The 272,032-nt window shown below is 49.2% G+C and overlaps 4 protein-coding genes and 4 long non-coding RNA genes across 28 annotated transcripts; 4 read left to right on the top strand and 4 right to left on the bottom strand.

Annotated features, from left to right (window-relative positions):
• Positions 1-7,710: 7,710 nt before the first annotated feature.
• Txndc15 (thioredoxin domain containing 15) lies at positions 7,711-19,797 on the top strand. Of its 2 annotated transcripts, none has more exon segments than NM_001024998.2 (5): positions 7,711-7,883; positions 10,905-11,377; positions 14,381-14,544; positions 17,961-18,091; positions 19,177-19,797. In NM_001024998.2, coding segments are annotated over 5 exon segments (1,032 nt in total). In that variant the 5' UTR covers positions 7,711-7,816; the 3' UTR covers positions 19,374-19,797.
• A 1,980-nt stretch (positions 19,798-21,777) lies between these two features.
• Pcbd2 (pterin-4 alpha-carbinolamine dehydratase 2) lies at positions 21,778-73,146 on the top strand. 6 transcript variants are annotated; one of them, XR_015640981.1, is made up of 8 exons: positions 21,788-21,884; positions 26,879-27,010; positions 34,491-34,611; positions 35,496-35,627; positions 35,737-35,940; positions 39,310-39,494; positions 71,655-71,735; positions 72,919-73,104. XR_015640981.1 is itself a non-coding variant. In NM_001402494.1 (4 exons), exons 1-4 carry the CDS (start codon positions 21,804-21,806, stop codon positions 73,012-73,014), a joined length of 390 nt encoding a protein of 129 aa, NP_001389423.1. In that variant the 5' UTR covers positions 21,778-21,803; the 3' UTR covers positions 73,015-73,146. The 6 variants fall into 6 exon arrangements, 2 of the variants coding, with proteins under 2 accessions (NP_001389423.1, XP_087447667.1); XR_015640982.1 differs by lacking the exons at positions 35,496-35,627; positions 35,737-35,940; XR_015640980.1 differs by lacking the exons at positions 34,491-34,611; positions 35,496-35,627; positions 35,737-35,940.
• LOC147999977 (uncharacterized) lies at positions 37,263-49,329 on the bottom strand. Its single transcript, XR_015641454.1, has 3 exons — positions 49,203-49,329; positions 45,589-45,669; positions 37,263-40,031 (listed from the first exon to the last, which is right to left on the bottom strand). It is a non-coding gene; the product is annotated as an uncharacterized LOC147999977 (long non-coding RNA).
• On the bottom strand, positions 63,354-66,394 carry LOC147999976 (uncharacterized). The gene is made up of 2 exons (XR_015641453.1): positions 66,198-66,394; positions 63,354-64,143 (listed from the first exon to the last, which is right to left on the bottom strand). It is a non-coding gene; the product is annotated as an uncharacterized LOC147999976 (long non-coding RNA).
• Positions 73,147-77,490: 4,344 nt separating the features above from the next.
• On the top strand, positions 77,491-99,991 carry Catsper3 (cation channel, sperm associated 3). 3 transcript variants are annotated; one of them, XR_015640663.1, is made up of 8 exons: positions 77,491-77,674; positions 79,402-79,555; positions 90,702-90,941; positions 96,469-96,651; positions 97,389-97,529; positions 97,915-98,038; positions 98,810-98,964; positions 99,814-99,986. XR_015640663.1 is itself a non-coding variant. In NM_001414392.1 (8 exon segments), coding segments are annotated over 8 exon segments (1,188 nt in total). In that variant the 5' UTR covers positions 77,497-77,576; the 3' UTR covers positions 99,911-99,991.
• A 15,286-nt stretch (positions 99,992-115,277) lies between these two features.
• Positions 115,278-126,926, bottom strand: Pitx1 (paired-like homeodomain 1). 5 transcript variants are annotated; one of them, XM_087589639.1, is made up of 4 exons: positions 126,344-126,926; positions 120,977-121,213; positions 118,679-118,911; positions 115,278-116,840 (listed from the first exon to the last, which is right to left on the bottom strand). In XM_087589639.1, the coding sequence occupies exons 2-4, from the start codon at positions 121,143-121,145 to the stop codon at positions 116,295-116,297; spliced, it is 948 nt and encodes a 315-aa protein (XP_087445765.1). In that variant the 5' UTR covers positions 121,146-121,213; positions 126,344-126,926; the 3' UTR covers positions 115,278-116,294. The 5 variants fall into 5 exon arrangements, with proteins under 5 accessions (XP_087445765.1, XP_087445766.1, XP_087445768.1 ...); XM_087589640.1 differs by having other exon boundaries at positions 126,349-126,736; XM_087589642.1 differs by lacking the exon at positions 126,344-126,926 and adding an exon at positions 121,830-122,657.
• A 9,705-nt stretch (positions 126,927-136,631) lies between these two features.
• On the top strand, positions 136,632-206,302 carry LOC147999975 (uncharacterized). 2 transcript variants are annotated; one of them, XR_015641448.1, is made up of 5 exons: positions 136,632-136,921; positions 140,703-140,855; positions 179,127-179,304; positions 203,992-204,098; positions 204,578-206,302. It is a non-coding gene; the product is annotated as an uncharacterized LOC147999975 (long non-coding RNA). The 2 variants fall into 2 exon arrangements; XR_015641449.1 differs by lacking the exons at positions 179,127-179,304; positions 203,992-204,098; positions 204,578-206,302 and adding an exon at positions 160,075-162,587 and having other exon boundaries at positions 136,640-136,921.
• On the bottom strand, positions 206,053-217,903 carry LOC103694034 (uncharacterized). Of its 8 annotated transcripts, none has more exons than XR_015641445.1 (4): positions 217,559-217,903; positions 216,029-216,297; positions 211,657-212,051; positions 206,053-206,423 (listed from the first exon to the last, which is right to left on the bottom strand). It is a non-coding gene; the product is annotated as an uncharacterized LOC103694034 (long non-coding RNA). The 8 variants fall into 8 exon arrangements; XR_015641442.1 differs by having other exon boundaries at positions 216,029-216,350; positions 217,559-217,872; XR_015641441.1 differs by lacking the exon at positions 217,559-217,903 and adding an exon at positions 216,709-216,975 and having other exon boundaries at positions 216,029-216,350.
• Positions 217,904-272,032: the final 54,129 nt, after the last annotated feature.

Genomic DNA, 272,032 nt, shown 5'->3' with positions numbered 1-272,032 from the left:
CAAAGTCGCACTTTAAGTCTGACATTTATTTCTTTAGTCTGTGTAGCCCCCATACAATATACACCGGTGGTCAGAGGACAACACCCAGGAGTCTGCTCTCTGACGTTGTTAGGCTTGTTGGCAAGCAACTTTACCCACCGAGCCGTCTCCTCAGCTCATGAACTAAACGTTCCAACACAGGCAGTAGATGACATCCTACTGCGACCACTCACTGTTTGTTCAAAGCACTCCGACTTAGATTAGTAGGAGCTAGTCAGGTTCCTTGGTCATTCAAAAATGTTTACTGTTGTATGAGTACGATGCATTTGTCTGGACTTGCTCATTCCAGGCACAAATGTGGCGGTCAGAGGACAACTTCCTGGACCTCTTCCTCTCCTATCTTTACCTGGATTTTGAGGCTCAACCTCTGGTCATCATGCTTCTACGATGAGTATTTTACCTGATGTCAGCCTTTCTTGGTCATTTTGATTTTCGATAGCTTCCTTGTGCATTGGTATGATGAGATGACCTAAGAAATAAAAGGTCTTTTGGGTAATGCCTTCAATCCTAGCACTTGGGCTGGGGCCTGCAGATCTGACTTAGAGGCCTACCTGGTCTACACAGCATGTTCCAGGACAGCCATAGATATACAGAGAAGCCTTATCTTGTCTTGAAAAACTAGAAATGAAATATTTAAAAGAAAACTTAGTGACATTGATTTTCGTTTGTTCATTTTAGTATTTTTTTTAAAGATTTATTTATTTTAGTTACATGAGTACACTGTAGCTATCTTCAAACACATCAGAAGAGGGCATCGGATCCAATTACAGATGGTTGTGAGCCACCATGTGGTTGCTGGGAATTGAACTCAGGACCTCTGGAAGAGCAATCAGTGCTCTTAACCACTGAGCCATCTCTCCAGCCCCATTTTAGTATTTTCTTTGTAGCAAAAGGTGATCTTGAACTCCTGATCCTGCTCCTGTGATTCTCAAGTCCTGAGATTCTGGGGATATATAATATGCCTTAGTGCTTGGCCAACAAGGTCATGTTCAAAATATTTTCTATAATAAATATTTTCTATAATAAGTTAAAGAAAGGTAGGTTATGTGTCTAGATGTGTAATTCCATAGAGTGCTGGTTTAGAATAGTCAAAGCCCTGGGTTGGATCCCTTGCACTGCATAAAACTAGGTGTACCAGTCTCTGCCTGCAGCCTGAAACCCTGCCCCGCTGCATGGATACATGTGACTCCTGTTATGTTTCAAGACAAGGTTTTGTAGTGAGATTGTTTTTTTTTCCTTAAAAATATTATGTGAATATGTTTTTGTCATAATCTCAGATGTGGGATGTGGGACTGCTTCAGATTGTCCCCAGCAACTGACTGATTTGTCTCCTGCTCTGGGAGGGGCACAGTCCTGTCAGCTGAAGACAGTTTACGATTGGATTTCTGGGGACTCTTGAGAGGGTATAAAAGTGCCAGAGAGGCTGCAGAGGTGGCTGATACTGGTTTTGCTGTCTGCTGGATTGCTGGATGCTTACTGGAGATACCCTGACGATGAAGATCAGCGTTGCCCCAGGGAACTCGACAGTCCCAGTCAGCAAGTAGTCTAAAGAGACCTGTGCCCTTTCCCTTCTAATCTCTCCTGCCTACCTGGTGTTGGGGGTTGGAAGGGATTGGGGTGGAGAAGGGTGGTAGATCTAAGAAGCCAGTGAGGTAGCCAGTAAGTATGGTTACAGGGTTTTTCTGTGTAGCCCTAGCTGTCCTGGAATTCTCTTTGTAAATCAGGCTGGCTTTGAATTCAGACACTTTGCCTCCAAGTGCTGGAATTAAAGGCCTGTGCTACCATGCCTGGGGAAGATTCTGAGAGAGAGAGAGAGGGGGGGGGGGGAGGAGGGGGGGAGGGGAGAGGAGGGGAGGGGAGAGGAGAGAGGAGAGATATAACCAAGGGCTCCCATCTGAAGTGATATGTTTGTTCTAAGGGGCATTTCAAGTTCATGTCTGATTCCAGGGTGTCCCTTTGCAGACATAAGAGTTGCGGAATACCATTAAGCCTCAATCAAGTGAACACAGGGAATAGTTTAGCAGCCTAGGACTCCACTTGCTTTGGACTGTGTGCCTGCTCCTCTTCCTATAAAGCACTTGGCAACCCGGGACCCTTACCTGCATATGCCATGCACACGTCCCTCTCTTAGCAATGTATCTAGCAAACTGGGACCCTGCCTGTTTGCACATACCACTCTGAACAGTGGAATAAATTTCCCTTTTCCTTAACGACTGTCCCATCTGATAGATTCTGTTCAGTTTGTCCTCAAAGTGGATTTTTAGGGAGAACACTCTACTTACCATTCTTATACCTGTGTGTAATTGGATGTGCATATGACTAAAGTCAGATGCATTATGGGAAGGGACATACAAAGTTGGGAAACGGTTATAGAATAATCTGTCAATCAAAATAGAAACCTATAACACTTAGGAACTAGCCACTCCTTCCTTTACACTCCATAAAAAACTCAAGGAATAACCTTTCTATTCTGTTGTTTTGCTCTGGATAAGGTAACTTTGCTAACTTTGCAATCTGAGTATATCTTTCTTGTATAAGATGCCAAGACCCTGGGAATCCTGACCTGAGACCCACTACCAAAAGCAAGTCCATTCCTTTTGTTTTCAAATTTTAGCCTTGGACCTCTTTTTGGAAGAAATATGTCACCAGGGACAGGCTTTGAGAGTTTATGTTTTGCCAATTTCCCAGTTGGCTTACTCTGCTTCAAGTTTGTGGTCGAAGAGGTGACACTCAGCCTCCTAACCTGGCTGCTTGGTGCCATTCCAGACCTTCCCTCTGGACCCATAAATCAAAATGAACCCTTCCATAAGCTTTTGGTCACAATGTTTTATTACAAAAAGTAACCAGTACACACTTGAAGAGGCTTTTGTTTTTTCGTTTGTTGAGATGAGCTCACTATGTATATCCTACCTTGAACTTGAGCTTAGCCTACCTCTGGGCCAGGAATGGTGGGCATGACAACCAGTCTTGGCATGGCCACCTTCCTCACAGAGGAAGCAGCTTGTCTGCGTCCCCTCTCTGATAACAAGGGAGGAGGTGCTCTCATCTTACTCTCTCCAATTTATCCTTCCCCAGAAGCTAACCTTCTTAGAGGTTATCATCTCTGGTAATCTTAAACCCCTCTCTCTAGGCACCTTATTAGTGTATAGGATGAACCAGCTTATTTATTTTGTGACAGTGTCACTGGCGTCAAATTCTTAGGCCTAAGCGATCCTTTGGAGCTGGGACTACAGGTATGCACTGGTCCAAGTCCAAAATTAGTTTATTTAAATGTTTATAAAAGCGGTTATTACAGTTATTGGCATATGTTGACTTTCTGCCACTATGTCAGCTACCTCAGGTGACAAGCTTATGAAGTGGAAAGGCTCACTTTGGCTCACAGACTCAGGGGCTCCACTGCTTTTGAACCTGTGCTGAAGCAGCATCTCTTGTAGGGATTACCTGGTAGAGCGAAGTTGCTCGCTTGTGGCCAGGAGAAAGGGGGAAGAGATGGGGTCCTGGGGCACCCACTGACGGCTCCCAGAGAACTAGAGACCTCCCAGGAGACCTCTTTGAGCATTTCTTCCCCTACAACAACACTAAGCTGTGGTGTGCGTCCTCACCCCAGAGGACTTGGGGGAACAGTCCAGCATAGCATTTGAGTGAATTGGCAATCAACACAGCACGGTTTGAAAGGTTTTGAATTCAGACTAATAGTCTAGCCTTAGCCTTGTTGCAATCTTCCCCGTGACCTGAACATGAAGTTTTGTTTCTGAGTGTGTCAAATTGGAGTAAATGTCTCCCTTAGAGACAGTCTCCCAGGTAATCCTAGTGCTGGCCAGCCTGGAACTCACTGTGCAGTCTTGTATGCTAAACATCTTGGGTAAACACTAAATTATTGAAGAAGCTCATTGGAATCTTTGTTGTAACTGCAAGGGCAGCATCATGAGGTTCACAGCTGCCTGTGACTCCAGTTCCAGGGGGATCTTACCAGTCAACTGCATACACCTAGTAACACGCCTTCACAAAGGCACACACAGATACACATAAAAGTAAAAGCCAGGGGTTGGGGATTTAGCTCAGTGGTAGAGCACTTGCCTAGCAAGCGCAAGGCCCTGGGTTCGGTCCCCAGCTCCGAAAAAAAAAAAAGAAAAAAAAAAAAGTAAAAGCCATTGAGTCAGTTTTATAAAAACAGCCCAAAGGTGATAAAATGACTGAATATATTCCCCAACATGTATTCAATGAATTCAGCTTATACTTAAAGATCTTTCATTGCGAAGTGAAATGGCCTGGTTATAAAGCAAAAGGCAGTCACTTCGCATCTGCACGTGCCCTGTTTCTGCTGAGGGTGGCAGTCACATCTACGGTCACAGCGCTTGGGAGGCCAAGACAGGAGGATCAAGAGTTCAAAACCTGCTGGCCACACACAGAGAAGTTGTCTTTAAAAGGCAAACACGGGTTGGAGAGGCGGTTCCACCTTTCGAGCATGTACTACTACTCCTGCAGCCATTCTGGGTTCAGTTCCTGGCACCCACATCAAGAAGCTCACAGCAGACTTCGACTTCAGTTCTTGAAGATCCAGCACCGTATAGCATCCTTCAGGCATCTACATGCATGTGATGCATTTAAACTCAATGCTGACCCGCATAAATCCACTTAAAAATAAACCTAAACCCCCATAATAGATACAAATTCCCTCTATGAATCAGGCACTCAGGAAGAACTTAGCAAGATGCCTCTTGTCTCTCCGGAGGGCTGGACCAAGCTGGCAATGCCAGGGAGCTTTATTCTTTTTTTTTTTTTTTTCTTCAGAGCTGGGGGCCGAACCCAGGGCCTTGCGCTGCCTTGTGCTTGCTAGGCAAGCGCTCTACCACTGAGCTAAATCCCCAACAAACTTTATTCTTTATTTATCATTATCTTTTTCTTTTTCTCTTTCTTTTTCTTTTTCTTTTTTTTTTCTTTTTTTTTAGATAGTCTTACTATGTATCCCTAGGTGGCCTGGACTCTGTATGTAGACCAGGAGGGCCTGTTAATTGAGATACTCCTGACTCTGCCTCCAGACTGCTGAGTTTAAGATTTATTTACTTTTCAAGACTAGGGAATAGTATTAAGGAACATGCACTCCATGGGCTGGAGAGATGGCTCAGTGGTTAAGAGCACTGACTGCTCTTCCAGAGGTCCTGAGTTCAAATCCCAGCAACCACATGGTGGCTCACAACCATCTGTAAAGATGGGCATATGATGCCCTCTTCTGGTGCGTCTGAAGACAATGACAGTGTACTCACATATATGAAATAAATCTTTTAAAAAAGTGCACTCCAGTGTAGAAAGTGGGCTGAAGTTGGAGACACCCAGTGGCCAGTGGCACCTGATACCTGGAAGACTGGGCAATCTGTTCTAATCTTCTGGCTCCTCCTCCTTCTCTGGCTCTTTTTCACCTATGTCTAGCTTGTTCTCTCTCTTCAACCTGTCTCTGAACAATTCTCCTGGTAAGACTGCCTCTCTGCACCCTTAAGTAGCTTCCCTTTCCTCTCCTTGTGAGAGTTGGGCGTATCCTATTCTGTCAAATCTTTCTCTGATTCGTCTCTTTGTCTGCCACTCAGACATCACTTTCAAACACGGGTGCTTCCTTCTACAAACTAACCTTCGTTGAGATTAAAGGTGTGTACTAAGGGCCTTTTTGTATTCCAGCCGGGGAAATTGAAAGGTATATGCTAAGGCTGAGCCATACCATTACTAGAAACAGCTTATTTTTAGTAAATAACACAATCTCTGGGTTCACATTGTGATCAAATGTCCTGCAACCAGTGTGTTGATGTGTATAACAATTGTAATTAGTGTCAACATTTTATATAAAAGATCCTAGTCCATGTGTCTTAACACATTTAATTCCAGCAAAACCCAGGGCAGACCTGAAGGTTTGTAATCACGTCACTGGAATTGGCATGTGTCCCATCTGCTGCTGGCGAGATAGTCAAATTAGGGTTTCTCCCGTTGTGTGTATGCATGTGCCTTAGGGTTTCTGTTGTGTCAAACACCATGACCAAAGCAAGTTGTATTTATTTGGCTTACACTTCCACATCATAGTCCCTCACTGAAGGAATGCAGAGCAAGGGAGGAACTCAAATGGGGCAGGAACCTGGTGGCGGGAGCTAATGCCAAGGACATAGAGGGGTGCTGCTTTCTGGCTTGCTCAGCCTGCTTTCTTATAGAACCCAGAACCAACAGCCTGGGGTGGCCCCACCTACAATGGGCCCACATCAATCACTAATTAGGAAAACGTTCTATAGGTTCCCTACAGCCCCACCTTATGGAGGCATTTTCTCAGTCCAGGTTCCTTCTCAGATGACTATAACTTGTCATTTTGTCAAGATTGTAGTAAACATTAACCAGCACTGGATCTAAACTTTTATTTAAGTAAAAAATTATTTACACTTTATGTTTATGGGTGCTTTGCCTGCATATATGTGTGCACAGTATGGGTACCGATGGAGGCTACAAGGTGGTACCAGATCCCAGAGCTGGAGCTGAAGAAGGCTGTGGGCTGCCCATGTGGGCACTGGAAATCAAACCATGGTCCTGGACTCACTCTTAGTGATTGAGTCGCTCCACCAGGCTCAGGCTCCAAGCTTTAAATGCTAGACACTTACAGCTCTTAAGTACTCAGGTCAGAGGCACATTGCCTTCGGGTTTGAGTGGCAGAGGGCCAGTACCCAGCTACTAAGTATTACAGCGTCTGGACTCCAGAGTGCCAAGACCTTTGGCTCATAACCCTTGGCCTTCTGCAAAAGCAGTATTTGCTCTTAATCTCAAAGTTGTCTTCCCCTCTCCCCTCCCCCCTCCCTTCTGTTCTCATCCCCTCCACTCCCTTCCTCTCCTCTCTCTTCTTCCTTTTCCCTCCTCTCCCCCACCTCTCACTTATGAGACAAGTTCTCACTCTGAAGCCCCGGCTGGTCTGGAATTCGTGATGTAGCCTGGACTGGCTCAGAACCCACAGTAATTCTCCTGCCTCACAGATTTCCAAGAGCTGGGATTTTAGGCGTGGTTTTAGGCCACACCTGGCTAGGCCATGGTTCTGAAGCTGCTTCTGAAAAGGCCTTCCAATTTTCCTTAATTCAAAGTACTCAGCACGCCCAAGTGTCAGTCTTTTAGTGTTTATGAGCACCAGTGTTAAAACCACCTATTTGCCAGATGTAGCAAATTATAGGGTAGACAGTTACACACATACACACACGCACACGCATACGCACACGCACACATACGCGCGCACGCACTTGTGTGTAACTTAGCAGTTATGCGAAATTCAAACTTAACTGGATCTAGTCTCTGTCTGGCAACACAAGCCAGTGTATAACATGCTGAAGTAATACATCAGACTATCTGCGATCACCCAAGGTTCTGCTACCCTCCTCCATTGTGCACTTAAAAGTTTCTCAGACTTTTTGTCTCTTGAAATGAAAGGTATTAACTCCATACATAGGCGCAGTATGTGCCGCAAGCAGAGAGGAGATGTCATGGGAAGGTGTACTGATGGCGGCTCTAATCACGCTTTGACACTTGTTTCCCAAAGCGGCTTCTTTCTAGATCAGGTCTCACAGGACTGGCAAGAGGCCGACCGCCCGACTCCAAGATGGCCGCTGCCGCGGCTGCCAGGAGTCAACATGGCGGCCCGCGGCCACGCCTGCGCTCTCGGCTCTCCTCCCCCTAGTCTTGCTGGGGTTGGGGGCGCGACTCCGGTTGCTGTGCGCCGGTTGTCTTCCACCGCGGTGGCTGTCGCCGCGGCTCCCTGTCGCGCGCCATGCAACTCCTATGCTGGTGGCAAATACTGCTGTGGGTGCTGGGCCTTCCGGCCCGCGGCCTGGAGGGTGAGTGCGGACCTGGCCGAGCGAAGGCACTTGCGTGGGGCGGCGACGCGCTGCCACCGGCGGGTGGTGCGGGACGGTGCGCGGCGGTGCGGGCGCGGTGGGCAGTGGAGGCCGAGTCTGCCCAGGCCCCTCAGCAGGCCTGACCGGCTACCCTTTGCGATGCGCACTTTATTATTAACCACCATCCTAACAGACACCTGACTTTTGTTGTGGCCCGATTAGAATCCCAGAGCTCTGAGTGAGTGATACGCTACATCATGACCTCCTTCAGTGCTTCCAGCAGCCGCGGGAGACAGCTTCCATTAATACCTTCATTTCACAGGCTGGCGATGAGGAGGCTCGGAGGGGAATAAACAATTTGCGTGTTCGCACTTTCTAGTAACTATCAGAGCGTGAAGTCTCTCTGACTTCAACGTTCATCCTGGAGTCCATTCAGCTGGGGCATTTTTTGAAGGTGGTCACTCTCACTCAGTATGAAGGAAACACCAGAAAACTAACATCAAATTCCGGTGGCCCGTGTTTATGTGGGGATCCCTTTAGGTGAGGGAAAGGAGCCATTCTGTGCTAGAATGGGGAGCAGAGAGAGGATCTTTTATCCACTCCTATTCAAGCTCATTTCTTTCGTTCCTTTTTGTTTTATGTATTTATGTATTTATTTATTGTTTTTTTTTCGAGCCTGCGTTTCTCTTTGTAGCCTGGCTGCCCTAGAACTCACTCTGTAGGCCAGGCTAGCTTCTAACTCAAAAGATCTGCCTGTCTCCGCCTCCCGGGTGCTGGGATTAAATACTACCACGGACTGGTTTACACCAAACACTTTTTGTTGCTATTGTTGTTTGTTTTGAGCCAGCTCAGATTGGCCCCCTCTCCTGCCTGCCTAGGGCTATGATTACAGACCTCATTGTTTCCCTTTAGGGATGCCCAACCTGAAACTGAGATTCAGAACCTAAATCCTCTTTCGATGTTAGGCAGCTAGAGATGAGGGCCTGTGATGGAAGCTAGTGTCTTGTCAGATCTCACAGCCGACATTTGGAATTTTCATTCTAGTTAATCACTTGCCTTAAAGGTAAAGGAGATGTCTGGAATTCTTTCTCAAAAAGAAGGCATTGGAACAAGGAGAGAATGGGGGTCCCAGTGTTGTAATAAGCCCTGGTTCTCTGCCCCAGGGGTTATTACAGGCCAGTGGTGTTCCTTACCAGAAAGCAGCCATGCTGGGAAACTGCTCCCTTTGGCCTGTGCTAGCTTAAGGTTCTAGATGGGTCCAGCAGGCCTGTGATCTCAGCCCAGCATAGGTGGAGGCAGAAGGATCAGGAGTTCAAAGCCTGTGGCAAACAAAAGAAACAAAACAATATTGGGTTTAGTTCCTCTACATTCAATGCATACATTAACAGTTTCTCACTACATACCCAGATTTCCCAGGGTTGACAGCCATTGTGAACCCCTTGCAAAATGCAGGATACATTCACACATTCATGCAGACCCTGAAGATATCTGACTAGGATATTGGTCATGTGTCTAGGCTATAGACAGGCCATAAAGGAACTGTCACCAGCGGACTCCTCCTCTGAGTGGCTGAAAATATAAGGCTTCCCCCGCTCCCCACAACAGCTAGTACTGAGCGACTAGCGTCTGTTTTTAAGGGTGCTGCTCAGGTGCCTAGGAATGGGAGTGAGCACCGGGCCTGAGTTCTGAGATCCTGTAGTGGCCTAGACCAGTGAGTCAGATAGCAGTTGTTAGTTTGTTACTTTTTGTTTTTGGCATGTGTCACAATGTAGCCTATCCTAGTTTGAAGTCATGGAAATCCCCCTGCCTCAGGCTCACTATGACTGGGATTATAGGTGTGATCCATCTACGGTGTTCAGCTTTCTGAGTCTTTCCGTGAATCCTGTCCATTGTACTGCTGGGCACCGGGGCTGCACGGAAGGGTTAGACAAAGTAGACGGCCTGCCCTCCTACATAGACGGTAAGGCAAGTATCAAATGGATACAAATTATTAAGTGAATTTTAAGGGAAGAGAATAGGTCAAGGGAAGTGCTCGGCTTTACTGGGTGCCATCTGGAGACTGCTTACCCTGGTTAGGATGGATGTCCTTATAGAAGTGAAATTTAGTGTTTCCATCTGAAGGATACTGGGTTTGCCTGGAGGTGGAGAGGTGGAGCAGAGGACTTTCTTAGCCAAGAAAACATCCTCAGGAATGGGGACAGTGGGAGTGATCAGGGGCCAGGCAGTCACACAGGGCAGGGGATGCCACTGAAAGAGTTTTAAGCTGGGGAGAAGCAAGAACATCTCTGACCAGGTCTACAGGGAGACGGACCAAGAGCAGGTGGCCAGGAGAAACTAAGTATCTGGAATACACCAGGGGGAAGATAGCCAGGTTAGTTAGAAGAGTAGATTAGGGCTTACCTGCTAGTAATTGTCAAAAATAAAATAGCCATAGTTGGAGTCTCATTTATTCATAAGGTAGTTGGGGATAAGCATAAACTGGTTCTACTATTTTTTTTAAGATTTATTTATTTTATGTATATGAGTACACTGTAGCTGTCTTCAGACGCACCAGAAGAGGGCATTGGATCCCATTACAGATGGTTGTGAGCCACCATGTGGGTGCTGGGAATTGAACTCAGGACCTCTGGAAGAGCAGTCAGTGTTCTTAACCGCTGAGCCATCTCTGCAGCCCTAGTTCTACTGTTAAGGCCACCACTGTTATTCTTTTCTTTGTGTCCTTGTTATCTTTTCCTAACTGGTTGCCTGCATTGCAGTGTTTTGTTTGTTTTTGTTTTTGTACTTCACATGACAACTGGCAGATTTCTGGTGTGTTCTGGGTTTGCCTTTTTACTTGGCATCTTTTCTATAGCATCCCTGCCTGTGGTCTCCAGAACTGGAGATGGTAATGACTCTCTTAGAGTAAAATGGAAACTTTTTTCTCTGTCGGGGGGTAGGTCTCATTTTGGAAGATAATTGTTTAAGTCTTTGGGGTTCCTTTGCTTTCAAATATGACAATATGCTGCCCTGCTTTAGTTGCAGAGGACAGTGGTCACACGTGGCAGGAGGAGCGGCCAGTCCCAGCTCTCCAGGTTGGATCTGTGTACCTGAATGAAGAGGAGGCTGCACAGGGCCATCGGGTCCAGGCAAGAGTGGCGGAGCCCTCTGAGGCCTCTCTGGGTCCCCGCGGAGATCCCATGGTGGTGCTGTCGGTGATTCCCGGGGCAGCTGAGGACCAACGGAGCACCGAGGCCCACGATGGCACCTGCAGTGCGCAGGGAGACGAAGACCCGCGCTGCGGTGGCCGAGAGAACCTCTTCGGGCTTCAGGGTGCAGGCGGCTTCCAGGATCGGGAAGAGGAGTACTATGCCGAGCCTGGAGTGGCAGAGGCCGAGCCCGTAGCCACTGAGGATGCCAATAGCACCGACAGCCTCAAGTCCCCCAAGGTGAACTGTGAGGAGAGGAATGTGACCGGGCTAGAAAACTTCACTCTGAAGATTTTAAATATGTCCCAGGTAGGAAGCATGTGTTAATGTCTGCACGTCTCTATGTCTGTCTCGATGTCTCTGTCTTTCTCTTCAAACTCACCTTATGATCTAGTGCTCACCAACTTTCAAATGGGTATCGTTGGGGTTGGTCTCCAACCCCTGGGCTCAGGTGGGCGTGGCCAGAGAGCAGGCTGCCTCAGCATCCTCTGCTCAGCCTCTTCCGGGTACTCGGTTACTCGGTTACTCGTTACTCTGTTAGGATGGTGTTGAATGATTGCCGCAGTGCAGCCAGCCACTCTGTTTTGACAGGTCTCAGGTGACCAAGGTTGGCTTTGTAGCAAAATATGACCCATGACCCACCTCTGGAGTGCTGGGGTCAGCACCACCATGCGCTGGGGATTGAGCCCAAGTCTTTTTGTATTCCAGCCCTGCTGTCTTAAAAAGAGAAGATGACGTTTAGGTGATGAAAAGCTAGCCATTCTTACAAGAATCTCACCACCAAGGCCATGGGAACATCCCACTGGACATGTAGGTGCTCGGGATCAGAATCACAGCAGTGCTCTTTTCTAGAGCTGAGATCAGCCCAGTGAGAGACCGCTTACCTAGCTAGTGGGAGGCCCTGGGTACAATCCCCAGCGCCACGGAATGATTAAACAAACAAACATGTTTTAAAAGTCTGAATGAGGGACTGGAGAGATGGCTCAGTGTTTAAAGAGTCCTGACTGCTCGTCCAGAGGTCCTGAGTTCAAATCCTAGCTCACAATCACATGTAACTCTAGTTCCAGGGAGTCCAGTGCCCTCTCTGGCCACCTCCAATGTCTAGGCTCGGGTACACACACCCACATCCAGGTACACACGTATGATTAAATAATAATAAAAATAAATCTTTTCTTCTTTTTTTAAATAAATCTTTTTTAAAGAAAAGAAAGTCTGGATGACTAAACTGTAGTTTGATATTTATGCTGGAAAATGTGTTACAGTGGTGAAGTTTCTCTTCTCTCTAAAGACGGAGTCCAGTGCTTGCTCTGCAGTGAGGCCATTGTCTGAAAACCCAGCCACGGCTCTCTAGACACTTAGATAAACGATGGTCTCCCAGGGGGATTCTAGAGTGATAGCTAACAGTTTCTGTAGATGTTTAAGAAGCCAGAAGAGCAGGACGAAGTGTCTTACCTGAGAGAAGCAAACCTTAGCTCGGAGGGCACTGGTGGCTCACTGTGGTGGAGGGCATGGCATAGCTAACTCATATGGCTTCTCCAGGGTCTGGGTCAGCCTGGCTCACACCCCCTCCAGACTGCACTAAGCACTGTCCTCAGGACATCAGGGCTGTTTTGTTTCGGGGTTACAGTTGGAGCGCCTGTGGCAGGAGCGGTGCCACTAACCTTTGGCCATTCACATTCATCCTAGCTCTGGCAAGATGGCAGTTTGAAAGTGTTTGACGTTGCCTTAGGGTTTTGTTGCTATGAAGGGACAACATGATCAAGGCAACTCTTACAAAGGCAGACATTTAATTGGGGCCGGTTTACAGTTTCAGAGGTTTAGTCCATTATCAACATGGTGGGCAGTGTGCAGGCAGACCCGTTGCTGGAGGAGCCGAGAGTTCTACCTCTTGATCTGAAGGCAGCAGAAGGGGACTGGAGTTTCCTGAGGCCCAGAGTTTGTGCATGGGCCCTCAAAGCTCACCCTCACAGTGACACATTTCCTCCAACAAGGCCAGACTTCCTAATGCTTGGACACTCCCTGTGGTCCAAGCGTTTAAACACTTCAGTCTTTGGGGGCCAAGTCCATTCAAACCACCACAGATATGCCATCTTTTTCTCACTGTGACAAATCTATAAAGCTCCTGGGGGAATCCACTTATGAAGAGGAAAGCTTGTTTGGGCTCACTGCTCTGGAGCCGTCACTTGGCTCCATCATTTTTGGGCCTGCGATGAGGCAGTATACCGTGGTGGAAGACATGTTAGAAAAGTTCCTCACCTCCTGGGACTGGGAAGGAAAAAGAAAACGAAGAGGTCAAGGGTCAAGGTTTGTGATGCTGCACACGCTCAGCCCTGTGGAGAGGGAGGAGGCAGGTTTGTGCGTGTGAAGTCAGCCTTCTCTATATACTGAGTTCCAGGTCCAACAGTCCCTTCACGCTCCAGGGGCTGGAGAGATGGCTCAGAGGCCTTGCTTTCTCTTGCAGAGGACCTGGGTTCAGTTCCTAGTACCCACACGGTGGTTTAATTCCCAGCACCCATCTATAACTCTGGTTCCAGAGGATCTGATGCCCTCTTCTGGCCTTCACAGGCACCGGGCACACTGCTGCACAGACACACGGCAGAAGACTCATAAGCAACAGCTGGGCGAGCTCCAGTGACCTAGGACCTTCTAGCAGAGCTTACCTTCCAGCGTTGGAACTACTTTCCAGTAGCTCCACAGGCTGGGAGTGAGCCTCCAGCTAATGTCTCTGGCTAAGCAGTTAAGATGTCTGTGGCTCTTCAGTGGACCTGAGCTCTGTTCCAAACACCCATGTCGGGCATCCCACTACTGCCTGTAGCTCCTGTTCCAAGGGCTCTACCGCCCTTTGCTGGCGTCCACGGGCACCTGCATGCACATATGTGCAAAGGTGCATACATACTCACAAGCACATAACACAAATCTTAAAAGGCCTAAACCATAGCACTTGAGATGTACGATTCAATGCCACAGCGCACAGATGCCACGGTGGTCTGTGTGTGCTGTGAGTGCTTAGTGCTTGAGTTGATCGCCGCAGTGTTGGGAAAGCTGAGATGAGAGTGCGTTTGTGCTCTCCGCCAGTCTCCCTCCTCTCTGCCCTCCTGCCGTTTGTTCACTAGAGCAGCAGCGTGTCCTCTTTCTTGGGGATCCTTCAGAAACACACACGGGTACTTTGGGTTTGTTTTGTATCCCTACTGTCCTGGAACTTGCTATGTAGACCAGGCTGGCCTTGAACCTAGAGAGTTCCTTCCTGCCTCCTTGCCTAGCTGGCACCTGTGCATTTAACGCTGACTTTAACTCTTGTCCTTTGCTTTGCAGGACCTCATGGATTTCCTAAACCCAAATGGTAGTGACTGTACGCTGGTCCTCTTCTATACCCCATGGTGCCGATTCTCTGCCAGCCTGGCTCCTCATTTTAACTCCCTGCCTCGCGCATTTCCAACACTCGGCTTTTTGGCTCTGGATGCATCTCAGCACAGCAGGTATCCCTGGCCGAGTGTGGCTTGTCTTGTCAGTGATGTCATGGTCACAGGAACCCTTGTTGGTTAAGCTACTAGTGGGGAAGGTCATGGGGCTTTGTAAAAGGCTGCTGGTCGTCAGGCTCCTGGGAGCTGGTGGCGGCCTGCTCTGTGTGGTGGACAGAAGAGTGGCAGGTGACTCTGGATGGCAGGGACGTGGCATGGCCAGAGGACCTTGGATAGTCTACAGCAGACCAAATTAGTCCAAGCGGTACCCAAGGGCATCTGTCTGTGCAGTAGCCTGCAGTGTAGTTCCCAGCCCTGTGTTGTGCCCAGGCAGGTTTCTTTTTAATTGTCATCTTTTTTTTTAAACATTTATTTATTTATTATGTATACATCATACAGCTTTCTGCCTGCATGTATGCACCTGCAGGCCAGAAGAGGGCACCAGACCTGATTATAGATGGTTGTGAGCCACCATGTGGTTGCTGGGAATTGAACTCAGGACCTCTGGAAGAGCAGACAGTGCTCTTAACCTCTGAGCCATCTCTCCAGCCCTTAATTGTCATCTTTTAAAAGTACTTTCATTTCTTTATTTTTAACATATGCATGTGGGTGTTCTGGCTGCATAAAGGCTGTGTGCTCCATGCCCAGGAAGGACAGAAGAAGGTGCTGGACCCTGGGAACTAGAGTTATGTGAGCCACTATGTGGGGTGCAGAGAATCTAACCCAGGTCCTCTGGAGAGCAGCTGGTGCTCTTAACCGTCTCCATGCCCCTTTTTAATCTTAAGAAAATGTACACATCTGTTTTGCGCATGCACACATGGATGCAGTACCTGCAGAAATTAGGAAAGGGGGTTAGGTCCTGCAGAGCTAGAGTTAGAAAAGGTGCTGAGCTCTGGACATGGGGGCTGGGAGCCAAACTCCGGTTCTCTTAAGAGCAGTCTGCACACTTAACTCTGAGCCATCTCTATGTTCTTTCCCTGTCGTCGTCATCGTCCTTCTTCTTCTTCTTCTTCTTCTTCTTCTTCTTCTTCTTCTTCTTCTTCTTCTTCTTCTTCTTCTTCTTCTTCTTCTTCTTCTTCTTCTCCTCTTCCTCCTCCTCCTCCTCCTCCTCCTTCTTCTTCTCCTTCTCCTTCTCCTTCTCCCTCTTCCTCTTCCTCTTCCTCTTCCTCTTCTTCTTCCTCCCTCCCCCTTCCTTTCTTCCTTTCTTCCTCTTTTTTTTTTTTACCCTGGAGCTGAGGACCCAACCCAGGGCCTTGCGCTTGCTAGGCAAGCGCTCTACCAGTGAGCTAAATCCCCAACTCCTCTTGTTTTGTTTTTTTTTTTTTAAGATAAGGTTTCCTTCTGGCTGTCCTGGAACTCACTCTGTAGACCAACCTGGCCCAGAACTCAGAGCTCTGCCTGCCTCCACCTCCTGAGTGCTGGGATCGGAGGCGTGTGCCCCTGCTGCCTGGCTGTCTTCTCTTTCTTTATGCCTACTTACATTTCTTTTTCTTTTTTGAGACAGAGGCTCACTCTGCACCCCACACTGGCCTTGAATTCTCAGCAGTCCTCATGCCTCAGCCTCCCAAGTGCTGAGGTTACAGGCGTGAGCCCCCACACTTATACTTACTCTTTTTTAAAAATAGTTTTTAAAGATTTATTTATTTGTTATATGTGAGTACACCGTAGCTGTCCTCAGACATACCAGAAGAGGGCATCAGATCCCATTACAGATGGGTGTGAGCCACCATGTGGTTGCTGGGATTTGAACTTAGGACCTCTGGAAGAGCAGTCAGTGCTCTTAACCGCTGAGCCATCTCTCCAGTCTGTTTTCATTGTTTATGAAAAATAAATTGTCCTTCAAATTAGTAATTATAGTTTTTTAAAGATTTTTTTATTTATGGTGTATTAGTGTTCTCTGGAGGAAAAGAGCTGATGGTATGTGTACACATACACACACACACACACACACAGACACACATACATACACATACACACACACACATATATACACACACAGACACACACACAGACACACACAGACACACACACAGACACACACACACACACACACACACACACACACACACACACACACACGGACTTATTGGAGCAGCCTGTGGGATGTGGTCCAGCTAGACCAACAATGGCTGTCTCCTGATGGAATCAGGAGTCTGCAAGGTTGGATGTCTCAGCTGCTCTCCAGTCTGCACTGGAATTCCAGAGAAGGGCGTTCAGCTCTCAGTGAGGGATACCTCCCAAGCAGGATGGAAGGACTTGCTAGCTGGAGGGAGGGCAGCAGGCAGAAACAAAGCCTCCTCCCTCCACGATCTTTTATGTAGGCTGCTGCTGAGGTACGCCCAGTTTTGGGGTGGGTCTTCTCTCTTCAAATGATCCAACCAGGAAGATACCTCACGCAGCTGCTGGGGTTTTAGTCGATTCCACATGTGGTCAAATTGACAACCAAGATTAGCCATCATGCATGGAATGTGAGCATCTGCACGCATGTGGAGGCAGAGGAGAGGTCTGGGCTGGAGCTGAAGTTGCAGGCAGTGGTGAGCTGCCCCATACAGGTCCTCTAGGAGAGCACTATGTATGCGCTCCTAACTCCTGAGCCACCTCTCCAGTCCTAACTTAGTAAGTCCTCTGTCTGCTTCCGGAACGTTTGCACACGGCTGGCCTAAGGAGTGGCAATGCTCGTCAAGTTCAGAAGCGCAGGCCACACTGGGAGTGGACCTGCTTCTTCCCGCTCTCCCTTCCGAAGGCTTTGGCCCCTCCTTGCTGCCTTCCTCTGCCTCCCATTACAGCGTGGAACACGTGTTTCATGGTACAGCAACGTCAGAATGACACAAGTGCCATTGCTCACCCAACACTGCTTGTTAGTGCTGGGAGAAACCGAGGCATGGCGAGGTTCAGCAGTGTTCCCAAAGGTTATAGCTGGCTCTGTTGTAAAGCACTCCCAGAACCTGGACTGGCTGTGTGAAGGCAAAAGAAGTCTGCAGGCCACTCCTGCCAAGCCCTCCCTCCCTAGTTCTGAGCCTCCTGGTGTATGGATTGAATCATGGATTCCTTTGCACCAATTTGGAAAAGAATTGCTTACTGTGTGCTGATCTTTTTGGAAGGAAGGGATGGCCATTCTGAAGTTTGAATTTTTTTTTTTCCTGTCAAGAAAATTGACACACTGTGCTTTATCCATGAATTAGAATTTTCTGGTCTGTGTTTTGACATTGGCATCACTGGGTCATGGCTGGAATCATATGCTACTTGGATTGCAGAGCAGTACTGCCCCAGTCCTGACTCCCTAAGGCGGTGGCAAGGAACAGGCCAAAAGTCTAAAGTTCGACTCTAAAAGGTCACAACGAATTTTTCACTGATTTCCACCAATTCTCACGGGGTAGCCACGGGAAAGCCATGCTGTGGGGCTTTCTAACTTAACTGTCTTCCTTCTTTTACAGCCTTTCTACCAGATTTGGCACTGTAGCTGTCCCTAACATTTTGTTATTTCAAGGAGCCAAACCAATGGCGAGGTTTAACCATACAGATCGAACCTTGGAAACACTGAAAATCTTCATTTTCAATCAGACAGGTATGGAGAAGAACATCTGTGGAGGGAGGTATTTCGTTTTGTTTTCGAGACAGGGTCTCCCTTGTAGCCCTGGCTGGCCTGGAACTTGCTCTGTAGACCAGGCTGGCCCAGAACTCAGAGAGAATGTTATGTTAGTAGCAGCAAACAATGTATCTTCCTCAGTTTGCCTTGCAGCTAACAGTTGTGGTTGTGAACTTCTGCTGAATTGTTGGGCGTGCTTATGACCTGTTATTGTGTCAAGTTCCATTCATTAATCCATTTGCAGAAGTTGCAGCTAATTCCTCAGTATTTGCCAAAATGTATGGCCCTGTGGTTTATTCCTATTTATTTGAATTTTGATTGTGAGTTGAAGAAATGTGTTCCTCAGAAACTTCCCTTTCTCACAGCCACATAGCCTCGACTGTGAGCATCCCTCTTCTCCCTGAGGTGCACTCACTAGAGATGAGTGCAGAGTAGAACACGCCTCAGTGCACATTGTTCTTGGTTTTCCTCCCACACTAAAGAGCAGAGATCCTCTTTATCTCAGGTTATCTCAGAGCCGGCTGAGAATGCCACAGGGCTGCTGGGAACTCTGAACCTCGTGCTGGACCCCTGACTCACCAGTCATGGAGGAGTCAATGGGGAGAGAAAGCCATTGTGTTTGGTGATTGCAGGGTTCCAGGTGCCTGGTATCTTTGGTGATCACTGCTCAGTGGTGGGTAATTGTCTTATAGGTCTTCCAGGAACTCTTTTAAAGGCATCTTGATAACCTGCGGGAACTTCTTAGAGTAGCTTTATTTTGTTGAACTTTGGTCTTAAGAGAACAAAAGGTAACTCTTCAGAGCGCAAGAACGAGAAAAGCTCCGAGGAGTCAGAAATTCTGGAATTTTAGCTTTGAAAGGCTGGAAGGATTCCTGATTCTTTGATGTGGCGGGAAGCAAGGCGAGTTACAAATCATGCTGACATGCAAGTGAAATCCTTCCAAGATATGCTTGAGGTAGTGTTTATTTTAGGGTTGCTTGTCATTTTGCATGCCATGCATCATACTTCAGACAAGCCTCGGATATGTTTTCTTTCTGATTTGAAACAATTAATTTCTCTTTCAGGTATAGAAGCCAAGAAAAATGTGGTGGTAACGCAGGCTGACCAACTGGGCCCGCTCCCCAGCACGTTGGTAAAGACTGTGGATTGGCTGCTTGTGTTTTCCTTGTTCTTTTTAATTAGTTTCATTATGTACGCTACCATCCGCACTGAGAGTATCCGGTGGCTGATTCCAGGACAAGAGCAGGAACACGCAGAGTAGAGACAGAACTGAACCCGAACACGTGGGGTCTTAGCCCTGCGGACTTAGCATTACAGCGGCTAACGTGTGGACTTGCCACGGAAGTCAGGTTCAAGAATCATGTTCTTGTTGAACTACTGAAAGGCTGAAAAGATTTCATTTAAATGTGTTTTTACTGTGACAATTAGCAGATGCAAAAGTGTCCACTAGAATTGACTGTTCTTGTTTTTAATACTTGAACATAATGAATGAATTTCTCTTCTAGTGTTGTTAAGCAGGAAAGTTGCTGTATGACAGGTGGAACTTCCCGGGAAGCATGGGCTAGGACAGGAAGTGTGGGCTACGATGGGGAGCATGGGCTAGGACAGGAAGTGTGGGACGGGATGGCAAAGTGTGCGTCTACCACAGGACCAGGTGAAAAATAAAGTCACTGAAAGAATTCAAAGTGGTTTCGCTTGTTTCTAGGAATGGTGGACATTAGGAGAAATTCCTAATTCTAATGAAAACATGTTAATTCTCTGCTAGAGCACGGACTTTAACCAGTTATACCTTAAAACCCCAAACACAGCTACACTGAGATCCTAAGGAAGTATAAAACCCTGCCCTTGCCTGAAGGTTGATTCTGGTCTAGTTTAGGACACATTTAGAAAAGAGACAGCTTGGGCCACTGAGATGGCTTAGCAGAGATAAAGGTGCTTGCCACCAAGCGTGAAGACCCGAGTTCAATCCCTGTGTTCCCCACCGTGGAAGGGGAGAACTGGCTCCTAAAGGTTGTTTTCTAATCTCTGTGAGTCATAACACCATAACATGTGCCCCCTCCATATGCTTATTAAAAACAGAAAATCTTATAGAGACAACATATAATTTATACAAACCTCTTGAAAAACTGTTCTCTAAATTCAGACATGAGCACCAATGGCCTAACAGTAAATTATGCTTTGCATTTTTTGAGATAGGGCCTCAAGTCGGCTGGCCTGGAACTCAAAGAGATTCCAGTGTCTGCCTCCCAAGTGCTGGGATTAAAGGCGAGTGCCACTGTACCTGGGTTGATAGATTACTGTTGAGGTCACTTTGTCCAGTGTTTGAGACACTAGCTCAGCCTCTGATGTCCCTCCACCATGCCCATCCTTTTCCTGCTGCTTTATGACTAGATTTGGGAAGCCATGGCTTCAGACAGTGGCGTGAAGGTGGGAAAATGACGGGCCACCACTTTGTTAACACCCCCTACCATTCTGTTTTCAGTTCTAAGCGGTAGCCCAGGCTGGTCTCAAACCTCAGGTCCTCATGCCTGTCCTGAAAGCTGAGATTCAGGCTTGTACCTCATGTCCTGGAAAAAATCCTCACTTTAATATACACATTTCAAGAATATTTTCCATGTTCATAAACATATAATAAGACTTTTAATTTTAACCCCCGTACCAGATCCTTAGGCATGAGCCTTAAGGAATCCATGCTGTTACCCACGTTATTTTAAGTCAGTGCTGCCTGACCAGCACCCTCAGATTATCCTGAGTCTTGCTTTTCTAGATTGTTAACATCTTGTTAATCAGGCAAAAGAAGTCTAAATTTTAGGTTATTTTGAGCCTTTATTCTTTTCTTCTAAGTCCATTTGGGATATAAGACTGCTAGCAATTGTGAAACCAATGTTAAATGAGCTCTTTAATATATCCCTTTGCCAAATTCTCTGTAAAACAGATAAAAATAAGAACATACTGGTATTTTAGACTGCTGTGTATCTCAGGCTGGCCTGCAACGCCCAGCATTCCACCTGCCTCTGCCTCTAGAATTCTGGGACTAAAGGCGTGTGCCACCGTGCCAGGCAAATTGGTAATATTAATGTACTAATTTAGAAAAGACTAACAGTTGTGCACGGTGGCACATGTCCTGAATCCCCAGCTCCTGGGAGATGAAGACAGATGTTCAAGGCCAGCCTCTGCAACTCTGTACCTGGGCTTCATGAAAACTGCCTCAAGAAAGGAACACAATAAAGTTACTTAGTAAAAAACCAAAAAGATGTAAACTGAGCTGCAACATTTTACTTAAAACTCACCGCTATGTTATCCCTACCCCCACCCCGCCCCCGACACACACCACGGGCTTTAAAATGAATTTTATTGTCACTTACATCGCAAGAAAAAAAAATGGCAAAAGAATAATGAAGATTAACGTACAAACATAAGGCATGGAAGAGAAATTAGGTGTCCCACCGGTCCCAGGTTGGGTCTCGGTGATGCACTTGTGCATGCGGTATGGTGGAGCGGGAGAGAGGAGCGAGCTCAGCGCGGCGGCCGGGTCTTTAAACACTGACCACGGGAGCCGTGGCCCCGCGAACCCCGGCTGCTCGTCCCGCGGAGGGCGCTCTGTCTGCTGCGAGTCCCCGCGGGCGCGGCGGCCATCCCGTCCGGGGGCCTTCGGCGCCGCATCAGGCAGCGCGCGGGGCAGCCCGGGGCCATGGCGGCGGCGGTGGGCGTGCGCGGCGCGGGGCGCTGGTTGGTGGCGCTGCGCTGCCGGGGCGCGAGCGGGGCGGCCATGGTGAGTGCGGCCCGCGCGGGACGCAGGGCCTTCCTTCAGCTGGGTGGGAGCGGCTGCGCGCGCAGACCCGCAGCTCCCACGCTGCAGTCCCGGCGCGGAGGTGGCTCAGGCTGGGGGTTATCCGTGAGTTCGAGGCCAGCCGGGGCTCCGTAGTGGGCCCTGCCTCAAACAAAACAAAACAAAACAAAACAAAACACCCAGGCTGTTTCAGCCGTAGTTTTTGAGCTTGCTCACCGGAGACAATGTCGTGGGGGAAAAAAATCTAAATGTGAAGCCGATGATGGGCCGTGGCCATTCTGTATGCTACAAGCGGTCCTGGGGTGGCCTCCTAAGTGATCGGCTAACCGTGTTGTTTCGGGTCAGAGAGCTTTAGGAAGAATTAGTAACCGCTCCACCTCCCTTTCCCTATTTTTGAAGGGCACATCGATTTTTCTCACCACTTTTAAAGGGGACATTTAATTTTCTTACTTCAGACTTTCGGATTTTGGCCGTGCGTTGTGACTTGTAATTCTTGTATCTAGCGAGGCTGAGGCAGGAGGATTACCGCGCACCCGGTGAGGTGTGCTGTGAGACCATCTGAGGGGTTGTTCATTGAGGGGGTAAGGGGTGGAGGGGAGGGAGAGCAAACCGAGGCTGTTTTTTTTTTTTTTTTTTTTTTTTTTTTTTTTTTTTTTTTTTTTTTTAACAAGCAGCTCCATCTAGTGGAAAATGTAGCGTGGAGCGCACCATTTCATTTTCAGGCGCTCGTTAGAACCCATTCGATAACTTTTTTTTAATGAATAAGTCATAGACATGATTTATTTTCCTGTAAAATTTCTATAATACATTTTCCAGAATAGTTTTTCTTGTTACGTAGTAGAATTGTTGAAGTCAGAAAATTATGCAGATAACGTCCATTATGTTTAACTAATGACTTTAGAGGAAAAAAATTTTTTTCCTGGCGTAATCCAGGTCTAGTCATTGCATGTAGTTAACATTTAAAAAAATTAATTTACGGGCTGGAGAGATGGCTCAGCGGTTGAGCACTGACTGTTCTTCCAGAGGTCCTGAGTTCAATTCCCAGCAGCCACATGGTGGCTCACAACCATCTGTAAAGAGATCTGATGCCCTCTTCTGGTGTGTCTGAAGACAGCTACAGTGTACTTATATATAATAAATAAATGAATCTTTAGGGGTTGGGGATTTAGCTCAGTGGTAGAGCGCTTGCCTAGCAAGCGCAAGGCCCTGGGTTCGGTCATCAGCTCCGAAAAAAAAAAATTAATTTACTTAAGATAAATTTCGATACAGATGTATTTAGGTACACTAAACTCCTCTCTCTTTCTTACCTGGTTTCTTTCTCCCAATAAAAGAAGGAATGAAATTTCATTTTGCTTTGTCTTTAGTGGATAAGTTTCATGTAGCTGAGGCTGACTTGAACTCCGATACATTCCTGCTTCTACCTCCCAAGTACATAAGCGTTTTGTCCACCACCCTCCGTGTGAAATTTCCTTAACATGTAAAATAGCTCAATTTGATTGCTGCCACCAGGGCATGCTCCTCTCTGAGGTGCTGCTGATCTTATAAAATTATGGTGTCTGGGAAGGAATGAGTCAACAGGTTTGATTTGAATGGCTGCCATGTGTTGGGCACCATCACATTTAAGATCTCACTTTCTCTCCCTCCTTTCAGCGCTTTCCCCTCTCTCAACCCTGTCTTTCCTTCCACCTCATAATGGAGATGTAGACCAGGTTGGCCTTAAACACAGACATCCACCTGCCTCTGCCTCCCCAGCACTGATGCTTAGTGAAAGATCTCTTCAAGTCATTCAAGCACCAAAAAGTTCAGATGGACGGTGATGGCGCACATCTTTAATCCCAGCATTCAGGAGGCAGAAACAGGTGGATCTGTGAGTTCAAGGCCAGCCTGGTCTACAGAGAGAGCTCCAGGACAGCCAGGGCTACGAGGAGAAACCCCCGTCTTGAAAAACAGAAGGAAACAAACAAAACAAAACAAAGCCCCAATCAAACCAAACATTTCTCGGCATTTTGATATTATAAAACCCCCGTATAGACTTAAGGACCTTGGAACCCAGAGAAGCCAAAGTTAGCATTGAACATAAGAAGTTAGAAAGCTAACTGCCTATATTGCCCAGCTCCTGTGGTTCCTTACATCTCCCTCCACATCTATGAAAAACATCCCCAGGCTGTTACGAAGAAGGACCATGCTGGAGACTGGAAAGATGGCTTAGCAGTCTCAGTCCCCAGCTCCGAAAAAAAGGAAAAAAAGGAAAAAAAAAAAAAGATGGCCTAGCAGTCAAGAGCACTGGCTGCTCTTGCAGAGGACCTGGGTTCCATTCCAGCACCAACATGGCTTCCGACCACCTGTAACTTCAGTACCAGGGAGTCCGATGGCTTCTGGCGTCTCTCAGCAACATACATGCACACAGTGCTTATGTATGTCCAGGCAAAACACAGAATAGAAGTCATTAAAGCTTTAGAAAATAAACAACAAAAAACCCTCACAGGGTTCTGCTGAAGCCATGCATGTCTTTGTAGGGCCCTTGGTTACACGGCTGAAGCGGCTCCATTTCAGTCTTGTCTACAGTCCCTGGTGCTTGGGGGTGCTTGGGGGGGCATCCCTGATGATCGTCCTGCATGGCTTGATCTCCCCCCCATAAGGTTGGGACTAGCCTAGCCCCAGAGAAAAACAGCGCCTTCTTCAGCCTCTGGGTGACCGCAGCATAGCCCATAGTGTGTTCATGGTTTTCCTTGCTGTCAGGTCCCTGTGAAAAGCTAACAGTTGTTTCTTTCCTGAAATGCTCTGAGTGGATTTAAAGCATTTAGGTGTTTGATAGACAGGCGAGATTTATTTCCTACAGTGGACGTCTGTGTGGAAAATGTCAGAACTCAGTAGGTTTGATGCTGCGTGTCTGTGATTCCAGCACTGAGGAGGCTGAGGCAGGGCGAAGCCTGGGCTAGTGAGAACTTACCACCACCACCACCACCACCACCACCACCACCACCACCACCACCACCACCCTTTCTGAGACGGGGCGGCGGCGGGGTGGGGAGGGGACAGAGAGACAGAGACAGAGACACAGAGACACAGAGATATTTCAGAACCACTTTTTTCTTTTTTTTTTTTTTGAGATGTGATTTCTCAGTGTAGCCCTGGCTGTCCTGGAACTTGATCTGTTGAGCAGGCTGGCCTCAAACTCCGAAATACCCCCCCCCCCCCCCCGCCTCTTCCTTCTGAGTGCTTGGATTAAAGGCATGTACCGTCATGCCTGGCTATTAATTCTTAACATTAAACGCCCGTTTTGGATTCCAGGCCTTTAAATGTTTCCATCCATTGTTATTCTCTTTGTAGAGGTGGGTGAGGCATGAGGTGGCCATAGGCCCTTAAGTTGGAATGAGAAGCTGTGTTCACAGTTTGTAGTAGGGGGTCCATGGTGGTCAGTGTTTTTAGTTAGCTAAGAATGGCACAGGTTGGGGGCTGGAGAGATGGCTCAGCAGTTAAGAGCACCGACTGCTCTCCCAGAGGTCCTGAGTTTAAATCCCAGCAACCACATGGTGGCTCACAACCATCTGTAATGGGATCCGATGCCCTCTTCTGGTGTGTCTGAAGACAGCTACAGTGTTCTCCTCTACTAAATAAATAAATAAATAGATCTTTTAAAAAAGAAAGGCACAGGGGCTGGGGATTTAGCTCAGTGGTAGAGCGCTTACCTAGGAAGCGCAAGGCCCTGGGTTCGGTCCCCAGCTCCGAAAAAAAAGAACCAAAAAAAAAAAAAAAAAAAAAAAAAAAAAGAAAGGCACAGGTCAAATGGCCAAAGTGCCAAATGGCCAAAGTTGTGACCTCTGCCTGGAGAGCAGGGATGAGTGGGCAGTGCAGGCAGGTATTGTGCATGTTCTGGGCGGTCCGGTGCCACACGAAGAGTTTGTTTTACTGGTGCTTCTCATAGCAAGGCAAGGACTTTTTGCCTGTGGTAGAGGGGATATGGACTCCAGAGGCTGTTATACAAAATTCCATGGATACGTACGCTTCATACCCCTCTGTAGAAGGGTTTTCATGATATATGAAAGAGAGCAGACATCTGCCTTCGTTAGGGTTCTATTGCTGTGAAGAGACACTGTGACCATGGCAACGCCTACAAGGGACAGAGTTCAATTGGGGCTGGCTTACAGTTTCAGAGGTTCAGTCCGTTATCCTCATGGAGGGAAACATGGCGGCATGCAAGCTGATATGGTGCTGGGTTTGCTGGGAGTTCTATATCTGCAGGCAGCTGAAGGAGACCGCAAGCCCACTGGATGTATCTTAGGAGACCTCAAAGCCTGCCCCACAGTGACACACTTCCTCCAGCAAGGCCACACCTCCTAACAGTGCCACTCCCTCTGGGACAAACACTCCCGGACAGGAGTCTGTGAGGCCATTCCTGTTCAGAGCACCAGGCCGTTCTAAGCAGTTCACATGCGAGTGAGCTCTAGAGACGAAAGGTGCTGGCCTTCCATCCAAAGAGTATAGGCCAGGAGTTAGAGTCCCACCAGCAGCTTCCTTAAAAAGCTGTTTGCCGGGGCTGGGGATTTAGCTCAGTGGTAGAGCGCTTACCTAGGAAGCGCAAGGCCCTGGGTTCGGTCCCCAGCTCCGAAAAAAAGAACCAAAAAAAAAAAAAAAAAAAAAAAAAAAAAAAAAAAAAAAGCTGTTTGCCTCTTCTGTGCATCCTGGAGTTGCGTGGCGTCAGGAGGCCAGTGGAAGTCTTAGTCTTACCTGTAATAAACCAGAGTTGCTGACCTGTGGAGTCTGAGGCAACACGCAGAGTAGGAGACAGGACACCAGCCATCTTCTGTATAGCCCACACAGCTTGCCTATCCTGAGAAGAGAGGCATGAGAGATGGCTGGAATTTGCTTCCCTTGAGACTTCTTTCCCCGCATCTTTCCCTAATGAAGTATAAGTCTATGGGAAGAGTTTAACTAAATGCCTGCCCTTTCACACAGGAAATCTGTTTTCTTCCTAGTCTTCAGATGCGCAGTGGTTGACGCCAGAGGAGAGGAGCCAGCTTATTCCTGACTTGAAAGCAGCAGGGTGGTCGGAGTTGAGCGAGAGAGACGCCATCTACAAAGAGTTCTCCTTCAAAAATTTTAACCAGGTGATCCCTGTGAATGACTGACGTCCCTGGTTCGGGTTGTGTGTCCTGTTGCTGTTTCTGTGACTCCTGCCTGTCTGGTCGCATGCAGACCAGGATCTACACCCTCTTTCTTATGAGTTAACGACAGAGACTGTCTCTCTGACTTGGGCAGTTCTAGCTCTGGGCAAGGGTTGACTTTGTGTTACTTGGAAAATCAATACTGTACGGTATTTGTACAGTAACCCCAGCACTTGGGAAAGTGCGACAGGATTGTGAGTTCAGGATCAGCCTGGACTACATAGTGAGTTCTAGCCTCATCTGAGTTGTGAGACCTTATCTAACAGAGAGAGAAAGAGAGAGAGAGAGAGAGAGAGAGAGAGAGAGAGAGAGAGAGAGGAGGGGAAGGAAGAGAGGGAGAAAGAGAGAGGGAAGGAGAAAGAGAGAGACAGACAGATAGAGAGACAGAGACACAGAGACACAGAGAGACAGAGAGACAGAGACAGGCAGAGAGACGGTGGGGGAGGAGACAGAATGAGAACGAATGCGTATCAGATTTTGAAGCTGCTACAGCTTCCATTGAGGGATGGGTAAGAGGTTTAGTCTTCTTCTGAATTTTAAGTAACACTCGATAAGGATGTGAGTGTCTTCTGTATACTAGAAGGGGGCATGAATAAAGCCAGTTGAGAAACATATTCTGCTTCTTGCTATCTCAACTCTTTCAGGGCACTTAAAAAAAAAAAAACCTCCTTGTACTTGTGCCCCTAAATTCCCTCCTAAGCTGCACCTCACTTCCCGCCCCCTTCTGGCCTGCTCTCCAGCCCCCTGAACGTTTCCTCAAACTCTGACCTCCCCCAGGGAGACTCAACCTTCACAGGTAACTGTTCTGTTGGGGCCCCACCCTGTTCAGAGAGTCGTCTCCCATGACTTACCCTTCGAGATTACTTCACCGCTTCTGCGTGAGGTCACTGCTTTTGGACTGACTCGTGTTTGCTCAATTACTTTGGTAATCCCTCGGGCAGATTTATTGTTTTTATTTATGTTAGGTGTTGGCATCTAGAAGTCAGAGACCGTGTTTGCTTAGCTATCCATTGTGCATAACTTGGTTCTGAGCACAAACAGGCGTTGATTACCGTGTAGACATTGATTGCAGTGTTTGCTGGCTTCTACAAGGGTGTGTGAGCACCGGGTTCCCACCAGAGGAACCCTTGGCAGGTCCCCCCCCCCCCGCTCCCCCCCCCCCCCCGTGAATGCCATTGGCTCTACTCAGTTGCCTGCCCTGTTCTGTTTTCCTGTCGTCTGGCTGGCAGCCGTTTGCGGCAAGTCCCCAACTCCTGAGAAAGCCGCCTCCCAAGTTCTACAGCTCTTGTCAGGGGCTTAGCACGCTGGCTGGTGGCAGGGAGACTCATTGGTACAGTAAACCGTACGTAGCTCCAGGTAGCCTTTTCCAAGCTTATTAAAATTCTTACATGTGTACAGCTTGACTCCTTTAAGCCTGGGCTAATTTATTGGGCTTGAACATGTGGCTTAAAGTACTCACAGTGGTGTTGCCTCGGGCCCTGCCCTGAGTCGGTCCTCCAGCACACTGAAGCCAGGCCGGGAAGGAAGCTGTGCAGGTCATCTTGGGTGACCGTCACATCGCATCGCTCACTGTCATGGTTCACAGCCTAGGCCTCTCAATTCAGCTTTCAGGCAGGGGAGCCAGCGTCCATATTACGTCTGGGACTCGCTTCCCAGCAGGCTCTGTGACTTCTACCAGGAGAGAGGCCAGAGCTGGCATCGGTGTTGTAACTGGCTATTCCTACCCACACAACCAGAACACACCAGGGACTGGCAAGTTGGGCCCTGTCACTCATCGTCGCTGAGAGGGAGAGGACACACTGTGCGTAGCATCCTAGGAAGAGCGGTAAAGACCTGGTGGTGAGCTTCAGCTTGCTCTAACAGGTTGGGAACCTTCGGAGGAACCAGCTTTGCCCTCCATTGGTGTTGCTAGGAGAAGGGCAGGTCTGTGAGTCAGCCCTTATGAGTCTCACCTTCAGGGAAACTACACAGAGGAGATAGGGCTAAATGGAGAAAGAGGCATTGGCCGGTTAGCAGGGGCTTCCGGTGTGTGGCACTGATCCCTCTCCTGCCTGACTGTGGGCAGATGTCATCGTCTCCTGCTTTTCCTCACTCAGAGAATAACGAAACACGGGTGCCATCTTTTTCGCCCGATGTCTAACTTTAGAATCACCGTGGGAACACACCTTCGTGTGTTTTGATGAGAGCGTTTTTACTGAGTTGGGATGTGTGTTTTTAACTGAGGAAGGGAGACCTCACTCACCTGAATGTGGGCAGTGACCCCCAAGGTCTGTAGTTCTGAACTAAGGAGAGGGTGAGCAGCACTAGTGTGAGTCTGCGGTCCCTGATGCTGATGCAAACGCTCCCGCTGCTGTTGTTGTTGTGAAATTATATAAAATAAAATGCTGTCTTTTATCCCTCACTAGATCTGGCACCGCGGTGCCGCAAGATATCTGGTAGATATCTTAAACTCAGTCAGCAAAGCGTCTCACCCACTTTGCTCCATCCCATATCACACTGCTGAAGGCCTCTCTCTGAGCCTGGCAGCAACCTCTCTACCCATCCAGTTCCCAAGACATGTTGCCACCATGACAGAAACACACATCCCAACTCAGTAACAGCCCAGACTAGCTGTCCAACACTCTCTTACACTTAAATCTGCACATGAAAGAACACACAGGGGTTGGGGATTTAGCTCAGTGGTAGAGCGCTTGCCTAGGAAGCGCAAGGCCCTGGGTTCGGTCCCCAGCTCCGGAAAAAGAAAAAAAAAAAAAAAAAAAAAAAAAAAAGAACCAAAAAAAAAAAGAAAGAACACACAACACAACAACCTCTGATCTGATCCAATTGATAAGATATAATTGCCCACCTAGACATACAAAGCCCTGTACACATCCATCCCTTAAGAACATTCATAACAACCTGTAAAGGCACAGTGTGGAATCTTTTTTTTTTTTTTAAAGATTTATTTATTTATTATATATAAGTACACACTGTAGCTGTCTTCAGATACACCAGCAGAGGGCATCGGATCTCTTTACAGATGGTTGTGAGCCACCATGTGGTTGCTGGGAATTGAACTCATAACCTCTGGAAGAGCAGTCGGGTGCTCTTAACCGCTGAGCCATCTCTCCAGCCCCACAGCGTGGAATCTTAACGTCAGCCTCCATGTTCTCTCAAACTTTTCTCCCGCCCATCCTTCCTTCTCGACCAATGACAGGCCTCCTTCTATTCTGTACCTGCCCTCACCTGTATTTTACAAATGGGGAGAAGGTTCTGATGAAGTCACCTGAGTCCTTGGGGCAGCGGATAACTCCAGGGCAAACCATAACAGCAGCCCCCTGTCATGACAGGTAGTATCCTGAGGAAATAGAAGCAGAAACAGGCCCCTGCTCCCTCAGTTGCTTCTGGCCAGGTATTTGGTCACAGAAATAAGAAAGCTGGCAAATACAGAAGGTACTTGGGAGGCTCTTGTTAACCTTTGCTCCCGTTTGTTTGTTTGCTTGTTTTTCCAGATACAATGTTTTCCTGGTTGGCTTAGAACTTACTCTGTAGACCAGGCTGACTTTGAATGCACAGAGATCTTCCTGCCTATGCCTCCCAAGTGCTGGGATTAAAGGTGTGCACCACGTGGTGGTGGCTTTTCAGTTTTTAAGGCTGACATTGCTAGGACTCAAAAGCAGGGCCTTCCATGTGTTACGCTGTTGTTCTCCTCATCCAGCTAGCAAGGCCTGTGGGGTTAACACCTAGGTTCTGGCGGTCCTAACCTACTAGATACAGGCCTGCTTCTGTGCAAGTTGGGTATGCAGGACTGTTCAAACCTCCATGGGCCTCTACTGTTTTTTCTGTTCTCAGGCGTGTATGTGTGTGTGTGAAGGTGCAGGTGTAGTTATACCAATGTGCCACACAGGCCAAGGCCAAAACAGGAAGTTATGTTTTTCTCTCACACAGACACAGACACAGACACACCCCACTCAGATTCTGATGCTTGCATAGCAAGCACTCTTAGTTACTGAGCCATCTGCCTAGCCTCCACATTCTAGGTTTAAATTATTTTTAATTATTTATTTTATGTATGTGTGTACACTGTCGCTGTCTTCAGATACACCAGAACAGGGCATTGGATCCCATTACAGATGGTTGTGAGCCACCATGGGGTTGTGGGAATTGAACTCAGGACCCTGGGAAGAGCAGTCAGTGCTCTTGACCGCTGAGTTAACCAACCCCTTCAGGTTTAAATTGTTAACATACATTTCTCTCTCTCTCTCTTTCCTTCTTTCCTTCTTTCTTTCTTTCTTTCTTTCTTTCTTTCTTTCTTTCTTTCTTTCTTTCTTTCTTTCTTTCTTTCTGTTTAGGCGGGAGCTCACCAGGGAGCTCAGGCTAGTCTCAGACTTTTGATCCTTTTGTCTGATGCCCAGGTTCTAGGTTACAGATGTGCAACACTTAGGCCCAGCTGTTTCTTTCGGTTCTTTTGTCTTTTCATTTTATGATGTGAAGTCTTTTAAAAAGAGGCTCGTTTGTATTTTACATGCATGAGTGTTTTGGCTGTGTGTATGTCTGTGTACTACACCTACATATGCATTCTGGCCTACAGAGGCCAGGACGGGGCGACGGATCCCCTGGGACTGGAGTTACAAATGGTTGTTAGCGTCTGTGTAGCGCTGAGAATGGAACCCAGGTCCTCTGCAAGAACCACCAGTGTTTTTGACTGTTGAGCCATCTCTCCAGTGCCACATAAAGTCTTTTAGCCAGGCGCAGTGGCGTCGTCTGTCACCCTGGTAGCTGGGAGCTGGGAGCAAAAGGATCAAGACCAGTGGGGACCACATGGGACTACGTCTCAAAACAATAAATAAAATACAGCCTTTAGGGCTTACACTTGGTTGAGCGTTACGGGTTTTAAGTGGCTTGCTTATTAGCGTGTGTCACACGGTATCCCAGGCTTTGTCCTCTGTTTCATTTACTGTTGCGGAAAACGAGCCATGCATTTTCAGAGTGTCTTCAGTGATCTCGCCTTGGATTAAAAAACCTGTTCTGCTAAGCTTAGGGTTCTCCTAGGCTTTGCTATAATAAGTAGCCAGCATCCTCTGAGAGGTTTCATTGTGAAAGGTGGCTCGTCCCATATACTCTAAATTCATTTGATATTTTAAACGGGTATCCATACTTGCTGATTGTAAATGGGAAAATCCCCGGCTTCCTCTGGTATAGTTGGCGAAGTGGCCACGGCTGTCCCATCTTTGCTTTGTCTACCCTTAGTACCATCTGTTGGTTCTGCAGTACATCTCGGTAGCACGGTGGCGCTGGAAAGTGACAGACACACTGAGGCGTTTTGGTCTCAAGGCGAGGAGTTTCAGCGTTCAAAGTGCTTGGATCCAGAGAGGGTGGGGCTGGCATCCCCAAAGGAGTTCTGCTTTTCTGCTGGTGTGGACCCAAGGAGGGAGAGGCTGTAACTGACATAAACTCTCTGGGCATTTGTCACCTGCAGAGGCTTGAAGGAACAGAAACATCACTTAGCAGTCAGCGTAGGTGTGTGTTTCAGAACGTGAAACTCTGTTGGGCATGATGGCTCGAACAGGAAACTTTCTTTTTTTCTTTTTTTCTTTTTTTTTTTTTTCAGAGCTGGGGACTGAACCCAGGGCCTTGTGCTTGCTAGGCAAGCGCTCTACCACTGAGCTAAATCCCCAACCCCACGAACAGGAAACTTTCAAAAGGAGGACATGTTAAGTTTTACAGGGGCAGCCTGTGAGGTCTCAGAACCCAGGGAGCAGCTTCTGCCAGAGCCAGCTGGTGGAGTCTGCAGCGAAGGAACCCAGAGGGGCCCTGGGAAGGCTGTTCTTTTTTCCTCACCCTTGGGTGCCTGGGGCCACTCTTGTAGGCAGAGCACACACTCAGTGTCAGGTCTGAGCAAGCAGCCTAGCTAGCTAGGCACTGTACTTGTCTAGGAGCCTTTGGGCCTGTGAGGGCTTTGAGGTGGAGGCTCTGTGGGGTTTCTTGCTGGTAAAGATGGGGACCCAAGGCTTTGGGAGCTGCTGTATTTACTCCCCCAGTTCCTGGATGAGGTCCCGTGCCTCTTCACCACTGCTTCTTACTGGCCCGCCAGTCGGCCAGCAGTTGGCCACCTGAGATTGAATGGCATGAACTGGCTTGTCCTAGCTTTCACTTCCAAAGGGGACATTTTTATGTTGTCCAACCCAGTAGCTGGTTCAACACCTTTTGCAAGGCAAAGGGTAAACTTCGTTTCCTTGCACTGGCCTTCGTGGCCTTTTGAAGGATTGCTGGAGCTGGAGAGGGGTAGGGGTGGGGGTGGGGCGCCCGGGGGAAATGCCTGGCTCGTGGTAGGCACGCCCTCTGTGGTGGTGGTGTTTTGGGTACCCAGACGTGGTTTGGAGGTTTGTAACATGTGTCTCTTGCCGGGCCAAAAGGATGGCTATAAGTGGCTTACTTTCTTTTTAAAGACATGCACTGAAGAGTGGCTGGAGAGATGGCCCTGTGGCTGAGAGCACTGGCTGTTCTTCAAGAAGACCCGGGTTCAAGTCTCATCATCTACATGGTGGTTCATAGCCATCTGTAACTCCAGTTCCAGGGGATCCGATGCCTTTATCTGGCTTCTGCAGGCACCAGGCCTGCATGTGGCGTATAGACATATATGTAACCAAAATACTTACATGCTATAAAAATAAAATGAGAATTTATAAAAAAAAATTTGTGCTGAAGAATTGGTAGAAGGCTTAGGGTTAACATTCCGAAGCTCCTCGGTGACCTCAGTGGCCTCCTGACACCAGAAGAAAGTCCGATGGGAGCCCCATTCTTCAGAGTCCCAGTCCCTGGCAGTATGTTAATGGAGGCCTTGGCTGCAAGCGTGGAAACACACTTGCTGTTTGCTCCTTGTTGTGCACATCAGAGGTGCGAGTCCGTTATTACTATCTGATGCTGATGGTAGGCCCTCTGTACCCTGTCTTCTGCCCCCAGCCACAGAGGTGATATTCCCGTGTGGGCGGAAAGTGTCATTTTGTTTGAAAGGAGAGGCTGGTGTTTGTATTTCTGACGGGATAAGCTGAAAGTTCATGGTTGTCCCAGACAGTACTTTTGTTTAAAGTGCCCACTGATGGCTTTTGTGACCACAGTAAAACAGAAACAGGGATGTGTCCTTTGGGAACTGGCTCAACGGTTAAGAGACCTGGGTTTAGCCTTCACACCCACATGGGGCAACTCACAAGCACTGTGACCCCAGCTCCAGGGGTTGTCACGCCCTCTTCTGGCCTCCTCAGGTACCTGCACTCAGGTGCGGACACATCCATACACGCACACTTTATCTAAAAGTGAAAGAAATCTTTGAAGAATAAAGGCTTCCTTAGTTTTCCTTGGAGAATAGAGATAGCCGTAGTTTAGCCCAGCATTATGGAAGTTGTCTGTTCCCGTTGGCATTCACCTTAGACTTTCTTCCTGGCAGTTTCAGGGCCTGTGTGATGATGTCAAGTGATGTTGGGGACGCTGGTGCTGCTGTCCACTGAGGAAGGGGGCTGCAGCCGATGGCATTGTCTTGGGGCTCTTGATTCCGCTGTTCGTACCAGGTAACAGGTGTAGCGCTCATGTGTATTAGTAGACTTTGCACACAGACTGGCCGGGGGCAAATGTAAAACAGGTGTCAGTAAGGTAACTGATGCCGCACAGCGTAAAAACCGCTGTGCTCACCACGCCACCCTTTAATAAAAATGGGCTTCTGACTATATCGGTTCTTCTTGCCCGCGCAGTAAATCTCATGTTTACAGAAATTAGCCCGAGCATTTTATAAAAGTCAGACAGCCAAGAAATATAATTTCCTCAACAGTGTTTGTCTTGCCCTCTCGCAGACGGCACAAAATCAGGTGCGCGAAGAATGAAAAAAAAATAAAAGCAATCTGAGCCGACGAGGACGGCGTTCCAGATTTATGCTTTGCAGATGATTCTGCTGGGGTTGATGCGTTCACTGCTTCTTTATTGCTTCCACAGATAATAGCCCTGCTGCTTGGAAAGCACGGCGAGTTCCAGCCCTGTCGGGGCTAGACCGTTGCTATCAGCGGACGTGCTTCTAGAAGTGCTGTGATGATTACTATCAAATAAAAACAAATTTGACATAAACAAAAACTCAATGACATAAGTTCCACCTCTGTACATTGCCTTCATGAGTATAAAGCCCGAGGTGTAGCGTTTAGGGTTTGCGAAGTGCCTGAGTTGAGGTTACCAGGATAAAGTGGGCAAGAGGGGCTCGCTTTAGGCTTAGCTGACAAGACAATAAGGCTCAGGCGTTCGGGAAGTATGAAGGTGTTTGTTTTCAGACGGCATTGCTGGAGCTGCTTAAATAGACTGAAAGTGGGTTAGGAGCAACGGCCGGTCCATAGCTGCCGGCAGCTATTGGAAAGCGGCCTTTCACGCTGCCTCCCCAGGATTTGGGTCTTATCCCCCCCTCCCCCCCCAGGCCGTCTGTGCCTCTGCATGGAATTCTGCTGCCTTACGACTGTGACAGGAACATGGCTTCATGTGTGTCAGAACCGTGCAGCTGGTCATGTCCTCGCAGCAGTAGGACAGAACGGTGTCTGCATTCCAGCAGGTTGGCTTGTGTGTCACTGACGTGGTCCGCTGGTGTGAGTGGGCGGGGAGGGAGGTTCTTTCTGGCTCTGACTGTCCTGTGTCCTTTCTCTTCTGTCATGCTCTTTCAGGTTTGTTTATGTGTGCGAGCGTTTTGTGTAGGTATGGTAACTGGGCATGCCTGGTGCCTGCAGCCCTCAGAAGAGGACCTCAGATCGTCCGGGATTATAGTTACAGATGACTGTGAGCCACCGTGTCAGTGCTGGGGACCGAACCTGGGTCTTCTTGGAGGAGCGGCTGGTGCTATAACCACTAGCACCTCTCCAGCCCTTGCTGTAAGCACGCTAGCATGCTCTCCCTGCCTCGTTTTGCCTGTCTGGGGTAGAGTAGGACTGGCTAACTCATCCATGGAGTCTTACAGGATGGCACTAAGCCACACTGAGGTTATGGGGTGACTTGTCACACTGCGTCATGTCATAGCGGGTGCCAGACCTTTATCTCCAGCTCTGGAATCAATGTCTTCAGACCCTCTTTTATTGGTGCGCTCAAGCAGGGATCTTGTTTTCCAAGGACAACCAGTGGAATGGCTTTCCTTAAGCCGCTTGCACCCAACCGTCCTGAGAAAGGGATACTTACCAGGTGACACAAACAAAGCCACACTCAGCCTGGGTGTCACCACTGAACACTGAAAGGTCATTCAGTACTATTAAAATTAGCCCTGTCATAACAGCAAACACCATGATTGAGTCTGTTTGCTTCTGTGCTGCTGGCCAGCAGGGCAAGACTGTGTCCTCTACCAAGCCAGTCATCAAACTGTCCTCACGTGTGCCACCTTCCACTGTCACAGCCCTGTGTGTGGGAATGCCCAGGTGCCTGGGACAGCATCCAATTGGTAGATGGAACGGGGTAGGGGGCTCACATGAGCTGGCCGTTTGTCTCAGGGAGTGGCACAAGGCACTGTGTGCCAAGCACTGAGGGGCTAGCCTCCTACAGCCAAGCTGTGGAAGGGTGAATCTGTACAGAGCACAGGGTTCATGGTTTCATCTCTGTCTACAAGACTGCCCACATCTGCAGGGGAGGCGGGACACCCAAGTTTTACAAAAAGGTGGATTTTGTACATTGTCCTGGTTCCTGGGGTCTGTGTAGGGCTCTAGTGAGCTGAGGTGTGCCTCAAGATGTGCCTGTAGGAGTGGGGTTGGAGTCGGTCCCGGAGGACAGAAAGGATGGATTGGTGAGGGCAGGGAGGGTGTGAGGACCCTGAGACCAGCTCAGTGCGCTGGGCTCCAGGGGGCAGTGGAGCCTTGTGGGGCATGGCTTCCCACTGCCTTAGCTTGGGGAGACTGAGAGCAGACTCTTGTCATTTTCACCCAGCTTTGCTCGTCTCCTCAGCAGCATCACCTATCTGAGATGCCAGGTCAGAGCTCAAGACACAGGAAGTGCCCAGTCATCCTCAGGATTGGGCTGCTGCAGTGGGTGCCTCTGCCACCCGCAGTTACAGCGGAAGCTTTGGTTGCTTCTCCCCTGGAGGCTCCCCACGTATCTACTCAGCCTAAATGCCACAGCGCTGCATCTAGTGTCTGCTCAAAAAGTCCCAGTGCCTTCCTGTTGTTTTTCCTGGGCGAATTTCTTCTTTTCAGAGATTTCTTTTTTTTTTTTAAAGTATTTATTTATTATATATAAGTACACTGTCCGTAGCTGTCTTCAGACACACCAGAAGAGGGCATCAGATCCCATTACAGATGGTGGTGAGCCACCATGTGGTTGCTGGGATTTGAACTCAGGACCTCTGGAAGAGCAGTCAGTGCTCTAACCACTGAGCCATCTCTCCAGCCCCTTTTCAGAGATTTCTAAAGCTGCCCATGGTCCTGCTCTGACCCCACCGTGCTCATGAAACCATGCAAAGAGCTTCTCTGTTTAGAGATTAGGATTGTACTCTGATGTCCCTTGGTTGTCCTCTCTGTTCAGGGTCATCTGGCCCTTAGAGGCCACTGGAACTGAGAACTGGGTTGTGTGTCTTACGTCAGGGCTGTTCTCCCTCCAGTCCCTGCCCCCGCCCACCTGTGCCTCTGTCCATACCTGTCCACGTCTGTCCACATCCTCCCACTTCTAGAATCTTCTTACAGACCCCATAGTGAACAGTTAGTAAGTCACTTACGTTAGATGTAACAGAGAGGGGAAGTGTGGCTAGGCATGGTGGCAGGTGCCTCAAACCCAGCATTTGCGAGGCGGAGGCAGTAGAACTGGGGTTCAAAGTCAGCCTTACCTACGCTGATAGTTTGAGGCCAGCCTAAGTTACACAAGAGCCTGTGCCCCCGAAACCGTGCAAATGAAAAAATGGATGTAAATAAAGTGGGTATTGAGAAAAGAAGTAAAAAAGCAAACTAAGGAGAATCCCCAAGGTTCTCTGACTGGGGAGGAGAGGAAGAGGCACGGAGGGCATCAGGGATGCTGTTCAGAGTTCGGAGGAACCAGACGGTTGCAGGGCTGTTTTCTGAGCTGGGGAAGAACTGGATACAGCTGGGTACAGCGGCCATGCTTCCTGGTTTGGACACTGTTAGGTAGGAGTTGCCGTAAGATGTCCAGGTGCCAGCTCTGTAAACAGGGTTTTACCTCTGAGATCGGAACTCAGATGAGATCTGGGCATTGGCCATAGGGAAGTCACAGGCGTGTGTGGGAAAAAGCGGAGGTAAAAGGTGGCACCACCCGGGGAGGAACCGTAGTGTATGAGGGGAGCTCGGGGCTCTGTCCACCCACTGCTGGGTAAAGAGCAGCTTGCAGGAGGACCAGGGAGAGTTAAGAGGGAGAAAAATGGGTTCTTATCATATCCCAGAATCCAGAGGAAGGCAGTGATCCAAGAGGGCAGGAAGCAGCCAGATGTGGAATCCTCGTAGTTGGGCAGCTAAGGCAGAAAGATTGCTGGAAATTGAATTTTTTCTTTTAATTGCACTTAGGGCGTGGCATGCCACTGCACATGTGTGGAGGTCAGAGGTTAGCCTGCTGGAATGGGTTCTGTCCTTCCACTGTGTGGTGACCAAATTCAGATCCAACAGAAGTGCTGCAGGTTTCAGGCCGGCATGGGTTGTATTGTGATTCCAAGGCAGTGCGATTGGGTCCCTTTTCTGTTGCTCTCCTGAGTCGCCAGGGCCAAGAGCAGCTTACGGAAGGAAGAGTTTATTTTGGCTTATGGTTCCAGAGGGAGAGGCTGTAGTGGTTAGGAAGGTGGCAGTCAGAGAAGCAGGAAGCAGAGAGTTCATATCCTGAACCACAAGTCCGAGGCAGAGATTGAACGGGAAGTCCGTGAGGCTTTTTATTCTTAGATCCCACCCACACGTCCCCAAGCGAGGCTGCACCACCGCCACCTTCCCAAGCAGTGTCACCAACCGAGGGCCAAGCGTTCTTCTCATTCAAACCTCTGCGGCTCGTGGACACGGGAAGAGAGAACCATCTCCCCAAGTTGTCCTCTGCACCATGGCGTGTGCCGACCCTCACGGTGTAGTAATTAAAGCAAAGAGCAGAGTGAGAAGGAAGGGAGGGACCCGTTCTCTTGAGACACAAAATTGACCCCCCCCAAGATGGCACTGGGTAGAGCAGCTTCCTGTCAGCGAGGAGCACAGCGAGAGCGAGCGTGAGGGCAGCCGCAAGCCAACGTGGAGCATGTCTGCTTCTCCGGATCCTTGCAGCCTGTTGTCTCTTCCTCCTTTTAGGCTTCAGTCCTTGAGCTGCCTTCCACGTCGATGTCACCCTTTACCTCGTTTTGAGGCTAAACATTTGCGTCCTGGTGCTTTGGTGTTGACTCTTCGAAGTCAGAGCTAAAAAGGAGGAGAGGACCAGGACCTAGGAGTGGTGGGCTTTGCCATGGCGACGGAAGCACAGGGACAGGAGGATGAGAGTAAGTACAGCTGAGGGCTGTGCAGAATGTCACTACAACGACTCGCCCAAGGCCCTCTGTCAGGATATGGATACCTTGAGTTCAGAGGCTTGTGTGTGCCTCCCACTGAACCCAGCATTACCTGGGTGTGTTATTCGGTCCACTAAGGTCAGTGCCATTAATTCCTGGTGAGCCTAACCTTTTTCTCCTTTTTGTCCCTTAAAAGTCTCACTAGGGACTTTTGCTGCCCACCTACCCCTAATGACAGATGATTTCTGAGAGTGATGGACTTCTCTGGCTGCTAAGTGGCTCTGTGGTGGGATGGGCAGCGGTCAGTAGTGCTGTGAGGAATGAACTTCCCTGAACAGGGTTGATGCCTTTAATTTACTCAGTGTACTGGCTTCCCAGCTGCAGCCCCAGTCTGTAGTGAATATTGGTGATCTGTGGGCCTGTGGTATGCTCTTCCAAGATCCTACAAAGTGCCATGCTGGGGGCTGACACAGGGTGGTTTATCTGCCAGCCAGTAGGTATTCATTCTCATCCCACATACTCTCCGACCTTAAAAAAAAAACAAGATTTATTTTATGTGAGTGCTCTCTGCATGTACACCTGCAGGCCAGAAGAGAGCGTCAGATCCCATTACAGATGGTTGTAGGCCACCATGTGCTTGCTGGGGATTGAACTCAGAGCCTCTGGGTGAGCAGTCGGTGCTCCTCTCCATACCCTCTCTCCAGCTTTTTCTTTCTCCCTCTCTTCCTCCCTCCCTCTCTTCCTCCCTCCCTCTATCTCTTTCTTTCTTTCTCTTTTTCCTATGACCACTGGTCCAGGACTCTTGGCATATATATATATATTTTTTTTTCATCTGTTCATCAGTCCATCCATCCATCCATCCATCCATCCATCCATCCATCCATCTGTCATAACTTGGCTAGTGTGGTGCTGGAGAGATGGCTCAGTATTTAGAACATTGACTGCTTTTGCAGAAGACCTGGGTTTGGTTCCAGCTCCAACATGAGGTCTCACAACTTCCTGTAACTCCAGGTCCAGGGGATCTGATGTCCTCTTCTGGTCTCCTTAGGCTTCTGTATACATATGGCATGCTTACACACACACACACACACACACACACACACACACACACACACACACACACAGAGTAAATCGGTAATTGGCTGGTGTTCTCTAGAGAGGATAGCACGTGGAATAGCTGGGGCTGGTGATATATTCCTATAATCCCAGCAACTTGAGGTGGCTGCTGCAGTGGGATCACCAGTTCAAGGCCAGCCTGAGCAACTTAGCAAAAATCCTATCTCAGAGTAAAAATTGTCAAGTGCTATGGATGTAGCTTAGTGGCTCTGGGTTTATTCTGTAAAAGAAAAAGAGTGCGTGTTTCTAGATAGCGATTGTTTTTAGGTTTTTGCCTCATTTTTGAGGCAGGAGTCTTATTATATTGCCCAGGCTGGTCCTAAATTCCTGGGCTCAAGCTGAATCTCAGCTCTCCTCCTGCTTGGGACTACAGATGCATGCTGTTGCATCCGGTCACCAGCGACTCTCCATGATGCATTATTTAACCCCAACAGCCAGATCCGTTTTGTGTGAGGGTAAAGAGTCACAGGTGTGTGGGTGTAAACGTAATTCTCGGAGGGGCTTTCTTATGCCCCTCCTTTACTCCTGAACAACCGCAGGGCGTTTCTACACCCACTCTAGCCTACTTTCGCTCCTGAATAAAGACAGACAGACCTGGTATTTCTATTAACAAGCTGCTGGCACTAAGCTGGGTAGGTTCTGGGTTATTCTAACCCAGTGAGGTTGTTAGCACCAGCCGAATGCCCCTTTGCTTGCTGTCCACTCTTGCCCTGGCTCACTCTGGTTCATGTGGCTGTTCTCTTATCTCGACCTTGTGGCAAACCCTCCTGATTCATCCCAGTGGTCTCCCTACACCTTTCTCTTTGTCCTTCTCCCCTAACTCTGACCCTGTGGTTCCCTCTGCTCTCTCACAGACCCCCTGACTTGCATCAGACATCCTGCCCTATTGTCTTCCGCCCAGCTAATTGGCTGATCAGCTCTTTCCTTAGCCAATCAGAGGTGATGGAAAATGGTTTTCACGTAACACAGATATCAGAGATGTTTGACCGTGCTCTTGTCTGTGGTGCACGCAAGCCTGCGGGGCCGGAGGTCAGCCTCGGGTGTCATTCTGTAGAAAATAATCGACGTTGGTTCTGAGGCAGGGTCTCTCCATGGCCTGGCACTCCCCAACGGCCTGGGCCAACCAGCAAGCCCGGATCCCTGTGTGTTCCAGCCCACACTCATATCACCACACCTAACTGTGTGGATATGGGTTCTGGGCGTCAAGCTTGGTCTTTATGCTTGCAAGGCCAACTCTTTAATCTAGTGATAGGGCCCCCAGCTTGAGAGCCACAGTGTTTTATGGACGGTAAGCGTTAGAGGCCCACAGTATTCTGTATTATTCTATAGCTCATTGCGAGTAGCCCCACAGTCTCATAAGGCTGCCTCTGAGAATCCCATATTGCTAGTTGTGGAAAAGTTAGAGGAGCTAAGGGTTGGCTCATTCATTTACAGAGGCAGCGGAGTACGGGTTATAACCAATGAAACACTGTAGTCAGTCAGCGTTTCATCTGTGCTCTGAGGAGCCGTAGTGAAACTCAGAGATGGGTGACCTTGTCCAGGGATGTCTTATATTAGAAAGCACAAATTCGACATTAGAAACTGAGCGTCTCTGCCCACTGGAGCTAGTGGTGTTCGCATATTCGGAAGGGAAAGGCAGTCAGTTTTCCTGTCGGTCGGCTCCTGGGAGGAATGTGACGTAACGTTTGGTATCTGGTTCCCTATGGCGTGCCCGGAAAGCACTAACTTAGAATCCTTGTCATCCGTTATCAGCCCTGAATCTTCTGCACACTTGAACTCAGCTTCTGTCTGCAGGGCAAGAGCAGCAAGAAGCTGCTTCGTTAGAAGAAATGGAAGACTGTGGAGAAGTGAAGAACTCCAATTTCCTTGTGTGTGTGTGTGTGTGTGTGTGTGTGTGTGTGCCGTGTGTGCGTGTGTGTGTGCCGTGTGTGCGTGTGTGTGCTATGTGCTGTCTCTGTGTGTGTGAGTGCGTGCATGTGTGTGTGTGTGTGCCGTGTGTGTGTGTGTGTGTGTATGTATGCTATATGATCTCTCTGTGTGTGTGTATGTGCCGTATGTGCTGTGTGTGTGTGTATTGTGTGCTCTGTGTGTGCCATGTGTGTGTGTGAGTGTGTGCATGTGTGTGTGTGTTGTGTGCTGTGTGAGTGTGTGTGTGTGTATGCTATGTGATCTCTGTGTGTGCCGTGTGTGTGTGTGTGTGTGTATGCTATGTGATCTGTGTGTGTGAGTTCGTGCATGTGTGTGTGTGCTGTGTATGTGTGTTGTGTGCTGTGTGTGTGTGTGTGCTGTGTGTGTGTTGGGGGGCAACATCATGTATCCAAGACTGACCTTGAACTCCTGATCCTTCTGCTTCCAATACAGCGGATGTCCTTGCCTCTGTGTTTCTTCCCCTTTCTATTTGTTTAAAACTGAGCTTTAGACAGAGATGTTCAGCCTTTGTGGTTTGTCCATGCCCCACAGAGGTCACCTAGGATTCTTACAGGAATGGAACCCTCATGCTGCATTTGGATGATGTTGGTAGCTGCCTCATGAGTATGGCTTTCCCCCTCTGATTGTATAACGCACCTTGTAACTTGGAGAACGAAAGAATCAAAGAAGAATAGCCCTTCTGATGCTTCAGTGCGTGCCCGTGTTCCTGGGCCGTGTGGCAGAAGCCTCAGTTGATTCATTCACTAGGTGAGCACTTTCTGCATTTTCTCCTGGCTTTTGTTTTGTTCTGTTTGAGACAGGGTCACTGTTTGGCCCGGCAAGGCTGGCTTGCAAGTGTTCTGCAAGGGCAACAAGTAACCCTAACCACTGGACCACCTTGCCAGGCTCCACCTGGAGATGATTTTTTTTTTTTTTTAATGGTAGGACAGACAGTATCTCACGACACTGGGAGGTCACAGTTACCTTAGCATGACTTTCATACAGTAACCATCCTCACAGCAGAGGCTTTCCCAGCCTCCTTCTCCCCGTGACCTATGGGAATAATACTCTTGACAGTTTAGTGCAGAGACATCGGCAAGTCAGACCATGTCCCTTGTGCGTTCTTAGGATCTTGGTGCCCACTGCCTTGAGGTCAGGCTCAGGTCCAGTTAAAAAGTCAACCAAGCCAGTTGTGCTGGCCCATGCCTATAGTTTCAGGACCCAAGAGGCTGAGGCAGGATCGCACATTCAAGGCCAGGGTGGGCTATACAGCAAGACCTGACCTTAAAAAAAAAAAAGTAAACAGGGGTTGAGGATTTAGCTCAGTGGTAGAGCGCTTGCCTAGGAAGCGCAAGGCTCTGGGTTCGGTCCCCAGCTCTGAAAAAAAAAAGAAAAAAAAAAGTAAACAGAAATCATCACCTAGATAGGATTGATCTGTTGGAGCTAAAAAGAAAGAAGCCACGCCCTTCCAGTTACTGGAGAGGCCCGAAGGAGCTTGCCGTGCCGTAGGACTGCATGGCTACTGTTTGCTCAGCTTAGCACAGGGGTCCGTGGGATATTTGCAGAGAAAGCTTTCTCCTTCTGAGGTTTTTTTTTTTTTTTTTTTTTTTTTTTTTTCCCTTTTACCCCCAGATAAAGAGGGCTTGTTTAATTCGGGAAGAGTTATTTCGTGGGAAATTAAATATTTGTAAATCCCCTGCCACATTTCCACACGTGTCAGTTCTCTGGCAAATGATGACTTTGGAGTGCTTGGGGAAGGATTTCTTAAAGGCAGACGGTTCCGGGTTCCCCGATTAGCCGTGTTTTTAGCTCTGACTCAAGAAGTCCCTTTCTGGTAGGCTCTGGGTGATGTTCTGTGAGTGTTCCTAAACTTGGGACGGTGACCACTTGTAGAGACTTTTAAGGAACAATTTTGCTGAGTAAGGTGGTTCCCTTGAGTATGTGAGTGACATCGTGGCCTTTACAAGGGGCATCAGAACTGCTGCTCCGGCACCGGCTACCAGCTGCAGGGCAGGGCCCGCAGACACGGTAACTGTGACATCTTGCTTTGGTATGCCCTGTGGTGTCTGATCACATTGCGTCCTTGGGAATCATGAAAGAAATTTATTTTCAAGCCTCGGTATGTAATTTTTCTTCCAACACTGATCAAAGGTTGGAAAACTAGCGTTATGTGTAGTCCGCAGAACTGTCTTATGCTCTGAATCTTTTGGCCATTTTGTTGAAAAAAAAATATATATATATACATATATATATATATATGTATATATATATTCGAAAGCCTAATATCCTTTAACCTGAGCGGCAGAGGTAAAATGGGTTTTATGTAAGATGTTTAGCTGCGGACCACATCTTCAGCCTTTTATATGCCACAGTGGTCTTGTCCCTCCCTCCCCCCGCCCCCCATTGTCTGATAGCGAGGTCATTTTCAGTCCTCTGAGAAATCCTATTCCCAGCCAGATGCGGCTCATATATTAAAAGTAGCACCTGTGGCTAATATCAGAGCGGCTTACCATAAATTTACATGGTAACTAGGATTATATCTGTCAGGGCTGTTAAAAAGCATCTAGATTTAATTTGATTTCCAGTATCGTGGAAGCTGTGCAGCGTTTTGCTTCATAACTATATTTTAAAAGTTAAAAAATCAGCCCTTTGTTAAGTTTTACGGCACCCCCAGTGCCCATTAAGTTGATTTGCTCAGTGGAGGTTAGGGCCCAGCAACCTGGCTACATTAGGATCGGAAACCGACCCATTTGTGACAAATTTAGTCCTTTCGCGTGACTCTTCTCCGCGTCTCTGCGCTGATTGGATTCAGGTGTAGCTCATGTCAGTAGTGTTTAGCCTCAAAAAGAGTGGGCAGCGTGATTGGGCTGCTGTAAATTACGGAGCTCTGCATTGGCTCGTTTGAATGTAACTGGATCGCTACACTGTATCAGCCTACACCAGGGGTGCGGTTTCAAAGACATCTCAGAAAACTGGGGTGCCTGCCCTACCCTGTTCCTTCCCAACCTGCTCTGTTACCCATTGTCCTTCGAGTCTCTTCCACACGTCCTGGTTTACACACCTGTGGTTGTAAAATTATTTGGGGGTGCTGTCGTGTCGCGTCGTCCCACTCTCCAGCATTTATGAATACAGTAATGATTCTCTGTAAATCAAAATTATTTACAAGTTACAGAAAACCTGCTCCTACAAATTAGATGTGAATGACATTTTTTTTAATCTGCCCCCTACCCCCATTTCCGATGATTCCTTAACACGAAACCAGGAACATGTTTGTGTTTGTAAAAATTAGTTCATAGCACGAAACGGAATGAAACATCCAAGTCAACCTTCTGGACATCTTATAGTTTAAAATATGTGCAAAACATGAACTAATGAAGAAATAAACAAAGTCTTTTTCTTGATTTGGAGTTGCAGTTGCCTTGGTAATAATCTCGCCTTCTGAATGAGACAGGATTAATGTTAGCTTTGGCTCTGAGGTTGGGCAGCGTGCAGCCTCTCAGTACAGGGTCGTGACCCTGGGCGCACGCACTTGCCTTGATTACAGTGAGCATGGAAATACTTCCTCCCTGGGTGGACCTTCTTAAAAATGTTTATCACTTATTTTTAGAATGTATTTATTTTATGTGTGGGGGTGCTGTGTCTGTGTATATGTCTGTGCACCGTGTGTACCCCTGGTGAGTGCCTGAGGAGACCAGAAGAGGGCGACGCCTCCCCTGAGTCTGGAATTACAGGCGCCACCCAGGTGCTGGGAAGAGAGCCTGGCTCTTCTGTGACAGTGAGCAGGGCTCTTAACCACTGAGCCACCTCACCAGACCGTTTATTCATTTCTGAGATAGGGGTTTTCTGTGTATTAGCAGTTTAGGGAGGAACGGGGTGAGGCAGTTTTCTGAGATGTCTTTGAACCACACCACTGGTGTAGGCTGATGCGTTTCTAGCTGGCCCGGAACCTCCTATTTCTGCTTCCCAAACGCTGAGATAACAGGTGTGCCCCCCAACCCTGTCCCCCAACGCCTGTCTGTTGGTCCATTTTAAATTCCTCCTTTCTGGGGTTGGGGATTTAGCTCAGTGGTAGAGCGCTTGCCTAGCAAATGCAAGACCCTGGGTTCGGTCCCCAGCTCCGAAAAAAAGAAAAAAAAATTCCTCCTTTCTTCCCTTTCTCCTGCCCTCCGGGAGACAGCGTCTCTCTCTAGGTGTTAGCTGCCCTTGCAGTCACTACGTATCTGAGGCTGGCCTTGAACTCACGATCATCCTGCCTCAGCCTGCGAAATGCCAGGAATACGGACACGTGCAGCCACATGGCTCAGTTGATAAGCTTTCTAGAGCGAAGGGGGTTTTGTTGTTTCTAAAGATTTGTTTTATCAGCCAGGCTGTGGTGGCGCATTCCTTTAATCCCAGCACTCAGGCAGGTGGATCTCTGTGAGTTGGTGGCCAACCTGGTCTATATAGTGAATTCAGTACAGCCAGGGCTACGTGAAGAAACCCTGTCTCAAAACACACACACACACACACACACACACACACACACACACACACACACACACACACACACACACGATGATTTTAAAAATATTTATGGCCAGGTGTGGTAGTGAGTGCCTTTAATCCTGGCCCTTGGGAGGCAGAGGAAGGTGGATCCAGCCTGGTCTATCTACAAAGCAAGTCCAGGATAGCCAGGGCTATACTGATGAGCCCTGTCTAGAGGAGAGGACAGGACAAAGTTTAGGTGTGTGTGTCTGTGTAAGTATGAGCCACCCGTGTGCAGGTTGCCCTTGGGGCTGGGGTTAGTCATGGGTGGGTGAGCATTATATCTGTGTTCTGGGAACAGAGTTCAAGCCCTTGAAAGAGCAGTGAGCGCTCCTAACTGCTGAGCAGTCTTTCCAGCCCCAGGTTTTAAGGTATTTTGTTTGTTTATTGTTTGCTACTGGCCACTGAACTCGGGGCCCTGCGTATAATAGGCTCTACCACTAACCCGTTCACCCAAGGAAGTGAAATGGCATTTAAAATTACTCCGCTGAGGGTTGGTGAGATGGCTCAGTGGGTAGAGAGGTGCTTGCTCCCAAACCTGAGAGCCTGAGTTTGGTCTCTGGTACCCACATGGTAGAGAAAACCAATTCTCAGGACTTGTCCATTGATCTCTACATGAGTTATAGCCTAGGTGTGCACATGCGTGAGCATGTGTACACACACATACATGAGTGCCTGGATGCCTGCGTACTGAGTGGAATGTAATAAAAATTAAATTATTATGTGAGTTATCATAAGAGAAATGATAATTTGTCATTTCTCCATAATTACCATGGGTAAAATGGCAGTTTAGTGTATTATTGGGTAGAAATAATCACTTAGTAGAAAATACCATCAATGGCCAATTGGGATCTTGGGAGACATTTTTGGGGGGATTATGCTCTCTTTTTGTCCCCGGAATGAGACGATCTCCTTGGCTGCTGTAAGTGGTTTCGGTGGAGAGAATGGGTAAACACAAGACAGCCTTCTTTCGTCCTTTTGTCCGGCTTCTTCTCTGGCCTCCTGTTTTTCTGCGTACTCTTTGTCACTTAACTAGAGGGGCAGCCCCTGGGACCCAGGGCTGTGAGCCTGGGAGATACTGGAGAGACACCAGAGCGGTGACGGTAGCTGTGGGCATCACAGACTTAGAGGGGTGGCCAGGGTTTCGGCATATCTGAATCCATCAAAGTTTTCACCGTTTATACTGAAAGCAGAAATGAGCGAGGCCCACGGCTCATCTGCCCGACCAGTTCCGAACTGTATTTGCTGTGGGAAGCAAATACAGGATTGTGTTTCCAAGACTCTATTTGATGATCTGCTGGGGGCGGGAACTCCAGAGTCACTGAAGACTTACCTCCCCAGCCCAGCAACTACATGTGTCCGGGGGCCTAAGATATTTCTTTAGAGGACTGGTTTTGAGGACAGAAATAAAGCTTTAGATGAATTGATTATTTTATAAAGTGGACCTGTATTTCTACACAACACAGAAATGAGATAAATTTAAAATAATCATTGCGACGTCCAGTAACTGCCTTTACCATGAGTTAGTGCTGCATTTCCTTACCTAGTTTAGATGTTGGAAAATGACTATAATTTATAGTTAAATAGACCAGCTTACGGTGCTGGGTAGTCACAAAGTATCTGTGCATGCATTGACTTATAAGGTAATATTTAGCTTGGTTCTTTCATAAATAACATTCCATGTTGGAAATGAAAACTGTGGTATTAACTGCATTTTTATTTAGAATTTTGTTTTAAGCCACGCAAAATTCTGTCATATAATTGGCTTTTAGGATTATTGTATATGAGCAAAGTATATATTTTCTCTAATGAAATCCTTACTTGGAAAAAAATTGGCTGTCGTAGTTGGCTAAACAAACACATGTATACACAACACACACACACACACACATTTACGTATATGTCTGTATATATATATCCATGTGTCCTAAGAATTTTTTTATTCAGTCTATCCACATGCATTTATTTATTAAATACAGCCAGCATTTAGCAAATCATTAAAGATGAGTTTTACTTAAGAAGTGTCCCTTCGCTCCACCGAGACGGCACTACAAGTGGAATACTGCAGTACGGTAGAGCCATAAAGGATGGTTTCTATGGTAAATCCGAGGAAGAGGGAGAGAAGGAAGTTACAACACGCTGCTTACTTACCAATTAACTATTACCTGCCGAAAAGCACGTGAGACCCGCGCAGCGGACATCCGCTAATCCAGCGGGTAGCCGGTCCGGGCTCTAAAGCATACTGTTTTACACGCTAACGGTTTGGAAGGTCCAGGCCAGGGCTGACCTTTCACATGTGCCCCGCTCACAGTAGGATCCCCACTCATTGCTTCCTGTCAGGACGGATTACAGTGACACAGCCCAGGCCTCACTTTGACTGCAATTAAGTTTTTGATCAGAATTATTTCGCTCACAAACATCTCATCTGTTAAAATGTTACATGTGTCTGAGAGCCGCTGGCAGGCTCCCTGCTTATCAGTGGGATGTGAGTGCAAGTCATTTGTCCTTCGTAAAACGCAAGCGGTCTTCTGTGTGTTATTTAATCCTCTTTCTTCTGCCGGCTGGTTTCTGCCTTTCATTTATTAGGTTTGGAAGGAAGCTACGTCCTGACAGTGGTACGAAGCAGTTTGGAGATTTGGGGAATGCGGGCGGACTTATTTTTGGTGTAGAGCAGAATTATCCAGCTGGGACCCAGGACACAATTATCGTTTCCAAAAAATTGTCAGTGGCGATTGTTTCTACGAGAGGGGATGTTTTAACCTTGTGGATGCGGAGTGAGGGTTTGGTTCTTGGCCTGCAGTCCTGTCCCCTCTGTGCCTCAGAAACACGGCCTTTTAGCCTTTTTGGAGCGTGTGTTTCCAGTTCTTTCACTGTGGCCCTGAGCTTCGGTGCCGGAAGTGAGGCCAGCAGCTCCCTCGTTCAGGCTCTCCCCTCGTTTTCAGAAGGTCCTTTTCTTGCTACAAAATGGCAGCAGAGACACAAGGAGCTCTCTCTGCCAACTCTCTTTCTGTCTGCCTGTGATGTGGGCTCAGCGGGCCTGTTCCCATTCCCTGCACATGGCTACTGGTTCTAGAAGACTTTCCCTGGCAGCTTGTGTCCTGCGTGGGAACCCTCGAGGGCTGAGTTAGGCTCACAGTGTGGCTCAGCCTCCGACTCGGTTCTTCGAGAATGGAGCCTAGGAAGCCGACACCGAGGTGGTAGCAGAAGGGACAGAATGGAGTTGGAAGGTGATGAAGTCCAAAATGCTTGAATGGTGTCTGAGAACTTGAGAAATTTTAATTACTTCAAATATATATATATGTATACATTTAGAATACCATTAAAGGAATTTATTGCCAGCTTCTGAAATACCGAGTTATAACCGGAACCATTTCCCATTTGTCTTGACATAGCTGGGCTCATTTTTTACTAACTCATAAAATTACAAGTGGCAAAAGAAAGCCGTTGCACCCCCAAAAGCTATTTAACTTTAATTTTTTAAGCTTTTTAATAAAGTAAGGCCTAGTTTCACATCTAAAATACATAGGTTTTTTTTTTAACCTGAATGAAATAGTGCGACTGCTGGCTGCATTACAGCGGCCTTCGTTTTCCTTGTCGTCAGATTTCTGAGCAGATTTTTCTTAAATCCATTAGTGTGAAGAAAAAAAAACCACTTTTTTTTGTTGTTTTTTGACCAAGTTTATTATTTAAAGAAATGCTCAACAGTATTAGATTTTGAGAGAAGACTCCCAACTTGAGACCGAGCGTACCTAATTTTTATTAGCTTTTATTTATCATTTGTGTGCACATGTGTGTGCAATCGAGTGCTTGCGCTCCTGCACACAAGCCAGGGCGTGCGTGTGGGAGCAGAGGGCAACTATGTTGGTCAGTTACCCCTTTCCACCTTGGGTCTTAGGGATCTAACTCAGGTCCTCAGGCTTGGTGGCAAGCACCTTTACCTGCCCAGCCATCTCTCCATCCCCCGTGTCTCTTTTAACCATAAAGTGATTTAGTGGTATCAGACTGGATCAGTCACTTTATTAAAATCTTATATCAGTGTAGCCTTTTTCTTAATTTCATGTTTTTGTTGTTTTTTAAATTAATTCTAGGATCACTGGGGTTTTGCATTTACAATTTGTGTACCAGTGTTTGTGCATCTGTGGGAGACTCAGCCCTCAGCCTGTGTGAGCACAGCCTCACGTGAGGTAGCCACACAACTTCAGACTCTTTCTGGAGAGAATGAAACAGAGGCAGGCGGGCAGTGACTGGGGTCGGCCTCACAGGCTTTGAAACTGAGAAAAGTTGGACACTTGACTACCTTAAAGTTTTACTAGTGCTTGTAAAAACACTTCTGAGGTTTCAGAGGTCCCAATCAGCCAGACGACGGACTCAAGATTCTCTCCCAGCTACCCTGGAAGCAGACACTTATTTCCTGAACAGTGTGTGCTGAGTTACGGTGGCCTCTGCCTGTTCTAGGAGAAGAACTCACCAGGGAGCAGAGCACTTCTGTTGTTGGTCACACCGTGGGCAATGCCACCTGTCATTGGGCCACTCTTCCTCCTTCCTCCTCTCTCCTCACTTTTGACAGGGTCTCATGGATCCCAGTAGCTGAGGGTGACTTAGCTTCAGCTGAAATTATAGCCTTGAGCTGCCACACTCTGGCTTCGTATTTTCCCGGGGTGGAACTGGAAATGTACACGAGGACACTCGACTAGCCACAACCTCAGCCTTCCTGTGAGAACCACCGCAGTTCATTATGCCTCATGCCCATGCCCACAATCACAGCACTGTGTCCTGTGTTTACTCTAAGCTTGGGTTTGTGGCTGGTTTTAGCCCCCAAGGTTTCAAGAAGGGTGCATCCCAGCACCCCAAGCACACGGTGCTTATGGTAGGATCAGGCTGACGAAGGGGTAAGGGGGTGCTGATCTCATTATGAAGACTTAGATGTGGGTCATGACAGAGTATCACTGTGTCCTCTGAGCACCAGACAGACAGACCTAAGCCACTTCTATGTCCTGTCTCCTCCTTCCACAGTGTCCTCCGTGAGCTGATCTCTTGTAGGCTAGTGCGTGTCCACAATCCACGTATATATTTGGAAATACTGGGAGCACAAAAACTCGGGCCCCTGAGATGTCTGCTCCAAGAGGGAGAGCCTGTGCACTGATTGTTCTTCCAGAGGTCCTGAGTTCAATTCCTAGCAACCACATGGTGGCTCACAACCATCTGTAATGGGATCTGATGCCCTCTTCTGGTGTCTGAAGATAGCGACAGTGTACTCATATAACTAAAATAAATAAATCTTAAAAGAATGAATAAAGAAAGAGAGATCTTTCTCATGCTATCTGCTTTCACTGGGTATTGAAAAAGAGATTTATAAAATGACTTCACATTTATTCCATACCCCTCATAAGCCCCCTAGTGATCGATTATGCTTCTGAGTTTGTCCCTGAAGCACTGCGCCGTGTGTTGGCAGAGAGTTCAGTGTTTATGTTTAGGAAGCCTGGCTCTAAGGCTGGGGAGAGAGTTCTATGTTAAGAGTGCACCCACACGGTGACTTACAAGTGCTTGTGACTTGAGTCCCAGGGGAATCTGATGCCCTCTTCTGGCCCCTGCAGGTACTGCATGTACACAGTGCACAGACAAGCATGTAGGCAAAACACCCCTGTGAGTAAAAGGTTAAACCATGAAAAACAAGTCTTTAAAACCTATGTGTTTGGGGTTGGGGATTTAGCTCAGTGGTAGAGCGCTTGCCTAGCAAGCGCAAGGCCCTGGGTTCGGTCCCCAGCTCCGAAAAAAAGAAAGAGAAAGAAAAAGAAAGAAAAAAAAAACCCTATGTGTTTGAGATGTATTTGTTATGCATGCCTTTTCCTGTGCCTGAGGGGACTGTATCTGTGGAACAACTTTTTTTTTCTTTTAAAGATTTATTTTATATAGTGTTCTGAATATATGCCTGTACACCAGAAGAGGGCGCCAAGATCATATTACAGATTGTTGTGAGCCACCATGTGGTTGCTGGGAATTGAACTCAGGACCTCTGGAAGAGCAGTCTGTGCTCTTAACCGCTGAGCCATCCCTCCAGCTCCTGTGGAACAGCTTCTTTTTTTTTTTTTTTTTTTTTCGGAGCTGGGGACCGAACCCAGGGCCTTGCGCTTCCTAGGTAAGCGCTCTACCACTGAGCTAAATCCCCAGCCCTGTGGAACAGCTTCTAATACAGTCCGCAATGTGCGTGAGATTGTGCATCTTCTACATAAGGAAAGAAAACCACACTGCTTCCTGGACCACGGGGAAGGTGTTTCTTTATGGAATGGACTTAGGCTACACAGGTAAATGGAGGCTATAGCGGCAAAGGCACAGGCAGAGAGCTATAATTCTACAATGGTCCACTTTTGTTGTTACTATTATTTTATTTTTGAGACAGGTTTTCATGTGTAGCTCTGGCTTTCCTGGAATGTCATACCATGTAGACCAGGCTGGCCTCAAAACCACGAACTCTGCCTCTGCCTCCCACATACTGGGATCAAAGCTCCTGGCTTCTCATTAAATATTAAAATTTCATGTTAAAAATTTATGTTAAAAATAGGGAAAGTGTGCTCTGACACTGTTAGGGACTTGTATCTAAGTGTGTGTGCGTGGACACACCCACACATTCACCCACACACACTGTGGAGCTACACATACACATACACACACACTCACACACATACACACACTCACACACATACACACACATACACACACACTCACACACTCACACACATACACACACTCACACACATACACACACACTCACACACACATACACACACTCACACACACTCACACACACATACACACACTCACACACACTCACACACATACACACACTCACACACATACACTCATACACATACACGCTGTGGTGCTATACAAACACTCACATACACTGTGGTGCCACACACACACACACACACAGTGGTGCTATACACATACACATGCATACATACATACTGGTGTTGGAAACACACACAGGCGCTGCAAATACAGGTGCTACACACACATACGCACACATACACACACATACATACACTATGCACATATATTGGTGCCACACACTCACATACACACACAGTAGTGCTGCAAATACACACAAGTGCTATATACACATATACACACATGTACACACACATACATATACTATGTACATATATTGGTCTCACACACACACATACACACAAACACACAAACACACACACACACTCTCACACACACATAGCAGTGCTGAGAATCAGACCCAGGGTACTGTGCTTGCTAGGCAGGGCCTTTGCCACTGAGCAGCGCCCCAGTCCTAGACCAGAACTTCCCCTCCTGCCCTCCCCTCGTCCACTCGGAAACCGCAGCTTGCCTCTGGGTTTTGTGACCAGGTTTGGTTGCACGTTCAGTGCTCTTTCCATCCGATCACTGTGCTTCTGGTTCATTAGCTGTGCTTACAACATGCTCTTATCCCCACAAGTTAGACCTTTAAATAACTTAACTGCAGTTTAACAATAATGTGTATTCTGTTGATGAACATTTAATTGCTCTCTGGGACTTGCCATCGCTGTCAGTCCTGTGACAGGGGCCCTTGTCCCTCGTATACAGTCGAGGGTTTCATTAGGGAACGCTGGAGTAGCCTGGTACACAGATTAATAAAAGCGAAGGTCAGAGCAGGTGCTTGCCACGCTGCAGCCCAGGGATGGGCTGTTTATCGTCAGAGACTTTACCTTGCGTGTGAGACCATGGGGACCCATGGTGACGTCAGCCCTTGTCATGTCAGGACAGTGCTGGCTGGCTTAGAACTGGTTTTAAACCTAAGAGCAGGCACACATGCAGGGAAAACATCATAGAAGCAAGTAGCAACTAGGTGGGGGCTCACTTGTGTACACGTGTGCGTGTGTGTTTGCATGTATGTACACTGTGCATGTGTGTGGAGGCCAGGTCTCTCACTGGCCTGGAGCCAGCCTGTTTGGGTAGATTGACTGGCTCGTAAGCATAGGGATCCTCCTGTGCCTCCTTCCCCAGTGCTGGGATGCTGTACTGTGGTGGGGATTAAACATGGGCTCTTACACTTATGTGGCAAATACTTTACCAACTAAGCCATTTCCTTGGTTCAGAAAACCAACTTTTAATGGAAAGTCATAGTTTTTTTGTTGTTGTGAGACAGAATTCTGCTATGTAGCAGAAGTGACTTACACTTGAGTTTGTGTTTGAGCTCAAAATTCACCCCTTGTCCTCCCCTCAGCCTCAACCTCAGCTGCTGCTGGTGCTCCTCCTCCTCCTCTTCCTCCTCCTCCCCTTCCTCTTCCTTCTCCTCCTCCATCCCCCTGCCCCCTCCCCCTCCCCCTTCCTCTGATTTTTGGTTACAAACAATTATGAGCTGAACTCAATTTCTCTACAAGAGCAACAAGTGTTTTTAACTACTGAGCCATTCCTCCCCTCCTCTCCCCTCCTTTCCCCTCCTCTCCCCTCCCCTCCCCTCCTCTCCTCTCCCCTTTCCCCTCTCTTCTCTTACCCTACCTCTCACATCTCCCTCCCTCCCTCCCCCACCTCTGCTTCTTTTGAGACAGGCTTTCTCTGTGTAGCCCTGGCTACCCTGGAACTCATTCTGTAGACCAGGCTGGCCTTGAATTCAGAGATCCACCAGCCTCTTTCTCCCGAGTGCTGGGATTAAAGACTCTGCCGCAGCCTCTGGAGTGTTAGAATTACAGGTGCAATTGGGCAGTGGTGACGCACGCCTTTAGTCCCAGCACTTGGGAGGCAGAGGCAGGGGGATCTCTGAGTTTGAGGGCAGCCTGGTCTACAGAGTGAGTTCAAAGACAGCCAGGGCTACACAAAGAAACAAAAACAGAAAACAAACAACAAACAAGCAGAATTCCAGGTGTGTCCCAGCATGCACTCTGTTGATAACTTGATGTTGTTGTTTTTCTTTCTTTTTTTTTTTTCGGAGCTGGGGACCGAACCCAGGGCCTTGCGCTTGCTAGGCAAACGCTCTACCACTGAGCTAAATCCCCAACCTGTTGATAACTTGAAATGCCGTCAGTACTGCAGACCGAAATAGTGCCTTAAACTTTTACAAGTTACTTGTGAAAAGACACTCCCAAATCGTGTTCTTCCTCTGAATTTCCACAGCAGCAAGTTGTAGGGGAAAAAAAAAAGTCTCCACCTACAGCCTTTATTCCTGCACAGATACCTGTGTCAGTCAAACCTTGAGGTAGGTGAGCTCCTGCATTTGACTGGCAGGACTGGGTGGGTGATGTCGTGTGAACCACAGTGGAGCTGGGATGGGGAGTCAGGCGGGGCATGGACGTCCGGTCTCACCCCCTTGTGTTTCAGCGACAGAGCCTGTTTCACACTGGTCCTTTTGGGCAGAGATTATTATGTATGTTTGCCTGGGTGAGCGCATTGATACACTTGTAATAAAGTGCATCAGACCATTTCCTTGGCAGGGCCAACCAGAATAGCCCGCCCAACAGAGCTGTTTCCAACGGAGCATGGGAAGCTTCGAAAGCTCTCAGTAACAGCAGAAAGCACCATCTGAAACCACCCTAGAACTCTTGTTTGTTTTTCTCTTTCTTCCCCAACCACGTTTACAAAGATTCGGTTAGACAAGCATTTCGTTTTGACTTCAGATATTCTCAGCGACTTGTTACCTGCCGGGTGGGCGGCGCCTGCACACCTCTGTGCTTTTTCCTTTCACTCTTGAAACTCTAAACCCTTCTCATGCGTCCTCTCAGAAACCTCCTGGTGCCCGGTGGGCTCTGGTGTGTTTGGAGGGTGAAGGGACGCAGGCCTCAGAGGAGGCTTGGAATTCGAAGTGTGCGACTCACTGTACTTGTGGACCATAAGGGAGCGTGGCCAGGCCGTGCTTCTGAACTGTTGTCTTTTTCTTCTACCAGGATTCGTCACTACAGAAGACAGTGGTTAATCAAATCATGTATTCCCTGTAAGCATGGCAAGAGCATGATTGAGGCATTTGTAAATATTTGGCTCATAGTAAGTCTCATAATTTTTTTTTTTAAAAAGAATTACTTTTTTTTTTTTAAACTGACATTAAAACCCCAAAGCCAACTGAAAGACTGGTTCATAACACCACACCTGGTCCAGATTGTGCCGGTTGAATCCGTATTTGGTTCCCTGTAGATGATTTTTGAGAGTGGAATTCTTGGATTGTTTTCTGTCTTGTAAGCCCTTGTCATTGCAGGGTACCTGTGCGCTCGCAAACCCCGGACACGGGGAAGGCCAGCTCAGCCTCCCACCGAAGGGCGGGTTGGCCACGTTTGTTCTCCGTGCTCTAGAATGGGGAAACGATATGACAATAAACAGAAATGCCGTTGCTGAAGAGAGAAGGGAAGCTGGTGTTTATCTGGTCAGGTGGTTTAGATTAGCCGTGATGCGGCTCTGTATTATGTTACTATAAATCATTGTGTCCCAACAGGACATAAATTATGAAGATTGTTACAGTATGTTTCATCCTATGTAAGATCAACAAATTGGAATAATTTTTTTTATAGGAAAATCACAGAGCTTTCAGCCAGGACTATTGAAGCCTTTAATTTGACTCCGGTATTTCTCAGATATTATTGCCTAACATGTAAAATATGATTTGCATAAGATATGAAATAATACGCTTTCAAAACAAAAGGCAAGAATCTCTCCCTTGCACTCGGTTGAATGGCAGTGTATTCCCTCCCGTCTCCATCCGCACTGCAGGGCACTTGTGTCTGCTCCTTCCTTGCTGGTCTAGCCTCTGCTGTGCCTGCTGCCTGTGGCCTCACCTGCCCAGACGTGACAGACCCAAGGGAGCACGAACATTCTTGTTCGCACACAGTCAGGAAGACACTTTCCCCAAATATATTGTTAGTAGGGACTAAAATGCAAACTGCAGCCCTGACTCCTCAGGGCTGATGGGAAACTAATTTATGTATGAATATTGAGGCGTAATGACTTGAAAATACATTCCCCGAGTGTTTCCTCCTTCCCTGGTCTCTTCTGAGCTACGGTGCGTCTCCGAGCTTTTGATGTGGATCTGCTCTCAGCCGTACTTTACTGAGTTTATTTCGTCCCACAGAACACATGTTTTAGCTTAGAAACTTAGTCTGTGTGTGACGAGGCCCCATGAACGTGGTACACGATCGTCTGTGCATCGAGGTCCTGTCTTTATGAGCTCTCCCCCCCCCCTCTCTCTCTCTTCCCATGGTGACAGTAAGAGACTCACGGACATTAAAGATTCATAGTGATCAGTAGGGGTGTGAAGTTTATTTGGGACCCTACCAGGAGTCATACCTGGAATTGAAACTCTCACAGTACGATGGCACTACCTATCTTTTTTTTTTTTTTTGGTTCTTTTTTTCAGAGCTGGGGACCGAACCCAGGGCCTTGTGCTTCCTAGGCAAGTGCTCTACCACTGAGCTAAATCCCCAACCCCGGCACTACCTATCTTAATGCCAAGTCTTCAATACCAAAAGTAAAGCGAGTGCTAAGCTCTCTTCTTAAGCTCTGTGGTGGGGAGCCTTTTCTCTTTAACTGCTCAGTAAATGCTCAGTAAAAATGCTGTTTCACACACACACACACACACACACACTCACACACGCACACACACACATGCACATACACTCACACACATGCACACACATACACACACGCACACACTCACACACATATGCACACACATATACACTCACACATGCACACACACTCACATACATGCACACACTCACACACATGCACACACACATACACACATGCACACACACTCACATACATGCACATACTCACACACATGCACACACATACACACACATGCACACACACATGCACACACACTCACATATGCACACACATACACACACACACACACACACACACACACAAACAACCCACGTCCCTTCTTTCAGTCTACAAGGGTGGGACTTCAGTTCTCCTTAAGCTCACCTTAACAGGTGGTGACAAATTCTGAACACACCGTGGTTTGCTTCAGCTAAGTGTCTGAAGACAGGTGGAAGTGTGGCCCCGCGGTCAGCACCATGGCGTGCTTCTCCACACGCACAGACCCTTTCTGAGATGGCCTCTTTCCTGGTTGCTCTCTGCTTGGCACAGCTTCCTGGAACGTGGTTCTGGTAGCTGCTTTCCTTCCAGCAATGCGTTGCTGTGGTCCGCCTCCGAAACCCCTCTGTGAGGTTATTAGGCTACCCAATAAATATTGGCAAATGTGGTAGAAACTACCTTAAAAAAAAATCCTAAAAGGGAAACAGATTCCCGGTTTAAAAGAGAGTAAAAGAAAGAATAACTGTGGACCCGTGAGTGTTCTGCAGACATGTTTGTGCCACCTGATGGCCCGTGATGTGAAGTGTGAGGCTACAGACCAGAATACCATGTATAATGTATGTGCACCCACAGCATGTATGTACTGTAATGTAGAATGTATGTGCACCAACAGCATGTATGTACTGTAATATAGAATGTTTGTGCACCCACAGCATGTATGTACTGTAATGTAGAATGTATGTGCACCCACAGTAAGTATGTACTTTAATGTAGAATGTATGTGCCACAGTAAGTATGTATTATACTTGGTAATTTGTGCTATTTTGCTTTCAAACATTTGGGACCCTCCTTCCTATAGACAGCAATGAGAAGGTGAGCGCTCTCTGCCTGCCCAAGATGGCGTTCTCATCCCCACCCTCTCCCTCAGTCACGGGCTCTTGTCTCCTGGGTAACATGTGCTAGTGTAAGTGGAAGCCGTGCCTTTTCTGTCTCTGGGAAAGAGAGTGCAGAGATTCCTTGTGGCTTCGCCAGCCTTCACCTGGACTGCACAACCATTAGTGGCGTCTTTAGTTTTTTTTTTTTTTTTTTTTTTTTTTTTTTTTTTTCTTTTTTTTTTTTTTTCGGAGCTGGGGACCGAACCCAGGGCCTTGCGCTTGCTAGGCAAGCGCTCTACCACTGAGCTAAATCCCCAACCCCTAGTGGCGTCTTTAAAGTGGCTAATTTGTTGTGAGGGAGAGAAGCAGTGAGGGAGAGAAGCAGGGGCTGGAGATGTGGCTCTTGGCGGAGTGTTTGCCATGCATGGATGGCGCCCCAGGTTTGATCCCGAGTATTGGATAAATTGGGCGTGGTGGTGCACACTCGTAATCCCAACACCAGGGAGACGGAGGCGGTGGGAGGATCAGAAGACCCCGTCACCCTCAACCACAGGAGCTCAAGGCCAGCCTGGGATACAAGAGACCTGTCTCAAAAAAGAAGAATGCAGCCAGGCATGTAACCTTGGCATCTGGGAGGCTACAGACAGCAGGAGGATTTGTGTCAGTCAGGAACAGACTACGTTTCTACTGCTTCTTTTTTTAACGTATTGGGTCTGGCACTGTGAAGTCTCATGCTTTAGGTGCGTGGCCTTGAAGAGAGACACTTTTCTGTATAGCGTTGGATTTTTTTATAAGGATAAAAATATCAAGGAGCTCAAAGTTCAGTTTTTTTTTTTTTTACAGAGATTGCTAAAACAACAGAAACCCCCAAACCTTAAATAAACCTTAAAAATGACCAAACCTTGGTAATTTTTGTAATAATTTTCACTTCCTAAGAGCCTGAAAGCTTAGGAATCAGCTTATACCGGAGGATCAGGTAAGGAAGCCCCAACTGCGTGTGACAGTGAGCAGTAGGGTGCCAGGCAGGGTTGTGACACTAGACAACTCCGGTGAGTGGTTCTCTTGTGCTTCCTCTCACGCTGGTTTTGAAGCTGTGCCTGGATCTGCATTAGTGGACGAGAACGGTCAGGAGACTGGGTCATGCGCTGATTCGAATCAAGAAACTTGAGGGTCAAGGGGAACCCAAGAGGTGGGTGGGTAGTCAGACTGGGCAGCTGTCTGCTCAAGAGTAGCCGATGGGGATACAGGGGAAGGCGTGGGTCTGTGTGTGGAGGAGGTCAGACATGGCGGTGGCTTTTGGGGGAAAGAGCAAGTTGAGTAGAACGTCTTTTTTGGTACAAATCGGTTTCTGGACTCTGAAGAGCTCTCGTCCTAATAGACTAGAAGTGAAGGTGAATCAAATGTGGAGAACTGTATGTCTCAGGACTCTGCTGCCCTGAGAGCCGGGGGCTTCTGTGGCTAGACGTCTGCTGAGGGGAGGGAGGCTTCGCTGGCATAGGAATGCAGGAGGCATGTGCTAAGTATGACAGGTCCTGATTCTGCAGCCTCGCATTTTCCTTTAGTGATAGATTTTGAAGGAGGTGCTGTGTTTCGGCTAACGTGCTTTCTTTTTCCAGTCAACTGTCTACTGTACTGTAGTAGTTACCAAAAATGGTGATGTTGAAGTGAAAAAGTACTTAGTGTCATCATTGTCATCATCATCGTCATCATCATCTTCATCACTGCCACTACCACTACCACCACCATCATCATCATCAGTAGTAGTGTGTGTGTGTGTGTGTGTGTGTGTGTGTGTGTGTGTGTTAAGTTAGCATGCGGGGTTGGGGGTTTAGCTCAGTGGTAGAGCGCTTGCCTAGCAAGCACAAGGCCCTGGGTTCGGTCCCCAGCTCCAAAAAAAAAGAAAAGAAAAGAAAAAAAAAAAGAAGTTAGCATGCTGTTTCCCAGGTGGCATGGTTTTGCAACTAAGGGGACGATAATTCAGCCTGGGGCAGGGTAGAGTGACTGGCTCTACCTGAGAGCAGGAGACAATTGCCTGAGAAAGCCAGTTCTGTTTTAGAGATGGTCATTGTCCCAAGTTGTTGGAAATGGTGGGCTCTGTAGCAGATCAGGTACAGATTAGACTGCTGCCTCACGGTGGGCTGTATCTGCCCCCAGACAGATGGAAGTCCAGGGAATGGTCCTCAGGCCTCTCACACAGGCAAGACACAGACACACAGACACCACACACACACACACACACACACACACACACACACACACACACACACACACACACGTGCTTGAGAAGTCTAGTCCTTGGCTGAGCTGCTCAACAACCTGGATGAAGTCTTCCTGTACGACACCCACTTAAAGAAACAGCTATCAAGATGTTGCAGGGCTGAGCGCTGAAAAAGTAAATTTCTTTGGTCTCCAGGTTGGCTTGGGAAAGAATGTTTCCTCTCCAGGGCAGGCGTTACAGTGTTAAAGCATTCTGTGTATAATAGAAGCAATGGGTGTCAGGTCCCGGGGAGGGCGGCGCACAGATTGCCTGCTCACACAGGAGGAGGAGTCCCTGGTGAGGAATTCCACTGATGCCCCGTGTCTACCACAGTCTGGAGCTGAGTGCAGTTGACCCCAAACTCTGTAGTTGACCCCTGGGTTCATGGAGAGAGGGAAAAGTCTGAAGGAAGTACGTCTTTGGCTGTGTCTGTCCCTCACAATTCTGGTCAAGAGCCTTGTGTTGACCCACAAATTAAGATCTGATGTTTCCTTCGTAGGGACTGGAACAGTGAACAGGGTTTTCAACGTGAAAGTCACAGGGGCCAGAGGATGGTTTTCCTCGGAGCACCAAGCAATGTTTATGTGATTGCTGTCACCAACACAGGGGGAAGGTCCTGTCCCGTGACATGCGCATGCTTGGCAATGATCTTGCCTTGTATTTTCCTTAATAATTTTCATTATTTTTAATTAAAGTTGAAGAAGTGCAGACTCTAGCTGAAATTAAGGTAGGCTGTGTTGCCGGAATCTGGTAATTACTTTAATTGATCACAAGATAGTTTCCTTGATCACCAATTAGAGTAAATTGCCGATCAAGTTTCAAGACGTGAAGAAATGCCCAAACTGACTTATGTAATAGTGTTTCCATTTCTAATCAGACATAAATATCATTTCCTTCCACGGCAATTGTTTTTTTTTTTTAAAGGAGGGTTATAGGCCTACAAACATGAAGGTGATCCATAAACAATAGAGAGCTCTAATTCATTGAATTAGTGAGGGAAGTACTCAGTGGCTTAATGGAGATTGTACTGGGGAAATTACTTAGGAGTACCTGGTGTTCATTTTCTTAGTGGGAGATGTGTTCTTTTTTTAGTATGTAATTAAAATACTCTATAATCAAAATATGAAGGCAGTTGATTTGAAGGACATATATCAAAGGGAGTCGGGCTGAGGACTGAAAGGTTCATGTTGTAAGTGCGCCCAGAGCTAAGCCTGTGAGCTTCAGTAAGTCATACATGTCACGAGGACGGAGACTGCGCCCTGAGCGCGGGGTGCTGGTACACGTTGCACAGATTGATACGGATCCATGTTTTGGTTTTGTTCATCTGATAGTCTTCCGTGGTTCCACGGAGTAAAATGAAACAAAAGTAACTTTGAGAGAAATTCAAGTTTCCAAAGAAGACTTGATTTGGGGTTCATGGAAAAAGAGATCTTTAATTGCTGGTGGTTTGGAGATTTCCAAATGACAAACTAGGTTGGCCCAATTTGCTGTGATTGTAACGCTCACATTCCTGGGAATGGCGGAGCGACTCAAGGACTCATACTTCATCATGCACGCGGGGCTTGGTCACGAAATGTTTGTAATTTGCAGTACAGGAAAGACTGAAACTATTATCAGCCATTATACGTTATTTGTTGACCATATGTTTGTTTGAAATGGCCGTGGCTCAGCAGAACACGGCTCATAGACAAACTATGCTGTAAATTGGCACTAAAACCTACCTCAACAGGTAGGCATATGTTAAGAAGTTAACATGAGCCAAAGTATTTTAATACGAACCATATTACATATGGTGCAGGGTCCCGGCCCCCTTTGGAGTGATAACTTCATTTGCATGACTCCTCCGTTCTGTTCTGTTCTTTCCCCAAACTAATTCTTAAAACTAGGTCATTGTCTTCGCTGTGCAAATTCAAAAAGGTTCTGAGAACACAGTGAGTTCTTCCGGTTTCTGGCCATGGTCACCTGCTTCTCCGTTCCTGCCTCTAACCACTTATATCATTCCTGTAGGTCCATATTGCTCAAGGACAGCAGTGCACACACAGGCTTGGGCACTGCCCGTCCTTTCTCGAAGCTCACAGACTCCCATGCACTCCTCACTCAGTGTGGCTCTTGGCACTCCTTCTGTGTTTCACATCCTTGATGACTGCATCATATCCGGGTGTATAATGTATCGCAAGCTACACTATCTGTCTTCCAGTCGGTGCTGCAACAAAGTAATAAATTACACTATTACGGCACTGTAGGAGTTCTGTTTACTCTAAAGTTGTGGACTTGTGAGCGAACACATGCATGTGCACATGCATGTATGCATGTGTGTGTGTCTGTAAGAATGTGGGCATGTGTGTGCTATGGTGCATGGTTAGAGGTCAGAGGATCATTTAAGGAGTTGCTTCTGCCTTTTCACTGTGAATGCCAGGCCCTGAACTCAGGTAGTTAGGCTGTGTGGCAAGCACTTTTATGTACTGGTCCATTTTGCTGTTTCCTGACCCATCCCCCGTTTAAAGCCAGGGTCTCACTCTGCAGTCCTGGCCGATGTGGAATTCACTAGAGAGACCAGGGTGGCCTCAAACACACGGAGCTGCCTGCCTCAGCTCCCAAGTGCTGGGACTAGAGGAATGTGCCACCACTCCTGGCCTTTTCTTTTTAAATCGTTTTATTTTTAGTTTAGCGTATGGCTGTGTGTGGGTAGGTGTGCCCTGAAGCTGGAGTTGCAGGTGGTTGTGCTGCCTGTGGGTCCTAGAAATTGAACCTCCTGGAAGAGCAGCAGGACCCTAACTGCTCAGCCTTCTCTCCAGCCCTTTGCTTTGCTTTGGAGGTAAATTACCACGTGCCACAGGCTGCTCTCAAGCTCGGGAGCTCCTGGTTCAGCTTCCTTAGCGTTTGATGGCAGGTGTGTGCTATCGCACCTCTCAAACACATTTGTGTGTGCGTGTACATATATATATACACACATACATATACATATATACATATATATACACAAACATACACACACACATATATATGTATATATATGTTTTTCCGCCAGAGTTTTATACATGAACACTTCTATATCACCCAACTCCTTCCTCTCCCTTTGTAAATTTTTAAAAACCATCACCTATTTATTTATTTATTTTATTTATTCAATGTGTATGCATGTTTTGTCTGAGGTTTGTCTGTGCACCAAATATGTGTCTGGTGCCTGAGGAGGTACCAGAAGAGGACGTTGGATTCCCAGGCGTTAGAGTCACAGACACTTGTGAGCCACTATACAGGTGCTGGGACTCAAACCTGGATCCTTTGGAGGAACAATCAGTGCTCGTAACCACTGAGCCACCTCTCTCCAGCTCCTTCTAACTGTAAAATGTTTAAAAGGGCATGTGCATGCATGTGCGTGTGCGTGTGCATGTGTGTTTGCATGTGTGTGTGTGTGCGTGTGTATGTGTGCATGTGTGTGTGTGTGTTATTTATTGTAAACAACAACAGAACTAACCCTCAGTCCCCCCCCTCCCCCAGAACATTTTAAACGATTTTACTTGAGTGTTTGTCAGCGTGTATCGCGTACATCATGAACGCACAGTAGCTGTGGAGGTCAGAAGTGGGTGTCGGAGCCCTTGGATCTGGAGTTATGGACAGTCGTGGCCTAACGTGTGTGCTGGGAGCCTAACGCAGGTCCTCTGCAAGAGCAGCAAGTGCTCCTAACCAGCGAGCCTCACTCCCCAGCCCTCCACAGCGTCTGCCCGGCAGTTTAGAGAGAGACAGCACCTGAGTCCTGACGCATCTGTCATGCTTTACGTGCGGAAAGATAACTGCTGACTCAGCACGAATGCCTTAGTTCCCTGTATTTCTCTGTACTTTCTGCCTCGTTAGTTTCGAGGCTTTTCCTCATCGCTCCGGTTGCGTGCGTCTTCAGTGTTTGCTTTTGCAAAGTATGATGAAGCAACCCCTGCTTGCCTTCGATTACGGTGGTGCCGTTTATGGTGTCCTGGTGTGTTTTCAGGTTTTATTTAAGTTGTGTTTTCCCTGGTTGGGATGTTTGCTTTACTCTCAGTCTGGAAGGTACTATTACACATGCAGTTCTGCATGACAAATGCAGCCCTCTCAGCTGCGTCAGAACTCAGGTGCTGTCCGTCTGCCCCTCTCCCACTGTTCAGCCCCACTGGATACTCTCTGCGGCTGCAGTGCCCCCTTGTACGGCTGGGAGGGCTTCTAACACTTGTCTTCAGTTTCCAAACCGCCTGGGTTTCTCTTCCCTTTCTAGATGGTAACACTTACCAGCTGATTCCATTTGCTGTTGGCTCCTTAATTGGTCTGGTTGTGTTAAGTGGATTCCTGGAACCTGAGGGACTTATTCTTATCTCATCGTTGACACAGTTTCCCACTCTGCTCCCACGCGTAATTCCTCCTGTAATGGTTCCCGCAGAAGGACGAATGGAGGCCGTTCTATGAATTGTTGCTTTTCTTTTATGTGTGTGCGCGCGTGCGCGTGCATGTGTGCGCGCGTGCCACAGCATGAATGTAAAGTTCAGAAGATGACTTTATGGAGCCCGTTCCTCCTTCCGATTTTATGTGGCTTCTGGGGAGTGGATTCAGGTTGCCAGCCTGTGTGACAGGGACATTTACTCGCTGTGCTGTTTTGCTGACCTGAGTCATTGCATTTCCAAAATGCCACTCCACTGTTTTATTTGTTCGTTTATGTTGAGACCAGGTTTCACTGTGTTATCCCTGGCTGTCCTGGAACTCACAGAGATCCTCCTGTTTCCGTCTCCTGCACTGGGATTAGAGGTCTGAGCCACCGCAACAAGCTATTGCTTTTGTTTTCTGAAAATTAGTTTAGCTGGGTGTAAAACTCTTTTCAGCCTTTGGTGCCTTCCAGTATTCAATGCTGATGTGTTTGAAGTCGACAGATTGTCTTCATCCTTGTGCGTGGATTTCAGATTGTCTTCATCCTTGTGCGTGGATTTTTCTTACTAAACAATAAGAGGATTTTTAAAAATCTAAGCTTAGTAACTTTGCTAAGAGGTGTAGCATTTATATTATTGTGGGCATGTGTGCGTGCACATGTATGTGTATATGTGGTATATGTTATATGTGTGTGCGCACATGTGTGAGCACACTGCATGGGTGAGTGAGTGTGTAAGTGTGTGTGTGTGTGTGTGTGTATGTGTGTGTGTGTGTGTGTGTGTTGAGCTTGAGCAGAGAATAACTTTGTAGGATGGGTTTTCCCCTTTCAGGTCTCCAAGGATTCCGGGGATAGAACTTCCAGGCTCACAAGGCAAGAGCCAGCCCACTGGTCTGTCTCTAAGATGTTTCTCTCTCTCTCTCTCTGTCTCTGTCTCTCTCTCTCCTTCCCTCCCTCCGTCTCCCTCTCCCTTCCTTCCTTCCTTTCAAGATTTATTTATTTATTTTATGTATATGAGTACACTGTCACTGTCCTCAGACACACCAGAAGAGGGCATCAGATCCCATTACAGATGGTTGTGAGCCACCATGTGGTTGCTGGGATTTGAACTCAGGACCTGTGGAAGAGCAGTCCGTGCTCTTAACCACTGAGCCACCTCTCCAGCTTGTTGGCTTTTATTCACTGCCCCCTTCCTTAGTCAACCTGGGTTGTTAGGGAGTTTGTTCTGTTTCCAGCTTTGTTGGATGGAACGATTTTAGAAAGCCTACACTTTTTTTTTATTCAAAGATTTTTTTAAATTTTTATTATTATTTTATTTATTCACTTTACATCCTGCCCACTGTTCCTTTCCCTGTCACACCCCCTACAACTCTTCCCCTACTCCCATCCCCTTCTCTGGGCGGGTAGGGGTCCCTCTGGGCGTCTCCTCACCCTGGCACAAAAAGTCTCTGCAGGACTAGGTGTATCTCTCCCACTGGGGACAGACGAAGCAGCTCAGCTAGAAGAACAGGCAATAACTTTTGGGACAGCCCCTGCCCCAGTTGTTCAGCACCCACATGAAGACCAAGCTGTAAGTCTGCTACATATGTGTGGCAGCCCCCGTGTATGTTCTTTGGTTGGCAGTTCAGTCTCTGAGAGCCCCAAGGGTCCGGGTTCGTTGGCTCTGTTGGCCTTCCTGTGGAGTTCCTAGCCTCCTAGGGGCCACAATCCTTCCTCCTACTCTTCTATAAGAATCCCCAAGCTCCATCCACCATTTGGCTGTGGGTCTCTGCATCTGTCTGAGTCAGCTGCTGGGCGAAGCCTCTCAGAGGACAGCCATGCTAGACTCCTATCTGCAAGCACAATAGAGTATCATTAACAGTGTCAGGACTGGTGCTTGCCCGTGGGATGGGTCTCAAGTCGGGCTGGTTATCGGTTGACTGTTCCCTTAGTCTCTGCTCCATCCCTCATCCCTGCGCTTCTTGTAGACAGGTAGAAATTTTGGATCAAAAGTTATGTGGGTGCGTTAGTGTCTCTATTGTTCCACTGGCGTTCCTGTCTGGCTACAGGAGGTGGCCTCTTCAGGTTCCACCTCCCCAATGCAGTGAGTCACAACTAAGGTTACCCCCTTTGATTGCTGGTGGCCTCCCTTGTCCCAGGTCTCTGTCTCATCCTGGAGATTCCTGCCTCCCACGTCCCATCTCCATCAGTTGCAGATCTCCACTCATTCTCATGGCCATCTGGCCATCTCTCCTGTCCTCCCCACACCTGATCCTGACCCCTCCCAGTGCCCTCCCCATCCCTCTCCCACCCACTCTCCCTCCCTCCATCTGCCTCTTAGGTCTGTTTTATTTCCCCTTCTAAGTGAGATTCAAGCTTCTTTGGGTCTGTGGAGTGGAGTGTGGGTGGCTCATATCCATTTATCAGTGAGAACATACCATGCATGTCCTCTCGGGACTGGGTTACCTCACTCAGGATGATAGTCTCAAGTTCCATCCATTTGCCTGCAGAACTCATGATGTCTTTGTGTTAAATAACCGAATAGTATTCCATTGTGTAGATGTACCACATTTTCTTGTGACTGGTTCTACCTCAGTTCTACTCCCGGGCACATACCCAAAAGATGCTCAACACAGACATATGCTCAACTATGTTCATAGCAGCTTTGTTTGAAATAGCCAGAAACTGGAAGCAACCTAGCTGTCCCTCAACTGAGGAACGGATAAGGAAAATGTGGCCTACACTCTTAATACCCCAAGGTCATTAGATCCCCGCTGGAGCCTTGCTAAAGCTAGGGTGAGAGAAGAACTCTTGAAAGAGGACGGTCGCCTGTGCTTGCCGCTAACATGGCCGTTTGGTTCCTTCAGCATCCTCCGCATAACCACAGCCCTCCACCCTCCTCTCCTGCTCTCTACTCATCCAGACTCCTGCAGGTAGAGCTTATGACTTGAGTGTGATTGTCGTGGGCGTTCTAAGTGTGTAAGCTCTGAACTATATGATCTGCTGTGTGGAAGGAGGCAGATGGGGTTTCTTTTTTGCCCTCTGAGCCAATTGTGGGATCATTAGACTTTGTGATGTTTTCTCTACTAAATTAAATTTCTATCATCTTCATCTTACTCGTCATCACCATTAGTGTGTGTGTATGTGTGTGTGCACGCGCCATGGTCCACATGGAGGTCAAAGGACAACTTTTAGGAGTTGGTTCTTCATTCTAGTGTAGGTAGGTTCTGAGGGGTCGAGCTCAGGTAGTCCAGCTTATGTGGCAAGCCATCCCACTGCCCTGTGATGTCATCTGTCTGTCTGTCTGTCTAATCCCTCCCCCCCCCCCCCGCTCTCTCTCTGAGGCAGGGTCTCACTCTATAGTTCTGTCTGGCCTGGAACTCTTTGTGTAGATGAAACTGGCCTCAAACTCATAGAAATCTGCAGACCTTTGCCTCCTGTAATACTTTCTCAAATCTGAATCTTAAGGGACAGCAAGGTGACTCAGTGGGTAGAGGTCACACCAAACCTGGTGCCCTGAGTTCAGTGTGGTTCTGTACAACCACTGCGGTCGTTAGCTCACGTAGTTACCTGCCCCAGGAGAACTGCTGATCCGTATAGATTTTGGTGGAGGAAATCTCTCTCTTTAGCCGTGTCCCTACTGCTGAGCCCGTAGACTCTAATGGTAGTTCCAAACTCATGCTCACACAGATGGCCCCGGCTAATCTGGGTGGGTCACAGAACAAAGGGAGGAGCCATGAACGTGTGGGAGACAGACTCGTGGACGGTTGGGGAGAGGCAGTAGGCTGGTGGGGGTCAGAATGGTCAGTATTATGTATATATGTGAGAATGTCTGAGAATGAATTAAATTAAAAAAAAAAAAAAAAGGCTGGATGGACACCTGGATGGCCAGTGATTTAGAGTATGCGGTGCCCTGCATAGGACCAGAGTTTGGTTCCCCGTGTGGGTAGCATGCGGCCACCTTTGACCCAGCTCTTGGGTATACATACCTACATGCAAGCACACACACATATATATATCATTTAAAAATAAAATCTTAAAAAATAACAGACGGGGGGAGCTGAGCTTCGAACTGTTTATGGAAGCACACATCTACACATCTAGACTGAACAGTAAGTTTGAGATCAGCCTGTGCTACGTGGGAGAGAAAGAAAAAGAAAAGGAAAATGGAGTCTAGGATCACATGACCATGATGTCATAGTATCAGAATTTGAATCCAGAGTTCCCAGGTTCAAAAGGCAGGAGGCCCTTTAACCACATCACTGTCTGTCACCGCTGGCCCCTTTCAGACGTCCTCTACTTCTGCCCATGCTGAATAAAATCCCAGCCCTCTAGACGGAAGTTCTGTGTCTGAATACCTGAAACGGACATCCCTACGCTACTCATAGCTTCCGTGGGCTCCAGGGGATCAGATTTGGAATGAAAAGGGGCAGGAAGAGTAAACGTGGTTTGCTCTGGGTAAGTCCGTTTGTAGCTAAATGGATTTTCCCCTCCCCTTCCTTTTAAAATGGATACCCATGACTGACAGTTCACAGGACCAATCATGCGTGTGCCCAGTGCAGGTAATCAGCATGGTGATCGCAGGGCATGTGCTGAGTCCAGACGGCAGTCCGAAACTTCGTCCTGTCTCCAGCTTCTTACGGACTTTGTGGTCCCCTTCCACAGAGGTCCCTGAGCCTTAGAGGGGGGCTGTGTGAAGTAGGATTATTATTTGAAGTCACCTTCATAAAAGTGTGAAGAAAAGCAAAAAAGACGCCACGGCCTTCTACTTGGCATCCCTGTTTGCCCTGTGGTGTGAGCCCGGCTGTCAGTGTTGTTGGGCGGGGTCCTTGTCTTGTTTCCATGCTTGACTTCTGCTGAGGCACACTGTCACCTCAGCTTGGTGGGGCTGTAGCTGTGTAGGAAGGTGGTTAAGGGTGGGCTGGGACGCGTCCGCCTCTCTTCACAGCCCTGCGGCTGATGACCGAAGTACCCCATTCACTAAAAACAGAAGGAACAGCTAAGGAGCAAATTGCCTCCCCCGATTGGGGCAGGTAGACCCAGGGCGCTGGGTTGAAGGGAAATTATTCTAGTGCCGTCGTCGTCGGGAGTCCTAGGACAATTAGGCCGTCCAGACAGGTCACTAGGTGATACTCATTTCCTGGTTTGTTTATTTGAGCCAGATTGTTTCCCCACCTAGCAGTCTGCTGCCCCGGTGCCCTGGCTTGCCCAGAGCAGCCCTTCCCCTGTGATTTCTCAGGCTTCCCCAGCAGGGCAGCCAGCCTTTATCTGGTTGGGCAGCTCTGGGGTCTCCCAGCGACAGAGCGCAGGGCGGGGCAGGTAACTAACTACTCGGACGCGCTGTTTTGCAGGCGTTTGGCTTTATGTCCAGGGTTGCCCTGCAAGCAGAGAAGATGAATCACCACCCGGAATGGTTCAACGTGTACAACAAGGTAACTGAGCCTCTTCAGTTTTGGATCACTTTAACTTTGGAACTGAAGAAACTTATGAATCCACAGGAAGTGCCGAGATTCTCTAAGGAACCCGGTGTGTCCTTGTTAATTAGTAACACAGTCAGGGCGCTCCTGGGAGAAGAGCTTGTCTTTCAGAAGTTCAGGCTCCATTAGGCTCCTGAGTTGATCTTGGATATCAGCCATGAAGATACAATTTGACGTATATTTTTGTGGAGGGGGGTTTCTTTGGAGGAATGTATTATTTAAGTCAGTCTCCCTATGTAGCCCTGGCTGGCCTGGAACTCACTATAAATACCAGGCGTGAGGGAGATCCTCCTGCCTCTGCTTCACGCTTTGTGAGGTTACAAGCATACACCTCCATGCCCAGCTCAGTTACCTGAGACCTCAGAGTTTTGATTTGGAAATAACTTATTAAAAGGAATGGTAGCAAACCAGATAGCGTGGCCTTACATGTCTCTCAGAAATCTCAGAAGACGTTTCTCTGTAGTAAATGTTTATTAAAGTTTTGACCTCCAGAGGGCAGACTGGAATGTTTTAAGGGGTGCAGTGAGAACAGCCCCCCACCAAGAGGGTCCTGCCCTTAGGATCTCAGCACGGTCTATCCAGATTTCTCTGAAGGGTTGTAAGTCGTCTTTGAGAAATGAGAATCCCACTTTGAAATTTTTTTTTAAAAGGAAACAAGTCCTAACTGACCAGTTCCAGGCTGAACTCCACCCCACCCCCCACCCCCATGCTTCTGTTTGCTTTTCAATCTTGTGGCTGAGACATGCCCGTCTCCTCAGTTGGCAGCCTGCCTGCTTTTGTAGCTCACTCAGTGACTGCCTGATAGGTCTGTGTGCCTGCTCTTTCCTGGTGGCCTGAACAGAGCTGGTGTAAGTAAAGTCCTGGAGTTAAAATGGAGCATCTGTCTCCTTTCCTCCAGGAAGGCAGGCTCTCCATGCTGGCAGCTGACTCCCCTCAGCCTCTGGGAGCCTTTACTCTTAGGCGGCTGCTGCGAAGCTCAATGGTTTGGGAGACTGTGTTTATCCATCAGGTGTGCTCTCCATCAGCTAACCCCCAGTTCTCAGATGGGAATGTTGGGAAGTCGACTGATATCAACATCCGGGGGGACGCCATGCACGGGTCCCTGCTCAGGTCTAAAAGTCTGCTTGTCCCTTCATAGGTCCAGATCACCCTCACCTCGCATGACTGTGGAGGCCTGAGCAAGCGAGACGTGAAGCTGGCCCAGTTCATTGAAAAAGCTGCTGCTTCTCGGTGATCGCCTTTGAAACGCACATAAAGGCCTAATGCCTGCCTCGTTTGCAGTTTTCTGAAAGCCATTTGTGTTAATAAATTACGTCACAAATTAGTTCATATTTGCCTGAATAAATTGTTTTGTATGATTGATACAGAATGATTTGAAGCCAAGACTCGGTTACTTGTCATTACACCTGGTCAAAGACGATGATAAACCAACCTGAATTATTTAAAAATTAAAAATGTGTGTGTGTGAATATTTGCATGTAAATGCAGCCGTTTATGGAGGAGCAGTTGTGAGCGGTCTGACATGGATTCTGGGAACTGAACTCAGAGCCTCTGAGAGAGCAGTATGACCTCTTAACTGCCAAGCCATCTCTCCGCCCCCAACCTGGGTTGCTCTATGAATAATAGTTTCAAAGAAATTCTTAAGAATTCTTTTAACCTTAAGAAATTCTTTTTCTAGATAGGTTCTCATGGTGTAGCTAGGCTGGCTTTGTATTGTCTATATAGTCCAGACTGGCCCAGAAAAAACCGGAGTTCTGTTTTTAGATTTATTTTATGTGTATGATGTTTCACTTGCATCTATGTCTGTGTACCGTGCGTGTGCCTATCAAGGTCAGAAGAGGGCATCCCAGCCCCTGGCACTGGAGTTAGGGATATTTGGGAGCTGCTGTGTGGGAGTCAGACTTGAACCTGGTTCTTCTGTAAGAACAGAGAGTGCTAACCGCTGAGCCATCTCTCCAGCCCTCAAATGGCCAGGATGGGGAGAGGAGAATAGTCACCTTTTGTCACCTAGGCACTGCAGGGTGGGACTCTGTTGCCTAGTGTTGGAGAACCGTAGGAAGGGATTCCTCATTCTGAAGACGAGTTTACAGAACAATTCTCACGAAGCTCAAGTTGTTTTGGGTTTGGCAGTTTTACTGCCACTCCTGCTGACAACCTGTGTGCTCATGTGATAAGGGGCCCAGATCCCAAAGCCAATTCCTGGCTGGTTCAGTTAGCCAGGGCCTTTGTCACTGTCTCACTGTGAGCAGATGTCCGAGAGAAAGCAGCTGGGGGAGGGATGTGCGCACGGGTGGGGGTGGGAGGGGCAATTGTTTCGGCTCAGAGGGGTCGGGATTGGGGCATTTGTTTTAGCTCAGGCTTCAAGGATGTGGGCCATCATGGCACGGAGGAGAGACCGCAGGTGTGTGAACTGGTCTGTGGTCAGGAAGCCTACGGGATGGTGCTGCCTACACATAGGGCGGGCCTCCTCAGCTAAAACCTCTGTAAAAACCCCATGGACCCATCCAGAGGTGTCTCCTAAGTGATTCTAAATCTAACCAACCTGATACCACCCCTCCCGGTTTTTTTTATTTATTTATTTATTTATTTATTTATTTATTTATTTATTTATTTAAAGATTTATTTATTTATCATTTATTTATTTACCTTCTGCCTGCATGTATGCCTTGCAGGTCATAAGATCTCATTATAGATGGTTGTGAGCCACCATGTGGTTGCTGGGATTTGAACTCAGGACCTCTGGAAGAGCAGTCAGTGCTCTGAACCTGTGAGCCATCTCTCCAGTACCCCCTCCCGTTTTATTTTAAGTTATTAGCATGCAATGTGGTGTTTATTGTTTGCTGGGTTTTGTTTGTATTTTCAAGGCAGGATCTCCTATATCTCAGACTCACCTCCTCCTTCTCTCTCTCTCTCTTTTTAAATTATATATATATATATATATATATATATATATATATATGTATATGTGCCTGCATGGATTGCTGTGTGCCACATGCATGCAGGCACCCAAGGAGGCAGGAGGACGTAGGATCCTCTGAAGCTGGAGTTACGGGTGGTTGTGAGCCACCAAACATGGATTCTGGGAACCTTACCTGGGTTCTCCACAAGAACGGTAAGTACCCTAACCACTGAGCCATCTCTCCAGCCCCCAAGGAGTGGATCTCTGTCAGGCCTGTCTCCGTACTACTGTACTTGGTGGCAATGTGGAATTTTGCGCAACCTAAGTCTGTGTTCCTGGGTCGTGGTCACACAGAATGGCACCAAATAAACTACCTCTTATTTGAGCTCTGTGTGTGTTTGTTTTTGCACTGACAGTGTTTATAATTAAGGAGTAAAAAGACGGGGATCGGGAAGGGCCAAAGAAGGGAGGAGGAGCAGGAGGAGGAGCCTACGCTGGGCAGTGGTGGCACAGGACTTCAAGTCCTGGCTGGAGGCAGGTGCAGGTAGTTGAATCTGTGAGTTGGAGGCCAGCCTGGTCTACAGAGGGAGTTCTAGGACAGGCAGGGCTACACAGAGAAACCCTGAAAGCAAAGTGGAGGGAAAAAAAATCAGCACAAGCCTAAAACCTAACCCGGCAATGCACAGAGACCGTTGTGAGACGTATAGGCAAAACCAGAAATAGACTATTCGGAACCGAGAGGAAGCCTACCATGAGGGCTGATTGTTGGCACAGCTGGGCCGAGACAGAAGCTGAAGTTCTCAGCTCTGGCTCTGGTCCAGTTGACCCTCAAAGGGGCCGAGACCCACAGGTTGAGAACCTCTGCTCTAGCTGCTTCCACATAGTGCTCTGTGGGTGAGCGGGGTGTGTGCGTTAGTGTTCCTGGGTTTGTGGTATCCAGTGCGGGAGGTCATAAGTCCTTTCCTGGGAGTTCCCTTGACCCCTGCACTCCATCTTGACATCTTCTGGTCCTGCAGAGGTCTGTCATGTGAGGACCATTGCTTCACTTGAGGTTACCAAATGCTTTTTTAAAGCTCTGTTGTTGTTTTTAATCCACAGATAACTGGATGGAGCCAGGCATGGCGGTACACACCTGTAGTCCCAGCCCACGGCACTGAGGAGGAGGAGGGGTAGAGGAGAGGAGGAGGAAGAAGGGGGTAGGGTGAGGAGGAGAGGGGGAGGGGGGAGGGGGAGGAGGGGAGGAGGCCGCAGCAGGATAGGAGTTCAAGGTCAATCTCTACTACACAGGAAGCTTGAGACCAGCCTGGGCAATCACAGACTCCGTCAGAAAACCAATTTTAAAAATTGTATATCTTTAGAAGACCTAGGACACTTTTGCCTTCTGGTTATTACCTGTGACCAGATGGCTTGAAGTCCCCTCTCCTGTTTTTACTCTATGACATAGTAGTATTGATTATAATTGCCAAGAACCTATTTCTCCACTGGGCAGGGTGTAAATTCTTCAATATGCTGTCCTAGCTGCTTACACGATTTTCCAGCAGTGGAGATGGACACATGGGTTAGAATACCAAGGACTGGCTGGGGCAGAGTTCTTGACTAACACACGATGTATGGATTCTACCCTTAACACTGCAAAAAAAAAAAAAAAAAAGAAAAGAAAAAAAAAAGAAAAATAGAAAAGAAAGATTAGGGACCGCACAAGCTCATGAACTTGTGTTTCCAGGAAATTGACTAAGCCAGTGACTTAATATCACACAGCAATCTAGATCTCTGGATTTTGCCTTGGTTTGAAAGAATCTAGCCAGAAGGGGGTCGGGGGACAATACTACTTTTGAAGGTTGAACAGAACTAAATGTCTATAGCTCTTGTGCTTAAAAACATGTCTAGAGCTTGGGCTCTTTCCTCGCACTCTGGTTTCAACGTCGTTCGTGACTAGCCTCTGACCTCTGAGCCAAGCATCTTTGGGAGTCCAGCTGTGTTGGCTTGCAAGACCAGCCCAGCTGGCTTTATTGACTGTTGACATCCCCCGACCCCCATAGAAGGAAGGATGAGGAGGGGGGCACAGGACCTTACCTGAGTATCTAGCCATTTCATACCACATGTTGTGTGCAGTTCTGCCCCAAACTGCTGTGCAGAACAGGGCTAGAATATACGGGTGGTGAGGGTGAGGAGAGGTCTCCATTATGCAACTATGGAAAGGAATGACTCCTGTTGGGTAAACACTTTCCAGTGGGAGCTTTGGGAGCACCCACACTCCTGCCCGTAACCCCTTCTCGGTGCTCTGTAAGTAAGACCAACAGACTTGTCGATTCCCTGGGGTGAACTTTGGTGCTATCTTTCCTGGATGTCTTCTAGGGACCTTAGACATTGTTTATATTTTCCTCAGGAGAGGAATTTTGGTAGCCATAGTCCAAGCCTCCTAACAGCAAGATCTGCCATGCCCCTCTGCCTTCTGTGGGTTTTGTGTCCATTGCCTAGCCCACTGCACACTTCCCTTCCTTCTGGATATCTCTGGTGCGAGCTCTGGGTGTGTTCTGTCCCTCAGAAAATCAGACGACTTAATTTTCCTCCTCCATGACTCTCAGTTTCATTTTACCATCTTATAAAAGGCCTTGGTTTGCCAAAGCGGGCACATCACGAAGGAAGCCCCCTAACCCCCACCCCAGCTACTCACCCTCTCTGGGGCACTCCCTACCTCAGGAAGAGGTGGGCCTTAACCAGACTTCCTTCTCTAGCTCTACTAGCAACAGCTAGAATGCCCAGGAGCAACCTCATAAAGCAGAGAATCTTTCCAGGGTTCCTCTCTGCCTTCTCTTGGAATTTAGATCTAAAGTGCCTTAGGCAGAGGTATTTAGTTGTGAGATAAAAGTGAGGAATTAAGACAGAAAATTTGGAAAATGTCTCAATATTTTCACCACAACCCCGTAAGAGTCAAGTCCAGCTCACTGTTTGGTACAGCTTCGGTCGCACTGCATGCAAAGCTCAGCCAATATAAGTAAGTACACTTTACCTCCGGTTAGGACATGAGCGAAGGGTAGCCTTGGTTCAGGACACCCAAACTCTTCTGGCCTCTTCCACAGGTGCCTGTCTGCACCCCAAGATAGAAGGGCTTGTCTCAGACACACCAGTCTCTCTGGAGGCTAAGGTCAGCACATTTGCTGTTCACCTGGGGTGCAACTTCTCTATTAAAATATCAGATAACTTGAAGGCTTTTTGCTTTCTTTTGCTATAGGACCCATTTCAAATCCCATAGTGAAGCATGTTGTTATAGATCACAGACTGTATGTGATTGGTGGGGTTTTGTTATTGTTTTTAACGAGGTGTGTGTTAGCGTGTGCCCTGCCTGCATCTGTGTTGCCACGGAGGCCAGAAGGTGCCTCAGCTCCTCGTGTGTTGTGTCTTCAGACGAAGGCCTCACTAGGTCACAGGTTCAAGCAAGTGATCATCCATCCTCAACTTCCGGAGTAGGTTTGGGACTGCGGATGCAGGCTGCCATTCACAGTTAAACTGTGTGTGTGCGCGCGCGCGCACATAGATGTAAGAGAATGCATTAATTTGTTGCACATAGGAAATACATATTACTCTTTAAGAAGACTTTCAAGGCATAGATACATGTAGACAAACAGGAAAAAGAAGGCCCGTGGCCCGCCCTCACAGGCACTATCAACATGCTACAGTTGCTCTGGCTGGGCTTTCCCCACTTGTTTGTACACAGATGAAATCTTAGCTTGAGGTGAGAATGTTACGTCTTTGTGCTTCATCCTTCATCAGATCATAATCAATTCTCTAAGCCATGGGGAAATTTGTGGACATGATATTGCATAGCTCACTTAACTAGGATTTTAAAATTGAAAAAAAAAATTGTGTTTTTTATGTAGGGGCGTGGGTGTGTCTTGACACCTATGTGGATGGAGGTCAGAGAACAACTTTTGGGATCTACTATGTGGGTAACTGGTACTCTCTGTTAGATTTCGAAAGTGTTTTCAAGTTCTCATCATTGTAAATACTCGTGGGATACGATGTGGAACCAAAGCGCCCTCGTTCATTTCAGCTGGTAGTCTTCGGACTGGAGTCCAGACGAGAGGGCGGAGTCCAGACGAGAGGGCGGAGTCCAGACGAGAGGGCGGAGTCCAGACGAGAGGGCATGGGCTGTTCTGGTCTTCTGTTTTAGTTTTGTTATCAATCAAAACTGACCAGTGTAGGTTTCCCTGTTCCTTCAGAAGAAGGAACTTACTACATTTCACTTGCGAGCATGAACTGTCATCCTGTGGGAGTTGTAACTGATTTTATAAGCAGAAAACAAAGTTGCTACTTTGTATCTCCCTCGTACCATCCAAACTGCCATGCATTGGCTGTGTGTTCCTCTTCTCCTAGGGTGTTTTGAGGTTTTAATCAAGGCTTGTGAGCATATATATTTGTGCATATGTATGTATACATATATATATACGTATATACATATACATATGATTGTAAATCAGTGATATATGTCATTTGATGTGTGCGTGTTTATTCATTAATATGCTTTTCCTATGTGTTTAAGGAAACATTATCAGAGAAGTAGTGACCACTCTTTTTCAGGAGTCCAGGGGGAGGCCTGGTGGGGACAGGTCACTCTTATCACCGTGCCTCAGGGGTCACTGTACCTCAGTCCTAAGAGGGGCGCAGTTGAGTGGGAATGGAGCTGTTCTCTGTAACCACGCCTCCCATTCCTCCTTTCGACAGGAGAAGGGATAAGCAGTGCCAGGCTTTCTTCAGGAAGGTTACGAAGAGCACTTTGTTCCAGATCCTGATGATCACCACGGTCACCGCCAACTCCTTCCTATTGGTCTTGGGGACGAACTATGACATCCACTTCCGGATGTTTAGAGTCTTTGAGGTGAGCAAGAAGCAGCTTTTACCCCACTGCTTCGCCTGTATTAATTTCTGAAAATGTTAAAATATTTCAAAGGCATTTTCGTTGCAAGACATTTTCTATAGAAACACCTTTAAAGACCTTGGACCCCTGCGGTAGCATCAGCTAGTGGCAGAAGCAGTAGCGATGACGTGGCTGGTAAATCTCCCAGAACTCTCTCTTAACTCATAAACAGACACTGGACAGCACGGGCAGCGTTTCCAACGAAGTTAGGGCCACTCTCTGCAGGGAGGAAGCAGAGGGGCACCAGGGGGTGCTGGGCTGATGTGGGGCCAGCTATTAACAGCAAGAATTGCATTGTTCACACCAGTAGTGAGTAGTGAGTAGTGAGTAGTGAGTAGTGAGTAGTGAGTAGTGAGTAGTGAGTAGTGAGTAGTGAGTAGTGAGTGCCGAATGTTCTCCGTCATCTCTGAGGGGGCTGGAGCTCGCAGAACTGGCCAGGCAGCGCTACCTCTAAAGGGCTTTACACTTAGGGGAATCAGAGGAAGATTTAGCAGGCTGGAAGCACACACACACACACACACACACAATATTTAAAGCAAAAGGAAACAGAACTACACAGGTCCCCAAACAGCCCCCAAATGAAGCTGCTGCATTTGCTTGTTTGCTTGCTTGAGACAGGGCTTCTTTGTGTCGCCCCGGCTGCCTTTGAACCCACTGGGTAGCCAGACTGCCCTTGTACAGAGATGTGCCTGCTTCTGTGCCACCCCTGCTTGGAAAAGCTGCTTCATCTTCATCAAGTGCTCGGTGGGGTTGGACGCAGACTTTCTCAGGCTAGGAAAAGGAACTTAGAATGAAGGACACAGTAAAGGGGATGGAGGAAAAATCCCACACATTGCAACAGCACAGAGCAGGCTGGAATCTGCTCCATACCTGTAACACATCCCTACCGCAAAGAGAGGACTGCAGAATCTGATAAATGCTGTACCATCCGGCTCTAGAGCAAAGGCAATGTTCGTGGAGACGGTCCTAGGTTAAGAAGGGACAGAAGCAAAGTGACAAAGCCCAGGAAACAGCTGGTCATCAAATACGACCATTTAAAAATAAAGGCTGGGCTGGAGAGATGGCTCACGGTTAAGAGCACTGACCGCTCTTCCAGAGGTCCTGAGTTCAATTCCCAGCCACCACATGGTGGCTTACAACCATCTGTAATGAGATCCGATGCCTTCTTCTGGTGTGTCTGAAGACAGTGGCTTTTTAAAAAAAGTCTAAAAAAATGAAGGCTACTGTAGAGTAAGCAGTTACATACACAGATGGTGGCTTGAATTAAATGGAGGAATTAAAAAAACCTCATTTAAGATATAATTGACTTGCCTAGCATGTGCAAGGCCCTGGGTTCAGTCCCCAGCTCTGAAAAAAAAAAAGAAAAAAAAGATATAATTGATTAAAAAAAAAACACTGTGAAAATACAGAGTGCTGGTGACGAGGAATAGACCCTGGATACGGATGAGAGGAACTCTTGGGCTTCAAATAGCATGGACCAGAATGCTGAAAATCTAAACCCAAGAAAAACCATCCCCAAATGTGTATGTTGCGAGAGTACACACTGTATACCCAAGAATATGAACTTAACCCACGGAGCGAAGCGGTTTGGCTTCAGAGCGTTTGGGAAACACCCGACTTCTCTGTGGCAGTTTGCCCAATGACAGTGCAGTGACAGGCTCAACTTCCCTCTGGGGAAGGAGGCATGAGCCAAGAATGTCGGGCGAACAGGAGGGACTCCGCTTTAGAGAGGGCACAGACTCCCGATGTTCAGAAACTGGTGTGCACCAGCCCGAGTGGCTGGAGACGTCTCACTTCGGTGCTTTTGGTGATGAGCTCAGAAGTGTATAACGGTCTGTAGAATTAGTTCTGGTTGCCAATCCCCTGGACAACATACTCAGCACACAATGGATGTGTTAGCATCTTTGACCCTAAGACAGAAAGTCAAGGAAAACTGGGAGAACCAGATACTACAATTTCAAAACACTTTTTTTAGTTTTAAAATTGTCTTTATTTTTTCTGAGAACTCCATATAAACATATATATAATTATATATATTATATATCCATATATAATATATATATTAGAATAAGATCACATATATCTTCCTTTTCCCCCTCTAATTCCCTCCATATCCCTCCTGCAATGCATGCACTAGAACTTCATTATCTTTAAACCTTTTTTGACGACCCAGCTGGCCAGCAGGGAGAGTGGTTCCTGGCTGGCCTCGGGGGACTTCTCTATGTCCCATGTCTTCTCTGTGGTCAGCTTTCTGCTGAAAGAAAGCGTGTGCTGTCACCAGCAGCAGGGTCTGGTCTTACCGTTTGACAGTCACCTTAGGAGTGTCGTTCTGAGTCACTGTGGAGTCTGTGAGAAAGCAGTGGATAGTAATGAAGACTTTTCTCTTCCACTTATTTTTTTCAGCGGGAGGGTAATGCTCACACACACTAGGCAAGCACTCGACCACCGACTCACATCCTCTGCTCAAGAGAGCTCACTTCCCCGCTTCCATCTTCCATGTTTGCGTGTGGTGTTTGTCTGTTTGTTTATCAGAGACCTGAGTTTCTGATCTTTTTGCATCAGCTTCCCAAATTCTGGGAAATTCTTGAAAGTGAGGATGTCGTGGAGGGAGGAGATAGGAGATGTGGAGATGACGTTAATTTAAAAGTCGGTGTTTGCATTGTTTATGCCTTTATTCCCAGCACTCGGGAGGGAGGCTGAGGCAGGCAGATCTCTATGAGCTAGAGGCTAGCCTGGGCTACAGAGAAGGTCTGTGTTTGGATTGGCAATGTCAGCACGAACTGCTCTGTGTTCTCTGAGGAGAGCTGGAACATTGACCGGCTTGGTGGTTCTGCTTTCTTTGCGCCTATGATGTCAACACTGCAACTGGAGCTGCTTAGAGGGATAGCGGAGTCAGGATCTGTGCCGAAGGCAGGACTATCTTGTCATGTGCCCTGTGAGGAAGCTGGCAGGGTTTATGGTACTCATGGATGCAGGAGATAATTGGAGACACTTCTGCTGCCTGGAGATGAGCCAGTGTGAAGCCCAGGGGTGGTAAATACTGTGATCCTCGAAGATTGAGGTGAGTAAGGCCTGAAATGTAAGCTGCAGGGAAGAGTCGAGCTCTCCTGCTTCTTCCGCTGTGAACCCTGACTGTGATGACTCACGCCGTGTGGCCGATCACCACCGTGCCTAACATTTTGGCCGGTTTATCTTTGTTCATGCTCTGCAGGCCAGGTTGGCTCCAAACTCACGATCCTTCTGCCTCAGTCTCCCAAGTCTTTGGATTCATACCATGCATTTATTTCTATAAAGTGTTCCCACTGACATGTTAGAAAGAAAGGACAACTCTGGTGAAGCAATGGATCTGGGTCCTGAGTATCAAGAAGAAATCAGCGATGCCGGGGCTGGGGATTTAGCTCAGTGGTAGAGCGCTTGCCTAGGAAGCGCAAGGCCCTGGGTTCGGTCCCCAGCTCCGAAAAAAAGAACCAAAAAAAAAAAAAAGAATATCTTGGAAATTTTGAAACACTGAAGAAAGACATAGAAGATTTTGGACAGATCCTGTGCTCAGGCAACTGGAAAAGGCCATCATGTGAAAATGGCTGCCATGTAAATCTAGTGTAATGTCCATTACAATGTCACTCTTCACAAAAATAGGGAAAGCCCCACCCCTATAACTCATAGGAAGGCACAAATCACCAATAACCAAAGCAATTTGAGCACGAACAATAATGTTGGATTGGTTTTGTGTTGCACTGCAGAGCCAGAGTAACAAAAACGATGCAGTCTGTCACAAAGACAGTCACGTAGGTCAACAGAACAGAAGAGCAGAGGCAGACACCAGCACACACGGCTATAACCACCCGATTTCTTACAAAGACAGCGAAACACAAACGAAGGGCTGGAAAGAGAGCCCAGTGGGTAAAACACTTACAGGTAAGTGTGCGGTTTGCAGCCCCAGCTTCCACATGAATGCTGGGCAGGTGCAGTGGCCTTGTTCTCCACACAAATACATACACATGTGCATGGACATCAGTATGTATGCATGCATATATACACATATGAACACACATACATGCACACATAAGCATATGAACACGATACATGCATAGATACATGAACATGCATGCACATACACATATGAACACATGCATACATAGATACACATGAACACAGTGCATGCACATATAAACACATGGACATGATACATGCATATACACATATGAACACACATGCATGCACACATAAACATATGAACATGATGCATGCATAGATACATGAACATGCATACATAGATACACATATGAACACATGCATACATAGATACACATATGAACACAGTGCATGCACATATAAACACATGGACATGATACATGCATACACACATGAACATACATGCATATACACATATGAACACACATGTATAGATACATATGCACACACACAAACCCCTCGGCATAAGACCTGGAGCTGTGAATTGCTATATGGAGAGCTATATAATTTTCAATAGATAATAAGTGTAGGTTGGGACTCTTGCATAGGAACCCAGGTGCTCAGGAGATAACACCAACAGATAAATGGGACGGTGCCACATTAAACAACTTCTGTATGGTAAAGGGAACTGAGTGGAGCGATGAGACGCTGACACAACAGGGGAAGCCTTCATTACATATGTATCTATGTGACAGAATTCATACCTCAGTCAAAGAATTCAAGAAACTTAGCAAGGCAGCCCAGTTGTAAATGGGCTGGTGAAATGAACGGACAGTTCACAGGAGAGGGAACATACATGACTGATAAGCATGTTCGCCACCATCAGCCATCAGAGACATGAAGATCAAAGCCACCTTGAGGAACCAGAGAAGATGCTTTAGCAGCTAACAGTCCTTTCCTGCTCCTCTGGAAGACCTGCGTTCAGTTCCCGGCACTCACACTGGGAGGCTCCCAAAGTCTGTGACACCAGCCCCCCGAGATCCAACGCCTGCTCTGGCCTCCACGAGCACCTGTACATACATGGTGCACACTCGCAGACACAAAACCAATCTTTCAAAAAGCTACTGCGCTGAGATTCCATCTTCCTCCTATAACAATGGCAGTAACTAAGAAAAGAAACAAGGGGACCTCTCGTCAGTGAAGAGCACTTGCTGTGTAATCGCCATGATCAGAGTTCGGATCCTAGCAACTGTATAATGATCCGAGGGTCCCACCGATGCCGGTAACCAGCTCTGAGGGATCCAACATCCTCCTTTGCCCTTTATGTACAAACACTAAATGCTGGTATGGATGTGGGCAACAGAGAGCTCTCAGACAGTGCTGGTGGGAATGTAAACTTAGTCCAATCTCTGCAAAGATCAGTATGGAGTTCTCAAAAACCAGAAACAGATCTACCGTAGGACTCAGCTGAATCACTCCTTGGTAGTTACACAAAGGAAACAACCATTTTATCAAGGAGATACACACACAACGGTGTTTATTGTGGTACTGTTAGTAATGACCGAATTATAGAACCGGCCTCAGCATCCAACAACGGAGGGAAGAATAGGGAAAGGTACACATGCACGGCGATGTGCACTCTGTACAAAGAATGAAATTATATTCTACGTAGGGAAACGGATGTAATCAGAGACAACAGCCTTGGGTGAACTTAGCTAGTCTTAGAAAGAAATGCGTGTGTTTCCTGGATTTCATGTATTTGCTGAGAAAAAACCATATGTGAATAGATTAATGTAGAACTGAGGTTCCTAGAGGACTAAAGAGTGGAGGACTAACGAAAGAAGAGTGGGGGAATGAGGCAGAGGGGCCATCACATCTAATATACAATGTATCCATAGGAAGATTTAAAAAGGGGAAACTAGAAATGTTTCAAATATGTATAAATGAACACATTTTTAAACCAGTGGGTCAAAGAAAAATACACAAGGAAATGAGAACAGATTCTGGGTGAGTGAAAAAAAAAAAAGTCCACACAACACAGAAGCCTCGGATGGGACGCAGTAAAAGCAGTGCCCTGAGGGAGCTCATGGCTGTAAGCCCTCACATCAGAAAAGAGCCCAAGTGGCTTGAGGTGAGGTGAGGTGAGGTGAGAGCTTCACTTCAAGTAAATAGAGAAGACCAAACCCAAATGAGCAAAGGGATTTTTTTTTTTAAAGAAAGTTAGAGGAAAATAGAATTGAAAGTTTGTGCTTTGAGGGGCGAGCAAACTTGATAAAAGCTTAGCTGCTTTGAACAAAGATTTCAAATTGCTTTCAGAAATGAAAATGGAGTCATTACTATCGACCTTACTGAGGGGGGAGAGACTAGAGAGTAATATGACAGATAATTGCACGCGGGCAGATTCGATGGAGGAATTGGACAACAGGCAGACCGACAAACTGGCTTAAGAAGGAATGAGGGAACAGGCTTTCTCCACAGTCCTGTGAAAAGAGGCAGTCATCAGAGAACAACGAAAGCCCACACATGGATGCAGGCTTTCTGGAACTGCCCAAGCAGCAACCCACGAGGTGATGTCGCTGAGCTCGTGTATGGGGCCAGCGCTGCCCGGTGCCTAAGGCAGACTCAGGTACACAGAAAATAGAACTACGGACAGATATCACGTATAGCCAATGAGGCAGAGGTCCTCACTGATGTTAACAGATTAGACCCACAGCATACTTGAAATAACTCTACACCATGACCCACTAGGACAAACCCAAAGCTGAGGATGTGGCCCAAGGCTAGAATATGTGATTAACACAGATTTTAATATCTAGTAACACAACTAATTGGTGTAATTGACGAATAGATAAGGAATGATCCACACAACCATTTCCATGGATACAGAGGCACTTGATGAAATCCGCATTTTAGAACAAAACCAAGCCAACTAAAACCATTTAACAAGTTAGGTACTCAAGGAAAGTTCCTTACCGATCGAAGGCCTTATGGGGTGGTGGAGAGGTGGCCCAGCGATTAGGAGCACTTTTTACTTTTTCAGAGGATTGGGGTTCAGTTCCCAGCACCTACTTGGTTCACAACCACCTGTAACTCCAGCTCCAGGGGATCTGATGCTCTCCTCTGACGTCTAAGATCACCAAACACATATGGTGTACACAGATATACAAGCTAATAAAACATCCTACACATTAAATAATCCCAAATAATCTTAAAGTTAAGAACATTAAGAAAAAAAACCACAACTAACATCATACTTAATATTAAAAGGTCAGGAATCAGACAAAACTAACAGCTTTTTACTCTATTCAACACTCTACTTGAAGTTCTTGCCAGAGTAATTACATCAGAAAAAAAAAAAGGTAGCCATGGGAATGATAGTATATGACAGTACTACTCTAAACATTACTAATTATCAATCTGAAAAGGCAATCAAGAGAACTCTATTTACATGCACTTAGAATCCTGGGTTCTATCTTAGCAGTATTTAAAAATGGACATGGTGGTCTATTCCTGTAAGCCCAGCATGAGTGGTGTGTGCCTGTAAGCCCAGCATGGGTGGTGTGTGCCTGTAAGTCCAGCATGGGTGATGTGTGCCTGTAAGCCCAGCATGGGTGGTGTGTGCCTGTAAGCCCAGCATGGGTGGTGTGTGCCTGTAAGCCCAGCATGAGTGGTGTGTGCCTGTAAGCCCAGCATGGGTGGTGTGTGCCTGTAAGCCCAGCATGAGTGGTGTGTGCCTGTAAGCCCAGCATGAGTGGTGTGTGCCTGTAAGTCCAGCATGAGTGGTGTGTGCCTGTAAGCCCAGCATGGGTGGTGTGTGCCTGTAAGCCCAGCATGAGTGGTGTGTGCCTGTAAGCCCAGCATTCAGAAAAAAAGGTGAGAGTATAAGAAACTTAAGGTCATCAAGGATGCCATTGGCTGCATAGAGAATTTGAGGCCAGCCTTCAATGAGAGCGTCTTTAAAAACAAAACAAAACACTCCCCCCAAACCCAAAAAGACAAAACCCTCCCAAACCAAAGCAAACCGAAGCAAACCAGCCAACCAACCAAGAAACAAACAAACAAAAAACCCAAACCAAACCATCAACAACAAAACTGAAGCAAAAGCAGAAAACAAAACCAACTTCCAAAAGAATAAATATCTAAGAATAAACTCAACTCTATCTATCTATCTATCTATCTATCTATCTATCTATCTATCTATCTATCTATCTACTATCTATCTATCTACTATCTATCTATCTATCTATCTATCTATCTATCTATCTTTCTATCTATCTATCTATCGTCCACAGTTTAACAACATAGCATTAAAGATGTGTGAAGGACTTGAGCAGTAGAATAGCCGAGGAGCTGTTTCTCAAAGAAGACAGGACACATGGCCGGTAAGGACAAGATTGTCACCATCACCAGCTACTAAGGAAACACCAATCAAAACCACATGAACATGATGTCACACCCATTAGGATGACTGCTATAAAACCAAGAAAAACAAGAGACAAGTGTTTGTGACTGTGCAGAGCCCAGTGAGACCATGAACTGTGATCACTGAGGAAGGCAGGAGGAGACTGGAGGGATTCTGCTGCAGCCCTTAGGCTGGCCTAGAATTTGCAAGACAGAAGAAACAAGGCAGACTTTGCCTCAGTGTAGAAGGAAAAGAACCAGGTTCTTGAAAGTTGTCCTGTGATGTCCACATGTGGGCTGTGGCAAGCACATGCCTACACATGCACATACACATACACAGGCTCACACACATGCCTGTGCACATACGTACACACAGACACCATATACACACACTCTAACAATAATGACCTAATGGGGCACTGGCACTGTATCTCAGGAGTAGAGGCCATCTCTACTGTGCATGAGCCCTGGGTTTGATTCTCAACATCCAGAAAGAAGAAGAGGAGGGGGCTAGAGTGGCTGGGAAGAGGAAGGGAAGAAAGAAAGTAATGAGCTGCAATGGCCGAGGAAGAGTGATGGAATAAAACGAAACCAAAACCAGGAGGAAACGGGAAAACTAAAAGCAGAAATTAGTGAAATAGAAAACAGACTCGGGGTTGGGGATTTAGCTCAGTGGTAGAGCGCTTGCGTAGGAAGCGCAAGGCCCTGGGTTCGGTCCCCAGCTCCGAAAAAAAAAAAAAAGAACCAAAAAAAAAAAAAAAAAAAAAGAAAAGAAAACAGACTCAACTATAAGAACCAGGAAAGAACAACAAAGCCCAGAGCTGGACTATTAAACATAGTTAAAATGACTTTTCTTTGTGAGACACTAAAAAACAAAACAAAACAAAACAAAACAAAAAACCCCAAAAAACCAAGGGAGAGCATAGATATGGTAGGTATTTCAAAATCTGATAATTTGGCAGGCAGGATGGCTCAATGGCTACAGGCACCAGCTGCTAAGTCTTATGACCTGAGGTTGATCTCGGGAAACCCGCATGGTGGAAGGAGAGAGCTGACCCTTGGCAAGTTGTTCTCTGACCTCCTCACGTAACACCGCGGCACCTGTCAGTGGCCTTGTACACACGTGCGCATAGGCTAAATCAGTAAAATCGGGATAAAAAGGAATTGTAAAAGGGAAAAACTTAAAAGGCGGAATCTGATGACTCAATGCCAGTACATTTGAAAACAATTCTTTAGGGAAGAATTTACACAACCGACACTCGGTAACAAAGTAAAAAAAAAAAAAAACCCAAAAAAACAAAAAAACAAAACTTGGAACATCCATTGCCCAACCTTGCCGACCAGAAAGTATGACATTAGAAGTTTGAATTAGGGGCTGGGGATTTAGCTCAGTGGTAGAGCGCTTACCTAGGAAGCACAAGGCCCTGGGTTCGGTCCCCAGCTCCGAAAAAAAGAACCAAAAAAAAAAAAAAAAAAGAAGTTTGAATTAGATGCCCCCAACCGCTGAAAACTAGGCTAATCTGGACGGAAAGTTTTACATTCCCTTGTCTAATGCTGGACACATAAAGCTCTTGGTTACGAGATACATGGGCATCTGGCCCCACCCACAGTGCAGCTAGTTCATCCTTTAAGCTCAAAGGATGAGCCCCAAGCAGGGAAACTGAATACAGCTGGGGTCGTGAACTTGGGTACGAACTCTCAGACCATTAAGACAACGCAAACAGCTGGAGAGGATAATAACTATTGCCAACTCGCGCTTTCCCAAAAATGCGCTCTTTTGCTGCGTTTACCTAGTTGCTGTGTTTGGAGCTCCCGGCTCCTTGGCTCGCTCTCTCCTCCTGTCAGTGGCAAACCCACACTCCATGCAGAAGACTTCTCACACCCCTTGCCTGGTTGACTGTCACCTCCCCGACTCCCTCTTCGTAAGTCTCCGTACTGTGCAGGGATGGAGACCCTATGGCTCCTCTGCTCAAAATTCCCCAACAGTGGGGATCCACTCTACTCACTTTCCTTTCCCTACCTAAAACCCGGCTTGCTTGGCACATGGTTGTCTGGGCTTTTCAGTTCTGAGTGAGTGAGTTTTAGAGGACTGTAACGATGACCGGATGAATTTTGATGTAGAGAAAAGTTTTTAGATGCTTCTAAAAAGACCTGCCAGCAAGAAGAAAGCCATTGGAGCTGTGGGCGAGGGAGAAGCGTTCGAAGGAGATCGGTTCAAACAGTATAAAAGTTTTTGTTTGTTTGTTTGTTGTTTTCTTGTTTTTTTTTAAGCTGAAAATGGGTGACTAGTTCAAAAGCAGCTGACTTGACTTGACTGATCTTTATTTCTGACATAGGCAATGGATAAAATGTAACTAGATATTTGTATATTTCACCCTAAAAGTGATATTTATGTATTTCACCCCATTCAGGATGGCCAGAAAGGTCTTGAGACTCTCAGGGAATATTTATGTTAGGTGGCCTGTTAGGTTAATAGTGACCAGGACCTGTATATATAGCTATTTATAGTCAGATGGTCAGCTACAAGGCCTTGCACGTAGGGGAAACCTAGTTCTGGGCTTAGAGCCATGGGCAAGGAAGACTCAGAAAGGGAAAAGAACCAGGTTCCTTAGGAGAACCGGGGGTTCCGGGTTTCTGTACATCTGATTGGGTGGTCTCCTTAGGCGAGCCAGGGGCTCCGGGATTCTCCACATCTGATTGGGTGGTCTCGGCAAGGAGAGGGCTGGATATGGGGCTCTGCGTTTGTTTTGATCTCTAGCCCCTGTGACCCCTGTGACCCCTGTGACCCCTGCAGATCTCAGAGCTTTTCTTTGTTTCCATCTATGCCTGTGAGTTCCTCATGAAGGTCTACGTGGACCCCATTACATATTGGAAGGATGGCTATAACATACTGGATGTGGTCATTCTGGTTATCATTACAATACCGTACTTTCTGCGCAAAATCAAGGGAAATCATTTTGAATACCTCCACTTTGCTGACGGCATCCAGTCTCTACGGGTCCTGAAGCTTATCTCCTACAGCAGGGGCATCAGGGTGAGTACGACTAGATGCCAAGGCTGGGGTCTAGAGAGATGGCGCAGCAGTTAAGAGCGCAGACGCTTTTCCAGGGGACCCAAGTTCAGTTCCCAGAACACACAAAGCATCTCGCAACCTTCTGGAACTCCAGTTCTAGGGCTCTCTTTCGATCTCCACGGACACCAGACAAATTCCTAGTGCACACACATTATATACAGGCAAAAACCAAATTACCACCCCCCCCCCAAAAAAAAACCACCTCAAACACTCCAAAACTCTGATAAAACGCCAGGGCTGAGATCTGAATGCTGTATGAGCCTATCTGAGCCTTTCCTTCCATCCATGGGCGCAGAAGCTGTCTTTCTTACGGTGCTGACTGCTGTGAGCTGTGGGCCGGGATTTGCCAGTGTTTGCGTGGCTTTGACCAATGGCTGCCATTTTGTTTTTAAACGGGCAAAGTCGGAAGGTGCCATTCCCACCACCTTCCTGATGGACGATCATGGCACATTCTTCAGAACATTTCAGAGAAGGCAGGGTGTGCTTGGGTCCTAAATGTGAACTCTCTCCCCGGCGTACACCTGCAGACACCCATTTCTTACATCCGTGTAATCACATGCCTCTGTATGTATGTGTGTGTGTGCCCAGGCCTCACTCCTGTCCAGTTCCAGGCCAGTATCTGTATTTCCTGTCCCTATTTCCTTGTTTCTCCCCATGGCTTGCTTTTGTCCCCTGACCCCCTTCTCTCAAATGACTAGCCTCTCCGAGGTTGCTGGCTGTCTCTCCTTACCCATTTGTGGTGGTTTGCCTCAGTTTCTTTCTCCTTTTCTTTCTTTTGCTTTCCTTCTAATATGTCTAGGGTTTAGGTCTCACATTTGTGTCTTTTTAAAAATTTTTTACATTTCAAATGTTATCCCCTTTCCTGGTTTCCCCATCCATAACCCCCCTATCCCATCCCCTCTGCCTCTTCTATAAGGGTGCTCCCCCACCCATCCACCTACCTCTTCCCACCTCCCCACCCTGACTTTCCCCTACACTGGGGCACTGAGCCTTGTCAGGACCAAAGGCTTCTCCTCCCATTGGTGCCCAACAAGGCCATCCTCTGCTACATATGCAGCTGGAGCCATGGGTCTGTCCATGTGTACTCTTTGGGTAGTGGTTTAGCCCTGGGAGCTCTGGTTGGTTGGTATTGTTGTTCTTAGGGGGTTACTACCTCCTTCAGCTCCTTCAGTTCTTTCTCTGACTCCTCCAATGGGGACCTCGTTCTCAGTTCAATGGTTGGCTGCGAGAGTCTGCCTCTGTATTTGTCATGCTCTGGCAGAGCCTCTCAGGAGACAGCTATATCGGGCTCCTGTCAGCATGCACTTCTTGGCATCCCCAATAGTGGCTGGATTTGCTGACTATATGTATATGGACTGGATCCCCAGGTGGGGCAGGCTCTGAATGGCCATTCCTTCAGCCTCTGCTCCAAACCTTGGGTCTTTATCCCCTCCTATGAATATTTTTGTTCCCCTTCTAAGAAGGAGTGAAGCATCTGCACATTGGTCTTCCTTCTTCTTGAGTGTCATGTGGTCTGTGGATTGCATCTTGGGTAATCCGAGCTTTTGGGCCGATCTCCACTTATCAGTGAGTGCATACCATGTGTGTTGTATTGTGATCATTGCCTCAGTTTCTACCGGCTGCTGCCTTCTCAATGTGGATTTTCTTGGGCAGGCCATTGCTTGGTTTTGTTGGGATTGCATTTGCTGTTCTCTTGCTGTCTCCTCTCTGGGCGATCTTTTAGCTTGCACTTACATCTCCAGACCCCAGTTCTCTCTCCAGCCTTTTGTTTGCCAGTTGAGGTGTGCATCTCCCCAATCCCATTCAGTTGCCAAGTCACCTCGAGTGTCATCTTTGGCCCTCCCCTCTTAAAGCTTGTTGCATGATAAGTAGCTATGGACGTGTCTATGGCTCTCTATTCCTGCTACTTCCAGCCTTTGACTGGGTTCTTACGATGGGGGTCCCACCCAGCTGAGAAAGCAGAACAGAAATCCTCAGGACCGGAGGAAATTCTCCAAAGGCACATCAAGTCTCAGCGAGCTTTCGCTTCAAACACCTTGTTCGCAGGCTTGAGCCAGGTGCTACAGTGCCTCCTGGAGGGAAGGGATAGGGGTTTGTGAGATCTTAGGATCCAGCCACTTCGAAAAAAGACAGCTGGCCAGTTATCAAGGCAAGGCCATGAGCCCATGGGAGGTAGCTCATAATAGTCTAAAAATTACCTGCCTAGCAAGCAGACAGGTAATTATGAAACCCCCAGTTCTGAAAGAACGAATCCAAAAGCACTAGTCTTATTCCCCAGGGGGAGTTTAGAGCAGCATATTTCTCTGAGTTGATCTTTCTACTGCCTTGAATACCCCCATGGTCCAACCCTCACCCTTCTGTGTTCAGCTCCAAGATGCCTTCCTAGTGCTAAGCTGGTCTTAAGGGTCACTGTGCTCAGGGACACTGGTGGTTGGAGGTGGTGGCAAGAGTGTATCCATCACTCCTCACTCTGTCATTATATTGTACTGTGACCAGAACAAACTGGTTCTCTAAGCTTGTGACCCTCCCTACTGATACTAGCCTACTGCTTGAAATTGTGTCTCAGCCATTGTTCTATTGATGTGAAGAGACACCATGACCAAGTGATACTTCTAAAAGAAAGTATTTAATTGGTGGGTGACTTACAGTTTCAGAGGGTCAGTCCATGATCAAGGCAGGAGCATGGCGACAGGTATAGCAGGCATGGCCCTAGAGAAGTAGCTCAGAGGTTCCTTCAGACTACAGGCAAAAAGAGGGAGTTCCTGACATGGACTTTACACTCTCCAACAAAGCCACACCTCCTAATCCTTCTAATCCTTTCAAAGAGTTTCTCTCCCCGGTGACTAAGCATATGAACTTATGGGGTCCTTTCTTAGTCCAGCAGCTGCATTTCACTTCCTGGTTCCCATAGGCTTATTAGCTGTATTATAATGCAAAAATGAACTCGGTCCAACTTCAAAAGTCCTGATAGTCTATCTCAGTCTCAACATTGTTTAAAAGTCTGAAGTTCAAGGTCTCTTCCGAGACCCCTGGCAAACTCTAGACTCTCAGTAAAATCAAAATGAAAGGGTAGATCGCGTGCTTCCAACATACAAGGACAGCATATAATCACCATTCCGAAGGGGAGGGAAGGGAGCGGGGTGAGGAAGCACTGGGCCAAAGAGAGACTAAAAGACAACTGGGCAAACTCAAAACTCTTCATCTCCATGTGTGATGTCAAAGGGCTCTTTTTTTTTTTAAGATTTATTTATTTATTTGTGTATGTAAGTACACCATAGCTATCTTCAGACACACCAGAAGAGGGCATCAGATCTCATTATAGATGGTTGTGAGCCACCATGTGGTTGCTGGGATTTGAACTCAGGACTTCTGGGAGAGCAGCCAGTGCTCTTAACCACTGAGCCATCCCTTCAGCCCCCAGCTTCCTGTTTTCAATGGTTTCCTTCACTGCTGAAGCGTTTCCTTTCACAGGTTAGAGGCTTAGCTAGTCAAGGTCTTGCCCTTAGGTCACCACTCCCTTTACGCCATTTAGCACCAACCTTTCCTTTAAATTTTCTATCTCCCCAAGTGCTAGACTCCACAACACTTCTTGGTGCTCCTTATTTGTTTCTTCAAACTGTGTGTTTGGTATCCCCCTCCCCCACCTGCTGCTTCTCATTATGGATCCTCATGAGGGTGGTCACTAGCAGCCATGTGACACACTCAATAGTAGGCCATCTTGAAATCTCCGGCCAATGCCGTTCATCCAACCATATTTCTTCTTTTTTTTTTTTCTTTTTTCTTTTCTTTTTTTTTCTTTTTTTTTCCGGAGCTGGGGACCGAACCCAGGGCCTTGTGCTTGCTAGGCAAGCACTCTACCACTGAGCCAAATCCCCAACCCCCACCTTCCACTTCTTTACCCTCCCTTTTTAATTTAGCCTCAATCGGAATATTAGGACAAAGGCAAAAAGAAGCCACATTCTTTGCTGAAATATCCGAAGGGTGGGCCGTAGACCACTAATTAAAATTCTTTCCCTCTGGAATTTCTTGAGCTGGGTCTCTATAGTTTGAATTGCTCTCAACACTGTCTTCCATGATCCTAATAGGATTGCCCAAAAGCCCCATTTAAAGTGTCCAGCCATTTTTCCAGTCCAGTGCCCCAAAGTCTTCCATATTGCCCCATAAGCCAGTATGATAAGGTCAGGCCTGTCACAACAGTACCCCAGTCCCCAGTATCAACTTTTGTCTCTCTTTTTTTTTTCCTGAGACAAGATTTCTATGTGTAACCCTGGCTGTCCCAGAATTTGCTGTGTAGACCAGGTTAGCCTCGAACTCAGACATCCACCTGCCTTTGTCTTCTGAGTGCTGGGGTTAAAGGAGTGCACCACGCTTCTGGCACCAACACTTCTGTCTTAGTGTTCTGTTGTTATGATGAGGCACCATGACCAAGGCAACTCTTATGAAAAAGAAGACATTGAACTGGGGGTTTTGCTTACAGTTTCAGAGGGTTAGTCTGTTGTCCTCATGGTGGAGATCATGGCAACAGCACGGAATGCATGGTGCTGGAGAAGTGATTGAGAGCTACATCCTGATCTGTAGGCAGAAAGAGAGACTGTGCCTGGTTTGAACATTTGAAACCTCAAAGCCCACCCCCAGTGAGATACTTCTCCGGCAAGGCCACACCTCCTAATCCTTCTAATCCTTTCAAAGAGTTCCTCTCCCTGGTGACTTCCTCCCCCTCCCCTGAGACAGGGTTTCTCAGGCTGGCCTTGAACTCTCAGAGATCCACCTGCCTCTGCCTCCAGAGTGCTGGCATTAAAGCCATGCACCACAATGCCTGACTAGGCCGTTTTAATTTAAACCACCACAGTCTATGAAAGCATTCTTAGTAGCTCAATGTTCATAAAGAACTTACTCAGCGACCATCTCAAGACATGGTAACTGAACAATAAATGCATATGGCCCTCCAGGGATGGACAAGGGAAGGGAGGACCTGTTTTACAGGAGAGAGAGATACAAGTTATAAGATTGGGAGCTGCCTATGAGGTGAGGCCCAGAAAAAGTGGGGAGCCATTTCCTCTTGGATCTCCCTACCCTCAGGTACATGATGGTATCCCTATTCCTCTTAGACTTGGGGGGAATGAACGTTTAAGATGAACTCTTAGCTGAGGTACACAAATGCAATATCCAGGGATGACCACAGAGTCAGACTGGATTCAAGCAGAGAGGTCAGTGGGGCTGAGGGAGAGGTGACCCAGACCTGACACAGTCTGCCCGTGACACAAGATGGATGCCACTGTGAGACTGGGACAGTCCTTAGTCTGGGACCGATTCTGATAATTCACTCATTCATTCATTCATTCATTCATTCATTCATTCATCTGATACTTACCTTACATCTACTGTGTGCTCAAGGTCTTGAGGATAGGTGTGAGCTGGGGAGGATATGTGTGTTCTGGAGTGGGTTAACAGTGAGCTGTCACCCAGCCATGGTCTCCCTGCCCTGCAGACGCTCATCATTGCTGTGGGGGAGACCGTCTACACTGTGGCCTCTGTGCTGACGCTGCTCTTCCTCCTCATGTTTGTGTTTGCGATCCTGGGGTTCTGCCTGTTTGGCAATGCGGATAGAGGCGACCTGACTAACTGGGGGAACCTGGCTGCAGCGTTCTTCACTCTCTTCAGTTTGGCCACGGTACTGTGCTTGGGAAGCCTGGTAGGGGTGGAATCTGAAGAAGGGACTGTCGGGGAAGGGCGAGTGTGTGTACGGGATGGGCCTCTCTGGAATCTTCTCCACACTCAGGTGCTTGTTCCTTGGGTACAGGAGAGCTGGGTCTTGGCATTGCTAGGACCGGTCAGAAGCCAGTGGGTTCTATTTCTGTCTATAATTCCGTGATTTTATAAGTTATTCCATGTGTTGCACAGGGTAATAAAACTTGAAAACCTTCTCAAATGATACTTAATTTGGATTAACCTTAAGTTATAAATAAAGTCCACAGCACACAGCTTTTTAAAAACCAAAAAAAAAAAAAAAAAAAAAAAAAAACCAAAAAAACCCCAAAAAAACAAAAAAACTAAGCTGTCACAAATCCACCCAGGATAAGCAAAGCCCAAGTCACAAGGTCCAGACTTTTGAATTACTATAAAGAGATGTATTTTTTTCCAAAATGACCTGGAAATAGGCCGTGCCTTTTAGGAGAAAATGGGAGCCCTGGGAGAAGAGACTCCCATAGGGACACTGGCTCCCACCGAATGACACCTCCATTTCTGAGCCTCTGTGTAGAGAGGCTAGCCAGTGGGTGAGGAGGTGTTGAAGGACTTCAGTGGAGGCTAAGTTGGCCTCAGTGGAGTCAGTGCTATCCTGGCATAGGTGATGTGAAAACCCACTGTTCCGGGCCTTGGTGCTCAGCGTCTTCTGCCCTGCCTGACCAGGTTGATGGCTGGACAAACCTACAGGAGGAACTGGACAAGCGGAAGTTTACTGTGAGCCGGGCATTTACCATCCTCTTCATCCTGCTTGCCTCCTTCATCTTCCTCAACATGTTTGTCGGCGTGATGATCATGCACACAGAGGTGAGGGGGTGCAGCGTGTGCTGGCATGTGCATACGTGCGCATGTGCGTACCCATGGCTCGGGTTAGGTGTGGCAGGTACAGGTATGGGCCAGATTTCTTGGACAAGCTGGAATTGGGTCTTGTGAAGTGGTGTAGAGGTAACCAAACGGCCCCCTCTCACTTGTACCCAACTCTACAAGTTCACACCTCGTGATGGAGGGGCACCAGGTCAGTGGAGCTTAAGAAACCATTGTAGGGTGGCAGCTTGAGTTGGGGGCTGGCCCTGGTGGGTGGTGGGCCTTTCTGCTGAGGCCTGAGCATCAGGGCAAGCTAGGAAAGGAGAAGGGCTTGAAGTGGAAGGGGTGTGGGGGACACCATCTTGACTGGTATATTCTGCTGTATTAGGACTCCATCAAAAAGTTCGAGCGGGAGATGACATTGGAGAGGAACTTGGCACTTATGGAGGAGAAGCAAATGATTCTGAGACGACAGCAAGATGAGGTCAACAGGCTGATGAACACACAGGCAGGTGACCCCACTGGAAGGATGACACACTCGACAGACAGAGGGAAGTTAGGGCTAATGCGATGGCCACGAGGAAGGGCTTTGAACTCAAATAGAGTTCAGGTAGGCTCAGGCGTGCCTGGCTTTAGGTAAGGCAGGCCTTTCCCGGTAACCTCTAGAGTCAAGCTTCCCTTTCTGCATCTGTAGTTCTCTGAATAATTTGCATGTGTGAGCACCAAGTTTCTAAAGGTCTGTACTTAGTGGCTGGTTCTCCACTGTGGGATCCTTTGGGAGGGACCACCTGTGCTGCAGCTTCTCACTGAGGGCTCGCCTGGTACCAGGCAGCTCAACTCCAAGCTGCTGTGTGGATGAGGATTCTCCGTCAGGGAATCATTCGTTCATATATCACCACACTCCTAAAATCAGGACAAGAATACACTCAGTGGGCCGGAAGTCCCACCATGTGGGCAGCAGTCTCCCTTCCTGTCTCATGTTCTTGTCTCTTGTCTGTCAGAGCATCTCCCCTTGGAATCAGAGATGCCTTCCAGTCTAGCTATGCCCAAGGTTTGTTCAGAGTTGGAGGGGGTCGGAGGTCACCCAGAGTCACCCATAGACATTCTCTTGTTCCTTTGGTCTCACAGCAGGGATAGGGGCCCATGAGATACTATCATCCTTGCTCGGTCCGGACTCAGTGGTCAGGATGAACTTGTGACCCTTGGGAATCCCTGACGGTTCTCAGGTCTCCGTGTCCCTTGGTTGCCCTTGCCCACTGGTGTCTTCTTATTTCCACCTCTAGAAAGTAGGTGGCAAGAGCTTTGTTGAGATGGTAGAAGGTTTCAAGAGGACCCTGCGGCACACAGACCCCATGGTTCTGGATGAATTCTGCACTAGCCTCTCCTTCATCGATATCTACTTGGATACCCTGGACAACCAGGACGTTATTGTCAGCAAGTGAGTTACTGGTCCTCGTGGCTTCTTCAAGGTCAGAGCACGTGATAGACCCCAGGAAGTTGAAGGGTTGATGACCAAGGTGCAGGAAAGATGGGTATACTAAGGCTTTTCCTGAGAGTCTAGGATCCCATGTGTGCTGGGCTGCTGTGCGTGCGCATGCGCATGGGTCTGCGGTAGAAGGGACTCTGCTCTGCTGACCCTCCTGGCCCGAGTTCATTTGTGTCCAGTTGTAAGCATTGCTTTATCCCTTCAGGCCTCTCTGCTTGCTAACCCCTTTCCAGGGAGCAGGGGGTGTATATATGGTGGTGACGGGGAGCGGGGATGGGGTAGTGAGTCAAATGCAGGTGCTGCTGGCTTAGCTCTGTTACTGTCTTCCCATGTGACTTTGAACGAGTATCTGCCCCTTTCCTACCTGTTACCCAAGGCACCACTGGGCCAGTTAAATGACAGAGATATCTGATCCGGGACTTAGTCTCAGAGTCAGCCAGTTGGGGTTTTGACTGGCGACAGAAGACCTGTGGACAGGTAGGGAGCTACTGTAGATGTCTGAGCAGGAACAGACATCGTAAGTCTGACTTCCAGATGAAATCCACCTGGAAGCCTCAGAGACTGGGGTAACCAAAAAGGAGGAGGCCGGGGAATGTCCATGTTGGGTCCAAGAAGAGTTGACGTTTTAACGTGCCAGGGGCCCTCAGCGGAGTGACAGATGTGGGATTCCAATCTATCTGAAGTGTGTTCTCTTCCGTCCCACGTGCACCTGTGGGCAGGGTGACTTCATCGTGCTGGTGTGGAGGGGCGGTACGGAGCCGGCTTTATCCTCAGGTTTCCCTCTCCTGCTCTGCTCTCTAGGCTTCAGGAACTCTACTATGAGATTGCAAACGTGCTGAATCTGATGCTTGAAGACATGCCCCCCCGAGAGAAGTCATCCAGTACCCTGGAAAGCTAGAGGTAGCTGGGAACGAGTAGCCTCGAAGGCTGTGCCCGTCCCATTAAACGCAAGCCCGCAGGGGTGGTTTCTCAAACTTGCTATGATGTTAATGTTGGGATGTCCCTACCTTTGGGGGGATAGGCCTGGATGAATGCTCATGAAAGTTGGTTTCCCAGGGCCCACAACACTACAGACGGTGCTCTATACAAAAATTGTCATGGGACGAGTAAGGTTTAAGACTTGTCCTGGCTAAGGCCTGTATCTTGCAGACTCCCTGGGCCCAACAGCAAGGGCCCAGGAACTCCCGGGGAAGCTGCTTGGGGGCCACAGAGCATCCCTAGCCAGCAGCTGTCTGTCACAGTCCTGCTGATGAGGGCTGAAGGCTGACGTGTGCAGGTGTCACACTGACCCATGACGTCTGACCTGGGCAGGTGCCCCGGCCTGGCAGAGACCTGCTGCCGGAGAGTCCCTTCTTTGGAAGTCCATGTTGATTTCCCTAAGGTTTACGCCAAGGCATGTGATACAATCAGAAAGATTATATGAGGGGAGTTCTGCCTAGGGCAGACTCCAACTGACCATGTTAGGACATCTCCTTTTGGAGTCTAGAGGAACAGCAGTAACTCTCTTCAGACTTCCCCCATCCCATGCTTAGTTAAGATTCTTTATTAACATGGTGGTGTTTTCTCTGTCACTACTGGCCAAAATGTCTCTTGGAGGTGAAAGTGCATAATCAGGAGAGTGCCATCTGAAGAGCCTCTGTGCTCCACACCTGAGTCCTGTCACTTAGGCTGTGTCATCTTAAACAGAGAGAGGAATAGGTTCTGAGAAAAGCTGTGGAGGGAGAACAGTCGCCACAGCAAGGTTCAGAAGCCCCCAACCATGCACTGAAGCCAGGACCGACAAGAAAAAGAGGAGAGAGAACATGAGGACAGAGGGCCCCATGTTTGGCCAATGGGCTCTGGATTGAGTTGTGGTGCCCTGAGGCCAAGGGACAAGGACAGGGGAAGGAACGTTTTCCTCCTGGGCTTCATTTACATATGGACCAGTGCTCAGTGAGCTGTGCCCTGCACTGCAGCTTCTGTGATGCAAGTTCAGAGTCCACTCTTACAGTTCCCACACGGCAGTCGGCGATCGATACAGTCTCTTGTTTGGATGCAGAAAGTGCCTTCTTTTAAGAACCTCGAGTCACTTCCAGGTGCAGACATCCATCTCCCAAGGATACTGAGAGCAAAGGTGAGGAGAAATGGCTACCAAGGGTGACCATGTCCTACCGTGGAGGGCCCATGGGGGTGGTGAATGTCATCCATCTATCTTCTGGGTTGAAGGACTTTGTGCTGATACACAGGCAGAGTTGTGGGCCTGAGGGAAGCTGGGTGTCTGTGTCTCTTGGTGTGGGGGAGGAGTTTGAGATTTGTGTGCCACGAGGAACTTGAAACAGCTGTTGTGAGAGTAGCCCCTTAAGCAGGGCAGCTAGGCCCCAGGTAGTGGCTCCAGGCAACTCCTAATTGTCAGCCCTAAATGTGCCCGTAGCACAAGGAACCAGGTAAACACACCCAGCCGCTCCAGTCAGGAACCTTGGGAATTTCCCCAGGTATTTTGAAGGGTACAAAAACTAAACCGGAAAACCTTGTCCCAGGAAGACCTGCTGGAGAATGTACAGCTTTGGGGACAGGGTGTCTGTGCCTCTGAGGCCACAGGTCCAGCCTCTGATAGCAGAATGGAACTGCCTAGTTATAAAGCCCAAATTGAACACATGCAAGAGGGCAAGGTGTTGCCAACCAGGATTTGGTATTTCCTGGGGCTTGGTCGTCTCCGCCCCGCCCCCAGTTTGTTAGGGTGTAAGGTGGACAGGAGGAAGGAGGCTGAGCCTACACGGGGCCTGTGTGAATGGTCTCCAGATAGAACCAGTTCAGAATGTGAAAACAGAAGCTCAAATCTGGAGATCAAGGTCTCAGGTACTTGGGTCATCGGATGTAGGGTTTGAAGGTCATCAAATGGGGGTCCGTGGGTCGTCAAACGGGGTGCATTGGTAAGCCACCTTTAAGGACAACGAGAAAGCTTTGGGAAGCAGAGAACTGGGTTTGAGCACAGTGCTCAGAGCTGGCCCAGCCCTATTGGCAGAATAAACCAATGGCTGTTTGGCGGGGAGTCCAGGGCAGCCTTTCTGTTTGGCTCTCTCAGTCTACAGAGCAAACACTGGCAGTTTGCAAGTCCTACTTGGGTTCTCACCAACTCAAACAGGCTTGGCCAAAACTTCGGCTGATTTGCTTGGGACAGAAGAAGTTCTGCTTGTCTGGACCTGGTTGTGGAAAGTAGAACACTCTTCCCTGCCCCAACCTCTGGGATCGTGCAGGGCTCTCCTGCGTGGGACTTCCGCTCATGCACGGACCCTCCTCCTGGCTCTTGCGGGAAAGATGTGGACCCTAGGCGGGAGGTGGGCTTTTGTTTTTGTTTCTATTTTTATCCCCCACCCCCACCCCGGACGGGTGTTGAGTCCACCAGCAGTCCAGTAGTGTGGAGACCATCTTTATTTTCCCTCAGAAGCTCGGTAATTAGACACTGGGAACAGTGCACCACGCCACCATCTTGGGGCCTTGTAAACCAAACGAGCCTTTGACAGGCGAGGGTCTCAGTGGCGCAGGATCACCGCCTGCTTCTCACTCTGTCCTGCAGCCCACCTGGGTCTACTCTGTTGTTCGGCAAGCGCTTGAGGAGGCCAAGGTGACTGAATTCCTTCTCAGAAAGGAGATGTGGACAGAAAAGAGGGGATTCGGTGTGACTGGCACACTATCTCTAGACCGTTCCTCCCCAGAGAGAATTTCTTTGCACTCGGTCAGCTGTGCCACCTTTTCCTGTGTGCCGTTTAAGTTTCATCAGAGGCTTTGTGCGTCGCACCCTGTAAGAACCGTGCTGTGCACAGCTGGGTGCATGTTCCTGGGTCTTGGCTAGCTCTTGGTTCTCCTGGGTGATGGAGAGCAGGGTAGTGCGAATCAGAGGGTACTGAGTAGACAGTAAGCTTGGTGCACCTGCCGGACAGCAGTTAGGGAAGAGGAGAGGGAGAGGGGACCTGAGGTGTCTTTCTGGGCTGAGAATTGGATCCCTGCTGTTCTCCAGGAAGGGCAAGAGTCAGCATTGGGATTTCTTTCTTTTTTTTTTTCTTTTCTATTTCTTTTTTTCCCTCTCTCTTTGAGATGGGGTTTCTCTGTGTAGCCTTGGCTGTCCTAGAACTCCTTCTGAAGACCAGGCTGGTCCTGAACTCACAGAGATACGCCTGCCTCTGCCTCCTGAGTGCTGGATTAAAGGCGTGCGCCACCACTGCCAGGTTTAGTTGCTGCATTGATGGAGCCCAGTGAGTAAATATATTAGACTATGTGGAGCCTGGCTTTTATTTAGAATATATTAAAGATCCTCTGGGGCATAGGTGTCAGTCTCAGCGGTGGAGAGCTTGTCAGTGTGCCTGGGTTCCAACATAGAGATAGAAAGAAATAGAGAGATAAAGATATAGAGATATAGGTGGGTGGGTAGATAGATAAATAGAGACAGACAGATAGACAGATAGACAGAAAGAGAGGATTCTCTTTAAACAGGGAACTGTTAGAAGGTTTGGCATGGTGGTGCATGCCTTTATTCCCAGCAGTCAGGAGGCAGAGGCAAGTGGATCTCGGAGTTTGAGGCTAGCCTAGTCTACATAGTGAGTTCTAGGACAATCAGGGATACGTAGAGAGGCCCCGCCCCTCAAAAAGCAAAGCAAAAGCAAAACGACAAACACTAGGACTTTATTTCTAAAGCAGTTTAGTTGCAGAATGTCTTGCTTTTTTTTTTTTTTTTAAAGATTTGTTTTATACATGTACTCACCGTCGCTGTCCTCAGACACACCAGAAGAGGGCATTGGATCCCATTACAGATGGTTGTGAGCCACCATGTGGCTGTTGGGAATTGAACTCACGACCTCTAGAAGAGCAGTCAGTGCTCTTAACCACTGAGCCATTTCTCCAGCCCCCAACAATAGGACTTTATTAAATATGGGTTAAGCATCTAGCTGACACCGGAAGCCATATCTAGTATCCTGGAGGGTAGTGGCACCAAACATGGCTGGCTCTTGCAAAATGAAACTGTCGGCTCAAAGATGGCGAGTGGAAGAGGCCACGGGAGAATGAAAACTTTGCTTTCCAGCTCCAAAGAACAGGACTGACTGAAGCCCGTGCATATGGGCCTTGGGAGAGAGGGAGGGGCTCAGGGCAGAATCCCCCACTGACCCCTGACCCTCCCCAGGTTGAGGTGTGGCTTGGGACTGGGGCCTGAGGTTGGAAAAAAAAACAAAACAAAAAACAACAAACAACAAAACTCTTCCAAACTTGATTTTGAGCCAGAAGAGGAGGAGCCCAGGCAGAACTCAGGCCAAGACCACAGGTAGAGCTTTCTGTCTTTATTGGCTGAAGAAACCCTGCCTTCTGCTTAGTGGCCCTTCTGTTTACCGGCCACCTAAACATGGACGAATTCAAGCATAGCACATGGGCACAGGTATCCTCTCGGTTCCCATGAAGCAGGTGGCAAAACTGAGGTTCGAAGAGGTGGTGTAATCTATGCGAGGCTGCGCAAGCAAGGAGTCTGTCCAACCCAGCACGCATGGCTCTTCAGCCCCTCTGCCTGCAGCAGCCTCTGGAGGGATCCTCAGCCCTGTTTTATAGGTGGGCAGGCTGGCACTAAGTGAAGCCCACGTAGCCAAGATCAGCACTCAGGCGTTCGGTATCTGAACACAGGCCACACACGTACCCCTTTGTTCTGGTGGAGCACAGTGACCTTTTTCTTTCTCGTTAAAACTGTTTCTCGAACGTTAAAATTTAAGCTGTGATTCCTTCTGACTGCAGCTTGCCTGGTTGGGAGGGAGGGGGTGGGGCTCACCCAGGCCTGGCTTGCCTAGTTCCCTGGCCCATTCCCAGTGCTTAGTGGAGCCCTCTGAAGTCTAGTCCTGGAGCCTCAGGAACCCAGAGAGAGAGGACCACAGGAAGCAATCAGTGTGTGAGGAGAGGGTGGTGACTGTGGTGCCTAATCAGGAAATTACAGCCCAGGCAGAGAGAGGGTTTGGCCTAGGTGGTGCCTTTCCCTGGGCTTCCATACAGCAGAACCACATGGAGGCTTGGCTGGGGACAAGTGGGTGTGTTGAGCAGGCGTAAGTGGCTGGGCAGGCAGGGTTAGGACAACCTCTTTGGAGGAGTAACTGAAGATACCTGTCGAGGAGCTGAGGCACCTGGAGGAGGCACCTCGAAGAACTGCTGACCTTTGGTTGGACTGGTATTTATTATTTATTTATTTATTTATTTATTTATTTATTTATTTATTTAAGAAAAAAAAACTATTGCCAGGAAAGGAGGAAAAGAATTGTTCATTGTGAAAAATCTACTTGTGGAAAACCGCACACAGACACACAAACACACACACACACACACACACACACGGACACACACACACGGACACACACACAGACACAAATACACACACACAGACACACACACAGACACACAGACACAGACACAGACACACAGACACAGACACATAAGACACAGACACACAAGACACACACACATAGACACACAGGCATAGACACACACAGACACAAATACACACACAGACACACACACAGACAAACACACACAAGACACACAGAGACACAAATACATACACACAGACACACACACACAGACACAGATACACATACACACAGACACACACACATAGACACACAGACACAGATACACACACACACAAGACACACAGACACACACACATAGACACACAGACACAGATACACATACACACAGACACACACACGTAGACACACAGACACAGATACACATACACACAGACACACACACATAGACACACAGACACAGATACACATACACACACACACACACACACACACACACACACAACCTAATGCTGGCCTGGGTTTGGAGATCGGGTTGCCTCTGTCTGCGTTGGGCAACACAGAGAGGGGTGGCCTCATCCTGAGGCAATGGATTTGCTTTTGCCCCTGCCCAGTGGCAAAGGCAGGGGATGCTGAATGAGGCTGCTGGTGACTGTGGTAGAAACAGGAGAACGACTCACTTCATACTCAAGGTGAGAAGTGGGCGGAGTTCCTGTGAATCCGAACCAGTGGCCATTAGGAGAAAGAGTTTGCTGATAAAGGTCATCTTGGTATTCAACTGGGCGAAAAACGTGGTTTGTAGAGCCACTGGCGATACCACTGGTGTCCTTCCGTGTTGAGGAACACAATGGTGGAAATCACAGTTTGGGAGCAAAGTGTTTCCTCACCCATTCTAGAACTTTATGGGTGCTAAGAACCAGTAGTGTTTTATCAGGAAAAAGTATGCATTTTTCTTTATTCTGAAAAGTGTGTTAAGGGACACACGTGTGTGTGCTTGTACATGCACTTGCTGCTGCCTGTGCACCCGGGTGTGCACACCTATGAAAGGTGAAGGGTACTCCAGGCAGAAAGGAAAGCGGGCTTGAGTGGACAGAGGCTGGGAGAGGGCTGAGGGTTTTGTTGGTGAGGTCCCAAGTAGCTTACAGTGGGAGGAGTCCTATAGGGGACCATAGAGGGGGAGTGGATTGCATCAGGACCCTGAGGGCCTTGAGTGTCTGTAAAGGGGCGGTGCCCTGGAGGTGACTGGATTCAAGGTTGGCTCCTGGCATCTGAAGCCCCTACTTCTGTTCTGTCTTTTCCACGGATTCCCCTTGCCTGGCTCAGATCTACCTCAGCTGCACACTTGTTCTCACCCCTGCTTATCCCGTCAAGGCTCAATCTCATGCCCTCTCTTACGAGAAGTCTTCCCAGATTACTCTCCTTGCCTGTTTACCCTTGCCTTTTCCTGTTTTTTTTTTCCCTTATTCTCTCTCTGTGTAGACATTTCTTCCAGAATTAGCTGGGGACAGGAGTAGACCAAGAGGTTGGGCTTTAAGAGCTGGGTGCCCGAGATATGCCGGCTTCAGAATCTTGACAAGGGAGAGCTATGGCAGCACACAGACTGAGTACTTATTTCAAGCCTACAGCGTTATAGACATGATGACAAACACCTCATGTTACAGACATGGACCCGGGTACGCCACAGGCCACATGGCAGTGAATATCAAAACCACAATGCTGTGGGTTATACTAAGGGTCTGCATGACTCCAGAGTGTGTGCTTTCAGTGTGATTGTCCGGTCTTTGGTGGTCATTCTGGTGCTGCCTAAAGGGGGCAGTATGGTGAGGCCTTCTCCCACTCTCATTTGCTTAGGAAGAGGGCAATGGGGAAACCAGAACTCAGGGAAGGGAGGGGATTCCACCCCTCAGGGGAGTCCAGTATTTCTCATTCAGAAATCCTGCAGGGGTAGGAGATGGTGAAGAGGATGAATTTTGTACATTAGATTCCACAACTCGTACCCCCGCACTCCCCTGCCCAGCAAGGCATACTGGAAACTCCAGTAAGCAGCAGGCAGGTCCAGGGCCCGCTCTACCGTGGGAAACTCAAGGGCTTCGAGAAAAGCAAGGGTTTAATGTTCCAGTGACCTGACAGACAGAACATGGCAAGACCTCCAAGAAATGGCGGTTGCTGAGTGGCTGGAATCTGGGTCTCTGACCCTACTCACAGGCTTTCCAGGTTCCTCCTCCATCCTGACTGAGTGGGTATCCCTGCCTTGAGGGGCTAGGGAAATCTTGGGAACATGATGAGCTGCAGGGGTACTGTGTCAGCCCCTCTGGGCTCTCGACTGTGGGGGAGCCAGGAAGCTCAGAAGCAGGTCTGCTGCTTACCATAGATTGTGTGGCTGTCCCCACAGCAGCCTTAGTGGCTCAAGAGGAATGCTAGCTTGGGTTGGGTGGGGACCCTTGGCCATACTTTCAAGGGGTTGGGGGCTTCCACATGAAACACCCTTTATTGTGTGCATGCGTGCATCTGCGAGCGTGTGTGTGTGTATGTGTGTGTGTGTGTAAGGCTGCAGTGGGGTGAACATTTCTACTGTGCCCCGGAAAGTTCCCAGAGAGACCACAGGCAGGAATGGTCTGAGGAAAACCTGACAGGCCTGTCAGAAGCTGGCAGGCAGAGAGGTGCCCAGATGCTCTGAGGCTGCTGTGGCCCATTTGCCAGGCGCTTTCCATGAGGCCGCTGGGATGTTAAAGGCCTGGTTCAACTCAATGGGTTAATAAGCTCTGTCTGATGGGGCTGGCTAATAACATTATAATGTGATAACAGCAATAAGGGTGCTATTAGCTGCACTGTCCCAGGCACAGGGGGGGGAAGTACAGCGCACGCCCATTTTCCACTCATAAAACCCCACTTTTCAAAGTTGTTCCAGTCCAACTCCCTATAATTTGTCCTGAAAATTACCAACACTTTAAAGAAAAAAAATTGGTCCATTTTGCACGGGTGCCAAGTTCAAGTGACTGTGACTTCCTCCCTGTGTCTGAGATGTGAAAGGGGGGTAGGGACAGGGGGACAGAGGAGACCTAGAATGGTGGAGAGGAGAAGAGGGCAATGGGGAAACCAGAGAACAGGGCATGATGGGAGAGGAGGGGAGCAAAGTTTCTCCATTCAGTAAAAAAAAAAAAAAATGTATTTCTGGAGTATTTCAATTCAGTTTACTTGGGCAGAAAAATTAGGAATCGTGGACTTATTAAGCTAAGGAAGAGTGGCTATTTTTAGTAGTGTTGTAAAACTCTGGTAATTTGGACCTGTTTCATAAAGACTCCATGATTGTGCTGACAGGCGTGCATGTGTATGTGCGTGGGTGCATGTGTGTGTGTGTGTATGTATGTATGTATGTGTGTGTGTGTTTTGTGTGCATGCTTGTGTCTGTGTATGTGCATGCTCCTGTCTCTTTATGTGTCTGCATGTCAGGTGTGTGTGAGTTTGCATCTGTGTGTGTATGCGCGCGCGCGCGTGTGTGTGTGTATGTGTGTGTTTATGTATGTGTATGCATGCTCATGTCTGTGTGTGTGTCTGTGAACTGTATATGTGTGTGAGTGTGTGCATGCATGCATGTGTATATGTGTATGTATGTGCATGTGTACGTGTCTGTGGGGTGTGTATGTGTGCACGCACGCGTGCATTTGTGTGTGTACGTGCATATGTGTGTGTGTGTACATGCTCTTGTCTGTGTGCATGCTCGTATCTGTGTGTGTGTGTGTGTGTGTGTTTGTGTGTGTCTCTCTCTGTGTGCATGCTTGTGCCTGTGTGCTCTCCTGTCTGTGTGTGTGTCTGTGTTCGTGGGTGTAGACAGGTAGGGCTACCTAGGAGGCTGAGTTGGGAGAATAGTGTTGACTCTGAGGAACGAAGAGAGAGGAGAGATCAACTCCATCTCAGTATCTGGGCCATTCCGTATGATTCTCAACACTCTTCCTGGCATGTATTGGCATCTGTTTATTCCACACCTATCACACCACACCGCTCACCCAAAATGAGAGAATTCCACGTTACTCAGTACATTTCATTTTATTATGTTTTGAGTCAAAGTCTTACTATGTAGCTTTGGCTGGCCTGGAACTCTGTGTAGACCAGGCTGGCCTTGAACTCAGAGATGCACCTGCCTTTGCCTCCTGAGTTCTGGGATTCAGTGTGTGAGCCATCATGCCTGGCAGCTTGGTGCAGTCTGGGTAGGTGCCTTTGGCTGAGGACCCGGGCTGGGCAGCAGTCTTTTAGCTTTATCCTGTGGATTATAGGTTTTTCCATTTTAAAAATAATATTTGTTGCTTTATCTCACTGTTTTAAAAGCATTACATGTGAAAAAAAAACTTAGAAAGGACAAACGAGAAAAAAATACAACCTCTTATTTCTCAGCTTCCAAAAGTCACAGGCCTTAGCGATTTCCTGGAATTCCTCTGAATACAGATGGCAGCATCGATGCTGGCTCCCGGATCGTGCGTGGTGTAGCCACCTTGCTTCTCTTGGTTTACTTGCTTGACGAGGAGGTGCATTCTACTCCTCATCTTTTCCTTGATCGTAGTTGACAGACACTCCAGGAAATGCTATGGGTCCCAGCGCCACACCTCAGCAGCAGATGGAGAATTGGGGTGAGGACCATGTGTGGAGCAGCCTTTCTTTTGCTGGGACCTCAGGGTCGCCAGCTGAAAAGGCCTGACTAACCAGCAGAGGGCTGGCTATGGAAGTGGACTTTGCCCTGGTCCAAGAATCTGGATACCTCTCTGGAAAAGGCAGGGATATAAACACAGATATGTTTTTCTGCATGTGAAATTTGAATAACTATTTTGATGGTTTTAGTGGGTTCCGGTCAGTGGCAGTAAATGCACTCACATTGCTGGGCAGTCAAGCGTTACCTCTACCTGTGTCCCGAACCACTCATCTGAAAGGCTGCGCTTTGGAGATTGTAAACTCCGCCATTCCCCTCTCTCCAGCCTCTGGAAGGCACCGTCCTATGGACTTGTCTATTCTGGGTACCTCGACCAGGTGGAATCATACCCATTCCCTCGTATCTGGACAATTTTACTCACCATGTGTTAGAATTCCCTTCCTTTTAGAGGCCGGACAGTATTCTATTGTATGGCACGCTGTTTTGTTTAGCCATTCACTGTCAATGGGCAGAGGCTGTTTCCTCCTTCCTGCTTTGGCTATGATGAACACGGTTTCGCTACTGCCGTGAGCATGACTGAACAGACAGTTCTTTGACTCCCTGATTTCAAACCTTGGAAGTCCATACCCAGAAGGAGAGTTGTTGGATCACATTAATTCTGTGTGTGTGTGTGTGTGTGTGTGTATGTGTGTGTGTGTGTGCATGTGTGCCTGTATATGTGTGTGTGCATGTGTGCATGTTTGCATGGTGTGTATGCATATGTGCATGTGTGTGCACACACACACGTGTGTGTGTGTGTGTGTGTGTGTGTGTGTGTGTGAATGGATGGAGGGAGAGGGAAGGAGGCAATAGAGAGGCAGGGACAGAGCAGGAGAAGGAAGAAATGTTGAGACATGTTGCCAAGTGTGGGGGGAAAGGGAAGACAGCCCCCTAATATTTTTATACCACATTATTGACTGAGTCCTTATGTACGAAGGACACTTCTCCATGTCACCTTTGTGCCTGGGTGACTCAGGTCCCTGTGTTGTTTTCTGGGACTGCGGTGGCTTGCCAGTACTATCCTGCAGGACTTAGTGATAGTCAGCCAGTTGAATATCTGAGTCCTACTGTAATGTGTGCATCCAGAGAGATGGCTTTCTGAACCTCCCTGTGTCTGTCATGTGCACATGCATGAATGTGCGCACACACACACACACACACACACACACACACACACACGGGAAGGAAGGAGAGAGAGAGAGAGAGAGAGAGAGAGAGAGAGAGAGAGAGAGAGAATGTTAAGCGTACACTGGTGGGGGATAGCATAGGACCATGCCTGAGTCAGCAGAGCCTCTTGTCCTCTACCCCAACGCAGAACTGTAGTCCCTCCAGAGGCCTAAGGATCTTCAAGGTGCTTTGCAGCCATTTTGCAGCTGGAAACCTGTTAATGGTCGCCAGTTAGACAAGATCTAGATCTGGCAAGACTGCACAGAATTGGAAAGATGGTGGGTGATGGGGACCAGGACAGCTCTGCAGGGATGTTGGGGCACGAAAGAGCTTTTCTGGAAGAGACTGTAAATCCCCATGTAAGAAGAAAGAAGTCGCAACACCAACAGGATGGGGATACTCGGTTTTCAGGGCTGGTATCCCAGAGTCCTTTGTTTACCCCTGGTCACCACTGCTTATATTATCTGCTGCTTTCATGTAGCCCTAGGCTTGGGAGAGCAAATCCCAGGGCTCGGGACCCTTTCTGCCTGTCCTAGGGCCCAGCTGAGTTAGTGTTTTAGTTTCTTTTCCCACCCGCAAGTCACCTCGTGCCAGTACAGAGCACAGTACACAGGGGCAGAACCTAACTAGGAGCCGTAAGTTCAAGTCCGACTCGTGCCATATTTGTTGGCTTATCTTGGGGAAGTTACTGATCCCCAACTCTTCCTGTGAAAGACAAGGCAGTCGGGTGCTGTGGTTCTTATGAAGTGTTTGTAATGAGGCCTGGTGTTCAGTGAGGGCCCAGCATGAGTGACATGAACTAGCAGCAGAAAGTATTCAAGTAGCGTCACCCCAGGCCACCAGGAGCCCCTTTCTGGGGCTCAAGTCTCCCTGGCAGGCTAGTGGATGGCAGGGATCGGATCTGGTTCCTCTGGGTATCTCAAAACCAGGACGGGGGCCGTGGAAGATTATAGGAAGCTGGACAACCCCCCCTACCCCCCAGGTTGGATCACTAGGGTCTAAGTCTAGGAGGGTTTCTGGGGTAGAGGGGGAGGGGGAATGTGATTGGTAGGATTATCCGTCACTACTCTCAGGACATCCAGTGACCCTGGGGGACCCTATAAAGAAGCTAACACAGGCTGGGGATATGGCTCAGTTGGTAGAATGCTTGCCTAGAATGCATGAAGCCCTGGGTTTGGTCCCTGCCACTTCATAGACCAGGCGTGGTGACACAGACTTGTAATTCCCAGTACTCCAGAGGCCAAAGGATCAGAAGTTCAGCATCATCCTCAGCACGATGTTTAAGGCCGACCCGGGCTATGTGGGACAAATAAAGCAGCATCCTTCCAAAAAACAAAAACAAAAATCCAACCGAACAAAAACCCCACACCCCTAACAGAAAGGAACTCTAGCAGAAAAGTCCTATCTCATGCCAAGTGGGGAGAGGGGTGCAAGGCATCCTGCTTCTGAGCCTTTCACTGGTGTCCTTGATGTCACCGATAGCAGTACTAGCTAATCATATTAATGTTTATTGATTGAATGCGTTGTGCACACCAGCACCACCATTGAAGCCTGATGTGTATGACCTCTATTCAGTCCCCAGGGGAGAGTGAATGTTTCTTTTCCAGAAGAGGCAAGAGAGACTTAGAGATGTTAATGTCTTGCCCAAGACTCCTCAGAAGCGGGGGCTAGAACCCAAACTCTTACTTTCAAAGACAAAAAGTACAAGTGCCTGTGGCTAGATAGATAACTAGCCTCCAAGGGCAGAGGGCTAAGGTCGGCAACCCCGCCCCCTGTGGTGAATTAGCTTATCTCACCCGGGATGCAGAGGAGCCCGGCAACTCCTGCAGGATGCCCAGTCTGGCAGATCTATTAACCGTGGCTGCTCTATACCTTCAGACAGCTCTGGTAACCAGGCTCGAAAGCCTGTGGCCCCAAGGGTCAGGGCGGTCCAACAGGCATCATAAAGCTGGGAGGAGGCATGGCTCCCGGGTTGTACACAGTGATGCTCGATGGATTGGACCTAGCTTCCTTCTTTGGCCTCCACTCCTATCCCCTGATTTCTGATCTTCCAAGGCTGTGCTGCCTTTTGCTGTTCACTCTGTGAGGACCAGGGAAGCACAAAGCCACTCAACGGTTGCAGAAGGGTCGTTCTCTGTTACCCCGTGTTGCCCTTCACTGGATGGCAAGGGACAGCCCAGGGTAGGGGGTAAAAAGTGGGCAGCGGCTTTGAGTTGACTCCACCAAGCACCATGTGAAGCAGTCCTTTTAGGCCTTAGAGACTCACCAGGGAAAGGAGATAAGGACCCTTCCTTAGGGCTCTCTGTGCAGGCGAAGGCATTCAAGAATCAGATGTGTACATAGCATAGGACCTATGCAGGTTCGATAAGTGTTTGTCCTCAATACTAAGGTAGCAGTAGGGTCTCCCATCCCTCTCCCCCGAACAGCCTTGCCTGACCACTCTGCTCAAGGCAGGACTCCCAGTTTTTCCTGTTAACAGCATCAGTGTTCTCTGAGCACTTTGTAATTATATTGTACATGTGTTTACTTGTTTGGGAGAACAGGGCCAGGGCTCCTCCACTGCCCACTCCCTCGCACCAAGAGCAAGAGCAGAGTCAATGCTGAATGTCCCCTCCACATGTCCCTCAGACTGTGACTTTCAGAGTCCATAGTCTTCCCTAGCCCCCCAGGAGTTTATGGCTTTGTGTCAGAGCAGCTGTGGGGCCGGTATGGGCCTTGCACCCCAGTCAGCTCTGTAGCCAGGGCTCAGAAGGGGTCACAATAGGACAACTTCTACCCTCCACCACCTGCTGCTGTCTGGCCTCTGTCCCACAGATTCTCCACCCCGCATGGCTTCCCCTCACCTGGGCTTGGCTTTCAGGTTTCTCTCCGTTTCCCACTTTCTTACAGCCCCACCTCCTAAGTCTCCCTTGCCTCCTGGCCTCGAGTGAGACCAGAACCCACAGGCCATGGCAGATGTGTGGGGCTGGGGGAGGCGCTCTGTGAATCCAGATGTGATTTTGTTTATGTTTCCAGAGAGAGGGAGCTGGGGACAGTTGCTGCTGGGGGAGGGGTGGCCAGGCTGCAGCCCCCTCCCCTAACCTCCCCTCCCCCTTCCACCTCCCTCAGCTTGTATACCCAGCCCTGGCTATCTTCGAGGCCTACACTGCAAGTTCCATAGCTTCAGGCTGACCTGTCCCCCTAGGAGGGTCTCTCCACAGTTCATCTGAAGGTAGAAAGATGTCTGTCTGGCTTTGGAATCTCAAGGCCTAATTGCTTAGCGTGACCTTGGCCTGGTTAGAGACTCCCAGAGCCTGGGTTCCATCTGCAAAACAGAGCCAGGTTGGTGATGACCTGATTTGAGATTGCTCTTCCTTCATGACTAATCCTGTGGCTGTGCCCATCCCAGCCAGGGCTTGCCTGAGTCCAGCTCCAGGGCAGTGCCAATCTCCACCACAAGGTGAAGCAGAGCGGGAGCCCCTCCTTCCTCCCCCGCAGCAGCTGCAAACATTTTGTTTTGCCATTAGAAGTGACTTACTTAAGGGAAGCAGAATTTTACAGGCAGTTTACAGGCTGGTCTTGTTCAGTAGTTTCCAAAAGCCGGGGGTGGGGGGCAGAGGCGGCCAGCAGCCTCCAGAAGTTGAGATCGAGAAGTGAGAAGTGAGCCCTGGGTGGACACACTTTCTCTCAGAGTCGCATGCCCCTGGCTGGAAGCTAGAGAGTAATTGGGGCGCTAGGAGAACAGGCAGAGGCTAGTCCAGCTAGACTGTGGAACATCCGGTGCCGGAGCTGGGCTCCAAGGAGGATGAGGGGATGAGGCCATGGGAGAACAGGGAGCTCCAGTCCTAAACGGTGCTCAGAGAGTGCACCCCTACGATCTAGGTCATAGGTGTTCTCAACACCCTAGGAATCTGAGGATCAAGCAGGCCCAGCTCGGAGAGTTGGGTTCCTAAGGAGGAGAGGAATCTCCACCAGATTGCCTGTCACTGCAAGAAGGGGCAGGTCAAGAATAGTGTTGGGGAACCCCTGCCACAGGTCTTCCCTCTACCACCCCCAGGGTCAGGGAGACTCCGTTCTCAGTGCGGCGCGCTGGCCTCCCTTTTCAGTTGAATGAAGCAGCCAGGGCTCAGTGGTGCTTAGCACGCTCCGACTATGGTTTTAATAGACGTACATGGACAAGTCGATATAGACAGATTTATAATTCTATACAGTCAGTCCGACATACACAGGGACGCTGTAAACGGGCGCGGGCCAGAGAGCGGGTGTGCAAAGTGGGCGGGGGCCCTGGGGCTGTGGCCCCGCGCTCTCCTGGCTCGACTCTTGCACGGGTGAGCAGTGAGGAAGGGGCTGTTCACTGGGCCACCTCCTGGACCCGTAGTGGAGCAGAGGGCCGGGCTGGCGGCTAAGCTGGGGCTGGGGAACTCAGAGCTGAGCCCTTCCCCTCCTGCTGCGGACTGGCCACGGCCAGCTGCGGCTCAGTGGCCTGAAGTGTGCGGCTCCAGAGCTCAGGGCTGCTGGGCTCTTCTGGCATCCCGGGGCCTTAGGCTAATCCGGCACACCGGATCCCCATCAGCGCTGTCATCCCCAGCCAGGCTCAAGCTCCAACAGTGATCCGCGCTGCATGCACTCGGACGGCCCAGGCTAGGAGAGGGTGCCTCGGGTTTTTGATCGGGTGAACGATCCCAGGGCCTCCAGGCTCCCTACATTCAGTTCACGGGTTGAGGCGCTCCGGCAGGGACGAACGGCGTCTTCTCCGAGCCACTTTGGCGCTGGCTTCCCCCACGCCACATCCCCTTGGTGTAGTGGACAGTTGGGGGTCGAGGGTTCGAACGCACCACCTGCGCCATCGCCAGGGACATTGCAACTCACCCCCACCCCCAGCATTTTTCTCCGATGTCCTTTTTTTAAAATTTTTTTATTTTTTTTGCTTTCTCTCCCCCACCCCCTCCCTTGGCTTGATTTTTTTCCCTTTTTTATTCATTGGGGGCAGAGCGGGGTCCGGAAAAGCAAACACAAAACCAACCTGGAGGCAGGGTGGGGAGGAAGGGGCTGCGCAGAGGTGAGGTCCCAGGTGCTGCGAGCGCCCCGTGTGCTCCGCGCGCTCCCGCTGCGCCTTGCCGGCCGGCGGCCCCGGGGACCCGGCGGGGCGGTCAGCTGTTATACTGGCAGGCGTTGAGGCCCGACGCTGGACCCTGCAGACCGCCGTAGCCAAACGAGGAGTGCTGCTTGGACTTGAGCCGCAGGCTGGCGAGGCTCGAGTTGCACGTGTCCCGGTAGACGCTGTAGGGCGAGGCGGGGGTGCCGTAGGGGCAGGCGCCCGGCGACATGGCCGAGTTGAGCGAGGAGCCCGTGAGGTTGTTGATGTTGTTGAGGCCCGAGTTGGGCATGCCGGGCACGGAGCCCGGGCCCATGCTGGATGGCATGGTCATGGAAGAGATGGAGCTGGGGGCCGAGAACATGGACTGAGAGGATAGCGGACTCATGGAGTTGAAGAAGGTAAAGCTCTTGGTGGACAGCGGCGCCGGTGCCAAGCTCTTGGCGGCCCAGTTGTTGTAGGAGTAGCCGGCGGCGGCGTACACGTCCTCGTAGGGCTGCACCAAGCCGCTGAACTGCGGCACGTAGCCGCCCTTGCACAGGTCCAACTGCTGGTTCCGCTCCCTCTTGCGCCACTTGGCTCGCCGGTTCTTGAACCAGACCTGGGGAAGCCAGCGGGAGAAACGTCAGGGCCACGGTGGTGGCCGGGAAGGACCCTCATCCCCGACCTGAGACTCTGTAGCCCCCTCTCCTAACATCCCGCCTTTTCTTCAGCCTCTGCCGAGTTTTTCCGTAATGGTTCCCTTCCCGTCTCCAGAAAATAGGAGCCCTCTCCCTTTTCCCCAGCTTTTTAAAAATTCTCTTCCCCGAGTTAAATTTATTTTCTTTTCTGACTCAGATTCTCTTTTGTTTGAACAAATATTCGTTTTCTTCCCCTCCCTCAACCTGTCTTCTTTCTGTCATCTCCTTCCAAATGGGGCACCACTACCCTCTTCTTAATAGTTCAATCCGATTTTTTCTCTCTCAAACACAAAAAGTATTTTTCTTCCCCGAAACTGACCGTCTCCGACTTTTCAGACGAGTTTCGTTGTTCAAATATTTTATTTTCATCCGTATTTATAATATTTAATAGTTTTCCTCCTGCCCAAAATGTAAAATTTTGTTCACTTCTTGACTATCTAAACTCGTTTGTTTTTCCTTTATTTCTTGTCCCCGTTTTATTCTTTTCTAAATATTTAATTTATCCCTTCTTTCCAGATCTCTGACCCCCACTGTTTCCCTTAAATAGTTGATCCTTTCTTTTTCTAAACGCTCAACCTCTTTGCTTCCCTTAAATATTTAATTTCTTTCCTGCTGCTTAAATATATCCCAAATACGTTTCTCTGCAAATATTTAATTTCCGTAAGTTTACTAGTTTCTCTCTAGCCTCCACCTCTGTTTTCTCCTACAAAATTTGTTAAGGGCCACTTTTCTCTCCCGACCACGTCCTCCCCAGCTTCCCTGATCTTCCCACCGTTGGCCCCCTGACCTCCTAGCTCGATCTTCAGCCCAGAACCCCTAGACCCCAGCCTTTCCCAGGCCCTGATTCTGTCTACTCAACCCCACACCATCCCTACCCCCATAAACCTCGGCAGGATTAGTGAGCTCAGAATTACAGGGTGAGGGTCTGCGCCCAGGGTCCCACTGGGTCAGACCAACCTCACCGGGGAGGGCTGAAGGTTGGGCTTGTGGCAGGGGCTCTGTGCATCAGGTGGGACTTTGGTCTGGCCCGAGGAGTGCTCCCAGTGTCTGATTAAATATTTGCCCACCCAGGGAAGAAACGATTTCCTTCCTACGCCTGTAGGAACGTGTAGCATTTGCTGGAAACTGGGGGAGGTGCCAGAATACAGTACGGCCTTGGGTCTGGGACCTTACGTCTGAAAAGTGTAGTGGGAGGGCCACTCGCTACCAGTGTCCCTGCTCCACATGACCCCCAGACCTACAGTGGGAAGGGGCATTGGGCAAAGGTCCAGCTAGTACCTGGCTGACTGTCCAGGAAAGATGGCGAGTATTCCAAAAACAGATTGGAGAAGGTAAACTCAGAATGAGATCACAGCTCCAAGAAGTTTGAGATACCCCACTCAAACACCTTTTCGGGCCTCTCTGGGGCACTCAGGCACGAACTGCCTTTCCCTTTCATTTTCCAGGGGTTGAAGGCTTAGAGCTCCCGAGGTCCTTAGCGGCAGAGAATCCTCTGCCCAATCTCTGGCTCTGAGTAACTCCGGTATCTGACAGAGTTCCGGGGGCAGGGACGGGGTCTTCCGACAGGGGCTTGCAGTAGCTCCTGCGGGTCAGGTAAAAGGGCTCAGAAAGTAGCAGCCCAGTGACCTGGCTGACGCGGGTGGCTGGTTGGGGCCTAAAGTGGGGTCTCTTATGAAAAGAGGGGAGGTTCGCGAGGTCAGAGTTAAGTCTAAGCTACCGAGTGCCAGCCGGCAGCCCTCTGCATGCGCTCCACGCTCACCCGCACTCGCGGCTCAGTGAGGTTGGTCCACACCGCGATCTCCTCTCTCATGCTCATGTCCGGGTAGCGGTTCCTTTGGAACGTGGCCTCCAGCTCTTGCAACTGCTGGCTTGTGAAGTGAGTGCGTTGACGCCGCTGTTTCTTCTTCTTGGCTGGGTCTTCCGCGCTGCCGCAGCCAGCGCTGCCCGCGCCGCCATCCTCAGGCACCTTGGCCTCTCCACCGCGCTCCTTGTCTGCAGCAGGTAGGAACAGGCGCGAGTCACCTCAAGCTAACACTATTGCACCCGGTCCCGGCTCCACCGAAGCGCCTGCCGTTAGCGGTGGCTGCCCTCCCTTCATCCAGGGGCCCTGGGAACTGTTCCCCACTGGAAAGGGAGGGCCGGGTGCAGGTCCTCAGTAAGTAACCCTAGGTCTGGCGTGCCACGGAAAAGAGCCTGGGCGCCTCAGCCGGGCCTGGGCTCCCGGCTAGGTAGGGCCTGCTCATGCAGCCTGCGCTAGCTGCGGCCCTGCTGAGACTCTTACAAGTCTAAATCTGAGCAGAGACCCCAGCTTTTCTGAACTAGTATCTGAACTTTCCAGTTGAAACCAGCAGATCTGTGGGGTAAGAGCCTGTGGTAGCCTGAAACGTAGTTCTTGCCAGAGCTGGGTCAGAGCCGCAACTTAGCTGGGTTTCCAGTCTTAATGGCCTCAGATTCCGAGGTCTAGAAAACCCACCGTTTACACCCTAGACAGACATATTCTGTCTAAGTGACCCGGGCCTCTCTCTCTCTTTAAAGCTACACAAGATGCACGCAGTAACAAACAAACATGAAGCAAAGAAACTGCAAAACAAAACGGAAACCTAGAAAGGCTCGGAGTTCTCTACCTAAAACCAGAACGGGTGCATAAACCCTCAGTGAGGCGGACAGAACCAGAACAAATGTAAATCAAGAAGTCAAAAGCGGTTGGTGTGAGCGCACCCCTAACTAAATACACAACTGAATGTGTGCAAGCTTCAGTCAGATGGACATTTCTCTGGGAAAAAGAACCTACACATTGTTGCAGATAAATTTTAGACTCCCTCACACAGACACTTGTAGTACCTTTCAAACCCCAGAGAAATACATTACAGCTAGGCGAATTAAATTCACAAAATAAAACCGCTACAAATGGATTTTTGAGGGGAAAAAAAACCTCAGAGAAATGCGCCATTTTGAATTGACTTTTAAAAAAATCCAAGTATCTTGCGGCATGTAAGTTTTTTTCTCTTCTAATTTCAGAGAAATGTTCCTAGTGTATTATTTCAAAGGGAAGCACAGTTAGAATTGTTAATTTATCCCTGTAGACGTGATTTGAAAATCAATCTATAACTATAGTCTTTTTTTTAAAAAACAAACACCACGCTTAGAACTTTTGAAAACAAAACCACAGTCAAAGCTTTGTTTTCTAACACCCGCTCGGGGAAAGTCACTTAGAGATGCAAAACAGAAACAAATACAGTTTAAATAAATGTGGAAGAGACACCCAAGGCCCAGCCGGCCGGCCGGCAGCCAGGACCCCGCACGGCTGCAGCTCCAAGACAGGACAGGCCTGTTAAACAGCTATGGCCGAAGCCGCCCAATCTCGGGCCCAGCTCATGATATTGGGGTTTTCGTTTCGTTTCGTTTCGTCTTTTTAAAGGCAGCTGGTGTTGGGGGGTTTGTGGAGTCTGAGTCCAGAGCCCTCCCTGGCTGGACGGTGGCTCGGAGCTAGGGCGTCCACGTGGGCTGGGATCTCTCTTGCAGCAGGGTTCTGCCCGCTCTGCCGGAGTCAGGCCGGGCGCGCCTCCTAGTCCGCTGGCTCTCCTGTCCCCCGAGCTCTCGGCTTTACGGACCCCTCTCTTCTAGCCTGCTCTGTGCCCCCACCTCTCCTTTAGGATCCTGTCCTCCATCTGTCAAGGTGTCTGTCTCACTCCGTCTCTTTGGCCACCCTTCTATTCCCTATGCATTGGCTTCTCTCCCTAAGCCCCAGCGGCTCCTCGGCGACCAGCTAGGGAAAACACAACTTTTTCCTCCTGCCTGCTATCCGCTCCTGCTCCAGAGGGGCTATCAATCCCACTCAGGGCTTGGCGTGTGGGGACTGTTTGGAAGTGGCTTCGCGTGTGCGTTGCAAACGCGTGTGTAAATTTCCGCGTTCACCGTCAGGTCGAGACCAAGGGAAAAAAGAAAGCTCCTCGCTGCCGAGACGCAGAGGGGACCCGGCTGCGTGCCAAGCTGCCCGGTGCGTGCGGAGGCTGGATGCACTCCGAGGGTGGGGAGTCGGGGCGGGGGGCGCTCTTACCTGGCAGATCGGCGTCGGATGACTCGCTGGCTGAGTTCTCCAGCGGCTCCCGGGGGTCGGCGGTGCGGGCCAGGTGGAAGCTGGGCCCCATGTCGTGTGGCGGCGGTGGCGGTGGCCGCAGCCCCTCCGGTAGCCTCTCCAGGCTCATGCCTCCCTTGAAGGCGTCCATGGAGGTGGGGACCGCAAAGGGCGCTCCAGGAGCCGGAGCTGGGAGCGCCCGGCCACCCGGGCTGCGACCTGTTGGGGACAAGAGAGCGGCGCCTAAGCGGCTGCCCCCCAGGGCTGCCCGCGCCCACAGCGACGACGCCCGCGCTCCATCGATCTCTCGGGGCTGCAGGACGGGGCTCAGGGCTCGAGGCTGCGCCACGCGCTCCCGCCGCTCCGGCCTCAGCTGCCCGGCAGGCCCGGGTCCCAGTCCCGATTCGAGGCCGGTTTCTAAGGCTCGGGTCGGAGCCCGCAGAGTCTGTCTGAAAACGACAGTGCGCGCCGCCAGGTTCCAGCAGTCCCTGCGCCAGGGGTGGTGGGTGGGGTGGGCCTCGGTGGGAGGGGGCTGGGAGAGAAGGAGGGAGGGCGCGAGCGAGTGAGCGAGCGAGCGAGGGAGCGGGCGCGGGCGGAATCCAGCCCCGAGCCGCCCGCGCCGCGCCCTCTCCGCCGTTCTCCCTCCCTCTCTCCCTCCCTCCCGGCCTCGCCCGCGCCCTCCCCCTCCGCAGCCACCTTCCCGCCGCTTCACCCCCCCCCTTCTCCCGCGGCCTCACCGCGCCTCTCCCTCCTTCCCCGGTGACACACCGACGTCTCCCTCAGCCGCACAAAAGAAACGCATCTGGCCAGCAAGCCCCGGGCGGCTGGTGCCCACCTTGGGGCCCCAAGTGACTTGTTTCACTGAGAGTCAACTCCTGTCTGGGCTGCCTCGAAGTCCCCGGCCGCTGGCGAGAACAGCTTAAGATGAGTGAAGGTTCGCCGAGCAGGATCACTCTGTGACGGCGCCTCAGAGCCAGCGTCAGGGCAGTGGCAGAGCCGGGGCCAGTTCCCTGTTGCCGCAGCTCCCAGCAGTGTCCTCGAGGGGCAGCCTGCCGGCCCCTCCTTCCCCAGTCGCTTCTCCCAGGAACTCCGGGCCGGCTGAATGACAGCAGCCTGCGAGCTCTAATGGGCCCCGGATGCTGTCTTCTAATTAGTTTGGACACTCTCCCCTAAGGCTGCTCTCAGGCCTTCCTCTCTGCACCGCAGTCAATTTTCCGGGATTCGGATAGAGATGATGACTTCTAATCAGACGAAACGTTTCTGTTGGCTCTAGGCCGTGTCGAGTCGGGCTGGAGACCCCAAAAACCCAGCCAGGCCCGTGGTTGCCTTTCTATCTCCCCCTTTGTTTTGCACCTCCAATGATCAGGTCTTTGGCAGCCGCCAGGTTAGGCCTTGCCAGCCTCTGCCCTCCTTTAGGGTAACTTTGCTCCAGCAGGGGCCTGCTCTCTTAATTCTCACGGTTTCAGCATAGGCCTGGTAGACCAGGTGACTGATGTCTCACAACCCTGGGCTAGGAGCCCAGGAAGCCTTTGCTTTCTAAAGTCTCCAACGCACTGCTAGGAAACCAGTAGCACCAGAGGCGCCCCCTCCCCGCCCCCCAAGCAAAGACTTTACCCTCTAGGCTCACAAGAGTGGTCCCCTCCTTAGGTCCTCACGCTGCAATGAAGTTTGTCCAAGGATTTTATCCAACAATTGTTAACTGGCCCAGGGACCTCAGCGTCTTGAGTAAACAGGTCACAACTGAGGTGGCCCTGACCTGCCTCTGTAGCCACGGGAGGACCCCTACGCTGTCCCTGGGTCTCACCTGCAGATCTCTCCCCTGAACCAGCCACTGATAGGGTGGGAGCCCTGGGACTGAAGCCTAGGGGAGAAGCACCTCCCTGTTCTCCAGGCTCAGTGCCCAGAGCCCAAGACATCTTCTCCTGTAGTCATTTCTTGGATTGGCTATGCAGGTGGGTTGCTGGTGGGGACATCCAAGGTGGTCGGTCCTCCCAGCTTTACCACTACCAAAGGAAAGTAGCTGGACCCTGAGCTGGGTTCCTTGGTGAGAATTGTGGGGGCAAGGACTGTGTCTCGTACTGCCTTGGCCTTGCTTCAAGGTGCCCAGCTACTTAGGGCCTGGCCCATCGCAGGAGGCAGAATCAGGGCAAAGGTGGAGGAAGGATGCTTCCCAGTGAGTTGACTTAGGCCCAGGCACTCTTGATTTCTCCTTGCAAGTGGAGATCACTAGGTTGAAATTAGCTTGACCACGGGAGCGGTGCACTGGGAGTACAGCAGTTCCCTCAGCCCTGCTTTCAATGCACCAAAGCAGCAAGTGCCTCCTTTCAAAGAGATACCTAGGTGCTGCGGTTGGCCCATGCTACCTCAGTCAGAGAGCAGCCCTGACCACACAAGGATGGCATTGTGCACGTGTACATCTGGACCCAAGAAGCTGTATACGGGTAGACACACACATGTGCTGTTTGGTGTCCAATTGGATAGCATGGGATAGGAGGTAGGTTCTAAGTCCATCAAGTCAGATCAAGGTGGGAGAGCATGTAGTACACTTCAGATGGGGACACAGGAATGGGGAAGTTAGGTCCTACAAGGACTATGTGGCACCACTTGCTCCTTGGTCAGAAAAACATCCATAGTTCACGTCGTCATTGTATTAATACATCATCAGTGTATTAATGTAGTTATTAAGCCACCGCTGCATGCCCCTCTGGGCCCAAGCCTCTTGTACTACTCCTGGTAGACACAGCAGTCCTTTTATTTGGAGATCTCAAGACTTGCTGTGTGGAATAGAGTGGTCTTCAGATCCTTTCAGATACTCTTTCTGCTGTCCTCACAGACTTTGAGTCCCTCAAAGAAGCCCGAAGTCCCCACCGTGGGGACTGTCAGAGCACCATGTTTTTCAATAGTACAAATGATCACAGGGGTTGGGGGGCGGGGGTGGGAGGACCAACAAGAGGCTGTGCCCTGACCCTGGGCATGTTGAAGAATGAGACTTGTATAAGCTCTGGGCTCTTCCGCAGCCCCCCTCCCCCCTCACCCACTGTCTTAGTCTAAGCAGGGGCTTCCGGTATGTGCATGCGCTTGCACACGGGTAGAAAAGCTACAATCTTTCTGGGGCCGAGACTCATGAGCAGTCCCCTTCATTTTTGATGCGTGGCTTGGACGGGCTTTGACCTCCGACTGAATCCAGTTCTCCTGTTCAACGTGGGAGTCAGCCTCCTCCAGACCACTTTGAGACAGGGCAGGAGGGGTGGAGGGAAGGGGTCTTACTGAAGCAGGTCAGTCACAATTCTATTCCACTGCCCTCCCCACCTGCGCAGAGTACGCACGCACGCACGAGCTATTTCTCTGGCCTTCAAGAAACCCCCCAGAGACTGTGATCTGGAGGAGCCTGCATTGTTGTGGGAGTTGGAGGAGACAGCCCAAGGACCCGGGCTGATCTGGGCTTACTCAAAACAGAATCTGGCAAAAAGAATGGTTTAGTAATTTAATTCCTGAGAAGGCCGAGAGGAGGGCTTTCATGGGGGCCATCCTATGTCCCTATCTGGGTATGCTGCCCTAAAATCGGTACTCCTAGAATCAAGGGATTTTAGGGAAAAGGAAGAAATGTGCTATGACTTGCCCCCAGGGCTATCTGTGACTCTCTGGGACATTCCAACCCTAAGCCTCTTAGGCTGTGGAGAAGTTCAAACTAGAAAACCCAGTTTTTGGAGTGCATCAGGGACCACCTACCTCTTTCTACCCCATCTAATACCCCCTCCCCAATAAAAGCTCTCTCTCTTTTTTCTATACAAGCAATTACAGACATCTAATGCCCAGGTGGAAATAGGATCAAACTTGGAGGATTCTGTCAGTTTCCCAGAAGGTTGCAGCCAATCGAAGTTTCTCTGAGGGGCAGGGATGTATGGCAATCCTGACTGCCAGGTAGGACAGCAGTGGCCATGGGGTACAATGGAAGCATAGGGCTTGTCTCTCTCCATGGCTGATATGGTCTGTGATTCTCCAGGCCAGTTTTCACCAAGTCTGCCACCATGTTTTCTGACTCCAGAGAGCGCTGAGCTAAGGAAATATAGGACGGCTAAGATAGGGTAGCGTTTATCACTTCGCTGTAGAGTGGAGGACCCGCTTTTCCACTCTTCCTAGGGCTGCTTTCTCCGGAGAAGGGTGCTGGAAGCCTGTCTCAGAAAGTTATCTATTGCCCCTGTGGAAGGAGCGGCCTCAGATCCCACTTTTTCCTCTCTGCTGGAGCCACCAAGGCCCAAAACCACAAGGGAATGGGCAGGAGCGGGGAGTGTTCTCCCAGGATACCCTGCTGCGGGCAGTTTGTGTCTTTATCCTAGACCCGGCCGGTCCTAGTCCTCCCATCACTCACACGTGGACAACCTGGGGATTTCTCAGCTTGCGGAGATGCTAGGATAACACCTAAACCTTCGTTTCTCATAAATTTGTGTTCAATATATGTATTTTAGATTTTGGAGAACTTCTATATCGGAAACTCTTGGGACCCAGGATTTCAGCCTGAGATTCCCTCTACAGCGATCAGAGGTGAGCCTCGCGGGAGGGCCCCCCCACCCCCCGGGGCTTTGCCTCAGCTCAATCCCAGACCTCAGTGTTGGAGACTGGACAATTTCAGAATTTGAAGACCCGGTTCTAGAGAAACGGTTGTGTGCTCAGAGGTTCTGTGTCAACAACCAAACCCAGGAGATAGCCTTGGGAAAGACTTTATTGGACTTTATGAAAAGTGTTTGGGTTTTCTCTTAGGGGAAGCAAAAGCCGGAACTGTGTTACTGGGAACAGGCTGCTGTGGGCTGGGACATCACTGACGGCAGGACATGGTCCAGGGTGAAGAAGCGGGGACTTTGGCTGCTGTCTACTGTTTTTTGGCGGCATTGCTGCCTAACGAACTAACGAATGAACGAAGCAGTTTCGTTTGGGGAAAATACCCTTGTGACGCGAAGCTATGCCCCAAGTCCTTAGCCATTCCCAGGGGCCAGCGTTTCCATTTGCGGTGGGGCCCCATTCCTGGACGCGGTGGCTGCCAGCCGGCTCACGGGCCACTGTGTTCCGTAGGCCCTCATGTCCTGCACTGCCAGAGGCTTCCAGGGTTGCGCCTTTGCTGTGCCTGAGACCGTGCACCGGACACAATTGTCCTCTGGGGGGTGTGGGGCGGAGGCACAGAGTGGGCCCACCCGTAGGTGAGTTAGCATTCGGTGATGGCGTGATCCACCCGGGCTGCAGGAACCAGTTGCTCGTGCTGCCTCGATGGCGCACGCTGAAGCCAACAAGCACTGGACTTGGCTTCCTCCCTGCCTACGCCTGCGAGACCCCTCGCCCCAGCCCGGCGTCTCTTACCGTACCAGGGCAGCTCTGTGTCTGAGGCTGGTCGGCTCCGGGCTCGCCCGCCGCGGACTCCGGCTCAGGTGGCCGCCGGCTCTGCTCTGCTTGCAGTGTGGGTCTCCGCCGGTTCGTTACATCCCAACGCGCAAGGTCGGGGCTGCCTCGGTTCAACCCGCTCCTCCCGCCGCCGCCCGTCGCCCGTCGCCCGCGGGGAAGGCGGGGACACCGGCTGGGGAGGCGGGAATGGGGGGGGTGGGGAGAAGCGAAGCGCTCGCCTGGACCCAAGGGGAGGGGGCGGCGCGGAGTCCCACGGGTGTGGGACCGGGGCCTTTCTCCCCGCGCAGGAGACGTCGGTGCAGCTCACCGCCACAGTCGGGGCTGGAGAGGTTGCCCAGGACTGCATACATAGGGAGGGGCTCAACCGTGGGCTGCCTGAGATGCCTTGGGTCCCACTGGCCCAGCATACTTTCTCCAGGGGCGCAGTTTCCCACCCCACATTCGAGGGACTTATCTGCTTTTGGTTTAGTGTGGGTCTGGCCAGAGTTTCCCCGGATCCTGTCAGGTGAAGCCGGCTCTACCATTTCCCACTTTTCTGCTCAGCTTGAGGAGTGTTTTCGTCACAGACTTGCTATCCACAGAAGATTGAGGACAAACTTCGGAGTTTCTGTGTGCAGGGGTTGGGTGTGCTAGGGGACAGCCTCTGTACCTGCCTTGCTTGAGGGATTCCTTCCTCCTCAAAGCGCTGGGCTTCTGAGACTTGGCTTGACCGACTACAGAGAGCAGGCCCTCCTGCAGCCTTTTGTCCTGCTCCTTCACCTGAACCCCCTTCCGTGGTCATCCTGATGTGGGTTGGGAAGCAGAGAGGCTCTGCGAATCTGTAGGCCTGGTCTTGACTAGCGGCCTTTGGGAGATGACCAGAATTTGGGCAAACTGGTAGTTAGCCCTTCACACACTCACAACCCAATGGGTGCCCGAGTGGTGAGTGGTGCTCTGGGGCTAGAAGAAGAACCTTCTATTCGGGGTAGGGGTGGGGGAGGGGGAACAATCAACTGAAACCCCTGCTTCCTCCGCTTCCAGACCTAGCTTGTCCCTTCGGCTGGTCAGCCTGTGAGATTAGAGGCGAATCAGGCTGTGCCTGAGACTCCGAGCAATCCAGGCTGGCCTCCAACTTCCTGGAGCATCAGATCGAGGGCGGCTGATTCGGCTGATTCGTTGTAAGGTGCTGGGAGATGGCTGTGCATTAAAGTTTCATGAGGTGCCGTCAAAGGCGGCGCCTGCCTGCCTAGTTCTAGCCGACAGCTGCTGTGGTGGATGCCCGACTCTGTGTCTGCTCTGGTACTGATCGGTACCTTTAGGACCACCTTGCCTAGGAACTGGGAGACCCAAGACCCAGGCTAGCTGAGGTCTGGGAGGTTAGATACCCAGCTAGAATGATGAAGAGAAACTTCACAATCTCCATCTACTCGAAGAGTGGGTTTGAGGAGCTCTCACTGGCTTCAAAGGGTTAAGAACGCTGGTCACCAGTACTCACTTGCGCTGCCTGGTAGAAAAGCTATTCCCTACCCTTGAGCCTCTGGTCCCCCTCTCCAATGTCTCTTGAGTCTTCCTCACTGGTTTATGGTAAAAATGGCCTTCTTACCTAATCACCAGCTGCCCAAGTGTACCGGCATCTTTTAGCATAAACTCGAAAGAGTGAATCCTTACTGAAGGACACGCAGGCTCCTGGTTGGGGTGGCATTCTCTCTGACTAGAGTAGGAAATCACAGTGTTCTATTCTCAGGCCCTGGTGATTTTCTCGGTTTTGTTACCAGCTGATGACTCCACGGCATGGGAGATTCTCTGCATACCCTTGTTCACTGACTGCTTCCACCCCTCCCCAACCCCTCACCCCCGACCCACAACTTCCTCTAGTTGCAGCAATTGGTCAGACTTGGAATCTTTACTCTAGCTGTGTAGCTTTAGGGAAGCCGTAGACCTCTTACCTTCAGTTTTCCCATCTGCGAAATGGGGAGATGAGAGTTCTTCATTTTAAGAAATTATCGGATAGAATACTGGTGAAGGGCTTGTCTTGAGATGTTTGAGCAGACAGCTGAATGTTCTTGGTAGCATCCATGGGACACTTTGTTCTCGTTCCTTCTTTCCTCAGGGGACTCAGGGGGTCACTGTGTTTGATTAAGGTAGGGATGGACCCCTTTTCTGAAGTTAACCTGCTTCCTGGCCTTGGTTACTACTGGGAAGTTTCTCTATAGGACAACTGGGCAGACGAGTGGGATGGGGGTGACCAGAAATCCCAAAAGCCCTTGGTGAACCTGGATGGGTCAAAACATATCTTTTCCTAATGTTATTTTCTCATCTCCTAAAAAAGAGTGTTTCACATGCTCCCTTTGGGTCCTGGCATCACAGGCTGCCTATAGTTCTTGACCTCCAGGTGCATCATGGGAAAGGCCAGCTGGACTGTCTGACAGATTGACTCTGGCATACTTTTTAATAGAAGCTTGTCTTTTAGTACAAGACTCTGAGGGGGATTTATCACATGGGCTCATAGCAAGGCAAAGACACGCCGTCTTTGGGATCCCTTGAGCTGCGTTTCTTATCTCAACACCTAGTGAAAGCGAGGAGAATTTATTTTTCTTTCACAACTCTGACTGCTGTACTTTTTGAAATTAATATTTGTGTAATGATTGAGTCAAACTTGGTGTAGCTCCCTCGCAGCAGAGCCCGAGTCTCTCCTGCTACCCATCTGGGTGGTGGAGGGGATTGGCGGGGGTACAGCTTGCATGCCCTCTTTTGAATTGACCATTTGGTGAAGAAAAGTGGCTCAGGATTGTGGTTGGTAGACTACCACAGGAAGGGTTTAGTGGTCACCTTCCTCCAAAAATCCATTCATAATAATTAGTGATGTCCATGATGGTGGTGATCACAACGTTAAATAAAAATGCTTTCTAAAGAAACTGTTGTCCTCGTGGGTCCTTAGGGGGGAGTCCCTCAAGGTGATCTGCAGGCACTGGCTCTGTTGAGAGAGCCAGAGTCTATCAGAATTGCTGTCGTATGGCTCTGTGGTGAGCAGAAGCTACAGTGGGGTGGGGAGGTCTTATGTACCCCCTCCTTCCACATCTACAAGGAGGCGGGGGTTGGAGGCTGTAAAACTGGGGATGACTCTTGTATCAGGTAAGGCATTAATGTGCTTGACCCCCTGAGATTCCCAGGAAGCTGGAAACAGCCAGTAGGCATCCCGATATCCCATTTCTCAGCAGTTCCGTGAATCTGCATGGAGTAGGAGGGTTTCTGACCTGGGATCCTTCTGGGCTGGCCTCTCTCTGGTCAAAAGCTTGAGAGAATTCCACTTTGTGCTTAGGTTCTCACAAAGAAAGACAGATGGTTTCTACACATTTGGGTTGAGCCAAGGAAACTCTCTCCTCTCCCCCCATATACACCATTAACTACAGCGCTGGAGAGCGAAGGATCATGAGTGACAGCCTGAGGAGTGACCTGGAACCATTTCCACCCCTGAGTATCTTTCCCAAGAGATGCAAAGGCTCTCGTGGTTCCTAAAGGAAATGGGAGACGGTCCTATACAGTCAGCACCGGGAAGGGAAGAAGGTCCTATATAGTTAGCGCCTGGGAGAGAAATCATGGTGAATGTTAGAGAAAAACAGGAACCAGATGACACACAACTCCCAAACTTGTGAGATGTTCTCCTGAAAGCAAAGAGAAACCGAGGAAGGGTTGGAATGAAGAACTATGTTTGGATTTATATTTTGAGACCAGGAATAGGGGTGCTCAGGGTTAGGGCATGTGGCTAGCATGTGACAGGTTTTGAGTTTGACCCCAAGCGCCAAGAAAGCAAAGGGACAAGTGGACACTCTACCTAGAATGGACCTCACCAGGCGAGATGAGGGGAGGTACAAAACCTCTCCATCCGTCTGTTTCTCCACCAGTCCTGTTTCTTCTTCCACTAAACTCTAGAGGCCACAGTGTGCCGTGGGGAACCATAAAGAGACGTCGTGGCCCCCGCCTTGCTAGAGTTGTCTCTTTGTGGAGCCTCGGTTTACCTCCCCGCGGCTGTCAGTCTCTCTGATGTCTCAGCTGCCTTCCACGTGTCTGCTGGCTGCGTGAGGGGACAGGGTGCTAGGGCACCAGCATGGTGAACCGTCATCGGAAGCTTTTAACATAATTACTCCTGCTCAAGCTGGCTGGCTGACCTGACGGGCCTCCCGTTTCCCCGGGTTGGAAAATCTGAATTGTTTCATGACAATTGAAAGCGTGGTTGGAGACCTACCAGAGGGAGCTGCCCATGAAATATTTACGTTTCCTCAGTGTCTCGGGGGCTGTTCTCCCCCATCTTGGGAAGCCTGAGGTGTGCAGGGCTGGTGGCTTGCGGGTGATTACTATCATTTGGGGACGTGTTCTCAGCTGTTGCTTCACTCCCAGCTGTGCACATCAGCACAGCCAGATCCAAGTGGGACAGAACCTGAGGGCTGAGACCATTTGGGTATACAAATCCAGTGGTGCCCAGGGCACCTATGGAGTCAGTCTGGGTGTGAATCTTAGCTCTGCCTTCTTAGCACGGTGAGCAGTGAGCGTTGTTTTCTTAGCTGTTCACAGAGGGAGGAAGAGCTCTTGCCTTGCAGGACTGTGAGGTGACCATATGTAAGGGGCCTGGTGCTGAGCCAAAGCCCTTGGAAGACCCTAGGGTCACCCAAGGGACTGGCTTTGGGAGCCCCTACCAGATCCCTAGAGGCTTGTGGTCTCTTTCCTTCTGTAGAGTGCTTTGGAGTATTCTGTGATTTTCCCCTTTCTTTTTAAATCCTAAATAAATACTCATGTTGGCAAGGTGTGTGCTGGCCTAGCAGGCAGCTCTGATGGGTGAGATGCCCTGGGGTCTTGGTGAGACGCCCACATGCCTAGCTGGGGACTCAGCATATAAGTAGGGCCTGGCCAGGGTCGAGGAACTTTTGGGAAGCCCCTCCTGGTTGCCTGAGTTGGCAGTCTGCTCAGGGCAGCGGGAATCTCTTGTTCCCAGTCCTGTTTGAATTTCCTCTTAGCCACTTGTGATTCAAGCGAGCCTGTACCTGTTGACTGACTTACTGGCTGAACAGTAGAGGGGCTAACAGGTTTTGAGGACCAGTTGTGCTAGGCCTGTGCTGGGTTCTTTCTCTTGGGCTATTTCCTCATCACAGCCAACTGTCAGCAAGTTTTCAGATGAGGAACTCACCCTGGGAGAGACTCAGCTACTGGCCCGAGATTCCAACTAATGGTAATAGCACAGCCCCTGGATTAAGCACCCAGATGTGGGCCAGGCCTCTGCTAGCGTCTTACTGGGCACACGTTCCTTTGGCTTTCACAGCACACAAGGACAACAGGCACAGCTTTGCTCTCTCAGGGCTGAGATGATGAGACACTGGAGTCCATAGAGCTCAGTGTAGGGGCTCCCGTGCTTGGCCTGCCTTCCCTTCGAGGAAGCCACATTAGCCCAAAGGTGAATGAGATCTTCTTTGTATTCTCGCTTCTTGCAAAGGGGAACTGAGGCCAGGGACTGGACTCCACACTGTTTCTGTCTTCTGGGGCTGCCGTCTGCATAGCTTCCTTGTCTCCTCCCTGGTACTGACTGTGAAATCCAACTTTGGCATCTCCCCAGAGGATCCGCCTTTCTGGGGGCTGACTCCCTGTCCGACGTCATCGATCACGGTACCCTGACCTGACTGGTTGGGCAGGAGTCCTGAGGAACCCAGGCCACAGGGTTAGGGTCAGGATCTCTCTCAAAGAGGTTAGACCTGAGGTGAGCCAGTAGACATTTGCCTTCTTTTTGGCTCCTCCAGTTGGGGTCCAGCTTATATGCAGACCCCCCCACCCTAAGCCTTGAGTCCTCATGGGCTCCCTTTCTCCCCATTCTAAATCATATTCAAACTCTGCCTAGAATAAATTCTTGCCTCAGGGCGATCGCCTGATCCTCAGGGGCTGTGGCGGCATCTCATGCAGGATGGAGGGTTGCTAGACTTCTGAAGTACTGAGAGCCTCACTTTGGTGGGCCCATAGGTGGGCCTGGGTCACAGAGGGTCAGGGGCTCCCCACTGGGCTCTGGGAGCTAAGCCCATTGATGTACAGAGCCATCCCTGCTGATACACAAATGCAAGGTAAGGGGGCTTTGGCACTTGTCACTGCCAGGGCTTCATGGCTGTCCCTTTACGCTTGCTCAGTGATGCTGTCCCTTTGTGCCCAGTATGCTGAGGGAACCTTTTCTGTTAGCCCTCAAGAAGGAGAGGGATGACCGAGAGGCCTAGCACAGGACGTCTTGCTGCTTTCCTTCATTCTGGGCTCCACTGAAGTCCACCACACTTATTCAGAATACTACGCAGCCAGATGCCCAAGCGGCCTGGATGCGCTCATTACTTAGACTTTAGAGGTGCGTTGGGGAGCCTTGTAGCCTAGGAAGGCAGAGACTGCACCACGCCATATACTGTCTTCCGTTCTGCAACCTTGTGGGGCCCCCTCCAGTCCCGGGGGCCCCGTCTGGTCCTCGGTGTGGCAATGCAGAAGTCTGCTGTGCTGTGGACGCCTCAGCCTATGGGAGGGGGAGAAGGAGGTTTTGGTGGGAGTGTGCAGGTGCTCTTACATGGGAGGCTTAGTGACTTGCTCTCTCTCCTGAAGACAGAGGAGGGCCTTTGGGGAGCTCTGGACCGGGATCCTGCTCTCCCACATTTCTCCTCCTCTCCCATCTTCAGGGAGTGGGGCCTTGTGTTGATATATATGTATATATATATATATATATATATATGTATATGATGTATATATATGTATACGATGTATACACACACACACACACACACATATATATATACACACACATATAGCATGTATGTCTGTACATCATGTGTGCCAGATGAGAGATGAGGGTATCATATCTCCTGGAACTGGATGGTTGTGAGCCATGGTATGGTTGCTGAGGTTTGAACCTGGGTCCTCTGGAATAGTAATCAGTGCTCCTAAAAACTGAGCCATCTCTCCGGCCCTGTAGATATCTTTAAAAAGGCAGAGGAAGTGAGTAATCTCTCTCTCTCTCTCTCTCTCTCTCTCTCTCTCTCTCTCTCTCTCTCTCTCTCTGTGTGTCTCTGTCTCTCTCTCTCTGAGTGTATGTGTGTGTGTGTGTGTGTGTGTGTGTGTGATCACACACATATATGATTACATCATAAACATGGTATTTTGGGGGACTGGAGGGGCAGCGGCTCATCAGTTATGAGCACTTACCGATCTTGCAGAGGACCCGAGTATGATTCATAATGTCCATGTGGAAGCTCACGGCCCCTTGTAATTACAGTTCTGGGATATCTGGTGCCCTCTTCTGGCCTCCTCAGGTACTGCATGCAAGTGCTGCACGTAAACTCATGCAGGCTCACATATACAGGCACATGTACAAGTCAGTAAATAAATACACCTTTTTTAAAGCAGTGTTGTCAGGGGCCTGGAGATGTAGCTCAGATGTTGCTAGCGTACGACAAGGCCCTACACTAGACCGCTAGCACCATTCAGGCATGGCAGGCACATAGAAGTCCAGCATTCAAGGTCATATTCAACTACTGAGTGAATTGGAGGCCAGCCTTATGGGCTACACGAGACCTTATCTTTAAAAACTGCGATGTTTCGAAGAAGTGTGTCAAGTGGTTTAAACATTGGATGATTACTTGCTACTTGACATTTACATGAGTTTTTGGTAGCAAAACTCCTTACGGTGGCTGAAAACTAGTGCCCACGAACTGACAAACGGACACATCGGGAAGGTTATAATCAGCAACCAAAAGGGATGAAGCTTTGGCTCCTTCCCCCTCGGTCCCGATGGAATTCTGAAGAATGGAAAAAGCCAATCTCAAGGGGTCACCGACTGGGTCATACTATTTATGTAATAACATCTTCAAAATGACAACAACAAAAAAATTTTCCTCCTCGGTGCCGGGGATTGAAACAGTGACCTTGAACACTCTGCCACTGAGTTACATCTTCAGAAAAATGGCAGAATTCCCAGGGGATAGGTGAGTGGTGGGAGGGAAAGAGGAGGTACTGTGGCTATAAGGTGGTCACCAGAAATGCCGATGTTGATATCTTGGGACTAATTCAGCTTCTCGGCTCCAGGGAGCATTTCGTACATGTCTGTTTGTGAGGTGCTGTGTAGCCATTTCCTCTAAATTCAGACACTCCTTCCTGGAAGGAGGAGGGGAGCCCCTAAGGCTCCAGAAGCTAAGGAAATGTGGGAGGCTCAGGAGTTGTAGAACTGACAGTGCTCCCCGAGGTCACACGAACGGCAGACAGTGGCTGGCAGGGAGGGGTCTCTTGGGTTGAGCTGCCTGAACGTTGGGCAGGGAGCTCCAGGAGTGTAGCTGTCTTGAGCTGTTACCCATTTTGGGGGTGGGATTTTTCTGGGACTTCCCTGCCTTAGAGTTGCCCATGCTCCTGTAAGGAACTGCTCGCCCGTGTCCTGTCACTAACTCCAATAAACTCACTGCCTCCTCAAGCTGCAATTGGTGGAATTCTTTTTCTCCCATCTGCCCTTGCTACCAGGCTTGGTAGCATGTTTGTTTGTGTCTTACCTGGGGAAAGCTCAGAGACAGAGAATGACACAGAGTTGCCCATTTGTCTCATATGTCCTGGTCTTGATAGTGTGTTGGTAACGTGTGGCCACTGGGAACTGGGGTGAAAGATACACAGCAGGCCCATCTCCGTTACCTTGGCAATGTCTAAAAATGAGCAAGAGATCAGGTTGAAGTTCTGTTTAGGGGCCAAGGACATGCCTGAACAGAATTCAAGTGCAGCTAGAAGGACCCTTGGAAAGACAGGAGGGTCAGGAACCAGGGTGTAGAGGGGAGAGGTGAAGGCACAGTCTTGAGTCACTTTGAGGCCATTCAAACCCGCGTCTGGCAGAGCCAGCAGGTTGGTGCTGAGACGCAAGAGCGGCTTATGCTGACCAGCTGAGGAGTTCTGGGAGAATGCTCAGGGAGGGGAGAGAAGACTTTCGAGTTTGACCAACCTAGGAGGGGACAGCTGGGGCTGAGAAGATTTCGCTCCCCTGGAGAGCCAGTGGCTGCTGTGCTCAGGGTTAGATATCTGTGTTGAGATCCGAGGCAGCCTGCAAAGCTGCTAGCTTATCTGGCCCTGACTCGCCCCCAGAGGCATCCCTGCAGGTAGTGTGTGCAGGCAACATGCAGTTGGCAGTGAACCAGGCTTGCAGTGACCTGGTACCAGAGAATAGTTTGCCTCCCTGCTAGCAAAGCTTCCCCTCTCCTCAGCCTAGCACAGACTGTCTGCCGAGGACCCTTCTCCAACCTCCCTTCCCTGACCCTGGATGTCCACTTCCCTGTGCCCTGAGCCCATCGTCGGGTTTTCCTGAGCGTAGCCTGTATTTGTAGGCTTGGTTATGACAGTGGATTGGGCTCTCTGGGGAATAGGACTAAGCCTTTCTCCAACTCTAAAGCACTCCCCTCTCCCAGCACAGTGATGCATGCTAGAAGCCGTGCCCTAAAGACAGGGTTTAAGGTAAAGACGTCATTTAGGTAAGGCCGATATGAAAACTTGAGGCTTCCAGGGTACAGCCTGTCTGGGAAGATGAACTGTGACTTTTGGCATCATCCACTACGAAGACCGGGCCTGCTCACTGAGTTTCTTGTATAGTCCCGTTCCTCAAGTTAGGGACCATTTGACAGGTGGGAAAACCAAGGCCAGCTAGACAGAGGGGATAGAATTGAGTCGTGGATTACCTGATGTGAGAAACACTTTCCCCACTGTTTTCACCACAATACAATCCTGGTGCGCCAAGGCGTGGCGATGACAAAATGTCCTGTCCAACCTGAGTTCTATCTCAGGCCCAGCTGTGAGCACTGAGCTAGGCTGGGTTGGGGATCCCTGAGACACCCTGCCTGCCTTTAGGGGACTCTGGGACAAGGCATCCAGGTCTTGATGGGACGGACTGTCCTAGCCCCAACCCTGTTTTTGACTTCACATGACTTCAGTCCCGTTAAGGTTTCCAGAAGGGCCTGGTCTGCATGTTTACTGTCACACCGAGGAATGTCTTGTCTAGCCCAGATCTGGATGTTGGGGGCGGGGGAGACGGGGACACACCGGCCTGGACTGGAAGGGACACAGGCTGTCTTGATCACCAGATGAGGTAGTCTCTGCTGTAGAAGTTGTTGGGGAAGGATTCTTGTCTGGGATCTTGCTTGCTACCCCCTTCCGGCCCCTGATAAAGAGTCCCAAACATGGGGCTGTAAAACTGGCCATAAAAAACCAAGGAGAAGTGCTGGTGCAGCTGGCTTATCAAAGCACATCGCAGACTCCCGCCAGGGTTCCCTACTTCAAGTTTATTTCTCCTCCTCTGCTTTCTCTCAGAAGGTGTCTTGTAAACAGCTAAGAGGGTCATTTATAAATGTCTGCTGTCTCCCCGGTTCAGCCCAGACGTTGCTGCGTCTTTCTGCTGCTTCTGTTAGGTGCAGAGATGGCAGGGAGATGCTCCAGGCACCCAACCCTGGCGACCTCTCCCAGGTGCTAGAAGAGATGAGAAGTGGGGACCAGTGATTTCCCACATCCCAAGGAGGGGTGAGTCTCCTCAAGGTGAGTGACAGCAAACTCAGGCGCTGGTCTTACCCAGGGCCTCCCTGACACCCGTGGTACCGATGGGGGTAGAGGGTGGAGAGGGCCTCATGGTTTAATGCACATCTAGGGTATCTGTGTGGAGTGGACTGGAGAGCCATTGCATTTTGGAAGGCTCTTATCCCATGATTCCAGTCGACTGAGCAGTCATGGAACCTGGAGCGCTCTCTTGGATTGCTCTCTTCCTCACTGAATAAAAGACAGCCAGCCCCTAATCTCAAGGGCAGCAGTCCTTTGTGCTGGCAAGCACACTTCAGAATCTTACCGGCTCTTTAGGCCCAGCGAATGACTTCTGTTTTACGGATAGGAGGGATGGGTGCCCGTGACTGCCGGAGGGCACGCAGCTGGCCGGCCTCTGTTGACCATGACGCAGCTGTATTCACTCCTATGCCCCTCCTAGCCTTCTCAGCGTGGTTCCTTGTTGAGTTTCAAAGAGGCTCATGGGACATAATCTAAACACAGCCCTCAACACCCTGATCCCCCGCCCTCACCTCCTGACCTGTCAAGCCTGCAGCTTCATAATCGTGAGATGAAGCAGAGCAAGGTACTTCCCTGGCTTCAACTCCACTTCCGGTGGTGGGAGGGAGGGGTTGGGTTCCTGCAGGAGGGCGGGGGGCATTGGACAGAGCCCCCTGATGGTGAGGGGTACGAGGGAGCCCGGGCTGAGAAGGCAAGTGGGCAGTGCTGTGAGAATGGCCGAGGGAGGAGCCTTGCTGAGTTCTGTTTCTTGGCCTCAGCCCAGGGCCAGTTCTGCAGCAGGGACAGGGTGTAAACCAGTCAGCCTTCCTGGGCAGTGGTAACTGTAGCTGGTTTGACCAGAGTGCTCTCTTTCTTGCCTAGCTTTTGTTCAGCATGTTTGTCTGTCCTGTCCCCACATAAAAGGGTTCTTCACTCTTCCTTGTCGCCCCAGCAGGACTTGGAGGTTCTCCTCGGCATAGGCCAGGGGCTGCCTCTAGATTTCTACGCCTCCGAGGTTTCCGTTCACAAAGCTGACTCCACTCTGGGGTCTGAGGGTAGATGCAGAATCTCTGAACACGGGTTCTCCACGGTCCAGGAAGACAGCTCTCGACTCCTCCAGGAGAAGCAGGCTCTGTGAGGAGGCCAGAGCTGTGGAGGAGCCCTTGTTCTCACCCGAGTCCCAGCTTCCCTTCTCGCTTTCCTTGCCCTTTCCTAGTCTAACTTGCCGAGTGGTTAGGGGGCTGTGTAGGCTGCTTGCTGTGGCCCAGGGACCGGGGCTGAGGCCATGTGGGGGAGGGCCTCTTGTCTGCCTGGTGCCTGTAATATATTTGAATTATCTCCACAGATGAGCCCTGATTTAGCAAACAGTCTAGAGTAAACCTCGGCTCAAAGACAAATACAATTGACACTGGGCTTGAGTGGTTCAAAGGTTATTGGCGCAAAGCTGTCGGCTTTGTTTAACAGAGGGGCTGTATTTATGACGGGCGATTCTGTAGTACCATCCATAACTTGCCAGAGTGAGGTGACGTAGCGGGCCCAGAGACAGCCTATTTACACTGAGCCAGAGTTGAGCCGCTCTGCTGGGAAATACAGAGGCAATTCCGTTGGGGCAAGTTGCTTTATGGGATGCTAGCTAGCTCCAGGCTGGTGTCATTATTTGGGACACCAGGTAACTGTGCTAGCGATGGCTGGCACCTTGAAAGGGAATTGCTTCCTGGGTATTTCACTCTGACCTACAGTTAAGGCCCACAGACCCTGGGATAGGAGTCACCCTGAGTCCCTGGGTCCTGGAGCATGATCTTGGCTTGTCTTTCCTGTGCTCTGAGCTAGTTCTGGGAGAAGGATCCATGGCTTAGTCTTGCACCGAAGAGACTGCAGTGTTGGGCAAGAGTTCTACATATATTAAATGCTCTCGGAGAGCGGTTGTCCCAGGACTGAACGAGCAAACTAACTGTAAGGAGCTATGGCCAGAGCTGGCACACAGAGGTGGGTAGGGTGATGTCAAAGCCTAGCCTCTGATGTGGCTCTTGGGAGAGGGTAGGCAGTCCATACTGAGGGCCTTGCTGTGCGCGTCTCCCATGAACCATGCCTTGTGGTACCTGGAACTTACACGGAGGAAACCATCACAGCCTTGGGGAAGGCCTCTGCCCAGAGATGCTCACTGATTACTTAAATATCACAAAGGAGGGCGAACATAAGGACTCAACAATGGTAGATTTTTTTATGACATTAATTATGGCTCAGGAACAAAATAGAGTATTGTATATTGCTTCCAGTTGATGTGTGTGGCGATGACTTTTTTTTTTTTTTTTGGTTCTTTTTTTCGGAGCTGGGGACCGAACCCAGGGCCTTGCGCTTCCTAGGTAAGCGCTCTACCACTGAGCTAAATCCCTAGCCCCGGCGATGACTCTTTAAAGACTTACCAAAGTGATGTCAAGTAGGGGAAAGGACACTTCGCACATTGTTTGTATAGTGTGTTTTCTTCTTTCTTGGGAAATACTAATGTGTGTGTGTGTGTGTGTGTGTGTGTGTGTGTGTGTGTGCACATGTGTGCCACAGCCCACACGTGGCAGTCAGAGGACAACTTGTGGGAGTCAGATCTCTCTTTCTACCATGGGGGCTCTGGGGATTGAACCACAGGACCGTAGGCTGCAGGACTTGGTACAAGCGCTTTGACAGGTTCAGCCATCTCTCCTGTCCCCCACCTCAGCCCCCCAGCATACTTCCTCACACATTCAAAACAACCCATGAGAAGGGAAAAGAACTTGTGAGCTAGATTGGAAAGTCCGGCTGCAAGTATGTTTTGCATTTTTTCCCAACCTCCAGGAATAATTTTTTTTTTTTTGCACGAAACAAACAGAGCTCAAAGCTCTCTCCCAGTGTCCCTGGGGAAAGGCAGATGTTTGGCCGCTCATTTTGCATGGTCTTACGTTCTAGGCTGGGGAGAGTGACCCTTGGGGCAGTCGGCACCCTGCCCATGATCTCCGTGTCCTGGATCTACTGGGTCACCTAATTTTAGTGCCTGCTTGGGCAGCTGCTGAAGTGTAGACCCAGCTGCGGGGTAGACAGTTGTGGGTGCTGATGCCAGTGTCTCTGCCAGGGCGTGAGGTCAGAGCACAGCTTGGGACCTGGCTGGCTGAGTCACAGGGGCCCAGGGGAGTCTCAAGTGTCCACCACACGGAACATCGCAGCACACATTCAGAAAGGACTAGCCAGGACCCCTGGGCTCAGCGGAGGTGAAGGGGTTTCTGGAGCAAGGGAGGAGAAAGAGCCGCAGATGGGAGGTGCTTGGGTGCCAGCGCACCAACAGGGGCTCCTAGACTACGGCTCGAACTTGTCTCTCAGCCCAGACCCATCTGTCCATTGGGACGTGCATGGAGACATGGGGGTTTCCCCAAAGGTCTTGGCTGAGGGCTTCCTCTGATAGTATGCAGCTGTGAGCACCATAGCCTTAACCAGAATAGGAACAAATATGGGGTCTCCAGGGGCGTGAACTTGAGAACATCATCTCTACTGGGAAGAGAATTTCAAGACCAAGTGGCAAGCAGGGTCTTTAGGTGATGAAGGAAGACAGGTCTCCTGCAGCCCCCAGAACTTATTTATCGTACCTCTCCCCTGACTCCCTGCCCCTCACAACCCGTCTGAGTGTGGCATCCAGAGCCTTTCTGAGTTTGGCTTTACCTTTCTCCTTTTCTGCTCAAATACCCCCTGCTCAGCGACATGTTCTGTTTTCTTAGGCTTGCGTGTTGCTCTTCTGTCTAACTCACCCTCTGGTTATTTGCAGAATATCGGCTACAGACTGGACGAGATCCTCCTGGTAAACACCTAATCAGCCCTCCCAACCTCAGCATCACGCCTTCGGCAGCGTGATCTCCCAGGTTCTTCTCCAACCACGGCGTGCCATGTCTCCTGCATCTGCTTTTCCCACCAGGCCTTGGTAACTTCACTCTGCGTTCCTGGCACGAGGCATATTCCTCTCTGTAAATGGATGTTGGGTGTCACACACAGAAGGGAGCCATTCGTGAACGCTGGCAGAGCAAATGGGAGGACCCTAGAGTTGTAAGGGTGCAGGGGAGCAATGGCAAGCTGTGTCGGCCTACAATTACCGAGCGCTTACCGGGCACAGTGCCGGGTGTTTCCCATGTACTAATCGACCGGACCACACCCCCACATTCCAAAGCAGGCGCAGCTCCCCTCTCTTCTACTGATTGGGGAAACTAAGGCACAGGAATGGGTAAGTCCCATGCAGGCAGAGAGCAGGCAAGCTATTCAGGTCCTCCTCTAGATCCCATCTTATGGTGTACAGCATCTGCTGGGAGTGGCCGGGTCGTGGAGCTCATGGGAAGAGGGCGAAGGTCAGGGCAGCTCCTAAGGAGCCCCGGGCACTCTGGCTGTTGCCTAGGACAGTGCTTTCCTAGAGAAAAGTACCTTCTTGCCTCTCCTCAAGCACAATGCAACCACGAGTGTGGGGAGTGCCGTCCCTTGCTGGCTCCTTACAGATACAGAGGTCTTTGCTCAAGAGAAGTATGGTTTGCCTGGCCAGTGTAGCTCTCGTGGGCACTCAACAGAAAAAGTCTGGCCTAGACCCCAGGGGGTTCTTCCCTATGCTTACAGACATCTTGGGCCCTGAGGTGGTGTGGGGCCATTTCTGGGGCCATATATGTTTTTTCCTACTTTTCTTCTGCCAGGGTTTAGTTGTCTGATATCAGGTGGATCAGGAAGGCAGTCTTTTGACTTGTGACACAGGCGACATTGGGTCTAGGGAGAACAGGTCTAGATATTATAATGGCGGTCACGGCTGGGCTAGGTGATTAATATCTGTTTAGTGCATTAGCAGGAGGAGCAGGGTGATGACGGAAAAGGGATACCTGGTGGGGATCTTCTGGGTCTTGCTCTAGCATCTACTCTCCTACTTGGGTCAGAGAAGAGAGGCCTAGAGCAATGGTTGTCATCCCTGTGGTAAACATCTGTCTGGAAAACTATGTACATTACGATTTGTAACAGTGGCGAAATCAGTTATAAAGTAACAACTTTAAGGCTGGGAGTCACTGCAGCATGAGGAACTGGATTAAAGGGTTGCAGCATCAGGAAGGTTGAGAACCCCTGCCCTAGATGAAGGGTGGCCATGGTACCGTGATTCTTGGCCTTGGACCTCTGCAGGAAACTACTGCAAATGGGTTCTTAAAGCAGCAGAGATCTGGCCTCTCATAGTTCTGGAAGCTAAGTTCAAAACCAGGGTATGAGCTTTTGGGCTCGACGGACCAGATACATCTCCCCCTTGGTTTCTAGCCATGACTGGCACCTCCCGGCATCCCTTGGCTTATAGACCCACCACACCGATTTATCTTCATTTTCTTTCTCCACCACACCAATTTTACTCCATTTTACATTGTCTACGTGTCTGTGTCCAAATGTCCCTTTTCTCATGGGGATGCCAGCTGTCGTGGGTGAAGCCCCCTCCCTACTCTGATAGGACCTCCTTTTAGTGAGTTATAGCCTGGAGTGTTAGGACTCCATCACGGTCTTGAGGGGCACACTGGCTATGGGAAATGGCTGGGAGAGGCTTCGTGGAACCGCTGAGCTTGGCTGGTGACCTTTCTCTAGGAAAGCTCAGGTCCTGAACCTGCTTTGGCCTCAGCTGGAGGGATTCCCCGCCTGGCATGGTGGGAGATAGGGACAGAGGCTGACTGAGGGGCTGGGAGTGTAAGGGGGGACACAAGGCAGCCGGTCTCTTCTGCTTCTGCCGTTCCTCTTAGAAATGCAGATGGTATCTGGGAGGAACCCTTTCAGAGGATGAAAGCAGTTTTTAAAAAGACATTAATCTCCTCACTCACTTTCTTCTGATGGCTGGAGATGAGTGACAAGCTTCCTAATTGAAGATGGTGATGCTGATAAATCCACAGTAGCCCGGGGAAGGATGTCTTGGGCTGTGAATCACAGTGTGCTACACCGACCGGAGTATCTCCCTGTGGCAACTCCTGGCCCTTGGTGCCTTTTGTTGGCACATGGCGGTGGAGTTGCATGCGTGCGGATGAAGGCTTGAGAGAGCCAGTTGTCAGCTGTGTGCAGAACCCTGACCCAGGGGGATCGCCCTTGGGAGCGGCAGCTGCAGTTGGTGTCTAAAGTGGCAGGAGTGCCTACTGTGTGCACCACCTACTGTGTGCACCACCAGCTGGCCCGATAGTGCCTGGGATGCAGTAGGTGTACACTACCAGCTGGGCTGCTTGCGGCTAGGGCACAGTAGGCGTATGACCATATAGTTGTATAGGGTCATGAGAGGCTCAAGGCAGGTACCTTGGACTTGGACCTGGCCCTGGCCATGTGAGCCCATTTCTTCCACCATCTTCTCACCCTTGCTCACAGTAATCCTCTGCAGTATGAGGGACTCCAGGGGGCTCCGCAGCTGTCAGCTCAGAGGGATCTTCTGCCAGGGTGCCTGTTCTCAGGGTAGACTTGCCTTCTTTAAAACTATACTTTCCCCCTGCAAGACAAGATTTCACTATGCACCTCTGACTGTCCTGGAACTCACTATGTGGACCAGGCTGGCCTTGAACTCACAGAGATCCACCTGCCTCTGCCTCTCGAGTACTGGAATTAAAGGTGTACATACACCAATATGCCTGGCTGAAAAGTGATATATTTAGTGTGTACGGGCATGTATATGTATGTGTACATAGTGCACGAATGGAGATCTCAGGCCAACTTGTGGGAGAAGACCTCTCTCTCTACCATGTGAGGCCTAGGGATTCAGGCGCCCAGGCTTTTTGGCCAATGCCTTTCCTGGGTGTGCCTGTCCCTTGTCCTTTCTGATATAAACACTCATGATCCCCTAACTTGTACAAATACCTTTGGAGGGTCTCCTTGGTCTCACTTGTGGGCTGTACGAAGATTCATATAACAGAGGCTTAGACTCCGTGAGCCTTCATAGCCATCCTGGGGCATTGCCAGAACTAGGGGTCTGTAGGAGAGTGGGGGTGAATGGAGAACCCTCTTTGCTTCACATTTCTGATCTAGTGTCCCAACCCATGTCTGGAAGCGCCACTCTCAAATGTAGAATGTCCCGTAGGTAGTCTGCTGAGGGCTTTGGAGGGGGCTTGGGCTGTACTTGTGTACGCGCTGTGTGCAGGGAGACGAAAGGCAATGCTATCTCTTCAGCCCTTTGCTCTCTCATCTAATGATTCATTCAAAAGTGCATGCTGCAAAGTTCATCCCTGGGGCTCTAATGGGGAGAGAAGACTAACATCGCCTGGCTTCACGGAGCACATGTCTGTGGGTACAGAGATGGGTCCGACTACCTCATCAGGAAACTGGTGTCGCTGAGCATGGCAGCCTAGGTCCCCTGAGGTACTGCCTCCTTTTTCTACATACCACAGGGCCTCTGAGTGCTCATTTCCTGGGAGGACCCCTCAGGGCTGCCAGCGATTTCCTCTGGAAGCCCTCATGCAGGGGGTTGGTGGTGTTGACCCATGCCTTTGATATGGGGGGTGGCATAGGAGCTCTTCCAGCACAGAGGACTAGGACAGGGAGACCTAGCTCAAGTGACCTTCTGTGAGGTGCCGGGTTGAACCCTGAGTAGCCGGAGATGTAACAAATTGGCAACATTGATTCAATCTTTAGCATTTTGTTATTTTTTTTTAAGGGTGAATTTTTACCACAACTTTAAAAACAATCTTACTTAGTAACAGTGTTTACATGATGATGGAGGTTTGGCTGTCCATCATTTGCATACCTCACACCACTTCCCAGGACAGATCTAGAGGGTGTTCCACAACGGGGAGCTTCCTCCAGTGTTAGTGCTCTCCTGAGGAAAAAGGTCAGGGAAAGTTGGCTTCCCTGGAAAAGCCGGTCAGTAACACAGCTGGTTCTTCATAGGACCTGCACAGCCATCTGCAAAGTCTGAGCTGACAGCATTCTCCTCCAGCTGCCCAGCCTGCTCTCCCTAAGGTCAGAGGCCCTGTACCAATGCAGCCTAGGCTGAGGACAACCTCTCAGGTCAGGAGGAGGCCAAGAGCCATGGGCTGCTGGGGGTTAGAGTAGGAAGGAAGGTCTTGGAAGACAGGGTTCCTAGCAGGCGCTCCAGCAGCTGGGTTTGTATCCGAGTCACCAGGGAGCCGTGTCGTGCTGGCTGACTGCAAGCCATGTTGGCAGGGCCTAGACTCCTGGGCCTGATGTTCAGTTTGCTGTCAGCACTCAGCAAATAATAAATAATAATAATATCTCCAGCATGTTTGGGGAGCCCAAAGGGGGGAAGCAACACAGAAAACATGTGTTTCATCTCATAGCGGGTACTGGGAAGCTGATGTCTGCTCAGCGTCTCTCTTCAGATGGATTTGGGGGAAGCTAAAGGCTCCTCCCCAACATCTGCAGCTTGGAGTAGGAGAGCCAGCAAGGTGCAGGGCCTATATTGGGAGCCCGAGTTGTTGCTGGGGGCCTCTAATCTGCCATCTGTAACAAGCCCAGGTTGTCCTTAGATGTCTTGAGACTTGGGAGAAAGTCAGGCTTGGGTGTGTGTTGTGACTTCAGGCTAGTTGCTGAGCCCTCCCCCACTCTCGGCTACGTCAGCTTTTCACCCCTATAAAACGAGAGGAAGCAGCCACTGCTGAGTGGATACAGCGGTCACTCAGGCTCCGTCCACTCACTGTTGGTCCTCAGGGGGATGCCCACATGGTCTTGTGGAGAAAGATCATGAGAGCAAGCTAATAAGGAACCGGCATTCACAATGGTCCCAGAGAACCCTGGCCTGTTATTGGCTACTCAGTGCTGCAGGCACCCACTACAGTGTGTCCATTGTCACAGGACTGAGGAGCTTCTGTGGAGCGAGGATCAGAGATTTAGTGCTTGATGCTGAAGCCCCCTGGGAACTCAGTGGCACCTGCGCTTGAGGGCTCAACATTGGCCTTTTGGTTTGGGTTGCAGCTCTCAAGGAGATAGTGCTCAGTGGGGAAACTGAGTCAGGCAGAGACGGGGCTTGGGAAGATCCCTGGCATAGATCCTCGATTCTTTCTATCTCTTGGGAGGGTGGAGAGGAACTGGAGCCCCGTGTGTGTGAGAAGCTGGAGGAGTGGGAGCCCTTCTTTCCAAAGGGAGTAGCTGGCTTCCCTGTGTGTGAGACTGGGGGAGCAGGACCCCCTTTCCTAAAGAAGCCAAATTCCCATTTCTCAGCAGGCTCTCTCCGCAGGGACCTTGATGTGTTTCCGACGCCTCCCCACGAGGAGACATGCTTCTGGTATCTTCCTTCCTCAGGTATTGTTCTCTTCCTCTTCCCACTCTCGGGGTCTTCAAGCATTGTCATTACTTGCCGTGGGCTTCCTGACTGCTTTCAGATAGCTGCACCTCCCGGGTGGGCCAGGAAGCCTAGACACTGCCTCCCTCGGTCTGGCTCAGTGCGGTGCCACAGGGGATGGGCTACTTGTCAAATGCTATTGTTTAATTTTCTTCGCTTAGACTCTGCTTGCTCCAACACCCTGCAATGACACGGGTGTTAGCTGAGCACCCGGGACTATAATTATCAGGGGATGAGAGACAAGAATCTCCTGGTGCTGAAGCAGCTGCAAGCAGGAGCTGCTGGCTGATCCATCCCCAGAGGGGAGCCACTCCAGTTAGTTTGCCTCTGAGGAGCCTCGGGGTTCAGGCCCTTCCTTCATCCTTGTGTTTTCCCGACTGTAGCCCCACCCCGGGAGGTGGGTTTCTGCACTCTGCTATTACTTGTATGGTGTGTGGCCCCCATTGCTTGAGGGGGCCTAAGAGGAAGGACAGGCACCTTGTGTGGTCCTGTGGACTTGTCGAGGTAGCCCTGACTGTATAGACGCTGGGGTGGGGGTTTTGGGGGTGCTGCCTCGGTGGTCACAGCTGGTGAGGGCCTTCACTTGGGACAAGTGTGAGGCCATGCATGTAGGTCCACAGAATTGACTTCTTTGCATGTGTGATGGGCCAGACTCAACAGCAGGGCTCCTCTAGCCACATGCTATGTTTGCTTAGGAAACGCTCATGGAGACCACCTCCAGGTGCCCGATGCTTAGAGCCTAAGTTAGGTGAATCCAGGGCATTCCGGGACCGGGCTTGGAACTGTGGAGAGCTGCTATATGTGGGGGACGCTCGGTGGTCTGGGATTGGTCCAGGGAGTGATGCTTCCTTTCCAGGCAGGTTTGAGAGACCAGTAGCAAATGACTAGACTCAACCCTAGGACCAAGTTTGGCCTCTGCTCCTGTTGTATGATCTGGGATGGAGAGAGCTGGCGCGTTAGGGGTTGTACTCCGGTCACGTGGGTCTCTGGCGGGCAGCTGTAGAACATTGTTGTTTACATGTGAGGGGATGATTCCTGCCAAGGGAGCAGCTCAGGCTAGACCGTCCCCCTGAGCACAGGCTTGCCCTCTGAATGGGTCTCCTCTCCCTCTGACTCTAAGTTTCTTTCTGGAATAAGGCCTCTGAGGTTGTGTTTTCCTTTGGGGTTTTTGTGGATGGCATAAAGGAAACCCAGACCGTGAAGTGTAGATGGGGCCTCCAGAGTCTTTTGCGGGTACAGGATGTAGGCACACTGAGCAGGGCTCTATAGCAGGTTCTGTGTTTATGGAGGAAAACCTTCTCCTAGGACTCTGGTTCTCCAATGGGATCCTGTGGCCTTAGTAATGCCACTATGCAATGCATGTCTGTAGAGTTGAGGGTTGGTGCTAGCTCCCAGGGACGTGAGAGCCACCTGAATTTGTAGGGCCTGGGGGGGGACATGGGAGCTTTTGTGAAAGCCTTCTGGCCTAGCTCACGGGAGCTCCAGCGTTGGCTTGAACACACAGTAGGCCTTTTCTCGGTCAGCATGTTCAGTGCTGATGACACAGATAGTGGCAGTTGGGTGACTTTGGTTTTCAAGGGCCACCGTTGGGTTCCAGAGGGTCCCTGGCCTCTGGGCTTCCTCCAGGACCAAAGGATGGGATCCGGGGAGGAAGGAGAAGCTGGGGCTCAGAGGGAGCATCAAAGGGCTGGTGCGAGGTTTATTGGGCGCTTTACTACCCCAGTTTTCATTATTTACACCCTGTTGGTTCTAGGAGCTCCCGTTAAACGTGTAATAAATATAAAAATATTTTACAGGCCAGTGAAAATTCCACAGCAAAAATAACTCTATAAAGAGGGATTTCACCCTGCCCTGCCCGCTGCTGAGTTCTGTGTGGCATTGCTTTGAGCCTGCTGGCTGGCAGCAGGACAGTGAGGTCGTTGCTCCCCAGTCATGGCAGGGGGCACGGCCACTGTTTCTTCAGTCCCTCTGCAGCCCGTGAGTAGGGTTGCTCCTCGAAGGCTGAGCCTGCCAGCTTTCCAGGCGGCTGTGGTGAGAATGGCTGGAGTAGGGCCTACATCTCGAGTTGGGTGTGAAGGGCTGGGGACCCGTGGGATGGAGGGCCGGCTGAAAGTTTGAGGTGTGGCAGGGGCGTGGTGTGGAGTTGGAGGGGGAAGGATGGAAATAAAGATACTGGCAATGAAATGGTGATTTGGAGGATGGTGCTGGGGTCAGACTGCCCGGTCACCAACGATCCTTCCCACACTTAGCTGTGAGTCTTTTGTGCTTGATTCTTCTCTGTAAAAACGGCCTCTCGTGGGATGGCTATGATGCTGTTTTAACTTAGGATGCCCACGCCTAACCTGCCTTCGCAGACTCCTGAGCCTCTCAGCAGTTTGGAGTGGGACGGCTCTAGGGTTTTTATCCCTGCTTTATTGACTTCCCTGACTCAAAACGGATCCCACTGGGTCCAGGCGAGGGGCAGCATCGTGGGCAGATCTGTGGGCAGCCTCTTGGCTCCCTGCTGGAGCCAAATGATGATTTCTGCAGACTCTGGGAATGGGGTGGATGCTGGGGTACAGGGCCCCCATGTCAGAGTGGGGTGATGGGGTGCCAATTGGCACCTAGCCTTCATGTGCCAGCACGGGCTGCACTCTGTGCTGTGTGCACTTTCCTACAGGAGGCTGGTACTAGAAGGCAGGTAGGTGGTCTAATCATGGACTAGGCAGGCCCCTACGCCATGCTTGCTTCTGTGAGGTAGAGGTTGCCCTGGGTCAAGATGCCATCTTCCTCAGGGTAGAGCTGCCTTCTCCCTCCCTGTTCCTTGGATACCCAGCCTATTCTCTGGCCCTAAGGAAAGCAAACTGGAGGGCTGGCCATGAAATGGGAATACTAGCTTCCTGAAACCTTCTCTACGGAAGCTGTTAAAGAGCCTGCCATCTTGGAATTTAGTTTTAGACAGAAGCTGGTTTTATATTCTAGACCCGCTATGACTGACAGCCATTGTAAGTGTGGTGCTGGGACTCAACCGGCCTGGGAATACAGAGGGGCTCATGGTTGTGGGGTTGATAGATACCCCAAAGGTGGCACTGGTAAGGGTCTTGGGCCTAGGGTCTAAAGGGTATAATATCCCTTATTCGGGGTCCTCACTCCTCTGGGGACCCTCTGGTTGAAGCCTTTCACTTAGATTTGTAGTCCAGCCCATCTGCTGTCCCTTTCTGAGGCGACAGACGTGTTTCACACCTGTTTGTGGTCTTCGGGGTGATATATGGCTGACCCCACCCATCATCTTAACCTCTCGTTAACTGTTCTCATACTAGGGTGGGGCAAATCAGGCAGACCCTCGAGCTCTCTTGTTGACACACACCCCTTTGGAGCCAGCTGCCCGGGGTTGAGGAATTGTGCTTCTACTGTTGCAAAGGATGGTACACAGGCTCCGTGAGAGGCTCAGTCCGCAGAAGCAATAACCTTAACTCATTGCCTCCATGCAGGGCCAACGCAGCTCATTAGAAGTCTCTGTGTCTCTTTGAGGCTCAAGGCCCAACATCTGTAGGGGTGGGTCGCTAGCCTTTCTAGACGTAATACAGGAGGATCGTGACTCACCTAAGGCAGGAAATGGGGTACAGGTAACTGCAGAGAGAATATCTTGTGCATTGTATGGATGTGTCACCAGTCTATTAAAAGGCCTATGACTTAGGCAGGAAATAGAAGGTGGGACATCTGGGAGGCACAAAGGATTCTGGGATAGAGCCGGGCATGGGAGATTTGAACGAGAGAGATGCGTGGTACTTTAGCGCAGGTAACCAACCACATGGCAGAATGTAGGTTAAAATAAATTGGGTATTTTAAGTTAGGATCTAGTCAGAGAAGAGCCTAGCTGTATGGCCACGGTTTTCGCAAATATATTCTGAGTCTGAGTCTTATTTCTGGGAGCATGGAGCTGGGAGGTAGAACCAGATCTAATGTCTTACAGGTAACCATCAGAAATCACATGATCTCGGCCTCACCTTGATCTGAATGCCCAGAGAGGGAGGTGTTATCACAACTGGGGTCTTGGCAGGTTGGAAAGGACCTGGACTCTTTGAGAGGGGACTCTGGCTGGATTCCCTCCTGAGGGAGTGACCGTACTTTCTTCCCAAACAACGCAATTCCCTACCGCATACCTCCGGGACAAAGGTGTCCCCAACGTCCTGGGGGCCACTTGGGTAAAGCTATGATGACCCTGCAGAGTGCACCCTGCAGACCAAAGTGATACGAAGTCTCCCCAGATGGACTTGGCGGCAAGAAGAATGGTGGTGTGAGCCATGGTGACCATCTTCTGGGGCCACGGTCACCACGGAGGGGCTTCTTTTCTGTCTTGTGACCGTGGAGTGTCGCAGAATTAGACCAAGAATTTATGGCTGCCAAAGTACCTGCCCAGCTGCTTCACCTCTGTGGAGCCGCGGGAAGGGTCGCACCTCTCATTCCCGGGGGCTGCGTACAGCAGACTTTCTACTTTAAAAGTGCAGGTTTAGCCTCACTGGCCCCTGGCTAATTCTCTAATCCCTCCTTTGTGTCGTCATGGGCTGGGGTGAGAGTTCAGGGGAGAAGCTAGTACCTGGGATATGTAATTAAGTCACACGCTTGGCGCAGAGACCAGGTTATCATGCATGAACCCCGTTTGCTGGCTTTTCCAGGCCATTGTCCTTCACCTGGGCCCACGGACTAATTATAAGGTATAGGGCTTTGTGGTAGTTTGGGGGGGCCCAGCATGTCCTGCTGAATGGTGTCTGCTTCTGGGCTCTGTTTGGGCTCTGTTGGGAGGGGACGTAACTTGCCGGCTGGGTGTAGCAGCCTCTTTCATGGCTCTGCTGTGCCACGGTAATAGGAGGTCCCTTGTGGGTTGGTTTGGGGAGAGGGCTTGGGTGCATAGGGCAGCATGTGGGGTTATCATTAGAAGACCTCTGAGTTCTCAGAGATATCAGCAGGTCGGGCTGGCCCCTGCAACAACTGTGGGACAAGAAAGAAAGGTGAGGTAAGGGCCGGGACTCCTGTCTAGCTCTGGGGCACGTGAGGGACGTCCATGCTGGGGCCATGGACTCTTCTGGGTTGCTGGTCCTGCTGGACTCTGCTTATACCGCACTCAGACGAGCCTCTCTTCTGGGCCTTTGTGGTCCAGGTTCCTTGCCCTGGGATCTGCTCCATCATATCCAGAGGCAACTGTAGAGATGGTAGGACATGAACTTTTCTCGCATCATAGGTGGAGAGACCCAGGCTGGCCCCCGTCATAGTGAGTTCATGGAACCTGGCTTCGTTGTGGATGCCGTCCACAATTATTACCTTGGGGAATGCCTATGCCAAGAACCACGCTGCCGGGGCTCAGATCTGGTCCCCCAGAGGCAGTTGGTTATCATAAGCATACGTATCACACAGTACGTACATTGTTACATCTTACCTGCTTTACACCGCCTGGCTCAAGTCTCTTTAAATATGCATCTGCACAAGCGTGAAGGGTTTTTTTCCTTTTCTTTACCCCCAGAGTTGTCCCCAGTGAACAGGAAGTACTCAGGGTTATTTCTGTTTGCCTAGAGTGGTGGCTGGGAACTACCTGGGGATGCCAGCCACAGTTTTTCTTTTGCTGTTTCCTCTCGAGAAAAGAATTTGAGTGTATAGTTAATAGCGCGGCAGGCCAGACTGTGCCAAGCTCTCCTGAGCCCTTGATGTAGATTGTTTTAGTCTTCAGACAACATTTGGAGGCAAGGGCTGCTAAAAACCTTGCTCGTGGGTATGGAGACACAGAGTATGCAGGTGACATACCACAGATGGCAAGCAGGATTCGGAAGTGAGTGAACTCTGCTCGGCTCTGAGGGCTTCTCCCATTTCTGCAGGGATGGGCTGACCAGCACCTTGGCTGGATGTAGTCTGTTTGCCAGAGTGACATACCGTGAGTGACTGAGGGGCAGTTTTGGGCCACGTTTGCCAGCAAGAGTGTCGGTAGCCTCAAAGAAGAAGCACAAGAGACCCTGGTCTCTAACTCTTCCTAAGAGTCAACCACCACAGCCAACCAGGACCACCAAAGCCAACCAGAAGACTGACAAGCAGCAAAATGTCTTTGCCTACAAATACCTCACATGCTGGACAACTCGGATGTCAGGCGTCAGTGTGTGAGGTGGTCTGTGAGCCGCCAGCTGCATTGTGGGATGCTGTGGCTGTCTCAGAGAAGCACCCGCGAAGCCTGGGGCTTAGAGTCTTGGATGCTATGGGCTGGAGTGGACAGGCTCTGCCTGAGTTCTAGGCTCTGGGAGGACCAGGGGACTCAGGATCTTACTCATCGTCCTGTGGTACCCAGCCCTGGGATATTTGATGATTCTAGAGGCTTCCTCTGGGCAAGAGTCTTTTTTTTCTTTTTTTCTTTTCTTTTTTTTTTTTTTTCCAGAGCTGGGGACCGAACCCAGGGCCTTGTGCTTGTTAGGCAAGCACTCTACCACTGAGCTAAATCCCCAACCCCAAGAGTCTTACTCTGTACCCTTTGTGGCCGTTGACTTGCCATATAGCCACACATCTGACCTATATGTTCTGTAAGTGTGTTCCTCCACCAGTGGCTTGTTCTGAAACTCACCAAGACTGGGCTCTTAAGGAACCAATGACCGACTGTGCACAGTACTCACGTGTCAGGTCTGTCTCTAACCATAGGACTGTCATGTCCCACAGTAATGGCAATGAGGGACCATAGGATAACAATGACGACAAGCAACCAACCAGCACCGGCCAGTGCCAGCCGGACACCTATTGTCTTTCTGCACTGGCCAATGAAATAGCTTCTGTTTTCTTTTTCTCTGTGTTGCTTGAGTCTGGACCCCAGGGCCTCACACACGTTAGAAAATGGCTTCACCATTAAGCTCCCACCTCAGCTCTGCTCAGGCCCAGCTCCTCATTGGGTATTTGCAGGAACTGGTGCAGGGAGGAGCCAGGACCCAATCCTAGGCGGTGTGTCTGCCACAGGGTTGATTTTTTTTTTTTTCCCCGGAGCTGAGGACCGAACCCAGGGCCTTGTGCTGGCTAGGCAAGTGCTCTACCACTGAGCTAAATCCCCAACCCCCACAGGGTTGAGCTTAACCACTAGTCATAGTCATTGGAAACACTTGACCTAGTCATTCACAGGTTCTTTTTGACTTTCTCTTCAGGTGGGGGTGAGGGGCTGAGATAAATAGAGTCACGTGATTGTCATGACCGGTATGTGGGCGTCTCCCAGTCATACTGGCCAGCAGTCTCACTCTTTCCCGTGTGCCACCTGCTACTGTCTTGGAGTCTGGGGCATGACTGATCCATTGTGAATGATAGCCCGTGAGTCCCCATTGCCTCTCAGTGATATCCCCATGCCCAACCCTGGGATGTGACCACACTGGAGCTGATGGCTGTGGAGGAAGCCTTGGGAGGCGGGGTGCATTGGAAGCAGCTAGCATAGAGGAAAGACAGCAATCTGTCATGGCCGTGGATTTGCGAGGAGGTAGTGACTTGGTCTCTGACAGGACCCAGAGCTCATTCGTGAGTGTGCGGCTTTCACAAAGATGTGGAGCTGGAGGCTTCCTGCAGCCATTGTCTCCGAAAGGAAGGCAGGTTTCCCCCTGCAGCTCAGAGTGAGCCCTGAGCACTGTGCTAACATGGCCTGGGGGAGGGGGGCCCTTCTGTCTGCCAGTGCTGAGCAAACACGGGCTCTGTAGGTGGTGGTGTGGTGCTATGGCCTTTTGTTGGACACACCTGGTTCAAACATCTCATGAATGGGACTCACTTGCCAGGCCCTCCTCTCCGTAGAGGGGCTCAGAGCTGTTCTGTACATTCTGGTTTGGCTCTGGCTGTCAGGGGCTGGCCTCCCTCAGAGACACAAGGCACGTCAAAGGTAAGGTTGAAATGGGTTGCTTGCAGCCTTCCTGCCTAGCGCTACCTCCCTCCCCTCCAGCCCCAGCTGCACATCTGCGCTCCCCTGACTGGTGCCAACCCCCAGGCCAGGCACCACAGGTGTCTGGACCCTCCAAGACACAGCCTGGGTTACATGCGGTTCTCCAGAGAGAAGTCCAGAGCACTCTCAGTAAGAGTGACCAAGGTCAGCAAGTGATACCAGCAGGAGACACTGACCCAATGGGGGCATGTGCTTGTCTCTGCCAAGGTCAACAGCAAGCTAAAGAAAGGGTAGATCAAAGATGGTTGTCGCTGGTCCTTGATCCTAGAATGGAGAGATCAATAATTAAGCTACCCAATAAAATGATTTCCAACACTTCCCTTCCGTGCCAATAGGCCCCAATCACCCCAAAACACAAGCCTTGCTTACCTGTTATTAACCCTACAACTAGGGGCATCTCTTCCTGGTGTCCCGACAGCCTAAGGGCTGTTAGGTAGAAAGAGAACTATAATTTATTTTAAGATCCAGGGATTTTGTATTTGTGAACAGTCAGCAATTATGAAATAAATGCTATCATTATAAACTGTGGACAGATGAAGGAGGTGGTGGCTAGCTGAGATGAGATGTATTTTCTAGTTGAGAAACACACTATTCCATCTTCCAAGTATACTCACTGAGACCGCCTGACTCCGGGTTCACGTGAGCCGAGTAGGAGAATGATTTGCTGAGGGAGGCTGGATCACCCTCAGGTGAGCAGGGCATCCGCCCCTCCCCCACAAGCCAGGCAACTGCAGGGGTGGGGATGCTGGGGGGTGGAACTCTGGTTGGAGGACAAGGCCAAAGCCAAAAGAGTAGTTAGTTGCTGGTCTGCTCCCTTCCTCCTCCTCTTCATCTTCCTCCTCTTCATCTTCCTCTTCTTCCTCCTCTTCCTCTTCCTCCTCCTCTTCCTCCTCCTCTTCATCTTCCTCCTCTTCATCTTCCTCCTGTTCCTCCTCCTCTTCATCTTCCTCCTCTTCATCCTCCTCCTCCTTTTCCTCCTGTTCCTCCTCTTCTTCCTCCTCCTCCTCTTCCTCTTCCTCCTCCTCTTCCTCTTTCTTTTCCTCTTCCTTCTCCTCCTCTTCCTCCTCTTCCTCCTCTTCCTCCTCTTCCTCCTCTTCCTCCTCCCCTTCCTCCTCCTCTTCTTCCTCTTCTTCCTCCTCCCCTTCCTCTTCCTTCTCTTCGTCTTCTTCCTCCTCTTCCTCTTTCTTTTCCTCTTCCTTCTCCTCCTCTATCTCCTCTTCCTCTTCTTTCTCTTCCTCTTCTTCCTCCTCTTCCTCTTTCTTTTCCTCTTCCTTCTCCTCCTCTATCTCCTCTTCCTCTTCCTTCTCTTCCTCTTCTTCCTCCCCTACTCTTCCTCTTTCTTTTCCTCCTCCTCCTCTTCTTCCTTCTCCTCCACTTCTTTCTCTTCCTCCTCTCCCTCTTCTGCCTCCTCCCCTTACCTTTTTCTTCCTCCTCTTTCTTTGGTGTGCATGTGTACATGTGTGTGCACGCATGTTCATGCATATTGGGCCAGAGGACAACCTTAGGTACCATTCCTTAAGTGCCACCTCCAACTCCCTCTTTTTTTTAAAGACAAGATCTCTCATTGGCCCTAGAAGGTGGGAGGGGGCTCTCCAAGTAGCCTATGTTGGCTGACCAGCAAGCCCTGGGATCCACCTGTGTCCCCTTCCCCAGTGGTGGACTTTCACACTCAGGCCCCACACTAAGCTTTTTAAAAATGTGTCTTCTGGTGCTTGAACTCAGTCCTCAGGCTTGCAAGGCCAGCGCTTTACTATGCCTCCCAAACCCCGCCCTCTTCTTTTCTAATAGGAGAGAGGTGTGTCAATCCTGCTGAGCTGTCTGGGCTCCTTCCTTTGGATGTGATGTGTGTCTGGGTGGTTTATGCATGTGTGTGAGTATGTGTGTATGTGTGCCCACATGCACATATGCATATGGATGGAGCTAGTGGTCAGCATGAAGATCCTTTTTTAGTTGTTCTTTACTGTATTGTTTGAGACAGGGTCTCTCACTGGACATGGAGCTCAATGGCTTGGCTAGGCCAGCTTGTCCACCAGCACCAAGGGTCCACTTGTCTCTGTTCCCCATGCCCAGTGTTGGGGTTACAGACTGAGCCGTGTCCACACCTGGCTTTTATGTGAATGTGTAGGATCCAAACTCTGGTCCTCATGCTTGCACAGGAGCACGTCACCTACTGAGTGCCTCCCGAGGCCCTGGGTCCTGTTCTTGAGCTGTGCAGCATTATCCCCTATGTAAAGCGTCTCTTCGCCTTTGTGAGCTACCTCTCTGTGCTCTGTGCCCTGAAGAGCAGAGCAAGCAAGCAAAGAAGGGGTTAGAGAGATGTGTCAGCAAGCAGGAGCACTTCCTGCTCTTGTGTAGGACCCAGGTTCGATACCCAGCACCCACATGGTGGCTTACGTGACTATAACTCCATGTGGTAAGTTCATGTAGTACACATACATATGAGTCAAAGCACTCAGAGAGACAAAATAAAAATAAATAATAAAAATATGTGTACCCAGGCACTCAACAGGCCAGAATGTCCTTTATTGATCATCTTATTTCTCTGAGGCAGCCTCTCTCTGAATCTAGGGTTGACCAGTTGGCTCTGAGCAGCTACTCCTCTGCCTCTGCCCTCAAATGTCCGGTTACAGAAGAGGTGCAGCCATGCCTGACTTTTCATATGGGCTCTCAGAGTCTGCACTCAAGGCCTTGTGCTTGCATGGAAGGCACTGTACCCACCTAGCCATCTCCCCAATTCTCAGCATGATGCTCTGCTAAGAAACGGTGGTAACTCTGAGGACCGCTTTCTTGAGGGTGTTCTTAGAAACAACTCGTAACTTACTGGGTGTTTTAGGATCTCCCTGTTGCTCAGGGTTTCCAGAAGCTGGAGGGGAGGCACTTGGGCATGTTGACCACAGACTGACCTCTGTCTGAGGCAACTCAGAAAGAAGAAAATACATCATTCATGGCACTCTTTTCTCAGTATGGACCCAAACTCTGGACCACATGGCCCTTTCAGCGGGATGTTAATAGTGACTGAGGCCCAGGTACTTGAGAGAAAGGAGCTTCACAACCAAAGAGTAGTGTAACTTTAACTTTTTTTTTTAAAGATTTATTCATTTATTATATATAAGTACACTGTAACTGTCTTCAGATACACCAGACAAGGGCATCAGATCTCTTTACAGATGGTTGTGAGCCACCATGTGGTTGCTGGGAATTGAACTCAGGACCTCTGGAAGAGCAGACGGTGCTCTTAACCACTGAGCCATCTCTCCAGCCCAACTTTAACTTTTTAAACCTTATTTTTAATGATGATTCTTAAAACTCTTTAACCTCCCTTGTTGCCCATCATCCACCAGAGGTAATGGAAAAGAAAGGATACGGGGAAGAGGACCTGTGTAGAAAGGTTCTTTGGAGCAACTCCCATCTGTGCTGTCTGGAAATAGGCAGTTCAGTTCACAGGTCAGCAGGCAGCAGCAGCAGCTCGATCCACTCGCAAACGTTTCACGGACACACCAGCAGTTCAGTTCCGTGGAGTCAGGATAGCAAACAGGAATCAGCAGTGGTGGCACCGCCTAGCAGAGACCGCCAGGCCTCAGCCTCAGCTCCAGTCAGCACGAGGGACCAGGAGGAACGCCAGAAGTTCTCAGCTGTGCCTCTCTCAGGGAATCGAAGTTCGGCAAAGACTTAAGACCCACAAGCATTGCCCAGCAAGCTGTACCAGAAAGCCAAGCTCGGTCCCTGTCACTCTGTGGAGTCCCGTGTCCTCTATGAGTCTTGCCTCAGAACAGCCATCTGTCTCAGCTGACATCACTTGGCCTGAGTCCTCAGAAGTGGCAACAACTGCAGCATACCATGGGAAGTGTTTCAGTGCATTTCTCTCTATGGAGTCCTGACAAATGCAGCTCAACTATGCAATGTAAGGCAGACCAATATGTGCGTGTTGTTAGCAAAGAATCCCTCATCATGTGTCCTTTCATGCACTTAATTTAGCAGAGCATCCTCTCTCTTGTGTCTGCTTCAGCAAAAAGTTCCTTCACCTGTTTGCCCCAGCAAAACACCATCCAACTGACTTTCCAAAGAACCCTTATGTTTCCACTTCAGAGTAACATGAAAAGAGTGTCTGGGGATAGTGATGTTCCTCACACAAGTAAAAACCCCTCAGCAGGCTCTGGGCTCCCTGTGACTGACCTCTTCCCACTCTGGTTCCACTCACTGTTGCTTGCCAGCCCTTGGGACAGCATCTGGCTCCAAGACATGCTGGACAAAGAAGTGTTTCCTCAAGAAGACTTGAGGCCGCTCCAAGGGAAACTCTTCCTGGAAATCCTGTCTCTCAGGAAGGGGAGGAAAGACCTATTTTCACCAGTAGACCCCAGTGCTGTTCCCTGGAGATGTGAGGAAGCAATCTTGCTGCCCTTTAAGGGTGCTGGAGATTTATGCGCACGCGCGTGCGCGCGCGCGCGCACACACACACACACACACACACACACACACACACACACAGAGAGAGAGAGAGAGAGAGACAGAGACAGAGACAGAGACAGAGAGACAGAGACAGGTCACACTATGCATGCAGCCCACAGTGGTTTGAAACTGGAGACCTATTGGACTCTGATGTGGTTAAGGGCCTTCATGCTAAGGATTTTAAATTTCTGCTTAATTTATTTTATTTTGAGAATTCCACACACGGATACTTGATGCTGCCTCTCCCTCTCCTTCTCCAACTCTTCCCATGCTCCCTACTACCTCTCAAATCCATGACTTCAAATCAATAATATGATGATTACTATTACAACACAAACACACACACACACACACATGCACACAACTTCCCAAGTCCATTTAGTGTTGCTGGTATGTACATGTATTTCGGGCTGGCCATGTGGGATTGGATAAACCACATCAGGAAACTCATCTTTGGAAGAAACTATTGGTTTCCTGTAGTTATTCATCAAGGGTGGGGCCTTGAGAAATTTCCCACATGGCGGCGTGTCAACTGGGTACGGTCTGTATGCAGGTCTTGTTCAGCAACTATACTGCTGTGATCTCATGGGTTTAGCTCTCCTGTCATGCCTAGCAGTAGGCATTCCTGGCCCTCTGACTTACAGTCTTTATGGAAGCCTCCTTTTCCACGGCTCTGCCTGGGGTCACAGTGTTGCAGCCTCTGTGAGGGATGGCAGCCCACAGTCGAGTGTTCTCTGCAGTTTGACCAGCAGTGATAATCTACCTCTCCCAGAAGATATTGCATCTCTGGTGTTTTCAGGTGGTGGTAGCATCAATGGGCTTATGTTAATGAATGCTGGTGTGTTTTCCTTGGCCATGAACATCACATTGTGTGTCTGTATCTGTTCATGTGCATAACCAGCCCAAAGATGGACTGATCACTTAAAGCATGAATTTTAAGTGTCCCACTGTGGGGTATGTTATAGGCTTGGCTCCCATGAGGTCGTTTCTGTAACTAAGCACATGACAGTCATCCTCAGGGCCTCCAGTGGAACTTGTTTGTTTCAGGGCTTCCAGTGGAACTTGTCTGTTTCCTATCGATGTGCAGAGCCAAGGTACTGGGTGATGCAGCATAAACCACACCCAGAGCCGAGGGTGGAGCTGGGCATAGTGCGTGCCCCTGACCCCTCTTGGTCCATAGAGACTGATGCTGTGTTTGGAAGTGTTTGTATTTTCTTTGCCCTTTTTTTCTAGAGAGGAGGTAGTAGTGTGTGGTCTTGAACCTGGGGCACGGCATGTGCTATGGAGTTCTCTCCTGGTGAGTGATCCACCCCCCCCCCCCCAGCATTCTCACCCATTTTCCTTCTGTGGTGACCAGTTGACCTTGGGAGTCGTGTGATCATACACTCCAGGGTGGAGATTAAGAATCCTCAAGCCTTCCTTCTCCCTTTGGTCCTTTCTTTGGCCTAGTATGGTTGCTTCTTTACAGAAGACCTCCCACCCTCCCCCAACTTTGGTCCTTTCCCTCTCCAGGGCAGATGTGCTGTCTGAGGAGTTGCTGGCTTGAGCTGAGAGATGAAAATAGACATGCCTACATCCTCCTGGTCAACCCGGCGCTTTCATCACCTCCCCTTCTCAGGGGCTCATCATTGTTCTTGTAGCCACTGTGGACTTGAAAAATGGATACAAGGTATTCACAGGCTGCAAGGCCTCCGGCTGACAGAAGCTGCCTGCCGAATGTGCAGTGGGGGTTCGGCTGGAGGTGAGTCATCTCCAGCCCAGGAAGGGTACCAGCGATGATGGATGGCCAGGGTGCTCGGATGTGCCCCTGACACTATTTGCACAAACAGGGAACTCAAACGAATGAGGTTTTTTCACGAGCTTTGCCTAAGTCAGTTGGCAGCACATAGTGGCCCAGCTGTGCGGCATGACGGGACAGAGCTTCACGTTCCTGCTCAGAAACAGGTGACTTTCAGAACCAGTTTGCCTGTGTCAGGACTTGAAATGGTTTGCTCTGCCTTTCTGTTGTCATAACCCCCCCTTTTCTCTTTGCCCTTCTCTTTGTCAAATTCTCTTTGTAGAAGGATTCTCATAACGGGGACAGTAGGGCTACTGTTACTCCCAGCTGCCGCCCAAGGGCTTTGCTTTTCTTTGGGACTCTGACTTCCTTGAAAGATGTGGCAGGTGTGCTCTGAGAGGTGGTGGGAGTGGGGAGGGTATGGTGCAAAGGTAGGAGAGGGGGTGGCTGGAAACGCCCTTGGCACATTCCTGGGTCATCTCCAGGCGTCCGCTTGGGCTTTGTGGAACAGGCAAAGAAGTGGCCACATTCACACAGCGCTCTGTTAATGTCTGGCTCACTGTAGGCTTCCTGCTCGCCCCTTCCCTCAGCACAGTCGCTGGGCAGGCAGCAAGGGGCTTAGCATCAGATATACAGACAGCAGAGAGTCTGAGAGCTGTGGCTCTTGTAGGGTCCCAGCAGGTCAAAAAGGGGCTGCCTGAGCCCCGGGTGTGAAGTTCTACAGTCCGGTTCTTTTACAGTCTCATGTCCAGCCTGGCCTCTGTCCCCATGGAGGCTCAAGTGGCAGTCACAACAGAGGCTTCTGTGATTTGGTGACAATGTTTGGAGATCACATCCAGGTGTGGACGGCACCCCACTGCTGTCAGAGCCAGGGCACAGCCACTCACTCCTTGGGGGCTGTGGGTCAGGGCTGGCAGGGAGCCAGATCTGACTCGTGTCACTTGGTCACATGTGAGACAATCAGGTCATCCTCTCTGCCTCCCCTCTACCCAGCCCAGACTGACCTGAACTCTCTCTAGTCTCTGTACAGCACGGTGGGTTTTTTTTATTTATTTTATTTTATTTATTTATTTTTCTTATCAACTTGACACAAGGGAAGAAGGAATCTCAACAGAGAAAATGTCTCCACCAGATTGGCCTACAGGCAAGCCTGTTGGAGGTTTTTATTTTCTTGATTAATGATTGAGGGGGACAGGCTGAATCCACCATAGGCAATGCCATCCTGGGTGGGTCGTCCTGATGGGATAAGAAAGGTAGCTAAGAAAGCCACTTGAGAAAGCTAATAAGCAGCCCTTCTCCTCTGTCCTGTTTCAGTGCCTTCCTCTAGGTTCCTGCCTTGAATGTCTGCCCTGACTTCCATTTCATCACAAGCTGTAAAACAAACCCTTCCTCCCCAAATGGCTTCTCGTCCTGGTGTTTATTACAAAAACAGAAAGGCAACTAAGGGATCTTCAGACTGGCTTGGGATAGTTTATGGGCTAAACTCATACCTGTAATTCTCCTGCCTCTGCCTTCTGAGTGCTAGGATTTCGGGTAAGAGCCACCATGCCTGGCGCGGCCATTCATTTAGTAAAGGCAATCTTCTCCTTTAAGTCATCAGTCTAGAATCATAAGAAAAGGAGTTTTGCTTTTTAAAAAGGAAACATTGTAGAAAGTCAGAAAATATAAAGTAAGGGACTTCGAATAAGTTATTTTTTTGCTACCTTTATATAATATGAAACAAAACGGGCTGATGCAATTGATACCATCTGATTAGATTGTGACCGTACCAGAACCTCCTCCCACCGTGTTGTCTGGAGTGCAATTCACTCCTTGGGACTGTCCTTTGTGGGTGGAGACATAGACTGATTCCTGTCTCTGGCTCTTCTCAACAAGTGAGCCAAGTCTCTGCTCACTTTCCTGTTTCACAAATAATGCTGAGTGGACAGTTTTTCCCCAGTGAATTCCTCCACACGGATTTCCTGGGCTGAGTTGTGTGAGAGCGTGTGAACCAAACTCACGTGTGTTAGACAAGTGCTCTACCTCCGAATCACACACTGTTCCCTAAACCGCGGCTCTCAGAAGGTATCCTTACAGAGTTGCTGTGTTGTTCCTATTTGCCATTTTAATACTAATGGTCATAACTTCCTTAATTGAAGCAGTTTCCTACTTAATGTAACCTGAGCAATTTCTCACACCAGCATGGCAGCAACTTAGTATACTTGTATCAGTCTCTTATCAATAAACTTTTTTCTTTTCTAAAACTGTATTTTTATTTCGTATGAGTGTTTATGTGTATGTCTGTATGTGCGCCACATGCATGTAATGCCCGAGAGGGCCAGAAGAGGGCGCCAGATCCCCCATACTGGAGATCTGTTTTATTTCTGTCCCTAGGGGCAATGCTTCCAGTAGGCATCTTAGGTCTCTCTGCCATAGGCTTCCAAACTGGCCTCATCTCCTGTGGCAGCTGGCCTTCTGCAGTTGAAGGAAGGTCCCCAAGTCTGCACGGAGACCTGTGGCTATCTGTTTCTGGAGCACTGTTCTGTGAGATTCCTCTGGCTTTCTGCTCAGGACATCTGGTGTTCCTGTCTTGCTCAGGGTCATTCTGTCTTTTGCTTCGACTCCCCCTGCCTCCACTTACCCCCATGCCTTTTGACCTCTCCATTCTCCCATGTCTGTGGTCAGAATCCTTTTCTGAGGAGGGCACACGGCCCCTTGGCTGGCTACGTCAGACACAACATTCTGATCAGACATCCCATCAGTCTAGAGTGCTATCTTACTCACAAGGGTCCCAGGGCCTCCAAGGTGGTTGGTGGCAGTGCTCAGAGCTCACAGATTCCAAGCTGCCTTTCATACACTGTTTAGGGCTCCTGACAAGAGATGGTGCTCTAGCTTAGATCTGGAAAGAGCAGAGAAGCAATCCTGTTGTAGGTTGGAGGGACGTGTGGACAACTCGGACAGGCTATGAGGGACAACTTCCAGGTGCTGGAGCACTGCCATTTCACACTGGTGACTATTGTCACTCCCCTTCAGTAGGTCCAGGCCAGCTAGACCCAGAGAGGCTCCAGTCTCTCAGTTCCTAGCCAAGCTGCATCAGCAGCCTGAGAGTGAGCAAAGTCGAGCAGCTGTGGTTGGTTACTTGTCTAGGAACTAGTTAGCTGGACTCAGTTCCAGTTCTCAGGAGTGGCCTCTCTCCAGGGTGGGTGGATGGGGCATACATATCTTCTGGGTCACATCTTGTTTCCATCTTTTATTTTTTCAGATAGGTTTCACCGTGTAAGTTGGCTTAGAACTCATTTTGTAGACAAGGCTGGCCCTGAACTCACAGATGTCTGGGTGCCTCTGCCTCTGGAGCACTGGGATTAAAGGTGTGTGTCCACCATGCCCGGCTCCTCCTCCTCCTCCTCTTATTATTATTTAAATGAAAACATATTTGAATTGGTTGTTTTAGCATTGATTATTTTCTGCTTTGTAATTTCTCCATCGCTCCTGCCCTCCCAATAGTCACAGTGAAAACTCCAAACAGCACAGGGCAATAATGTATTTAAGTGCTGAACAAGTGTTTGAAGAACAAGTGTACATAGTATGTGGAAATATAAATTCTTTTGCTATGCCTTCAGAAACAATCACTGTCTGGGCTGGAGAGTTTGATTCCCAGCATCCACAGTAGACAGCTCACAACTGTCTGCAACTCCAGCTCTTGGGGGTGGGGTGGGGGCGTGGGGGTGGGTGGGAGGGGTAGGGTGTGTCTGGCGCCCTCTTCTGGCTTCTGCAGCTACCTGCACTCACATGCACATATGCCTATAGGACATATATACAATTGTATATGCCTACACAAACATATATACAATTAAAAAAATAAAATGAATCTAGAAGAGACTCAAACAACCATTGTCAATAATTGGCTGGATAAACTATGGCTATTTCCCCAGTGGATCTCTGTGTGTTTTTTAGGTGTGCATTTTTTACACAAGTAGTTTCAGGGAATCTTTTCATGTCATAAGCACCCAGTGAGACACTGGATTTGAGTTCTACTCTGTGGGTTCCTCACCACTTAGTGCGTCTTTTGGAGATAAATTTTGAGAGGTTTCCAATCTTTCATTTCCCCCTCCCCACCCAATAGTATTGCCAACAGCATACTGTTTTGAGAGCCTCTTTTAGATGGATTGGAGCATATTAACCCTTGCTGAAATGCTGTCTTCAGAGGCCTCCTGACCTAGCCCTCACCCGGCCCCGGCTTCCCATTCTTCCATCCTCTCTGCTTGCTCCCTGCCTGGGCCAGCTCCCTGTCTGCTGGCTTTTGAACTATCCCCCATGGCTATCAGCCTTCTGGCTTCTCCTTTGTCTTGTTTTTTTTTCTCTAGAGGGGGTTTTAGTTCTTGCTTTCTGTGTTCGGTTTTCACTTGTTACAAAAATTTTATTTACATTAGTATGAAGAAATAAGTAATCATACAACCCTTAAAATGATTTATTTTTATTTATGTGTAAGTGTGTGGGCTTATGCCACACGTATGTGGGTGCCTGCAGAACTAGTGGGTCCCCAGGAACTGGGGCTAGAGGCTGTTGTGAGTCACTTGATATGGGTGCTGAAAGATGAACTTGGGTTCTCTACAAGGACAGCAAGTGCTCTGTCCTCCCGGGGCATCTCCCCATCCCACACAGCTCCTTGGAACCAGAAAGTCCCGCACCATTCGCCACTCTCCAGAGACCAGAAACTGCAGCTATCTGAGCTGATTCATTTTTAGTGTTTACTTTAACAGTTCCACCAAACATGCTTGTAGCTTTTCCATTTGTCTCTCTTGCCAACGTTTCCACACTCCATTCTTCATTAATTTCTCTTTCTGACATGGGAGTACTTATTTCCTTTTATACTTGCTCCCACATACCCCCACATGCTTCCACATGCCCCCACATGCTCTCACATGCCACAACATGCCCCCACATTCTTACACATTCTCCTACATGCTCCCTTATGCTCCCATATACCCTACATGCTTCCATATGCTCCCACATGCCCCATATGTTCCCACATGCTCTCACATACTTCAACATGCTCCCACATTCTCTCATATACCACAATATGCTCCCACACGCTTACATATGCTCTCACATGCTCCCTTATGGTTCTTCATGCTCTCACATGCTCCCACATGCTTCTACATGCTTCCACATGCTCCTTCATTTCCCCACATGCTTCCACACTCCCCCACATGCTCCTAAATGCTTCTAATGCTCCCAACATGCTCCCAGGAGCCCCACATGCTCCCAGATACTTTCACATGCTTCCACATCTCTGCTCTCATATGCTCCTATGTGCTTCCTCATGCTCTCACATGCCTCTACATGCTCCTACATCCTCTTGTTCTCCCACATGCTCTTCCACATGCTCCTTCATGCTCCCGCATGCTCCCACACATTCTCACATACCCCCACATGCTCCCACATGGTCCTACATTCTCCAACATGCCCACACATGCTCCCACATGTCCCCACATGCTCTCACATGCTCCCAATGCTCCCACATGTCCCCACATGCTCTCACATGCTCCCAATGCTCTCACATGTCCCCACATGCTCTCACATGCTCCCAATGCTCTCACATGTCCCCACATGCTCTCACATGCTCCCAATGCTCCCACATGTCCCCACATGCTCTCACATGCTCCCAATGCGCTCAATGCTCCTATTCTTGTCCTGTACACTCACAAGAGAGTTAAAATGCAGGACATCCTGACAGGCCAGTATTCAGTCTCCATTTATTTTTCTGTGGAGCTATGGATTGAACTCTGAGCTCCTCGCATGATCTGCAAGTGTTATACCATTGAGCCACGCCCCAGCTCAGCGTTTACATTTGGGCAGTGTGGTATTAAACTACAGGCGTTTTATTTTGGCTGCACACGTTGTTTCCTCTGCAATGAGTAGTTGTTATTTTCTTAGTTTTCTATGTGGTCATCATTATCTGCTTCCACACTATGCCCTCTGTGTCTGCCTCTCTCTGTATATAGTCAGACCTGTTATGTCTGTGTGACAGTGTCAGATCTTTACAGACAGTTGTGAGCCACCATGTGGGTGCTGGGAATTGAACCCAGGTCCTCAGGAAAAGCAGTCAGTGCTCTTAACCGCTGAGCCACCTCTCCAGTCTTAATTTTCATTATTTTTGTTTCATGTGTGGGAGTGTTTGCCTGCATGGGTGTATGCGCACCAGGCGTATGCAGTGTCTACACAGATCAGAAGGAGGCACGGGAACTGGAGTTACAGATGGTTGTGAGCCATTGTGTGGGGGCTGGGAACAGAACCTGAGTCCTCTACTGGAGCAGTAAATACCCTCTCATTCATCGCCGAGCCATCTCTCCAGCCCCTGGCATGTATCTATATTCCCAAGATTCCATGGGAATTGGTTTCCCTTTGCTTCTGTCTTCTTGGTTTCTTCCCTCCCTTGTCTTAGCAAATTCTCTGGGGATCAGAGAGGTGCAGCAGAAGAAAGACTTTGACATTTGCACACTGAAGGGACTGGTTCCCATCACACTGAACTCAATAGTTCAGTTGCACACCGAGTTCCAATTTGGAAATAATCTCCCTTAAATAACCCGAAGGCTTTGCCCATTGCCTTTTGGTTTCTGGTGTGGTTATTGAACATCGTAATGTTATTTTGATTTTCCAACTCTATATAAAAGCTATTGTTACTGCCTGCCTCCTCTGAGGATGCTTCTGGAACGTTCTGACTTGTGTTCTCAGTGTTCTGAAGGTGATCTTGGTATGATTAAACTTAGTTACATCTGCTAGGGGGCTCCATGGGTAATCGAGTTTAGAAACTTACATCCTTTCGTTTTTAGAAATTTCACTAGAATTGTTTGTTTTTATTTTTGGAGGATTTATTTTTATTCGTATTCACAAGTGTGTGTGTGTGTGTGTGTGTGTGTGTGTGTGTGTGTGCATGTGTGTGTGTGTGTGTGTGTGTGTGTGTGTGTTGGATCCTCTGGAGCTGGAGTGACAGGTGGCAGCCCAACACACGAGCTGAGAACTAATCTCAGGTCTGGTAGAGTAGGAAACACCAGAAAATGTTTAGCCATCTCCCCTGTTTATTTTTGAAACAGGGTCTTTCTCTATAGCCCAGGTTGGCCTCAAATCTGTAGTCTTCCCACATTATCCACTTTTCTGGGCAGTGGGAATTACAGGCTTATAGGTAGAGAATGATTTCTCTATCTACATTTTCTACTTCCTGTCTCTCTTTTGAAAGTCGCATGTGCTGGCCCACAGAAACAGCTGGTTCTCTCTGTAACTGTGTTCCCTCCTAACTGACACAGGGCTCAGCGGGTTCTGACCTCAGGACAGGAGTGTGTCGGTGCTTATGATACAGGCAGAGGACTGAAGGTCATGGGCACAACTGAGATTCTTCTTTCCTGCCACTATTGTGAGTGAGAGGCTTGGCTGTGAGTGCATGCACAGCCCTGTGGTTTTCTCTTCACTCTTCTTGTTCCTGGGAGACTCTCCTAACATTCTCCGTAGCTCTACCACCTTTGTTTGATCCTGTTTTGGCTTTCTGAGTGCTGTCACTGCTAGGTACTGTCTCTTTCTTGTGTCACGGAAGCCATATCTTTGCTGTTTTTGTCTTTTGTTCTGAATAGAGAACCCTGGGTCATCCTAGCTCCCTTTCCTTTGATATCTTATTGCATTAACCATTATTCTTTCTCATTCTCCTCTAATTTTCTTTATTTGCATTATGCTTTCTCCACAGGAGCCTTTTTACTATGCTGTTTTGGTCGTCTGTGTCTTTTACATTACATGCGTTTCTTTGTATGTGTTGGGCACGCGCTTCTCTCGTGATAGGTATTCACTGCCTGTTGATTCACACTCACTAAAAAGCCAGTTGGGAGGCTTGTGCGTGCGTGGGTGCCTGTGTGTGTGTGTGTTTGTGAGTGTGTGTGTGTGTATGTGTGAATGTGTGTGTGAGAGAGAGAATGTGTGTGTGAGTGTGTTAGTGTGTGTGTGAGAATGTGTGTGAGCGTGAGTGTGTGAGTGTGTATGAGAGTGTGTGTGAGTGTGTGTATGTGTGAGTGTGTATGAGAGTGTGTGTGAGTGTGTGTATGTATGAGTGTGTATAAGAGTATGTGTGAGTGTGTGTGTATGTATGAGTGTGTATGAGAGTGTGTGTCAGTGTGTGTGAGCATGTGTGTGAGTGTGCTAGTGTGTGTGAGAGTGTGTGTGAGTGTGTGAGTATGTGTGAGTGTGTGAGAGTGTGTGTGAGCATGTGAGTGTGTATGAGAATGTGTGTGTGTGAGAGAGAGAGAGAGAGAGAGGGGAGAGAGAGAGAGAGAGAGAGAGAGAGAGAGAGAGAGAGAGAGAGAATATGTTCAATCATCTCCATTCCTCTTCCCTCCCCAGGGGGATAACTAGATGACCCAGAGTTGCCTTTTCCCTTTGATACCTTTGTGACTCTGTGTGTGTGTGTGTGTGTGTGTGTGTGTGTGTGTGTGTATCAGACCTTAAACTTTCACTTGATTCCTCTTACCGATTGTAGCACCCATATCCCCAAAGCCAGATTTCCTCCATTTTACCTCCTCATCAATAGTCCTGCAGCCTTCTCCCAGCGAGCAGAGGGACCATCACTTGGCAGCAGGAGGCAGCGGGCCATCCTGAGCCACCATGCCCACAGCCCCTCCTCTTGCAGATGCCCTGCATCTTTAATCCCTAGAGCTTTGTCTCATTCTGTGGCTTTTTGCTCTGCTGTCTTAGGCTTTAGTTTGTGTCTCTCCATTTAAGTCACGTCTCATCCCTCTGCCTCCCCACAGCCCAGATGCCGTGGCTGTTGTTTGCTTCTTTATCCCTTCAATCCTTGTGGATTTGTGGGCAATCGACTCTTACATGGTACTTTAACGGGTGTTAAAATAAAACATTATCAGGGCCGAACGCAGTGTGGTGGTGTGCACACCCTTAATCCTGGCACTCAGGAGGCAGAGGCAGGCATAACTCTGAGTTCGAGGCTAGCCTGGTCCATGAAGCAAGTTCAGGCTAGAAAGGTCCACGAAGTGAGACCCTGTGACAAAACAAAACAAAATAAAACAGTTATTGGGCTGGAGTGATGTCTCAGTGGTTAAGAGCCCTTGTTGTTCTTCCAGAGGACTTGAGTTTTGGTACCAGCACCCAGGTCAGGTGACTCACAACCTCCCATAATTCCAGCTCCGGGTGATCTGATGCCCTCTTTTGGCCTCTGTGGATACCCACATACACGTTCCTATGCACACCTTTACACACACACACACACACACACACACACACACACACGCCCATAAATAAAGATAAAATAAATGAGAAGAATTATCCACAGCAAGCAAGCCTTTCTCATCATGTGCCCCCTCCATGCCTACTCTTCAGTATTGATCCTTCTGGATTACTTTTCTTGGTGAGTTACACACACCAGGATGCTGCAGGAGACACTTCACATTTATACACACTTTCAGATCGGCACGAGGTCATGGTACACTGTCCCACCCTGGAACGTTTCTTTTCCCCATCCTACCCAAGAAATCTGGGCAGGCCCAAGGGAAAAGTCTAGAAATGCACAGTGAGAAGTTCTGAGGCCATCCTGGAGGCAGGCTGGAACTGAGTCTGGGGTGGTGGTGGTATTACTACTGTGGTTATCTCAGGGCCTCCTGTGTGCCCGGCAAGCGCCGTTTCCCAGTCCTCCGCTTTCTGAGAAGCTCTGTGGTGTTCTGCTGTGCCATGGCTAGCCCACCCCATTCCTTATTCATGCATCTAAAATGTTTCCACTACTGTAAAGGTTGCTTTCTGAATGTTTCTTTCCTATTTGACCTTAGTTTCCTTGGGGTGGAGAGACAAGTGTCATGGAGGCCTTGGGTGTGGGTAGACAGAGCGAGACTGCCCTGCAGAGTGGTGCTATCTGCTCCTGGTTTGCTGCTCCTGGTTTGTGAGAGGCTCTTCCTGTCTGCTTGGCTCTCGTGCACAGCTAAGGTCATGTGACTCCTCTGTGCACAGGCTCTTGTGCACAGCTAAGGTCATGTGACTCCTCTGTGCACTGGCTTTCATGCACATGTAAGGTCACATGACTCCTGTGCACTGGCTCTTGTGCACATCTAAGGTCACATGACTCCTCTGTGTACCATTTGTTTTGTGAAGTTTTTCTCACTCTTGATTTTTGTTTGTTTTGCTTTATCTGAGTCAGAGTCTTGTGTAGCTCAGGCTGGCCTCAAACTCTTTATGTAGCTGAGGCTGGCCCTGAATTTGCTCCTACCTCCACCTTGTGCTAGGGTCATAGGCATGTGTTATCACACTCAGCTTTCTCTCACTTTTTGAAGGGAGCCCCCAGACTCTGGTTCACCCCTAGCTTTGCTGTCTAAGTTCCATGAGCCCCTTAACCCCCAAAACTGGGCAGGCTGTCAGGGTGGCGAGTTGGGGAACGAGCGAGAGAACAGCTTGGGCCTGCCCCAGTGTCTCAGATTTCTTTCACAGAGTCGTTTCATCAGCCTTCTCCTCGGTCAGTGCAAGCCTGTTCCAGAGGATGGGCCCTCACAGCCAGAGTGGCTCTCTGGGTGGCTCTGCACACGGCCAGCCATCAGCATCAGTGTCCTGGTTGATGGCTTTGGCCTCTGCTTGGGTTTACATTCCATGAAGGCAGTTGCCTTTTCTGCAACCCTTTTAAAATTGTGAAATATTACATGTATAGAAAATGTCCAGTTTAACAAATTGCTAGAGAGCAAACATTGTATAACCACGATGCTGGGAGACGGTTGGCTTAATGGTGCTGTGGCAAGTGAATCTGGCACTTTGCCCCTTGACTGTTGGGCTGGGTTTCCCTGCAGCTCACCCCAGGTCTCTAGGCTGGGAGGGCGTCCCTCAGGGATGAAGGCTGCACTCGGAGTAGCTTCCAGGGTGAGTGGTCTTGTTTGGGGGCTTGAATAGGTGATAGAATCTTGCCTGTCAGTTCTGTTTCCCTGACCTACTTCCCCATTGTCCCAAGGACCACCAGACTTTAGGCCCGAGTGAGCAGAACAAGTCCAGAAATGCAGTGTGAAACTCTCGGCTGAGCCTTGGACACCAGGAGTGGCTGGCTTAGTGCTTTGGGGTTGACCAAAGGGTATTTGCCTTCATAGCTGAGCTTGGTCTCCCCACCCTGGTCTGACTCTGGACCAGTTGTGTGGTATAGCCTCCTCCTGCTCTCTTGTATGGCTTGAAGGAGGGAGATGCTCCTTATGAACTGGCTGAGGATATGAGCTGCTTAGAGGAGACTTGGGGGTGCACCCTTTGCTCTGAGATATGACCCAGTGAGAAAACACACGTCTTCATGGCCTACTTCCCTTTGTTCTCCAGCCTGGGTCCAACTAGAATGCTCAGTCCACTGAATGAGAGTCTCTATTAGAGGGGACAGGCCTTGGCCCTCCTGTTCCCTGCCTCCACTCCTTGTCCTTTCTATGTTTAGCTTCATAGACCTTCCTATGGTTTAGAAACAGTAGCTCATGAGCTGATGTCACACCACAGCAGATCATTCTATCTGCTACTGGGCAGAACAGGAAGGGAGTTGTAAGACATCTGGTGGGCACACTGGGCCAGACAGGCATGGGAAGTGGCCATGAGGCTTTCTATACAAAACATTCAGCAGACTGCGGGCCAATCTTAGGTACCAGAAAGAATAGCAGAAGCCAAGCATGCCCAGAAGTTTGCGATGAGGGGAGGGGGCTGGAGGAGCATCCCATGTAAGGAGCCATGGGAGCCTGGGCATGTATTAGAGGACCTTGCCTATAGGGTAGGGTTATGGCTGTGGGCAGGGTGTGGCAAACGCACACTTTAAGGTTTCCATGGATTCTACACAGAAGGGAGAAAACTCTGGAAGTCATCCTGGTGGGAGCAGAAGCCATGGAATGAAGCACACTGGGGTGTCTGTGTGTGCGTGGGGGGCTGTCAGGGGTAGAGCTGGTATAAGTTCACAGACGGATACTGAGGGGCTAGTGAAGGGGTTCTAAGTGGAACTCGGGGAGACTGGAAAAGAATCAGATGGAATGGAAAATAGGCAGGCTTTGATTTCATGAGCTGACTGGAGGTCCTGAGACCACACAGCAGGAGGAGTTGGGTAGACCAGTAGGCAGGTCTGGACTAAGGCATAAGTAGGACCCATATGTGTCTTTCTTTCTCTAACTCTGTCTACCAGAGCTGTTCTTTCCAAGTTACCTGGACCTGCTCAGACTAGGGCAGTGCTTACCAGGAGGCAGCCATGTTTGCATGCACGCGCGTGCGCACACACACACACACACACACACACACCCACACGTATGATATAGATATAGAGATAGATATGATAGATATAGATGTAGATGTGTATGTATGTGTGTTGTGTGTGTGAATGTGTATATGTGTATATGTAAGGGCGCATATGTGCATGTGTCTGTGTAGGGTGGGATTTTGCAGAAATAGAGAAGAGCTATACCATTATGTGGGGATGGGACCTGCTCCAGAAAGTGAGTTTTGCTGTGTCAGATTAGGTTCATTTGAAAAACAAAAACAAAAACAAAAACAAAAACAAAAACAAAAACCAACCAGCCGTTTCTGGTCATGGGCTAGTGGGAGAAGAGCTGTCCCAGGCCCCAAACTTTACATTCTCATCTCTCTTTGGTACTAAGTTCTGATCCTCATCTATGGGGTGCTTAAGTACACCAGTACTCCATGGTAGAGTCATGATTCAGTCCATGACGAGTCTAACTTAAATGGGTCAGTGTGCCTAGCGTTCTAGGAACTCGCAGTGGGAGTGCCAGCTCAAAGACCTCCCCTCCAGCCAGTATATGCACAGTCTGTGATTTAGTACCAGTGTGGGCAGTCTGGGACTCAGTAAGCAGCCAGGCGAAGGCATGTGATGCTCTGCCATGGTAATCTGGTCAAGATTTTAGGTGTATTTTGTTTCCCACACTTCATACCCAGGGCTGATCTGCAGACAGACAGGGGCCTTGGACAGCAGGTTTGTTCTAGAATGCTAGCTGTGACTTGACTTGGCCAGGGGGCTGAGTGGGGCGGCAGAGCCTCACCCCAGGACCAGGTTTGCATAGATGTTCCACTTCCCTCTGCCTGTCATCAGCTCTGTAGATTCCACTCCATGCTTGCTCCCCGAGGAGTCCACTTTGCTGCATGTGAACCATGGCCACCACTTAGTTTATCATGTCTGGCTCTGTTCCACGTGGTCTCCTCAGCATTCAGGGCAGCCAGCCTGATCTCAGCACTCTAACCTTTGACCTCTTTGAAGATTCTGGTTTGTTGTTTTGTTTGGCCTCCATAGTGTCACCTATTTGAATGCCTGGTCTGCAGTTGGTGGAACTGTTTGGAGAGGATTAGGAGGTGTGGCCTTAATGGAGGAGGCATGTCACTGGGTGATCTTTGAGGCTTTAAAAGCTCACACCATCCCCAGTTAGCTCTTTTTTTCCCCTCTGTCTTGTGGAGTAAATGTAAGCTTCTAGTTACTCTCTGCTACCATGCTTGCCTGCCTTCTGCTGTGGTCCACTCCATGACGATCATAGGCTCTAACCCTCTGGGATTATGAGTTCCAAGACAAACACTTTCTTTTGTAAGTTGCCTTTGTCAGTGTTATGGGCATGTAACTAAGGCAAATGCCCTGCTTGGATTCTCTTACTTATTTGGCCAATGTCTAAGCATTTAGTGTTCAGCACATAGTAGGTCTTTGTGCAGATCAAAGATAAGGAAACATAAATCACATTGAAAAAATCCTTTTTTTTTCCATTATCTTTTCTTATTTTACACCACACACTGACATTCTGTTGCTAAGTGTCAGTATGTGTTCATGTGACAAGACTTCGTGCCTTCAGTCATTGGGGACCACATTCTGTGTGTCAGGAAATAATGTCCAGTGGAACTGAGTAGACGACTCTTCTATACCGAGAGAACAGAGTGAAACTGCAGAATCTTCCTGCCAGCCATTTTTTCTATAAAAATTAATTTCTGAGCTCTCACCTCTTCCCTGTCCATCACTGGGTTCATGGAGCAGATGGCTTTTTGCATGAACCTTAGAGGATGGGGGCAGTGGTTCCAGGGGTGACAGGTGAGAGAGTTCGCCTCAGGTAGAAAGTCCTGTGCTACAGTGAGGTGAGAGACCAGGATCTAGTCTTGTGTGATTGAGAAATCAGATCGGTGGCTCTGCGTGTCAGAGCACAGAGCCACCAGCAGAGCAACCAATCTCAAACACCTCTGAGCTGAGCCCGCCTGGCTCCCACCTCTCATTTATATCACTTCTTCTTCCCGAAGGCTTTGCTCTTTCCTGGGGTGCTGTTTCTTGGGGGACATGCCCGGCAAGCCTGAGCTTGTCTCTTTTCATCAAAATCACGCTCATTGGCATTTGGCATCTTTTATAATGGTCCTTAACTGTGTATTCCTTGCAGTCCAAGTGACTTCGTGCTCCACCTATCCACATACCGTCCTTGAGTGGCTTGCATACCTACTCTGTATTCTTCAGGTAGCTGGGACTATGGGAGAGTCCAGTATGTGAGATTTAGTCTCTGCCTCATAGAGCTCATGGTCTACCCAATGGGCCAGACATCGGGGAAATGACTCCTCACAACTCAGTACTTTATAGGTTAGAAGAGGGGGCAGCTACCCTTTGCTTCCAGCAGGGATTGTCAGGGAGGGCTTTGTGGAGGAGGAGTCTTGGGGATGATGGTGTGTGAGACAGAGATTGGATCCTGCAAAGCAGAGGTAGGGAAGATCATCTATGGGGAAAGCCTGTGTGGCTTTAGGAAGACAGGAAACTGAGGGCTTGTAGGAAGGCCAGCGGGAGAGCGCAACACAGGAGAGGATGGGGGAATTTTCTCTGTGCTGGGGAATAAACAGCAGGAAGCAGCAAGGCAAACCACTGTCCTTGACAAGCCAAACGTCATCAGGTTCAAAAAGTAAAGTTGCTTAGGCTGAGGAGGGGTGACTGTATCAGGGACACCATTGCTGTGGGCCACGCAGCACCAGAGGGCCTGCAGCTGCTTGGTAACTGCAGGTGGAACTGGGCTGTGCTAGTTCTTCAGTGTTCAGTGCCTTCCCGGGGGTTCTCTTAACGATGGGGGTGGAGAGCAAGGGGATGTGCCACTTGGCCCCTCTGAGTTCATGCCAGGCCAGATTCGCACTCTTAACGTCAGTCATCGAGAGTGTTTGTAAGGAATCACACTACTAGTTAAAATGACCCACAGTTTAGTTTCAGTTCTACACACCAAAGAAGATGGGATGTCCGTCAGAGAGCACCTATGTGGTGATCAGCAGTAGGGGGAGGGGCCCTGAGCCGCTGATCTGGGTTGGAGAGGGTTGGGGGTTGTCTGGTCCGCAGCCTGTGGTGAAAGCCTCAGTGCCCAGCCATCGTGAATCCAAACGTCGTGTAATCCAAGTGTCCCAGCTGCGGCCTGGAACGTTTACTAAGATTTTTTTTTTAAATCTCACCAATGTGAAATCACCTGCTGGATGCTGGCTTGCCGAAAGGCTGGTTTTTTTCGTTCCTGTATTTATGGACCTGACTTCATAGCACGTCCCAAAGAGCAGAAGAGCAGTAGAGATGGTTACAGTCTGCTTTCCAGACCTAAGCAATAGAGTGAGATGCTGCAGTTCCCTGATGGACTAAAAACAAAACAAAACAAAACAAAAAACAACAAAACAAAGCAAACCAGAAAAGCGCCTTAAAGTGTAGGTTGCTTGTGTTTATTATCGTCCAATGAATAGAAGATGCTCCAGAGACTACGGTTTATGAGGGAAAGCCCTGGGCCTGTGGCGCATCCTTAGGCTGCAGCTTTGGGTCTGTGTATGCAGAAGGGGCAGAGATGGGAGACGGGAAATGGGGATCTGAGAGTGGGGGAAGCCAGTGTGTCTCATCCCGAGTGGTGGTTCTCCTCAGTGTCATCATACAATCCGGTAGTGGTTAAGCGTGCAGGTTCATGCCCATCCAAGAGGCTCAGTCTGCACCTCCCGGATGGTCCTCAGGCCAAGTAGGTTCCCTGAAGGACTCAGGTTGCTTTTACATTTTCCATGGACGCCAGGTAGGGCATGGCTTCAGGCTGCAGAAGGTCCAGGGACTGAGGGACATTTTCCCCTTTGCTCTATACGTTCTTGGTGTCCAAAACGAGCAGCTTGGGAGCCAAAGTCAGGCATGTGAGGTTGTGGGCATGATGTGAACAGTGGGGGGAGATCGGCTTAGAGAGATCGAGGATGCTCTGTGGACCATAAAACACTGCACAGGGAGGAGGAGACTCTTCTGCACGATAGAGAGACCTTTGCCAGCCTGCTCAAGGCTGAGTGGATGTCTGTTTTTGTATACTAGTGTGTGACTCTTTATCTATTGCTGACCTGGACCAAAGGGCCCAGCAGTGTGCTGACCTCTAGCAGAACAAGTACTAGTGTGAAGTCCGGAGGGGCTTGAGAAATATCCTCCGACCGACGGTCCTGGCTTACAGACGAGTAAACTAAGCCCAGAGAGGAAAGGGGACTCGTGGGGGAGTGAACAAATGGATCCAATGCTCCAGAGAGCATCCTTGATTTCTCTAAGACATAAGGTCAGAAATGGTCCTCTCCATTTCTACCCTCCCAGCCGGAGGACCTTGAACCAGCGTCCCCTCTGTGTCTGTAAGACAGGGAAGAAAGCCCAGCCACACCTTACGGTAGTTTTAGGGTTCCATGGGAGTGTTCTCAGAGCCTGGACGTTGTCCATGCCGAGTCCCTGCTGGGTTAGCACGCTGTGAGTCTCCACTCAGTGCTCGGGTCTGGGCCTCACTGCAGAGCCCTGCAGCCTGGTCAGGCTCCTGCTCCAGCTGTTACCACTGGTCTTGGGACCCAGGGCAGTGAGCGGGCTCTGTTTGCTACTTTGTGTATTGCTTAATAAGGAAAACATGGCTTGCCCTGGCAAACAGTGGATCTGGCCATATATGGGGAAAAGGAGTAACTTGGATACAGTCAAGGATGCAATTCTGACCTCTTATTTAAAACAAAAGTCAAAGACAATACAGAGTGACCACTTTTCTTTGTCCAGTTTGATTCGAGGGTTGGGTGGGTGGGGGAGATTTGAGTTTATAAATAGGTGACATCTTACGGCGTGCGCTTCAGGCATAGCCGAGAGCCGTTAGGGAAGCAAACCCTCTCGGCACTCGGGAGAACTTGGCAGAAAGGACGAGCCAGCAGATGGAGAGAAAGCGGCTGTTTTGGAGCGCAACAGACTGGGGTGCGGCCTTTGTTTCCTGGTGGGCCCATCCCGGATTGAGTGCTGGGTCCAGGGTTCTGGAACAGTCTGAGTCGGGTTGTGTCTAAACATTTGGAAATGTGAGGCCCAGCTGGCCACATGAGCTCCCTCTGCACCCATCAGCTGAGTGGATTTGAACCACCTACTCTTTGCCTCACTGACTCAAGCACACACTGAGTGCTTACTCGATGCAGTGCAGGCTCCTGAGTTCCGGACCCCCTTTCCTTCCTCTCTCTTCCTTGGGCTAGCCTCAACCACTCCTTGCCTTTGACCATCTCCCTGGTCTCTGTCCTTGGTGCTTTGGTTTTGCTTGGCTTTTATTTCTGTAGTTTTATAGTTGAAAGTGGCCAATCTGCTTGGACCCAGGACTGGCTCTGGCACATTCTAACTATGAGGTCCCAGGCAAGGAACCTGACCTCTCTGTAACTCACTCTCCTCTCTCAGAAACCGGGATGATCACAGAGCTTACTCTGGGATGGCTGTGTTCATCTGCCCAGACCGGCACACAGCAGTTCCTCGGCACCTGGAAAGCCTGGTCCACTGTCAGCTTCACCACTAACTCTAGGTTCTCTCACTAGACAGTTGCGTTCCCCTCCATCCCGTCCCACTGGCGAGCTAGCACACAGCGGCCAGTCAAGGCTGAGTGTTGAGTGTGCTCTGTTGCGTGCATCACGTGGAGGAGACATGGTCTAGGCAGTTAGGATGGACGTAAGGATGTGTGCACAGCACAGCATGGCCTGCCCACTTTGAGGATGTCTTGGGCCTGGTGTTCTCCAAGGGAAGTTTCTTGGGGCCATGTAGACTAAGGGCATGGATGAGACACGAAAGGGCAGGAAAGATGGGGATACTGAGTGCTTCCCCACGATTCTTTTCTTCCATTCACTTACTTATTTTTTATATATATATAATATTACATACTATAAATATATGTATATATAATATTATATATTATATTATATTATATACTATAAATGTATATGTGTATATATAATATTATATATTATATACTATAATATATATTTATATATATTAAACATGTATTTTGTGTGTGTAGATTAAAGGACAGCTTCGAGCGGTTCCCCCTTTTAACCGTGGGTCCTGGGATCAACCTCAGGTTGTGACACTAAGTGTCAGGTACCTTTATACTTCGAACCCTCTCCCCTTCGTAGTTCTCTTACCACGAGGAAAAATTGATTCTGAGCTACTCACTGGACCATGCCGGACCCTCATCTAGGTCATCTTTGATGACATTTGCATTTTCTATTATTTTAATCATGTGTATATGTGCATGTGAGTTCAGGTGCCCACGGGGGCAGGATGATAAAGTCAGATCCCCAGAGCCAGGGTTTCAGGCAGTTGTGAGCTGCCCAAGATTCATTCCAGGACTGAAATAGGGTTCTCTGTGAGAGTGACACTCGGTCTTAACTCCCGACCCATTTCTCCAGCTCAAAATTTAATGTGTGAGTTAGGTATGGTAAGAGATGAGCCATGGTAATTGATGACAAAAGATAGGAATCGCACCACAATAAAGACTCTGGAATGTGGCTTTTCTCCCTCCCAACATAACTTTCAGAACCTTTACTTTTTCCCCTAAAGGAATCTCTTCCGTGCCATTTGGGAGATGTGAAGGTCCTCACCGTTACTCCTGTACTTGACACGGGACACCACGCGTGGCAGTTGGTCTGATGCCCAAGATGGCGACTTAGCGTGGCTCTGCGTGAGCAGCGTGCACTTTGTGGATACAACGGACAGAAAAACCTGGTTCGTGTGCCAGGTGAGAGAGCGTGGGATGGCGTGGGGCTTCTTCAGGCTACCTGGAGGGAAGTGGCACGTGGTTTAAAACATTTGGACTTGTTTATTTCTGGAATTTTCCATTTAATATTTCCAGACTTTGGATGACTGTGAGTCACTGAAACTATGGAAACGGTGGATTAGGATGTCTGCTGCAGTAAGGGATCATGGAGTATCGGGCCTGTTCCCATTTATTTGATTTCTAGTACCCATTCTGTATACTTTATGAACGACTTACTTACATCCATTGCCAGGCTCTGAGCCTTATGCTGTTCCCAGGGAGTCCTCTCTTTGCCTTCTGGCGAACGGGGGTGAGGGAGCTTTGAGAATATCAGTAGAATGTCAGCTGACCCTCTGTTCACACACTTGAATCCTTAAGTTGGCAGGCACGGAGAGTTTTGATGGTCCACAGGCAAGGCTGGAGGAGGCCCGAGTCTCGGATGGGACCATTTGACCTTGGTTCCCAAATCAGTTTCAAAACAGAGCCCACCTGTTGACACGCCGTTGGGGTTATGTGTGCTAGTCACCGAGCTGTTACCACAGAGGTGTCCCTCTGCAGACAACGGCTGGCTGGTCAGCCTTCCTCATAGAAATAAGCAGGTCATGGGGACTGTGGCCCCGTGGCTAGGTCTATGGGAATGCTATGGTTCCCTTGGATCTTAGGGTTGTATAAAACACTGGCTCTAAAGATCACAGAATCCAAACTCACTGTGGTCAGATGATCAAGCTGATTCCCAGAGAAGGGCAAGCTGCCCCCTAAGTCTTCTGCCACAAGGGCAGTGGTGCCAGCTTTTCTCAACGCCGCCGTGGTGAGCTTGAGCATGCTCTAAAGCCTGGAGCTTGTAATGAGGCCATTGCATAAGCACTGCAGTTGGACCAGCTCCTGGCTGTCAGTGACAGAAGGTTGGAGGTGTTAGGTAGAGTTACAGCCTAATCTTCTGGAACACAGGCATGGCTCTGAGCATGGGCCTTGCGGAACAATGCTAGGAAGGTGTTGGTAGCCTGGTGGGATGGGGCTGCTTATCTGGATCCTCTTTGTCCTCTGGTCTTTGTGGCTGATGCCGTGGGCATTTGCCAAGAACAAGATAAGCATCGCTGTTGAGATTGGCACCTCCTGGCTGCACTTTGAGAGCCCTAAGTGTTGCCTGCTAGCTAGTTCCCATGGGAGAAAAGGTCCAGCTTCAGGTTAACATAGTCCCCTTGGCCAGTGACACAGCTTATAACATGTGTATGTTTCATGTGTATGTGCATACATTTGCTCATGCACACACACACACACACACACACACACACACACACACACACACAAAAGCAGTGAATCTTTGGAGCACACAGTGATGCCTGGATCAATCACAGAACACTAGTCTGTGGGCTCTGGGTGCAGTTTTCTGGCCTCAGCCATCCTCCGCCATGGTCCTCCCCTTTCGCCCAGTGTTATAGCCAGAGCTCTTGGGGCCAACTGTGTGACACTTCCCCTTCCTCACACATCACCATCTGACTGGGTTTTTGACTCTGCTAAGAAGTCTCCTCCCCCAGCCTCATCTCCAGCCTGGACTCTTCCTCTCCTGAAGGCCCAGAGCTTTCCCTCCGCAATGTCCAAGGGGTGCCCAAGCTCCTGCTGAGTTCCGATGCCTGTCTTTCAACCTTCCTTCTCCTGTGTGATGCCATTTACCTTGCTGGGATTCTTTTTGAGCTGGAGTCTGGTTGGTCCAGTTAGGGGACAGGCACCATTTCCCACCATCTTGTGTTCTTCTCAGTATCTGGTGCATGGTAGGCCCTGAGGCAATGTTGGTTGATGGTTGTTTTGGAATTAGCCAATACTCCACCAGACTCTGAAAGGCTTTCAGGCCTCAATGGGCATTAGGTGACTGTCTGTACACGCTGGCCGCTACCCGAAGGGGTGAAGTGGGCCTGTGTCAGCCCTTCTAGGTGGTAATCCTGGAGAGGCTGCAGTGTCCATAGGCCAGTGGGAAGAGCTGAGGGGTGGGGTGATTAATGGGGTGGCTGGGAACTGCTAAGATTGGCAGGGCTCTCCTTGCTCAGATGGGGGAAAGGGGTGCATGGGCAGTGGGTGAGAGGAGAGAGTGTGGGAGGGGGCACCTTCGGGCTCAATGGCCAGGGAGCTCAACGCTGCTTTAAACTCTGGAAGGCTTTCTGGAAGAAGGCTGAGGATTTGGGATAAAAGTAGTAGGTGAGTTTCATTCTCAAGGACTCTCTTTTGGGCCCTCCTCTTCCTCCTCTCAAGTCTTGGAAGGACTGATTGTACCAGGAGCCAGATATTATCCCCCGATTAGGTCCGAAAGAGACGGGACTCGCTAATGTTGACTCAGAGTCCGTTTTCCAGAGAAGTGTCCTGGGCGTGCCCTATACTTGCCGCTTGCTTGTTCATCCCAGGCCGGCTGGTGATATGTGAGGACGTTAAACCATCTAAGCAGGCCACAGCTGTTACGGTGACGAAGCAGCTGGTGACTGTCTCTGGCATGGAGGGCAGGCTGAAGTTCTTGGCTTGCTGTCACCCAGGATACTGCGTAGGCTCCAAGGCTGGCACGCAGTGGTACTGTGTCTCCCAAGGGAGCTCTCCATTCTTGGTCTCTGTTCTCAGAACCGTCTGCCGGCCCGGGGCACAATCGCCTTTTGCGTACTTGCTGGTGACCTGATATAGATGCACTTTTGCTCATGTTAAGACCTCTGCTTGATCCTCCACTCTCCCCCAACCGCTGTCTCCTTCACCTGTCAGCATGACTGGGCCCCAGGTGTCTGGTGAGACTCTTCAAGACTTGAGAAAAAGCATGAGCATTGAGGTCAACAAGATGTGGGTTCAAAATCCGACCTTACTACCAGTGTAGGACACGCTTAATAGGGGGTCGCACTCAAGACTCTTGGAGAGAGCTACATGGAGGGAGCATGGTTACCATGTGCCCAGGACATACCTGCTGTTCCTTCACTGAGTGCTGGGTGCTGGACCCTGGGCAGGATGTAGCCTTGGAATCTACTTCTAAAGAATCGTGGAAGATGCTACAGCAAGAGAGCTTAGCTGGTTTTGGATCAGGGAAGGATGCCAGCAGGAAATAACCCTGGACCTGAGATCTGGGGGGCTGGGGGATGGTATGTTAGAAAGATCAGAGGGAAGACAGTTGTAGGCAGCTGGGTGCAAGAGCCCAGTCAATCAATAGTTGTGAGTCCTGCAAATGGTTCTGAGACAATTTAAGCAAACTCCCAAATAGTGGACAGTAATTTTGGGTGACATTGAAGAGGCTGAGGTGACGAGTGGGACACATAGAGGGAGAAAATAAGGCCAAAAGCTCTTATCAAGGTAGGTGGAGAGATGATTAGGACTGAGGGAGGACCAGGTCTGTGGGGTCACTGCTTTTCTCTGTTCTATTGTTGTGAAGAGACACCATGATCAAGGCAACTCTTAGAAAACATTTAACCGGGAGTTTGTTCACAGTTTCAGAGGGTGAATCCATGATCATCACGGTGGGAAGCAAGCAGGCATGATGCTGGAACAGTAGCTGAGAGCTTTACATCTTCAGGTAGCAGAGAGAGAGAGAGAGAGAGAGAGAGAGAGAGAGAGAGAGAGAGAAAGCTTGGAATGGGCTTTTGAAACCTTAAGCCACATCCCCAGCAACAACACACTTCCTCCAATAAGGCCACACCTCCTAATCCTTCCCAAACAGTTCCTCAACTGGGGACTAAGCAATGCAAACAAGTGTGTTTATGGGGGCCATTTTCATTGAAACCACCATGGCCTCTGAGTATCCTGGAATACCCTGGAAGACTTGTTCCTGGTTAAGTTTGTAAAATTAGTCCCCGTTTCTAACCATTTGGCTGATCTGACCATGGACGAGTCTCCTTGGACACTGACCCTCTCTCTGTGATGGGTAGGCAACTTCACTCTAACTCCTGGAAGAGGCGTGGCTTCTTGCAGGCATCCAGCGTTGGGCTGGCGGGCTGCCCAGTGGGGTGTGGATATTCCTCTATCTCACCGAAGCAAGAGTGGGGCTGACATCCAGCCAGCCATGTTGTGTCTGGGTGGGACATTTGGAACATGTGTGCACTGACTGCTGGAGAGTAACTCCTACTTCTTCCATTGGTGGGGAAGAGTTAGGTGACCAGAGGCAACCAGATGCCCTGTGTCATGTAACATATGCTTTAGGGCAGAAGAAAATGTGTATACAGTCTAATTAGAGAGCTCCCTGCTCACTTACAAAGGACTGGGTCCTTTTTCTTCTTGCCTTTTCCAAATTCTAGGTAAGAATCCCTTCTGAGCAATGAACTTATCTGCCAAGCTGGGGCCCAGAGGGAACCCTTATGGGGGACTCGTAAACCTGGTCTTTTGAGGAAATCTTGGGGCAAGGCCACATTCAGCCCCACATACTTCAACCCCACATGTTTACACAATAGTCTCTCTCAGCTCCGAGGGGCCATTAGAGTTAATTGGGTGAATAATCTGTGTTTAAAAAGTCCCTAAATACGTATTTACATAATCCACAATTTGCCCAAGTCTGCTCTCCACTCTTTGTGGGTTTTGGTGTGGATCCCGGCTTAAAAGTCTCCCCATTGCTTCCACAGCAACCTCTCCTCTTGGTGACTGTCCTTTGGTGGGAGAGAGTCTCATCTGGAGGCTGTACCTGTTAACTCTTGTTAGCTTCCCAAAGTCAGTCATACTTTGTTCGTTTTGGCCTTGGAGATACTGTGAGCCAATGGCCTCATGGTCTAGCAACTTTGCATCTCCCACTCTGGGAGATTCTTCATGCCACAGTATTATTTTGGTGGCTCCTAGAAGTCCTCTAGCCAATAAGGTGGTTCACTGTCATCTCTATGTATTTGAATGGAAGTCGGCCCCTCCCCTGTTCCCCACGGACAACCCATGGAACCAGCAGTTTGTAGAAGACACAAGAGAGTCAGTTCGGTGCGTGTGGGAAGGTGCTTTGGATTTCGTCCACGCCTCTGGTTGAAGTTGGTAAGTGGGTCCTTGGTCTCTTGTGTTTGTGTGCAGTTGAAACCTTGGTTTGAGCCACTTGGTACAGTGGAGTGGATTAAGCATGAAGAAGCCCCAGGGTGCTGTTCACATGGGTCTTGAGGCAGGAGCATCTAGGCACTGATGGTAGCTCCCAAGCACTGGGTAAGCCTCAGTGTCCTTGAATAGGAAACCCTTCTAGACTACACAGTCTTGGGTTCCTTGGGTTGGTGAGCGGGCCTCTCTATAACATCACTTCTATGGATCACTCCAGCCCCAGGGACTTGCTGGCCTGGGACATGGGGCACCATGATACATACCAAAGCCCTCCCTGGCAGCAAACTGTTTCTCACACACATGCCTTCAGTCTTCACATAGTTTTCAGTCTTGGTTGTACATTAGGACAATCTGAAGAGAATAAACAAAACAGCGGTTACAACAACAACAATGAGGACAACAGCAACAGTAACAACTTCAACAACAGCAACAACAGCAACATCAACAGCAACAGTAACAACATCAACAACAACAAATCAATAACAACAGCAACAACAACAGCAAGAGCAACAACAATATCAACAACAATGACGATGACAACAACAACATCAACAGCAGCAACAACAACATCAACAACAATGACGATAACAACAACAACAGCAGCAGCAGCAACAACAACAATGACGATGATGATAACAACAACGATGACGACGACGACAACAACACAACGACAACAACAACAACAATGACAACAACAACTGCTTCTGCACAGGAGAGATCCCAGACCCACTAAATCAAGAGGCAACACACATCCGTCAGTCTCCTCAGATGACTCTAGCCCATGGCTGCATCATGAGAGCTGGCGTTACAGGAGGTGGGTTGGGGCAGAATTCATGCTTTTCCCTCATCTCCACCACAGTGCATCTCTACGTCTCCGAAAGGCAAACAAGCCCATAGTCCTGGTCCAATCACCTTCAACCAAGTGGCAAGATCCTGGGCAAGGAAGTAGAGGTGTCCTGGTCAAAGTTGCCGCGGTCAGGTGACTTTTGAGCAGGGAGTGTGTTGTCATTATTCAACACCTGCTGTGAGCCATGTGTTGCATAACACGTTGGCCCATTTAGACACCACCTCCCTTTGTGCGTTGGGATGGCCACCGGCAGAAGAGGAAGCTAAAGCAAAGGCCCTGAGAGCGTCTTATAATTTGGAGGCCTGAGTCCTAGGTGTCTGAGGGGAAGAGCCTTGCTCTCATGGGTAGACATGTGCTAAGAGTGTTGGCTAGAGGAAGGGGTTCGTGTGTGTGTGTGTGTGTGTGTGTGTGTGTGTGTGTGTGCTCACTGACTCCCAAGGGTGGAAGTGTTTTTCCTTGGGTGGAGGAGAATGGGAAGTCTGCAGGGAGGCATAGAACCTGGCGAGTCCTGGAGCCAACCTGTGCTACAGATTACACTTACTCCTTTCCCATTTTGAGCTCAAGAACATCTCATTGGAAACTGGAGATCAGCCCTGGTTGGGCTATTTACGTGACAGGAATCAGCGAGCGTCATGTCAGGAATTGATCTGTTTTTGTTTTTTTTTTTTTGTTTTTTTTCTGAGAGCTGGTTGTTTAACAGAAACGAGTGCATGGTTGGATAGGACCCAGTGCACTCCTCTGGATTAAACAAACGGGAAGAGAGAGAGCCTAGTGAGAAATATCTTACGGGGAGCTGTGCAGTGGAGTGAATTCTCATGGCAGAGGATAGCAAGAGGGGATTGAGCTGCTGACACTGGGAACACTACCTTAGCTGGACACGGTCAACACTGAGTGTTTGTTTTCCTTATAATTGGGCTTTTGGCGAGAACAGTAGCAGATTCGGCATCAGAATAAACAGGGACAGGGTGAGGAGAGGGCAGAGACCCATCTTCAAAGATCTTCAGACTGGGCTTGGAAGTTTCACAGCACCATGGTGGGGCGATGAGCTCAGAGACTCAAGTTGTGACCTGCAGTGCCTGGGCCAGAAAGCAGTGTGCGAGTCCATTTCCGGAGTCTGCCGGGTGGGGTTGTGGGTAGACAATGTCTCCAGCAGGGAGATGGTTAAACCAGAATAACAAGGGGGTGATTTATCTCACAGCCCCAACCTTCTGTTCCTCGATGCTCTGGCTGGCCCTGTTAATGCTCCAGGGTTGCAAATCGACCTATTTGTCAAGTCCCTCTCCACAGTCTGGCTCTCCTCTGCTGCTTGTGTGGTTATTAAAGAGGCGCTTGCTACCTGTCATCTCAAACAGCCTCTTTTATCCAAAACAGAATAATAGAGATATGTCCCTCCAGGGACACAGGATGCAAATGCCGGAGGACAGGTTGCCAATTTGCCGCACGTATTAGGGGGAAGGAAGCTGTCAAGGGAGACGGCTGGGATCCAGCGCCTTCTAACAAGCTCATCTCTCTGGGTTGAGGGGAAACCTGGGCTGCTCGAGTTTAGATTACGTGGGCACGTGCCTCTGCTTTCCTACGGACAGCTGTCAGCAATCGTTTCTCCCTGGGAAACAAAATTGGCTTTCTCTTCCTTCCCCCTCTCATTGCTTGGTGGTGAGGCCCTGCCAATAACTGTCAAGAAGCCATTGGACTGCGGAGGCCACTGGGCCTGCGCTTGGTGCAGAGGCCCTGATGCACCTGCCGGGTGATCCACTATCTTTGCTCTCACACAATCCTGACCCCCACCCCCCAAGCCCTGTCCCTCTGTTTCCATTGAAGATGCTGTGGCCTAAGAGCTTACTGGAAACTGTCTAAGGCCAGGCTGACAACTTGAACCCAGCACAGAGCCGGCATGGAGAACCGATATTTCTTCCACAGGGTCATACCATAGTTTGGCAGCCAAGGATGCAAACCTAGACACACCTGGGAAGAGGGAGCCTCAACTGAGAACAGATCTCCATCCCACCGGCCTGTGGGCACATCTCTGGAAGCATTCTCTTGATTGCTGATTGACGTGGATGCTCCAGCCCACTGTGGGCGGTGCCAACCCTGGGAAGGTGGGCCCGGGCTATATATCAAAGGTAGCTGAGCAAGCCAGGGGAAGCTAGCCAGTGTTCCTCCCGAGTCTCTGCTTCAGGTCCTGCCTGAGTGATGGTGGACTCTAACGAGTAAGGTGAGGAATCTCTTTCTTTACCTAAGTTGCTTTTGGTCAGTGTTTTCTCACAGGAGCAGATTGCTCCAGCAAGCTAAGGGGTTAAATGAAAGAGAGAGAGAGAGAGAGACAGAGAGAGAGAGACAGAGAGAGAGAGACAGAGAGAGAGAGACAGAGAGAGAGAGAGACAGAGAGAGAGACAGAGAGAGAGAGACAGAGAGAGAGAGACAGAGAGAGAGAGACAGAGAGAGAGAGACAGAGAGAGAGACAGAGAGAGAGACAGAGAGAGACAGAGAGAGAGAGACAGAGAGAGAGAGACAGAGAGAGAGACAGAGAGAGAGACAGAGGGAGAGACAGAGGGAGAGACAGAGGGAGAGACAGAGGGAGAGACAGAGGGAGAGACAGAGGGAGAGACACAGAGGGAGAGACACGGAGGGAGAGACACGGAGGGAGAGACACATACAGAGAGAGACAGGGAGAGACACATACAGAGAGAGACAGGGAGAGACACATACAGAGAGAGACAGGGAGAGACACATACAGAGAGAGACAGGGAGAGACACATACAGAGAGAGACAGGGAGAGACACATACAGAGAGAGACAGGGAGAGACACATACAGAGAGAGACAGGGAGAGACAGAGACAGGGAGACACATACAGAGAGACACATACAGAGAGAGACATGGAGAGAGACAGAGACAGGGAGAGAGACAGAGACAGGAAAAGAGACAGAGAGACAGACAGACAGACAGAGATACAGACAGAGACAGAGAGAATGCTAGTCTTAACCCCTGAGACAGTCACATCTCTGGGAGCTCAAGGACTATCTGGCCACTCTACACAGGCCTGTAGTGACTCTTGGCTGTAAGTAGTTACTTATTGATGGGCACACATGCAGGAATCTCCTGGGTCCCTAAGTTCACAAGGCTAGCAGGTCCCCTGTTCCTCAGCATATCCTTGCTTCTGGTCAGGTCTCTTTCCACATCCTGCCTCATGACAGACATCTCCAGCCAGGGTCTGCAGAGGACACAGTGTGCTCGGAGGGTCGCAGGGGTTATCCTGGAGCTGGGCAGAGATGAATGCAGAACTTGGAGACAGGGACTCTGCACCGTTGGGGGCCAGGGTTGAGACAAGGAAGACACAATATGTGAGGGTTGACTCTGTTGGGGGATGCCCTTGTGGAGGAGCCAAACAGTGTCCTGAGCCTTGGGAATGGGCCTCCAAGGGGATGAAGACCTGTGAGGAAGGCTGGACATCCACCTTTGACAGGGAGGCTCACCAAGTCTGGCACCACACAGGGTGCATGCTTCCTCTCAAGTCTCAGAGCACCATATTTTCTGTGTCTAGAGTTCGACTATCCTGTGCCCTTTCTTTCCAGGTGTCAATCTCTCCTCCCCCAAACCTCGAAGCGGTGAATCATCTGCCAGCGCTGGTGACTGGCACGAGGGGGATTCTGGGTTAACATGCCTTATTTGGCAATTCCATCCATCCTGTGTCTGGCATCTGTTCGCTTCACAGGTGTCTTGGTTTTCTTCCTCCTTTTGAAGCAATTCTTCTTGAGGCCTCTTGGCCAATTCCCACCTCCCTTGCTGGCGCCTCTCTCTGCCGCAGCCTGCCCTGTAGGCGATAACGCTGCTACTCAGACAGGCTCTGGTCAGAGCGAAACTGGAACCAGGCGACCTGGCCTCAAAGCCTGTGGTGCTTCCATATCAGGGATTCTCTTTGGTAGCAGCGGAGGTTGGGGGTTCAGGCTGAGGACCCCATGAGCTTGAAGGTCTGGCTTGATCCTGAGAGACTTGCCCGCTCTTGGCATTGACTGTGTGGAGAGGATTTCAGGTGCTCTCAGCCCAAGGCTGTTTTGAGGACAGCCCCACAGAACACACGCATGCATGGAGGGTCTCACAGGGCAGTTGCTCGGGTCTGGAACTGCAGGAGTGCTGGTCCATGACAGGGCCCCAGGCTGTGGCCGTGAGCTGACTCTGGGAGCTACCAGTCTCTTCATGAATGACTTGTAGAAGTTCTGGTGCATCGGAGCTGGCCAGCTCTCCATGAGACAAACCTGACACAGCGGTTGGCACTCCGTGGTAGGATAGCGAGCGGCCTCTGATGCCAGCCCTGATACAACTGACTGGGTGGGCAGAGAGCACATAGCATATCCCTAGATGTTGTGCTTTGGATCTGAAATGTTCCCCCATAGCCCCCGTGTACTAAGGGCATGGTTATGAGTCAGTGGGTTTGGGGGAAGTGATCAGGCTCTGACCTAATGAAAGACTCAGCCTCATATGTAGTGAGAATAAGACTTTGGGGAAGTGGTAAAGGTAGGGGTTGGGATGGACAGGAAGCAGGTCATCGGGCAAATGGTCTTTGTCATATCTTGCCCTTCCTGAATTCCCATTCTCTGCCCCCTGGCAGGTACGATATGAGTGGTTCTGCTCTTCCGTACCCCCTGCCATGCCGGACTCTCTGCAAGGATAAGTCTTTCCCCTGATGTTGTTTCTTTGGGTGTTCGGCCACAGATAGTAGTAGAACCAATTTAAACTTACCCCAGGCTGGCCTACAAACAAATGAGACGCCAACCGTGGTTATTTTATTTGGCTTTGACAATTACTGCGGGGTCACCCCTAATCTACTCTTCTATCTGCCGGCCTATCTCCCTATCGGTGTACCCCAGATACTTGCTGTTTCTCTTGGCCATGTACTCTTCGTCCATCTCCCCTCACGGCGCTTCCTCTCCCTTTTCCTCCTCCTTCCCCTGCTCTCTCCTCTTCCAACCAGGTCCCTCCAAACCCACCTACTTCTAATCACTCCAGTAATTGGCTGTAGCCAATTTTACTTAACCAGTAGTTTTAAATCAAGGAACAAGGTTTGCACAACAAAAGCTTGTAAACCAGAAACCACTCTTAGGTCTAGGTCTTTGGGTATAGAGTTTAGTGTTGCGATGCCTAGCGAAGACCTCAACAACAGATGCACTCAGTAACACACTGGAGAGGCTCGCACAGACAGTTCGTGCTTCTGCGAGCACCTCATCAGGAGGAAGCCTCCAATGTATTGTGAGGATTGTACCTTGGGACTGTACCTGAACATGAAGGGGAAGGCCTTGGGTAAGTCATGGATTCTGAGTGCCAGGTTTTTCACCCAGTGGCTACATCAGAACAATCACTGTTTCCAGAATGAAGGAGGAAAGAATTTATAAAGGGGGTTTTATACCAGGTAGCTAGCTAGCCTTCCATAAATGCCAGCACTCCTTCCTGTGGGTGGAAGCGTCAGCCTTCTCAAGATGGCTGTAGCTCTTCTGCCTTCCATCTCTTACCAGTCTTTTCCTCTACACTGGGCCTCTGAGGACTACTGCATCGTACCGGGGTGGGGGGGGATCCCTAGGCACAGTTGATGGATAAATACCAGAGGTGGAATGGCCTCAAGGGGTGGAATGGAAGCCTGCCACAGGCATCTAGCAAGGAGTCTCATGCCAGTGCTGCGGCCAGCCGCTGTGTGGCCTTGGGAAGCTCACTTCCCTTCTCAGAGCAGGGTCCACCATAGTCCTACCCCCTTGGGGTACCCGGGGCTCATGTAAGGGACAGGACTGGCTTGGTACACAGGAAAGGTGGGAGGCTTGACTCAAGAGGGTGGGCCTCCTGCCTCTCTAGAGTGGCTCTCCCTACCTCTACCCTCCGGAAGTGCCACGAGGTAGAGGCAAAGTTGTACCCCTTGCTTTAATTGGTACTCCCAAGTTCTGATGCCCTCGGCCTGTCCTGTGGCATCTGTCCTCTGTCTGAGGGACCTGCTTTGTCTGAACCAGGGTCCATGCAGAGGTCCCCTCTGTTGCCTTCCAGATATCCCAGAGGGAAATGGGTAGTGATCAGCAGCTGCTGTCCTCCGGGTCTGATTAGCCAAGGCTCAGATGCCCTGTCAGCACCCAGGGAGTCTGGCATGGCTTAGAGAGAGGGCATCTAGGAAAGGTTTGTGCATTTGAGAAAGGGAACTCCCCCTCCCCACAAAAATCCTCCCAGACTCAGGCCGTGGTACGCAGGTGAAACAGGTAGAAAATTGTGGACACCTGAAGCTTTCTCTCTGGACAACTTGATTAAAGCGAGAGCATGATAGAGCTGGGGGAGGGGCCCTTTGATAGGTTCATTTGGTTTTAATTTGGGGGGACAAGGGGTGGTCCCAGCTTGTTTTAGTTCTGCTTCCTTTTAGCTGCTTTCTCCCGGCTCCTCTCCCCCCTCCCCCCTTCCACCTTTTCCCTGCTGGAGTTTGTGGATTTCAAGGTCAGCTGAAAGTCAGACTTTACTGTGTTAGCAGAGAAATGCAAACAGACATGGCTGCATTGGCCCGGGTGGCAACACCTTTGGACTCATGCTCAGCCTTGTGATACCTAAGTGACATAAATAATATAAAATGTTATATATAATAATATGTAATATATTACTGTATAATAATATAATATAAAATATAGTAAAATATAATATAAAAATAATTATAAAAATAAAATAAAAAATGACCTAAGTAACAGTCTGACGCTGAAAACCCTGGGATTTCTCCCCTAGATTTGGATTTCCAAGTGAGTACCCTTCAGCAAGTGTTTATCCAGGGGGGCTGAGAGGAATGATGGGGACTAGCGAGGGCGTGGCTGTCTCGTCCAGCTGCCCTTGCTTGGGTTCACTTCCGTCATGGCGATGGCTTTGTGAACTACCGTCTACTGGTTCCCCTTACTGGGGTTGACTAACGCTAGTCACACTGTACACGGGACTGTTATTTTGCCCTCCTTTTACCATTGGCCAATGCAAGTCACATGACCAGTGCTGTCAACAGTTACTTCAGGGAGAAGGTCGGTTTTTCAGCTCCATTTCCTGGCGTCACCCACACCCCTCTGTTGACTCACAATGTGGCCTAGCCTGCTGTCTTCAGCCTTTTGGTAGACGTGGTGGGGAGGAACAGAGGAAACAACCTTCTGATGAAGCCCTCTCCTCCCGCCCCCCACCGCTGCACAGAGCCAGAGACGACCATTCCTTAGGCTCCACAGGGGCCTTGTACTGCTACCCAATTGAGACCGTGGAAGGGCTGAGGCAGTTTTGTCTGAGGCACACATTCTGGCCCTGGTTTACTGGGAAGATGGCAAGGCTTTAGTGTCTTGCTCTGTCCTGATCTTCTCTGGCCCAGCCAGGGTACAATGGCCCCCTCAAAACCCAGCCGGAGTGCGGAGCGTGGAGTAGATTCATGCCCAGGAGACGCCAGCAGCCTTTGGAAACGAATCCCTCGCTGGAACGCCAGCTCTCATCAGTGGTCAGCTGTGGGACCTGGGCCAACTTTCTCAGCTCCTCTAAGCCTCAGTTTCTTTGTCTGTGAGAGGGGATGATGGTACCCACCTCGCAGAGTTGCTTGCGAGGATTAAATGAAATGGTGCGTGTAAAGTACCTGGCAAGGTGCCTGGTGCGCGGTGCTCGGTTAATGGCTGCTCTTATAGCTATTGTCTGAATCCCCAGAGAGCAGTTCCAGAGGGCAGCCCTGGGAGGGACCTGCCCTGGCTCCCCTGTGGCCTTTGGGTTTTCCTAGCTGCACAGCCCAATTATCAGGCTGTTCCTCAACTGGGGGTGGAGTGGGGGGGGTCGCTCAGCTCCTTTCCCAGGGTGCTCTCTCAGCTCACAGGGGAGCAGAAGCAGATGTGGGTGGGAAGGGGGCAGCCTGGAACTACCCTCTCTATCCGCCCGCCGCTGTTTTGAGTGGCATTGTGCTGCAAAGAAGTGACATATAAAACTGTTCCAATGTCGAGGAGTTATGCAAAATGGGGCTGGCTTCTACAGCTCGCAGTCACTTTCTGATCAGAGAGCCTGAAATGGGAAAATTCTGAACACAGAACAAAGCAGGAGTGCGCTTGCCGCAGCAGCACGTGTGAGTCAACCCGCATCGCCTCGCAAACTGCCTGCCTTGTTAAAATCAGTCCCTCGGTGCAGGAGGATTAGTGCTCTGCAAACTTCCCATCCCAGGCCTGCCTGCATTTTTACTTTCCTGGCTGCACGTTTCTCGCTGATCTTCCCCCTGACACACCCAGGGGAATTTTTCTGCACATAATGGGGGCCACTCCCGTTGCTCAAGTGATGGAGAGGGTTTTTTTTTCCCCCTTTCTTTCTTTGCTTTGGCAGAGAAATAGTAACTTCTGCTGGGAACACAGAAACAGATGGGATCCGAACACCCGTGTTCCCCTGGGTATTTGAAGTGCTCACGAAGGTCCCTGGGTGACTGGATGGAATCCTCAAGGGTCATTTCTGTTCCTTCCTTTCTTTGTGGCAGCTCCTGAGACCCCAGGAACAGCCAAGCTGCTGCTCTGAGTGCCAAGGCTTTCCTAGTGTTGCTCTCAGGCCTCCTATGGTGCAGACTGAGGTCTTGCTATTACCTACAAGACCAGCTGGCTGCCCCTGGGCCAGATCACCACTTGCTAGTGTGGCTTGTCAGCTCTGTGCAGTATGCTCAGGACGGTGTATCAGGGTTCACCTAGAAGGTTCTGAGGATCACACACACGTCTGGACAGGCCTGGCTGGACCCCGGTCTGAGCTCTGGAGCCCCTTTTGCATTGTTGAGATCCTCTGACTTCGTCTGCTCGTTAGCTCTCCACCCGCAGGGCCAGCACAAGGGCCAATTATGAGGGCTCGCCATGCTTTCAGATGCACTTTCTCCAATAGTGAAGCCCTCTTTGGGGACGGGCAATTTGTAGGGAGCTCAGGGCAACATAATTTATGGGTCCCCCCCTTTCACCCATTTAGGAAGGAGGTGGCAGTGACTTAATTTAATTAGCTGGGTTTTAGGCCGACCGATCAGCAGAAAGGGCCCAGGGTTCTGGTGAACGGGGCACATTTCTCCTTCTGACCGAAGCACGGCAGAGGAGGGAAGGTCTAAAGTTACTTCACTGGTCTGGATCCTTCGGTTAGAGATGTCTTCCAACTGGAAATCGAAACCCATTTATTTTGCTTAACAAGAATCTAACCCACCAGCTATGCGTTTCGCTCAAGCATTTAATAGGAGTAATTGAATGGAGCTCAAATGACCCTACCCTAATGCTTCCCGAGTCGGAGCCAAGTGCACCGTGTGTTTTTCTTACGGGGAAGCGGGTGTGCTTTTGCGAGGTGGAAGAGAAGATGCCTGTTCGGGCACTACAGTATTCTTGTCCAGTTCCAACAGATGTGGACCATGAGACAGGACACCGAGGGGCTGTGTGGAGGTAGCGGCCATAGCGGCAGGTTCTCCCTGGCTCATTGTGTGAAAAGGATGCTGAGGTCAAAAGCTGGGCTGGAAGGAACCATGATGCTCTTAATACCCCAGAGCAGCACCAACTGTGATAGTAATTAGGACACCCCCTTATTTTGTAGTGGAGGGGACAGCGCTCCTGTGAAGCTCTGTGGTAGGTAGCTTGTGACAGCCCGGGTCCCCCTTTTCCTACTTCACGGAGACCAAAGAGGAGATTCTGATGATGCAACTCACTGGAGGGGTCTGTGAGGAAGACCTCTGGCAACCGTTCTGAGCCTCGGTTTCCACACCCAAATGGGGTTTCTCTCACACACTCCAGTTTCCCTCACAGGCTTAGATTGAGATACCAAAAAAAAAAAAAAAATGCTAAGCAAAGAGCAGCCTCTTGCCGTCAGCCCCAGAGCCCCTCACCGTCAAAGGAGAACTCCAGACTCAGCCTGGAAGCACATTAAGTTTCTCAAAATGGCCAGAAGTTTGGATGACTGTTCATGACCTTGATTGGGTGCTCTCCTCAGATCCAGAACCATCGACTGCAGGATGGGTAGCAGAGTGGGTGTCCTGACGGTTTGCTGTGGTTCCCGGGTTCTGCAGCAGGCTGTGAGTCCCTGAGAGGGAGGGGCACACACAGCCGATGCATCAGCATCTTCCTGGTCTGTGTCCTCACAGCAAGGGAAGAGGAGATTGTTGACCCCCCCACCCCATTCCCAAATCTTTCTTCTTCCCTCCTCTCTTCCATTTTCTTTCTTGAGTACCATGAAGAGTTACAGGGATGCCTTGCTGACCCTGGTGCCAAGGCTTCAGTTGTACTTCATTTGGCCATAGTGATGGCAGGTGGTTGACACACACAGAGACACGGCCACCCTCACAGGACTAGGCTTGGAGGTTCAGGGAATTCCTTCAGCCACCAGAGAACCTGTGTCTGGTACATCATCACTGCAGGCCCCGAGAGAGCAGCGAGAGTGTCCTGGGAAGCCATTTTGATCTGGTTTCCCTGGCTTATCCTTTTGTTACTTAACAAAGCAAATGGTGCTTTAGTTCTTCGAACGGCTGAGCACTTCACAAAAGCAGAGTGAATATTATTCCAGTATTTATCTTACCACAAAACTAACATTTCAGGGCCGGTGCCCATAACTCAGATGTTGATGGGGAACACATTGTGTGGATGTGGTTCAAATATATACAAGGAAGGTTGCTTATATTTAATAGGGGAAACATGAAGTAAACATTTTTGAATAAAGTGGCAAAGACTTGGGTCCCACTAGTTGTAGCTTCTCAGTCAACATGTTTAACTGGCATTTCTTAGGAGGTATGTGGTCAAGAGTTCAGCAAGGTTCAGCTCCAACTTGATCTAGACTCTGTTCCAGAGCCTGTGCCTGGTTCAGGCTGGCTCGTTGGGCTCACTGTTAGAGAAGCTAGTCCTTAGCTCAGGAAAGTTGAGGACCAGTGGTTTTCTCTTGGCAGGAATTTGTTACAAAAGAACCGATACTTTTCTCTCTCCAGGAACTTGTTACAAAGGACCGGTGCTTTGCTTTCTGCATGAATTTGTTACAGTGTTGGACCCTCAGCTGCAGCAGGGAACCTCATTGAGGTACACTAGGAGCAGACAAGACCTCAGCTGATTTCTAAGAGGCTCACCCTGCCCTGAAGTCTCACAGCTCTCCAGAGTATCCCTGTTGAGAAGAAAGGCAGGGGCTCTGTAGTCTAGTGCTAGGAATTCCTAAGCAGCGGAAACCCCGCTGTCTCACATCTTACATCATGCTCACAGGCCCTATGTAAACACTCATGTGCCTGCCTGCACAGATGTGAGGCCTCCGCACTGTCAGGCTCTGTCAGTACAGTAGGATGAGGACATGTGGGCACTCGCAATTCCTTCTGCTGTTCTCCAACAGATGTGAATGTGATTGGGACAGCAATTCTGGAGGTGGCACCTGCCCAGTCCGCAGCTCCGTGCCTGGGGCGATTTGTTGACTGGCAGTCCATAGACAGAGAGGGGCTGCAATGCTGCATGTAGGTTTCTAGGGCTTTGCTTTCACTGCTCAACTATGTTTCTGATTCAAGAAAGACCATCTCTGACTTCGAAGAGAAGAATAGACAGTTTGGATGTGTCCCCAGGGCTTTGTTCATGATTCTTGTTTCTCAAAGTTTGATTATTTCTATTGACTTTGTTTAACATTTTAAAGCACTCCCTGAGAGAGGAACCATCTAAACCTTGGCACCCTATTTTCTGGGGGGACAGAGATAAAGTAACACAAGGTTGGGGGTGGGACGGATCTAGAAGTTTAGTGGTTCAATTCAGCAGACACTGACCAGGCATCAGGTGTGTTCCCAGAGCTGCATGAAGTGCTGGCCTGGGGCAAGAGGGAGAAGGTGGTAGGGAGCAGGGTAGAGAGACTCAAAGTCCAAACCACTGTGGTTCTTGATATATTATGGGAGGATCACAAAAGTTAGGATTTTTATGTCAAAAAAAATCCAGGGCTGTTGGTACCAGGGGCTCTGCTCTAGGACTAGTGGTAATAATTCAAGAAAAAAAAATTAAATTGTAAAGCTACTGCCTTTATAAACATGCCGGTTACATTGTAACATTAACTCATTAACCCGCATAGTCTACGAGATTGAAATTAGTACCTATGTTTTACAGGTGGGCCCTTATCTGGGCCCACACAGGCAGAGTAGTGAAACTACTTCTGATTTCAGGGGTTCCAGAGTCAGGGCTTGAATTTTTAGTCACTGTGTTAGTGGAAAGAGGGTGACTACTAGTGCTGGAACTATTTCTTCTGTAACCTTGGCCCTGGCCACTTGAGGCACGATGGTGTCTGGTGAGGAGTGCAGGTTGGGATGTGACCTTCCGTGGTCTAGATCCAGAGCCCAGGAGGCTTTCCTCTCAGACAGAGTCTGGGGCACGGTATCCAGGAAGAAAATGGCACTGACTCTTGTCTCCTGGGGGGGTGGCTCATCCCAAGGTAGGAAGCAGAGGGGAACTACACTTACATCACTCAGTCTTTCCTCTTGTCTTTGTGAGGGCTCTTGGATAGGAAGTAGGTAGCCCAGGACAGTCTCCAGAGTCTGCTGACCGCTTCTCTCATGGGAGGCGCTCACGTGTGCCAGGTCCTTGTTGGATGAGGCAATACACAATTTTGATTCCAACACTTGGGAGGCAGAGGCAGGTGGATCTCCGGGCGTGTGGCCAGCCTGGTCTACATGCTGAGGTCTTGTCTCAAAACAAACAATAACAAACTATCACTACAAGAAAGCCCTCCATTAAAAAGAAGTGCCTGATCCTTAATTTGCACCCCAGCCGTTACCAACGTGACTTTTTTTCCTGTCTCAAATGAAGACAATATTTGGCTGTCTTGCACCTGGAAATGGTCGGAAGTTCTGTGGCAGTGCTGGTGTTGGTTCACCATCTGTGACCAGTGGAGAGGAAAGGGCAGTAGTGTGGGACTGGGAGGAGGAGAGAGGCTTGTGAGACGTTTATGGAGAACAAAGCAGTATTGATGGGGCCGGGATGCCAACTTTGAGCATCTCCTAAGGTGTGCTATCATGGAGGATGGTATCCTTGTCTTTAAAGAGCCCTGCTCAATGTCTGGTTGAAGCAGACAGGTGTTTTTTTTTTTTTTTTTTCCAATAGAGAAATGCTCAGTGTGGAGTCTATTGGCTGCTGGAAGTTATTGGCCAAAATGGCATTTTCACCGGACCTGCCTCATGGAATTCTGGGAAAGCAAGCCGTAACACAGAGCAGTTGCGTCTCAATAATAAAGCAAACCTATTTGGACAACAGTGTGTCTGGGAATGAGCAGAAACACAGAACTTCATATGTAATACCCTCTACCACCAAGCTCTGACCCCCTTTCTTCTGATTGGTCTGTCTATTTTGCAGTAGGGGAAAGTCTTTTCCCAGGCAGCTGGTGATGCCCAATATGTCCCCTAAAAAGAACATGAAGGACTCAGTAAGACCAGGGAGCCAGAAAAACAGCGGAGGAGGAAAGAAAAGCCAAGTGCTTGGCAGTGTCTGTGCAACGGACCTCTGGTGTCACCATGTTGGGGGTAGGAAAAGAAAGGGTGCAGGGTGCTATTTGTGTGTGAGGTGACACCTGGGTCTCCGCTGTGCCATGGAGGTCTTGGGAGGTGACATGCTGACTGGTGTTCAACTTCCCGAACACAGGACAGGTGGGGGCTGCTCATTTGAAGTAACCTTTGAGAAAACAGCTCTATTTATGAACAGAATCCTCTTCTGTTGCCATGGAGACAGGTAGAGAGAGAGAGAGAGAAGAGGGAAATGACCAGAAGGGGAGGTATGTGGTCGCAGGATGTCTTCTAGAGAAAGGAAAGTAGGGGGTGGCCCTGCTGTCTCTGTCCTTTATTCCTCAACTTGGCTCCCTCCAGGCCTAGCATGGGGCAGAGCAGATATGCATGTGGAGCCTTGGGACCCTGAGTCTCACCCTCTAGCTGACAGGCCACCGTGGCCAGTGTTGTTTTTGCCTTCTCTTTGCCCTCTTTCAGGTTGTGCCTGAGTCGGTGACAGAGGTCATCCGGTCTCCTCAGGACCCTCATTGGTTAGGTTTTTTTTTTTTTTTTGTCAGCTTGACAGAAGCTAGTCAACTAAGGGGGGAACCTCACTTGTAAAATCGCTTCCTTCAGACTGGCCTATGGACCGTGCTCTTGGTTGATGGTTGGCGTGGAAGGGTCCAGGCCACTGTGGGTAGTGCCAACCCTGGGAAAGGTGGTCCTGGAGTACCTAAGAGAGCACAATGAATAAGTGAGAAAGCAGTGATCTCCATGGTCTCTGTTCCGGTTCCTTCGTCCAGGTTTCTGCTTGACTTCTTCCTGCCCTGGCTTCCCTTCATGACGGATGACAATGCAATAGGAATTAAACCCTTTTCTTTTGAGGTTGCTTTCGAGATGGTTTCTAGCATAAGAATAAAAGCCTAGTTAATAATGGGAGGCTTCCTTCCTGTACTGGGGCTTCTCTTTCCTAAACTAGGGCTACCCGTAGGATCCATGGTGATCTCGGGAAGCCTCTTTGGGAACTTTGAATTTAATAGTAGAGGCATGTTCACTTCGTAGTATGTGTTAACCAACAAGGAGGACTCCATGTTTTCCCAGGTATTAGAACCATCGATGAGACCCTGAGTGCCGTTGGTACAGGGTCTACTGCTGGAGACCCTAGAATGGGGCAGCCTGGCTTGAAACCTGGCCCTTCTTTCTGCTCATGGGACTGGACTGGGCTTGCCATCACAATAGATGTTGTCACTGTGGGCATGGGCTTTGAGACCCTCATCCTAGCTGCCTGGAAGTCAGTCTTCTCCTTGCAGCCTTCAGATGAAGATGTAGAACTCTCAGCTCCTCCAGCACCATGCCTGCCTGGATGCTGCCATGTTCCTGCCTCGATGATAATGGACTGAACCTTGGAACCTGTAAGCCAGCCCCAACTAAATGTCCTTATAAGAGTTGCCTTGGTCACGGTGCCTCTTCACAGCAGTAAACCCTAAGACAAGGGTCATCTGGCTGTGCGACTTCTTAGAGTCCCTTGTCAGGTGGATGCCATGATTAGCCAGGCCTACTTTTAGGGAGTCAGAAACAAAAGAGGGGAGAGGCTTCTGAAGTCTTAGGTGGGAAACCTTAGCAAGGCTAATTCCTGAGGCAGTGTGTGCCCGCAGAGCTAGGCACACTTGCCGAGGGGAGCTATACCGCAGTATGCTATGACTAGAGGTGGAGGGCAACTAAGCACTGTTGTTTGGAGCACCTGAGGCCCCCTCAGAAGCAGAGAAGTGAATTCTAGGATTTGTCCACGCCTGCTGGTGGGCACGGCCTTCAGTGCGTTAAAACAGGGAATGAGGTCACAGCTTTTCAGGTTCTGGAGGTGTGAGGGTCTCTAGCTGCGTTTGTGAGATTGTACACTGTGCCCTCAGACTTTGCTTTTGTGGGAAAGCACCACTGGGCTCCTTTTCCCCTCTTGCCTGAAGGTGTCCTCAGCGTTTTCTGTAGATGTGTGTAGAATTGACAGCGTACGTTGGACATTGTAGAGTCCATCAAAGGTCAATACCATTTATGTAGCCATGGCTGCCGTGGCTATGTCAGTTTGCACCTCTTGGTACTCTAAGCACTTGAGGGCGGGGTTCCTCACTATTCACTGATGTGGAACTGAGTTTTAGAAGCCCCAAACCATCCTCACTCACCTTTGTTGATGTTATTTAAAGGCACACAGTAACACTGTTTAGTAAACACCCTCTGATGTGGGGCTGCCTGTGTGTCTTTTAAAATCGCTTCTATTGTCCCTGGTTTGTGATGACATCATTGTCCATAAATGCAAGAGCAGATTCCATCTATCCATTTGCTGGGCCTCCTTGCTTTGGAATGGAGACGGTGTGCCAGGTGCTTCTCATTTCCCCTCTTCTATGGGCAGTTCATCAGGGATCCAGTGGTGCTATGTGACCCCAGCGGTGATGAATCCTGTTCGTCCTGTCCTGTGACCCCTCTGTTGAATGGGGGTGTTGCTTCCTGACAAGTCTGTGCCTCAGAGAGCTGCTGTGGGGCCGCTGAAATGTGTGAGAGGTGTGTTGCTTTAAATGTAAGAGGGCTTCAGGTGCCTTTCATCTCTCTTGGAAGATGTCTCTCATAACCTTCCTCTACATGACATGCTCTGTACGTAGCACCCACATGCAATCAGAGTTGTTGTGGGCAGAACCGAGTTGGTGCCTTGTGTGCAAGTGTTGAGGGTGAGGACTGGACCTCGGATCCTACTGATGGCAAAAATACTGTGTTAGTTGTGTCAGCAGGGAACTGTACCAATTCACTTGTAGTCCCCAAACCTGGTTGGCTATGCTTGTAGATCTATGCTAACCTGTTCATCGCCAAAATAACTCCCTCAAAGGGAACTAGAAATGCAGGGAATCAGTGTGATGTTCTCATAATGTTCTTTATCTCGGTGGTCTACTGATTGATAAGGGAGCAAGAAAGCAATGGGCTTTCTTCAATTGCTTGGGTACTTAAAACAGAATTGCTTCTATTTCCTGTCTCCATATGGCTAAAAGACAGCTTCAGGGGGCTGGAGAGATGGATCAGTTGGTTAGAGCACTGACTGCTCTTCCAGAGGTCCTGTGTTCAATTCCCAGCAACCGCATGGTGGCTCACAACCATCTGTAATAGGATTCGATGCACTCCTCTGGTGTGTCTGAAGATAGCCACAGTGTACTCATATATATAAAATAATTAATAAATCTTAAAAAAATGACTGTTTCAGCCACCTTTCCTACCTGGCTTTTATGCCTAGGAACCACATCAACAACCAGCACGGCACAAGAACCATACAGTAGAGACACACACTTTGGCAGTAGCCAACAGATCTCTAATTGGATTTAAGACCTGCTCCACAAGAGGGACCCCATGCCTGGTACTGGAGCCCTAGCGGAGCGCTCAGCGGAAGTGAAGTCATGATTATTGGGGTGGGTTCTGCAAACACTAATTTACTAAACCGGGATAATCCCTCACAGCAATCTATAAACACTTGTCCTTACACCCGCAGATAAGTGTTGTCTTCACTCCTCCTCAAGGAAACTTTTCTTTGCAACAGAGAGACCAGGACAGAAAACCACAACCAATCAAAATAAAGACCCGTGGAACCCAGGCCCAATGGCTACATCTACAAAACACTCCAGTACTAGGGACCGTTGGTAAAATTGTAAGAACCAGAGGATTAGGGATTTGCCATGAAATTGTGTCTCCTGGGGACATCAGATATACCTGTAGGGTTTCACCAATATGGCTGACCAAACATGAGCCGAACAAGGATGACTCCAATGAACATGTTAAACTAGACAGGACTAACAAACAAAAACCAACCCATGAGACCTCAACTCTACACAGAGAACTACAAGCTTAGAGTGGAGAGATGGTATTCCCCAAGGATGAGCACACCAATTAGTTATCCAGTGCCAAACGGTCAGCCCTAAAAAATGCATACAAGTAACATTTATGAACACACACACTCTCTCTCTCTCTCTCTCTCTCTCTCTATATATATATATATATACATATATATATATATGCGCATGTGGGTGTACAATAGGTATATGCAATAATAGTGAAAAAAGAGGCCATGCATTTAAAGGACAGTGTGGAAGGCTGCGTGGGAGGGTTAGGAGGGACGACTCATGGCACGTCAGCTGTCTGGGTACACCGAGGGCATTAGTTCCAAATGTCCTGACGAGAAAGTGAAAGCCCAGAAAGACAAAGGCTCTTCCCTAAAGGCACTGAGAGGAAAAAGAAGGAACCAATGTGCTTAAGTTACAACTGAGAGATGGTGTCAGTAATCCCATCACTGTCGCCCTGGGTCCAGCAGAATAGGTTGAGGATCTCCATCCCAGCAGCCCTAGCGGAGGTCCTCGCCTTACTGTGGTTGGACTGGCTTTGATTTCATGTCTTCCTCTGAACTAATTTGGCTGGAGGAAACTTGATGTACCAGTTGGCCTAAAAATGAGGACTGAAGGGCTGGAGAGATGGCTCAGCGGTTAAGAGCACTGACTGCTCTTCCAGAGGTCCTGAGTTCAATTCTCAGCAACCACATGGTGGCTCACAACCATCTGTAATGGAATCTGATGTCCTCTTCTGGTGTGTCTCAAGACAGCTACACTGTACTCATAATAAATAAATAAATAAATAAATAAATAAATAAATAATTCTTTAAAAAAAATGAGGACTGAAGAAGACGAAGGGGTTTGCAGCTCCATAGGAAGAACAACAATGTCAGGCAACCAGACCCCCCAGAGCTCCCAGGGACTAAACAACCGACCAAAGAGTACACATGGAGTGACCCATGACTCCAGCCACATATGCAGCAGAGGGTGGCCTTGCCGGGTACCAATGGGAGGAAAGGCACTTGGTCCTGTGAAGGCTCCATGCCCCAGTGTAGGGGAGTGCCAGGGCGGGGAGGTGGGAGTGGGTGAGGGGCTAGGGGTATACCTTCACAGAAGCAGGGGGATGTTGAAACCAGAGGTGAAACCAGGAAAGGGGTAACATCCGAAATATAAAGGAAATATCCAATAAAAGAAAAGGAAAAAAAATGGGGCTTGTGCTTCTCCCTCCATGGATAGTCAACATGGGAGAGACAGAGCCATCGCTGGGAGAGGGGAGGATGTGGAAAGGAACAGATGGTGCATTCCTCACAGAACTCACTGTGGAAAATGGTCTTTCTACTAGCACATCCACTCCAGGTTGCTTCAGGTTGAAGAGGTATTCCCCTCTTCTGTTTGAGTTGCCGTGGCCTGTATGTGATGCCTCACACTGTGCCCAGTGCCACGGAGGTGCCAGTGTCTGTCCTGACTGGGGGTTGGCTGTTGGTTCTGTAGTGCTACCTCACGTAAATGTCTTTTGACTCCACAGGCCCCACTGACGGGACGTCAGCTGGCTGGGTACGCCGAGGGCATCTGTTCCGAATGTCCTGATGAGAAAACCCAAAGAGACCAGGCTCGACCCCGAAGGCACAGCCAGTGAGTATCAGCTCTGGGGTCAGAAACAGATATGCTGGTCAATAGCTAGAGCTCTCTTCCTTGTACCCCACTCCTCAATGCCACATTTGCTTCAGAAGGCATTTAGAGCTACAAAGACAGGAAAGAGGTCTGGGCAGGAGGTTAGAAGTCTCATCCCGGGAGCCCAAGCAGCAGGATGATACCCCATGGAAAGGGTCAGACATACCTTAAGCTATCTTGCCTTAAGGTGCCCCACCTGGAGTCTGTGGTGGGCTTCTTCTGGCTTCCATTTGGAGAGCTCTTGGGTGTGTTGAGCAGTCTTTACATTTCTCCTCTCAGAGCTGAGTGATTAGGTTCTCCACAAGAAGCCATTATCTGTGCGTCTTGGGAATGCCTGTTTCTCACACATGCAACCCTTCCAGGAAGCCCAAGCCCTGGGGATGAAGCAGACGGGGTTCTCCACCAGGGCAGATACCAATCATTTTTACAATTGTTTGCAGGAAACATGAGCTTAACAGTTCTGTTGTGGATGGATTTGAGGGAGAAGCGCGAATGAATTGTCAGCAGGATGGTCTCGGCTTTTATCCTGGGATTTGCTGCCGGGCCCCTGAGATCTGGCTTCCTTGCGTGGAGCCCCAGGATTTATACACATTCTTTGCAGACGGGGATTCATTGTGCAGAGCAGCCTGGGGCTGGGCTCTGTGGACAGAGAACCTGGCAGGTGTGGCTGGGAGGGGAGGGGAATCCTTGCAACCCTATGCTTCCTTCAGATGAGGAAGTCCTGAACTAGGGGGCTCTGACCCTAGTGGGCACCTAGGGCTTCCTGGGTAGGTCTAAGCCTCCCTGATGTTTTTGAAAGCCTAAGACAGCAGTTATCAAGAGCAGAGAAGTCTTTTCAGCCTCCCATCAGGGGGGAAAGAAGATCGAGTTCAGAAATCCATTTGCTGGAAGTTTGAAGCCCTCCAGCTGCAGGCTGGCAACCTGGGTGGTCGGGTGGGTGGGGCGGGTGTCCATGAGTGGAAGGAGAGTGGAGTATGGGGTGGAGAGGAGGAGGGTAGGGGTTGGACTTAACAGTGGCTGTAGACCTGGCATCTGATGGACGGTGTCCCAGTCTTGACCCTATCCCAAGTCAACTGTAGGATCTTGGGCAAGTTCTTAGCCTTTCCTGGGACCTCAGTTTACTTATCTGTAAAATGAGCTAATACTCCATTTATTAGGAATTAAATGAAACTGTGTAAAGCCCAGTGGAGGGTGGAGGTGGCTGCCCTTGTTCTCCCAGAGACAGCCCCCGGATACTTGCCCATGCCAACTGCTCTATGCAAATGCAGCTCCTGGCAAATTCCCAGCCCCCCTTTTTTTCTGGGCGCATGTTTAGTTTTAATGAACATGCAACATTTGCATGTATTTATGGGGCTATGGTGTGATAATTAAGTGTTTACAATGTGTCAAGATCAAGTCAGGGTAATTATCACTTTCCCCTCTTCAGTACCCATCATTCCTGTGTGTTGATAGCCTCAGAGTCATCTTGTCAATTTGAAATACCCCACAGATGCCTGTGAACTGTAGTCACCCTACTGTGTGTACATAAACCACACTTGCTCCCCGCCTCCGCCTAACTGCACTTTGGAGCCTGTGATCTCACCTCCCTCCACCTCTCCCCCCCCCATTTCTCCCGCCATCTACCTTCCCCATTTCTAGTGACCACTGTTTTACTGGGCTGAGATCAACGTTTTAGCTTCAAAAGAATGAAACTATATACTATGTATCTTTTTTTTTTTTTTTGGTGTGTGTGTCTTGCTTCAGGTAATACAATGCAGCCAGGTTTCGGCTCCTCTAATGGCGGAATGATATTTTATGGCTTTATCCATCCACAGAGGCACATACTGTCTTCTTAGCTTTGAGTCTAGGCAGATGGCTAGCTTCAAGTCTGTTCCTGGAACTGTGGATCCATTATTAATACTAATATAGACAATAACACTTCAAAACAATTTACTGCTTTGTAAATGTCAGACACACCTCTGGGGAAGAAAGGCCCCTATGCGCTGAGTGTATTCGAGGGTCATGCGGGAGGTGGTGAGCGATTTCCTCACTCTACCTGGGCTGTAGAAGGTAGCACAGGTAAGAGGGAGAATTAGAAATTGTGGCCCAGGGTGGTTTCCCACACCCACCCTAATAAGAGAAAATTAAAGTAAGAAAAATTAAAGAAATAAATATCACTAGTGATCACTTTGGCGTGTATGTGGTCTTAATGTTTTTGCATATCTGACTCCCTTGTTACTCTCTTTACTTGGTAAAATACTCGTCTTGGAGAAGATTCCCAACTGTCTTGGAAAACTGAATGGCTTCCTGCAACGAGAACAAAATTACAAGTCAGAGACTCAAGTACGGGCTGATGTCTCCATGTCTGACCCTCTCCACATCAGTTCTGTTCTACTATGGCTGGGGTATCGGTTAGGTGCTGGGTATCCCCCTGAGGGGCCTACAGACTCTGCTGGGGGCGGAAGCCTCAGTGTTCTCAGAATGGTGCTGGGCTTGGCCTTGAAGCACCTGGTTCTATACAGTCTGGGCATTTCCAGAGCACTGCTCCTGGGCAGGGCCCTGAAGGCTCTGATTTTTCAGGAACTGCTCCTCCCTTCTCCTCTTATTTCTACCTTTTCTCTTCCTAGGTCCCACCCTGCCCTGCCCTGCTTAGGGATGGGGGACTTTACAGGGTACAAGGTTGGGTTGGTCACTCACATGGTGATGAACCTGGGTTTGTGGACTGTCAGAGATAACACCTCTCTGTAATACCCCATTGCCCTAGTGGGGTCTCCTCTTTGGTGGCTCTTACGGCTACAATGTTGCTTTAACTGGTCACCTGGAGTGTACTGCGCTAGAATGTGCCATTAGGCCTGGCTAGTCCGGATTTATTGAACATGGTTTCCTCAGAGCTCTCACTTACTCATTAATGTGCACACATTGCAAACCTTCTCTTGTCTCCTGCGCCTGGGTGCATCATTGCCCTCCCAGAGTTGGCGACATAGTGGCATGTTCTGCTGGCTGTTCCAGGGCTGGCCTGCTGAGTGACAGTGACTGAGTAGGGACTGAGTGATCTTGTGGTGAGGACATGGGTGCTGGCCCTCATGGGGGCCTGAGGGCTCCCCAGGGCGGTTGGCAGCCAGGATTCCTGTGCTCCCATCATAAAGGTGGTCAGGACCAGAGCTCTGCCCTCTGCTGAAAAGGGCTGGCGGGGAGCCCAGGGCTCACTCACCCAACCTGTTGGGGTTTTCGATTTGTTCCATCTGAGCAGTGAATTAATTAGTAACTGGAGCTACCCATCATCCCTGGCTCTGGCGGGGAATGCCCCCTCCTTCCTCCTTTCCATTCGCTCAAATTGAGCAGCCCGCTTCTGTGATATCATTTGAAATATGGCCAAGAAGCAATTAACGGGCTGTTTGCTGACAAGGGTATGCTGCCTTTGCAGGAGCAGGGCGAGCTACGGGGCAGGCAGGCAGGCAGCATGGGGAGAGGAGAGGGGAGAGCAAACATAGGTGTGGTGTGGAGGTGATGCTACTGGGCTTTGCAAATGCCAACGCCCAGGAGAAGCCTTCTCTCTGTGACCACCACCTCCCCTCCCCTCCCTGACCGGGTGCTGGAGCAAGGCTCTGGGATGCAATGGGTTTCCTTTGGCCCTAAGGGGGTCGATCATTCTGGCGACATCTGTCAGTCGCCCTTATACTGCGCCCAGTGTGCTGGGTTCATGACTCTCACAGGCCCATTTGACAGGCACACAGGCTGAGGTTCTAGATATGCCAGCCCTGGTCTGGTGACTGAGGTTGCCCATGTCGGGTGTGATGGGAGCAACTGGAAAAGCCTGCCTGTTCAGGCAGGTGCTCAGCAGGGAAGGGAAGGGTCAGCCCCTGGGCCCACCGCCAGGTCATAGTGACTTATGTGGGGATGCAGGGCTTGATAAATTGTAGCACTGTGTCACTGTGGCTGCCTCTGGAGGGTGGGCAGAAAGCACCAGTCAGGGAGGGTGGGTTGATCCAGCTCAGCTAGGGGAGCAGAGGCCCTTCGTGAGGTGAGGGGTACCTGGCTCTGCCACCAAGGAGTGGGGTTCCTTCTCCACCTGACAGTCTGGGGTTCCTACAGAAGCTCCCATACATGGAAGTGGCCAGACCAAGGGAGCTCACGCCGGCCCCTCTCTCTGTACCTGAGTGTCCTGTGTTCTTTCACTACCTTCTGAACAGCTTGTGGGGCCATTCTCGGGAGTCCTGTCCACTCATCCCAGGCGTGATTATGTACGGAAATTTAGTCGACAGAAACCATCCCCAAGACCACGGGCAGCTTGTCACAGGCATCATGTGGGCACCATCCTGGGTTGGTGCATCTCCCAGACACGAAGCACAGGTCCTCATGGGCATATGTTGCTCACCACAAGCTACTGTGGTGGGGCTGGGGGCCAGGCCTGCTCTCTCACTACTTGTTCTCATAGATCTCCATGGAGGAAAGCAAGCTGCGGCCCCTGTCAGCTTGTCAGGAAGACTCAGAGATCCTTGAACTGGAAGTGCCAGCCTTTTCCTACAGTCTCATCATATACCAGGCACAGGGCTGGGCCCAGGGGTCGGGGAACAGAGCACCATGCATGGCCGCTTAGGGAATGACGGGAAGAGTCTACCATTGATAGATAAGGGTAAGAGAAGCACTGTCCCCGAAATGGCTTTGTTGATCTTCTTATAGTAATACAGAGGCAAGGGGAAGGTGCCCTAGGGTGCATAGTACAAAGGGGTGGGTCCTGACAGCCGGGTCCCCCTGTCTGTGTGGGGCTGGTGTGTGCTTTGTGCCCCCACATCGATGAGCTATGCAAATGAAGAGGCCTCTGTACTCGATCACGAACACTACCACGTAAACAGCAGCGGCTTCTGCACGATCTCTCTCTTGTCACTGGGCACATGTTAGCATCCTTTCTTCAATGCAGCCAGGCCGTCCTTCTTTGGAGCTGACCAGGCTTCCAAACATTTTCCTGTTTTGATCAGTGCTCTGTTGGTGGGCAAGACCATTGCTTCCTGTCTTTTGTTGTCACAAGAAATCGTGGGCACACAAATATCTTTCTTGCCGGACACGCACAGCGGGGAGAGGTTCCTGGAAGTCGACTTGCTGATCAAAGTGCACATGAGTTTTACAGCTTGACAGACACTGTCATATTGATCTGTCAAGGGGACTGGACTGTCATGTTTCCCTGTCAAAGGGGCAGAAGTGTCTTCGTCTCTCGGGGTCATGTTAAACACTTACTTCTCTATACTTCTGCCCACACAATGGTATCAGGCATGCAGATCTTCAGATCTCCACCACTCTGATAGGGCCAGAGTGCTGTCTGGAGGCAGGTCTGTTTGCATTGATTGATCTGGTTACAGTGGTAAAGGCCTTCTCCGTGTGGCATAGCCATGTGCAGTTCTCAAGGAGGGCTTAGATGAGCGCTGTGTGATTGGCTGGCATGCTCTCCCTTGAAGGACAGGCTCCTACTGGAGCATCTCAGTGGCACCTTCTGGCTGGGAAAGAAGGCAAAGGGGACCAAGGGCTTGTGAGGAGCAGACATCTGTGACATCACTTCTCCATAGTGATGGAGACCGGCTCTTACACCGAGGTAGGTGTGTGTGTGTGTGTGTGTGTGTGTAAGTGTGTGTGTGGTGGGTTGTGTGTTTGTTTATGTGTGTGTGAGTGCACACACGGTTGTGTCTGCAGTGTGTGTCTGTATGTGGTGGGTTGTGTGTGTGTGTGATGGCTTTGTGTATGTGCATGTGGTAGATTGTGTGTATGTGCATGTGTGTGTGTGAGCGTGCATGTGGTGGGTTTTGTGTGTGTATATGTGATAGATTGTGTATAATAGGTGTGTGTGTATGTGTATATGTGGTGGGTTGTGTGTGTGTGTGTGTATGTGGTAGGTTGTATGTGTATGTGAGTGTACATGTGTGTATGAGTATGTGGTGGATTGTGTGTGTATATGATGGGTTGTGTGTAGGGGTGTGTGTGTGTGAGTGAGTGTATGTGTATATGGTATGTTGTGTGTGTGTATGTGTGAGTGTGTGTGTATGTGTATGTGGTGGATTGTGTGTGTATGTGAGTGTGTGTGTGTGTGTGTGTGTGTGATGGGTTGTGTGTGGTAGGTGTGTGTGTGTGCACTTGTCATGCTTGGTCTGGTAGGCATTTGGAGGAGGAAGAGACATGTCACAGTGTCTCTCAGTCTTCTCCTGACCTTGGCACCTGTAGAAGAATATCTGCTGTGAAACATACTCCATGCTGAGTAGGGAGGCTCTAGACATCCTTGTGGTCCATAGCTTCCTAGGCTGAAGTGCTCTGAGATAGGAATCTCCCGGGCATCCCAGTCTGGTGCTTGGACCTGCTCCCCTGCCGCCGCGAGCCTCGTTAAGGTCCGTCTCTTCTCTCCAGACCACTCCCTTCCCCTCCATCTCATCCCTCAACCATGGGCAGCTTTGGCCTGCCCCTCGAGCCTTCTGCCTGACCACTCTATACTCTTCCAACGCTTCTGTCTTTACTGTTACAGCTGCCTCAGCTAACTCTGTCTCTCGGTGACAATTCTGGGTTTGGTTTTTCTATCCAGAAGCTTCCATGGCTAAAGACAAAGCAAAGTACAGCGGCAATCACCCCGATAGTCACAGACCCCTGCTTCCTGCCGTGTTCTCCAAATTCAATCTCCATTCAAGTCTGCTGGCTCGGGCAGACTGTACCTCATGGACAACATGGCCTTTGGCTATTTACTCCCCTTCCCTGGGGAAGCATCTTTCTTCTTTCCTCCACTGACCACATACCTTAACGTAGCAGTCAAGGGGCTTGGACAAGGAGCTACTGTCACTCAGGCGTCACTTCAGGGTCAGTACCTTGGGTCCCAGGGACTTGTGGTGCTTTTGCAGCAACAGCGGTCAGTACAGCAGTTGGTGGTGGCGGGGTGGAAGCTGTGGGTCTGATGGCAGAATGGTGCTCTTGACGACTGACACCGGCTCCCGTCCCTGCCCACCTGGGATCTCTGTCCCTCTTAGCTTGCCTTTGGAGCCATAGTTTCTGAAGTACGCTGCCTATGTCAGACACGCAGAGATGAAGGCTATTGAGGTATGGGAGCCATTTAAGGTTTGCATTTGAGGTGACCCGAATCCTGGTGCGACCGTGTGGAAAGATTCACCTGTGTGGAAAGGTATTCCTGACAGGCTGCCTGTCCCCCTCTTTCTCCAAACACAGACTAGAGCCAGCTCCCTGGAGGAAGACATGAAAAGAGGGTCTCTGGGCAGTGATCTCAAGATGGCGACAAGTAGTTCAGCCTGTCCACGTGAGGTTAGGGTCTTAGGAGAGTCACAGGGTTTGCCATCTGTTCTCAGTCATCTGATGGCAGGGGTCACATCCTGGGAGAATTTGGCAGGAGTCAGACCACAGAAAAGAATGTTCTAGATCAACAGACCCAGGACCCACTCCTCTGGGTAACTCTGGGGAACAATCCAGCCACATTAGCAGAAGGCCAGCCCTGCCAGTGTTTTTTTGGCTTCCCAGTGGCCCCCAACCTAAAGATATGACCACGTCACCTAGTACCTACCCTTCGGAATTGTCCTGCTGTCCTGATGTTGCTGGGTAGGTTAGTCCTAGACTGGCAATGTGGGGGGAAGGGGAAGGGCAGTCGCTCTTGGCTGAAGCTGGGGCTTTGGGTGCGGAAGCATTGGGAGCTGGTGTTTGGCCACCCCTACACTTAGAACTGTGCCAGGCTGATGTCACCAGGTGTGAGTCCCATCACCCGGGAAAGGGAAGTCTTTCGTGGCCAGGCAGCCATTGTCGGTCCGGCTTATCTGGATTAGGCTTTTCGAGAGAAGGGAAGAAAGGAATCTGCTTTGTTGCAGCTGGGTGTCAGGCTGGAAATGTAGTTGGCGCTCCTGGCAATCCCCGGCACTCTCCAAAGTGTATTTGTTGCTCTTCGGAGAGGCGTCCAGGTGCTCTCTGTTATGATAGCAAGTGGTGACACAGAGTTAGCTTGAAATGGGATACACAAACAGGCTAAAAATAACCGGATTCAGGGCAACTTGGCATCAGCTAGCAAGCCGGCTGTCTGCTCAGCCAACGGTAAGGGTAGGCACCATCAAAGGCCCTGACTCAGCCGCAGGGCCTGGGCTGGGCGTACTGGTGGCCCTCTTTCCTGATCCTGCTTCCCACCGCTATGTAGCTATGGGGCTGCCTGAGGGTGGAGATGCCAGATGGTTCCTGAAGCCTAGGGGAGGGGATGTGGCGAGCCCGGATGTGATTGAGGCAGTTTATGTCTGTTTGGGAGAAGCTGGGCCAATGTTTGGACATCTTTATGGTTTGGGAAGTTTCTTGGCCTAATCCAGGGGAGCCATGGTTGCATCAGAGCCTGTGGTCCTCTCCTCGGTGGCCCACGTGGAGGGAGAGACCAGAGGGAGTTGATCTAGTCTTGAAGAAGGCTGAAGAAATGAACACCTCTTGATCTTGGCCACCGCAGCAGAGAATTCCAGTGCACCTTTGGATGTTCATCTAGGCAAGGGAGAAAGGCCATGGGACCAGAGTCTGACACGGGGTGGGGGGGATGCCCTTCCGTGGGGGTGTTGATGGCTTGAGTGTGTGTCAAAGCAGATGACCTAGCAAAGCACATGTTGGGTGGGAGGAGAGAAGACTGGGGGACTCAGGCCTGCACTCACATTGCCGAGTGGAGACAGGACTGAGCTCAGAGCTGCCTGCTGATGAGATGTCTCGCCACGCATGCGCACCACTGATCGCTTCTGGAGGCATTCAGCCAACAAGCTTCTGCTGCCCTGTTCCAAGGTCTTGCCTCTCGGACGTGTCTGGTTTCTTCCCGGCTTGCAGGGTAGGGATCTACTCCCTTCTCCTCGCTCTTCAGGGTGGCCAAGCGATTTGCTTGGGTCTGGGCCCCAGAGTTAGGGCAGGGAGGGCAGACAGCCCAGTGAGGTTTAGAGTGTGACTGTTCTCATCTCAGTGGTGCTAGAAGGCGAGCACAGGGCCCCTTGCCTGAGAGGGTCTTGACTTAATCCATCTTAAGTGTCCTGCGTCATCATCCCTCTGTTGAACCACAAGATTTTTTTTTTTTACTTCTGTAGCATGCATTCTGGTGGGTGGGTGGGTGGGGTTCTTTAAAGTCCCTCTTTCCTCCATGAAGAGTCTGCTCTGTGACAGCCCAGACGATCATAGGCCAGTCTGTAGAGCCAGTGTGCGTGGCAGGACTGGCTGGTGACAGAAGACCCGTAAATATCCAATGAACACAAGGATTGGGAGTTTTTTGGTTTTTTGTTTTTGACAGTTGCCTAAGGGTAGAAATTTTGAAATATGCTCCTCTGTCAGTGCCAACAATGGAGGGGGAGCTTGATAGATAGTGAGCTCTGGGAGGGGAGTGCGGTGGTGGTATTACCTCAGTACTTGGAAGATGACTTTACTCTTCCTCAAGGGTTGGCACCATGATGCCCCCTATCTTTTCTGTACCACAAGCCAGGCCTCTGTGTATTCAGAATAGGGGCCATGCCATGGTTTCTCAGTGGAAGAACTAAGGCAGATCCCCATGACTCCCTTACAGTGTATCTGATGTCAGGGTCTAGAGAGCAGAGAGAGGAGCTGTGAGCATATGGACTGGCTTCTAATGCTGCCAGGCAGAGCCCAGAGAGTTCTAGGAGATAAGAGAGATGGGGTGTGTGTGTGTGTGTGTGTGTGTGTGTGTGTGTGTGTGTGTGTGGATGCTGGACACCTCCAGGCCAGTTATCAAGTCTATAGGAGAATCCTGGATAACAAGGAAGTTGGGAGAAGGCAGGAGCCTTGGAGAAAGGTAGGGACCACAGGCAGTCACTGGTAATGCTTGTGGCTACCGGGGAAGTTGCTCTTAGATGACCTTGCCTGGTTCTGGGCTTTGGTTGTGTACTGGTTGGGTTTTTGTTGTTGTTGTTGTTGTTGTTTTGTTTTTTTGTTTTTGTCAACTTGACACAAGCTGGAGTTATCACAGAGAAAGGATCCTCCATTGAGGAAAAATGCCTCCATGAGATCCAGCTGTAAGGCATTTTCTCAATAAGTGATCAAGGGGGATGGGGGAGGGCCCAGCCCATTGTGGGTGGTGCCATCCCTGGGCTGGTGGACCTGGGTTCTATAAGAAAGCAGGCTGAGCAAGCCAAGGGAAGCAAGCCAGTAAGTAACATCCCTCCATGGCCTCTGCACCAGCTCCTGCTTCCTGACCTGCTTGAGTTCCAGTCCTGACTTCCTTTGGTGATGAACAGCAATGTGGAAGTGTAAGCTGAATAAACCCTTTCCTCCCGAGCTTGCTTCCTTGTTTGTGCAGGAATAGAGACCCTGACTAAGACAGGCTGTCAGATCCCTTCCCCTCAGCCATGTGGCGACTTTCTCCCAGTGTGGTCTCCTCAATGGCCTCATCCTCTGTTCCTAAAAACCTTTGCTCAGTGTCTATGGGACAATATAGGACTTCTCTCACTGATCCAGTGACTAGGCATGGCCTTGCCCCACTGGGCCACCATGAGAGTAGGGGCCTTATTCTCTTTCTGTCTGATTCCTTATTTACTGTCAAAAACACAGGCTCTGTCCAGTCAGTGATCATGGAGTGCTCGAGTGTGTGTGTGTGTGTGTGTGTGTGTGTGTGTGTGTGTGTAGGCAGACAGCCTAAGGACTCTCAGCATGAAAAGGAAGCCCTGGACCTCAGGGGCAGAACTTAGATTGTGCTACCTCCCATTTCCTGGGGGTGTGCAAGCAGAGGTGGCTGCATACCCCTTCCATTCCAAGATGGCTGAACACATTAGAGTTTTCAGATCATGGCGAGAGGGGTTTTTGTTGGCCCTGAAGATTGTGGTCTGAAGTTGTTGTGAACTCAACCGCCGAATGTTAAAATTTAGGGCTCTGGGTGCTCACCCGATGCCAAGGGTGAGTTCTGAGGGCTCCAACACAGACGGTGCTCCTTGCCTGTTCCTGTTGCAGCAGGCTCTACTTCACGGAGAGATGAGGCCAAGCATCTCTGTCAAATTGCCTGGAGCCCTGAGACCGGCGAGGAAGGGTGCCCAACTTAGGCTGGGTGTGAAAACACCTGTTGCACGCTTTGTGAAGCAGGTTGGGCAACCTGGGCAGGGCCATGCCACTCCCGTCTCTACAACCTTCCTGCTGCTCTCTGTGCCCCATTATCCCTACAGCAGGGGCTCCCTGGCAAATGGCTGGCCCTCTTCAGTTCTATACCTGATTCCAGGTGGTTCCTGGGCGGGGCGGGCGGGGGGAGAGGGATCTTAAGAGCATGGGTGTTGGTACAAATTGGCACCCATTGGCTTACTGCCTTCACATGTCCCGGACTCCATGAGCAGGCTGCTCTTCTCCACCCTTGGGGCATACAGCTAACAGTGGCTTCAGGGAAGGCCTGGCTGTGCTAGCTCTTCAGGCTCTCTCTGATGAGCTAATGGCTGCATCCTAACCCTCCATGCCCAAATGTAGCCCCTTTCAGCATCATCAGGGCTTGGCTGCAGAGTCTCCATCTCCCGATGAAACCCTCTGTTCAACATCAACTCTGGCCTCCTGTCCCTTAAACAAATCTCTCTCCTCCTATCTATGTGGGCTTGCTTGCTGCAAATATGAGTCCTTGCAGCGGGACAACCCTATAATATTTATCTAGGATGTGAACTGTGGACCCTGGCACCTAAATCCATGAGTCCCCCATTTCCCCCAGACCCTGATGGCCCGGGTGGTACTGCTTTAACTCCACACCTGCCATGTTTCTCAGCCTGGGCCAGTCAATATGCTCTAGTCCACAGAGACCACTTGGCCCCTCAGAATGAGGCACAGATGTGTCAAGCCATCACTTTGGGACACTCACAGGTGTACCTCATCAGTAACCTGGGTTACCTCTGTCACATCAGGCACTAAAGGGAGGGGGAGGGGAAGGGGAGGGGGAGAGGAAGGGGGAGCCCACTAACCTTGTGGGGGGTGAGCTTGAAGTTGAGCCTCAGTTGTCATAAGCAATGTCTCTTGCCCTGTAGAGCCATCATTGTTAATTTGCACAAAGGACAAAAAATGAGGTCCCTTTCTTCTGCCCCTACACATGGAGGCTCTGCTTTGGAGGCTGAACTAGCGGATTCCTTGTTACTTCTCTGCTGATCTTAAGTACCTACTGTGTGCTGGTCATTGAGTAGGATTTGGGCTTCCAGACTGCTGTCGATGGGAAGTTAGGGTCAGGAGACTCACCCTGAGGAGGGGGACACAGGGACCCAGCTGTAGGAGTTGGCATGTGACTTGTCTCTAGGAGACATGACAAAGCAGTATTAGTAAGGCTCCAAGGATTCCATCCTTCCCACAGGGCAGATGAGCTTTTGGGGCTAGCAGGCACCTCCTACCCGAGTGGGGCTCACCATGCTGTGATTCAAGGTTCCCCTGCCCACACAGCACATGAAAACACAGCTACAGAGGGGCTTCCTCCCCCTGAGGGAATGCTTATTCATATGCTCTCCCTCCCAGACCATCATGGCTCCTGTATGCAGCTCTGACACATTTCACTTCCTCATCCTAACTGCCAGCTATCTTCCCACATGTTTCTTATTGTCTCTCGAGGACAGACACACAGGGAGAGCATGGGCTTGCCAACCAAGGTTCCACTGACCTGTGCTTCAGCGAATGACCCGACACTGAATGGATAGATAAAGTGGAAAGTGAGTTTTACGCTAGTTTGATGTCTGAGCTGTGGTTATGGTGGGGCTCCAGGCAGGAAATCTTACTCACTGAGATGGGGCAACAGACCCAGATCAGGTGCCAGGGCTGGGACTAAGACTCCCCTGCCCCCTGGCAGCCCTTCCTAGCCAGGTGGATGCAGGTGACACTGGTGGCGTGCACGTGTGTAGACCCTGTCGGTCATGAGGGCTGTGTGTGTACAGCGGCAGTTTACTGCAGGTAGCATGTTGGAATGGAAAGGCTTTGCAGGAATTCTGCTTTATAGGCACATAAAGGCCTTTATGACCCATAACGTGGACACAGGTCCAAAGAGGATTCCATTCTGCCTTCTACCCAGGGGTTCGTTGAGAGCCCTGTGAAGGCTGTACTTCTTGGCCCTTCTTTGAGCAGGCTGTACCAGAGAGGAGGGAGAGCCTGGGTAGGCAAGGCCAGGAGCTGCTTGGGAAAAGGCAGGATGTGGCGTCATCCTAGGTAGAAGGGAGGTTTCAGTGGCTTCGGTGGGCACTGTGATGTAGCCTAGCTCATTAAATCCCACCAAGGCTGGGGCCAGAGATGCCACTCACAGTCACTAGGATAAAAACAAGAGAATCTCTAGCAGGTCTAGAGCTGGCTGGAGCAGAAACTGCCAGAAAGTGTTTGGGGGGCACTCAGGTTACAAGGCTGGGGAGACCTGGGGGTGGAGTAGGGAAGGGCCCTTAGTCGATTGCATTTCCCTGGAGGAAGAGAAATGGCTCTAAGCTGACCGAATGACGCTTGGTTCTTAGAAGCAGGAGGAGGGCTACCTGCTGAGCTCTGGACAGGCTTCAGGTTGATGGAGACAGTGGGCTTGGTCTTCTGCACTGGTGGCTATGGGGTCTCGGGCTGCCATGAGCTTTAGACCCCAGCAAGGCTGAGATGGACTGGAGAGGCTCACTCAGATGTTTTCCCTGGAAACTGTGTCCTCAGGTGACCTAGTTCAGCTGGAGAGGGGGCTGACCCCTGTTTTTGCCATGGATTCTGAGAGCAGGTATGGAGAACGGTGGTCAGGTACATCACAGTGACAGTTGATCCATTGATCTGATGGGGGGCGGGGTGAGGCACAGGATCTCTTGAGTGCAAGAATGCCCCTGGGTCACACCCGCCTTCTCCAGTCCTTGAGCACTGTCTGCCACCAGCCAGCCGGCAAGCATTGTTTGCCAGGCAGATGGTCCAGTCTCAGATACCCTCACTGACTGCTCTGTAGACCAGGGAGTGAAAAACTCAGCACCTGGCAATTATTAGTAGCTAGGAGATTGCTACTATAGTTTAGTATCTCGTCATCTTAAAGAACACGGAGCACAGAGAGGTGAGTCACTTACCCAAGGACACACAGTCCGGCATGGTAGTAACCGAAGGACCAGGGTTCCAAGGTGCTGTATCTTTTCCCACTCCTGGGTGGGGGAAGGGCTTTTACTTCTCCCTCACTATTTGTTAGAGGTGGGGAGGGTCAGACATACTTCCTCACTTGGCCAGTGAGGAAGCTAAAGGTCCAGGTAGCATATATGGCTCCTATTGAACAGAACATGCGCTTGTCTAATGGAGCAGGCACCAGAACCCCAGGCGTGCCTGGGTGACCAGTGGCACGAATCGCAGTGGCTCTTTGCTCTCACAGGGATCCAAGGAGACCTTTGTAGTTTCTGGGGCTTATGACCAAGTGGCGAACCCTTTTCTAGGAGTTGCACTTGTTCACAGACACCCAGAGTGTTAAAGGGCAGGGTTCTTAGCCTCAAGCAGACCTGCACACAGAGGGGTAGTAGGGCACTCAGGGGGTCTATGAGCTAAAGCATAATTTCCTTGGATTGTTGTCAAGGTTTCCCACCCATCTATGCTAGTCACTATTTCTACAACACAAAACTCCCATATAAAGCTAATACATTAGAGCTCGTAAGGAATTGACTGTCTTAGAGGAGAGAAGTGTAGCAAAGAGACCTTGGGAAGCTACATAGTCAGAATTGCACCCTCTGTTCTGAGGCTTACCCTTAAAAGTGCTACTTCTCCTCTGTAAGAGCCACGTGGAACTTGGTAACATTAAGCAAACGCTTGGTGGCCTTCCTTGGTGCGGGGTTTGCACACCCGGGCTGGCTGAAAGCGGGACGCTTCTTGGCATCGTGGCGCTTCCATCTAAGGATCCCCGAGGAGAAGCGGCTGATTCCATCACTGACGTGCCAGGGCCCCGGATGCCGGGGGCAGGGGAATGCTACAATGTAAACATTTACATTCTAAAAAATGGGAAATCATCTGCTTCCATATAAATTAGCCGAGGCTTGACGGGTTTATTACATCCTGGAATGCTTTCATGAGGTTCTCAGAGGGTCCGAGCTGCAGGCCCGGGTCTCAAGCTAGAAAGGCCCATGGCCTACTCCCCCAGTATTTCTTCATAGTCTCACGCAGCCCCCCAAAAAGTATTTGAAGTAGGGCAAAACAAGCGCAATTCCACCCTTCTACCTCCAGTAGTGGAGCACCCGACCTTCAAGGAGGGTGAGGGCAAGCTAATGCCAGAGGCTGGTCTGGGGAAGAAGTGGGAGGAGCCAGACAGAGGTCCAATCAGAGGCTGCGCTGGAAGGGAGGCGGAGCTGAGCTGGTGGCTCCAGGGATGTGCCTGTCATTAATAAGGAAGTGGGGAAGGGAATAAGCGGTACCCAGGAGGGAGGGCTGTGTATCTTTCCGACCTCAGAGGGAGTTCGCAGAAACTGCTTGTAGTGTAACCCCAGGGTAGGTGCTGGGTGTGAAGAAGTAGGGCTGAGTGGTGGCCCGCTCAGCTCCCACTCGCTTCAATGGGCTGAATCTTCTGCAGGAGTCACGTGGTGGGCTGACTGACTCACTGAGTCTCTTGATTAGAAATTTTACAAGGTCCGGGGGAGTAAGTGGGGTGTGTGTGTGTGTGTGTGTGTGTGTGTGTGTGTGTGTGTGTAAAACATTGTGACTCCCCCTCACCCCAACTGTGTGTTATCTACACTCATCAGATCAGGTCTGCAGAGATACACGGTGACAAATATCCATTGGAAGTGTTGGAAGTGACCCTTGATGACTTTTTTTTTTTTTAAAGGAAGTAACTTTGGATCAGAAATGTTACTTGGGGGCATTTATTCACAGCAGTGGTTTGCAAACTACACCTCACTTCTATCACCTGCCAGGCTTCTTTAAGCAGATTGCTTCCTCAACTCTTATATACAACTCCTGATTAATTACGTCTGGGGTATGTTCTGGAAACTTGCATTTCTCATACACACCCAGGTGACCCTGGTGCAGTTGGGTCAGGGACTATATTCTGAAGGTCACTGCTCTTGAGAATGACTTGGGTTGATGACCTAAACTTTATTAGTTTTGAAAATATCATTCATGCCTTTGATTGAATGGGAGACATTTCCTGGGTGTCTGGAGATACATTTCCTTGTTCTGTGATAGAAGTCAGAGCCTCCAATTTGGGCAGAGCCAGAATCCAAACAATGGCAGTTGGCTTTCTGGGACCCACCAGTGTCCATGCTGTACCCTGCCTTGGGTGTCAGCATCAGGAGAAACTCTTGGGTACACTAGTTCGGTAGTAATCTAACAAGTGGTAGGGATGCTCCCTGGTGCCCTCTGGGCTGTGAGAGTGGCTTGGGAAGGAGCACCAATTCGGTTCTTGCTGTGGGGTACCACTTATCTCTGCCTTCCTCAGCCCTGGTACCACCCAGACCCCAGAATGGCTCTCCTCAAAGGCTGTGGTTCACAGGGGACCCTGGAAGCTGGAGGAGGCAGATGGACCTCTGCTTAGCCCCCTGGGGACAGGTCCTACTACATTCTACTGCTCAGTGCCATTGTACCTGAAGAATGGATACAATCGTGCCTTTGGGAACCTGTGGGTCGCGGTTCTTGCAAATAGGTCAGTCACAGAGCTTGGATGGGGACAAGAATGGATCTGGGTGTATCTAAAACAAAACCAGGTCACCCAGGTTGCTGCTGTGTGATTTGAGGCCAGTCCTCTCTCTGTTCTGTGCCGTCCTGTCTCAAGGGGAGAAAAGACACTGACTCGGTGGAGAGTCTACAGTGGGACATTGCCCTCCTGTCTGTGTTAGCACATGTAAGTCAATAAAGATATATGTGGCTGGAGGGGCAGAAGCCTTAACAAAAGCCTAGGAAAGCAGGCGACCCACTGAGAGTCAGAGAGAAAAAGGAGAAACTTCGTGAAGAATGGGGGAGGGGTTTGTAAGCGCAGAGTGGGAGGAAAGAAGGGGGGAGGGGGTGATTGGGATGTAATGTGAACGGAAAAAAATTATGAAAAATAAAACAGCAAGAAACTGAGGAAGAGAGGGGGCTGAGGTCTGAGCACAAGGATTTGAGAGACAGCGCTGAGATTCAACCGTCCATTGTCGCCAACCCTCCTGGAGGAGGCCTTGCGTCTCATCTCGGCGAGCACGGGCTTTCTGTGGGAGAGATGACGACTGATGGTATGGGAACACATCCTCAGAGGTGCTTAGGGAGATCCCAGTGTTAAAGTACGGATGACAGGAGGGCTCACCAGGGTGGCAACAGGTGGCAGGCAGTTGAAGGAGACAGCAGCATTTGGATAGGGATCTGAGCTTCATGCCCTGGACCACAGTCATGGCATGCTCCCACACGGGACGGGACGGGACGGGACGGGACGGCTCTGGATCTGACGAAGCAGCAAGAAAAAAAAAATCTAAGGAATGCTTGTCAGGCCGGGGCTTGGAGGAGTGGAGACTGTCCTTCGGTGCCTGGGGTTTTTAAACTCCGTTTTTAACTCTTCCTAAGGAAGACTTTTCATCCAAACATCAGCCAGCGTAGTAACATCTGCAACCACGGTTATAGGCCTCTTCCTGGCTCCTGCTCTCTAGAGGCAACTGCAGTCTTTCCAGTTGTTTCTTTGGCCACTTGCTGTATTTCAAACCTTTAGTTTTTAAATTGTACTCGTATGCTGACTTTCAGTTATGGAAGACGGGGAGGGGAGGGGAGTCTTCCCATTAAAAAGGCTCTCTCATCACATGGTCATGCTGCTTCCCTTTTCTGCCTCTGTGAAGTGCTGTGCGCAGCCTGGCTGTAGGTAAGTGTCCCAGATCAGAGCCTGTGTCCTGGGAACCACTTTTGTCTGCTTTTCCCACACAGATTTGTTTTTGTTTTTGTTTTTTTGTTTCCCTTGAATTATGTGCATGGTACCTAATTTGCTGGGTTTTTCAAAAAAGTATTTATAGCGATCTTGATATTTTTAAAAAAACAAACCGGTATGTAAAACTTGCACCTTCACAGTGGGTGTGCTTTGGGGTGAGTACACAATGTGTGATGACTTCGTTAGAGTGAGCAGCACCCGTATCTTCTGGATTATTATTGCTTTGTGTTGGGAAACCTTGTTCTCCTCGTCTGGTTCACTGGAAGTCTGTAGTTATGAGAGCAGACTGCCTGCCCCACTGTACTGGGTATGACTAGGGCTGCTGCCTTCTGCCTGCCTTTGACACCTGTTTTAGGGTTTTACTGCTGTGAGCAGATACCATGACCAAGGCAACTCTTCTAAGGACATTTAAATGGGGCTGGCTGACAGGTCAGAGGTTCAGTTCATTATCATCAAGGCAGGAATATAGCAGCATCCAGGCAGACGTGGTGCAGGAGGAGCTGAGAGTTCTATATCTTCATCTGAAGGCTGCTAGCAGAAGACTGACTTCCAGGTAGCTAGGGCTAGGGCATTAAAGTACACGCCCACAGTGACACACACATTCATAAGCCCACGCCCACTTGAACAAGGCCACACCCACCCAAATAAGGACATGTCAACCCCAACAAGGACACACCTCCAAGTAGTGTCACTCAGGACCAAACATACATGAACCATCATAGTACCTATTGTCTATCCTTTAACTAGTCAGGGCTCTAATCCTTGCAAGCCTCTAGCAACCTCTGTCCTTGTCTCTCTCTATATAATCTGCAGTTTTGTTTTGTTTTTTTTTGTATAAATGACAAAGTAATGAAATATTTGTCTTCCCATGATTGGATTTCTTTTCACTTAGCACAGTGCCTTCTAGTTCTAGACCGGTTGCAACAAATGACACACACACACACACACACACACACACACACACACACTCAATACACACACTGTTTTAAAAAGAATCTTTTCACCTGCCAATAAGTATGTTAATTGAATTCTACAGTGTATCTATTATGCAGTGTTTCATCGAGAATAATGTACAGGTGTATTTTCTCTCTTTCTCAGTGTGAATGCATGTGTATCCCACTTACACACTCACACACACATACAGGGTCTTGCTGTGGAGTTCACATTGATCTTTATAGATTTTTTTTCTTTTTTTCATCCTTTCAAATGCCTAGGTTACAGGTGCGTACTGTCATATCTGGCCTATTCTAAAGTGTTTTGAGAAACCTCCATACTGTTTTCCATAGAAGTTCTGGTCTATATTCCCATTAATGGTAGAAAAGAGCTCCTTTTCTGGGGATTGAAGAGATGGCTCAGTGCATAGAGCTCTTGGTGTTTCTCCAGAGGACCACAGTTCAGTTCTCAGCAGCGACATAGGGCCGCTTACCACCTCCTATAGTTCCAGCTCCAGATGAGCAGTGCCCTCTCCTGGCTTCTCCAGACATTGCACACATGTATACACATACACACACGCGCACACACATACACAAATGTTGTACACACAGGCTCTCATGTATGGGTGCGTACACACTCACACACACAGATAGGCACACACACACACATGCATTTTGATCGACATTTCCCCAATAATCAGTGACTCTTCCCTATGTAATTCTTGGCCATTTGTATATCTTCTTCAGGAAAGGTCTATTTAAATAATTTTCCTACTTGAAAATAAGTTTTTTTTTTCCTTCTTGGATCCTTTAGTTATCTATGTATCCAAGATAGAGTCTTTTTGTCAGGAGAATGGTGAGCCTGGTTTGTTTTCCCAGTTCTCTGCTTTGTCTCTTCACTCCAGTGATGGAATCCTTTACTGGAATCCTCCTGGTCTTACACACCCCGTTTATTTACTCTTGGTCTTGTTGCCTCGAGTCTTAGGGTTTTATAGAAAAAGTGTCCGTCTATTGCAACATCTTGAAGCGTTGCCCCCTCTAACAGTACTCTCTACTTTTCCAAGCGCCGTTTTTAAAAAAGATCATGTTGCTTCCCCGATGTGTTATCTGTGTGTCATTTGCCCAGTTTTCACTAATCTGTATGTATTTTCTGGACACTTGCAACAGCCTCACTATTTGTTCTGTGTCTCTTCAGCTGGGCAAGTGGCTTTGCAGGAAGGAGCTATGTGACCAAGTCCTCCACTGACACCATAAGACCCCGGGAGTCACTTCCCCCACAGATCCCGCTCCCCACGTTCTCTATGCCCTATCTCACTTCCCGGATCATGTCATCCAAAGAAAGCAGACACGGGATGCATCATTTCTGAGATCTTCTAGGTCGGAAAATACTACTTCTGCACTTGACGTATTGTGTGGTGAAGTTTTTGCTCAGTGCTGAAACGCTGTGTCGGCTCATCTTCCAGCCTCCTCTGTTACTGTGGAAGGTCAGCTGATGCTCTGGGCCCGAGTCCTGGGATTGTGACCATCTCTGTCCCTCCCAGAAACCAAGAGGGTCATCCCCTTAATCACCTCTGTGTTTTAAAATTTCTTTCTTTTGGGTATCTGGTGTGGATACTTTTAAGTTTGGAAACTAATTGATAAAGTTTGCCCATCTACCCATATCCTGTTTTCAGCCTCTCTTCCTCTGCCCCTCCCCTCTTTTGCCCCGCCCCTCTTCCTCTGCCCCTCCCTCTTCCTCTGCCCCTCCCTCTTCCTCTGCCCCTCCCTCTTCCTCTGCCCCGCCCCTCTTCCTCTGCCCCGCCCCTCTTCTCCTGCCCCTCCCCACTTCTTCCTTTCCTGCTGGATCTTCTGAACTTACCTTTACTATTATTTTCCACTTTTTGTCATTTTTTTCTTTCTATACCAAGAATTCTCTAACTTTTTGGTTTTAGACCACATTTTGCCTCAGGACTTTGTTTTACACTCTTGAAAATCATTGAAGACCCCAAAGAGTTTATGCGCATCTTGCCCGTTAATGCCGTTTACTATATGAGAAATTAATGCAGGAAAAACTTAAAAATACCTAATGGTTAAAAAATGAAAAATTGTAATCTGCTAATACAGTAGTTTGTGAAAACATACTTTCCCAAACAACAGTGCTGAAAAACTCTCATATTTTTGTCATTTTTACAATGTGTATGCTTGAAACATTTATCTTGTGTATATGCATGTATACACAAGATAGTATGTGTGTGTATAATGAATACATACATACATACATATATGTGTGTACACCATGTCTGTGTGTGTGCAGATGCCCACAGAGGACAAAACAAGGCATCAGATATCCTGGAACTGGCACTATTAATACTTAGGAGCCGTGGTGTGGGTGCTGGGAATCAGACCTGTATCCTCTGTGGGAGAAGTTAGTACCTGTAACCACTGGGCCATCTTTCCAGCCCCCAAATGCATATTTTGATAGAAGATAGGTATGCTTTCAGTTCTCTCTGTGTTCTGTCTGTCATAAGCGGTTTTGACTTTGAAATATATATATATATATATATATATATATATTTGAAATATATATGTATACACACACACACACACATACATACATACATATATATGAATGGTTTCATTCCAATGTGTAGTTAGAAAAGGGGAAGGGTCTTCCAATAGCTTTTCCAGAAAATTCTGAGTGTCTTTCAGTCTCACGGTAGAACTTGGCAGGGGCCAGTTCGCAGTCACTTGGGGGTGTTGGCACGTCTTTGTTTCATGTAACTGCCATTTGGAAAACCGTGAGCACTAAGTCACAGGTCTTTCAGATGTTAAGGCATTTCTTTTTAGACTGTCAGTCAATTAGATGCACGGTTATCAATCACGACTCACAGGAGTCACTCGGGGCTCTCAAGGGCTCAGTGGTAGCTACTTATTTATTTTGTTCTTTTCTTTTTTTTCAGAGCTGGGGATCGAACCCAGGGCCTTGCGCTTGCTAGGCAAGTGCTCTACCACTGAGCTAAATCCCCAACCCCACAGTGGTAGCTACTTATACCTCGATAGCTGTAAGTTGTTTATCAATTCTTCTTTTTCTTCCTTTTGGTAAGAATGGCACCATAGCATTAAAGCAATTGGTGAATCACACAGCATGTATGTGGTGCGTGTGTGTGCACAAGTGTGTATGTGTGTATACATATGTGTGTGTATACATGTGTGTATGTGTGCTGAAGTGAGAAAAGAAGGTTGAAGATGAAGTTGTACCACTCTTAACCTTTTCCCCTGGGAACAGGGGACCTCATGAGCCTGGAGTTAGGCTTGTAGCTAGCAAGGTCCATGGATCTTCCTGTCTCTGTCGTCAGCCTTCCCCCCACCCCAGGGCTAAGGTCATTGGTGCAAGCGAGGTCATGTGACCCCCTTTTCCCTTTACAGGGATGCTGAGGATTTGACTCAGGTCTTCATGTTTATGTGACAAGTGCTCTTGCACACCGAGCTATTTCCCCAGCCCCAGGAAAAACCCTCTTCCAACAGCCATGGAGTCATTTCTCTATAGAGATAGTAGGGCGGATGGAGGCTGAGAGGCCTGTCTGTTTCAGGCTGCACACATGGGGATTCCTTTTGCCCCTGCCAGTGTGGAGACACTCTCTGGGTTGGCTTCATTTCTGCCCGTCACTGCTGGATCCAGGAGGATCTGGGTCCAAGGACTCAATGGAGGACCACGGAGTCCACAAGACAAGGTACGAGTCCTCCGTCCTGGGTCATCAGACTCCCACTTGCTTTTTTTTAGGTTGTATGAAGAGTGTGGAGGCTGACAGCCCTGGGAGGTCTCTGTGAGGCTGGCTGAGAGCGGGCCATCCCTCTTCGGTTTTGAAGCTCCAGAAGTGTACTGATCAGGCGCATGACTCCCGAGTGCTGGAAGTACGGCTTGCACGACTGTGGCTGGGGGTCTGGGTAGCATGTGGCTGGCTTGTTTCAGCTCCCTTTGTAGTCTGGAATCTTCCGCCTTTGGTACCATATCACAGCCCCAGGGACCTCACTGTCCTGTGCAGACTGCTTCTTCGTGGAGGGTCCTGGCAAAGGAACCCTTTAGGAATGGCATCTTGGTGGGCTTGTTGACTAGGTGTCCCCACCCTAGGCCTGCCCGAGGCGCTCTGGGGAGGGCTGGGAGTCTGGCCACTTACCTTACCCCATTAGGCTTACAGCAGAACTGCTAACAGACAAAGGCTCGAAAGGGATTAGGGGCAATTACCAGGCCAGCTCTTTATTCTAAGATTTAATGGGCCTAGCCACTGTAATTGTACCTGCCCGTATTGAGGTCTCCTTCCAGCCTTGGCTGGGGTGTGGGCATTGGAGGGACCCATACTGTTGCTTGCCCACCTGCCCACTTTGCCGAGCAGCGATTGGAGTGTCTTGGGGCCTCGGGTGAGTTCATTGTGGCACAGGAGTCTCTCAGGGGGCTAATGGCCCATCCTGGAAGCATGCATCCTGAGCCCAGTGCCTGCTGAGGCCTTTCTCAGGGTCTGAGGTATTTAAGATCTTAGCCATCCCTGTGTGTTTCTCTTTGGGGCCTGTGGGCTCCATGGTCGTGTCTAGGAGCTAGGCTAACTGGTGTGGAGAGGAGAAGAGACTTGTGACCAGAATTGTGAGGTAGGAAGGCCTTAGGAGAGAGAGGAAGGGAGGGAGGAAGGGAGGAAGGGACTGAGGGAAGGAGGGAGGGAGAGACACAGAGACAGAGACAGAGAGATGCAGAGAGACAGAGAGACAGAGACAGAGAGATGCAGAGAGACAGAGAGACAGAGACAGAGAGAAACAGAGAGACAGAGACAGAGAGAGACAGAAAGATACAGAGACAGACAGAGACAGAGAGAGACAGAGACAGAGAGACGCAGAGAGAGGCTCTCTGTAGATGAGCACTTGCTTGTGCACTCTGGCACCCTGGGGACACACAGGGCCCAGGCAGTCTCAGCTACAGCACCTCTGAGGTGATGGACTCAGCTTAGAGCCACAGAGCTTCTGCATTCCACTCCAGGGAATGTCAGCTTGGTCCCGCTCCCTCTGAGGCTCTCTCTTATCAGGGAGGCTCCTGGAGGGTTCAGCAGAGGGCATCTGATGGTTCAAGGTATGTGTCCTTTTTAATCCTTTCAGGGAGCTGGTAAGGTGATCCCGACGGCCATGTTTTTATTTCTTAGAATTATTTTCCAGTCATTCATGCGAGCTGGGAGCACCATATCAGTTTTCTGCCTTAAGTAAGAGGATTAAAAACATTGCATAATGCAGGGCCTGAGTTAAGTGCCCCAGCCCCGGCACCTTGTCACATCATGTAATTAGGAGTAATTGCCAGTGTGGGGTTCTGTGAAGGTGCCTATGGGGGGCAGGGAGGGCCAAAGCCTGGTTAGAACCCCTATTAGCCGGGGACGGCAGGTGAAGCTGCGTGAGCTGCTGGAGTGGAAGTGGTCTTGTCCATCTTCCTCACAAGGACTTGACTTTCCTTTGAGGGGTCATTTACTGGATGAGGGACCTCATACTGGAGGTCTATGTAGAGGACAAACCATCATTCTGGGATTGGCTGGGTCCGCTCTACTCCTTGGCTGCGTTTGGAGACCAATATAGGGTAGGGACCTCTAGGGTCTGGCCTGAAACAATCAGTCTCTGTTCGTTTTGTCATATCTTTGGTCAAGGGAGATCAAGGTTATCTCTCTTGGAGGAAGTGGTAAGTGGGATGCCTTGCTTTCCCCTGGAGGAGAGCCCTCTTTTCAGAGGCACTTCTTGGCCTTAAACCAAATTGGAGCTTTCAGTCTTTCAAAAGAGAGGCCATGTGGTAGAGATGCCCTTTGTGGCTCAAGCCGTGCCTACCAGTGGGGTCTATGATAGAGGGGAGGCACCCTCAGCCTTACAAGAAGTAACCAAGGAGCAGGGGAGTGGAAATGTTTGGAATCGCTTGTTCTGCATGGTACAGTTGTGATGACTGAGGTAACAGGCTACATTGATGTCAGTTTCCTTTGTGGTCACCTTTTGAGAACCACCTCTGTTAGTATTTGAATGCGAAATGTTTCCCCCACAGTGTGTGTGTGTGTGTGTGTGTGTGTGTGTGTGTGTGTGTGTGTGTGTTAATACTTGGTAGTCTGGACCCTTTTAGAGGTGGGGACAAGCTGGAGGAAGTGGGTTGCTGTGGGTAGGCCTTGAGGTTTATAGTCTGGTCTCACTTCCGGTCCTGGTGGTCTTTCTTGGTCTGCTGATGTGTGAGCCAATAACTGCCACAGACTCCTACAGCCGCAAACATCCGCCCCGCCCCGTGATAGACTGTGTGCCCTTCAAACTGTGAGCCAAAGTAGAGTTCCCCTCCACCACAGCTTCTTGTCTAGAATTTGGTCACAGGGATGAACCAAACCAAACCAAAACATATCAAGGATTCCCCAAGTGGAAGCAGGAGACCAGGAAGAGGGCATGGCTATTCCTTGAGATTTCTTGAGGGGAGGAGAGGAAGGTGGCTAAGGAGAGGAGATCCCTAGAATGAACCAGTGACATATCTTCTAGAAGTTGCTCACAATACCCCAGGATTTTTGGCGTCTTCAGGAAGTTGGGAAGCCAGAGGGTGTGACCACTTTCAAACTGTCCTCAGTCCTGTAGCGGTTCTCCATAGCTACCCTATCCCAGGCAAGGAGAGAGGAGATCAGAGATCCCTATAGCCAGAACCACTCTGCCTACCCAAGCCTCAGATAAAGTTCCTCTTGGGTATAGAAGCAGTTTTTAAAGGTGACGGAAATGGCTCCTCTGCTGTATGTCGGAGCAGATCTCGAGAGCTTGGTTCCAGGCACAGGGGACCCGTCTTTACGTATCTCCTTCACCCTCACCACAGTAGGGTGGCCACTGTACCCCACCACATGTTTGCCTAGCAGGAGTTCTCCCTAGGAATGAGAGAGAAGACTCACCCATGATTTCTTGGAGATCACGCCAAGGGCCATCATAAAGGAAAAGGGTGCTGGGCTGGCGAGATGGCTTCAGTTCCCTCAATCACTTTAATACCAGTAACAAGGTGTCCATAGTACAAGGAGGGCGGGTAAAGTGTCATAGGCCACTCTGCTGTTGAGATAGTCTGGCCTTAGTCTTTGTTCAGGGCTTCCAGGTAGGTGTTCTAAGACATTCAATATGAGGGTATGGTTGGCGAGGGGCCATAGGTAACTCAAGAGCCATGTATCTGAGGACCACCTGAAATAGAGTTGTGAATTTCCTGGAGAGTCTCAGAATTCTTCTAGCAACTGGGTTGCTTTCTTTCAAATAATTAGAAGTTAGGAATCTAGCTAGGAATCAGATGGTCTCTTTCTAAAAATTGAGACCTATGATCTACAAAGCACAGATGCATACACACACACACACACACACACACACACACACACACACACACACACACACACACACACGAGTTTAATTGGATTTTTTTCTGTCCAGGGAGTAACAGTCTTCCCTTGAAGCCTGTGAAGTAAAAGCTCAGTGACAGGAGGATCACTCTCTTTGAGTTGTTGGTCACAGGTGCCTCAGAGACCCTCCAAACAACACAATCCATCCATCGCTCTTGGTTACCAACTGGAAACGAATGGCAAGAAATCGAATTGGTACTGGCCAGGGAGCTTCCTCCATGCTGGCTAGCCCTCATAGCAGTGGAAGGTTGTGTGTAGTTTGTGGGTCGGGAGACATCACCAATGGTCTTACCCATTTGTGAACCTTGTAAGCTACAATAGTTGTTGGTGTAGGAATATACGCCCATGGGCGCAATAGTGGCATAAACGTTGTGGGGTGATCTATACTTTCTGGATTTAAGGCCTGTTCCACAAGAGGAAACACACATCTAATACTGTAAATCTTCCATGGTTGGGGAACTCACAGGCTCAAGGGGCGAACCTTCTACTATTAGAACATTCTAAAGGTTCTATTAGAAGGTACTAAGTAGACATTGTATCAAACCGTCCTCTAGATACATATCTCTGTAGTCTTGACTGGTACAGCTTTCAGACTTCCTCAGAGAAGTTTCTTTGTGTGGTTAAACACAGAAACAACTAGATAAAGGCAGAATATACGTGACTGTGCCACAATGGTAAATCTTTATCACCTCCCCTGAGGTTCAGAAACCATTGTAGAAGCAGGGAGGGAGGGGAGGGACTAAGAGCCAGAGGTCAAGGAAGACCAGAGTGAGACAATGTCTTTTTCACATGACAGGACTGCTGCGCTCAAGACGGTAAAGTAGCTACAGTTGGCTGTAGTCAGGATGAGACCACTCTGCATTCTAGCAGGGCAGAAGGCTTATGAGCATGCACCCCTCCCTGACTGAAGAGCTATTGATGGGCGATGGCTTCTCAGGAGGGGAAAGCCAGTTTTCTGTAAGATTATAGCTCCAGGTAGGTCAACCACGTTTCAGCGGTTGACCCTGTGTTTGCGAGAACGTTGGGCAGTATAAGTGAACTCAGTGGGTTACAAAAAATACACAAAGTTGGAGCTACTGAGAGTGAGTATGAGAAAAATATATTGATTGCAATGATCAAGGAACGAATAGAAATATGGTTTTAAAAGATCGAATAGCCACAAAAATTGAGCTCATTAAAGTCTTCAACACCCCGAGAAATTTGCTGTAATGATGGATTGAAGGCGGGAGGGTAGGTGTCAGGAGAGCCATTTAGGGTGAGGAGCGGAGCGTGCTTTCAACAATTCAGGTTACCTCCAGGTCAGACCATCCCTAGTCCGTGGGCAGTGACCTTGTTGCAGTTGAATCACACGAGGAATGCCTCCTTCTCCAACTGTGTCCCACTGCTGGCCTTGAGCAGGATTAAGAAGTACGTTGAGTTGTGTCATCTTGCCTTTGCCTGTGGTGGGAGGGTGACTAACTCTCTGTCCATGCTGTGGCGATTTTCTCAGGCCCTGGCCCAGTCAGGAGAGCTGGCTAAAGTGACTGAAGTCAGGATATGAGGACAGATATGAGGAGACTCCCCCTTCCTAGGAGGGGGCCCTGGGCACTTTCCCCCCTCCTCTGTAGGAACAACTATATATAATTGTGATAAGAACATCACAACCATGAAGCTCGGTTTTCTTCCTGCTGGCGTTTGGCAATGCCTAGCACAGCTCCTTTTATCCCCACTACTCAGACAGAAAACTGAGGCTCGGAGAGTGGATACTGCTTGCATGGCTGAGCTGGGGGCTGTACCTGTTATCTACTGGCCATGCTCTGGTCTCTTGGCAGCTGGTGTGCCTTCTTCAGACTGGCCTTAGAGGGAGCTGTGGTCATTGTGAAGAGTTGAGGCTATGGGGCTGAAGGCTGACACACTTGTGCAGGGGTTCCATTCCTCCTCTTCCCAGTGGAAACCCTTCACCTGCCTAGAAGTCTAATTCCAGGGCACACCCAGTAGATGGCCAGAAAGAAGAATTTCTTTGAACATGCGGATGGTGTTTGAAGACCGTTTTCAAACAGGATTAAACTGCCCCGTGTACATGGAACCTGAATCCTGACTCACAGGTGTTGCGTAAGAGCTGTATGTTTTGATGTACTGTAAAACATTTCCATGAAATAAACGCAAAGCGTTGTCAACCGGGGCATGTTATAGTGAGACCTGCTGTTGCTGCATCAGACAATATACCACCCTAGAAGATCTGGTCCTACTCAAGTAGATCGCCATCTTGCCTTCTCGGTCTCCCGGTCCCAAAGAGCAGATCTGGACATAGAAGTCGGCTAGCCTTCTAGAATGTTCTCCGATGTGGCTCTTCTTGGGCAGCCTTCTTGGTGTTAGAGTAATAATATGAGGGAGGTGGGCATAAAAGGGGAGAGACCAGTCCTTCCAAAGGATCTCCTTGATCAAAGGGTGGGTGGCTTCATCACTGTAGCTTTCTGTGTTTCTCCTGTGGCTTCCTGTAAGACCTGTTGGGACAACTATTTCTGTTAGTGAAAAAGAAAGCATTTGGCTTCTCAGGTCCTGGGTCACTCATTGACCTGTTTTACACATATAAACCTAGGGTATGAACCAAGATGAGGTCTTCTGATGTAGCCCTTGAGTAGGAAACCATAGGCTATCTCAGTATCTGACTGATTTTTTTTTTTACATTTATAGTAAGGAGTTCAATGGCAACAGAGGTTCACCTCATGATGCCCTTGTGTGCCAGGCACCATATGAGACTCAGTAGGAATGGGCTTTGAACACTACCTAGGGAGTTACCACGCACCACAATCCTTACATGTGCTGGCTTTTCTAAAGGGACTCTTTCTCAGGGTAGAACGCCAGGAAGTGCCAGTTCCCATCTTACTGATGGCTGCAGAGCGGGACTTGCGAGCCTGCCCTCAAGGTCATGAGGACAGGGGAGACTGCTTACCACATACTAGGCCGGCACTCAAGGTATCAACTCATCAGAAACAGATCTGGATTTATCTGAAAGAAGTTTCAAAAGTGAGCAAGATTTCAAAATAGTTATTTCATTGATGTTTCAAAATTGGGAGATCTAAAATCCTATCTTGTCAATCTGCCCTGGCCTTAGCAAGGCCTGGCTTCTTACCTCTGTTTCCCCCCCACTACCCCTTTGAACCCCTTGCCACACCTCTGTGGGATTGGCCTCTGGGTAGGAAATCTGGCCTGATTTTGGGAAGGAATCATTAGCCATGTATAACAGCATGTTCTGAGATAGAGCCCTTGGCATCATCTCTTGGTCTGTAAACAATGTTCTATCATGGCAGCTGGAACACTGGCCTCAAAACCAAGCCTTGGGCCTCAGTGCTCCCTTGACTGGACTGATGGAAGTCCTTTCCCAGCAGGCCTTGCTTTACTTACTTGAACAATAGTAGTGATGGTAAGTGACACCAGGAAGCCTCGGTGGTCTGTGGCGTCAGCTTCCACACACTCTCATAGCACTGGGGTCATTCCCGCTGCAGGTTAAGTCACTGCTCCCCCTAGACACCCGACTCGATTCTGACTGGAGCACATGCCGCTTTCCTTTCCTTGGGGATGTCCACTGACTGCTTGCTATGCATATCGTAGTAGAGCATAAATGACAAACCCAATGACGTCCCTCCTCGTGCCTTTTTTTTTCCGGAGCTGGGGACCGAACCCAGGGCCTTGCACTTGCTAGGCAAGCGCTCTACCACTGAGCTAAATCCCCAACCTCTCCTCGTGCCTTTCCTACAGGCTCAGCCACGGCTGGTGGGTATTTTTGGAGACCCAAACTGAGACTTTGAGCTCAGCCAGACTGTGGTGGCCTGTGGAGGTAAGTTTCCACAGGATCGTGTGTTTTAATGTGAGCTGTATCAGGTTTCCTAGGAACTAGAGTTAAGCGAATTTTGGGCCTTGTTCCTATTCTGGGACTCATGCAGCCTCTGCTGTCTGGTAATTGTCATAGAAAAGATAACTCCCATCTTTATTGGGGATCCCTGCACACATTCCCTGACTGGAGGCAGATCTGAGGTAGATATGAAAGGAACCAGAGCAAACCAGCCAGGACCGTGGTCGCAGCCTGCTCACTGGGCATGGAGATGTGCCTAGATCATGAAAATGTGGCCTTTCTTTCTATTCCATTCCAATGGGCCCCGGGAAGCTACCACCTGCCGCTTTGGTGGGGAGGGCGGGAGGAGGCGTGTACTGTGAAGTCTGCAGGTTTCACTCGGTTGGGATTTGTCACCTGGCAAATAGTCAAGTATCTGCCATACCTGTTCGTGTCAGCTGCGGCCTCCACGGCCAATCCACATGATGAAGTATCCAGTCAAGTTTTGGCAATTCCGAAGGTGTGGCAATCCGTGGTTCTTGCAAGGGGCCAGTGGGGAGCATTGCGACAGAGGCCCTTGCGCTGGGCTTGCAGGATGCCCTAGGAGGGAGGTGGAGGGTGGAGGGCACCCTTGACAGTTGACATCTGTGTCAACAGCACCCAGTGACACATCGGGGGAGGACGAGCCTGCACTTGGCAGGCCAACAATGGGTTGATTGACAAAACGAACTTTCCCCTCAAAGGCTCCACCATTGCTCGAGAAGGAGCCTGAGTGCATAGGTGGTCTTCCTGCTCTCCGCTTGGGGCTTCTCTGGTGGGTACAAAGCATCGACCGGAAGTGGGTAGGAGCTCCTGATGGGGTCATGACCTATGTACAATCCCATGGGAGTCTGCCTCAGATTGAGGGACAGGTCCTTGGCGTGCAGGAACAAAGGCCTGGCAGCTTGGGGGTGACGAACACTGTGCAGGCAGGAGTGGCTGTCCCTGGGTGGGTGATGTGTCCGGAACACCTCCAGCATGAGGTGGGAGGAGCTTCACACACCGCTGAGGTAATATATCTGCCCTCCGACAAAGGGCGCATGCTCAGAAGTTGTTCACGTCTCCTGGAAACAGCCCTGCCGAAGCTAGGGCAGCGCTGGGGTGGAAATCTTGTCTTTTTTTTTTTTTTTTTTTTTTTGTTCTTTTTTTCAGAGCTGGGGACCGAACCCAGGGCCTTGTGCTTCCTAGGCAAGCGCTCTACCACTGAGCTAAATCCCCAACCCCAAATCTTGTCTTTTTAAAGCACCACTCTAGCCCTACTGCACACATGCATGCATGCACACAGGCAACCTTGCCCTGCAAAGCTACAACTCTCATGTAGACTGCCAGAGCTTCTTTACTGATCTTTGTCTATGCTGTCCGCAGAGGAAATGAACCAAACAGGTTTCCATTAAGGCCTTTAAGACAAGCCACTGACTCTGACTCAGTGGTACCATCAGTGGGTCAGTGACATTGTCTCGTTTTGTATCACATGGTTTTTATGTGACTTCACTCAGAACAAGGGGAGAAGGTCCCTTTGGAGCCGAGTGGGAGACTAAAACGGTCCTCCAAGACTCATTTCTCCAGCCTATCTCCTGCTTGAAATCTTTGACATCTTTCGAGGTTGCTTTCAGTGGTGGTTCTCAGGACAGATGGGAAAATGCTCAACGGAATGCAGCCTCTGCTTGGCTCCTCTTGGCTTCTCACTCTCACACCGCAATCCGGCCCTTGTTTTCTGCTGGTTCTTTGGTGGTATAAAATATAAACAATACTGGCTTCTTTGTGGGAATACCTTTTCTCTATGCCCTCTCTGTTCTTTCTGTCTAGTTAACTACTGTTAATCCTTCAGCTCTTAGGGCGGTTGCTCCTGTAGACGTTTTCTGTTCTGTTTCTCTAGTTCTATTTGTTCTGTAGATGGATAGAGGAGTCTGTTGTCTGCAGTGCTGTAGACTGGTTTTGATGCTTTAGCTCATGAGGTCCTTTTCCAATGTGGGCCTGATTATTTTTGACTGTGTGTTAGTCGTTGACATTGAACAATTATCAATGAGTTTTTATTTTAGTAGATCAATTACTTTTTAGACGGGGTCTTATTGTGTAGTCCTGGCTAATGTAGAGAAGTCTATGTAACCAGGCTGGCTTAGAGCTCACTGAGACCTGCCTGCTCCTGCCTCCTCAGTGCTAGAATTAAAGACATGTGCCACTCGGCAGTGTTTCAGAGGTCTTCCTGTGCTGCTACAGGAGCTGCAGGCTCATAGCTGCCGTTGTTTGTCCCTCAGTCCCCTGCTTGGCTCATTTTCCATAAATGGAATTTAGGTTGAAATTCTCGTGGTCCTCGTCCTAGGAGGTTGTGACCCGACTCCTTATCTTCCCCTTCTGAACAGGAGAGATGAGCTTCGGAAGCTTGGTTTTCAATCTTGGATTCCTTCCTCTCTTTCTGTAGCCTTTTAGCCTGGCAATTCTTCATAATTTTATAAGAGCTTCTTGATTGATTTTAAAAGATTAAAAATGTTGCATTTAGGGATTTTTATGATATCCTCAGCAGGCAGTTGATTCAAGTCAAGAAGCTCTTTTTAAGGGGGTGAGCTCTCTAGTTCCAATTGAAACTTCTCGATAGTCATCTTCTCCGACTTCCTGAGTGTCCTCTGTGGCCTTATCTTTACTAAGCTCTTCAGTTCATTTGAATGCATGTGTGTGTGTGTATGTATGTATGTATATATATATATGTGTTTGTGTATGTGTGTGCATGTGTGTATGCATGTGAGTATGTGTATGTGTGTGCATGTGTGTGTATATGTGGTATGTATGTGTGTATATATGTGTGTGTGTATGTATGTGTGTGTATGTGTGTATATATATGTGTGTTTGTGTATGTGTGTGCATGTGTGTATGCATGTGAGTATGTGTATGTGTGTGCATGTGTGTATGCATGTGAGTATGTGTATGTGTGTGCATGTGTGTGTATATGTGGTATGTATGTGTGTATATATGTGTGTGAATGTGTGTATGTGTGTGAGTATATGTGTGCATGTGTGTATATGTGGTATATGTGGTATGTATGTGTGTATATATGTGTGTGAATGTGTGTATGTGTGTGAGTATGTGTGTGCATGTGTGTATATGTGGTATATATGTGTGTTATGTGTGTATGTTTGCGTGTTAGTAGACATATATGTGTGTCTGTGTGTATGTGTTGCATGTGTATGTATGTGTTGCGTGTGTGTGTATGTGTATGTGTATATGTGTGTGTATGTGAGTGTATGTGTATGCATGTGTGTATATGTGGTATGCATGTGTGTGTATATATGTGTGTGAGTGTGGGTATGTGAGTGTGTATATGTGGTGTATATGTGTGTGTATATATGTGTATGTGTGTATGTGTGTGTATGTGTGTATGTGTGTGTATATATGTGTGTGTATGTGTGTATGTGTGTGTATATATGTGTGTGAGTGTGTGTATGTGTGTGTATATGTGGTGTATATGTGTGTATGTGTGTGTATATATGTGTGTGTGTAATCTATCAAGTGTATGAGTTTAGTTCTTACTAAACCCTTCAGTTCATTTGTATGCAACATGGTGAAACATCTGTCTATTCAGACCACAAAGGCAGAGCCAGGGCTCCTGACTATTTGGTCACCATTAGGCCCAAACACCTACCACAGAGTTTGACATGTACCTAATGGTTACATAGAGTTGGGATGGGCTCCACCTTGGTAATTTGGCACACTGAGTTTTGCTTGTGCATGCGTAGTCTTGCGAGCATGGGAATAGGACCATCACTCAGGTGCAGTGATTTGAACTAGTTTCTTCCCTCTTCTTAGCTGTAAGGTCTTTTCGAATGCCACAGCCTTCCTGACGTCCAGTTTCCCTGTCTATAAACAAGAGAACATTAGTGTTGCCTTAATAGGTTGCGTGGAGGATTAAGCAGAAGGATAGATTATGGGTGATTGTAGGGTGTGAACTGGGTCAATGGGTGGCATCATTTTGCCCTCCTCCCCACAGGGCTTTGTGTGTGTAAGCATTAACATTTCTCTTCTAGATTCTTCATAGTTGAGTCCTGTATGCAGAGGGTCCCATACTTTGATACATCTGTGCACGGATTGAGGTAGAAATGGAATCTACCTTCCCATCAGCTTGGCATCAAACATCAAAGCAGGAAGACACTATCTTTTACCTCTATTTGTCTTATATATGAATATAGATAAGAGGATGTGTGTGTATGTGTGTCTCTGTGTGTATATTTATGTATGTGTGTGTATTTATGTATGTGTATATATTTATGTATGTGTGTATTTGTGTGTATATGTATATATGTGTCTGTGTATATGTGTGTCTGTATGTGTATATGTATGTATGTGTGTCTCTGTGTGTCTGTGTGTGTAATCTATCAGTGGATGAGTGTTTCGCATGCATGAATGTTTCTCCACCGTATGTATTAAGTGCCCAAGACGGCCAGTAGAGGACAATGTAGCCTCCAGGACAGGAGGCAGAGGTTGTGAGCTGCCCTGCTGATGCTTGGAATTGAACCTGAGTCTTCTAGAAGAGCAGCCAGTGTTTTTAACTGCTGTCTTTCCAGTCTCGGTGGTTGTTTGTTTGTTTGTTTGTTTTGATTGCCTACTGATTTGGATACAGATGAGTCTTCAAGTATATTCCATTCCCTTGGGCACAGTTCAACTTTCACTCAATAAACACAACTTTTTCTCCACTGGGGTAACAAGATAAAGGACAATGGTTCCAGAAATTGTTTAAAGGGGGAGAAAATTGGAAGAGAAAAGGTCACTCATGAAAAACATTTTTTCTCCCTTTTCTCCCCTCCTTCTTTTTTCTTTTTCTTTTCTTTTTTTCTTTTTTTCTTTTTTTTTTGGAGCTGAACCCAGGGCCTTGCGCTTGCTAGGCAAGCGCTCTACCACTGAGCTAAATCCCCATCCCCAACCCCTCTCCCCTCTTTCTAGCTTTCATTTGTGTGTGTGTGTGTGTGTGTGTGTGTGTGTGTGTGTGTGTGTGTAGAGGTCAGAGGACAATCTCAGGAGCCAGTCTTCCCCTTCCACCTTGTTTGAAGCAGGGTCTCTTGTTCGCTGCTCCCCATGTTGAGCCCAGTGGCCCTCGTGCTTCTAGAGATTCTCCTGTGCTTGCCTCCTCCCTCACCACAGCGGTGCTAGACTTCGGATGCCTGTGCGTTTGTTTGGGTTTAGACAAGATCTGAACTCAGGTCCTCAGGCTCGTGCAGCAAGCCCTTACCCACCGAGCCCTTTCGCCAGCCTCCCCACCGCCGTCAGTCTGCATGCCATGTAGAGTCTATTTAGTTTTGAGGTTTCCTTTGTGATTCTTGGCTCTACCATACGGACTCAAGTGTCTACACTGAGTTATCCAGATTCGTTCAGGAAGTATGCAAGGCAGAAGGGTTCTCATCAGTCTGTTGACTGTTTGGAGAGCCTCGGAGTTAGTTCAATAGTTCTTTCATCTGTCTGGTCTCTGGGCTCATCAGGGCAACCTGGCAGTGTTTCTTAATAGTCATAAAAATTTTGCAGGTTTCCCCACAGGCCTTCCTGCACCATTCCTGGATCAGCCATTCCTACTTGAGGTTTGGGGTTTTTTTTTTTTGTTTGTTTGTTTGTTTGTTTGTTTTTTGCTTATTTTCTCCTGAGATGATCAAAGGAATCCAGAGTTTACACAATCTCTCCGTTAAAACTTTAAAAGATTACATTCGTGGGGTAAGTGTGTGTGTGTGTGTGTGTGTGTGTGTGTGTGTGTGTGTATGTGTGTATGTGTGTGTGTGTGCGCGTGCGCGCGTGCGCGCGCGCCAGGGTACGTATGTATGTAAAGGGCATGGGGAAATCTGCAGAAGTCTATTCTCTTTTCCCACCACATGGGTCCTAGACATTACATGTGGGTTATCAGGCCTGGCGACAAGCACTTTTACCCTTGGACCACCTTGCTGCCCCTCAAAGAGCCTTTTGTGTGGCTGAATACTCTGACTGCTCTGAGCTCCAAGCTAAGGCCCAACCACACCTGCATTTTTTTTTTAAAACCAAATCTCATTTTGCTGTTTTTGCCATCTCAATAGATTGAGAGATTTCCCTAAATCACCTTGCATCATTTCTATCTAGCAACATGTCTTTTAGGTTCTGTTGACTCTACCGTACCTTATTTTATCCTGAACAGCAAGGATAACATTACATATTGCTGGTACGTAATGCCTGCTTTGCTTAAATACCCAACTAGATTGTTAGTGTTGCTTCACAGAGGCCCTTATGGTCCCAGGGAGCTCACCTACTGGTTTTGACTCCATATAACAGGATGAGTCCCCCTCTCTTCCAATTTTCAGTAATATTTCCCCATTGTCTTCTGAGCCTCTCCCAGCAGTGCACCCACATCTATAACAGTCTCTACTTACAATAAGTCATTTCATCTCCAATGTGCCTTCGGCTTTCTCTCCCATGTTCTTTATTTTGGGCCCATCCTTAGCAGAGTTCCTAAGGATTAGTTCATACAAATAATCTGTTCCAGGGAAATTCGTTTCTCTATTATACTCTTTAAAACTTCCTCTGACCATGCAATAACTTGATAACAAAGCTATGTCCCCACGACTAAGTGTTTATTACATTACTCCACTTCTGGTACCAAAACCAGTATTAAATTTCTGTGGCTGCTCTAATGACTTATTGCAACAAAATTTATTATCTTCTTGGTTTATTTCTGGTCAAAAAGTCCAAAATGAGCTCAGACCAAGGTGCCAGCAGGGCAGCTTTACTTTTTGAAGGAACAGGAAAAGGAATGACTTTCTTGCCAGCTTCTAAAGGCCACCCTCCTTTTTTGCCTTGCTCACCTGTCCTTCCAGGCCACTGTGTCTTCTTCACCTTGAGTCTCTCTGAAACTTACCTTTTCATCTTTCATCTGTAGGGAGCCTTGGGACTCTACTGGGCCCTGTCTAGGAAATCTATGGTGACCTCCTACCTTGATCTATGTCAAAGCTCCTTCAGTGGTTTTGAGAAGCTTCCAGTTTTTATTAACCATGAGGGTGGCCGTCAACGTGGCCAGTAGCCACTATCCTAAGAGAGGCACGGTTCTGATAGGCCAAGTATCTGGAAGAGTTAGGAATCAGGGCGGAGGGGGGAGGTACGGGGGGGAGGAATTGGAGTTGATCATACGTCTGCTTCTCCCTGACTTCAGTTTCCCCCTGACCATTTTCATCCCTTTGACATCTGGCCTTCAGCTTTCTTTACTTCCGCATGCCTCTAGAACTTCTTGATGGCCACAGCTCTGAGATGGGGTCTTGAGAGTGGGTGTATGATTTTAAGGGGATTTAACTGGGGGTTTTCACTGGATATCAGAAGCATGTGTGCCAGATGTGCCTGGCGTCTGAGATGGCAGGTAGCACCGGTGTCCCATGCAGGACGCAGCAGAGTCCCAGAACTTGCTTCCCCGGGTGCTACCGCGTGTCACTTGTCAGTTTGGAGCCGCTGGAGTTTGTCCTCTTGGGGACCCTTTCCCACTGTGTGCATATAATCACTTTCTTGGCACAGGAAGAAGCAGGTGGTATTATGGAGGGGGCTGGCAGGGTTACGCAGTGGGGACTCATGGCCCCGAGGACGCCAGGGCTTATGGGACAGGCTTCTCATCTTCAAATCCCTAGCTATGCCCCCATGGCCACACCCCCATGGCCACACCCCCATGGCCACGCCCCCATGGCTATGACCCCATGGCTACACCCCATGCCATCCATGGCTGCACCCCCACGGCTGTGCCCCATGCTTCCCATAGCTGCACCCCCACGGCTGCGCCCCCATGGCTGGCTCGTCAGAGCCAAGGGACTGTGTGTGTTGGGGAAGGACCTGTGGTTGGTGAGGGTAGAGATCCTGGCAGAGTCTGGCCAAACATTTGCCCAGGTAGAGGTTTCAAGCTTATGGTTTAGGGGATGTGCCTGAACTAATCCTATTATTAACTGGATTATCGCTTCAAACTGTAGTAGCTCCTGTGGGTCCCTGTGAAATGCTCAGTCTGGAGACAGCATGACAGGCCCTACCTTGGGCGGTGCTTGGTGTCAGCGAGCCTACCACCTGCATGGAGTCAGGCGGGCTTCTGCTCCTACCTGGGCCATCGGTTGACTCGCCGGCTCATACGTCCAAGCAGTCACTGGTGCTAGCTGGAGACCGGACCTGGATCTGGCTGCTAGAGACTCCAAAGTGAATGGAAGCAGATGGGATCTCATGGGGCTCATGTTGTCGAAAGGGAGGCAGAGAGCAGGGGAAGGGAGAGGGCTTGCTCACAAAGGTTTCCCAGACTGCCTAGCGCCGGGGTCAGGCTTGGGCAGCGATGGAATGGTTGAGTTGATTATGCATTCTGCACCCACAATCCTTTACCTAGCTGTCCCGCATCAGAGGGACAATGTCTGAAGGACCCACACTGTAGGTCCACTTCATAAGCCGGTAAAATGCTGGAGGTAAGAGGAACACGCATTCCTCAAGCTCTTAGCCTGGGTACTGGGAGGAACTGATTTGCTATTGAGTCCTGTCCATCATGGAGGAGGGCGGGCAGAAGATGCTTGGCGTTTTTAAATCTCCCAGAGGAATGGCTGTGCTGAGGGGAAGGGGAGGCTTCCTCTAGCTGCTTAGCTCTCTGTTAAGCTGGAAGACTGATTGATGGTAGTGGTTTTAATAACTCTGTAAACCAGGGCTACTCAATGCGGGATGAATTTGGTCGAGATGTAAATATTTTATATCAGAGCATTAACTGCTTATTAAAAGTATATTGAGATTTATACGTTATGTGGATGTAATTATAACCATCACAGTGGGGTCATGGGCTGGCTGGAAACATCTCTAACAGAGCTGTTAATCCGGAAATGTGTCCTGCAGTCAACTGGCCTTTAGGTAGGGCGCTTTACTTGTCTTATTAAGCAGAAATTAAACACAGGTATAAATGTTGCTGAAAGTGCAGCTTCGTTTTTTTTCCAGCCTACCACATGCAGGTCACGTGGGACTATCAGGCCCGCGCCATGGCTCTTCTGAGACAAGAGAGGCCATTCTGAGGCTGTGGAGTTTTATCGGCCTGTGGTGACAGGCACCTGAGGTGGGAAGGCTGGTTGCTTGGCTACTGTAGTACAGAAGGACCTGATTGCCTGTGTGCTTGTGTGTTCCAGGGACACATTTATTGACGGACAACCTCATAGCTGTGCGTGGGGAGAGAGTTGCCACACTGGGGACACTCAGAAGAGGCTGGCATGTGACTGACATATGGCTTCCTTTAAGGTTGGCTATCTAGAACTTTCCCTCTTAAGATGTGTTAGTACAAAACACGGGGCAGGTGTCAGCAGAAAAACGAATACTTCTTGGATAACAAAAGGGTAGCATGAACTTAGGAGACATCTTGCAGTCCATCTGTCCACCACTCCATCTACTCCTCCTCTCCATCCCTCTACCTCTCCATCCCTCCCAGGTACTAAGTACTAGACACTGTTGCTAGGCACCAGGGATGCAGCAGCTGCAAGAGAAGCCCTGCCTGCGTGGTGCTTCTGTGACACCGAGGAAGTCAGACGGCACAGGACAAGCACACAGTGTGTCCACAGTCCAGGCAGCACAGAACCAGACATAAGCGAGCGATGTCTGTTTCCACCTTTGACAATTCTGCTGCTGTTTTTAAAACCCATATACAGTGAGTGTATCATAAGAGTCTCACATTTTGGTTTTCAAAGGGATTCCAAGGGAAATAGGGCTCCTGGCTGTGTCTTGCTGTCCTGTGTGGACACTTTTCCATCATAATTTGCTGCACTGTGGTTTCTCTAAAGAAGTCAATAACGTATACAGCCCACTTGTACGGCAACACCAAATTGTCTCTAAATTTTCTGTTCTGTGATTTGCCAGCCGTCCTCTGAGATCAGGGAACACTATACTAATGGTTCAGGATGTAACTTTTGGGTCCTTAGATCTGCTCTCTGTAGTCCTCCTTGGTAGCAACCCCACCCCTACCCCCTGCTTTCTGTACCTTTGTAAACCTGGCATGTTTGCGGAAATGATCAAACACCAACTCCTGTTCTTAACGAAGCAACTGATAAACATTGCCATCATCTTCGTATTGATGTTCCAAGATCCATCGTTGTGAGCAAGGTCTTGGGCTGTGAGTGGAGGCTCTTCCATGTACAGCGTTAGGGAGCTCTTCTGGTCCCGGTAGCCTCGTTCTGTGGCTTGGGGCATTTCTAGAATGGAGCTGGAGAAACAGGGGGTGCTGTGAGAAAAGAGGCTTGCATGGAGTTACTGACTCTGCTCCTCTCCCCACAGAAGAGAGACGATTCTTTTTAAGACTTAGCATGTGTGTGTTTCGCTTGCATGTACTATATGTGTGCCTTGGGCCTGCAGAGGTAAGAAGGGGGCACTGGATTCACTGAAGCTGGAGTCATAGATGGTTGTGAGCCACCATGTGGGTGCTGGGAACAGAACCCAGGTCCTCTGCAAGAGCAGCCAGTGCTCCTAACTGTTGGGCCATTTCTTCAACCCCAAAGAGGTACATTTCTGCTGTGAGGGTAGAGAGCAATCCAGGGTACCTCCCCAGGTCTCACTGTCCATCCTGGGACATCTAAGCCTACCCTGTCCAGGATGGTCCCCGCTAGTCACTTGAGGCTTTTGAGCATATAAAATATGACAAACCGCCCCTGAAGAATTAAAGTTTAACATTTAAAGGTTCCAGTTGAGGCTGGATGGTGGTAACATACGCCTTTAATCCAAGCATGTGGGAAGCAGAGGCAGGCAGATCTGAGTTCGAGACCAGCCTGGTCTACAGAGTGAGTTCCAGGACAGCCAGGGCCATACAGTGAAACCCTGCCTCGAGAGTCAGAAACCAAAATCAAAATATTGTAGTTGATTCAGATTTAAAAGAAATTGTTACAACCTGCCAACAGGGCCAAGGGGAGAAAAAAAATATTAAAAAGTTCAGAGATTATTGGGAAAAAACTTTTAAGTCACGGAGACCAGCTTGAATAAATGAACTTACTTGAACAACTGTATGTTTTATGAGGTATAGATTCTAACCGAGGAGATGGGGGAAAGTCTGGCATTTGAGTCGAGATGAATTTTAAGGAGAAAGCGCACGCTCGTGTGAAGACCTAGCACCAAAGGAATGTAAAATATCTCATTACTGACTTGGAAACATTTATTATGGATTAGAGTAATATTTGGATATATTAGGTTAAAGAAAATAGACTCGCTAAGGTCAGATTCACCTGCTCGCTTTCGGAACCGTAGCTTCTAAAATGCCAGAACGCGCACATATGGCTGACACCTTACTTCTGCCGGGTGAGCAGATCTAAGCTCTCTGAACCTTGCACAGGCCCAGGGCTGGTTATGACTGGGCGGCTGAGCTCATGCAGTAACCTCCACCAGTTATTTTTGTCCTGGGCATTTCCCCCTGGGGCTTCATTTTGGAGAAGGGGGTGACTCTGGGGGGTGGGGAGCTCCACAGAGGGCACATCACCTTGTATAAGGAGACATAGTCTTCAAGTCCAGTTACGGTCTCGTCCCTGCGGCTGCTCTGTCTTTGGTGGCATGAGCCGATGAGGTCAGCAGGGTTGTCATGTCACAGGCACAAACAGCCTCAGAAGGAAGGGCAAACTGACCATCACCGAGTTCATAGCCACGAGTCAAACGAGAACCCGGGGCTCTGTTTTCTCTTCGGTCTTTCTCCTGGTTGATCTTGCTGCACAATGCCAGGGAAGTAGCAGGTTTCGTATGCTTGTCAGGTGGAAGGGTATCTCCTCCCCTCCTCCTCCCTGTCCTCCTCTTCATGGTGCTTGATGGCTGCCTCCTGTGCTCTCCTTGGTATGTGAAGGACTGTGACCATGTATTGAGGTGGGACAGCAGGCAAGGTATTGAGTGTGTGAAGTTGACTTCTCACTATATGGAGGCATGTGGTGGTAGAACGGCCCACATGATACCAGTGTTTAAGCCTTCGATGCACAATTCCTTACCTGTAATGTTCCCTCTCAAGGGCCTTGTCTATGGTTTTAAGTAACTTTGGAAGCCTCGGGGTGTCTCTTGGGCTCCCATTTTCTCCCAGTGTGATCTAGGATAGCCGTTTATGCAAAATGGGACTCTGCCTTTTGGGGAGAGGGCTAATCAGAGCAAGAATGGAAAACCTTGGGCTCCTAGCCTGGCACCTGGTGTTGTGAAACACAGTAGCTCAACTTTACCCAGACACCTGCAGCTTTTCCGGGATCCCCACCCCCTCGACTTCCCTCAGCTCTTCTGAGACCCCCTTGACTCTTCATTGAAAAGGATAGCCCAGCAGAAAGGGGAACATGTTGGGTACTGAGCACGGGAGGAAGGACACCAGGGTGTGGAATGTTCTCTGGGGTCCACACTCAGTCTTTAGCAGTCCAGCCATCATGTTAGGGAGGAGCGGGCCGAGCTGCACAACTCAGGCGGCTTCAGAGACCTTCCCGTTGCATCTCAGGTCAGAGATCTATGACTCCTGTAGGATCATGAGCCTGGCTGGGGCTGCCTTGGTGGAAATGAGTGCCTCTGGGGATGGACGGCTAGCTCTCCCCGGTATTCTCTCAAAACTGTTAGTCAAAGTCCCTAGGGCAACCCTGTCTTCCAGAAGGGATTACAAATCCTGGATTGTGTAAACACTGTCTGTCCAGGAAACATCGATGGGGATCTTCCTCACTCTAACCAGCCTTCCGGGGAGAGAATACAGCCGGTCCTGGCAGTGAGGGCCCAGAGCTGGCCCTGGAGCCCTAGAGTGCCCCAAACCTTCCTCTCTGGCCCTCATTCTGCTTGGCTGCAAGGCTGCCTGCTCGTCGATGAGCCTCGTTGATGTTGAGAATGCTTTGGGTCACTCCTGTCTCCCCTTCCTTCCTCTCCATGGCCACTGGGCAGCAGTGACCCTTCCTGGCACAAAGCAGGAGTCAGCAGGGGTAGAAGGTACATCCGAAACCATTTAGACACCAAATAGTCTTAGTTGATTTTTTTTTCCCCAACCAAGCAGAAGGGCCCCCTCTGTGTCCTTCTGCCCTGGGCCTAGACAAAAGGGCCAGAGGGCAGGTCGATAGCCAATGGCGTGAGACCTTTTCAGAGACTGCAGTCTCTGGCTGGCCTGGATTCACTAAGCCCTGGGCTTCCCTCGGCTCTGCTGATGGTCACTGTGCGATAAGCAGTCGTGTCTGGCCCTTCTGTCTTTGAACTGAGAGCTCTGTCTGCCCCCACCTGGGATCCGTTTTGAACTGTCAGTTTCCAGGGATTAGATGCATGTTTAGGCTGGATGAACTCATGAATGAAAATATTTTGCTTCGTGGTTTCGGCAACAGAGACCTGCACAGTGCGGTCCCCCTTTTTCTCCTCTTTCCCCCAGCACTGGCCCGCCCATCAAGGCCCACCCTAATAGAAGGGCTAAGTTACCCCACTATGGGAGGGAGCCTTTGTGCCTTGGTGAATCCAGGCAACCCAGCGGCTTCGGGAACAGGTAAGGAATGTATGTATGTGTGTATATGTGTGTGTGTGTATGTGTGTGTGTATGTATGTGTGTATGTATGTATGTGTGTATGTATGTGTATGTATATGTATGTATGCATGCATGCATGCATGCATGTGTGTAGGTATATATGTGTGTGTATGTATGCATGCATGCATGTATGTGTGTATGTATGTATGTGTGTATGCATGTATGCATGTATGTGTGAATGTATGTATGTGTGTGTATGTATGTGTGTATATATGTATGTATGCATGCATGTATGTATGTATTTTTCCTGGTTTTAAGGAAGTTCCTTAGTACAGAAAGGCTGAGGGGCTGCTGCCAGCTCATTGTGTGGAAGCAAGGGAAGGCAGGGGGCATGGCTACCCAGGCTCATGTGCTGTATCCATCTGGATCCCAGGGCTACTAGTTTCTTGATCTTCAAGGGGTGCAGGACACAAGGTTAAAGAGCCCATCGGTCTTAATCTCTTGAAGGTGTCGCTCCGAGTTCAAATCTCAGCTCCCCCTCCTTTTAGTCTCACGCCCCTCAGAAGGTTACGTGTGACTGTTCCCCAGACACCCTTATCCTCACTACAGACAAGGAGGACAAGGTCGACCATCACCCCAAGCTGCTCTGTTGGTGGTCAGCATGTGAGGTACCTGCCAGTCGTGGCATCTGCCTTGATCTTGGGCTTGGCCAGGCCAGCATGCTGACCAATTTCCACGCACTCCATGCTCCCCGTTCCTCATGCCCATAGGGCATGGAGGACTCCGTGGTACTTCCGGAGCCTCCGTGCGGTAACATCATCAGCTCACAAGGGAATAAGTGTGATAATAGATTGGTGCTGTAGTGAACCGTGGCTGGCTCCTACCAACGTGAGGCTCCGGTGTGCTCCACAAGTGTGAGGTCAGTGGCCGCCTTCCACACACAGGTCAGCCGTTCGACATTCTCTCCCGAAGGGAGCCGCTGGAGCCTTGCTGTAGCTGACAGAGTCTGGTGAACACTAGAACCTGACTGGATACAACGGACTAGCTTGCTTAGTGGTGAATAGGGTCAGTCGAAGATCAAAACGAGTCCTGTGTTGGCGCTAGTGTCTTGGGTGTTCCTCGTCTTAACTCCTGATTTATTATTTCTCTCGGGGCTGTGTCAAAATTCCTGGCCAATGCAGTGGAAGGAACAAAGGACTTATTTTGGCTTACAGCTTAAGGACATACAGTCTACAATGACAGGTGATGGGGGTGGATAGAAAAAATTCGAAGGAAATGATCAGGGGAGGCAGAGGGGGGGAGGGGAGGGGGAAAGGAGATGTGCAGGAACTGACAGATAGACAGATAGACAGACACTGGCACCTGGTAGGTTTTCTCCTTTTTATTTAGTCTAGGACCACAGCCCAGGGATGGTACCATTTCTAGGGTAGGATTTCTAGGCTCAACTTCTCTGAAAATTAATCTTCTCTGGAAATTCCCTCACAGGTACAAATCCAGTCACGTTGACAATAGGCCAATCGTCACAATCGATGACAACTTGTTCTAGAAGTAGTACCCCGCTTAGGTACTATATATTAATTTTAGAGGCACTAGCTAGAAAAATAATAATAATCAGACCAGAGATCATCACTGTTGACACTTTGGAATCTTCTAGGTTCCACCACCACCTTGTGTATACGCGTCTGTTTTGTTTTGTTTTATAATACTACACGATGCTTTTAAAAGATTTATTTTACTTTTAATTTGGTGAATATGTGTCATCCCGCTCTCTGTCACGTATGAGGGACGGCTGGTCCCTGCCTGGCTCTGTTCTTCTTGCTGCTGCTTTGTGAAGATGTTTTGTGAAGGCACCGCTCGCTGTCTATCCCATTCCTAGGCCCCTGCAACACTGACCTGACATTTCTGAAAGGTATTGAAGCCCTCGAACCTGGCTGCTCTAATGTGGCCAGCCACACGCTTAATGTCACAGCTGACCCACCCTCCTTCCTCCAAGCACAAGCCCGGCCTCTTCCGATGGGCATCCGTACCTTCTCAATTCTGCAAACGGACTTCTCTTACCCCTCTCCTGGGTCCCAGAGCCATTTGTTAAATCCTCATCATCCTTGAATATAGATCTTTTACCCCAAGAAGACTTCCCAGAGTCTCTTACAGCTCTCTCCGTCCTCCGAGGCAGTTTTCCCTGCTCTGCCAGTACCACCCTTGTGCCTGGTGCTTCCTACCACCCCTGACCTTTGGTTTTAATCTGGTTCTCTCAATGCAGGGCTGGTGAGAAGGGGCCCCTCCAGCCTGTCTGTCCCTCCTGCATAAATCCCCGCAGGCTGGGCTTGCTGGTGCTCTGTAGTGATCCAGCACCTTTTTCCTAGGTGGTATTTTGGTTGGGGAGTTGTACAGTCATATACAGTGTACCTGTCCTAGTCCGTGTTAGAGAACCATGCCCTGGACATCATCACTTAGGACAAGGGGACAGAGAGGCCAGGATCCAGCACTTCCTCACTGTGTAGCCTTCGGTAAGACATTTTAGCTTGTGTGTGTGTGTGTGCACATGTGCCAGGACCAGAGCTTGTTGTCAGCTGTATTCCTCTGTTGATCCCACTTTATTTTTACCAGATGGGATCTCTTGATGAACCCAAAGCTGGCCATATTTGGCCAGACCTCCTGGTCCTCAAGCCCTCAAGATCTACCCACGTCTCCCCTCCCAGCACCTGGGTTACAGAGGTGCATTGCTGCCCGCATTTTCAGGGGAGCGTTTCTTACGCCCCATTTTGCTCCTGATAACTGTAGGGCGTTTCTATGCCTGTGTTAGCTCCCAAATCAGTGATACCAAGACCTGGTGTTTTTATCAATAAGCAGCAGACACCACGCAGGGCAGGTTCTGAGCTATTCTAACCCTCTCTGGCTCCCGTTTCCCAGCCTCTCCTCAGCCGCGTGGCATTACACTGGTTTGCTCTGGTCCACATGTGCCCTTACGGCTGCTCTCTCACTGTGACTCCATGACAGATCTGCCTGTTTATCCAACATGGTCTCCCCACCTCGCTCTCTTCCTCCTTGTTTCTTGTGACCCCCTAGACTGGGATCAGGAAGTCCTGCCCAGCTCTTGGCTGAATCAGCTCTTTATTAACCAATCAGAGGTGATGGATGACAGTGTTTACAAACACTGAGACCGGAGAAGCTTGACCACGGAGAAGCTTGACCATGCTGCCTAGTTGCTGACTGCAGCTAAATGTCAGGGCTTAGAAATAAGCATCTGAACACACAGTGCCCAAACCAATCCCCCAACAGCTCTTATGGGGGGTGCTAGGGATTAAACCCTGGCATACAATAAACATCCTATACCCGCTAAAGCATCTCCCAGTCCTCCTTTTGAACCCCAGACCTCTCTTTCCTCAACTGTCCAGCAGGGACAGAAATATGCCTTCTAAGGGGTCATGAGCACTTAGAATGATACTGGGCATGCCATTCTCATAGCTTTGGAGCCCACAGGCCGTCCCATGTCTGCATAGGCAGCTAGCGGTAACCAGAAATCCGTCCATATTGTCTTCTGAAAGACTGACTTTCAAAGGTCCTTGTCCTGTGCTCCAACAGCACGCTGAGCCCTAGCAGCAGCCCTGGACTGCCCCCACCCGCTGTTCCTTTTCTCTGGTGTATGAACGCTTATTTCAGCTCTCAACTATTTGTGAAGATAGGCCCTGCCTTCAACTAAGTCCCTTTCCGGCTTGGTCCTCCATGTTGCCTCCCAGGCTTCTGCATCACGGAAGCAGCCGGGATGAGCTGGCAGACACAAGACGTTCCTTAGAGTGAGGAGGGGAGGCAAAGGACCGTGTTGAGGCAAAGAGCCAGCCCGTGGCTCACAGTTCAGCTTCTCGGTGCCGGTAGAGTCCCTTTTATATCCAAAAATCTGTGTGAGGTGTGGGCACCCCCAAGATCCATATCCCAGGTCAGGGAACCAAGCCTCAGAGCACACAGACTTCAGTTGCACAACTGCAAAGACCAAGGCTGGCATTTGTCACCACTGAGACCAGTTCTGGACAGTCATCTCCAGGGGGAGAGCTCTGAGCTGGAAAAGAGCCCCTCAGAGTCCTAGCTTCACGTCTGGGCCTGCCAGGAAGCCCTTCTTGGGGGAGGAGGGACCAGGTGACAGGCAGATCCGAAATGTATAGGATTAAATATTTACATTAGGAAGGGTAAGGGCTAAATGCCTCGGGTGTGGCAAGCCAAGGGGGAGTAGACAGTGCTGTGGGGTGACCCCCAAAGGGTGTCCTAGAGAAGGACTTCTTTGGGGACAGCAGAGCTCCTGAGGAAGAGTGGGCTGGAGCAGAGACCTGATACGCCTCCTACGTGGGAATATGAGGTGGTCAGGAGCCACATACTTCTGTATAATTAGGTCTGTCCCTCAGCAGCGGCTGCAATTAGCTGCAGGTGGGAAGACAAGAATTCCCATGGCCAAGGCCACTTCTGCACCTAGGGTGGCTTACCTGGGCTCCTGCTGTTCAGGCATGGCCGTGCATTTCTGCTTCCGGCAAGAGCAGCCCAAAGGCAGGTGGGCCAAGTGGGATGCCAAAGTCCTCGGTGGAAGAGGGACTTACTGGCGCCTCCTTCCTGTCCCTGAGCTGAGCTCCCTATGACGTCCCTATGTCCCTATGAGCGTCTCAGCCTAGTGGTCCAGCTGGCTAAGGAGCCCATTGCTTCTTCCCTGTGCACACAGACACCACTCACGGTCTGGAGCAAAACCACCTGCCTTTTCTTCCTAGAGCGGTGGTTCTGGACCCCCTTTGGGGGGATCCTGTATCCGATATCCTGCATATCAGATATTTGCGTGACGATTCAGAACAGCAGCAAAATTACAGGTGTGAAGTAGCAACAAAATAATTTTATGGCTGGGGATCACGGTGGCATAAGGTATTTAAGGGTTGCAGCGTTAGGATGGTTGAGAGGCACCATCCCAGAGCTACTCATGACCTACGACCAGTCATGGTCTTTTATGTATGCCTCCCGTCATAGGGAGCTCAGCTCAGGGGCAGGAATACTCAAAGAATTGGGCCTTTTGAGGCAGTCAGCCTATCCTGCCATTAGTGGAAAATGTCTTGAGGGCAGGGGTGCATTAATTCTACATGTTTTAATTTTGAAAACTATTTTTTATTATGAGCGATTAAGAGCGTCTATGTGTATCTTTGGATTATACATACGACTGTAAGGGCCCCACAGAGTCCAGAAGAGGGCGACGGATCCTGAGAGCTGGAGTTACAGGCAGTTGTAATCTGTCTGATATTGGTGCTGGGAACCGAACTAGCATCGTCTGCAAGAGCAGTGTGTGTTCTCAACTGCTGGGCTGTCGTCTCTCCAGCCCCTGCGGGTTGCTCTTGTCAGGCTTGAAAATGTTATCTGATTTATCTACCTCTATCCTGACTCAGAAATTGCTGTCTGCGTTTGCGCTCCGTGGCCCCGCCTCACCTTAAAGCGAAACAGAAATGAGAAGGTGGAAGCAGGAATATAATTATCTACATCTTACAGACAGGGCAAAGCAGCCTAGAGATGTGAGATGCTGGTTCGAAACCACTTGGGGTGGTTGACGGTATCCCAGCACCCCTCCCCCCAACACCCTACTCTGACCCCACCAAGTAGCTGCCCTCGTGTTTGAAGGGGTTTGAGCCAGTGGGCAGTACATGCCAAGTATGTGTGTGCCCTTGTCTGAGTCAAGAGTCAGTGGTGTGAGTGACCAGGGAGAGTTCAGTGTCTTAAAGGAAAAAGCTCCCCCCAGAGTCTTGTGCATTTGAATGCTTGGTCCCTAGTTGCTGATGGTGTTGGAGGTGGGTGGGTGGGTGGCTTCAGAGGTGTGGCCTTGTATGTCACTTTGAGAGTAAAAAGGTCGCTACCATTTGTCATTTGCTTTCTGCTTCGTGTTCGGCCATGCCTCTACCGTGCCAGCATGGAGTCTGACCCCCTGAAACTACAACAGGTCCCAGGTGTGAGGCCCAAAGAAGAGCCTTGCATCAGACATCACCCTCAGTTCCACGGGTGGGTCCCGCCACAGAGGCTTATAGCAGATGTGAGGCGTGAGGGGTTTGCGCCCTTCCTTTGTTAAGAACTGCTTTCAGCTCTATGAATGGATTGGAAATGAGGGCTTTGGAGCCAGAGGGACAGAGTTAGAATCTTAGTGACAGGATGCCACCCAGAGCACATGACTTAGCCCACCTGTGACTCAGTCCATTCATTTAAGGTAAAAAAAAAACAAAAAAACAAAACCATCGTTGTAATGATCAATGAAAGACACATTAGACGCCATAGCCAATTCTTCAAAGTTTTAGTATATCGCCTAGTATATGTACATTAGGAGTTACATGGTTATTTTTTAAATCAGCAAAAGTTTGATGTGGCAAATTCTGGGGCAGCTTACTTTCCCTGAGCTTCAGTCTTGTGATCCAATCATGGGGACGAAACGGAATAATGATGCCCACCACAGAGGATTGCCTGTGATGCTTTTGTGTGAAGGGCGAGAGGAAGACACTTGGCACTTATTGTGATTGGTGTCTCTCAGCCTCTTTCTCATTCCGTCTTCTGCTGAGGGACAGAGAGAAAAAGCACAAAGGCTGGGCCAAGAGGAAGTGATTGAACTGGCCGGCAAGTCTGGATTCAGAGGATGCTAACAGTCGCCTCTCCACCCCCACCTCAGCAGAGACCTTAGGAACAACCAGGGCAGAACCCCAGGACTATGTCAAGGGGCTCCTGTCTGTTCTCCAAGCCTCCCAGCAGGAAGCCTGCCTGTTGGTCATAGCTGGTCCGCATGGTGAGCTCTTGCTTGGGCACCGGGACGATGTACGGTCACAGGCACTGCCAACGATGGGAACGCTCCTTTGGAAGAACCAGGTGTATGCGGGAAAATCCCCTCCTTCACCTCCTCGTGAAGGCTGGGTCTCTACTTCTCAGGAAGCATTGGCATAATTTTCTAATCAAGTTGAAGTCTGTGGCCCGTAGTTAGAGACAATAAATGAAATGCAATTTGAGCTACCACTTCGCCTGGGTCTCGGTCTCTGGAAGTGGGTGGGGGTGAGAAGTTGGTCTTGCTGAGAGAAGAACTTGACCCTCCCTGACCTAGACTGTTTTAGCCCCCACCCCCCAGCCCCACTGCGAGCTCGAGGGGGTGGGACCCTGGACTTTATTTCAGGTAATCATTGCAAATCCTGATTTTGATCTGTCAGGTCAAAGTGCGCACTGCTCTGTAAATCAATGCGTACTATTAAGCCCGCTCTTTGTTTTTCCTCCTTCCAGCGCCTTCTACCTACCATGCCTAGGGTTTAGACCTGGAGATCATTGTTTAATCAATATTAAACCATTCGCATAGCTTAAGTGTTTGCTTATGTGCTTGGAATCGTTGCTCGCATGGAGAACAAGTGATGTCCTAATCTGCCTTCACTATGCTCCCCAACACTCTAATTATGTAATTTAGAGAAGGACATTTCCTGACAGCAGTTCTCAGTGTGCAGCAGCAAATGCTGGCTGGGGACGGCCCAAACAACCCTGTAATAGCTAGCACATGGACCCGCTGCCTGGGTCCGGGCTCTGGCTTGGGACGGGCGCCGTCCACTTGGGTTAAGGCTTTCAAATGATGGCGTATTAGTGCAAGTAGAAGTAATTTCACATGAAAGGAGCTGAGGCTAATAGCCCATCTCCAGTCTCTCTGAATTTACGGAATAGGCCCTCACTGCAGATTGTTACCGACCCAGACAGCCGGGGAACAGCTCTCGCCTAACTCGTCAGACTAACGCAGCCAAAGGCGTGTCCAAGAGGCCAAATTTTAGGCCAAGCCTCTCCATGTCTTGCCAAGTCTCACCTCTGTGGGCCAGAGGCTGAGCCTGAGTGTCCCAAAGGTCTCCACATTTTGGGGATTGTTGAGGTAGAAGTGTGCATACTTTCTCATGCGTCCATCCCCTTGCTAGGGTCGGCGAGTGGCGGAACCTTCACTTGTCTAGTTGGTTAAATTGGGCAGTTGGAACCCTTAACGCCTTTCTCCTCACCAGGCTGCCAGCATTAGCGCTGATTTGTATCTTGATCCCATTGACTCTGTGTTTAGAGTCCATCTTGATGCTTTCTGCCTCGGTGAGGCCTACGTGTGCTCATGGAGCAGGCTAGGACTCTTTTTCCTGCTTCCTCTCCTCCCGAGGCTTACCTGTTTCAGCTGGGGTGGTGAGGTGGCATCTGAAGCGTGGGTCAGCGGGCAGAGAGTCCAGCTGTGAAAACCATCCAGCTGCACCAGGCCTGGGCTCCTGAAGATCCCAGAGGAAGGGTAGAGACTCGTGAGGAGCAGCCAGAGCTGTGGAAATGTTCATTTGGCTGTGAATCTCAAACCAGTGCCTCAGCCTTTCTAGAAGCCAGTTGCTATGGTGACGGAAGCGGTGCCAATGGCAAGAGTTGTTTTTGTGGTTAGAGTGCCTGTCTCAGACAAAAGAGATCAGGGTTAACCCAACAGCACGCAAGTCCTCGCTCTCTTCCAGGGGTTGGATGTTGCTGGCCCCGTTTGGGAAAGGTAGGGGGTGGGGGCGGCAACCTTCTGAGAGGAGCCATTTTGCTCTGGCTTTATTTCGGGCATCTGAGAGCCTGCCCAGAAATGAGAGGTCATCTCACGCTCCCAGGAGGCAGGAATGCCACGGGGCTCACCCAGGGCGAAGGGCTGCTCGGTTACAGCAAGAATGAGACTAAAAATTCCTTGCTCTCTAGGCAAACTCACTCGCGATAGAGTGTTCTTTATGGAGCCCTCTGCCACCCAGAGTCTGGCCATAGCTCGCAGGGGTTTGCGCCTTCAGGCCACATTTTGTCTTGGGCCTCAAATATCAACTCTCCCCTTAAAATTTCCTAAGCAACAGAATGGAGGCCTTTTCTGTAGCCGGGGTGCTCACATAGCTTGTTAATTTTCAAAATGTTTTACAAATATTTACCCACCTTAGGTCATTTGCGAACCTAACCCCTGTCATCCCACCCCAAGGTTGTCCCCCTCCAGCCTGGTTGCCCAAAATGAAGTCAGAAGTCGCGGACTGGGAATTGTATCTTGGCGGACTTTGAAACGCTGTCCCGAATGGTTTGTTTATTTCTCTAGTCTGCCCTTCTTAGAGCTCCTGTGAATGGCTCAGGATTGCCTAGTCCAGACATGCAAAGCCCTTTGCCCTCCCCGTTAGAGGTGAGAGGATTTTATTTATGGATTCATCTGAAATCACTTTTAATCAAATTAAGGCGCTTTCTCTGGGATTATGTTAAGGCACTGGAATAAAGAGGCTGTTAGGAGGAGGTGGTATCCAAGGACAGGTGAGCATCTGCTGGGGCTAAGTCAAGAAGGCCTAAGTCATGTTACACGCCGAGGTCCCTAACGTGTAATTGCTTCCTTGTAAAGAGGAAGAGCCCTGTGGTTGGAGGCCTGGGTCCTTCCTGGACTCACGTCTCCCTCTCTTCCCCGAAGTCCACGGGTCTGAGTTGTAACAGGCTACTGGCTCACAGCGGCCAAACCTGATTTTGCCTGACTTCTGGTCTGAAGTCTGACCCCTGGTGAATTTTCAGAAGCTGTGGTCTGCCTGCAACAGGCTCCCTCTGATAAGATATGCTTTTGTGTAGAGCGAGCAGGAGGGGGAAGTTTCAGTAGGGTCCAGGCCCTGATCACGGTGATACCAGTCCTTGGGGCTGATGTTTGCCCCATAAATGGCCTCATTAGGAAAGGCTATAAAAGTCAGATAAGATTCTTATAATTATTCCCCAAAGCACAAATTCTTGGAGTTTCGGTTTGTTAGCATAGGAGGCTTGGAGAAGAGGGTTCACTGTGAGTATGCCCGATCAGCAGTGTCTGCTTACCAGCCGCGCGGCTAGCGTTACATATTTTGTTTTTGCAAAAGCGCCAAATTGCCAAACAGAAAGGGGTGGGGGGAGAGACAGTGACATATTTTAGGGTACTATTTCACCTTTGCAAATCAATATACAAGCCATTAAAACTACATTTTTCCATGAATGATAAGTGTAATTACCTCTCTCTTGCCATAAAAACTTGTCCTTATTAAATGTAAATATTTAAAAATGATTGAAATATATTTGAAGGGCACTTTATAGCCCGATTTTATATGCTGACATCTGGGTTGCCTTTCCTAAAACACTCTATTTCTTGGAGAGTTATTAAATTAGTATTTCGAAAGGAGCAACACTGGACTTGTCCCTTGTTTCAGTTTTAATTTCGTACATATTTAGGTTTACTGGGAACCCAAGAGTTTTTACGCAGGGCTAAGGCAGCACTGTAGAAGCCATGATGTTATTGGCAGAGGGAATCTTTGAACAATTGGACCCCCCCCATTGACTGCATACCCCACAAACAGTACAGGATTGGAGATTCCAAGATTCCTGCCCATAAATGTTTGGTTTTCCAGTTCTTTAGATCAGGATGGTTTTAAACAATATTTGCTTTACCTTTAACTGGTCAGTTTTGTAGACGGTGAGTCACCCGGCCAGTTCTCCCTGGTAAGGGACGTTGATGACTTGATAGAACCAAGTTGGGTTAGATATTAAAAATATGTGAATTTTTTTTTTAAGTTTTACTTTTTGGAAATTTTTTTTTCCTTAAAAGTTCTTGATTTTGGTTGACTCACAGCAGAGCTCCATGTATACCCAGAAGTGTTCTTGCTCACTTCTGGGCTCCGAAAGAGTCCCAGACATGGACAGAAAATCTAATATTCGAAAATACAAAATTTGCTAACATGTCTCATTCCGAATGGTTAAAAAAAAAAAGATTTAGCCCCCAAATGTGCAAGAATTCAATGCAAGTGTCTCAAACGTGTTTTTCTTTCCATGACAAACAAATAATTCTTGGATGGATGTATCCCTGAGCTCTGCATAGGAAAGCAGCCATCCATGCAAGCCGCGCTGGGCTCGCCCTCACGCCCTCTTTGCTCTCTTTTTTTTCCCCCTTCACTATGCTAAATCCTCGAGGTGTATAAAGATGTTATGATAGGCGGTGGGTCGAGTAATCTGAACACGTAGCTTTTTACAAATTTTTCTTCGCAGGGGAAATTTTTTCTTCAAATCAGTGCCCCCCCTCAAACAAATGGTTTGTAAAGACAGAAGTCTATTTGTTTTGAAACTGCACACAAGAAGCCACGTTATAGCAGCGTGTCTATTTGCCTTCTGCCTGGGAAGAGAAATGTGCATATAGCTCGTGATTTCCCTCGTAATAAACTTTTTAAAAATCGAAGTTGTCTTTGGGGGAAAAAAATCAGCTCAATATAGATATTTGTAAAGGCCTTTTTTTCACTAGTCCTTGGGTCAGCTTAACCTTTATAAACCACTTTGCCTATATCTATTTATTCTTTATAGTTCTGTGATGTATATTCCTGAAGTTATAGAGGTTTAAATATTTGCTTTTTTTAAAAAAATTACATAGATTCTTCTTAAATGAGCAAATGTACCATCATGACATGTAGAGATTTAGACAAGCCTTAAAATAATTCCTCCTCCTCCTCCTCCTCCTCCTCCTCCTCCTCTTCCTCCTCCTCCTCCTCCTCCTCTTCCTCCTCCTCCTCCTCCTCCTAACGTTTTACTAGAACATTTTAGTAAAGTGTCCAGCATTGGAGCATGTTCCCAGTGCCACCAATGAAGGAGAGCCAATGAACAGAGGCTCACACAGATCACAGGCAGTGGCTTGGGAAATTTCTTAGGAGGCATATTTTCTTACGTTAAAGCCTTTGTAGATTCCATCCACGTTCGGACATCAAAGGGCACGCAATTAATAATGGGCATCTGGAGGGCGGATCATATGCTTCCGACGTTCAAGTGGGGAAGGACAGGAAAATCAGCCGTGGTCAGGTATTAGCCATAATCATTTTTAAACAACAGCATAGAAGGCGTCTCCTTTGTACCCCTGCTTTCTGAGAAACGCAGAGGCACATACAGAGCCCAAAGCTCCCCGAGACGACTGCCTTCTGCTGGGCCAGTGAGTACTGAGTGATCTGACCTCAGTCACCAGTGCCGACTCAGATAACCTTAAATTTATTGAATAAAGCCAAACTCGGTGCTGTGTGAACTCTTTCCCTAACCCCACACGGACATATGGTAACAGACAGTTGTATTATTAGAGTCTTGGTTAATTCCAAAATGAATGTTTTCAAACACTGGGCTAATAGTAACTTCCCGCTTGCTGGAAGCCAAGGCATTCATTCCTAGGTACTATTTGTTTCTTCTCTCTTACGGTCTCTTGCTTGTCTTTTTCAGAGGGATGTATGTTAGCAAGTCCCGAGTATAAGGTAGTCAGGTCAGACCCCATGTAGGTACAACGAAACGTACCACTTCGCGCTTCGAGCTCTAAATATTCTAGCAGGTATAAAAACCTGCAGCGTTTAAAAAGCGGTTTTCATTTCAGTCCATCGCAGATAATAAAGAGATGCTGTTTCTGGGAAATTAGAAAAAATAAAAATAAAAACAACTGACATAGGGGAAATATTTATTTGCTTTCTACATTGGCTAAATGACCAGTAGATGCTAAAATCAAACCGGTAGACAGACGCAGCCAATTCTCTCTCATTAACAAACACCGCGCTTTCATAATAAAGCAAATTCATTTTTTTTTTAAAAAAAGTCTGTAGTCTTAAAACTGAAGCTGCCTCTTTCAGCCTATTTTAAAATACTAAAAAAAAAATGATATGCTAATTGGTCAAGGGAGGAAAAAAAATCTTGTAAATCTTTGAGAAGTAGCTTGAATTTTAAAGGCTCTCCTGGCAGGTTCAGGGAGGGAGAAAAACAAAACAAAACAAAACAAAACAAAACCCTGTCCATTTTGTATGAGTTCTTATATCTGCCTCTGGACCAACTGAGTCTGCCCTGCAGCCAGCTTTGTTTTCCTTGTCGGTATAAGCAGGCATAAGCAGGATCGGCAGCATGCTTTAAAGTTAATTAGAAGCAGGGTCTGAATCGCCGTCAGCAAACATGTTATAAGCTTACTATTTAATAGTGATTCCGGGTAAGGCCATCATCCCCTTCCTAAATCCAAATATAAAAGCTGAAATCGTATTTGTTAAAACTGTCATGTTGAATTTGTGACCCAGATTGCTTTCCTGAGGCGTGCTGGGCCAGAGTTGAGCGCTGCTCCCAGCTGCAGACACCCAGAGCCCAGCAACCTCCTTGCGAGTGACTGAGCCGCTGGCTGGCTCCATGCTGCTCGAGCCGCGGGCCTCCCCCCAAACAGGACTTCAACTTAGTCGGGCTCTCGGCTTTTCCACATTGTAAAACCATTTGATTTATTTGTTTGGTTTGGTTTGGTTTTTAGAAGCTCTGCAGAAATTATTTCCTACTGGCAGAGAGGGCACTTGGAGTTACACCACATTAGTTTCACATCATTAGTTTAGCGTCCTCAAACTTAAAATTGGAAAGTATATGGACGGCTTCTAGAGACCTCAGTTCTGACCAGAGCAGAACAAATTAAAGCTGATGGATTCCTTTTGCTGTCTAACGCGTGGGGCGATACATCATAAAGTACTGTGGCCATGCCGAGGGGTTCCCTCTGGAATTTGGTGGTAGGAAATGTTAGTTATTTATAAAACGCGGGGAGGGAAAAGTCCACGGTTGCCATTCGGATTTAAAACAAAAACAAAAACAAAACAAAACAACAAAACCCAAAACGAAACTCATAATTTTATATCAGTGATTGTAGCAGTCAAGAAGGGGGTGCCTGATGACAGTCCGGACCCCGTTATCTTTGGGCTGTCTCACCTCCAGTCACCTCCATTCCGACTCTGTATCTTTATAAATAATTAACACACACACACACACACACACACACACACACACACACACACACACACACACACACCCGCCGCCGTCCCCCTCTCTCCCCTGATCCAGGGAGGACAAGCTGGGTGCTCTGCTGGACTGGAGCTCCGCTGGACTGGAGCTCCACTGGACTGGAGCTCCAGGGGTTGGCCGGGTGGGTGCAGCTGGGATGAGGCAGGGTCCCCCGCGCTCCATTTGTGGCTCCCAGCCGGGGAAGCTGTGCGCCGCCGGTGCCTGGCAGAGATAGAGCGAAGGCCCTGTTTCCACAGAGGCTCGCTGCATCTCTCCCATGCTGTTCCAGCCCCCGGTGGTTCCAGTCCTCCTCAAGCACTGTGAAAGCCAGACCTTGGTTTCTTCCGGCTGTAGTGAGGGGGACCAGCATGGCCCTCAGGTGAGCGCTTCCCGAAGCTCTCCTGCCACCTGTTGGCCGCCGGTGGTGCTGACGCGATGGGAGGAGATGCACAGCCAAAAATCCTTTAAGACTGAATTGGTTTCCTATTCGGCCCAAGGTCACAGGGCTTGGCGACCAACACCTGTCTCCCCGATGACCCCTCAGGCACATCCTGGGCTTCCTGGGCCCTTATCTGACCGGACGACAGCTACAGCGCTGTAGAACACTCAGTCCACATGCTCAGAAATCTATCCAGATCCCCTGCCTCGGTAGAAAAGATTCCTGACAGTTGGTGGGGACATCCCGACTCCCTCTTTTAGCTTCCTCTGGCCATCCTCGCTGGGCACAGATCCAATGTGTAAGAGCGCTTCTGGGGAGATGGACAAGGCTGCTCTTCTGATGGTTTAGACCTCTTGATGTAGCGGTGCTAACGCTGCCTGCGTGGTTTGAGATATTTTGCCATTGAGCAGAGGTTCTGCCCCTTTGTACAGAGCCTCTCTGAATCTGGATGAAAGGGCTGGACAGGACACTTCAGCCAGAGGTCCAAAGGAAGTGTATTGGAACTTCTGGTGCAAAGAGAGAGCCATGACTTCTCCCCTTTGGATGTCAGCTTGGGTACACCCATGGAATATTTCCACAGGCAGCCTCTAGCAAAATGGGACCCCTTCCCCCCCCCCCCCCCCGCCAGGACAAAGCATCAAATCTCTCTAGGTTATCTGTGACCGTGGGTATGGGACCGATGATTCCAGCCTGATTTTGAGACTATCTGCTACCTTTCCACGTTTCTGGAGCTAGAGGCCATGCACAGGGCCACCGTGGTGCCTGCATTCCTATTTTGGGTGTGTGTACATTTGTGTATGGGGAGGTCTGAAGCAGGGTTTTCTCCTGGGTTCCATGAGAGGGCTGAGACACCCCATCCCCAGCCACTGTTGTCCCACTGGTGGTCCTTGGCCCCATTGGAAATATGGTTTCTTCATTCCATGGGCTTTTTGGAGAGAGGCCCACGCCGCTGTTCGCTCAGTCACCAGCAGCAATCCTGAGCCTTGCACGGGGAAGCCACAAAGAACAGTTGGCCCCCACTCGCTGAACCTTATTTACCTGGTCTTTGATGGGCACTGACTGGACATCCCAGATACCTTTTCTTTGCCCCAGAGAGGAAGCGGGATGTGAGAGCCCATGGTTTTCTTTGTGAATGAATTTCTCCTAAATTGATCAGAGGGCAAAACGGGTTTTAATGCTCCATCTCTAACGCCATAGACGTGCTGATAATCAACCCAGTAGCTGTTGCTAATTTAGCCATCAAAAAGTAATTTTCTTTGTCTTGGGGCCTTGTGAAACCCTGGAATAGAATGATCTAATTGAGTGGATTCCCCACCCCCACCCCCCAGCTCCTGTTGTAATTTAAGGTAGAAGAACCCGTTTGGTGTTTTCTCCTCCGTGCCTACTGCTTTTGGAGCAATATATATGGAGAACGCCTCGTGGCCAAGAGTCCCGAAACACAGTTCTTTGCTTTCAGAGAAGAAAAGGACTCACTGAACTTGGGCAGCCAAGTGGGGCCGGGGGAGACCCTACTGAGCTAGGACTCAGATTTTTATGGAGAGGAAGGAACACGTAGGAGAGTCAGTAAATGTCTACCCTCCTGGCCCCGTGAACATGAATAGAAGAAAGCATTGGAGCAACTGGCTATTTACCTCAGCACAAAAGCTGCCTCCCACCCAGTACCTCCTTTTTTTACTTCTAGCCTTTCTGACAGAAAATCACAGCAGACTGAACGTGCCTCCCCACACAATACTGTCCATCATGAAATATGGGGGGGCACCAAAGGTAAGACAAACTTTAAACACACCTGCCACAGCTGGTCTCCGCCTTTGTGCTCAGAATGGCCTCCAGCCAAATGGCCACCCTGTCTCCATTCATGAGCCCTCCAGAAGAATTCCAACAGGTTGACATTTCTCTTTGTGGCAGCATAGCTCTCTAAAAACCAGGCCACTGAGCTGCCTTGGGAGCGTTCAGGACACCTGTCTGATAAGCAGCCCTACTAGGCCCAAGGGACTCACAAGAGTTCAGTGTTGCTCTGCTGGGCCAAGAGAGTGAATGACTTCAGAGAGAGGCACAGATCTGTGGGGCTCCCACTCTCTGATCACCTTTAAGACAGGCAGAGCGGGTTCTCCATGCCCCAGCTGTTCCCACCAGGCAGGCTGCTGACTCTGCTGCAGTGCTCTGACCGAACTTCCCGTGGCCTCCTCAGGAGGAGGAACAGGTGGCCGAGTGTGGGCCACTTTCTTCTTGGCACACAACCGAAGCCCAGGGCCCTTGTCTAGAGTTGTAGCAAACGGAAACAACACGCCACTCATAGAGACATCGACTTTACCAGGGTCAAAGTGGCTGCTCTATGCTCCTGTCCCTCACCCTGGAAGCCCTGATGGGAGACTCAGCTTTCTACCTTGGCTGTGCCTGTGTGGAAGAAGAAAAGGCCTGAGCTGTCTTTTTTCAGCTGCCCCTATTCATTTGTTTTAACTTTCTCCCTCCTGAGATAACAGATTCCCCAGGCCAGGGAGGTGGTGTGTGGAAAAGGCTTTTAAGTGGGGCCATTCTCGGTTATTCTGCTGTCTCTAACAGAGCCGTGAGGAGGCTACAGCAGCACTTTGGATTTGAAGCTGATAAGACATCTCTTTTTCTTTTTTTTCTTCTTTCTTTTCTTCTTTTGTAAAACCCTGGAATCCTCAGCAATTATCAGCTGGGGAGTCCACGGTGTTGTTTATCTTCGGAGGAAGGAGAAGACAGAATGGACTTCAGGACAGTCAATTGGGGAACTCGTCAAACAATCACTTAAGAGAGCATTTGCCCTGGCCATCGAGTGTCATTACCATTAACCACTTAATCCCTGTGAGAGGCCATGCGCTGGGTCGCCCCCATTTTAGAGATAAAGTGTAGCCCTGTGTTTCTTTTGTGCGACCGTAGCAGGGCCTCAAAGCCTTGCCCTCTGCCCCTCAAGCCCTCGTTGTTTGCTTCATGTGAAATTCGGGCACGTAGGAACAAGTGTTTCTGGAAGAACGAAAGGAGATGACCCAGCCATCATTGTGGGTGTGTCAGGCTCCTCTGTCAGAATCTCCACGGCCTCTCTTTCTGTCTTGCTCCCCCCCACCCTGGCCTACCTCACAGGAGTTGTCTGTGTTTTCTTGGCCGCACGAGAGGATATTATAAAGTTCTGGTATTGCTGCCCAGATCTGAAGACATAGCAAGATGTAAGTTCCTCAGCTGGCCTGCTCTCCTATGTCCTGCCAACATAATTTACAAGAGCTGTAGGCACCCTGAGACCAGATAGAATCCAGCTAAATAAACCTGCATTATAAAATGAAGCCTCACACACATTTTTCCCTTTGTCTTCTGCGTAATAATCCAGAATTAACCTCCTGGAAGAAAGGTGCATCTGAATAGCACCAATCAGTCCCCTCTGTCCCCGGTTCAAGTCCTGTGAGTCACTGAGGTGGCTGCTGACAGCTCCTGTTGGTTGGCCAGGATTTTGGGGTTGGGGGGAGTTCTCAGAGACTTTCTGCAGCCTGGGCCTGGTGTCAGATCTGTGCAGATCAGTGAGCCCCAGCTGGGGAGAGTTTTGTCTTCTGGGCTGTGTCCATCCTGGCTAAGGGTCAGAGAGATTCTAGGCCTCCTCCTAGCCAAGGCCACCTCTGGTGATTCTAGGAAGGGGTGGAGAGTGGGGATCTTTTCTTGCCAAGTGTACTCCCTGTGGAAGTACGGAAGCCCTTAAATGAGATGTGCTCTCTGGATGGATTAAACTTGATGATTCTGGAACTACCCTTTCTGGGCCTTCTCAGTGCCCCAGCTTAGAATTCCCGTTCATTTGCTAACGAAGGGCAGTGGGACCTCACTGTGTGGAAAGAAGACAACGGTTTGCTGAACCAAGATTTATGTCTTTCTTCCTTTCTTTCTTTCTTCCTTTCTTTCTTTCTTTCTTTCTTTCTTTCTTTCTTTCTTTCTTTCTTTCTTTCTTTCTTTCTTTCCTTCTTTCTTTCTTTCTTTCTTTCTTTCTGGCATTTTATCGATTATTTTATTTATTTACATTTCAATTGTTTTCCTCCTTCCCAGTTTCCCCTCCCCAACCCCCTGTCTCCTCCCCCCTCCCCTGCGAGGGTGCTCCCCCACCTGCCCACCCACTCCCGCCTCAGCACCCTAGCGTTCCCCTACACTGGGTCACGGAGCCTCCGCTTCTAACTCCCTTCGGAACCGGAAGACGTGGCTGTGGCGTGGGTTTCAACCCTGTGTCGTTTACCCCGCAGCCAGAGTTCTGAGCGGCCCCTCTTGGTTTGCGTGCTAGTCCGCCGCCTACACTTCACACGGGGAGGGGCACCGTGTCTGAAAAGCTCATCGCTGGAAACTTCACCCCTCCTCTTTGTCAACCACTGCACGGTTTTGCTCAAGGAGAGGCCAGGGCCCTTCATTTATGTTCTTAGGTTCAGATTGAACACCCCTGCCCGGATCTCTCAGGACCTCGCCTCTGGGGCTCATGGTATCTCTTCGGCGCCCATTCATGATGTTGGCTTCGATGTCTTTGTTGGGGTGCTGTCCGCTTACTCTGCTCACCATTTTCCTTGAACCCGTGGAGACACAGAAACATGTAAAAAGTCCTCACAGGGCCTTTCCCTTCTATAAAGGTCGACTCTGTCCGGATTTTTGCCTGTGAGTCTTTGCAGCGATGACCACAAGCGAGGGGTTTTCTGATTCTTCTAAGTACCCACCATTACGTGATAAGCTCTTCTGTGTTCTCCTTTCTTGTTTCCTCCCTTCCCCTCTCTTCGTGGCCTCTTCATGAACACAGAAGCACGGCTTTCCATCCGGCTCGCTGGGCCACAGTGCAGTTGTTATCTATTTTCTGTGCAGACTGCACAGATGCATGCAGCGAGGTCCCCTTCGGGTTTCATGCCTGTGTGCTCTTGATTTGCCACCGTTGTTAGCGTGAGCACTTCCCCAGTTTTTGACGCTGGTGAGATGTCCTATTACCCCTTACCTTCTCGGCCCCAGTCTCTGGATCACACGAACTCCTATACCAGCTCTAGGCTGTGGTTCTGCCCACTGTAGCTGGGCTGTGGGTCTGCCCACTGCGACTGGATGGTCTTTGTTTCAAATTTACGGTGGATACAGAACACAGTCTCCATCTATCCTAGCTTTGAAATATATGAATTACGCACGTACAAATGCACGTGCATTTAAGCAGGAGTTTAAACTGCTACCCTAAGTCTAATCAGTCCGGGAGCTCCTCACCTGCATATGAAGCTCAGTTCTTCCTCGGTAAGAATTGGCTCTTAACACCATCACATATTTAAATTCTCATGCGAGGAGGTGGGTTTGCTGTGCCCTTCCCCTAGGCTGACAGTCAGTGTGTTTTGTTAAGAGAGCTATTTGGGTCAGTTCTTTGTTTCTTTCTTAGCCTTTCAGTCCCAGCCTGCTGGTGTTTTCTCCTCATCAGACACATCTGCAGTGCACTGTGGCTCACTCCTGTCTGCTTTCCATTTTAATTTGTTTTATTTTCATTCTTGTTAATTTAATTTTTGCTTCTATAGTATACACATAAGCTTCCAACAGCCAGTGCCACACAAAGGCATATGCATGTGTGAAATTCTGTTAACACACACACACACACACACACACACACACACACAGGAAGAAAAGGGCCGGAGGGGAACAAACTGGTTACCTCTGGAATGAGGGATGAAAAATACAGAAAGGGATTTAAAAGAAGAGATATTTTTCCCCCTGAGGCTTGTTTCTTTTTTTAACTTTTAGGCAAAATATGTTGGCCATTTTTAATTACTATACTTTTATCTTTTGCAAAGAAAGCAAGCAGGTATATTTTTGCTCCTTTTTTACAAAAGCTGCGTATGAAGCATATCTATATACATATACATCATACATGTATGTCATATATCCATATATATACATCATACTTATATTTCATACATACATATACACATATACATCATAACATATACATCATATACACATACACACATATATCATACTTATATATCATATATACATATACATCATACATATACATCATACATATACATCATACTTATATATCATATACACATACATATACACATATACATACATCATGTACATATACATCATATACACATACATATATATCACATACACATACATATACACATATACATACATCATATACAGATACATCATATACAGATACATCATATACAATACACATCCATATACATCATAGATACACATATATATACATCATATATACATACACATACAGTCCTTTCAACCTTGATTGATATATATCATGTGTTACACAATAAGCAATCTGCTCTATAAATTATTCCCTATCAATTCATATTTTTCCTTTATTTTTAAGCCACAGCATATTTCTTACCCACATATAATAGCAGTTGGTTTTTATTGTTCCCAACCAGTTTTCTCCTGTATCTGAGAACTTAGAGAGTGTCTAATTCTATTTTGCAATGTAGGAACGTGGGTGCGATTCATTCCTTTATTGTGGTTTCTGTTTGCTTGTCTTGACACATGGTCCTGCTACATAACTAAGGCTGGCCTCAGACTCAGAATCTCCCTGGCTCAGCCTCCTGAGTGCTGAGAAGATGGGAGTCTGCCCCTTTCTGGCTTGCATGTGGCATGTGGGGGTGATGGAGTCATGGCCAGTGACTGACTATGTAGTTAAGTTAGTCTTGCCAACCTCTTCCTGGGATTTATAATCCATCCTCACTAGCAGTGTGTGGGAAGACCTTAGGGAATACCTATGTCCCTAGATCTTTGCCAGCTCTGTGTGCAGTTAAGATTTTGGAGTTCTGCCGACCTGATGGGCAAGGAATAGTTATCAGGGACGTCTTAGCTTGCATCTCTTTGATTATGCATGGTTTTCTGTACACATTTCCTTCATAAATTTCTTGCATCTTCCTGTTGGAATGCCTCCTTATGTCTCTGTGCACTTCTATGCAGTTTTAAAGGGGAGCCACTAAAGCTCCTTTATCTGAGACACATAGACAGCTAACCCTTCCTCCCACACAGACTGCGACTATTTCCGGTTCTATTGCTGCTTTCCAAAAAGAATTTTTTTTTAATGCCAGTTATCAATCTGATGTTTTTAATGTCAGAATCAATCTGATTTCATTTCGGTAGGGATTTATAATCGTGCTCTATACCGATCTCCCTGGTTCGTTTGGAACTTGCCGGTGCGTAGGATGTGGGGAAAGGGTCTGGTTTAAATAAATCTCCAGGAGCCACTTCTTCTCAGAAGGTCTCTGTCTTCCTTGCTTTCCTGTGACTCTGACAAAATAAAAGGATCAAAAAGAACTTGAGGAAGAGAGACTTTAATTTTGCCTACAGTTCAAGATGGCTAGAGTCCACCACGGTGTGGAAGACGTGGAATGGAGAGATGTCTGGTCACTGCTCCCGGGAGGCAGAACTCACTTCAAAGCCCACACCCCACTGCTGTACTTTGTCCAGCAAGGGTCTAGGCTAATGGTTTCATAACCTCAAATCAATTGGGACTAACTGTCCAAACATAAGAGTCTATGGGGAGGACATTTCCTATTCAAACTCCACATCCTTCACTGGGTACCCATAGGCCACTTCATGGACACCTCATGAGACTGCGTTCAACGGTCCCGAATCTGCTCAGAGCCTAAAACTCTCTTCGGAGACTCAAGACAACGTCTTAACTGTTACCCCAGGTTAATATATCCTTGTAAAATATAACAGCTCATGATATACATTCCCCATTCCAAATGGGAAGAATTTGGGCACACCAAGGGAAACCTGGGCCAAAGACAGAACACGGTGGGGAAACCACCAAACTCTTCGCCCCATGTCTAAGACCTGCAGCTCAGGGTTCAAAGGCTTGGATGGCTCTGGCTCTCCATCCTTGTTGCCAAACCCCTACCCCACCCCCTCTCAAGATGGTTCTACTCCTTGTTTCTGTTTTTCCCTGGTCTCTCTTGACATCCTGGATCTCTACTGCAACCCAGACTTGACTTTCTCAGCTTCATCCTCATATCAGGGATTCCAAATTTTAAAAAGCACCCAGTGGGCTCAATTCCATTTTGGTATCTTTTTTCTGTTTTAATGCTTGAATGCTAATTTTCCATGCGATCCTTAATATCAGCGTATCTAGTTCTAAAAAAAAAAAAGTGTATGTGTGTGTGTGTGTGTGTGTGTGTGTGTGTGTGTGTGTGTGTGTGAAGGGTGGGTGCGTGTTAGTACAGTACTCATAGAAACCAGAAGAGGGCATCAGATACCCCAGAGGCAAAGTTAAACACAGCTGTGAGCCTGGTACTGTTGGAAACTAAACTAGGGTCAGTACAAGAGACCATTGTTAACTGTTCAGTCATCTCCCTAGCCCTGGTTCTTTGAATTTTTAAAAGATTTTAATAAGTTTGCAAATTAACTGAGGGAAAATCCATTGATCTAACTGTTCAGGGGTGTATTACAGTTTTCCTTGTATAAAATTAATTTCAATGTTTCTTTTTTAGTTTATTTCACAAAATTCAATTTCTTACTGCTACCGTAGATGAGAAAGGGGGAATTTTTCTTCTATTGTACTGTATCAGGTATTACTTGTGCCTACATGGGCTACTTTGTTTTGGTATTTTACGTTCCAATGTCCTTATGCTGAATTATTTTGTGTGTTAGTTCAGGATGGGTTCTTGGTACCCATGGCAATTCCAAAGATACTTTTTAGTGGATTAGAAAGGCCAAAGCCGTTTACATAACGACACTCAGACAGACTCTGTTCTATTGTCTCTTCAGCACACAGTGGAGGGTTTCCAGAGGTTGTGGGACGCGATATGAAAAGCTCTCTGAATAGCAAAATACAAAACATTTACCACAGTTTTTGTTTATAGTTATTTGAAAACAATTATATTGGCACATTTGTTTTTACTTTTAAATTAATAAAAACTCTGTTGAAAGTTCTAATATATTGACTACGAAGAGTTGTAAACCACATAAAAAGACAACTATAAGAGTTTGGTCATCAGAAATTTGAAGACTTCCTGAATTTTCTAATTCTTCTGTAGCATTTTTCTAGATATACCGCGGGAGGTCTTTGCCTACCTTTTTTGGTCCTCAGGCCTCCTCTTGGTTTCCTCTCATCTGGCTTCAGGGGAGACGTGTCCATTGTTGGTGGGGTGATGTGTCTGTCTGGTCCCGTTTTCCTTTGTCTGTGGAGTACCCCCCCCCCCACCAGCTAAGATGCCGGCCAGCTCAGGGCTGTGTATTAGACTTTGCTTGTAGTTTATTCTCACGGGCAGAATCTTCTAGTCTTCAGGAATGCTTGTGGCTTTAACCCTGTTGCTGTCATTATGTTGATTTTTTTAGAAGAGGTTTATTTATTTTTATTTTAGGTGTATGAGCATTTGCCTACATCTGTGTATTGCGTGCATGCATTGCCCACGGAGGCCAGAAGGGGGCGTCAGATCTCTCCAACCTTGAGTTGCAGGTAAACAGTCGCGAGCCACCACGTGGGTGCTGGGTGCGGAAGCCACAGCCTCTGCAGGACCAGCAAGCGCTCGGCTTAACCGCTGAGCCACCTCTCCAGCTTTCCATACTTCTTAATAGTAACATCAGCTTTTCCCGTTTCCTTACTAAACCTTTACCGTATGCGCTGACAGTTTGCTGAGGTATCTTCCGCCCTCTTACCTGTATCCTCAATAAGAACGAGTAGTAAAAACCATGTTTAACTTTTTCCTCTTTTATTTTGCTACCTTTTTTAGGGTTACATTTTTGTACTCTCAGAGCGTGTCCTGATGATGGAATCTTTCAATACCGCGACCCCACGCACTCTACCACGTCTCTATCACGTCTGCACTGAGCCGCCCTCACCAGGCCTTATCTGAAGTCCCAGGCCTCCCTTGGCAGATAGGTGTGTGAGCTGTGGCACGCCCGCCATCTCCCCTGTGCCTCCAGAACCTGCTTACACTCCTGCTCTGCCCTCTTGAATGTGTCATTCTTGGGATATCCTATCAGCCTGACTTCCCTTTTTAAACTATTTTACCCGTGTAAGTGTTTTGCCGTGGGGCTGGAGTTTGAGAGGGTTGTGAGTCATCACGCAGGAGCTGGGAACATAACCCAGGTCTCTGGAAGAGCAGCCAGTTCCTAACTGCTGAGCTTTCTCTCCACAGCCTGAGTTTCTTACCTGCATAAGAATTTGAACATTCTTCCTATATGACTTGGTGTCCCTACCCCCCCTTATCAATACCTCCTGCTCTTACTAGAGAGTATTTCAGATGTGTGCGTTGTGGATCAGTTTCCTAAGTCACACGGTGCGCTTTCACCATTGATTAGCACCTGTCTTATGTAAGGAAATCGTATTTCTACATCTTT

This window comes from Rattus norvegicus, chromosome 17 (assembly GCF_021556685.1).
Source record: "Rattus norvegicus strain SHRSP/BbbUtx chromosome 17, alternate assembly SHRSP_T2T, whole genome shotgun sequence".
In the NCBI taxonomy this organism is placed as follows: domain Eukaryota; kingdom Metazoa; phylum Chordata; class Mammalia; order Rodentia; family Muridae; genus Rattus; species Rattus norvegicus.
Note: the sequence above shows the minus strand (reverse complement) of the source record. Positions and strands in the feature narration are given on the sequence as shown.

Bases quoted from the DNA above. Each gene is read 5' to 3' on its own strand.
- Pcbd2 (NM_001402494.1), top strand. From the start codon at position 21,804: ATGGCGGCGGCGGTGGGCGTGCGCGGCGCGGGGCGCTGGTTGGTGGCG. The intron at 21,885-26,878 runs GTGAGTGCGGCC...TTTTCTTCCTAG, and splicing joins GCGCGAGCGGGGCGGCCATG to TCTTCAGATGCGCAGTGGTT. The intron at 71,736-72,918 runs GTAACTGAGCCT...GTCCCTTCATAG, and splicing joins GGTTCAACGTGTACAACAAG to GTCCAGATCACCCTCACCTC.
- Pitx1 (XM_087589639.1), bottom strand. From the start codon at position 121,145: ATGGACGCCTTCAAGGGAGGCATGAGCCTGGAGAGGCTACCGGAGGGG. The intron at 118,912-120,976 runs GTAAGAGCGCCC...TACCTGCTGCAG, and splicing joins ATCCGACGCCGATCTGCCAG to ACAAGGAGCGCGGTGGAGAG. The intron at 116,841-118,678 runs GTGAGCGTGGAG...TGGCTTCCCCAG, and splicing joins TCACTGAGCCGCGAGTGCGG to GTCTGGTTCAAGAACCGGCG.